This window comes from Tasmannia lanceolata, unplaced genomic scaffold (assembly GCF_043159265.1).
Source record: "Tasmannia lanceolata isolate RefF3 unplaced genomic scaffold, GAP_Taslan_0.1 ptg000018l, whole genome shotgun sequence".
Classification (NCBI taxonomy): domain Eukaryota; kingdom Viridiplantae; phylum Streptophyta; class Magnoliopsida; order Canellales; family Winteraceae; genus Tasmannia; species Tasmannia lanceolata.
In genome coordinates this window covers 16,188,805-16,477,162 of record NW_027518695.1, presented here as the reverse complement: position 1 = coordinate 16,477,162, position 288,358 = coordinate 16,188,805, and the positions used below count along the sequence as shown (strand labels likewise).

The 288,358-nt window shown below is 40.3% G+C and overlaps 16 protein-coding genes, 5 long non-coding RNA genes and 7 pseudogenes across 37 annotated transcripts in view; 16 read left to right on the top strand and 12 right to left on the bottom strand.

Annotated features, from left to right (window-relative positions):
- LOC143850101 (uncharacterized) overlaps positions 1-6,797 on the bottom strand; it is an 8,155-nt gene extending 1,358 nt beyond the window's left edge. The window contains exons 1-3 of the mRNA XM_077359407.1: positions 6,719-6,797; positions 252-2,225; positions 1-179 (exon numbers count right to left, since the gene is read on the bottom strand). The exon at positions 1-179 is cut by the window's left edge and continues 1,011 nt beyond it. Coding sequence (XP_077215522.1) covers positions 1-179; positions 252-2,055 — 1,983 coding nt within the window. The 5' untranslated portion in view covers positions 2,056-2,225; positions 6,719-6,797. The remainder of the gene's footprint in view (positions 180-251; positions 2,226-6,718) is intronic.
- Positions 6,798-59,461: 52,664 nt separating this feature from the next.
- On the bottom strand, positions 59,462-60,111 carry LOC143849447 (uncharacterized). Its single transcript, XM_077358452.1, has 2 exons — positions 59,721-60,111; positions 59,462-59,596 (listed from the first exon to the last, which is right to left on the bottom strand). The coding sequence occupies exons 1-2, from the start codon at positions 60,072-60,074 to the stop codon at positions 59,588-59,590; spliced, it is 363 nt and encodes a 120-aa protein (XP_077214567.1). The 5' UTR covers positions 60,075-60,111; the 3' UTR covers positions 59,462-59,587.
- Positions 60,112-76,774: 16,663 nt separating this feature from the next.
- On the top strand, positions 76,775-80,796 carry LOC143851812 (cytochrome P450 81Q32-like). Its single transcript, XM_077361302.1, has 2 exons — positions 76,775-77,682; positions 79,948-80,796. The coding sequence occupies exons 1-2, from the start codon at positions 76,804-76,806 to the stop codon at positions 80,566-80,568; spliced, it is 1,500 nt and encodes a 499-aa protein (XP_077217417.1). The 5' UTR covers positions 76,775-76,803; the 3' UTR covers positions 80,569-80,796.
- Positions 80,797-83,329: 2,533 nt separating this feature from the next.
- LOC143850980 (uncharacterized) lies at positions 83,330-88,042 on the bottom strand. The gene is made up of 4 exons (XR_013236149.1): positions 87,741-88,042; positions 85,063-85,121; positions 84,909-84,957; positions 83,330-83,557 (listed from the first exon to the last, which is right to left on the bottom strand). It is a non-coding gene; the product is annotated as an uncharacterized LOC143850980 (long non-coding RNA).
- Positions 88,043-88,465: 423 nt separating this feature from the next.
- Positions 88,466-91,549, top strand: LOC143851813 ((+)-piperitol/(+)-sesamin synthase CYP81Q2-like; annotated as a pseudogene). The gene is made up of 2 exons (XR_013236516.1): positions 88,466-89,198; positions 90,788-91,549. The product of XR_013236516.1 is annotated as a (+)-piperitol/(+)-sesamin synthase CYP81Q2-like (transcript).
- Positions 91,550-93,511: 1,962 nt separating this feature from the next.
- Positions 93,512-93,928, top strand: LOC143850100 ((+)-piperitol/(+)-sesamin synthase CYP81Q2 pseudogene; annotated as a pseudogene).
- A 3,110-nt stretch (positions 93,929-97,038) lies between these two features.
- LOC143851059 (cytochrome P450 81Q32-like) lies at positions 97,039-100,233 on the top strand. The gene is made up of 2 exons (XM_077360380.1): positions 97,039-97,980; positions 99,485-100,233. Exons 1-2 carry the CDS (start codon positions 97,063-97,065, stop codon positions 100,103-100,105), a joined length of 1,539 nt encoding a protein of 512 aa, XP_077216495.1. The 5' UTR covers positions 97,039-97,062; the 3' UTR covers positions 100,106-100,233.
- A 5,441-nt stretch (positions 100,234-105,674) lies between these two features.
- LOC143850099 (cytochrome P450 81Q32 pseudogene) lies at positions 105,675-109,669 on the top strand (annotated as a pseudogene). The gene is made up of 2 exons (XR_013235962.1): positions 105,675-106,541; positions 108,908-109,669. The product of XR_013235962.1 is annotated as a cytochrome P450 81Q32 pseudogene (transcript).
- Positions 109,670-110,666: 997 nt separating this feature from the next.
- On the top strand, positions 110,667-114,268 carry LOC143850098 (cytochrome P450 81Q32 pseudogene; annotated as a pseudogene).
- A 1,033-nt stretch (positions 114,269-115,301) lies between these two features.
- LOC143850096 (putative BOI-related E3 ubiquitin-protein ligase 3) lies at positions 115,302-124,497 on the top strand (annotated as a pseudogene).
- A 12,210-nt stretch (positions 124,498-136,707) lies between these two features.
- Positions 136,708-140,659, top strand: LOC143851790 (cytochrome P450 81Q32-like). The gene is made up of 2 exons (XM_077361273.1): positions 136,708-137,306; positions 139,882-140,659. The coding sequence occupies exons 1-2, from the start codon at positions 136,839-136,841 to the stop codon at positions 140,500-140,502; spliced, it is 1,089 nt and encodes a 362-aa protein (XP_077217388.1). The 5' UTR covers positions 136,708-136,838; the 3' UTR covers positions 140,503-140,659.
- Positions 140,660-141,529: 870 nt separating this feature from the next.
- Positions 141,530-146,796, top strand: LOC143849343 (cytochrome P450 81Q32-like). The gene is made up of 3 exons (XM_077358340.1): positions 141,530-142,422; positions 144,519-144,598; positions 146,036-146,796. The coding sequence occupies exons 1-3, from the start codon at positions 141,585-141,587 to the stop codon at positions 146,654-146,656; spliced, it is 1,539 nt and encodes a 512-aa protein (XP_077214455.1). The 5' UTR covers positions 141,530-141,584; the 3' UTR covers positions 146,657-146,796.
- Positions 146,797-150,937: 4,141 nt separating this feature from the next.
- On the bottom strand, positions 150,938-153,653 carry LOC143849345 (cytochrome P450 81Q32-like). The gene is made up of 2 exons (XM_077358341.1): positions 152,627-153,653; positions 150,938-151,732 (listed from the first exon to the last, which is right to left on the bottom strand). Exons 1-2 carry the CDS (start codon positions 153,521-153,523, stop codon positions 151,112-151,114), a joined length of 1,518 nt encoding a protein of 505 aa, XP_077214456.1. The 5' UTR covers positions 153,524-153,653; the 3' UTR covers positions 150,938-151,111.
- Positions 153,654-163,479: 9,826 nt separating this feature from the next.
- Positions 163,480-164,354, bottom strand: LOC143850819 (uncharacterized). The gene has a single exon (XM_077360084.1). The coding sequence runs from the start codon at positions 164,318-164,320 to the stop codon at positions 163,637-163,639; it is 684 nt and encodes a 227-aa protein (XP_077216199.1). The 5' UTR covers positions 164,321-164,354; the 3' UTR covers positions 163,480-163,636.
- A 7,933-nt stretch (positions 164,355-172,287) lies between these two features.
- Positions 172,288-173,167, bottom strand: LOC143850809 (uncharacterized). The gene has a single exon (XM_077360071.1). The coding sequence runs from the start codon at positions 173,145-173,147 to the stop codon at positions 172,431-172,433; it is 717 nt and encodes a 238-aa protein (XP_077216186.1). The 5' UTR covers positions 173,148-173,167; the 3' UTR covers positions 172,288-172,430.
- Positions 173,168-174,832: 1,665 nt separating this feature from the next.
- On the bottom strand, positions 174,833-181,103 carry LOC143851622 (uncharacterized). Its single transcript, XR_013236428.1, has 2 exons — positions 177,955-181,103; positions 174,833-175,079 (listed from the first exon to the last, which is right to left on the bottom strand). It is a non-coding gene; the product is annotated as an uncharacterized LOC143851622 (long non-coding RNA).
- Positions 181,104-181,551: 448 nt separating this feature from the next.
- Positions 181,552-182,445, bottom strand: LOC143851621 (uncharacterized). The gene has a single exon (XM_077361105.1). It carries the CDS (start codon positions 182,414-182,416, stop codon positions 181,700-181,702), a length of 717 nt encoding a protein of 238 aa, XP_077217220.1. The 5' UTR covers positions 182,417-182,445; the 3' UTR covers positions 181,552-181,699.
- A 2,588-nt stretch (positions 182,446-185,033) lies between these two features.
- On the top strand, positions 185,034-213,353 carry LOC143851289 (uncharacterized). Of its 12 annotated transcripts, none has more exons than XM_077360662.1 (4): positions 185,035-185,723; positions 186,891-187,031; positions 187,263-187,380; positions 187,471-187,609. In XM_077360662.1, the coding sequence occupies exons 1-2, from the start codon at positions 185,089-185,091 to the stop codon at positions 186,910-186,912; spliced, it is 657 nt and encodes a 218-aa protein (XP_077216777.1). In that variant the 5' UTR covers positions 185,035-185,088; the 3' UTR covers positions 186,913-187,031; positions 187,263-187,380; positions 187,471-187,609. The 12 variants fall into 12 exon arrangements, with proteins under 12 accessions (XP_077216773.1, XP_077216769.1, XP_077216771.1 ...); XM_077360660.1 differs by having other exon boundaries at positions 186,913-187,031; positions 187,471-187,608; XM_077360667.1 differs by having other exon boundaries at positions 186,925-187,031; positions 187,471-187,607.
- On the top strand, positions 188,705-189,589 carry LOC143851286 (uncharacterized; annotated as a pseudogene).
- LOC143851092 (uncharacterized) lies at positions 194,960-195,816 on the top strand. Its single transcript, XM_077360418.1, has one exon. It carries the CDS (start codon positions 194,998-195,000, stop codon positions 195,670-195,672), a length of 675 nt encoding a protein of 224 aa, XP_077216533.1. The 5' UTR covers positions 194,960-194,997; the 3' UTR covers positions 195,673-195,816.
- Positions 210,869-211,714, top strand: LOC143851290 (uncharacterized). Its single transcript, XM_077360668.1, has one exon. It carries the CDS (start codon positions 210,913-210,915, stop codon positions 211,585-211,587), a length of 675 nt encoding a protein of 224 aa, XP_077216783.1. The 5' UTR covers positions 210,869-210,912; the 3' UTR covers positions 211,588-211,714.
- A 15,107-nt stretch (positions 213,354-228,460) lies between the features above and the next one.
- LOC143851872 (gallate 1-beta-glucosyltransferase 84A23 pseudogene) lies at positions 228,461-230,133 on the bottom strand (annotated as a pseudogene).
- Positions 230,134-234,204: 4,071 nt separating this feature from the next.
- On the top strand, positions 234,205-247,282 carry LOC143851687 (uncharacterized). Of its 3 annotated transcripts, none has more exons than XR_013236457.1 (3): positions 234,205-234,929; positions 239,126-240,285; positions 246,587-247,282. It is a non-coding gene; the product is annotated as an uncharacterized LOC143851687 (long non-coding RNA). The 3 variants fall into 3 exon arrangements; XR_013236456.1 differs by having other exon boundaries at positions 234,205-235,057; XR_013236455.1 differs by lacking the exon at positions 234,205-234,929 and having other exon boundaries at positions 239,094-240,285.
- A 1,585-nt stretch (positions 247,283-248,867) lies between these two features.
- LOC143852051 (uncharacterized) lies at positions 248,868-252,591 on the top strand. The gene is made up of 5 exons (XR_013236634.1): positions 248,868-249,050; positions 249,916-250,023; positions 250,140-250,293; positions 250,891-251,167; positions 251,582-252,591. It is a non-coding gene; the product is annotated as an uncharacterized LOC143852051 (long non-coding RNA).
- A 4,730-nt stretch (positions 252,592-257,321) lies between these two features.
- LOC143850724 (cytochrome P450 81Q32-like) lies at positions 257,322-260,415 on the bottom strand. The gene is made up of 2 exons (XM_077359956.1): positions 259,473-260,415; positions 257,322-258,082 (listed from the first exon to the last, which is right to left on the bottom strand). The coding sequence occupies exons 1-2, from the start codon at positions 260,385-260,387 to the stop codon at positions 257,462-257,464; spliced, it is 1,536 nt and encodes a 511-aa protein (XP_077216071.1). The 5' UTR covers positions 260,388-260,415; the 3' UTR covers positions 257,322-257,461.
- A 2,424-nt stretch (positions 260,416-262,839) lies between these two features.
- On the bottom strand, positions 262,840-269,727 carry LOC143851562 (cytochrome P450 81Q32-like). Of its 2 annotated transcripts, none has more exons than XM_077361030.1 (2): positions 268,795-269,727; positions 262,840-263,480 (listed from the first exon to the last, which is right to left on the bottom strand). In XM_077361030.1, the coding sequence occupies exons 1-2, from the start codon at positions 269,674-269,676 to the stop codon at positions 262,860-262,862; spliced, it is 1,503 nt and encodes a 500-aa protein (XP_077217145.1). In that variant the 5' UTR covers positions 269,677-269,727; the 3' UTR covers positions 262,840-262,859. The 2 variants fall into 2 exon arrangements, with proteins under 2 accessions (XP_077217145.1, XP_077217144.1); XM_077361029.1 differs by lacking the exon at positions 262,840-263,480 and adding an exon at positions 267,836-268,716 and having other exon boundaries at positions 268,795-269,725.
- A 10,667-nt stretch (positions 269,728-280,394) lies between these two features.
- LOC143852052 (uncharacterized) lies at positions 280,395-284,386 on the top strand. Its single transcript, XR_013236635.1, has 4 exons — positions 280,395-280,553; positions 281,427-281,827; positions 282,864-282,963; positions 283,396-284,386. It is a non-coding gene; the product is annotated as an uncharacterized LOC143852052 (long non-coding RNA).
- Positions 284,387-285,898: 1,512 nt separating this feature from the next.
- On the bottom strand, positions 285,899-287,665 carry LOC143852050 (cytochrome P450 81Q32-like). Its single transcript, XM_077361554.1, has 2 exons — positions 286,715-287,665; positions 285,899-286,636 (listed from the first exon to the last, which is right to left on the bottom strand). The coding sequence occupies exons 1-2, from the start codon at positions 287,594-287,596 to the stop codon at positions 286,016-286,018; spliced, it is 1,503 nt and encodes a 500-aa protein (XP_077217669.1). The 5' UTR covers positions 287,597-287,665; the 3' UTR covers positions 285,899-286,015.
- Between the last annotated feature and the right edge of the window lie 693 nt (positions 287,666-288,358).

The window sequence follows — 288,358 nt, the reverse complement described above, 5'->3', positions numbered from 1 at the left end:
CAAAGCAGAGCCATTATCAACTAACACCTCTGGTACTCTCTTCTTGTTGCAAAGTACTGTGATTTTCAGAGATTTGGTGTGGTCTCGGCCCTCAGAAGGCAGATCGTCGTCAGTGAAAGATAAAGTCTTAGACACTCTTGTCATGGCAACCAAGCTTACCAGCTCATCCGGAGTAGTGTCTACAGAGACTTGTGCTGAGTTAAGCTCTTGAAGGACTAATTTTCTGTGCTTAGATGAGGCCATGAGTAAACCCCATACGGAAATATTGGCCTGAGTCTTTTTCAACTGCTTTAACAAGCTCTCTTCTTCTTCATCGGCGCTGACCTTACTGACCTTATTCTGTCTCTGGTTTTCAGTATTTCGCGCAACCTCTGCAGGATTTTCAACACACAATTCTTGAGGCTTGAATACACGCCCACCACGGGTCATATGACACATCTCGTCACAATGGTTATCCAACAACAATAACTCATCTTCTTCAAAGTCCTCAGCCCTTAAGACATAAGGAGCTGTCCTTCTATTTCCAGCACTGTCAATCTGAAATGTACCAAACTGAGATGAAGACGATTCAGCCAATTCATCGTCATCAAAGGAAATTACATAATGATCTTTCTTTTCTACTGCTTCGAAATCTTCCTTGTCAAATTTCATTACATAGGTTTTTTCTGTGGTAATGGCACAAATGAGGGTTGATGGATCGAGCAGAGGTTCATCAGTAAAAATTGCATTGGTAGCAGGAGGAGGCATGGTATGATGATTAGGAAGTGGGTTTTGAGTAACGTTTGGTCTTTCCACTGCCAGCTCATTTTTGTCAATCATGTTCTGGATAGCATGCTTCAAGGCCAAACAATTCTCGGTCAAATGCCCTGGACCTCTGTGATATTCACAGTATTGATCCATCTTCCAGAATGCGGGTAAGGGATTGGGTGGAGGTTTGATATCCGGGAGCCGGATCTTCCTATCTTTCATGAGCCTTTTGAATATCATTATTATCGGATATGGAAGAGGATCAAACTTTCTGTCATATGCAACTCTCCTTGGCGCTTTTGCAGCCTCTGCAGCAACTCTGGCCACAGGCCTGGTATAACTGACAGCATGAATTTCTTTGGACTGGACCATTGGTCTTTTCCCGTCTCGGATTTCAGAAGAAACCTTGGCTCTCAAGCCTTTTGCTATGGCATCTTCTGTCTGAGTACCCGTCTTGATTAAATGGTCAAAGCTCGGGTAATGCTGAGGAGCGAGAAAATGAAAATACATGGGAGACAAACTCTTCAGAACCAGCTTTATCTGCTCTGATTCAGTCATTTTCTGGCTTAGCTGAGCAGATTTGCGTCTCCAGCGCCTGATAAAGAAAGTGAAGGTCTCTTGAGGACCTTGCTTTAGCTGTTTTAGGTCTCTCTTCGTGACCTCAATACCCTCTTCCATTGAGAATTGCTCTATTAGTTTCTCCGAAATATCTTCCAGGGTTCTCACCTCCTCGGGCTTTAGCCTTAGAAACCACTTCTTTGCGATCCCAATCAAAGAAATCGGGAACAACTGGGCCATCTGCTCACGGCTCAGACCATACTGCTGGGACAAAATGATAAACCACCTCATGTGGTTACGCGGACACCCGGTTCCGTCATATTTGTCATAATCAGGAGCTTTGAAGTTGGGCGGTAAAGAAACTGTTGAAGACAGTATTAATTCAGAGACGTCAAATTTCTTGGGTCCCTGGACTCTCATCTGCTCCATCTCATGAGCCATCTTGCTGAATTTCTCAGACATTTCCTTCTCAAATTTTTCAAATTTTTCTTTTTCTTTATCAACCTCTGGAGCACAATACTCTGCAGCATACTGACCATCATCTAAATCCACCTCGAAAGACTGGATAACGGGTCTATGCGACTCCGGAGCTGGAACATGAGAAGGCTGAAGTACGGGCCTAGACGTGGAAGTCTTATCACTTATCTGTGTTTTCATGTTTGCCATTTCTTCTTTCATTCCCGCCATATCTCTGGTGAGGTTTTTCATCATCTCTTGCATGCTCATTAAAAGTTCAGTTGTGTCTGCCATTTGATTTACTTCAAATAAATTTGAAGACTCTGGTGAAGAAGGTAAACGAACTGAAGATGACACAGAGGAATCAAAGTGGCGAACGAGTCTAGACACTGGGGTAGGTCTCGACCAGGTGGGCTTAGCTTGAAAGTCTTTTTTGGGAGCGATGGTTGCTATCTTTCAGAATCCTTATTGGAAGTTAACAAACTAGGTTACATGATTGACAAATAAGATAGTTTGTACCAATAGAGACAAAAGAAAAAACAAACATCCTTTGTATTGATTATACTGACAGCAATCGCTGAAAACCCTGAATCACTGACTGTTTATAACATGTCAAGTAAAATTTTTTGAATTTTCATCTATAATGGAATCAAATTTACAAGTTTTGACTCAATAAAAGAAATGACAATCTTGATCCAAAAATCCTCATGGTGGATAGAAATGACGAAGAGGAGGCACAATGGATTGCTCCCCTCCATACTGACGCTGAATCCTGGCAGGAACATAGAAGGAAGTCCTTTTGAGACCAAGAAGACGAACGTAGCATACGCACCTACCTGGTGCCCCTGGATTCTAACGATAGAGTTCCCATTTAAAATGATTTTAGCTCAAATTTCTCCAAAGTTAATAAAAATGGCATTTTTAAAGAGTTAGGCAATGTTTCAAGAACTCCCCAGCAGAGTCGCCAGCCTGTGGACCCCGATCCGGAGAGGACGAGTGCGGCGAGGGACGCGAGGTCCCCACAGCAATCCTCTAAGATCTCCACAATGTGAAGGAGAGCTCTGCCAAGGAACTCTCGAAACGGATGCCACCCTCACAGCATAGCACGAGTGGCGATACAAAACGAATGAGATACATCCTGATCAGGAGCCAGGGCTCGAAACCGAGATGTACCTAAAAAGAACTCAGAGTCGCCATCCATGGATAGGCCATGGAACCCTAAAATCAAATCCTCTGTGCAATGGATAACCAGAAATATATATGGGTTCGTGCCTGGTTACGAATGGGGAAGGTCTGAGAGCACCCCCAATTCGCCCGAGTGCAAGCACTTGGTCTCTTATGCCATTTTCATTAATTCCAAAGAAGTTTGAGTAAAAATCATGTGAAATGGGAACAATCCTCAGGAATCGTCTACCTAAGCATGCATTTCCTGAGAATGGAGAAATAAACACGTAAAATGAAAATGTGTCACCTAAGCAAAGCTAGGTTATGGGTGACATGCCTAACTCTAATGCAAGACTGGACTCGGACCAGAATGGCCATCCATCCTAGCTGCACTACGTATCCCGGCCTCGGGAAGAATCGGAGCCCACGTAGTTCGATGCCCTATTCTAAATTATGATGCCTAAGACATCTAGCCCTCTATCCTAGACTCGATCTAAAAGACCGAACCAGTTATTAAAGCTTCTTGTATGATTATTAAAATTCCAGTGAATTGTGGATTTTAGGACACCCTATATGCCCTAACTAATGCAAGTTGATTAGCCTTAGGCTAATGCAGGTGGTTCCTACAATCCTATGTGTAACTAGGCTGTGCAACCTAATGAAAACCACGGGCTGACTATATGCCTAGTCTAGCCATCGGTTCGACTAAATGTCTAACCGATCGACTCGAGGCCTCCTAACTCTAGGGACACTCACACGACAGGACATACCATATCAATACAAATCAAGACAAACTCCTAACTCTAGAACACAACCTAAACAGCTAGGACATACTCCTAACTCTAGAGGAAGATCTTTTTGAAAATGGTTTGAATATTTTTGTAACTTTGAAAAATTTAAAATTTTTATTTTTAAAGGTTTGGCTGGACTTGGGATGTGGATCCCAAGCTGCACTACGTACCTCGTGGAAGAGGATCAAGCCAACGTAGTTCGAAACGAACTCTCTACCTATCAAACACTTACGGCAAATCAACTATGCTCTAATAATACTATTATAAGAGCAAATGAGTCAAAGACTCTCTAATGACAGTAACTGGAGAATAAATGAGTCAAAGACTCTCTAATAAAAGCGACTAAAGGATAAACGAGTCAAAGACTCTCTAATAAGAGCAACTGATAACACTGAAATGAGATAACGAAGTCAAAGACTCTCTAATAATACTGCAAATGAAACAGATGAGTCAAAGACTCTCTAAAAACGGAAACACGAGTCAAAGACTCCAATGACACCAACTAAAAGATAAATGAGTCAAAGACTCTCTAAAGGAAAAGAAACACGAGTCAAAGACTCCACTAACATTAACTAAAGGATTAATGAGTAAAGACTCTCTAAAAGAGATAAAAAACACGAGTCAAAGACTCCACTAACACCAACTAAAGGATATATGAGTCAAAGACTTTCTAAAGGAAAAGAAATACGAGTCAAAGACTCCACTAACACCAACTAAAGGATAAATGAGTCAAAGACTCTCTAAAAGAGATGAAAATACGAGTCAAAGACTCCACTAACACCAACTAAAGGATATATGAGTCAAAGACTCTCTAAAGGAAAAGAAATACGAGTCAAAGACTCCACTAATACCAACTAAAGGATAAATGAGTCAAAGACTCTCTAAAAGAGATGAAAATACGAGTCAAAGACTCCACTAACACTAACTAAAGGATATATGAGTCAAAGACTCTCTAAAGGAAAAGAAACACGAGTCAAAGACTCTACTAACACCAACTAAAGGCTAAATGAGTCAAAGACTCTCTAAAGGAAAAGAAACATGAGTCAAAGACTCTACTAACACCAACTAAAGGATAAATGAGTCAAAGACTCTCTAAAAGAGATGAAAACACGAGTCAAATCAGATAATATAAGATTGAAAATCTGTGATCAAGATGAGATGAGATAGCATAAGATTGCTTTCAACGGATGGATCATGAATGACTAATCCTATGAGATCTTTGGAAATGAATGGGATTTACATCCTAACCCCAAAGGAAAAGTTTTTTAATCTTCGCACATTTTATCAGTGTTACCTGAAGGCATCAACCCTAACCATAATCTAGCGGAGTGGAGAGAGGATCTCGACTCATGACTTTGTTTGTGTACCTAGGACCGATCGTAGCCATTGGAAGATGGACTACGGCCTAATCTAGACACAAATGGGTAGGATATCCTAAACTAGGCTCACACACGTGATGCACATGTGTTCGTATACTACATGCATGTGTGGGTTAATCTAGGGGTAAGGCCAAGAGTTCCCTTAGCGCGAATCCATGTTCGATATACTGTACCAGTGTCCGGCGTATCAGTACGTGAACAAGAGATCCGTTTACGTACCATAAAGGTACTAGGCTAAGGGTGGAATGCTTCTCTAGCACAGAGGCACCAGGTGATGAAATCCCAGTCAACCATGCTAGATAACACTCCGGGTTCCTAAAATAGGATGTGTGTGCATGTGAGATGCAGGGGTTTAGATGAAAGTGATGTAAGTGTGTGCAATAAGTTCGCGCAATCTATGATGCCTTCAGGTTTTGTTAGATTAAGTTTGAGTAAATGTGATGAGAAAATAAAGCATACAAACTAATCACAGCACCAGGATTTTACAAAGGAAATCAGTGATTCCTAAGGTTTCTATTTTGATAATTTAATGATTGAATATGTGATGGAATATTATGATCTGGAAATTTTTAAAACAATTTGATTTTAATTCAATTTACTCAAGGATTTTAAAAGGTTTCAATTCAGATTGTAGATTTACACATCAACATATAACAAATATTTTCAGAACAAGATGAAATTTTTACAGTAACTTCTCCTTAATTATATAAGATTATAATAAAAATTTCATAGATTTTAAATATGGTTTGCTATTAGTTTTTCAATGTTGAAAGTTTCTGTCCAGATTGTGAATTAACACAGTAACGTATAGCAAATCAATTCAAAACAATATGAAATTTCTATAGTATGTTTATTACAATAAGAAAGGATTACTGTAAAAGTTTCATAAATTTTAAAAATGATTTACTATTAATTTACGATTTTACAAATATCCATCCAGATTATGAATTAACAAAGAAACACATAGTAAATCAAATCCAAATCAGTTTAAACTTTATGAAAACATGTAATTCCAGTAGTAATTATCAAACAAATATTTTCAGAAGTTTTCATTGCAATTTACTATTTTTATCAGATTTAATACAGCATGCATGATTTTACGTAAAAAATCATAAACAAATATCCAACAGAAACCAAAAATCTTGAAAAATTCACGGGAGATTAGATTAGATTTAATTTGCATCTCATCCAAATTTCACTTTTGAAAACATTATAGAGTTTTTGAAAATTGGTTTTTTCCAAAAATACCCCTAGAGTTAAATGAATTTTTAAACCCTTTAAATCAAATCAAGAATTCATAAAGAAATTCGTACTAATTCAAAATCTTACAATTATATTATGTTTAAATTTTCATTGATTTTGGATCTATGTTGACATCTTCTTAAATTCAATCTTTAGAATTTTACCCCTTTGAGGGTAAAGTTCAAAAGGTCAAATTACGGTCAAAACGAAGTCAAAATTCTTCGAAATTCCAGATTTCTACACTTCTTAATGTGCAAAACATTCAGAGATTGAAAAAAACATATTTTGAATAACAATAAGAAAAAATAAAAATAAATCACAAATTCTATCCTAGCATGCTTCTAGTTTAAGATATATGAAAGAGGGTTTTGGAATACCAACCTTGCTAGCTCTCCTTGTCTCTAGGGTAAGTAATCCTCGGATATACGCTTTGTCTTACCCTTTCAATTAGCAAAGAAAACCCCCAAAAAAAAATGTTGCCGCCGATCCGTTCCGCCGTTTTTCACTTTCTCTTAGAGGGAAGGATTGGGAGGTGATTGGGAGAGATAATGGAAGAAGAATATAGGGAAAGGGATTGGAGGGAGTGATTGGAAGAGATAATGGAAGAGAAAAAGATAATGGAAGATAAATCTCTCCTTTTTCTCCTCTTTTTTTTATGGATGGGAAGGAAGATATATATAGGGAGAGAAAGAGAGAGAGAGAGATGTGTTGGTGGAGAGCTCATCATGTTGTCCCTCTTAGTGGAGAATCCATCATCATTCTTCTTAGTGGAGGGCCCATCATGTTTCTTAGTGGAGAATCCATCATCATTCTTCTTAGTGGAGGGCCCATCATGTTTCTTAGTGGAGAATCCATCATCATTCTTCTTAGTGGAGGGCCCATCATGTTTCTTAGTGGAGAATCCATCATTATTGTTCTTAGTGGAGGGCCCATCATGTTTCTTTAGTGGAGAATCCATCATTATTGTTCTTCATAAGAGGCCTCACAAGAGGCCCTACTGAGGCCCCACAATGTGGGCCCCACAACGCGGGCCCCACAACGTGGGCCCCACAATGTGGGCCCTCGGTTGATTCGAATTTTAAACAAATGTTCAATGCGGGCCCACCAAACGGGTCCAAATTCTCCCTTGCTTGGATTCTTATGAATAATCTCTCTCAACCTCTCAATACTAAACGGAAAAATGCGAAACATGGCGGAAATGATCGGATGGGGTTTCTCCCAAGCATAGCGAACTTGGGTCCGGTCAAAATGGGGTGTCTACAGCCCCCAAACGAAGACTCTATAAATGAGGCAACGCATGCCTCCCACGAGAAAACTCCCTACCAAATTAAGGTGACATCCCAAAGGGGGATACTCTAAACAACAAGGCTCGCCTTCAAGGGAGGATTGCCTTAATGAGACAAAGCATGTCTCCTAAGAGGAAAACATCTAACATTAACAAGGCAAAGCATGCCTCCTATGGGGGACTCTTCTAATGAGACGAAGGTTGACTCCCTAAAGGGGGAGGCTCTAAGCAACGAGGCTTGTCCCTAGAGGAGAGCTGCTTAGCGAGACAAATCATGTCTCCTAAAAATGAAGGGATTAATGAATAAGGGTGTCTAAAAGACTAAGTAAGTCGACTAGTTGAAAGAGGGGAGTGCTATCCAGACTAAGCAAGTCCCTTAAAATAATGGGCTTGGGCTAGCGCCTTCATCGCCCCGGTGAGAACGAATACCTAAGCTAAAAGACAAAATCCCCAAACTAAATAACAAAATTCCAATTTGAAGGACAAAACTCCTAGACATGAAAGAAACTGCACCTTGAATATTAAGGCTAGGCTTGTAAAGGAATATGAAGACTGAATACCCATAACAGGTCAATGAAATTGGGATCACAAACATCCTTAGCCTTACAACCTCTTAATACACATTTTCAAGGTCATAGCTTTAAAACGTACTCAATATAACAACAAGCAGTAGGTCTATATATAGATATAAGAGAGACATTACCATTATTTATTGCAATAACCTTTTATCATTATGCTTTGCCAGTTATCAAGGCCACCTTGTTTCAAAATTTTCAACAATAATGAAATTATGAGGGTGATTCCTAAGACATCCTATTTTTCTTTAAAACTGGCTTCATCACCGTAAAATTACAATTTCCAAAGGAAACCTTTGCAAAACAATATTTGATATGGAAATATAATGCTTTGATTAACTCTAACATAAAGTCTAAGTACTTTGATAAGAGAATACAAAGATAATATCACAAACACAACTAAATCAAATGATTGATCAAACTCATCAACTTTCCAGCCCAGCTACAAAGCAGGACAAATTTGCGAGACATGTAGTTAATTTTTAATTCCCAAAGACATGCTATTTCAACAGAACTTGGCTATAATATACAATGCCACAGCGCCTGTATTACTTTAAAACATAATGATAAATTTACTCTTTGACTGGAATATTAAACTAGGGTACATAAAAAACAAATGATGCCAATTACTTCAGCGTATCAATTAATGCTACATGCACAGCCCAGGTTGTATAAACTTCACCAATTCTTTTTTTTTAATATAAAAATAAAAATAAAAATAAAAATAAAGTAGGATTAAACCTATGACCTTTTCATTATCCGTGAAACTCAAGTAAAACAGGATTACCAAAAATTGATTTTTAAAATAAATCGTTGTTCAAGAAGATACTCATAAGCGCACTAGTTTCAGCCATTCATAAGGAGCATGATCAATTAACACTGCATATGACGAAAAACATTTAGATGACCCATGCTAAATGACAATATGAATAATTTTTTATTTGACACTAACACCTTAAAGAATAACTACCATAGCAGGGCTTTTATCAATTTTACAAAAAGACAACCTGCAATCACCATTTTTACACAATATACCCAAATTCCATTTAATCTATACCATAGGCTTATCCTGTTCAGTAATCAAGAGATGGCTAGACCCCTTTATTTATGATAAAAATAAATGCTACATTTTAAATGGCACACACCCAAAATTCTGGGAGTAATTCTTCCGTCAGTGAGCAAACCTACCCAACACTAATCTAGCCTTTCATTTCACACTCTTCTTTAAACCATTTAAAACGACCACCTGATCCAAGAAACTATTAAACCTTAAAGCTAGTAATCCTCTTACAAGCTTTCTTCATGAAACCAGACATGCGTGATATGGAATGGCTCCAATCATCCCTTACCATATTTCCTTCAATAAGAAGAATACATGTCCAACCTAACCAACGACTTCAGGACCAAAGCCTGACTTTCATCCAATACCCCATCTAATGCTTATTCCCATGCCCCAAAAGGTCTTAAACATTAAATTATATTTCCCACATAGCCAAAGCTCATCAACCATAACACCTTTTCATACAAATTTTTACTATGGAAAACTACATAACCATAATGCAGACATCATTAACCTGAACCTTGATCAAAGCTTAAAAGCAAACACGCAAAGAGGGGTCACAACTATATGTACCACTGCTTTGCCCTTTAAAAAAAAAAAAAACTTTTGTTCATCTTGTCATATATTTATTTGCTTAGAATACAAATTTTACAAGTAATATTGCAAATAAGTGAATCTGCCATCAAATCTTAAGAATGTAGAACATACATATCTGAACCATCATCACAATAAAAATGAATGCAAACATTAATTCCTTAAGACTGATATATTTCACAATTATGACCACACCAAAGCATGCTCCTACAACTCATAAAAAAAAAGTTAGTAACCCCAATTCTTATAGAAACCAAAAGTTACTAAATAAAACAAGAAAAATTCCACATAAATAATGTTATCAGATCTTGAATTAACCAATGTGCATGGTCATTTAAGGTTACACATTTCAGTACAATTACAAACACAGATTAATACACATTTAACCTTTTGACTATGCCATAATGTCTTTTTATCTCATAAAGCAGACAATAAAGGACCAAATTTCAAAACCATATAGGGAAGACAAGGGCCTCCACTATCAAGAAGGCAGGGGCTGCCAACATCACAAAGGGCAATGAGGACAGAAAAGAATTTTAAGATGAATTTACCACTTCCAGTCATAATGTTAACAAAGTGAAAACAAACTGTATCATATCACACAGAGAATAAATATTCTCCCCTCTCTACAGTTTTTCTTATATATATATATATATATATATTTAGTTTCTACTATTCAATTAGTAACAGAAACATCCAGAAGATGATATTGAACATCATTTATTTATGCTCACTACGAAAATCATTCAATCTAAAATATTCAATTAAGAGTATTAAAAAAAAACAGGATTCAGTTTTTTTTAAAATATCCAAGCAACAGAGCTGATTTAAGCACAATCAATAAATATGTTAAGGTTAATCAAGGCATATTACTAATATTTTAACACTTGATTTCACTGATTTTCAGAGGAAAAATAACACAATAATATTCTGAGAACAAATCCAAATCTCACATCACAGCATATGATTCAAGGACCAAACACAAGCTATTAACAAGATTTTTATTAAAAGAAAATTACAAAATGCAAAATCAAAACATTAAACCTTCAAATCAAGTTCTCTTTTCACAAGATCCATCTCATACAGCATAGTAATCTACCGATCGATACCAATTTTTAGAAAAACAAGAGTCTTATGAATATTCACCTAAGAAAATATCATCAATCTAAAGCCGATTTCACATGCAAATTGAATAAAGAGTATATACAAAGAGAAAAAGTACCTGATGTAAGAATTTCCTTTACAGATGATGCAGGTTTAAAGCTTACTTTCTCACCTTTTCTTCTTGAAATTTTAATCCGATCTTCTGTCCTCTCTGCGATTGAAGAATATTGCTCAATTTTGATGGAAATCCTTCAGATCTGGAGCTTGTGGCTTTGGCGAAGAAGATGATACTCGATCAAAACAAAAAGGAAAGCTAGGGTTTGGGAAAAAACAGGTTAAGGTTTTAAAATTGAAAGAAAATCTTGAAGATATGAGAATCTGATGAAGACAAATTTGCAAAGATCATCAAACAAGGTAGCTTGAAGAAGATCGCCAGCCGGATCTTGACCGGAATTTGAGGAAATGGCCAATCAGAACTAGGCCAGAGCTTTGGTAGGAAGATCGGAGAAGAAGAAGACTAGGAGTTAGGGTTTCAAAGAATTTCTCTCTCTCTCTCTCTCTCTGTCAGATCTGAGATCTCTCTTTCACGGCCGGAGCTTGGAGGCGGGAGAGATAGTGGTGGGGGTGGAGGAAGTTGGAAGAAGAAGAAGAAGAAGAAGAAGAAGAAGAAGAAAGAAATCGAAGCTTGGCCGGAGGCCTGCCGGAGCTGGATCAGAGAAGACGATCAGTGGAAAAAGAAAAACCCAAATCTCTCTCTTTCCCTCTCTCTTTCTCTCTCTCTGCTCTTTTCTACGACAGATGAACAGTCCCCTTCCTTTCTCTTGATTTTTCTTATATATATCAAAGTATAAGCGCTGATATCAGCACCCCTATAATTGATAAGCGCACACCATTTGATAGGCGGGACAATATTTGATGAGCGCGCGAAATCGGATCAGGCTCGGACGGGATTATGCACCCCCCTTATACATGAAAATGATATCTTTACCTCCTTTTCCCCCATGGATAGCCCCCTTTTCAGATGAATCACCCTCCTTTTGGCCTGCATGACGCTCACTCTCCTGGCTCGTCTTATTTGACAAATCAATTTGGATTTTGATGAAATTTGATGGGGGTCTTGGTGAGACCCTAACCTAACTTGCGATGCAATTTGGGATTCTAGCTTGGTGATTGGATGGGGTTTCGCACAAGTGACGCGAACATGGGTTAGGTCAAAATGGGGTGTCTACAGATGCCTCTCTTTGGCAGAGCGTGTTTGTCACGCGAATGGCAAAGCTGAACAGACGACACATTTTGATTGACCCGAAAGCAAAACAAAGCAAATTTTTGGGTTGTTGGGTCTAAGAACGGTACTTACAAGAGTAAGACTCTACCAACAATAAGGAGATAGCCTCTCACCGACTCTTAACTCGGTAACTAAGACATCTCAAAGAGATAGTCTCTCCCTAATACTCATGACTCAACTATCTAAACTAGTTAACAAAGATGAATGAATGATTATAAAACACAAACACATTTTTTTTATCAGGCTAAGCCAAAGTAAACATAACAATTGCTCAAAGAGCACCAACCAATCAAACAAATTAATCACTTCAATCACTCAAAGAGTTTTCATTTTTTTTTTAGAAACCATGTTGCAATTTGTCTAAGACAAGTATAACTTTAAACACTCAAAGAGTTTTTCCTTTTTAGAAACCTGCCAAAAATAAGCCAAAGACCACTGTATTGAAATTCGTCCAAAACAAATTCAAAATCAAACACTCAAAGAGCTTTTTTTATTATTATATATCATGCGGATCAGTCTAAAACTTGACCAATTACTAGGGTACTCGAATATATGAGCTAAACTCAAACATCTAATACCGAGGCGAAACTAAGTCTCAAGCCTGGCGATAGATATACAGATCATTGCTGAAAATAAATCTGTTTAACTATCCAGTAACTCTGACTCCTCTTTTTCAAGGTAGCGAATCACTCCGGGTCATGTGGTTCTGTTAAACAGTTCCACATAAACCCAGATTCGTATGTCCTGCTAAACAGTCCCATACAAACCTCTTCACAGATACGCATGACTCCTAACACGTTAGGAAACTGCATATTGCGGAACGATGATTAGGTAAGTCACTACTTGACATTACATTACTAATCATCAGGGTACTAAATACCTAGGCGAAGAAAGAAAAGACCAATTCGCGTAACGCTGGATCAGAAACATTTTCCTTATTGCAACCCTCAAAATGATCGAAGAAAATTCCAAACCGTGTAACACAGGTTCGGTAATTTCTATTTCTGCTAAAAACTTTCGAAAAAGACCAAACCGTGTAACACAGGTTAGGTAATTTCAATTTCTGCTAAAAATCTTTCAAAAAAGACCAAACCGTGTAACACAGGTTTGGTAATTTCCATTTCTGTTAAAACCTTTCAAAAAGACCAAACTGCGTAACGCATGTTTGATAATTTCCAACTCTGTTAAAATTTTTCAAAAAGACCAAACCGTGTAACACAGGTTCAGTAACTTGCATTTCTGTTAAGAACCTTTCAAAAAGACCAAACCGTGTAACATAGGTTCGGTAAATTCCATTTCTATTAAAAATCTCTTTCAAAAAGACCAAACCGTGTAACACAGGTTCGGTAACTTCCATTATCTAAAACCTCTCAAAAGGACCAAACCGTGTAACACAAGTTCGGTAATTTCTCTTTGTAAAACTTTTTCAAAAACAGATTGAAGGAACAATCAGATAGTGCAACACTAAATCCGATAATTTCTTATTCTATTAAAACACTCTTCAAAACACTTGAAAAAAAGACCAGATCGTATAACACATATTCTGGTAATTTCTATCTTTATTAAGAAAATCTTCAAAACAACAGGAAGTTGAGAAACTCAAAATGATTGAAAGAAAAGATCAACTCTTAATAATTTCATTGATGAACCAGTCATCTCTTCGCAAAGAGTAACTAAGATGCATGATTTTGATCAAAGACCGGACTCAAGTAACTTGAAAGAATTTTTGGAGGTCAAACCTTTTTCAAAGACGCAAAGCATTCTACTGAAGTTTAAAAATCGCTGGAGTAAATTCTAAACTCTTCTGGGATAAAGATTTTTCCAGAAAATTCAACTCCAAAGGAGAAAAACTTGACTAAAAAGCTCAATACAAAGAGTGTTCGAACTTCTCTAGTCTCTATTTTATGAAAATATTTATCTCAAATATCAATGATTACTTGACATCTTTTATGATGTAAGTCATAAAAGATGCCCCCAGTATGATTACTTCCATGACAAAATTCATTAGAGAGCAACAAAAATGGAATGGGTCAAAGGCTTTTATTATTGAACATTTGAGATTACAACAAATTTTTCTGATAAACACTTGGGTTTACAAGGCTTTTCACAGGTACAAGAAACTTGTTCTATTCAAAAATTTTCTCATCTCTGCCATTTGCTGATACCGGAACTGAGCTGAAAGCTTGTCGACATCTGAACATTGCTCTGCTTTACATTATCCACAGGAACCACAAATTCTCTGCTTCTCCGAGTCTCTGAGCCTTTATCACCCCGGCTTTGGGAGGAGTACTAACTAAACAAGACTCTGAAAATTGACTTTGACTCGACAACAGACCGACTTTGATAGACAATGACCAAAGACTTTGACGAGTTTTAAACAAGACTCCAAAAGAGACTGAATCTGCTTCTTAAACTGATAAACGTTATAAAACGGTTAAAGGTCTACCACTCTTAGAGTCTTTTAAATACCATGTTTAAAGATGTTTCAACTTTTTTTCAAGATTTCTGTTATGGTTATTATCCCTTCGGATTGCTTAGTTTCAATCTACCTAACTCAAAGAGTTACAACAGAAGCTCTGATGGCACTTACTCAGACATTAAAGAAGAGCAAAAAAGAAAATAAAAGCTCAACCGGCTTTCAAAAAGCTCTGCCCCTCATGAAGTCCTGCCATGACCAAATCGCCCTTTTGGGTTTTCAATTTAGCGGACCGCATGCTTTAATTTTTGCCTTGACTGTCTGCCCTTGCAGATTTTCCATTCAGCAGGCTCAATGCCCTGATTTTTGCCTAAACTGCCCTTTCAGGTTTTCAGCTTAGCGGGTCTAAGATTCCATCATTTTTTTTATTTTTCTGTTTCTCTATAAACCTGGGCCTATATACACCAGAAGGACTTTCAGGTAGGCTTAGGTTCAAAAAGGCTAAACCCTAATGTGTTTGAATGTAATTGGACCGAATCTGGACCCTCCAGACTACCTACGTATCCCTGAAGAAAATGGAAATCAGGTCTGCGTAGTTCGCCCCATTTGGACTTGCAAAAGATGTGACTGAACCTGAATTGATCAGGCTACTTACGTACCCTTAAAAAGGGATCAGGTCATAACGTAGTTCAAACAACTTTTTTTTTTACTAAAAAAAAATGCCCATAGTTTGGGTTTATCAAAGAAAACAAGTTGTTTTATAGGCCCAAAGGGTTTGCAAAACGGATTAAAACATTTAGGCTGTTGGCTCAAAGCTCAGGTCGATCAAAGACGGCCTCTTGGTGTACTTAAGCATAATACTTTTTTAATTGATCCAGGTTTATAGGTTCATTTAATTTTCTCCTTTTTCATTGAGGAGTCTTACGGCTTTTCCAGGCAGGACTTCATCTACAATGTAAGGACCAGACCAGTTGGGCCTGAATTTACCTCTCGGATCAAATACCGGCGCCCTGTAGGACTTCAGAACTAGATCTCCGGGCTTTAAATCTCAGACTCGAACTTTCTTGTTGAAAGCTCTCTCAATCCGCCTCTGATATCCCTGAATATGGTATAAGGCTCTCAACCTCTTCTCATCTATCATCTGCAGCTCATCATACCTGGTTCTAGCCCAATCAGACTCTGGCAAGTCAGCTTCCATCATCACTCGCAAAGAGAGAATCTTTAGCTCAACGGGGAGGACTGCCTCCATTCCGTACACCAAAGAATACGGAGTTACACCTGTTGAAGATTTGATCGATGTCCGATAAGCCCATAAGGCATATGGAAGCTTATTCGACCAATCCTTATAAGTCTCAGTCATTTTGCTAATAATGACTTTAACATTCTTATTCGCAGCCTCTACAGCCCCGTTTGTTTGAGGTCTGTAAGGAGATGACTTGTGATGTCTTATTTTGAACTCTTCACACAGGTGTAACACCTCTTTCTTGAAATGTGACCCATTATCTGAAATCGGCTCATGAGGCACTCCATATCCGCAAATAATGTTGGCACGGATGAACTTCGCAACTGTGCTTGAAGTTATGGAAGCATACGAAGCGGCTTCAATCCATTTCGTAAAATAATCAATTGCGACCAGAATGTACTCATGCCCGCTCGAAGACTTCGGATAAACCTTCCCAATTATATCAATTCCCCATATTGAAAACGGCCAGGGAGAAGTCATAGAGTGTAACTCCGAAGGAGGAACATGAATAAGATTTGCATAGATTTAACACTTATGGCACTTCTTCACAAATGCGAAGCAGTCTGCTTCCATTGTGGGCCAATATAATCCAAGTCTCAAAATCTTTCTAGACAACATCTTACCATTCATATGAGGTCCACAAACCCCCTCATGAGTCTGCTCAATAAGCTCTGCGGCTTCGTCTTCATCAACACAGAGAAGCTGTTGTGGACCCCGATCCGAGAGAGACGGCGAGGGAACGGGTCCCTAACACCATCTGGATCATCCACGTGTAAAGGAGAGCTCTACCAAGGAACTCTCAAAACTGATGCCACCCTCATAGCATAGCACGAGTGGCGATATAAAAAGAAAGAGATGTGTCTCGATCCGGAACCGAGGTTCGAAACCGAGACATACCTGAAATAAACTCAGAGTCGCCATCCATGGATATGCCATGGAACCCTAAAATCAAATCCTCTGTGCAATGGATAACCAGAAATATATATGGGTTCGTGCCTGATTACGAATGGGGAAGGTCTGAGAGCACCCCCGATTCGTCCAAGTGCAAGCACTTGGTCTCTTATGCCATTTATTATTAACTCCAAAGAAGTTTGGGTAAAAATCATCTGAAATGGGAACAATCCTCAAGAATCGTCTACCTAAGCATGCATTTCCTGAGGATAAAGATAATAAACACATATAAAATAAAAGATGTGCCACCTAAGCATAGCTAGGTTATGAGTGACAAACCTAATGGGTGTCTAAATTCTGATGTGCAAACACATGCAAGCTACAGCAAAAGGTATAGGATCAGTACGAGAAAGTAAGAAAACACATCAAAACATATAATAATAACATAATAAATCCTAAGACTCTAAATTATTAGCCCGAGTCCTCGGATGGTCTGGTATTCATCCAAAGAAGCCTACGTATCCCCGCCTCCACGAGAATCAAGGCAACGTAGTTCTTCGCGCCTATTCTAAGCTAGGATGCCTAAGACACCTAGTCCTCTATCTTAGACTCGATCTAAAAGACTAGACTAGTTATTAAAGCTTCTTGAACGATTATTTAAATTCCAGTGAATTGTAGATTTTAGGACACCCTATATGCCCTAACTAAATGCTAGTTAGCCCTAAGCTAATGCAGGTGGTTCCTACAACCTATGCGTAACTAGGCTGTGCATCCTAAGGAAAACAATGGGATCATTAACGCATCCTAGACCTAGTCATCAGTCGGCGATGTGAATCGCCAACTGACCGGACGGAGGCGCTCCTAGCTAGGACAAACTCCTAACTCTAATACAAACACTCAACAAGCAACAACAAATCAAAGACAAACCCTGACTCTAAAACCCTCCATCTAAGACAAAGTCCTAACTCTAGAGGAAGATCTTGTTGAAAACAAGGTTTTGAAGAAAAAGGGGGTAAAACATTTATTTTACAAAGTTTGGCTGGACTTGGGATATGGATCCCAAGCTGCACTACGTACCTCGTGGAAGAGGATCAAGCCAACGTAGTTCGAAACGAACTCTTTACCTATCAAACACTTACAGCAAATTGACCATTTTTATGTTTTAAGTTTCTAATGTTTTTGAGATTTTTTAATGATTTCAATGTTTATGGATTTTAAAATTTCTGATGCTTTGGACCTTTAAATGCTTTCAATCTTAAAGGGAACACGCAAGCATAACCACAAACTAGGGCAAAGCCCTAAATCCAAAGGGGAAAACCCCGACCAAGCAACTAACGCCTCAAAGAGACGATCCACAACAAGTAACTGGTGTCCCAAGAACAATGAAAATGATCTAAGATCCCTAGCAGGTAAAAGCATCTTAAAGGATAAACTCCTATCAGACAGACGAACCAAAAGGCTACGGGACAAACTCCTAACATATAGGATAACCAACTCTAAATGGGAAGCAAATGAGTCCAAGACTCTCTATTGCTCTATAAGGGAGGTCAAATAAGTCAAAGACTCGCTCTAGAAAGGAGGGCTCTAACATGAGGCTAGGTAAGCCTTCTAAAGGGAAAACTCTCTAAATGAGACAAGACTTGTCTCCAAAAAAAGGAAAAACATTCTAATGAGACAAAGTGTGTCCCTTAAAATGAGACTCATAGAATTTGAAAGCTCTAGACATGATTTAGAAGTGATCCTAGAAGTTTAGATGTCTAGGTTGACATATAGCACAAGTTCCACTTATTTAGCATAAAAAAAAATTTGAAAGCACTCTACACAATAAGCAATTTTCGCAAATACGGCTCTAAAATATAAAGTAAATCATGAAAATTGATCAATATATGATTTGTGACTTGCTAGCATACTCATCATGTCTCAATACAAGCATTAGAATCAATATAGGCTCAAAACAATCTAAAAAAAAAGAAAGGGTGAAATTTCCACCAAACATGTAATTTTCACCAAGAATGGTCAAAAATGCCAAACAAATCATGGGAATGATTCAATATATGATTTAAAACTTGCTACCAAGCTCAAAACATCATAAACACTCATTAAAATTGAATAGAGCTCATATTGTCCATGATTTTCAAGAAATGACACAGTTATGTCATATAAATGTGAAAAATGCAACTTTGCACTGACTTTTAGACCCCTCAAACATCAAAACCATCAAAAACTCTACTAATCAAAATTGTAGATCTCAGCATGAATGACATCCTCTCAGTTGACCATTTCGTTTGGATCTGGCCAGAAGTGGCCGGAAAATGGCCTCTTCCGATCCATCGCCATTAAAAGACATATTAGTGTTTTAACTGAAAGTTCGGGCTCAGTTTTGACACTTAAAACATCGCTTCTGGAAAAATTCACTCAAGGACAAAGTATTAGAAAATCTTGTGAAGAACACTTTTTCTTTGTATGGCTTCGGATGAAACAGATCTGGAATAGCCTAAAAATGGCCAACAAGCTGCTGTTGCAGAAATGACAGTTTTTTCAGAAAAACTGAAGCTTGCAAGTCGTTTTTGACATATTAAAAAGCATTTATGGAAACATTTGCTCAATAAGACAGTTTTAGAAAATATTATAGCAAACACTTTTCCAGTTGACAGTTTCGAACAATTCCGAGCAGTAGCAGCCAAAAAATTACTCGACACGATAATTTCTAAAAAAACTTAAACAAAAACATCATTATGGACTGAAAACTTTAAACGGGCATAACTCTCTCGTCTTTTGGCCAAATTTGGGCCGCTATATGTCGAACTGACCGGCTCGACGAGATCTACAAGATTGAGAAGTTTGTTTTTGGTGATTTCAAGCTTTAGAAATCCGAAAATAGAAAACAAAGGGCTGGACAGCAAGCATGTACAGTTTTTTTTTTTTAAACATGATTTTAGATTTTGTGCATTCTAATCCTTGTGTAAGAAATTTGAAGAAAACAAGATATTGCATGGAAGCAAAGAAAGAAACATCACAATGCCTTCTATATATCTACTGCAAAAGCAATCAAAGAAATGAAAAGATGCTCCTGAAACCAAAGAAAGGAGAGTCCATGTTCTCACCTGCTATTGACAATGAGCAACACTGTCTATCAAGTTGCATTCCAATGTCTGCTTTCGATTCCTTTGAACTTAGCTTTTGCTCACTTAATGGCATAGATCTTTGCCAGCCAGCAACATTGACATCCTTTGAAATTATCTGAGATGTGATTGCAATCCCTTACGCATTGACTCGGAATTTTCATAATGTTGATCTTTGGGCTGAAATTCCCACTCGGTTCCAATTCTCGCTGTTGAGGGAACTGTTGAGGAGACTGCTGAACTATGGGTTGGACTTGCCACCATACTTCGGGTGCTCCCTGTTCCAGCTGAGGGTCCAACATGATGACTTGCCAAAGTACGACAAAAGCTTGCATAACGCCTCAAGCGGGTAATGAAGTGAGAAGCCAGATCAAAAACAGCATCAACATAGGCCTGGATGCTTGTAACCAATGCTTGTTCAACAGTCATTGCATCAGCATCAATACCAGATAATGTCTCACTAGAGGCCTGCCAAGGCTCTGGTATTAACGTTGCAGGATTTACAAGCGCAAATTCGATCCCTTTTCCTAACATATCCAGCAGCAATCTTGCTTGCATATCTAGGACAAGTGCCCTCACATCCTGAGCATTTGTACCTTCCAGCAGCCTGCATTTTATCCTATCTAGATTGGGGCCATGTATTTGCCTATGTTGAGTAGATGGAAGAGAATGAAAATCCGCATCCAGTACTACAATCACACTGTATAGAGACACAATGCCATCCTCTGCAGCACTCTGTGTACAGCCAACAGCATCCCACCAATCAACTCCAACCAAAAGACTACACCAAAATCTGTCTACGATAGCTCGTTCCCATGTCGTAGAATTGATTTTCACTTGAGTGCTTTGAACAGCAAGAGGAAGAACACGTATTATCTTCAGTATAGTGCAGTCCTTGCAGGTGTCATGCCAAACAGAGGCCAAGCAGCAGCTAGTAGAAGAAAAGGCAGGAGCAGCAGCTAGTAGAACCAACATTTATGTAATAGCTATAAACTGGAGCAAAGCTTGCCCCAGAAAATATGTGAACTCCACCCCGGAGAAAAGCAACAGCAACCTCATTCGATCTTATGACAGATTATATCATTTTAAATAAATGATAAGAAAAAATGAAAAATTTGCTTCCATCATTGAGACATAATAATAATAATAAATATCATTAACACCAAAAAACTAGTGTTAAATCCAAAATTTCGGCATAGAATAGGTGCTAAACATAATTCCTTTGTTGTAAGCTAAAAAAAAAAAAAAAAACTCAACTGGCGACTAAAAAAATAAATTGAACTATCATCATCAACAAGCATACAAAAAGTCAATTTAAAAACAAAATATGATCAAGAAAGGCGATGAAAATTACCTTTTGTTGACAATTTACCTCACCTTCTTCTTGAGGTTCACGAATACCTTCTTGCAATTGCTTGGATCAAGAGAATTTGCAAGAAATTGGTTGAGAGAACTTCAAATCTCTTCCTTTCACTTTTTCTTTCCTTCTCTTTTTCACTCCACCTTTCTTTCCCAAATCTCAAGCGGAATCCGGTCAGATTTGCCGGAGGGATGATCAGAGAAGATGACAAATGACTAGGAATTTCAGTTAGGGCTTCAAAGCGGAGCTTTGGCTGGAATCCGGCGGATTTGCCGGAGAAGAAGGGACGAGGGTTAGGGTTTCGGTATCCGAGATCTATCTTCTCTCTCTATTTTCCTTCTCTCTCTCTCTCTCAAAATATCTAATAATCCTCCTCCCCCTTGCAAATGAGAGGGTTAACCTCTATTTATAGCAATCCTCCATAATTTTCAACCCTCATAAATTGTCTTGGTACAACCCCCTTCTATGTATATTTAACATTGGCTTTGGTTGAATAGGGTGGCCCACTGAAAAATATTAAATGAAAATTAGGAGAACAAATTCGTGCTCTTTTAACTGCCCCAAGACACCTTCCTGCAACAAATTACCCTTGTTTTATTCCCAACAGGTCACCTCCTGGTCAGGATAATGCACACCCCTTCTGCGACACTAAATTTATACAACATTACCTACCCTTCTCGTTTGCTATGCAAACCACGACGGATTTTTTTGAAATTTTAGAGGGACCTAAATGGGACCCTGACCTATGCTAGGACTGATTTTGGGACATCAAATTCACCTATTTAAATGATTTTTTAACAAAAACAACGGTTTAGGGTTCGGTCAAAATGGGGTGTCTACAGCTGTATGCCATCTGTGGACCCCGATCCGAGAGAGGGGCGGCGGTGAGGGACGTGCCCCACGCGCTTGTAGACACCCCATTTTGACTAAGCCCTAAACCTTCCCGGCTCGTGCCAAATCCATCCGAATCTCAGCATTAGGGTTCTAAACTTCACTCTAAGCTTGATTAAGGCTTTATTTTAATCTCTGCAAAATTTCATCGAGATCGGAGTTCGTTTGCTTGGCAAACGGGCTGAAATGGTGTGTGCAGTGCAAAGAGAGGGTGGCCCACACTGTTTCTTTGATTTCCCCAAAATCCATGTATTTCAAGGAAAATCCAAGTCAAATCAAGACCTCAAATACCCATGTATACATATTTGGAAGCTTTGAGACCTTAGAAAAACCCTTGCAAAATCCCAGAAAAATTCGACAAAAAATTTCGAAAAAGACAAGTGGAGTTAGTGCGGTTATCAGGAAGCGGGGGGTGCATTATCCTATTAGGATCGCGCATGTGTGCGCTTATCAATTGTAGTGCCAATAACAGATCCCTTTTTTTTTCTTTAAATAAGAGCTTAAGCTCTCGTTTTCGAGATCGAGGTTTTTTTTTTTTTTTTTTGAAAACTTCGCAGAGGGAGAGATTAACGAGAGAAAACCCCGAAACCCGTATTCTCCGATTAGAAATTTCTTTCTCCGGCGAAGATCCGATTGGATTTCTGCTAAACCTTCAGCCATGACCTTTTTTTTCTTCCATTGCTTGTCTTGATTTCTCTGTTTCTTCTCCTCATGATCTCAAGAATTAGAAATCCTATCTCTGTCCGATCTTTCTTCTCCGGCAACACCATAGCTCCGATCTTACAATCCAAAAATCTCGTTCCAAATCACACTTGTTAGCATTTGATTCAGATCTGGTCTGATTCTTCTCCTTCGATCTTCTTCTCCGTTCTCCATTTTCCGGTGAATCTAAGCTCCAGCCTTCGATTTTTTTTTCTCTAATCTCCATTTTTCGGTGGATCTGAGCTCCGGCCTTCGATCTTCTTCTCTAATCTCCATTTTCCGGTGGATCTGAGCTCCGGCCTTCTTATTCTTCTCCGGTCTCCATTTTCCGGCGGATCTGAGCTCCGGCGAGCTCATCTTCTCCGGTAAGTGCATCCTCTTCTAGATTTTTTTTTTTTTTTTTTTGTTCATCTTAATTTGTTTTTTCCTTTGAATTATAGATCTACTCTGTTTCTGTTATTCCCAAACCCTTTGCTATTTTCATTTTCTGATTAAGATCTTGTTCTAAAATATATATATATATATATGTATATATATATATTAATAATAAAAATAAAAATAAAATAAAATCCGATAGAATTCTAGCTCATTGTTTATTCTTTACTCAATCCTCAATAAACCTCATGATCTGTTTGAATTTCGGTCAACTCATTTATTTTTATTTTTGTTTCTCTTTCTTTTCCACTAATCTGAGGTTCAATGCTATAAAATTCTTCGTGACTTTCATTATTAGAGAAATTAGTTGTAAATTTGGAGGTTTGAATGAAGAATTTCATATGAGATCAAGAAGCCAAGATCTCTAGTAGAATATAAAAGATCTGGAAGTTTTTTTTTTCTTATTATATGCAATTCTTTTCACCTGAAATAGTTTAGGGCATACGATTTATATGTATTTTTCCTGTACAAGTTGATCTATCCTTTTATAATATTATTTTCAGAGTTTGCAGCGATTGTCTGTGACCAGTAAAAATTCTGCTCTTTTTTTAAAATTTTTTTTTTTTTAACTTTTACATCTTTTATTCCATTTCCTCTTCAGTGTAATCTGTTTGTAATTTAAAACCTTGCTTACTAAGTCTTATGAGATTCATCTTAGGAAGCATCACAGTGGGGAGTGATTTTGATCCATTTAACACATGTTATGTTGTTATAAATTCGAGTATAATACAGGTTCTATCCATTTCTCACTATTCATTCAACTTCCCAAGTGTTGAAGCTCTGTACATGCTCTTCTTTATTTTGAATCAATGTACATGATAGGTTTTGATACATAATTGTTAGGATTTGAGGTAATTGTTACTTAGAGAGGTGGTCTTGGAAATCTAATTTCATGTTTGTACTCGGTACATGGCTTTGTGATTGCTTGATAGCATGAGTTTAAATCGGTTTGGTACATTTGTGAGGGTAGAGTGGTGACTATGTTAGAAATTTTTTTTTTCTTTTGTGCGATGACCATAGTGTTTGTGAGTGGTGTGCCTATTAAAGATCTCTTCAAATATCATGAAGGAGACAATTTTATTGAGGCATTGATCTTCTATCTCTTTTTAACTGAATCCGTTCCATTTCGTGAGGGGCAAATGAACTCAGGGGTTGATTTCTATGACACATTACATGAATACATGATCCTTGTACTACGCAGGTCTCATGTTTTCTATGATTCATCTTGACATGCATTTTTTTCATCTCATATTTTCCCTGAAATCTGGTGGTTTCTTCATTGGTTTCATCTGCATATGCTGGTTAATGTATGCTTTATTGATTTTACTATATCATATATCTCAAGTTTTTAAAGGTTAGCACAAGAAGTTTATATTATAAATTTAGTACTTCTCTTTCATACTAAACTTTGAGTTAGTATTCGAAGACGGTAATAAATGGATTGTTCAGGTAAGATTATCTCAAAGCTTATTTCATTCATATTTAAATGAACTGTTTTAGGAAAGAAGGAGATCAGATGACTACTCTATTCGATATTATCGACATGAGTACTGTCTGATCTCAAGGCGGGCTTAGAAATATTATCATGTGTATTTGATATCAGATGATTACTTTAGCATCATCTGATTTCATTGGAGTCCCCATATTGGGGTTTGTGGTTGGTTTAGAAGTGTTTGATATTGCTTGTTTTTACTTTATTAGGCTATCCAGCGGCTGGTCTGGACTAATTAATGATGTTTATCATTTTATGATTGTTTTAGATTGTGTATTGTTTTTTTTTTATTGAAAATTCTTCTTTGCTTAGCACTTGATTTATTTTTATAAAAATAGAGTGAAATTTGCAATTATCTGGTAGCTTTTTCTTCTCTCTTTGATAGACTAACACAGTCTTATAAGATTGCTGTTAATTTTCTTTAGATATTAGAATCCCCTTTTCTTGTAGGGCGATGAAGGCGCTAGCCCAAGCCCATCCTTAGGGGACTTGCTCAGTCCAAGTTGCATACCTCTCCTTTGTATATAGGAGACTTGCCTAGTCTCATTCTCTTACTAACCCTCCTCTTTGTGCGTCGTTTGGTTTTGGGAGAACACCCTACTCGGCTTGGCTTCATACCCCTATCCTATATGGGTATCTGGTTGCACATTTGTTGCACCCTAGGGCTAGGTAGCTGTCCGGCCCGGCTGGGTGTTTTACCTTTGCCAAATATGCACAAGGTCTCTTTTTCCTTGTTAGTATTTTCTCTATCCTACCTCTGTGTCTAAGAGACTTACCTAGTCTCATTTTCTTGCTAAACCTCCTCTTTGTGTATCATTTGGTTTTGGGAGAACACCCTACTCGGCTTGGCTTCATACCCCTATCCTATATGGGTATCTGGTTGCACATTTGTTGCACCCTAGGGCTAGGTAGCTGTCCGGCCCGGCTGGGTGTTTTACCTTTGCCAAATATGCACAAGGTCTCTTTTTCCTTGTTAGTATTTTCTCTATCCTACCTCTGTGTCTAAGAGACTTACCTAGTCTCATTTTCTTGCTAAACCTCCTCTTTGTGTATCATTTGGTTTTGGGAGAACACCCTACTCGGCTTGGCTTCATACCCCTATCCTATATGGGTATCTGGTTGCACATTTGTTGCACCCTAGGGCTAGGTAGCTGTCCGGCCCGGCTGGATGTTTTACCTTTGCTAAATATGCACAAGGTCTTCCCTTATTACTTGTGAGTTTTATCTCAGCTTGATAGTCTCACTAGCACCCTTCTTTATCTCTTTTTCTTTTAGGAGACAGGCTTTGTCTCATTAGCACCTCCTTCTTAAGAATCCTATTTTCAGAGTCAGTCCTTAGCCTAGGAGTCTGTCCTTAGCTAGAGAGTCTGTTTTTCTTTCAGGAGTCAGTCCTATCATCATAGGGGTTAGGATTTTATCCAACCTCTCATCAAATCTTGTGTTTTTTTTCTTTCCGCTCTTGTAAGGTATAGGATGCTGTCCAACCCTTGCAGAGTTGTTATTCTGTTCATTTTCCCTCCGCAAAGCATAGGATGCTGTCCAACCTTTGCGGGATATCAGGAGTCTGTCTTCCCCTTATGATGATAGGATTTGTCTCCCTTGAGTCAAAGACACTTAAAAACAACAAAAACACCTAAAAAACCAAAAATCTTGAGTCATTAGGAGTAGTTAGGAAATCTGTTTCGAACTACGTTGGCTTGATCCTCTTCCACGAGGTACGTAGTGCAGCTTGGGATCCACATCCCAAGTCCAGCCAAACCTTTAAAAATAAGCATTTTAAATCTTTCAAAATTACAAAAATCTTTCAAAATATTGTTTTCTTCGAAAAGATCTTCCTCTAGAGTTAGGAGCTTGTCCTAGTTAGAGAGTTTTTGAGTCGGGAGTTGCTCCCTCGTTCATTTGTTTGTTTGTTGTGTGTTTTATTTTGTTTGTGTTAGAGTTAGGAGTGAGTCCTACCTAGGAGTTTTACGCCTCCGTCCGGTCAGTTGGCGATCCACATCGCCAATTGATGACTAGGTCTAAGATGCGATAGATCCTACTGTTTTCTTCAGAATATACAGCCTAGCTACACATAGATTATAGGAACCACCTGCATTAGCTTAGGGCTAACCTGCATTTAGTTAGGGCATATAGGGTGTCCTAAAATCTATAATCCATTGGAATTTAAATAATCACACAAGAAGCTTTAAGAACTAGTCCGGTCTTTTAGATCGAGTCTAGGATAGAGGTCTAGATGTCTTAGGCATCATAGCTTAGAATAGGTGCGAAGAACTACGTTGCCTTGATTCTCGTGGAGGCGGGGATACGTAGGCTTCTTTGGATGAACATCAGATCATCTAAAGACTCGGGCCTAGGTATAGATTAGAGTTTTAGGGTTGTATGGTATCGAGTCATTTTCTATATTTTGCAGTGTTTTCTTACTTCATTGCGCAGACCTTATACTTTTTTGGTGTGTCATGCTTGTGTTTGTTCATCAGAATTTAGACACCAATTTAGGTTTGACATTCATAACCTAGTTATTCTTAGGTGACACTTTTATTTCTTTTATGTGTGTTTATTATTCCTCCGAGACATGCATGATTAGATAGACGTCTTCTCGGAGATTTGTGTTCCCATTTCATATGATTCTCGTCCAAAACTCTTCAAAATTATTAAGTAAATGGCATAAGAGACCAGGTGTTTGCACTTGGGCGGATGAGGTGCTCTTTAGACCTTCCGAATTCGTAACCAGGCACGAACCTTATTTTATATCTCTGGTTATCCGTTGCAACAGAGCATAGTATGGGATCCAAGGCCCATTTGCCTTTTTCCTTGGATGGCGACTCTTCTTTGTTTAAGGTACGCCTCGAATCTGGGCTAGTCCCCGAATCGAGAAGTATCTCACCTTTTGTATCGCCACTCATGCTGTGAGGGGCACTTCTTTCGAGAGTTCCTTGGTAGAGCTCTCCATTCACGTGGATGATCCATAGAGACTGTTAGCGCGTGGGGGCACGTCCCTCACTGCACCCTCTCTCGGATCGGGGTCCACAGGCTGGCGACTCTGCTGGGGAGTTCTTGGAACATTACCTAACTCTGTTAAAATGCTATTTGTTATTAATTTTGAAGAATTTTGAGCTAAAATCATTATAAATTGGAATTCAATCGCTTAGAATCCAGGGGCACCAAATAGGTGTTTAAAACAAGGGATTCACACACTGCACAGCATACATCATTTTGTTCTTTATTTTCTTTTATTGATTTTATTATAATTGGCTCCACGGGATAGAAACAATGCGTGCCACATGGGATGTCATTACCCTGTTGGTGCTGTTGTATCTATTTCCAAGCTATGCGCTCGTGCTGCACCCGTAAACACTCGGTGCACTTGTGTTTACAGCAGCCGATGAGCAATGAAGCATACTATGTATAGCACTCGGTGCACTTGTGTTATACATACTAAGTATGGATCATATGCATAGTACCTGATTGAGTCCGGAGCTCTACTTTCCTTTTACATATATTATGTACATGAGTATTTGCTAACCTAGTAAAAACCCAATTAGGACTTGCTTGTACCTATATATGTATTTTGTTCATATAGGAGCGAACATGTGTTACTTACACATGTTGGAACCTAGATTATGAACCTTGTCCTGTGTATAGATTATTGTGACTCACCCTATGTGGTTACAATGCGGTCCTAGTACACTCACATGTCTGTCTTGAGTCAAGTATCTTGACTCTGTTTGGATATATTTAGGGCTGGTGCCCCTGGTTAGGATATATATGTATATATATATATATATATGTATTGATTTTTAGATTAGGGTTCTCCCTTTCTCTCTTTAATTAGAGTTCCTTATTCAATTCAGTGGGTTACATCCACTCATTATCCAGTTTCAGATCTAATCTATGACTCTTACTTGCCTTACCATAGTCATGATCTGTCATTCGATCTTTCAGCTATTGGATTAGACCCTGTGTCACATAGACTCAACTTTGGTCAAATTTTATCCAATTACCTTCTTCTCGTAACACTGTCATTTCGAGATGATTAGTATTCTTGTTCAGAGTGCTACATTACTGTTTCTTTTTACCCATATACCCTTTGTAGCACCGTTATGCTGTCAAATTTTACCTAGAACCTTTTGTGATAGAGTTAGATAACCATGAGCCTATCTTATCATTGCCTCATGAGTTTACTTTACCCTGACCTCCCTGTATAGCCGTTATGCTGCCGGATTTTATCCAAATCATTTTGAGCATGACTGCTAGTCTTTAGAGTCAGTTTGCATTGTTTCGATTCCCATTTTCATGTATCAGTTAGCTTAAAATTTCACTCTTAATGGGAATCTCTGATTTGATCAATTGCGTTCACGTTCTTTCGTCAGTGACCCATACATGTCATTGTTGGTCATAATCTATTTTGTTATCTTTTTTTGGAGGATAACCATTCTTGTGTTGTATCATAGATTCAATTTGTGCATATATTTGTTGTCTACCTGTTTCGTTTTGAGATCTGGCCGATGGCTTCCTTGTTATCCTCATGACCATGATCTATCATCTTGATCTCCTTGATCGTAAAGTTAATATTCATCGCCAGATTTAGATCCAGCCTATGACCTACTTCTGTCATTCCATGACTGTGTTCTATCTTCTGATCTGTTGATCATTTTGATCATAGATGAAAAATCCATTGTCACCAATCGTATCCTTCCTATATAAATGATTGTCAAATTATTCTTATCATTTGCAAGGTCCTTATTCCTTCGTAATCTCTATCTTATCTGAATGTCAGGTTCAATCATGTCGAATAATATGTTGAAGATTTGGATAAGTGAAGTCATCAGAACCCTTCCGCGTGAGCATGAGCGAAGCATGATCGATCGGTTCATAAGCACGTTCAATTACTTGAGCGTATCTGGTATAAATTGGAAATTTCTTCAGGCAGTTGCAAAGCTTTGGGATCCCATTCTTCATGTGTTTCGATTCGGTTCTTTTGAACTTTGCCCAATCTTTGAAGATTGGTGCGCCTTGCTAGAGATCACATCTGAAGGACTTTGGATTCAACCTGCAAACATAAACTCTTCTAATTCCTTTTTTTGCGGGTTATTCCAAAATGACATCGTTGATGCCTTACCTTGCTTCAAAGGCACGCATGTAGAGGTCCATATCCTTATTGAAATTTTTTCTAAAAACACTGACCCTACTAACTCCCGTTTCCAAAGCTGTCGGCGTAGTGCCTTAATCTTTGGAGTTTTTGCTCGCCATATCATTCGTGGCGACCCCCGTGTTGCCCCATTGGCTTTGCTGGGCATAGTAGACCAGATTAACAAAGGAAGAAATCCTATTCCTACTATGTTAGCAGAAACTATCTTAGGACTAGATCGTATTGATCCTTCAAAAGTCCAAAATAGTTTCTATGGGTGTGCTAAACTGCTTTATTTGTGGCTTTGTGAAAAGCTTACTATTCTTAAGCCACAAAATTCCATTAAGTATACCCTTAAGGATCATTCGTCATGGCAATCAATGGCCAACCAACCCCAATCCATTGACGAATGGCACCATTGGTTGCAGCATGTAGACCATGACAAACTTCACATGGTGAGTCATTCATGCCTTCAGGTCATTACTAGTACTTACCCATATTCCTTTGTATATCTTATGGGTTTGGAAAAATCAACCTTCTACGCACCCATGCGTTTGCTTTACCAGATTACGGGAAAGCCATATCCTCCCAGAATCGTAACTCCTCCTCTTTGCGAGAAACTTACTCCTGATCTCATCCAGTCTATTGTAACTGCCTGGAGAAACAAAGTTATCAGTCAGAGATTTGCTCTATCGTCTAAAATCGGGCGGAATGATTTTTCAGAAGAACCCGAGGGAAAGAGAGCCCGTATCGAAAGACCTTGAAGACCTTATCATATTTTTGTCGTATTGATTTCTTCAATTACCATTTGTTTATCTAATTGAAGTCAAAGACTGATGTTTTCATCAATTGTAATCCCAAATTTCTATCAATGAAAGTGTGTTTTCTGTTTCTCTTGTCATTATTTGATGAGAATAGTTTATCTCAATTATTAAATTTTTTTTTAATCTAGTGTTTATATTTCCATATCCGGATTCTTGATTGAGCAGCCATTGCTCCTAAGAAAATCCTCGTTTCAAAATCAACCTGGTCCCGTCAGTCCGCTGATTCCAGGCTGAGTCGTTTTTCTTCCTCACCAATTTCTTTTACCTCCCCTGCATTACCTTTCTCCAATCTCCAGGAAATCCCTTCGCCCGTCCAATTTCCTATTGCACAGATGGCTGACTCTGGAAATGCTTTGGCCGAGATGAGTGAGATGATGAAGGCTATGCTCCAACAGATGAATAATATGAATGAAGAGATAGCCCGTCTGAAAAATGACAGAGAGTCTACTTCCAGAGAACATGTAGCTCAGCACCCATCGGTTATACCTCCTCCCCCTCCTACAATGGCCGGGCCTGCGGTCTTGAACGTCGAAGACGATCTTGATAATCAGCAGTATGAAGAAGAAAATCGTCATCCTAATCTGAATAGAGCCAATGAGGACAGAGCGATGGCGGACAGAATGGATAGGCTGGCCCAAGAGATGGAAAACATAAAATTTCAAGGCCCGAAAAAGTTGAACATGGCCGATTTTATGTTGTATCCGGGAGTCACATTGCCTCCTAGATTCAAAGTTCCGGACATGGATAAATATGATGGGACCGGGTGTCCTCGAAGCCATCTAATGTCAGTCCTTCCGCTTTTACAACAGCATGGTCTATCTCCGGAGCAAGTTGCTCTATTATTTCCTAGATCCCTTGTTGGAACAGCTAAGAAGTGGTTCCTGAGTTTGAAAACAGAGGAGATCCGAACTCTAGAGAGTATTGCAAATAGATTCGTCGAACAATTCTCTATGGAAGAGGGGATCGATGTAACTAAGAGAGATTTGAAGGCTTTGAAGCAGGGCCATAATGAAACCTTCACTTCCTTCATCCGTAGATGGAGAAGGAAAGCTGCCCAAATGACTCATCGGTTGTCAGATGAGGATCAGATCAAGATTGTGGTGAAAAATCTATCACCACAATATTACCACCATATGGCTATCCAATATTTCCTTGATTTTAACCATCTTATTAAGACTGGGACTCAGATAGAAGATGCATTGGCTAAAGGCCTGAGATCTAGAGTACCATCTGATGGCAGAGAAGGGAAGCGACCTGTGATGGCGCCGAAAGAGGTCCATAATGTCAATTATGTCAGGCCGCCCTCACCCAGAGTAGTTACTGAAGTAAGAAGGCCGACAATGGAGCAGAAGCCTCTTCGTCATTTCGATCCCCTTCCGTATTCTTTGTCCGTAGCTTTGAAGAAGCTATTGAAGGACAAGAAGATCAAGTTGCCTGACATTAAACCTCCTCCCAACCCGTTGCCAAGAACCTGGAGAGAAGATCAATTCTGTGATTACCACCGTAACACGGGCCATATCACTGACAGGTGTTTAGCTTTGAAACACCAAATTCAAAACATGATCGATAGGAAGGAACTGTCAATCGAGTTACCAAATGTAACTAGAAACCCCCTTCCTACGCATGCAATGCCGCCTCCATCCTCGGTCAATGTCATTTGCGCCGAGGAGTCTGTCATTGATCCGGCTTCCTTCATATGTGCTGTGGAATCCGAAGAACCCTATGTCTGGAAATTTGAAGAAGGAGATCAGTGGGTAGAATCAGAAAGGCTATATGTTTTATCCTGGAACGATCCTGATGTGGCTGGGCCATCAAACCAGTCATATATTTTCCAGTGTGAAGATGAGGAGAAAGATTCTGAATCTCTATATGTCTTAAGGGTGGGTGATGATGAGGGAGAAGAAATAAAAACCCCTTACACCCTTAGGATAGAAGATGAAGATTTGTTGCTCCTGAGCGATCAATGTGATGAACTCCGCCACGTCACACGAGGTGGACGAGTATTTAAGCCAGCTGAACTCAGAGTTGATAATCCAGCTGAGGTTGCAAGAGGGGTTGATAATCAGAAACAGAAACAGAGGCTTGAGGAAGAAGAAGACAATTTGTTGAATCAGCTCAAGAAGACACAAGCTAATGTGTCCATTTGGGGTTTATTGATGGCATCGCCGAAGCACAGACAGGTTGTACTTCGTGAGCTGAACTCGTCCCAAGTATCTGTTGAGATTACTCCAGATGAGTTGGTCGGCCTGGTAGCCATGACCAAAGCTTCAAAAGCTTTGTCTTTCTCAGACGAAGATTTGCCGTCAGAAGGGAAGGACCATACTCGTCCTCTCAAAATTACCTTGCTTTGCAACCAGAAGAAAGTCTCTGAAGTACTGGTAGACAATGGGTCAGCTTTGAACGTGTGTCCTTTGAGCACTGCCACTACTCTGGGGTTTGGGCCTGAAGACTTCATTCCGTCTGAGCAGGGTATACTGGCATATGATGGAACTCGAAGGGACGTTATTGGAACCTTGGCTACTGAGATTGTCATTGGAGGAGAAACCTTTGACATTGAATTTCAGGTGTTGGATATCAAGACTTCTTTTTGTCTATTGCTTGGTCGACCTTGGCTGCACAAGGTTGGAGTTATCCCTTCCACACTTCATCAAAAACTGAAATTCATTCGAAACAATCGGGTGATCACTGTCAAAGGAGATCCCGAGCCAGAAGTCGGACAAATATCTCAAGAGCTTGTTACTGAAAATACAAGAGATATCAGTCTGACAGGATTTTCAGTAGAGGTTTCAGCTATCACCATGAAAGAGGCTATGAGTGAAGAAATTATGTTTCTCTCTAGCACCAATACTCGGGTAGTCAAGATGATGCGCCGATTTGGATATCTCCCAGGGGCAGGTTTGGGGAAGAATATGCAGGGCCTGATTGAGCGGCCCGAGTTGAAAGCATCTGATGGGTTGTTTGGGTTGGGATACAAGCCGACTCGCAAGGAGGTGCAGGAAATGAGAGCCTACATGTTTAAATGGGCCGAGTGTCGCCGCAAGGGTTTAGAATTTCCAATGGGACCCTTCAGTATGATAATGAATGGCAGATTCCGGAAAGAAGGAGCTGATTGCCCTTATTACGGTTTTTCAGAGCCATGGTATGATGAGAGCGGGCTAAAGCTGCCTGGTCTTGAGATCTTCTTCGCAGATGAGCTGCCAGCAGAATTTTACAGTAAGCAGATTGCAGAGGCAGTAGTGACAGAGGAACCAGACTCAGACTGGGTTGAGAACTTTGAGCCAGAACTCCTGAATTCTTTGTTTCAAACTGAGGCACCAGTCATTGCTATGATTGGAAGAGATGCACCTTTTCTGAACCCAGAGGACTATATCACCCCAGCCAAGGGACCTCTGGATAACTGGACCTCACAGGTTATACCCCAAATAATCCCTCAGTACATTCCAGTCCCTTCAAAAGAGTCAGTTATTTTAAAGTATGTGTCAGTTTCTGAGTCCATCCCAGAGTCTGTCATTTCTAACTTTTCTTTTGATGCAGGTACTGTAGAAGTCGGGTCTACCTCTGGAGTAGGTGACAAGTCTGTCCTGGGTAGCGTTGAGTCCGAGTCTGAGGGCATATTCATTGATTCTTTGGCTGTACATGTTTCTAGTTGTGTCGATACTGATGTCGACTTATTTTTTCATTCTGTTTCAAAATCTGTAACGCCTGATGTGGGCAAGTCATCTGATGTAATCATTCATTCTGATGAAATAAAAGATTCTTTTGCTTACATTCCTGTACTTGTCTCTTCTACTGATCCTGCTTCTAAACCTGATCAAGTAACTAATAATGATAATCAAGATTCCCCGTCTAATGAGGTAGCCGACGAAACTCCCCTTGAAATCAAGCATATGATTCAACAAGAGGAGAGTCGCCGCGCTAAACCACTTGAAGAGGAAATTGAAACCGTAAATATAGGTGATGAAACCTTAATTCGGGAAATACGAATTGGCAAAATTTTATCTCCTGAGGAGCGTGAAGAATTAATCACCTTGCTAAAAGAGTTTAAGGAGGTTTTTGCTTGGTCTTACGACGACATGCCAGGATTGAGTGAGGACATTGTCCAACACAAATTACCTCTAATCCCGGGCATCAAGCCTAAGAAGCAAAAACTCCGGAAGCTTAAAACAGAATGGGAGTTGAAAGTTCATGATGAGGTTAAGAAACTACTCGAAGTGAAATTCATCGAAGTAGTTGAATACCCTGAATGGCTTGCAAATATTGTACCGGTGCCCAAGAAGGACGGGAAAGTCAGGATGTGTGTCGATTTCAGAGATCTGAACAAGGCCAGTCCGAAAGATGATTTTCCGCTTCCGAACATTGATCTCCTGGTTGACAATACCGCTGGGCATGCACTTTTATCCTTTATGGATGGATTCTCAGGGTATAACCAGATCAAAATGGCGCCTGAGGATATGATGAAGACGGCATTTATTACTCAGTGGGGGACATATTGCTACAGAGTGATGCCATTTGGTCTCAAGAATGCTGGTGCCACCTATCAGAGGGCCGCGACTACTCTTCTTCATGACATGATTCACAAAGAAGTCGAGGTCTATGTAGATGACATGATTGTCAAAGGCAGGACTCGGCCAGAGCATACAGTCGCTTTGAGAAAGTTTTTTGAGCGAATCCGAAAGTTTCAGCTTCGCTTGAACCCTAATAAATGTGTATTTGGGGTCACGTCAGGGAAGTTGCTTGGATTCATGGTCAGTGAAAGAGGAATCGAAGTAGACCCTCAGAAGATCAAGGCTATCCAAGAAATGCAACCACCAAAGACAGAAAAGCAGATTCGTGGATTCCTGGGCAAAGTGCAATATTTGAGGAGATTCATATCTCATTTAACTATGACGTGTGAACCCATCTTCAAGTTATTAAAAAAGAATTCTTCCAAGAAATGGAATGAAGAATGTCAGGAAGCATTTGAAAAGGTCAAGCAGTGTTTGTCTTTGCCTCCTGTCTTATCCCCGGTCATTCCTGGTCAACCGTTGTTGATGTATTTGTCCATCACGGATACAGCAATGGGTTGTATGCTTGCTCAGCAGGAGGCAGGGTCTAAGAAAGAAAAGCCCATTTACTACATCAGTAAGAAAATGTTGGAGTATGAAATCAAGTACACTGTCTTGGAAAAGACGTGTTTAGCATTGGTCTGGGCGACTCAAAGGCTTAGACATTATCTTCTGTCGAACAAGATATTTTTGCTCTCACGGATGGATCCGTTGAAGTATTTGTTCGAAAAACCCGCTCTTACTGGAAGAACAGCCAGATGGTTGCTATTACTGTCTGAGTTTGACATCACTTATGTCACTCAGAAATCAATTAAGGGGCGGGTCATCGCTGAGCAGCTAGCTGATGCTCCTATTGAAGAGAATGCTTTTCTGAAGGCTGATTTTCCTGATGAAGAGATTATGGACATTGAAGAAGAGATTCCGAGTTCCAAATGGCTTATGTACTTTGACGGAGCTGTCAATAATCATGGTCAAGGAATAGGGGCTGTTTTGGTATCTCCAAAGAAGGAGTACATTCCGTTATCCATCAAGTTGCAATTTGAGTGCACCAATAACATGGCAGAATATGAAGCATGCATCGCAGGACTTGAGGCAGCTTTGGCTTTGCGAATTCAAGACATCGACGTATTCGGAGATTCAATCCTGATCATTTGTCAAATAAATGGGGATTGGAAGACAAAGGAGGCGAGGTTGATCTCATATCATACTTATCTCGAATCTCTGGTCAAAAAGTTCAGGAATGTCACCTTCACTCATCTGTCAAGGACGAGGAATCACTTTGCTGATGCTTTAGCCACTCTGGCATCAATGTTGGACATTTCTGCTACAATGGAGGTTCAACCTTTAGCTGTAAGGTTGCAATGGGCTCCAGCACATGTGAATGCCATTGAAATATCTGCCAGGTGTCCAGATGGAAAGCCATGGTATACAGATATCAGAAATTTCATTTCAGGCAAGGGGCATCCGCCTGAAGCTTCCAGCAAAGAGAGGAAAACTCTTCAGAAGTTCGCTGCCAACTTCATCATTTGTGGTGAAGAGTTGTACAGAAGGTCATTTGACGGTATTCAGCTTCTGTGTGTTGATGAAGATCAGGCTGCAGAGCTCATAGAACAAACACATGAAGGTGTTTGTGGTCCTCACATGAATGGAAAAATGCTGTCAAGGAAAATCCTTAGACTTGGTTTCTATTGGCCCTCAATGGAAACAGATTGTTTCGCATTCGTGAAGAAATGTCATAAATGCCAAGTATATGCGAATCTTATTCATGTGCCTCCGTCAGAGCTGCATTCTATGACCTCGCCATGGCCATTCTCAGTATGGGGAATTGATATCATTGGCAAAGTCTATCCCAAATCGTCAAGTAGGCACGAGTACATCTTGGTGGCCATTGATTATTTCACGAAATGGATAGAAGCTGCTTCATATGCTTCCATAACTTCCAATACAGTTGCGAAGTTCATCCGTGCGAACATCATTTGCAGATATGGAGTACCTCATGAACTGATTTCTGATAATGGATCTCACTTCAAGAAAGAGGTAGTGCACCTGTGCGAAGAATTTAAAATCAAGCATCACAAGTCATCTCCTTACAGACCGCAAACAAACGGGGCTGTAGAGGCAGCAAATAAGAATATCAAGGTCATAATCAGTAAGATGACCGAGACTTATAAAGACTGGTCGAACAAGCTCCCTTTTGCTTTATGGGCTTACAGGACATCGATCAGATCTTCTACAGGTGTAACTCCATACTCTCTGGTGTATGGAATGGAAGCAGTCCTCCCTGTTGAAGTGAGAATCCCGTCTCTAAGAGTTATGATGGAAGCGAATCTGCCAGAGTCTGAGTGGGCCAAAGCCAGACATCAGGAATTACAGATGATTGATGAAAAGAGGCTGAGAGCCTTGTATCACATCCAAGGGTATCAGAGAAGAATTGAAAGAGCCTTTAACAAGAAAGTCAAGGTCCGGGACCTGAAACCAGGAGATCTCGTCTTGAAGTCTTGCAGGGCACCAGTGTTTGATCCCAGAGGGAAGTTCAGGCCAAATTGGTCTGGTCCTTACATTGTTGATGAAGTCCTGCCTGGAAAAGCCGTAAGACTCCTCAATGAAAATGGAGAAAAATTAACAGAACCTACAAACCTGGACCAACTAAAAAAGTACTATGCTTAGATACACCAGGAGGCCGTCTTTGATCGATCAGAGCTCAAAAGCCAACAACCTCAAAGTCAAAAAACCATTTGCAAACACTTTGGGCCTAAATAAAAAAAAAACACTTTCATTCTTTGATAAACTCAAACCAGGGGCATCTTTTATGACTTGCGTCATAAAAGATAATAACCTGAACTACGTCATGACCTGATCCCTCTTTATAGGGTACGTAGGTAGCTTGATCAATTCGGGTTCGGTCAAATCCTTCAAACCTTTCAAATCCTTAAAAAAAAAAAGAGAAGGAAAAAAAAGACAAAACAAACAAATTTTGAAACCCAAAGGGGCGAACTACGCGGGCCTGATTCCCATTTCTTTGGGGATACGTAGGCAGTCTGGAGGGCCAGATTCGGTCAAATACATGAAAACTTACCAAATGTTAACCTGTTTGAACCCAAGCCTACCTAAAAGTCCTTCTGGTGTACTTAGGCCCAGGTTTGTAGAGAAACAGAAAGAAAATAAAAAAAAATATAATGGAGTCTTAGACCCGCTAGACTGAAAACCCGCAAGGGCGGTCTAGGCAAAAGTTAGGGTCATTTGCCCGCTAAGCTGAAAACCTGAAAGGGCGGCTTAGGCAAAAATTAAGGCATACGGTCCGCCAAATCGAAAACCTGAAAAGGCAATTTGGTCATGGCAGTGACTTCATAAAGGACAGAACCTCTGAAAGCCAGCAAGACTTTCATTTCTTCGGCGGCATTGCTTCAAAGTCTGAGTAAGCATCGACAGAAATTCTTCTGACACTCTCAAGGCTAAGGGGGTTAAGACTAAGCAATCCAAGGGAATAATAACCATGATGGAAATACCGGAAAAAGGAATGAAACATCTTTAAATACGGTTTTCAAAAGATTTTAAGAGTGGTAGACTATACCATTTTAAAAATACTTATCAGATTAAGAAGCAGATTCAGTCTCTCTTAGAGTTTAAGTCATTGTGCCCGTCGAAGTCCTCATTTGCTGGTTATCCAAGTCTTTTTCTATGTTGAGTCAAGGTTAAATTCCAGAGTCCTGTGTGGTTAATATTCCTCCCAAGGCTGGGGTGATAAAAAAAAATGATGAATTTGTATCCCCTCAAGGGTGATGCTCAGCAGAGTGAAGTTCAGAAGATGATTGATTCTCAAGTCCATATGGCAGGCTTTCAAGCCCATATGAAATGGCAGAGATCGTCAGAATTAAAAGGCAATTGTCGGGCAGATACAGCCTGTTGTAAACCTGAAAGCTTTGTAACCTCAGATGTTCAATGAAATGAAATTTTTTAACCATTTCCTGTGTTTTGCTCTCTTATGAATCTGTTATGGAAGTATTTCATACTAGGGGCATCTTTTATGACTTACGTCATAAAAGATATCAAGCGTGATGATAACTAGGATAGCTATTCTCAGCAAATGAAAACCAGAGAAGCTTGAGTACAATCTTTGAGCCAATCTCTTCAATCAAATTGTTTTCTTTTAAAGTCAAGTTTTCAGAAAATTTTATCCCTAGCGGAGTTTAGAATTTGCTCCTGCAATCGTCAAATCCTCAGCAAAATATTTTTCACTCATTCTAAAAGGGTCAATACCTGAAATTTTCTTCAAGTTCCTTGAGTTTTATCTTCGGCGAAGATCATGCATTTTCAATCATTCTTGGCAAAGAATGACTTATTCACCTTGTGAAATCGATCAAAGTTGGTCATTTCTTCAATCGTTCCAATGAATTTTCCTTTCATTTAAAAAATATATGTCCGCCAATGGCTCCGCGATTTGGAGTTTGGTCATTTCTTTCACCATTTGAAAGATTTTAAAAGCTGTTTTTGCCAATGGCTCCGCGATTTGGAGTTTGGCCATTTCTTTCACCATTTGAAAGATTTTTAAAAGCTGTTTTTGCCAATGGCTTCGCGATTTGGAGTTTGGTCATTTCTTTCACCATTTGAAAGATTTTAAAGTTGTTTTCGCCAATGGCTCCGCGATTTGGAGTTCGGTCATTTCTTTCGCCATTTGAAAGATTTTAAAAGATGTTTTGCCAATGGCTCCGCGATTTGGAGTTTGGTCATTTCTCTCACCATTTGAAAGATTTTTAAAAGCTGTTTTTGCCAATGGCTCCGCGATTTGGAGTTTGGTCATTTCTTTCACCATTTGAAAGATTTTAAAAGCTGTTTCTGCCAATGGCTTCGCGATTTGGAGTTTGGTCATTTCTTTCACCATTTGAAAGATTTTAAAGTTGTTTTCGCCAATGGCTCCGCGATTTGGAGTTCGGTCATTTCTTTCGCCATTTGAAAGATTTTAAAAGATGTTTTGCCAATGGCTCCGCGATTTGGAGTTTGGTCATTTCTCTCACCATTTGAAAGATTTTATTTCATGGCATTCAAGTCCATTTTCACATGGCATTCAAAGTCCGTTTTCACACGGCATCCAAAGTCATTTTCTCTATCCTTTTCTCTAAATCAATTTTGGGGCTAGTCAAAATGTGACGTCTGTTCAGCTTTGACATTCGCGCGACAAGCACGCTCTGCCAAAGAGGGGCATCTGTAGACACCCCATTTTGACTAAGCCCTAAACCTTCCCGGCTCGTGCCAAATCCATCCGAATCTCAGCATTAGGGTTCTAAACTTCACTCTAAGCTTGATTAAGGCTTTATTTTAATCTCTGCAAAATTTCATCGAGATCGGAGTTCGTTTGCTTGGCAAACGGGCTGAAATGGTGTGTGCAGTGCAAAGAGAGGGTGGCCCACACTGTTTCTTTGATTTCCCCAAAATCCATGTATTTCAAGGAAAATCCAAGTCAAATCAAGACCTCAAATACCCATGTATACATATTTGGAAGCTTTGAGACCTCAGAAAAACCCTTGCAAAATCCCAGAAAAATTCGACAAAAAATTTCGAAAAAGACAAGTGGAGTTAGTGCGGTTATCAGGAAGCGGGGGGTGCATTATCCTATTAGGATCGCGCATGTGTGCGCTTATCAATTGTAGTGCCAATAACAGATCCCTTTTTTTTTCTTTAAATAAGAGCTTAAGCTCTCGTTTTCGAGATCGAGGTTTTTTTTTTTTTTTTTTGAAAACTTCGCAGAGGGAGAGATTAACGAGAGAAAACCCCGAAACCCGTATTCTCCGATTAGAAATTTCTTTCTCCGGCGAAGATCCGATTGGATTTCTGCTAAACCTTCAGCCATGACCTTTTTTTTCTTCCATTGCTTGTCTTGATTTCTCTGTTTCTTCTCCTCATGATCTCAAGAATTAGAAATCCTATCTCTGTCCGATCTTTCTTCTCCGGCAACACCATAGCTCCGATCTTACAATCCAAAAATCTCGTTCCAAATCACACTTGTTAGCATTTGATTCAGATCTGGTCTGATTCTTCTCCTTCGATCTTCTTCTCCGTTCTCCATTTTCCGGTGAATCTAAGCTCCAGCCTTCGATTTTTTTTTCTCTAATCTCCATTTTTCGGTGGATCTGAGCTCCGGCCTTCGATCTTCTTCTCTAATCTCCATTTTCCGGTGGATCTGAGCTCCGGCCTTCTTATTCTTCTCCGGTCTCCATTTTCCGGCGGATCTGAGCTCCGGCGAGCTCATCTTCTCCGGTAAGTGCATCCTCTTCTAGATTTTTTTTTTTTTTTTTTTGTTCATCTTAATTTGTTTTTTCCTTTGAATTATAGATCTACTCTGTTTCTGTTATTCCCAAACCCTTTGCTATTTTCATTTTCTGATTAAGATCTTGTTCTAAAATATATATATATATATGTATATATATATATTAATAATAAAAATAAAAATAAAATAAAATCCGATAGAATTCTAGCTCATTGTTTATTCTTTACTCAATCCTCAATAAACCTCATGATCTGTTTGAATTTCGGTCAACTCATTTATTTTTATTTTTGTTTCTCTTTCTTTTCCACTAATCTGAGGTTCAATGCTATAAAATTCTTCGTGACTTTCATTATTAGAGAAATTAGTTGTAAATTTGGAGGTTTGAATGAAGAATTTCATATGAGATCAAGAAGCCAAGATCTCTAGTAGAATATAAAAGATCTGGAAGTTTTTTTTTTCTTATTATATGCAATTCTTTTCACCTGAAATAGTTTAGGGCATACGATTTATATGTATTTTTCCTGTACAAGTTGATCTATCCTTTTATAATATTATTTTCAGAGTTTGCAGCGATTGTCTGTGACCAGTAAAAATTCTGCTCTTTTTTTAAAAAAAATTTTTTTTTAACTTTTACATCTTTTATTCCATTTCCTCTTCAGTGTAATCTGTTTGTAATTTAAAACCTTGCTTACTAAGTCTTATGAGATTCATCTTAGGAAGCATCACAGTGGGGAGTGATTTTGATCCATTTAACACATGTTATGTTGTTATAAATTCGAGTATAATACAGGTTCTATCCATTTCTCACTATTCATTCAACTTCCCAAGTGTTGAAGCTCTGTACATGCTCTTCTTTATTTTGAATCAATGTACATGATAGGTTTTGATACATAATTGTTAGGATTTGAGGTAATTGTTACTTAGAGAGGTGGTCTTGGAAATCTAATTTCATGTTTGTACTCGGTACATGGCTTTGTGATTGCTTGATAGCATGAGTTTAAATCGGTTTGGTACATTTGTGAGGGTAGAGTGGTGACTATGTTAGAAATTTTTTTTTTCTTTTGTGCGATGACCATAGTGTTTGTGAGTGGTGTGCCTATTAAAGATCTCTTCAAATATCATGAAGGAGACAATTTTATTGAGGCATTGATCTTCTATCTCTTTTTAACTGAATCCGTTCCATTTCGTGAGGGGCAAATGAACTCAGGGGTTGATTTCTATGACACATTACATGAATACATGATCCTTGTACTACGCAGGTCTCATGTTTTCTATGATTCATCTTGACATGCATTTTTTTCATCTCATATTTTCCCTGAAATCTGGTGGTTTCTTCATTGGTTTCATCTGCATATGCTGGTTAATGTATGCTTTATTGATTTTACTATATCATATATCTCAAGTTTTTAAAGGTTAGCACAAGAAGTTTATATTATAAATTTAGTACTTCTCTTTCATACTAAACTTTGAGTTAGTATTCGAAGACGGTAATAAATGGATTGTTCAGGTAAGATTATCTCAAAGCTTATTTCATTCATATTTAAATGAACTGTTTTAGGAAAGAAGGAGATCAGATGACTACTCTATTCGATATTATCGACATGAGTACTGTCTGATCTCAAGGCGGGCTTAGAAATATTATCATGTGTATTTGATATCAGATGATTACTTTAGCATCATCTGATTTCATTGGAGTCCCCATATTGGGGTTTGTGGTTGGTTTAGAAGTGTTTGATATTGCTTGTTTTTACTTTATTAGGCTATCCAGCGGCTGGTCTGGACTAATTAATGATGTTTATCATTTTATGATTGTTTTAGATTGTGTATTGTTTTTTTTTTATTGAAAATTCTTCTTTGCTTAGCACTTGATTTATTTTTATAAAAATAGAGTGAAATTTGCAATTATCTGGTAGCTTTTTCTTCTCTCTTTGATAGACTAACACAGTCTTATAAGATTGCTGTTAATTTTCTTTAGATATTAGAATCCCCTTTTCTTGTAGGGCGATGAAGGCGCTAGCCCAAGCCCATCCTTAGGGGACTTGCTCAGTCCAAGTTGCATACCTCTCCTTTGTATATAGGAGACTTGCCTAGTCTCATTCTCTTACTAACCCTCCTCTTTGTGCGTCGTTTGGTTTTGGGAGAACACCCTACTCGGCTTGGCTTCATACCCCTATCCTATATGGGTATCTGGTTGCACATTTGTTGCACCCTAGGGCTAGGTAGCTGTCCGGCCCGGCTGGGTGTTTTACCTTTGCCAAATATGCACAAGGTCTCTTTTTCCTTGTTAGTATTTTCTCTATCCTACCTCTGTGTCTAAGAGACTTACCTAGTCTCATTTTCTTGCTAAACCTCCTCTTTGTGTATCATTTGGTTTTGGGAGAACACCCTACTCGGCTTGGCTTCATACCCCTATCCTATATGGGTATCTGGTTGCACATTTGTTGCACCCTAGGGCTAGGTAGCTGTCCGGCCCGGCTGGGTGTTTTACCTTTGCCAAATATGCACAAGGTCTCTTTTTCCTTGTTAGTATTTTCTCTATCCTACCTCTGTGTCTAAGAGACTTACCTAGTCTCATTTTCTTGCTAAACCTCCTCTTTGTGTATCATTTGGTTTTGGGAGAACACCCTACTCGGCTTGGCTTCATACCCCTATCCTATATGGGTATCTGGTTGCACATTTGTTGCACCCTAGGGCTAGGTAGCTGTCCGGCCCGGCTGGGTGTTTTACCTTTGCCAAATATGCACAAGGTCTCTTTTTCCTTGTTAGTATTTTCTCTATCCTACCTCTGTGTCTAAGAGACTTACCTAGTCTCATTTTCTTGCTAAACCTCCTCTTTGTGTATCATTTGGTTTTGGGAGAACACCCTACTCGGCTTGGCTTCATACCCCTATCCTATATGGGTATCTGGTTGCACATTTGTTGCACCCTAGGGCTAGGTAGCTATCCGGCCCGGCTGGATGTTTTACCTTTGCTAAATATGCACAAGGTCTTCCCTTATTACTTGTGAGTTTTATCTCAGCTTGATAGTCTCACTAGCACCCTTCTTTATCTCTTTTTCTTTTAGGAGACAGGCTTTGTCTCATTAGCACCTCCTTCTTAAGAATCCTATTTTCAGAGTCAGTCCTTAGCCTAGGAGTCTGTCCTTAGCTAGAGAGTCTGTTTTTCTTTCAGGAGTCAGTCCTATCATCATAGGGGTTAGGATTTTATCCAACCTCTCATCAAATCTTGTGTTTTTTTTCTTTCCGCTCTTGTAAGGTATAGGATGCTGTCCAACCCTTGCAGAGTTGTTATTCTGTTCATTTTCCCTCCGCAAAGCATAGGATGCTGTCCAACCTTTGCGGGATATCAGGAGTCTGTCTTCCCCTTATGATGATAGGATTTGTCTCCCTTGAGTCAAAGACACTTAAAAACAACAAAAACACCTAAAAAACCAAAAATCTTGAGTCATTAGGAGTAGTTAGGAAATCTGTTTCGAACTACGTTGGCTTGATCCTCTTCCACGAGGTACGTAGTGCAGCTTGGGATCCACATCCCAAGTCCAGCCAAACCTTTAAAAATAAGCATTTTAAATCTTTCAAAATTACAAAAATCTTTCAAAATATTGTTTTCTTCGAAAAGATCTTCCTCTAGAGTTAGGAGCTTGTCCTAGTTAGAGAGTTTTTGAGTCGGGAGTTGCTCCCTCGTTCATTTGTTTGTTTGTTGTGTGTTTTATTTTGTTTGTGTTAGAGTTAGGAGTGAGTCCTACCTAGGAGTTTTACGCCTCCGTCCGGTCAGTTGGCGATCCACATCGCCAATTGATGACTAGGTCTAAGATGCGATAGATCCTACTGTTTTCTTCAGAATATACAGCCTAGCTACACATAGATTATAGGAACCACCTGCATTAGCTTAGGGCTAACCTGCATTTAGTTAGGGCATATAGGGTGTCCTAAAATCTATAATCCATTGGAATTTAAATAATCACACAAGAAGCTTTAAGAACTAGTCCGGTCTTTTAGATCGAGTCTAGGATAGAGGTCTAGATGTCTTAGGCATCATAGCTTAGAATAGGTGCGAAGAACTACGTTGCCTTGATTCTCGTGGAGGCGGGGATACGTAGGCTTCTTTGGATGAACATCAGATCATCTAAAGACTCGGGCCTAGGTATAGATTAGAGTTTTAGGGTTGTATGGTATCGAGTCATTTTCTATATTTTGCAGTGTTTTCTTACTTCATTGCGCAGACCTTATACTTTTTTGGTGTGTCATGCTTGTGTTTGTTCATCAGAATTTAGACACCAATTTAGGTTTGACATTCATAACCTAGTTATTCTTAGGTGACACTTTTATTTCTTTTATGTGTGTTTATTATTCCTCCGAGACATGCATGATTAGATAGACGTCTTCTCGGAGATTTGTGTTCCCATTTCATATGATTCTCGTCCAAAACTCTTCAAAATTATTAAGTAAATGGCATAAGAGACCAGGTGTTTGCACTTGGGCGGATGAGGTGCTCTTTAGACCTTCCGAATTCGTAACCAGGCACGAACCTTATTTTATATCTCTGGTTATCCGTTGCAACAGAGCATAGTATGGGATCCAAGGCCCATTTGCCTTTTTCCTTGGATGGCGACTCTTCTTTGTTTAAGGTACGCCTCGAATCTGGGCTAGTCCCCGAATCGAGAAGTATCTCACCTTTTGTATCGCCACTCATGCTGTGAGGGGCACTTCTTTCGAGAGTTCCTTGGTAGAGCTCTCCATTCACGTGGATGATCCATAGAGACTGTTAGCGCGTGGGGGCACGTCCCTCACTGCACCCTCTCTCGGATCGGGGTCCACAGCGCTACAGCAGTCTCATATGGATCATCCACGTGAGTGGAGAGCTCTACCAAGGAACTCTCGAAAGAAGTACCCCTCACAGCATGAGTGGCGATACAAAAGGTGAGATACCTCTCGATTCGGGGACTAGCCCAGATTCGAGGCGTACCTTAAACAAAGAAGAGTCGCCATCCAAGGAAAAAGGCAAATGGGCCTTGGATCCCATACTATGCTCTGTTGCAACGGATAACCAGAGATATAAAATAAGGTTCGTGCCTGGTTACGAATTCGGAAGGTCTAAAGAGCACCTCATCCGCCCAAGTGCAAACACCTGGTCTCTTATGCCATTTACTTAATAATTTTGAAGAGTTTTGGACGAGAATCATATGAAATGGGAACACAAATCTCCGAGAAGACGTCTATCTAATCATGCATGTCTCGGAGGAATAATAAACACACATAAAAGAAATAAAAGTGTCACCTGAGAATAACTAGGTTATGAATGTCAAACCTAAATTGGTGTCTAAGTTCTGATGAACAAACACATGCATGACACACCAAAAAGGTATAAGGTCTGCGCAATAAAGTAAGAAAACACTGCAAAACATAGAAAATGACTCGATACCATACAACCCTAAAACTCTAATCTATACCTAGGCCCGAGTCTTTAGATGATCTGATGTTCATCCAAAGAAGCCTACGTATCCCCGCCTCCACGAGAATCAAGGCAACGTAGTTCTTCGCACCTATTCTAAGCTATGATGCCTAAGACATCTGGACCTCTATCCTAGACTCGATCTAAAAGACCGGACTAGTTCTTAAAGCTTCTTGTGTGATTATTTAAATTCCAATGGATTGTAGATTTTAGGACACCCTATATGCCCTAACTAAATGCAGGTTAGCCCTAAGCTAATGCAGGTGGTTCCTATAATCTATGTGTAGCTAGGCTGTACGCCCTAAGGGAAACAATGGGATCACTAGCGTATCCAAGACTTAATCATCAATCGGCGATATGAATCGCCAACTGACTGGACGGAGGCGCTCCTATAACTCTAGGACGAACTCCTAACTCTAACACAAACACAAACAAACTACACAACATATCAAAGACAAACTCAAAACTCTAAAACTCTTTATCTAGGACAAACTCCTAACTCTAGAGGAAGATCTTGTTGAAAACAAGGTTTTGAAGATTTTTGGTATTTTTTCTTAAAATGGGTAAATGATTTATTTACAAAGGTTTGGCTGGACCTGAGATAAGAATCTCAAGCTGCACTACGTACCTCGTGGAAGAGGATCAAGCCAACGTAGTTCGAAACAGATTTCCTAACTACTCCTAATGACTCAAGATTTTTGAGATTTTTGGTTTTTTAGATGTTTTTGTTGTTTTTAAGTATTTTTGACTCAAGGGGGACAAATCCTATCATCATAAGGGGAGGACAGACTTCTGATATCCCGCAAAGGTTGGACAGCATCCTATGCTTTGCGGGGGAAAAGAACAGAAACACAGCTCTGCAAGGGTTGGACAGCATCCTATACCTTGCAAGAGTGGATAAAAACATGATACGATGAGAGGTAGAATAAAATCCTAACCCCTATGATGATAGAATTTGATTCCTGAACAAGAGGACTGACTCTCTAGACTAAGGACGGATTCCTATGCTAGTGGACTGATCAAACTAAGATAAAGCTCAAAAAGTAATAAGGAAAGACATTGTGCATATTTGGCAAAGGTAAAATATCCAGCCGGGCCGGACAGCTACCTAGCCCTAGGGTGCAACAAATGTGCAACCCAATACCCATAAGGGTAAGGGGTATGATGCCAAGCCGAGTAGGATGTTCTCCCCAAAACCAAATAATGCACAAAGAAGAGGATGCTAATAGAATGAGACTGGGCAAGTCTCTTAGACATATAGGTAGGATAGAGAAAAAAAATGCGAACAAGGAAAAAGAGACCTTGTGCATATTTGGTTTAAGTAAAACACCCAGCCGGGCCGGACAGCTACCTAGCCCTAGGGTGCAACAAATGTGCAACCCAATACCCATAGGGTAAGGGGTATGATGCCAAGCCGAGCAAGGTGTTCTTCCAAAAACCAAGAGACGCACAAAGAGGAGGTTTAGCAAGAAAATGAGACTAGATAAGTCCCTTAGACACAGAGGTAGGATAGAGAAAATACTAACAAGGAAAAAGAGACCTTGTGCATATTTGGCAAAGGTAAAACACCCAGCCGGGCCGGACAGCTACCTAGCCCTAGGGTGCAACAAATGTGCAACCCAATACCCATAAGGTAAGGGGTATGATGCCAAGCCGAGCAAGGTATTCTCCCAAAACCAAACAACGCACAAAAAGGAGGGTTTAAGACCTATGAGACTAGAGGTAGTCTTCTAGAGGTTAACTCAGGTTGATTCAGTAATGAGACAATGCCTGTCTCCAAAGATTTGGATCTAAAAGACTAGGCAAGTCTTTTAAGAAAATAGAATGCTATTTGGACTGTGCAAGTCCCCTAAGGATGGGCTTAGGCTAGCGCCTTCATCGCCCTTGCAACGAGAGAGAATTCTAGTATCTAAAGAATTTAACAAAAATCTAAAAGACTGTGTTAGTCTATCAAAGAGAGAAGAAAAGTCTGCCAGATAATCACAAATTCCATTCTATTCTTATAAAAATAAATCAAGTAATAAACAAAGAAAAATTTTCAATAAAACAATACACGATCTATAGCAATTATAAAATGATAAACAACATTAATTAGTCCAGACCAGCCGCTGGATAGCCTAATAAAGTAAAAACAATATCAAACACTTCAAAACCAACCACAAACCCTAATACAAGGACTCCAATGAAATCAGATGATGCCAAAGTAATCATCTGATATCAAATACACATGATAATATTTCTAATCCCGCCTTGAGATCAGACAGTACTCATGTCGATGATATCGAATAGAGTAGTCATCTGATCTCCTTCTTCCTATTAACAATTCATTTAAATAATTTGAGAAAACACACAGTACAAGGCATATATTCGCACACAAATGAGACATGGCTTTAAAGTAAAGCTTTGACTTATAAGCTTTAAAGCATGAAGTCCATAATCAATTTCTGTAAAGCATAAAGTTCAGAATACTGTTTTCCTCATATAATTCTTAATAATTGGATTTAAAACTGAACTAAGTTCTATCATCATTAATCAACAGAGAAGTGAAATAAATCATATGGTGATAAAACTTCCAAAATGAGATCAAAATACTACATAAACATATATGTATATACCTTCCTCTCGCTGGATTTAAGATGCTGACGACATTAATACTACCATCAAGGTACTTTATCTTTTCATATTAAAATGACAGACAAATGGACATCTTTAACTCTTAGCAAAAGAAAAGGCGGATTATGAACTTTTTTCATAATTTTAATAATTATAACATGGCTACTACATAAACGAAAGAACTGTTAGAGATATTTCTGTGACTCAAAAATGAAGGGAAAAATTGTCATACAAAAGAAAGGATGAGGCTGTTACTGACATTTTTATCACCTGACAACTATAAAGAAAGCTGCTATATGCAATATAAAAGGTGTTATTATGAGCTGAAAATATGTAAAACAAAGGTTAGATTGTGAGCCAAATCAGTATAGAAATAGTGCAGAAAATGAACTGATTATGTGCCAAAACAGTGTAAAAAATGATTCAAACCAGTGTCAACACATAGGGTAGAAATGTGCAGAAAATGTGCTTAAACCAGTGTCTAAACAGAGGACAGAAATGTGTAGAAAATGTGTATAAACCAGTGGCTAAACAGAGGACAGAAATGTGCAGAAAATGTGCATAAACCAGTGGGCTAGTTAAGCACTGGTTATGTAATGGTGAGGCACTTGATGGGTATTAGGTGGGCATTGGACTGGTTGTCCATTTGACTGGCTAGGGACTGTTCATATACAAATAAGATGGGCTGAAATAGGGACTAAAATATATGAGAAAGAGATTAAACTTAACTAATTATAGATGAATCTTATGATGATGGTGGTTGAAATCCATGAAGAAGAATGAAGAGAATGTAAATGATGGTGATAGTAAAACAACACAAACAGGTTCAAGATAATTTGAATATTATTAAAAAAAATCAATAAATATCCTTATTAAAGCTAAATGTTATTGATCAACTTTAAGTAGAAAGACCATGCCATAATTAAGGTGAAAAGTAGGCTACAAATATCAAAGTGAAGTGCAAGATACAAACACCCAAATGGCGAGAGGGCTGTAAATACCAAATGTGAAATGTGGGCTGTTATTATCAAAAATAAAGTAAAATAATGGTGGCTGCTATTATCAAAATGCATGGGGCCTGCTACAACCAAAGCTAAAAGGATTGCCATTTAAAATTGATAAGGGTTAATATTGCTTTACCCAAACTAATAGAGAAAAATTATTCTTTTCCAACTTTTAACCCCCACCATCATTAAATGACTATCTTATCCATTAGAACTTAGAGAACCATAGAAAGGTGATCTCAAATCTTTTAAAACAGAAATGATAAACTAAGCTTAAACTATATTACTAAGACCTGTTGATGTTATCATGAGAAACCTCAAGGTGTTAACATAGACCATCATGCTACAAAGGTCATAGAAGCTTCACCAAAATCCTTATGACGATCTTAAGTACTGAGACAAAATCTTAGAAAAAAAATCACCCAAGAAAAACAAGGAGTTCATTGCTAATTTTTTGTTCAATATGAAATAAAATCTCTTTAACCAAAACAAATGACAAGGTATTAATTTACCTAATGTGATTTACCTTGTTTTATAAGGAATAAGCCTGAATCAATCAGTACACCCAACACTTTAATTTACTTACCAGCAGGTTCCCTTATGAAAATATTAGTGTAATAAGTCATCGGTTACATCACTTTACTCCTCATAAACCAGTCACAAAATCCTCAAACAGAAACTTCATCTTCTCAACAGTATTTTCAAAAAGGAGAACCAAATGTCAAGTGGTTTTTGATGCAGCAATATAGGTCTCAAAATGACATTTAAATTGATAGTTGAAATGAAAAGAAAATACTTTTTTTAATGGTCGTAACTTATAAAACTATTTCCGAACAGCCACTATCTGGAATAATTGACACTGATTATTGATAAAATAAAATAAAAACGAGCTGATATTGTACGATTTTGACAGATTAAAAATGCAAACATTAACATTTCTTCCATTAAAATGTTTCACGATTCTTATCAGAGATTAAAAGGAAAAAAGAATAACTGAACTCAAACACATAAAATTGCAAAATTGTGCAGTCCAAAAATAAAAATTAGAAGCATTTAGATCCTTAAAAAAATTAAAAATTAGAAGAAAATAACATACCTGAGTGATGATCAGATGAAGATGGCCGAATGATCTCGAATCTCAGAAATTTCTTCTTCGGAAAACAAGATTCACTATATTTTTTTATTCAACGCTCAAATCTGATCTAAATCTGAACTTTTAGCTTTTCCCTTTCTCCTTCTTTCTCTACTCTCCTCTAATTTTCTTAAAACCAGATCTCCTTTTCTAAAACTTATGATTGAGAATGATGAGCCGAGAATTGATGAGATTAAAGAATAGAAAATGAGAGCTAGTGTTTAAGAGTTGTTTTAGATCTGAGATTTAAGCTTCGAAATTTGGGGAAAAACTTCAAGATCGGAGATCTGGCAAGTTGCCGGAGAGGCAATCGAAGAAGATAACCGGAGCTTTGCCGGAGAATAAAAAAAGAAGATAAGACCCTAGCTTTTTTCTCTTTCTGTCTCTCACAGATCTAAGTAAATCTAGGATTTCTAAGCTGCAAAAGAGAGGAAATAACAACAGAGACTAACCAAGGAGGGAGAAGAAAACTTGCCGGAATTCGAGATTTCTCACCGGAGAAGAAGGAATGAACGGATTAGGGTTGGATCAGACGAGATCTACTCTCTCGCTCTAGTTTGTTTCTCTCTCTCTCTCTGCAGATCTAGGCTTGGATTGAGAAAAACAAGATGAACAAGATCGGAATCCAGCCAATGATTCGCCGGAGAAGAAAGATCGAAAGGGGAAAATGATTAGAGTTAGGGTTTTGGTGTTAGAAAATAGGGGAAAAATGAGATCTGTTCTCCCTCTCTCTCTCTCTCTCTCTCTCTCTCTCTCTCTCTCTCTGCAGATCGGAAGAAAAAGATGCGATGGCTAGCCGGAGAAGAAGAGCCGGAGAAGAAGAAGTTGATCGGAGAAGATCGGAAGAAATGGTTTTGGGTTTCTCTCGCTAATCTCTCTCTCTGCGATTTTTTTTCTTTTTTTTTTTTAAAAAACAAAGCTTAAGTTGGTATTTAAAGGGAATTTGGGGTGATGATATCAGCACTCCTATTTGATAAGCGCACACATGCGCGATCCTGACTAGCTAAATCACCCCCTTGTTTTGATAACTACACAAACTCAGCTTGTCTTTTGTGAATTTTTTTGTCGGATTTTTCTGGAATTTTGCCGGGACATTTCTACGGCTTTAAGGCTTCTAAAAATGTATTCATGGGTACTTAGGGTCTTTGGATGACTGTAATTTTCCTTCAAATACATGGATTTTGGGGTAAAATGAAAAAACTAGTGGGCCACCCCCTCATTTACACTACACACACTATTTCGGTCCATTTACTAGGCAAACGAGCTCCGATCTCGATGAAATTTTGCAGGGGGTAGAAGAGACCTTCATCCAGCCTAGGGTGAAGTTTGGGACTCTAATGCTGAGATTCGGATGGATTTGGCACGAGCCGGGAAGGTTTAGGGCTTAGTCAAAATGGGGTGTCTACAGATGCCCCTCTTTGGCAGAGCGTGCTTGTCGCGCGAATGTCAAAGCTGAACTGACAGCACATTTTGACTGGCCCAAGATTAAAGAGTTTAAAATTTTTTGATTTTTGAAAATGATATCCACAAGATAACATGGTGAAATAGCCTTTCACGAGACCATGACTCTGCAAACGCTGGTGAGATAGCCTCTCTCCAACTCTTAACTCAGTACATATTGATGAGATAGCCTCTCTTGCAAAACATTAAATGACAGATTTGATTGTAAATGATCCTGAAATTCGGAGAGAAAATGAATTTGAATGCCGTGTAGAAACGGACTTGAATGCCATGTGAAAACGGACTTTGAATGCCATGTGAAAATGGACTTGAATGACTTTGGATGCCGTGTGAAAACGGACTTTGAATGCCGTGAAAATATATATTTTTTTTATATCTTTCAAATGGTGAAAGAAATGACCAAACTCCAAATCGCGGAGCCATTGGCGAAAACAGCTTTTAAAATCTTTCAAATGGTGAAAGAAATGACCAAACTCCAAATCACGGAGCCATTGGCGAAAACAGCTTTTAAAATCTTTCAAATGGTGAAAGAAATGACCAAACTCCAAATCGTGGAGCCATTGGCAAAAACATCTTTTAAAATCTTTCAAATGGTGAAAGAAATGACCAAACTCCAAATCACGGAGCCATTGGCGAAAACAGCTTTTAAAATCTTTCAAATGGTGAAAGAAATGACCAAACTCCAAGCCGCGGAGCCATTGGCGAAAACAGCTTTTAAAATCTTTCAAATGGTGAAAGAAATGACCAAACTCCAAATTGCGGAGCCATTGGCGAAAACAGCTTTTAAAATCTTTCAAATGGTGAAAGAAATGACCAAACTCCAAACCGCGGAGCCATTAGCGAAAACAGCTTTTAAAATCTTTCAAATGGTGAAAGAAATGACCAAACTCCAAATCGCGGAGCCATTGGCGAAAACAACTTTTAAAATCTTTCAAATGGTGAAAGAAATGACCAAACTCCAAATCGCGGAGCCATTGGCGAAATATTTTTTAAAATGAAAGGAAAATTCATTGAAATGATTGAAGAAATGACTAACTTTGATCGATTCCACAAGGTGAATAAGTCATTCTTCGCCAAGAATGATTGAAAATGCATGATCTTTGCTGAAGATAAAACTCAAGAAACTTGAAGAAAATTCCAGGTATTGACCCTTTTAGAATGAGTGAAAAGCATTTTGCTGAGGGTTTGACGATTGCAGGAGCAAATTCTAGACTCCGCTAGAGATAAGATTTTTTGAAAACTTGACTTTAAAAAAAAACAATTTGATTGAAGAGACTGGCTCAAAGATTGTGCTCAAGCTTCTCTGGTTTTCATTTGCTGAGAATAGCTATCCTAGTTATCATCACGCTTGATATCTTTTATGACGTAAGTCATAAAAGATGCCCCTAGTATGAAATACTTCCATGACAGATTCATAAGAGAGCAAATCACAGGAAATGGTCAAAAATTTTCATTTCATTGAATATCTGAGGTTACAAAGCTTTCAGGTTTACAACAGGCTGTATCTGCCTGACAATTGCCTTTCAATTCTGACGATCTCTGCCATTTCATATGGGCTTGAAAGCCTGCCATATGGACTTGAGAATCAATCATCTTCTGAACTTCACTCTGCTGCGCATCACCCTTGAGGGGATACAAATTCATCATTTTTTTCATCACCCCAGCCTTGGGAGGAATATTAACCACACAGGACTCTGGAATTTGACCTTGACTCGACATAGAAAAAGACTTGGACAACCAGCAAATGAGAACTTCGACGGGCACAATGACTTAAACTCTAAGAGAGACTGAATCTGCTTCTTAGTCTGATAAGTATTTTTAAAATGGTACAGTCTACCACTCTTAAAATCTTTTGAAAACCGTATTTAAAGGTGTTTCATTCCTTTTTCCGGTATTTCCATCATGGTTATTATTCCCTTGGATTGCTTAGTCTTAACCCCCTTAGCCTTGAGAGTGTCAGAAGAATTTCTGTCGATGCTTACTCAGACTTTGAAGTAGTGCCGCCGAAGAAATGAAAGTCTTGCTGGCTTTCAGAGGTTCTGTCCTTTATGAAGTCACTGCCATGACCAAATTGCTTTTTCAGGTTTTCGATTTGGCGGACCGCATGCCTTAATTTTTGCCTAAGCCGCCCTTTCAGGTTTTCAGCTTAGCGGGCAAATGACCCTAACTTTTGCCTAGACCGCCCTTGCGGGTTTTCAGTCTAGCGGGTCTAAGACTCCATTATTTTTTTTATTTTCTTTCTGTTTCTCTACAAACCTGGGCCTAAGTACACCAGAAGGACTTTTAGGTAGGCTTGGGTTCAAACAGGTTAACATTTGGTAAGTTTTCATGTATTTGACCGAATCTGGCCCTCCAGACTGCCTACGTATCCCCAAAGAAATGGGAATCAGGTCCGCGTAGTTCGCCCATTTGGGTTTCAAAAATTGTTTGTTTTCTTTCTTTTTTTTTTTGAAGATTTGAAAGTCTTGAAGGATTTGACCGAACCCGAATTGATCAGGCTACCTACGTACCCTGTAAAGAGGGATCAGGTCATGAGGTAGTTCAGGTTCAATATCTTTTATGACGCAAGTCATAAAAGATGCCCCTGGTTTAAGTTTATCAAAGAAAGAATGTTTTTATTTTTAGGCTCAAAGTGTTTGCAAATGATTTTTGACTTTGAGGTTGTTGGCTTTTAAGCTCTGATCGATCAAAGACGACCTCCTGGTGTATTTAAGCATAATACTTCTTTAGTTGGTCCAGGTTTGTGGGTTCTGTTAATTTTTCTCCATTTTCATTGAGGAGTCTTACGGCTTTTCCAGGCAGGACTTCATCAACAATATAAGGACCAGACCAATTTGGTCTGAACTTCCCTCTGGGATCAAACACCGGTGCCCTGTAAGACTTCAAGACGAGATCTCCTGGTTTCAGGTCCCGGACCTTGACTTTCTTGTTAAAGGCTCTTTCAATTCTTCTCTGATACCCTTGGATGTGATACAAGGCTCTCAGCCTCTTTTCATCAATCATCTGCAATTCCTGATGTCTGGCTTTGGCCCACTCAGACTCTGGCAGATTCGCTTCCATCATAACTCTTAGAGACGGGATTCTCACTTCAACAGGGAGGACTGCTTCCATTCCATACACCAGAGAGTATGGAGTTACACATGTAGAAGATCTGATCGATGTCCTGTAAGCCCATAAAGCAAAAGGAAGCTTGTTCGACCAGTCCTTATAAGTCTCGGTCATCTTACTGATTATGACCTTGATATTCTTATTTGCTGCCTCTACAGCCCCGTTTGTTTGCGGTCTGTAAGGAGATGACTTGTGATGCTTGATTTTAAACTCTTCGCACAGGTGCACTACCTCTTTCTTGAAATGAGATCCATTATCAGAGATCAATTCATGAGGTACTCCATATCTGCAAATGATATTCGCACGGATGAACTTCGCAACTGTATTGGAAGTTATGGAAGCATATGAAGCAGCTTCTATCCATTTCGTGAAATAATCAATGGCCACCAAGATGTACTCGTGCCCACTTGACGATTTGGGATAGACTTTGCCAATGATATCAATTCCCCATACTGAGAATGGCCATGGCGAGGTCATAGAATGCAGCTCTGACGGAGGCACATGAATAAGATTCGCATAGACTTGGCATTTATGACATTTCTTCACGAATGCGAAACAATCTGTTTCCATTGAGGGCCAATAGAAGCCAAGTCTAAGGATTTTCCTTGACAGCATCTTACCATTCATGTGAGGACCACAAACACCTTCATGTGTTTGCTCTATGAGCTCTGCAGCCTGATCTTCATCAACACACAGAAGCTGAATACCGTCAAATGACCTTCTGTACAACTCTTCACCACAAATGATGAAGTTGGCAGCGAACTTCTGAAGAGTTTTCCTCTCTTTGCTGGAAGCTTCAGGCGGATGCCCCTTGCCTGAAATGAAATTTCTGATATCTGTATACCATGGTTTTCCATCTGGACACCTGGCAGATATTTCAATGGCATTCACATGTGCTGGAGCCCATTGCAATCTTACAGCTAAAGGTTGAACCTCCATTGTAGCAGAAATGTCCAACATTGATGCCAGAGTAGCCAGAGCATCAGCAAAGTGATTTCTTGTCCTCGACAGATGAGTGAAGGTGACATTCCTGAACTTTTTGACCAGAGATTCGAGATAAGTATGATATGAGATCAACCTCGCCTCTTTTGTCTTCCAATCCCCATTTATTTGACAAATGATCAGGATTGAATCTCCGAATACGTCGATGTCTTGAATTCGCAAAGCCAAAGCTGCCTCAAGTCCTGCGATGCATGCTTCATATTCTGCCATGTTATTGGTGCACTCAAATTGCAACTTGATGGATAACGGAATGTACTCCTTCTTTGGAGATACCAAAACTGCCCCTATTCCTTGACCATGATTATTGACAGCTCCGTCAAAGTACATAAGCCACTTGGAACTCGGAGTTTCTTCTTCAATGTCCATAATCTCTTCATCAGGAAAATCAGCCTTCAGAAAAGCATTCTCTTCAATAGGAGCATCAGCCAGCTGCTCAGCGATGACCCGCCCCTTAATTGATTTCTGAGTGACATAAGTGATGTCAAACTCAGACAGTAATAGCAACCATCTGGCTGTTCTTCCAGTAAGAGCGGGTTTTTCGAACAAATACTTCAACGGATCCATCCGTGAGAGCAAAAATATCTTGTTCGACAGAAGATAATGTCTAAGCCTTTGAGTCGCCCAGACCAATGCTAAACACGTCTTTTCCAAGACAGTGTACTTGATTTCATACTCCAACATTTTCTTACTGATGTAGTAAATGGGCTTTTCTTTCTTAGACCCTGCCTCCTGCTGAGCAAGCATACAACCCATTGCTGTATCCGTGATGGACAAATACATCAACAACGGTTGACCAGGAATGACCGGGGATAAGACAGGAGGCAAAGACAAGCACTGCTTGACCTTTTCAAACGCTTCCTGACATTCTTCATTCCATTTCTTAGAGGAATTCTTTTTTAATAACTTGAAGATTGGTTCACATGTCATAGTTAAATGAGATATGAATCTCCTCAAGTATTGCACTTTGCCAAGGAATCCACGAATCTGCTTTTCTGTCTTTGGTGGTTGCATTTCTTGGATAGCCTTGATCTTCTGAGGGTCTACTTCGATTCCTCTTTCACTGACCATGAATCCAAGCAACTTCCCTGACGTGACCCCAAATACACATTTATTAGGGTTCAAGCGAAGCTGAAACTTTCGGATTCGCTCGAAGAACTTTCTCAAAGCGATTGTATGCTCTGGCCGAGTCCTGCCTTTGACAATCATGTCATCTACATAGACCTCGACTTCCTTATGAATCATGTCATGAAGAAGAGTAGTCGCGGCCCTCTGATAGGTGGCACCAGCATTCTTGAGACCAAATGGCATCACTCTGTAACAATATGTCCCCCACTGAGTAATAAATGCCGTCTTCATCATGTCCTCAGGTGCCATTTTGATCTGGTTATACCCTGAGAATCCATCCATAAAGGATAAGAGTGCATGTCCAGCGGTATTGTCAACCAGGAGATCAATATTCGGAAGCGGAAAATCATCTTTCGGACTTGCCTTGTTCAAATCTCTGAAATCGACACACATCCTGACTTTTCCATCTTTCTTGGGCACAGGTACAATATTTGCAAGCCATTCAGGGTATTCGACTACTTCAATGAATTTCACTTCGAGTAGTTTCTTAACCTCGTCATGAACTTTCAACTCCCATTCTGTTTTAAGTTTCCGGAGTTTTTGCTTCTTAGGCTTGATGCCAGGGATTAGAGGTAATTTGTGTTGGACAATATCCTCGCTCAATCCCGGCATGTCGTCGTAAGACCAAGCAAAAACTTCCTTAAACTCTTTTAGCAAGGTAATTAATTCTTCGCGCTCCTCAGGAGATAAAATTTTGCCAATTCGTATTTCCCGAATTAAGGTTTCATCACCTATATTGACGGTTTCAATTTCCTCTTCAAGTGGTTTGGCGCGGCGACTCTCCTCTTGTTGAATCATATGCTTGATTTCAAGGGGAGTTTCGTCGGCTACCTCATTAGAGGGGGAGTCTTGATTATCATTATTAGTTACTTGATCAGGTTTAGAAGCAGGATCAGTAGAAGAGACAAGTACAGGAATGTAAGCAAAAGAATTTTTTATTTCATCAGAATGAATGATTACATCAGATGACTTGCCCACATCAGGCGTTACAGACTTTGAAACAGAATGAAAAATAAGCCGACATCAGTATCGACGCGATGAGAAACATGTACAGCCAAAGAATCAATGAATACGTCCTCAGACTCGGACTCGACACCACCAAGGACAGACTCGTCACCCACTCCAGAGGTAGACCCGACTTCTACAGTACCTGCATCAAAAGAAAAGTTAGAAATGACAAACTCTGGGATGGACTCAGAAACTGACACATACTTTAAAATAACTGACTCTTTTGAAGGGACTGGAATGTACTGAGGGATTACTTGGGGTATAACCTGTGAGGTCCAGTTATCCAGAGGTCCCTCGGCTGGGGTGATATAGTCCTCTGGGTTCAGAAAAGGTGCATCTCTTCCAATCATAGCAATGACTGGTGCCTCAGTTTGAAACAAAGAATTCAGGAGTTCTGGCTCAAAGTTCTCAACCCAGTCTGAGTCTGGTTCCTCTGTCACTACTGCCCCTGCAATCTGCTTACTGTAAAATTCTGCTGGCAGCTCATCTGCGAAGAAGATCTCAAGACCAGGCAGCTTTAGCCCGCTCTCATCATACCATGGCTCTGAAAAACCGTAATAAGGGCAATCAGCTCCTTCTTTCCGGAATCTGCCATTCATTATCATACTGAAGGGTCCCATTGGAAATTCTAAACCCTTGCGGCGACACTCGGCCCATTTGAACATGTAAGCTCTCATTTCTTGTATCTCCTTGCGAGTTGGCTTGTATCCCAACCCAAACAAACCATCGGATGCTTTCAACTCGGGCCGCTCAGTCGGACCCTGCATATTCTTTCCCAAACCTGCCCCTGGGAGATACCCAAATCGGCGCATCATCTTGACTACCCGAGTATTAGTGCTAGAAAGAAACATAATTTCTTCATTCATAGCTTCTTTCATGGTGATAGCTGAAACCTCCACTGAAAATCCTGTCAGACTGATATCTCTTGTATTTTCAGTAACAAGCTCTTGAGATATTTGTCCGACTTCTGGCTCGGGATCTCCTTTAACTGTGATCACCCGATTGTTTCGAATGAATTTCAGTTTTTGATGAAGTGTGGAAGGGATAACTCCAACCTTGTGCAGCCAAGGTCGACCAAGCAATAGACAAAAAGAAGTCTTGATATCCAACACCTGAAATTCAATGTCAAAGGTTTCTCCTCCAATGACAATCTCAGTAGCCAAGGTTCCAATAACGTCCCTTCGGGTTCCATCATATGCCAGTATACCCTGCTCAGACGGAATGAAGTCTTCAGGCCCAAACCCCAGAGTAGTGGCAGTGCTCAGAGGACACACGTTCAAAGCTGACCCATTGTCTACCAGTACTTCTGATACTTTCTTCTGATTGCAAAGCAGGGTAATCTTGAGAGGACGAGTATGATCCTTTCCTTCTGAAGGCAAGTCCTCATCTGAGAAAGATAAGGCTTTTGAAGCCTTGGTCATGGCCACCAAACCGACCAGCTCGTCAGGAGTGATCTCAACTGATACCTGGGACGAGTTCAATTCACGAAGTACACCCTGTCTGTGCTTCGGCGATGCCATCAGTAAACCCCAAATTGAAACATTAGCTTGGGTTTTCTTAAGCTGATTCAGCAAATTGTCTTCTTCTTCCTCAAGCCTCTGTTTCTGCCTCTGACTATCAACCCCTCTCGCAACTTCAGCGGGATTATCAACTCTGAGTTCAGCTGGCTTAAAGACTCGTCCACCCCGTGTGACGTGGCGGAGCTCATCACATTGATCGTTTAGGAGTAACAGATCTTCATCATCTATCTTAAGGATGTATGGGGTTTGTATCTCTTCTTCCTCATCATCACTCACCCTTAAGACGTACAGAGATTCGGATTCTTTCTCTTCATCCTCACACTGGAAAACATATGACTGGTTTGATGGCCCAGCCACATCAGGGTCGTTCCAGGATAAAACATACGGCCTTTCGGATTCTGCCAACTGATCTCCTTCTTCAAATTTCCAGACATAGGGTTCTTCGGATTCCACAGCACATATGAAGGAAGCCGGATCAATGATAGACTCCTCGGCGCAAATGACATTGACCGAGGATGGAGGCGGCATTGCATGCGTAGGAAGGGGGTTTCTAGTTACATTTGGTAACTCGATTGACAGTTCCTTCCTATCGATCATGTTCTGTATTTGGTGTTTCAAAGCTAAACACCTGTCAGTGATATGGCCCGTGTTGCGGTGATAATCACAGAACTGATCCTCTCTCCAGGATCTCGGCAACGGGTTGGGAGGAGGCTTAATGTCAGGCAGCTTGATCTTCTTGTCCTTCAATAGCTTCTTCAAAGCTACGGACAAAGAATACGGAAGGGGATCAAAATGACGAAGAGGCTTCTGCTCCATTGTCGGCCTTCTTACTTCAGTAACTACTCTGGGTGGGGGCGGCCTGACATAATTGACATTATGGACCTCTTTCGGCGCCATCACAGGTCGCTTCCCTTCTCTGCCATCTGACGACACTCTTGATCTCAGGCCCTTAGCCAATGCATCTTCTATCTGGGTCCCAGTTTTAATGAGATGGTTAAAATCGAGGAAATACTGGATAGCCATATGGTGGTAATATTGTGGTGATAGATTTTTCACCACAATCTTGATCTGATCCTCATCTGACAACCGATGAGTCATCTGGGCAGCTTTCCTTCTCCATCTACGGATGAAGGAAGTGAAGGTTTCATTATGGCCCTGTTTCAAAGCCTTCAAATCTCTCTTAGTCACGTCGATTCCCTCCTCCATGGAGAACTGCTCGACGAACTTATTTGCAATATTCTCTAGAGTTCGGATCTCCTCTGTTTTCAAACTTAGGAACCACTTCTTAGCTGTTCCAACAAGGGATCTAGGAAATAATAGAGCAACTTGCTCCGGAGATAGACCATGCTGTTGTAAAAGCGGAAGAACTGACATTAGATGGCTTCGAGGACACCCGGTCCCATCGTATTTATCCATGTCCGGAACTTTGAATCTAGGAGGCAATGTGACTCCCGGATATAACATAAAATCGGCCATGTTCAACTTTTTCGGGCCTTGAAATTTTATGTTTTCCATCTCTTGGGCCAGCCTATCCATTCTGTCCGCCATCGCTCTGTCCTCATTGGCTCTATTCAGATTAGGATGACGATTTTCTTCTTCATACTGCTCATTATCAAGATCGTCTTCGACGTTCAAGACCGCAGGCCCGGCCATTGCAGGAGGGGGAGGAGGTATAACTGATGGGTGCTGAGCTACATGTTCTCTGGAAGTAGACTCTCTGTCATTTTTCAGACGGGCTATCTCTTCATTCATATTATTCATCTGTTGAAGCATAGCCTTCATCATCTCACTCATCTCAGCTATAGCGTTTCCAGAGTCAGCCATCTGTGCAATAGGAAATTGGACAGGCGAAGGGATTTCCTGGAGATTGGAGAAAGGTAATGCAGGGGAGGTAAAAGAAATTGGTGAGGAAGAAAAACGACTCAGCCTGGAATCAGCGGACTGACGGGACCAGGTTGATTTTGAAACGAGGATTTTCTTAGGAGCAATGGCTGCTCAATCAAGAATCCTGGAATGGAAGTATAAGCACTAGATTAAAATTTTGATAATCGAGATAAACTATTTTGATCAAACAATGACAAAAGAAACAAAAACACACTTTCATTAACAAAATTCAAATTGTGATTACAAAGGATGAAAACTATTGTTCTCTGATCACAGCTGGATAAGCAGACTGACAATGATGTGAAATGCAGAAATAAAATAAAACAAAACATGATATAGATTTTCAAGGTTCCTCAATCCGAGCTCTCTTGCTCACGGGCTCTTCTGGTAACTCTTTCCGATGGACCTTAGATGATAAAGCAAATCTTTTATATGTAACCTTATTTCCCCAAGCAGCTACAATAGACTTTATGAGATCGGGAGTAAGCTTTTCGCAAGAAGGAGGATTTACAAATCCGGGAGGACATGGATTTCCCGTGATCTGGTAAAGTAAACGAGTGGGTGCATAAAAAGTTGACTTCTCCAAACCCATAAGATACACAAATGGGTGTGGGTAAGTACTAGTGATAACGTATAAACATGAATGACTCACCCAGTGGAATTGATCCTTCTCCACGTGCTGCAACCAATTATGCCACTCATCAATGGATTTGGGTTTATTGGCCATTGGTTGCCACGAAAGGTGATCCTTGAGGGTGTACTGAAGGGAGCTCCGCGGCCGAAGGATGGTGAGTTTTTCACAAAGCCACAGATAAAGCAGTTTGACACACCCATGGAAGTTATCTTTAACCTCTTGCCGAGCAATAAGATCCAGCCCAGAGAAGGTTTCCGCTAGCATGATTGGGACAGGATTCCTTCCTTCACTAATTTGGTCGACCACACTCAGTAAAGTCACTGGGGCAATACTGGAGTCTTCACGAATAACGTGACGTGCAAGGACACCAAAGATTAAAGCATTGCGCCGACAATTTTGAAAACGGGAATCGGTAGGGTCAATGCTTTTAGAAAAACGCTCAATGAGGTCATCGAATTGCACGTACGTTTCCTTGAAATAGGGTATAGCATCAACAGTTTTGTTCTCGAAAAGCTTACAAAAAAGGGAACGAGGAGACGCTATACTCGAAGGTTGGATCCAGAGTCCCTCAGGTGGGAGTTCTAACAGGGCGCACCAATCTTCGAATATAGGACAGATTTCAAAGGGACCTAATTGAAAAACATGAAGAATAGGATCCCAAAGTTTTGCAGCTGCTTGAAGAAATTGCTAGTTCACACCGGATGCGCTCAAATGATTAAACGTGTTGATGAACCTGTCGGCCAAACTCCACTCTGCACGCTCGCGCGGAAGAGCTTGAATTGACTCACTTATCCAGCTCCTCATCACTTTGTTCGACATGATTCAACCTGATCGCAGATAGGATAAGATCAGAAAAGAGTGAAGATGATCCTGAATAATGAAATAACGGGGATAAACTTGACCAATCATATGGGAAGGATACAACTGGCGACACTGATTTTGCTCATCAATAATCATAGACTTTCGAATAGATCAGAAAAGTAGACCACGGCCACAAAATGACAGAAGTAGGTCATAGACTGGATCTCAAATCTGATGATGGACAATGACAACTGTATGATCAAGATGATCGATAATGGTAGATCATGGTCACAGAGATAGCGGGCAAACCATCAACCACATCTAAGACAAAGCATGCAAATAGCAAAATCTAACACAATGAGTAATTTCCATACACAGCATGAACCCCTGGCACATCAAAAGAATGAGTACACAGTCGAAGGATAATATACATATACGACATGTATTTGTGTACTCAACCTGAATGAACTCATGATCCGAGGGAAATGAATAGATCATTGGCCATAAGAAGATCGATTATAGACCACTAATTATGTGACTTTGAGATAATGTACATGCAAGTGATTAAACCAGGAATCCCTCATTGGAAAGGAGGGTTCTAATCTAACCGAACAACCAAACCGAAATATACAGAAAAGATTCGTACAATCTGAAGACGAAATGACAGATATAGCCCCAACACAAGTAGAGGAAACACTATCAAATGCATCAAAAGATTGCAAATAGGATGAATCAGATCTGGAACATCTACTGCAAAAAGGACCTAATCTGAACGACTGACTCGACAAATAGGGTATGTACAAGAAGATAGCAAAACTGTACATCGACTCAATGAGTAGTACATGTACGAAGGAACACTACCATACACTCAGGAGACAAAACATAGACCATGATCAGGATAAAGACCGGGGAAAACGATTAACCATTTTGGAAGACTGAAGAATGAAGCTATGTAGCTGACAGTTAGACCAGAAAATTCTATTGACAGACAGACCCTGGTCTAACAGGTTAGCAGAAAGGCCGATCAGGATAACGAGGAATCAGGGATTAGACCATGGCCATAAAAGGTGATAAAAGAAAGTCATCGGCTAAACCCACAACTGAAAGAACAAGAAAGCTCTAACTGATGATAATAGATTAAGAAATCTTCTGGACATAAACCTAAGATACTGGAATAATCATATGATAAAAAATCACAGGATAGATCACGACCCAGGTGACGACCAAGTAAAAGCAATGTCATCGATCAGGTCCGAAGGAATACACGACTTGAGATAGATACGGAAACCTAATCTAGGATACAGGTCCTAATCTACAAATAGATATAATACATGCACGTACATATATACATACATACCCTAACCAGGGGCACCAGCCCTAACCTGATCTAGCAGAGCCAAGAAAATCTTGACTCAAAAGTGTCTGTGAGTGTACTAGATAACGCGGCGGGCAATCACGGCGTGACTTGCCCTTCTACACTACATGGGTAGGTTGACTCCTATCCTAGGCTCACATATGCTGGTCGCACATGTTCGTCCTATATGAGTACATATATATAGTGTCCTGGCAAAGGGTTCCCTAATTTTGGTTCTAAAGGGATCAACTAATATATATATATATATATATAATATAATGAAATAAAAGTAAGGCCCAGGCATTTCTGCAGGGTACTATGCTTATGACCATACCCTTGACGTATAATGCCAGCACACCCAGCATTATACAGAGTATGTTCATCGCTCATCGGCTGCTGTAGAACACCAGCACACCCAGTGTCTACGGCTGCAGCTCTGGCGCATAGTTTGGAAATAGATACAATAGTACTAGTAGGGTAATGACATCCCATCTGGCACGCATTGTATCTATCCCGTGGAGCCCATAATAATAAAAATCAATAAAAGAAAATAAAGGACAAAATGATGTATGCTGTGCAGTGTGTGAATCCCTTGTTTTAAACACCTATTTGGTGCCCCTGGATTCTAAGCGATTGAATTCTCATTTATAATGACTTTCGCCCAAAATTCTTCAAAGTTAACAACAAAATGGCATTTTAACAGAGTTAGGCAATATCTCGAAAGATTTCCCCAGCGGAGTCGCCAGCCTGTGGACCCCGATCCGAGAGAGGGGCGGCGGTGAGGGACGTGCCCCACGCGCTACAGCAGTCTCATATGGATCATCCACGTGAGTGGAGAGCTCTACCAAGGAACTCTCGAAAGAAGTACCCCTCACAGCATGAGTGGCGATACAAAAGGTGAGATACCTCTCGATTCGGGGACTAGCCCAGATTCGAGGCGTACCTTAAACAAAGAAGAGTCGCCATCCAAGGAAAAAGGCAAATGGGCCTTGGATCCCATACTATGCTCTGTTGCAACGGATAACCAGAGATATAAAATAAGGTTCGTGCCTGGTTACGAATTCGGAAGGTCTAAAGAGCACCTCATCCGCCCAAGTGCAAACACCTGGTCTCTTATGCCATTTACTTAATAATTTTGAAGAGTTTTGGACGAGAATCATATGAAATGGGAACACAAATCTCCGAGAAGACGTCTATCTAATCATGCATGTCTCGGAGGAATAATAAACACACATAAAAGAAATAAAAGTGTCACCTGAGAATAACTAGGTTATGAATGTCAAACCTAAATTGGTGTCTAAGTTCTGATGAACAAACACATGCATGACACACCAAAAAGGTATAAGGTCTGCGCAATAAAGTAAGAAAACACTGCAAAACATAGAAAATGACTCGATACCATACAACCCTAAAACTCTAATCTATACCTAGGCCCGAGTCTTTAGATGATCTGATGTTCATCCAAAGAAGCCTACGTATTCCCGCCTCCACGAGAATCAAGGCAACGTAGTTCTTCGCACCTATTCTAAGCTATGATGCCTAAGACATCTGGACCTCTATCCTAGACTCGATCTAAAAGACCGGACTAGTTCTTAAAGCTTCTTGTGTGATTATTTAAATTCCAATGGATTGTAGATTTTAGGACACCCTATATGCCCTAACTAAATGCAGGTTAGCCCTAAGCTAATGCAGGTGGTTCCTATAATCTATGTGTAGCTAGGCTGTACGCCCTAAGGGAAACAATGGGATCACTAGCGTATCCAAGACTTAATCATCAATCGGCGATATGAATCGCCAACTGACTGGACGGAGGCGCTCCTATAACTCTAGGACAAACTCCTAACTCTAACACAAACACAAACAAACTACACAACATATCAAAGACAAACTCAAAACTCTAAAACTCTTTATCTAGGACAAACTCCTAACTCTAGAGGAAGATCTTGTTGAAAACAAGGTTTTGAAGATTTTTGGTATTTTTTCTTAAAATGGGTAAATGATTTATTTACAAAGGTTTGGCTGGACCTGAGATAAGAATCTCAAGCTGCACTACGTACCTCGTGGAAGAGGATCAAGCCAACGTAGTTCGAAACAGATTTCCTAACTACTCCTAATGACTCAAGATTTTTGAGATTTTTGGTTTTTTAGATGTTTTTGTTGTTTTTAAGTATTTTTGACTCAAGGGGGACAAATCCTATCATCATAAGGGGAGGACAGACTTCTGATATCCCACAAAGGTTGGACAGCATCCTATGCTTTGCGGGGGAAAAGAACAGAAACACAGCTCTGCAAGGGTTGGACAGCATCCTATACCTTGCAAGAGTGGATAAAAACATGATACGATGAGAGGTAGAATAAAATCCTAACCCCTATGATGATAGAATTTGATTCCTGAACAAGAGGACTGACTCTCTAGACTAAGGACGGATTCCTATGCTAGTGGACTGATCAAACTAAGATAAAGCTCAAAAAGTAATAAGGAAAGACATTGTGCATATTTGGCAAAGGTAAAATATCCAGCCGGGCCGGACAGCTACCTAGCCCTAGGGTGCAACAAATGTGCAACCCAATACCCATAAGGGTAAGGGGTATGATGCCAAGCCGAGTAGGATGTTCTCCCCAAAACCAAATAATGCACAAAGAAGAGGATGCTAATAGAATGAGACTGGGCAAGTCTCTTAGACATATAGGTAGGATAGAGAAAAAAAATGCGAACAAGGAAAAAGAGACCTTGTGCATATTTGGTTTAAGTAAAACACCCAGCCGGGCCGGACAGCTACCTAGCCCTAGGGTGCAACAAATGTGCAACCCAATACCCATAGGGTAAGGGGTATGATGCCAAGCCGAGCAAGGTGTTCTTCCAAAAACCAAGAGACGCACAAAGAGGAGGTTTAGCAAGAAAATGAGACTAGATAAGTCCCTTAGACACAGAGGTAGGATAGAGAAAATACTAACAAGGAAAAAGAGACCTTGTGCATATTTGGCAAAGGTAAAACACCCAGCCGGGCCGGACAGCTACCTAGCCCTAGGGTGCAACAAATGTGCAACCCAATACCCATAAGGTAAGGGGTATGATGCCAAGCCGAGCAAGGTATTCTCCCAAAACCAAACAACGCACAAAAAGGAGGGTTTAAGACCTATGAGACTAGAGGTAGTCTTCTAGAGGTTAACTCAGGTTGATTCATTAATGAGACAATGCCTGTCTCCAAAGATTTGGATCTAAAAGACTAGGCAAGTCTTTTAAGAAAATAGAATGCTATTTGGACTGTGCAAGTCCCCTAAGGATGGGCTTAGGCTAGCGCCTTCATCGCCCTTGCAACGAGAGAGAATTCTAGTATCTAAAGAATTTAACAAAAATCTAAAAGACTGTGTTAGTCTATCAAAGAGAGAAGAAAAGTCTGCCAGATAATCACAAATTCCATTCTATTCTTATAAAAATAAATCAAGTAATAAACAAAGAAAAATTTTCAATAAAACAATACACGATCTATAGCAATTATAAAATGATAAACAACATTAATTAGTCCAGACCAGCCGCTGGATAGCCTAATAAAGTAAAAACAATATCAAACACTTCAAAACCAACCACAAACCCTAATACAAGGACTCCAATGAAATCAGATGATGCCAAAGTAATCATCTGATATCAAATACACATGATAATATTTCTAATCCCGCCTTGAGATCAGACAGTACTCATGTCGATGATATCGAATAGAGTAGTCATCTGATCTCCTTCTTCCTATTAACAATTCATTTAAATAATTTGAGAAAACACACAGTACAAGGCATATATTCGCACACAAATGAGACATGGCTTTAAAGTAAAGCTTTGACTTATAAGCTTTAAAGCATGAAGTCCATAATCAATTTCTGTAAAGCATAAAGTTCAGAATAGATTCCTGTTTTCCTCATATAATTCTTAATAATTGGATTTAAAACTGAACTAAGTTCTATCATCATTAATCAACAGAGAAGTGAAATAAATCATATGGTGATAAAACTTCCAAAATGAGATCAAAATACTACATAAACATATATGTATATACCTTCCTCTCGCTGGATTTAAGATGCTGACGACATTAATACTACCATCAAGGTACTTTATCTTTTCATATTAAAATGACAGACAAATGGACATCTTTAACTCTTAGCAAAAGAAAAGGCGGATTATGAACTTTTTTCATAATTTTAATAATTATAACATGGCTACTACATAAACGAAAGAACTGTTAGAGATATTTCTGTGACTCAAAAATGAAGGGAAAAATTGTCATACAAAAGAAAGGATGAGGCTGTTACTGACATTTTTATCACCTGACAACTATAAAGAAAGCTGCTATATGCAATATAAAAGGTGTTATTATGAGCTGAAAATATGTAAAACAAAGGTTAGATTGTGAGCCAAATCAGTATAGAAATAGTGCAGAAAATGAACTGATTATGTGCCAAAACAGTGTAAAAAATGATTCAAACCAGTGTCAACACATAGGGTAGAAATGTGCAGAAAATGTGCTTAAACCAGTGTCTAAACAGAGGACAGAAATGTGTAGAAAATGTGTATAAACCAGTGGCTAAACAGAGGACAGAAATGTGCAGAAAATGTGCATAAACCAGTGGGCTAGTTAAGCACTGGTTATGTAATGGTGAGGCACTTGATGGGTATTAGGTGGGCATTGGACTGGTTGTCCATTTGACTGGCTAGGGACTGTTCATATACAAATAAGATGGGCTGAAATAGGGACTAAAATATATGAGAAAGAGATTAAACTTAACTAATTATAGATGAATCTTATGATGATGGTGGTTGAAATCCATGAAGAAGAATGAAGAGAATGTAAATGATGGTGATAGTAAAACAACACAAACAGGTTCAAGATAATTTGAATATTATTAAAAAAAATCAATAAATATCCTTATTAAAGCTAAATGTTATTGATCAACTTTAAGTAGAAAGACCATGCCATAATTAAGGTGAAAAGTAGGCTACAAATATCAAAGTGAAGTGCAAGATACAAACACCCAAATGGCGAGAGGGCTGTAAATACCAAATGTGAAATGTGGGCTGTTATTATCAAAAATAAAGTAAAATAATGGTGGCTGCTATTATCAAAATGCATGGGGCCTGCTACAACCAAAGCTAAAAGGATTGCCATTTAAAATTGATAAGGGTTAATATTGCTTTACCCAAACTAATAGAGAAAAATTATTCTTTTCCAACTTTTAACCCCCACCATCATTAAATGACTATCTTATCCATTAGAACTTAGAGAACCATAGAAAGGTGATCTCAAATCTTTTAAAACAGAAATGATAAACTAAGCTTAAACTATATTACTAAGACCTGTTGATGTTATCATGAGAAACCTCAAGGTGTTAACATAGACCATCATGCTACAAAGGTCATAGAAGCTTCACCAAAATCCTTATGACGATCTTAAGTACTGAGACAAAATCTTAGAAAAAAAATCACCCAAGAAAAACAAGGAGTTCATTGCTAATTTTTTGTTCAATATGAAATAAAATCTCTTTAACCAAAACAAATGACAAGGTATTAATTTACCTAATGTGATTTACCTTGTTTTATAAGGAATAAGCCTGAATCAATCAGTACACCCAACACTTTAATTTACTTACCAGCAGGTTCCCTTATGAAAATATTAGTGTAATAAGTCATCGGTTACATCACTTTACTCCTCATAAACCAGTCACAAAATCCTCAAACAGAAACTTCATCTTCTCAACAGTATTTTCAAAAAGGAGAACCAAATGTCAAGTGGTTTTTGATGCAGCAATATAGGTCTCAAAATGACATTTAAATTGATAGTTGAAATGAAAAGAAAATACTTTTTTTAATGGTCGTAACTTATAAAACTATTTCCGAACAGCCACTATCTGGAATAATTGACACTGATTATTGATAAAATAAAATAAAAACGAGCTGATATTGTACGATTTTGACAGATTAAAAATGCAAACATTAACATTTCTTCCATTAAAATGTTTCACGATTCTTATCAGAGATTAAAAGGAAAAAAGAATAACTGAACTCAAACACATAAAATTGCAAAATTGTGCAGTCCAAAAATAAAAATTAGAAGCATTTAGATCCTTAAAAAAATTAAAAATTAGAAGAAAATAACATACCTGAGTGATGATCAGATGAAGATGGCCGAATGATCTCGAATCTCAGAAATTTCTTCTTCGGAAAACAAGATTCACTATATTTTTTTATTCAACGCTCAAATCTGATCTAAATCTGAACTTTTAGCTTTTCCCTTTCTCCTTCTTTCTCTACTCTCCTCTAATTTTCTTAAAACCAGATCTCCTTTTCTAAAACTTATGATTGAGAATGATGAGCCGAGAATTGATGAGATTAAAGAATAGAAAATGAGAGCTAGTGTTTAAGAGTTGTTTTAGATCTGAGATTTAAGCTTCGAAATTTGGGGAAAAACTTCAAGATCGGAGATCTGGCAAGTTGCCGGAGAGGCAATCGAAGAAGATAACCGGAGCTTTGCCGGAGAATAAAAAAAGAAGATAAGACCCTAGCTTTTTCTCTCTTTCTGTCTCTCACAGATCTAAGTAAATCTAGGATTTCTAAGCTGCAAAAGAGAGGAAATAACAACAGAGACTAACCAAGGAGGGAGAAGAAAACTTGCCGGAATTCGAGATTTCTCACCGGAGAAGAAGGAATGAACGGATTAGGGTTGGATCAGACGAGATCTACTCTCTCGCTCTAGTTTTTTTCTCTCTCTCTCTCTGCAGATCTAGGCTTGGATTGAGAAAAACAAGATGAACAAGATCGGAATCCAGCCAATGATTCGCCGGAGAAGAAAGATCGAAAGGGGAAAATGATTAGAGTTAGGGTTTTGGTGTTAGAAAATAGGGGAAAAATGAGATCTGTTCTCCCTCTCTCTCTCTCTCTCTCTCTCTCTCTCTCTCTCTCTCTCTGCAGATCGGAAGAAAAAGATGCGATGGCTAGCCGGAGAAGAAGAGCCGGAGAAGAAGAAGTTGATCGGAGAAGATCGGAAGAAATGGTTTTGGGTTTCTCTCGCTAATCTCTCTCTCTGCGATTTTTTTTCTTTTTTTTTTTTAAAAAACAAAGCTTAAGTTGGTATTTAAAGGGAATTTGGGGTGATGATATCAGCACTCCTATTTGATAAGCGCACACATGCGCGATCCTGACTAGCTAAATCACCCCCTTGTTTTGATAACTACACAAACTCAGCTTGTCTTTTGTGAATTTTTTTGTCGGATTTTTCTGGAATTTTGCCGGGACATTTCTACGGCTTTAAGGCTTCTAAAAATGTATTCATGGGTACTTAGGGTCTTTGGATGACTGTAATTTTCCTTCAAATACATGGATTTTGGGGTAAAATGAAAAAACTAGTGGGCCACCCCCTCATTTACACTACACACACTATTTCGGTCCATTTACTAGGCAAACGAGCTCCGATCTCGATGAAATTTTGCAGGGGGTAGAAGAGACCTTCATCCAGCCTAGGGTGAAGTTTGGGACTCTAATGCTGAGATTCGGATGGATTTGGCACGAGCCGGGAAGGTTTAGGGCTTAGTCAAAATGGGGTGTCTACACCATCAAATGACCTTCTGTACAGCTCTTCACCGCAAATAATAAAGTTGGCAGCCAACTTCTGAAGAGTCTTCCTCTCTTTGCTTGAAGCTTCTGGAGGATGTCCTTTACCAGCAATAAGATTCTTGATATTTGTATACCATGGCTTCCCATCTGGACACCTGGCTAAAATCTCTATTGCATTCACATGCGAAGGGGCCCACTGGAGTCTAACAACCAGCGGCTGAACCTCCATTGATACAGAGATGTCTAACATCGAGGCCAAAGTAGCCAACGCGTCAGCAAAATGATTTCTGGTCCTTGACAAGTGAGTAAATGTAATGTTCTTGAACTTTCTTACCAAAGACTCCAAATAAGTGTTATAAGGGATCAATTTGTCTTCTCGAGTTTTCCATTCTCCATTAATCTGGCAAATGATCAAGATAGAATCCCCAAACACATCAATATCCTGAATCTCCAAAGCTAAGGCTGCCTCTAACCCGGCAATGCAAGCTTCATACTCAGCCATATTGTTGGTGCACTCAAATTGCAACTTGATAGAGACAGGAATATACTCCTTCCGAGGGGATATAAGCACAACTCCTACTCCTTGTCCTCGACTGTTTACAGCTCCATCGAAGTACATAAGCCATTTAGTACTCGAAGTTTCTTCTTCAATATCCATGATCTCTTCATCAGGAAATTCTGCATTCAAAAAAACATTCTCTTCAACAGGTGCATCAGCCAACTGTTCAGCAACGACACGCCCTTTAGTTGACTTCTGAGTGACATAGGTGATGTCAAACTCAGACAATAACAACAACCATTTTGCGGTTCTTCCTGTAAGGGCGGGTTTCTCAAACAAGTATTTTAGTGAATCCATCCTTGAAAGCAAAAAGATCTTGCTTGAAAGCAAATAATGTCTAAGCCTCTGGGTAGCCCAAACTAATGCTAGACATGTTTTCTCTAAAATGGTGTACTTTAACTCGTACTCTAGCATCTTCTTACTGATGTAGTAAATGAGCTTCTCCCTTTTAGACTCTGAATCTTGCTGAGCAAGCATGCAACCCATGACTGTATCTGTGATAGACAAGTACAACAATAACGGCTAGCTTGGAATAACAGGCGATAGAACATGAGGTAAAGATAAGCACCACTTAACCTTTTCAAAAGCCTCCTGACACTCTTCATTCCACTTCTTCGAGGAATTCTTTTTCAGAAGCTTGAAAATGGGTTCACACGTCATCGTCAGATGTGATATGAACCGTCTCAGATACTGAACTTTACCAAGGAAACCTCGGATTTGCCTTTCTGTCTTCGGCGGTTGCATTTATTGAATCGCCTTAATCTTTTACGGGTCTACTTCGATCCCTCTTTCGCCGACCATAAACCCCAAGAGCTTTCTTGATGTAACACCAAAGACGCACTTACTCGGGTTGAGGCGAAGCTGATATTTCCTTATTCGCTCAAAGAACTTTCTCAGGGCGACAATGTGTTCAGGTCGAGTCTTACCTTTTACAATCATGTCATCGACATACACCTCGACCTCTTTATGGATCATATCATGAAGAAGAGTTGTAGCAGCCCTCTGATACGTAGCACCAGCATTTTTTAAACCAAATGACATCACCCTGTAGCAGTAAGTACCCCACTGAGTAATGAACGCTGTCTTCATCATGTCCTCGGGCGCCATCTTAATCTGATTGTAGCCTGAGAATCCATCCATAAAAGATAAAAGAGCATGACCAGCTGTATTATCAACCAGGAGATCAATATTTGGAAGAGGAAAGTCATCCTCAGGACTTGCCTTATTCAGGTCTCGAAAATCGACACACATTCGAACTTTTCCGTCCTTTTTGGGCACCGGTACAATGTTCGCAAGCCATTCTGGGTATTCAACCACTTGAATGGCCCCAGAAACTATTTCGGAGCTCGAACTTGAAGCCATCTTGGAAGGAGTGAAGCTAGCAAGGTCTATGGATATCAGAAAGTTATGGATTGAAACAGACTCAATGAATGCTCTTCAAATCATCACACGAAAATGCAACTGTCCTTGGAGGAAGAAAGTCACTCTCGAGTTACTAAAAGATCTTCTCACTTCATTTGAAATGTGGAAAGTGTCGCACCAATGGAGAGAAGCAAACCAACCGGCGGACTATCTCTCTAAACATGCCTGCCCTTTGAAAGGAATCAAAATTCTTCCCAACACAGCCGAGGTCTCTGAAATTCTGATGAACCTTGTTAAAAATGATGCCCTGGGAGTCAACTACTGTAGAATGTGGACAGTTTTGTCCCTTTGCTTCTGTTTGTCTGGCCTTGTGCTTGTGTTGCCCTTGTGGCCCCCTTGTATCATATCTCTTTTTTAGTTAATTCATCTGGTCGGAGTCCTGCCTAACCCCAGCTTGCCTAAAAAAAAAGAAAAAAACCATGAGATAACTATCTGATCCAACGTTGATTTCTTTCCAAACTGCATTTTGAGAGAAATTTGAACCTCATATGCGAAATACTTATAATTGTTCAGACAAAAACAATAAAAGAAAATATAAACAGTAAAAAATATTCTATAATTTTCATTGCAGCTTTGTTTCTTTGTACGTGAAATGGGCGTAAAATAAATTTTAGTCCCATCTTTAATTTATAATTGGTCATAAAATTTGTTTTACGCCCATTTTGCGTCGAAAGAAATGGAGCCCATATAAATTGGGATTAAAAATTGTTTTAAATTCTTTTTACGTCAAAAAAAATGGAGCCTATATAAATTGCGAGTAAAAATTGTTTTACACCCAGTTTAGGTCGAAAGAAATGGAGATTATATAAAAATAGGGGATTTGCTAGGGACCATTGTAGAAATGCGTTTCGCTGCCGGTTGTCGCATGAGAGAGCAGCCGCATAGGCTCACTTTTCAGCAGATTTTATCTTAAGCGTTTAATTCATCTAAGGTGGCTGCTCTCTCACGCAACAGCTGGCTGCGAAAGGCCTTTCTGCAATGGTCCCTAGCAAATCCCAAAAAAAATATTTTAGAGCAACTCTATGTAAAGGCAAAACGTGACCTTGGAAACACCCTTTGGAAATGTTATCTAGAATGCAAAATGTTCCAATCAGCACTTTCAAATATTGAAGCATACATGCTAATTATAGATTTCAAGTAGCCCTTCTAGTATTGATATGTGTACCGAAAAAAGGAGTTCATCTGTCATTTTATGTGAGGAATAAGGGAACTTTTGTCATTAAAAATGGTTATATATTTATAATAGTGTGATTAGGTGGTATAATAGGAAGGGTTGTTACAAAGTATCCTGACATATGCGCGTCTTGTTAACAGCTCTTCCCAAAAGAGGATATGGATCCCCATATAACACGACACGTGATTTACGCATAAATCAATTTTATCGATTGTGATCACATACGTCATACGACGAGGACTCATAGAAAGGTGTTGGATTTTTTTTTCTCTGATATTTATTAGACGTAGAAAGGATATGTCCACCTGACCCCTTTGGCTTGTCTTTTAGCCAAAGATGCTGCACTTATCATCCAATATATAAGAGAGTCCCCACTTTCCACTAACAACCCAAAAAACAACATCATGAATTTCTTCTTCTACTACTTGCCCATCTTCCTCATCATCCTTCTCTTCATTTCCAAACACTTTCTCTCTCACCATAAAAACCAACCCCCAAGCCCTCCCTCTCTTCCCATTATAGGACATCTCCACCTCTTTAAAATACCTCTCCACCAAACCCTAGCCAATCTCTCCCTCCGATACGGCCCCATCCTCCTCCTCCGCTTCGGCTTCCGCCCTTTTCTCGTCGTCTCCTCCCCCTCCGCCGCCGAAGAATGTTTCACAAAAAATGACATCATTTTCGCCAATCGCCCTGACCTCCTCGTTGAAAGACACCTAACCTACAATCATGCCTCATTTAGCGCCCCATATGGCCCACACTGGCGCAATATCCGTCGAATCTCCACCGTTGAAATCTTCTCCACCTCCCGCATCCTCATGTCCTCCACCGTCCGATCAGAAGAGATTCGATATCTGGCTCAAATGCTCTTTCGAGACTCTAATAATCACAGTTTTCAAAAAACTCAACTCAAGACTAGGTTTTCGGAACTGACCTTTAGTGTGATCATGCAGATGATTGCTGGAAAGCGGTATTATGGGGAGAACGTGGTGAATTTGGAAGAGGCGAGGCAGTTTTGTGATGTTCTCAAGGAGGCTTTCTCGATCGCTGGAGCGTCGAATTTGGGGGATTTTTTGCCATTTTTGAGCTGGGTTGATTTTCAGGGGTTAGAGAAGAGATTGGTGAGGTTGCACAAAAAGTGGGACTCTTTTTTACAGGGTCTAGTGGATGAGAGTAGAAAGGAGAAAGGAGAGAGAAAGAAAACGATGATTAATGTTCTACTCTCGCTTCAGGAATCTCAGCCGGAATACTACATCGACGAAGTCATCAAATCCCTTATCGTGGTAAGAATCACTAATATCTTTTACCTTTGTTATTAAGGAAGTGATATCCTAGGGCCACCTCCTTCTAGTTTATTTATGACTTTTCTTTTTTTACTACAAGGGGGTGGATGGGGAAGAAAGGGGGGAATTAATATACCATTTTCGGCCTATAATGGCTTTGTCCATTTTGCCTTTTGCACTGTATCTTTCATAAAACCAGCATATGTGTGGAACTACGAAAAGCCACAACTGTAAAATGATTTGTGAAAATTCCCTCCATTATTTTTAAGGGAAAAGGTTTCCTCCATTTTTCCATTTTGGAATCTTTTCAAATGTTTAATTTGGTAAGAATCATCTGAAATTTGTTGAATCTCACATGGATATTTAAGATTGGAGCTCTTTCACCTATAAATAGGTGATGGATTCACTCACTTCATTCAAGTTCTTTGGAGCTCTTTATCTTTGAGTGAGCACCATAAATGAACTTTTAGTAGTATATATATATATATATATATATATATATATATATATATATATATATATATATATATATGAGAAAACGGTTCCTACACATATGTGTAGATAAGTTCTCTACACACTAGCTTTAAAAACAGTGGGGGCCACATTATTTGGGTGATCCAAACCATTCATTTTTAAGGCCCTCACATAGATAGGGTGTCCACAAAAAATCAGATCCATAGGATCATCCTAACCATTCGAACTGTGGAGGCAAAAAATTGACTAATTTGTGAAGGTTTAAAGACATCCATTTTACCTCCACAAATCGTAGGGTTGGGATGATCCTATGGATCTAATTTTTTGTAGACACCCTATCTATGTGAGGGCCTTTAAAATGGATGGCTTAGATCACCCAAACAATGTGGGCCTCCACTGTATTTTATGTTAGTGTGTAGAGAACTCTCTACACATATGTGTAGGAACCGTTTTCTCTATATATATATATATATATATATATATATATATATATATACACACACACACACACACACACATGAGGAAATGGTTTGTGAGCAGCTGCTTAGATAAGCTTATCTGAGTAGAGCTCACAAACATAAGGGGGCCACATTGTTTGGATGATCCAAAGCATTCATTTGATATATAGAATAAGAGGAAGAAAGAAAGAAGAAGAAGAATTAAAAAAAAAAAGACGGTTAAGCCTTCTAGCTATAACTGTAATTTTAAACAAAACAATTTAAATTTTAATTGCCGAAACAGTTATTTGTTAAACGGCTATAAATGAAGAGTTGTGCCTCTTCTTTAAAGGGTGAGAGTCTCTTCGTGAGTGGGTGTCTTTGCACTAATTCGAAGTCTATAAAAAGACTCGATCAGAGTTTGTTATAAAATCATCTTCTTCTTATGACATTCTCTTCTTTGTTTCATATAAGTTTAAAAGTTTTTCCTGAGTGAGTTCTGATTCGTGAGAATACAAGAAGTGCAGTCTTGTTAAAATTCTTAGTGTTGGGCATCGTATCCCGGAGATAGAATTTCAAGAGTCCATCTGCAACTATACGTGGAAAATTACTATCTTAAAGATAGCTTCCTGAAAGTGTCTAGCCCAACAAATTCATCTTTCTATTTTCTGCATTTTGTTCTATTATTTACAACAACTGCATATTGTGCCACGTGTCTCATTCTCCATCGCCCAAAAACATCCTCGTAGTAAATGACTCGATGGTAACTGGTTTCTTTTGGGTGTTTAGATTCTCTCTGTGCTTTCTTAAGGGTAATTGGAAAACAAAGGAACACAATAGAGAATTACAAACAAGAAACCCCACCAAATACGGCGGGATATCTTAGGGGTTTTGCTTGGATTTCTTAGGAATGATTCTTTTTTCTCTCTTTCTGTCTCGTCCGCCTCTTTGTCTTCTCCCTCTATATTGTCTTCTCCCTCTATATTGGTAAAGACACTCCCTACCACTATTATGCGAGTTTGACAACCCAACAGTACTTACCACTATTTTATGAGGTAAGTCCCAGGTAAATCCAAGGCTTGTCTCCTCCTTGTTCACTACTTATACCAATATTCTCCAATGTAAACAACTGCAACCCAACACTCGACTTTTATGAGAGAGAGAGAGAGATCCCACCCAACTATTCTAAAAAACAATTGCTTGGATATCAATTCTCTTCTTTTATTGTACAGCTCTATTCAAGTGCAAATGTATACATGCACATCGCTGCCACATATCTGCATGCATAATAGCCCACCATATATAAACTTGAAGTTAAGATGATGTTTTTTAACTTAATGTGGGCTTTGGTCAGTCCATTCTGTCCGCAGGAACAAACACTTCAGCATTGACGATGGAATGGGCAATGTCACTTCTACTCAACCATCCACATGTATTGGATAGAGCTAAGGCCGAGCTGGACATCCACGTGGGACATGGCCGTCTGATCGACGAATCGGATCTTGCGAAACTTCCATACCTCCACAACATCATCAAGGAGACGCTCCGACTTTGTCCCGTGGCCCCACTTCTAGTACCCCACCAGTCATCTGAAGAGTGCACCGTTGGGGGCTTCAATGTGCCATGTGGTACAATCCTGATGGTCAACATGTGGGCTATTCATAGGGACCCAAAGCTTTGGGTGGAGCCCATGAGTTTCAAGCCCGAGAGGTTTGAAGGTAGTGAAGGGGAAAATGAAGGGTTTAAGTTTATGCCCTTTGGGCATGGACGGAGAGCATGTCCAGGTGCAAACTTGGCAATGAGGGTGGTGGGATTGGTATTGGGAACTCTGATTCAATGCTTCGAGTGGGAAAGGCTAGGTGATGAGAAAGTGGATATGAGTGAAGGGAGTGGGCTTACCATGCCTAAGGCCAAGCCTTTGGAGGCAATGTATAGACCTCGTCAAACGATGATCGAAGTCCTCTCTCAACTTTGATCTCCATATTCTTATTTGAAAATCATATGTAACTTATGAATCTTTTGTGTATTTTTCACTGTTTTCTCATTTGTGTCACAATAAATGTAAGAAAACTGTGAGAAATGTTTATGACAATAGGTCTCTAGTAATTATGAATCAGTTGAGTCCTTTGTATTCCCTATCTGGTGTGTCTCAAGATAGGGTTGTTGGTTTTCATAAATAAATGTATCATCTTTCTACATTTAATAGACCTGTAGGGGTCCCTGCCAAACCCCAGCTTACTCAGAAAAAAGAAGACAATGATCTTGGTGTGAAACTGTGACAATCATGCCTCATTTAGGGTTGGTTGTTGCTATTTTTCTTTTGGCCATTCATAGATGATTGATCTGATTTCTTAAGCTAGTCTTTGTTCGTGATATTCCTTGAAAATAATTGCTTAGCTTAATTTCTGAAAATAGTAATAAACGATGAGCAAAGTATAACCTTCGATGCAGTAGATGAGGCACAGACTTTTTAACTCGAATTTAGGCTTACATGGAAAGAAATGCCAATGCAACCATGATATAACTATCTGATCCACCGTTGATCTCTTTCTAAACTGCACTTTGAGAGGAATTTTTACACTCATTTTACGTTGAAAGAAATGAATTGCAGGGACCATTGCAGAAATGCATTTCGCTGCCCATTGTTGCATGAGAGAGCAGCCTTATAGGCCCACTTTTAACTATCTGATCCACTGTTGCACGAGAGAACAGCCACACAGGCTCTCATTTAACTCATCTGATGTCGCTGCTCTCTCCTACAATGCCTTTCTACGATGGTCTCAAGCAAATCCCATTAAAGGAACAACTGCTCATATACTGCAATAAACGTAAGAAAGGGTATAAAGGGTTAAGCCACACGATCGCGTGAAGGTTATTTCAAGCATGGTTTTAAATTTCGGCCGAAAATTTGGATAAACTGAAACTCCAGAAATTTATTGAATTTCAGTCGAAATTTCGGCCGAGATTTCCAAAATTGGCAGAAATTTCGAAATAAAATGCCCTTTTTATTTATTTACTTACTGAATTTTGGCCAAAATTTTGATTTTTTTTGGGCTGAAATTGATTTCGACCAAAATTTCAGTTTCGGCCCGGACCAAAATTTTACCGAAATCGAAATTTAAAACCATGATTTCAAGTAGCCCAAAACAGGAGTACATCTGTCATTTTATGAAGCAGCCTCCATGGATGAAGCTTCCGCGACCTGACGTTGCTTCGTCGATCTCCGACCGAAAACCACGAATATGGTGAATCTCAGATAAAAAAAACAGAGGTAAAAATAAATAAAAAAAAGACCCACCGGCATGGTGATGGATTACCAAGAAAGAGGTAAAAACAAACCGACCTGACGTTGCTTCGTCGATTACCAAGAAAGCAGCCTCCATGGATGAAGCAGCCAGACCCACCGGCTATGGCTGGGGACCGAGGAGAGAAGATAGATGGGAAGCCCCAGATGAGCGTGGTAGTGAGTTTTAAACGTCTCAATGCGTGTAAAAAAGTAAAAAGGGATAAATAAAAATCTAATAGATAGATTGGAGAAGTTTCATTTAAAACTTACAGAGACGTGGAGACAGAGACCCTTGAGGGGACGTCTCTAACAGAGATAAGGTCATTAAAATGACGATTTCTCATAGATATAGTAGTCAATAGATAGATAAGTAGTCATCACATACGTCACACGACGAGGACTCATATAACCGTGTTTTTTTTTTCTCCGCTATTATTATTAGACTTAGAAAGGATATGTCCACCTGACCCCTCTGGCTTGTCTTTTAGCCAGAGTAGCTGCAGTGTACCTATAAGAGAGTCCCCACTTTCCACTAACAACCCCAAAACACAACATTATGAATTTCTTCTTCTACTGCTTGCCCATATTCCTCATCATCCTTCTCTTCATTTTCAAACACTATAAGAAAAGTGAGATTCACCGACGGTCATGCATATATGCCAATGAATGTCGGTTAAGCTTACACCGACGCTTTTAGCAAGCGTTGATGATACTACCGTGCCTAAAGGTATTTTTACCAACTTTTTTTTCAAAGCGTCGGTGTTATCAGTTATACCGGCGTTTATGAACGTCGTTAAAAATAAAAATAAAAACGTTGGTGTTATGGTTATCACCGACGTTTTAAGTAAACCGTTGGTGTATGTAATATTACACCGACGATCATGACCGTCATTAAAAGATCCACATGGCCTTTGATACGCGTATTTACCGACGTTCTTTGACCATCGGTAAATACAGCGACGTTTAAGGACCATCGGTGAATAGATCATTTAGCGACGTTTTGTGAGCGTCGGTGAATACACCGACGTTTAAGGACCATCGGTGAAAATGTATGGCCATGCTATGTATATTAGAATCACCAACGGTCCTGACGGTAAATATAGATATTTTTTTTATTTTACACTATAGCAGTGGTCATGACCTCTGCTAATTTACAATGTTAGACTTCAAAGCTCACCAGTATAACATCGATATATGTCTCTTTTAGCACCGCTGCTAAACGTGACAATTTATTTCAAAAAATATTTAATTTTGAAAATTCCCAAAATGGGTACAATAGATAACCTTCTTTACACTTTAGTACCTGTACCCAACATGACATTCACAATAAGACAATGTTGCAAAAGACAGTCACGACTCACATCCACATATATATTGAACCATATCCAAAACCTATTTGGATACACAGTCGTTGCATTAGATACACATGGAACCAGTTTACAAGTACAACTTGTAACGAAATCCACATCCACAAATTTTATTAATGTAACATGTATACACAACATCCACATCTCGCAGGAACTGAAGAAAATTATACATTCAGATGAGTCAATCTCCTATGTAAACAACATCTGTATAATACATCTACATGACTCTTATCTCCTCGAAAGCTTATGCAACGTGCAAGAACAGTATGCATCGATCCAATGATGGCTTTCAAGACGGCTGCTTATACAACCTGTAACAGAGATAATGAAAATTTTAGTAGTTACACAACATGTCTGAATTTACACAAATAAGAAATAGTTGACATACCAGAGGTTGTAATAAAACAAAGAGAGGACCATTATATGTAAAAGTAGTGAATTTTATTCTTTTAGTTGACATATGCAAAATGCATTAATCACAGATTCCCATCCATGAAATGAATAGCTAGGGCTAACAGGTACTCATATAAGCAAAACAAAGAAAAAAGGTCCAAGACATTATTTGTAGTGCCTCCAGTAAGACCTAATGCAATGTTCTTGTAAAAGAAGTAGCAATTGTGCAAAGCAGAGTGAATGTAGCCAATCATCTTTAGTACACATGGATAGTCATTGTGCCACACATGGCAACTTGCTATTGTAGAGTGTCAATACCACTTTAAGCATCTTCTACATTTATGGACTCAAAATTAAACGTAAATTTGACTCCAATAATCAGTTTAGACTCCAATAATCAGTTTTACTCTCTTAATCGGTTCTCAAAATCCAAAACAAATAAGGCATAAATTTCTTGCTATTGCCTCCTTCTCAAAGAACATCACTTTCACTTTTGGTTGAATCTCGAATGTAACATGACTGTAATTATTTAGCCCAAGACATAACCTATAAGTACAGGTTTCCCAAAAAAATTCATAACCAGATTAATAAGAAGACCACTTGAGACGATCACTACCTTAGAAAACAGAACACAGTTTTCTCCTTGGAACAATCACTTATTTGATATGTAAGTCCTAGAATTAACATCTAGAACCTGAACACTTCAAAAGTAATAAACAAGCTCATATTCCTCAAAGTCAATCAAACAATCCATTCCAGCAACATTACAATTGGAAGAATGTGCTACTAATAATTAGATATTGGCGTGGGCTTGCAGCCCTTTCTTCCAATTTCCATTTACTCATGTTGACTTGTTTTGGTCAAGTGATGGATATAATTGCTATTGTGGTTGCTGCACATCTACTTTTTATTTCATGCCTATGTGGATGAAATTTTAAAACTAGGATTATTAGTTAATACTTAATAATATAGCCACTGATGATCATTCACAGGTAGGTCTGTTGCTAACATAGTGTAGCAGACAACAGCATGAGAAGGTGGATAGAATGAGGTTGAACACATGGAGGTGATAAGCATTTGATATGGGACTTGGACATAGATATGATGTGCAAATAAAGAAAAAAAAAACAATTCCTCTGGCACCTCCATGCATGCAGATTTTTATCAGTAAGATCATGTAAATCAGATCCATACATATAGAAAAAATTTAAACCCAACACCCTGAAAGAATAGAAGGAAACATAAAGCTTTATCCTTGGAGAAATATACCTTTGTGAAGGAAAAATATTCAAAGTTGGAGGTCTAAGTTCAAAGCTCTCTGCAGAGTCACAAATTTTTGTAAGAATTAAAAGGAAGTATCCGTGGGATCATACAACTTATTCTTGAACAATATAAAATCATGGTCAGAGTCTAGATTCATTACCTTTGACTCCATGAAACGCACAAATGAACTCAACGCTAGATAAATGCCACCAGGTAAACCTGCTCAATTAAGGGTATCATGAAGGAATCAAAACTTAAGTATCAAACAATGTCAAGGAAGGGAGATAGAATGACCATCAAACAAATCATATGTACCAATGCTCTAATGAGATAACCTCCATCCAACCCAAACTGATGATGAACAGAACTATAAAAATATGACCAAATCATTCATTTGTTGTCATGAACTGAATCCTATGCTAAAAAAAAAACTCTCATGACAACCTTAATTAAAGAGAGAAAATTAAGGGAAGATTTGTCAAACCCTAGAGAAGAGAATGAGTCGAAGAATAGGTTAGAAAGAGAGAGAGAGAGAGTTGATGCAGCTTGAGCTGATCTGCAAAGAAGAATTGAAACCCTAATCAAAGAGAGAGAAATATGGGAAGATTTGTAAAACCATTACACTCTGCATTGGCCAAAAAAACCCATTAAAACCCCCATCTGTATTGAATATATACCTTCTTTTTTCGAGCTTGAAAACCACGGTAATATAATGGAGAAGATGGCCGGATGAAGGCTTGGTGGGAACAAATCAGAGATAGAGAAACCCCAGGCCAGATCTCAACTGAAACACCAAGCCAAACCCAAATCCACAGGAATCAGAACCTTAACCCCACTGAAACCCTAACCCAGACTCAAAGCCAAACCCAAATCCCCACCGAACCAAAGTGAAGAGAAAACCCAAAGCCAAAAACCCCAAACCAAAGTACAGATGAAAACCCAAATCAAAGGGGGAGGGGGGAGAGTCTGATAGAGAGAGAGGCTGGAAGCATAGAGGCGGGAAGCAGAAAATCCAGCGGGACGAGGAAAAGAGAAATGAAAAGAGAAGTGGGGTTGGTTTAGTGGGTTTCAATCTGTTATCACCAACGTTTCCAAAATAATGCCGGTGGTAAATTTACTCTATGACGCTCATGACCGTGGGTTAATCCCATCCACTTAATACCAACATCTTACTTAGCAAACGTCGGTGCATGTAAGCTATTAGCCACGCTATTCTTGAATTTGAGTAGTTGAATGACGGTGAATGATGTTTTTCACAGCTGGCTTTTGCTTGTGAGAACAACCACATCAGATGAGTTAAATGGATAAGACAAAATCTTCCAAAAAGTCAACATGTGCGGCTGTCCTCATATGCAAAATCCAGATGCGAAATGTCTATGGGAAATTGGCTAGCAAGTCCCAAATATTAAATATGTAACGATTTCTCAGCAAAAAATTAGTGATGTCAATCCATTGTAACACATGAATTGATCCTCTGTCTTAATAATGGCACCCTTTTACTCGATATACTTCTTTAATTATTCTTTAACTAGATGGCTGTGGTTACAATTGTAGAAAAAGAAAACAATGATGGAAAAAAATCCATTAAAAAAATGGACAGGAGACAATGGAGAGTAGTGTAACATAAAGAAAAGTAAGAGAAGAGGAAGAAGAGATCTGAGAAGATAAAGAGAGGTAAAAAGAACGGGGCATATAATTTTCATGCAACATAAAGGAAGGAGAAAAGAAAAAGAATATAGAGTTTTATGTAAAACATTTCTCTGGATACAGTTGTCATTAATTCAATATTTATTCCACAAATCCAATACAAATATTAGAAATAAAAACACAAAATATCTATTAAAGAATTGTGAAGTCTAACCCTTTCCAAATAATATAAAGCCATAAAATGTAAAAATGGCAGACCATATAATGCGTGCTAGTGGGCACCTCTCTCTCTCACACATTTCAGTAAATTTATGGCTTGCATATGCAAAATTTGCAGAAAAAGATATGGATTCATGATGGACTACCGGTCATGCATTTCATCAAACAGATAACATGCAAATGCAAAGATATCCACAGTTCCCAAACCACTCCACACACACAGAGAGACTTAAAGTACCATTATAATTTTAAGTTGCCGGTCACGCATTTCATCAAATATATAATTTGAAAATGAAAAGATACAGAAACCCAAGAAGGAGAAGCATGAGACCCAAAATTCAACAATTTAAAGCTTTATATAATTTGAAAATGAAAAGATACAGAAACCCAAGAAGGAGATGCATGAGACCCAAAATTCAACAATTTAAAGCTTTCTCTCAATCCACAGTTCCAAACCCACTTCATCAGTTCATCCAGAGAGTTAAAGCACCATTGTAGTTCATCATTTGTAAATAAAAGCCTAAAAAATCTGTGGAAAATATACCCAGGATAAATTCTAAGAAGTACCTACCCACTTTTTACAAGGTAATTTTTGCCTTTCACATAAAAAGACATCGAGGCTCTGTTTCTTTTGATGTAAAATGGCCCTAAAACAAAATTTAGGCCCAATTTTTAGTAGAAAAATAGGCATAGAATTTGTTTAAGATCAGAGAATCTGACAAAACCCTAACAGAAGACCATAAATAAAAGCCCTTTGTATGAGAAAAACCCTAAAAGAGATATAATAATCAGAGAAAAATCCTAAAATATATATTACAATAAGAGAATTTTAGGAAAACCCTAAAAAGATAGATTACATGTGTTAGATTAGGGATGAGATTAACCCAAATTCGTTTGAGCAGAAAAAAAAAAACTGAAAAACCCCAAATGGTTTGCAGCAAAAAAATAATGGAAATAACTCTAATAACGTACCTTTTAAGAGAGATTTGGGAGATTAGAGGGATCTGGCAGCTAAAATACCCAGGATTTAGGGTTTGCACAGACGGAAGGAATCCAACGAAGGAAGAGGCTGTGGGTATGAAAAAACCCTAAAAAACGAGAAGAGAAGAACGAACATATATTTTCTCTGAAGCTCGTAAAAAATCTAGAGTCGCGCGCGCTGGAGAGAAAAAGCCCAAAAATTTTCACTTAAAAGTTAAACACTGAGCTCCGACGTTTACAAATGAAAGGCCAGTGTTTTATGATTCAGCCACGGTTTATAAAACGTGGGTATATTCGAAATAGTTAAGTAAGATAAATTAAACTTATTTCCGACGTTTTATTAAGAAGCGTCGGAGAATATTAATCTTTAATGACTTTTTAATAACGTTGGTAACAATAAATAAAGAAAATTTTAAGGCGGGTGAAGGATTTTGTGCGGGCACATCCATTCACCGACGTTTCATCTATGAACGTGGGTGCATATATATTATTAGCCATGGTTTACCGGAATGACGCTAAAAAATGCCGCTATTTCCAATGTTTCTTGTAGTGAAACCAACCCCCAAGCCCTCCTTCTCTTCCCATTATAGGCCATCTCCACCTCTTAAAAATACCTCTTCACCAAACCCTAGCCAATCTCTCCCTCCGACACGGCCCCATCCTCCTCCTCCGCTTCGGCTTCCGCCCTTTTCTCGTCGTCTCCTCCCCCTCCACCGCCGAAGAATGCTTCACAAAAAATGACATCATTTTCGCCAATCGCCCCTCCTTTTTCGCCTTCAACCACCTCAGTTATAATAAGACTACTGTCTCCACTGCCCCATATGGCCCACACTGGCACAACCTCCGATGAATCACCACGCTCGAAATCTTCTCCACCACCCGCATCCTTACCTCCTCCGATATCCGATTCTAAGAGATTCGATCTCTCACTCGAATGCTCTTTCGAGACTGACAATTATCAGAGTTTTCGAAAAATTGAACTACAGTCTAGGTTCTCGGAGCTGACCTTTAATGTCACGATGATGATGATTGTGGCTCCGGTGGCGACTAGATCAACGTTTCATTGCCCCAAGAGAAGTGCCCATCGAAGTTCTGGAAAGAGGTATTTTGGGGAGAAGGGGGTGGATTTGGAAGAGGGAATGGAGTTTTATAGTGTTATTAAGGAGGGGTTCTCACTCGTTGCGTCGTTTAATTTGGGGGATTTTTTCCCGTTTATGAGGTGGTTTGATTATCAGGGGTTGAAGAAGAGAGTGGTGAGAGTGCAGAAAAGGTGGGATGCTTTCTTTCAGGGGTTGGTCGATGAGCGTAGGAGGAGGAGGACGAGGAGTGGGTAGTTCTTGTGTAGGGGAGAAAATAGAGAGAAAGGAGACGGTGATTGATGTTCTACTATCACTGCAGGAATCGAAGCAGGAATACTACACTGATGAAATCATCAAAGGGGTTATTGGGGTAAGAATCTCTCTGTGTGGCCTAATGAATTTCAAATTTTAACGGCTAAAATTAGTGGTGATTAAAAGAAAATAAGACACCCCACCAAAAAATTCTACTTTTACATTTGATGAAAAAGGGGGGGGGTGTTTGATGAGAGAGAGGGGGGGATAAAATATCAAAAACAAATAAGTATAATTGGGGAAAATAAAATATCACAGGCAAGTAACTAGAATTGTATGAAACAAAGAATTCATATTAGCAAAAATGCACCCATCAGAACTCCTACGTTAAGCTCGTTTGAGAGAGAGCAATACTAGGACGTAGACCTAGCAAACCGGAGGGTCGGGTTGGGTAGGGTAGGGTTACCTGCGGGTCATGCCGGTGCGGGTCATGCCGGTGCAGGTCAAACGGGGTTGGGTAAAAAATGACCTGCATCCCTAGGGTTCGTCAAACGGGGTTGGGTAAAAAATGACCCACACCCCTACGGGCCAGCATCTAGGTGACCCGCGCCTACTAAGGGTGGGTTGGGTCAACCCCCGGGTACTTGCAATTTTTTGCCGAAGAGTATTTTTTGGGTGAATGAGGAAATTATTGCAACAAAAACAGAAGAAGAGACTTAAAAAAAATGCTTGGAGTTCCCCCATGTAAACAAGTCCCCTTTATACTAGGTTGCATTTCCTCTTAAACTAGACTGTCCATTTCTCTTTTTCTTTGATCTCACGGTTCGTATGGATTGCTTCTCAATGAAGTAACACAAAATGCATGGAGTAACCTCCAAAAGAGAGAAACCCCTTATTTTATCTGAAAGATGTCCTTTGTTGCAAGTTATGAAATGTGGCCGGTATCTACTCGAACAAAAAAAAAGATAAAATGAAATGTGGGTATCCGCAGGTTCACCAGACCCAACCCATGGTTTGGCGGGTTGGGTGAGCCACGAGCACGGGTCGATTTGGCCAGGTCTACTAGGATGGGCCGGTGACAACTTCGGAAGCCCTCGTGTTGCACCCATAGTTAGCAAAACATGATTCAGCAAAAAAACGGGTCGGCAAAAATACAGGTTTAATACGGTATTGGCTCAAAAAAATGAAGTCAAAAAACGAAAACACAAGAAAATGAGTTTAAAATTTTGTCATTTACAAAATATGCTGGGGGTAAAATTGGAAAGTTGGCAAAAAAAAAAACGTGTTTAAAACGCATTTTAAATGTGTTTAAAATGTTTGCCTCAAAGAAACAGATAGAGTTTTTTCATTGTAAAAAATTTAAACGCGGCACACCAATAAAATGTAAACGCTACTTAAAACGGAGTTTTGCCTATTGTTGCACCCTTGTGTCTTATAAACGCTTTTGTATTAATATTTTGGGGTTGAGCCTCTAGCTCAATTGGTAAAGACTGTTAGTGAGGTTTGTGGTTTAATCCCAACTTAGCAAAAATGAACAGAGAAGACTATCATTATCAAAAAATTGCATGGATATATCAATTCTCATCTTGTTCCATTCGAACGTAAATGGGGTTGGACAGCTGCAAATGTTTACATTGCAAATAAATGAATAACCAAACTTGATTAAGATGATGATGTTTTTACACTCTTCCGGTGCACTTGGATTAGGCGATTCTAGCCGCAGGAACGGACACGTCAGCATTGACAATGGAATGGGCAATGTCTCTTCTCCTCAATCATCCAGATGTGTTGGATAAAGCTAAGGCCGAGATTGACATCCAAGTGGGACATGGTCGTCTGATCGATGATTCGGATCTTGGAAAACTCCCATACCTCCACTGTGTCATCAACGAGACGCTCCGACTTCATCCTGCGGCCCCACTTTTATTACCCCATGAGTCATCTGAAGAGTGCACCGTCGGAGGTTTCGACGTGCCACATGGCACGGTCCTGATGGTCAACATGTGGGCTATCCATAGGGACCAGAGCTATGGGTGGAGCCGACGAGTTTCAAGCCGGAGAGATTCAAATGTATGGAAGCTGAAAAAGAAGGGTTTAAGTTTATGCCGTTTGGACATGGAAGGAGGGCATGTCCTGGAGCAAACTTAGCCATGAGGGTGGTGGGATTGGCATTGGGAACTCTAATTCAGTGCTTCGAGTGGGAAAGGGTTGTGGAAGAGAAAGTGGAGATGAATGAAGAAATAGGACTTACTATGCCCAAGGCCAAGCCCTTGGAGGGAATGTACAGACCTCGTCAAACCATGATCGATGTGCTCTCTCAAGTTTGATCCCCATCTGCGATGCACTTTCTTCTCTTTGAAACTCAAGTACAATATATGAACTGTTTTATGTATTTTGGTCGTTTTCCCATTTGTGTTACAGTTACTGTAAGAAAAAATAATGGATGTGTTTATCATGTTGAATTGTTGATCATGGTGTGAAATTATGGTAATCCATAGTAATTTTTCATCTCTTGGGCTTCTGTTTGGATTGCAGGAATGTTTTGGAGAAGTCCTATTTCTTTTCTTTGTTTTTGAATATGAAGAGGGGAGGATAAAACGATGAGAAGAGGAGAGCTCTATTTGTCTCTTTTGGAAGATGGAGAGTGTCTTGAGAAATAATGCTCTCGCCTTTTTGGTAAATTACTGATGGACTACTATGTATAGTGGTGGATGTCTGATCAACGAATTTGTATCTTGTGAAGCTTCCAGTGGCCCTACTTCTAGTACCCCACGAGTTATCTGAAGAGTGAACCATTGGGGGCTTCGTTGTGCCTCATAGGCATAACACAATCCGGATGGTCAACATGTGGGCTATTCAGAGGGACCGAAAGTTATGGGTGGAGCCAGTGAGTTTCAAGCCCGAGAGGTTCTAAGGTATTGAAGGGAAAAAGAAGGGTTTAAGTTGATGCCATTTGGGCATGCATGGAAGGAGAGCATGTCGGGGTGCAAACTTTGGCCACGAGGGTGGTGGGGTTGGCAGTGGGAACTCTGAATTATTAATGCTTCCAGTGGGAAAGGGCAGGGGATGAGAAAGTGGATATGAGTGAAGGATGGGGGCTTACTATGCCTAATACCAAGCCATTGGAGGCAATGTACAGACCCTGCCGAACCATGATTGACGTGCTTGCTCAACTTTGATCTCCATTTCCTTATCTGAAATTTATATGTAATATATTAAGAGGAAAGTGTTCCTGCGCTGCAGCCGCGCGTTATAATGCCTCTCTGGCTATAACTGTAATTTTAAACAAAACAATTTAAATTTTAATTGCCGAAACAGTTATCTGTTAAACGGCTATAAATGAAGAGTTGTGCCTCTTCTTTAAAGGGTGAGAGTCTCTTCGTGAGAGGATGCCTTCGCACCGATTCGAAGTCTAAAAAAAGACTCGATCAGAGTTTGTTATAAAATCATCTTCTTCTTCTGACATTCTCTTCTTTCTTTCGTATAAGTTTAAAAGTTTTTCTAAGTGGGTTCTGATTCGTGAGAATATAAGAAGTGCAATCTTGTTAAAATTCTTAGTGTTGGGCATTGTATCTTGGAGATAGAATTTCAAGAGTCCATCTGCAACTATACGTGAAAAATTACTATCTTAAAGATAGTTTCCTGAAAGTGCCTCGCCCAACAAATTCATCTTTCTATTTTCTATATTCTGTTCTATTATTTACAACACCTGCATATTGTGCCACGTGTCTCATTCTCCATCTCCCAAAAACATCCTCGTAGTAAATGACTCAATGGTAACTGGTTTCTTTTGGGTGTTTAGATTCTCTCTGCAATTTCTTTAGGGTAATTGGAAAACAAAGGAACACAATAGAGAATTACAAACAAGAAACCCCACAAAAAATGCCGGGATATCTTAGGGGTTTTGCTTGGATTTCTTAGGAATGATTATTTTTTATCTCTTTCTCTCTCGTCCGCCTCTCTGTCTTCTCCCTCTATATTGGTAAAGACACCCCTTACCACTATTATGCTAGTTTGACAACCCAACAGTACTTACCACTATTTTATGAGGTAGGTCCCAGGTAAATCCAAGGCTTGTCTCCTCCTTGTTCATTACTTATACCAATACTCTCCGATGTAAATAACTGCAACCCAACACTCGACTTTTATAAGAGAGAGAGAGAGAGAGAGAGAGAGAGAGAGAGAGAGAGAGAGAGAGAGAGAGATCCCACCCAACTAATCTAAAAAACAATTGCATGGATATCAATTCTCTTCTTGTATTGTACAGTTCTATTCAAGTGCAAATGTATACATGCACATCGCTGCCACATATCTGCATGCATAATAGCCCACTACATATATAAACTTGAAGTTAAGATGATGTTTTTTTAACTTATTGTGGGCTTTGGTCAGTCCATTCTGTCTGCAGGAACAGACACTTCAGCATTGACGATGGAATGGGCAATGTCACTTCTACTCAACCATCCACATGTATTGGATAAAGCTAAGGCGGAGCTGGACATCCACGCGGGACATGGCCGTTTGATTGACGAATCGGAACTTGCGAAGCTTCCATACCTCCACAATGTCATCAAGGAGACGCTCCGACTTTATCCCGTGGCCCCACTTCTAGTACCCCACCAGTCATCTGAAGAGTGCACCGTTGGGGGCTTCAATGTGCCACGTGGTACAATCCTGATGGTCAACATGTGGACTATTCATAGGGACCCAAAGCTTTGGGTGGAGCCCATGAGTTTCAAGCCAGAGAGGTTTGAAGGTATTGAAGGCGAAAATGAAGGGTTTAAGTTTATGCCCTTTGGGCCTTTGGGCATGGTAGGAGAGCATGTCCGGGTGCAAACTTGGCAGTGAGGGTGGTGGGATTGGTACTGGGAACTCTAATTCAATGCTTCGAGTGGGAGAGGATTGGTGATGAGAAAGTGGATATGAGTGAAGGGAGAGGGCTTACCATGCCTAGGGCCAAGCCTTTGGAGGCAATGTATAGACCTCGTCAAACGATGATCGAAGGCCTCTCTCAACTTTGATCTCCATATTCTTATTTGAAAATCATATGTAATTTATGAATCTTTTGTGTATTTTTACACTCATTTTACGTCGAAAGAAATGAAGCCTATATAAATTGGGAGTAAAAATTGTTTTACACCCATTTTAGGTCGAAAGAAATGGAGATTATATACAAAAGGGGATTTGCTAGGGACCATTGCAGAAATGCATTTCGCTGCCCTTTGTTGCATGAAAGAAATGACTTTCAGCAATGGTCCCTAGCAAATCCCTAAAAAAATATATTAGAGCAACTCTATGTAAAGGCAAAACGTGACCTTGGAAACACCCATTGAAAATGTTATCTAGAATGCAAAATGTTCCAATCAGCACTTTCAAATATTGAAGCATACATGCTAATTAGAGATTCGCTAGGGACCATCGTGTGAAGGCATTTCGTGGCCGGCAGTTGCACGAGAGAACAGCCACACAGGCTCTCATTTAACTCAACTGACGTTGCTGCTCTCTCCTACAATGCCTTTCTACGACGGTCTCAAGCAAATCCCATTAAGGGAACAACTGTTCATATATTGTAGCATCATGGTCTCGATCATCTAAATTGTTCATCCAAGTCTATACTGCAATAAACATAAGAAAGGGTATAAGTTAAGGGTAAGGCATACGATCGCGTGAAGGTTATTTCAAGTCAAGTCCGAAACTGAAAATTTGGATTTCAGTCAAGTCCAAAACTGAAATTCAAGAAATTTACGGAATCTCAGTCGAAATTTCGGCCGAAATTTTCCAAAATTGGGCGAAATTTTGAAATAAAATGCCCTTTTTATTTATTTACAGAATTTTGGCTGAAATTTTGATTTTTTGGGCTGAAATTGATTTCGACCAAAATTTCGGTTTCGGCCCGGACCAAAATTTACCGAAATCAAAATTTAAAACCATGATTTCAAGTAGCCCTGACAGGAATGCATCTGTCATTTTATGTAAGGAATAAGGGTACTTTTGTAAAAAAAAAAAAGGTTATTTATTTATACGGGGTTTTTGCAAAAAGAGTAACCTCGTATGTAATATTTGCAAAACGAGTAACATACTTTCCAAATTTGCAAAGCAGAGGAATGGCATTTGGCCATATTTTGCAAATGGCGTAAAGTTGACATCTCTTGACAGAATTCAAACGTAAGATGGTTTTAAATTTGAAGATGACAAAATTACCCTTTTTTATTACACCTTTATCTAAAATTACAAGTTTTAGCTTATAAAATTATAAATTCCATGTATCCAAACATGCCCCCCTATAAATATTCTATATTCTCTCTAGTCCTTTTTCTGGAATTGGCTTTGATTTCTTTAGAATAAGTCAAGAGCAACACATAAGCAAATATGCTAATTAAGGACTATATTAACAATTCCCTAAAAACCTCTAAGCACCCAATTAGAACTGAATAAACAATGTGATTTGTGCCACTAACAAAATCTATCGGGCTGAAATCAGTCTATCATTTTCACCAGCTTATGCAAACAAGAACTTTTCCTCCACAAAAGTTTTCTCCTGCAATCTAAACGGAGCCTAAAATTTCATTAGTCGGTTGTTTTTTTTTCTTTAGTCGGCTCGTGAGAGCTTTTTGGGAAGGAAAATGATACGGAGACCTAAAGTAGGACCTGCAATGAAAATATGCCATGTGTTAAAGAAAAATTTACTTTTTGATTACTTCCCTAAACTTTGTTTGTTCGGTCCCCTTTTAAGTCGTGCTCTTGGTCTCCCTAGCATTAGTGGGGAAGGAAAATGTAATAACCTTTTGTTCTAAAAGACAAGAATGGTCAGTGAAAATATCAAAACAAGGTTTTCCGAAAGTTTCTTTTCTCATTTCCGAAGATTTCCCGAGGAAAATATCAAAACATCGTGATCACATGTAGTGGGCCGATGCGGGCCTGCCATCTGATCACAGCCGTCACATCTGGCACAGCTGTTAGCCCAAAACCCAGCTGTCCTCACACTAGTGGACAATAGTAAATAATTAAAGACACCCAGATTTCAAAATAAGAAAACATCCCCTTTTTGTCCCTCGTAATAAAAAAAAACTTCCTCCTCCTCAGTATTTTCGGAATTTGGCAACATAAGAGGGAGAAGAGAAAGGAGGAGCAGAGGAGGAACAACGTAATAGGTTGTGCCCTAAAAATCATCTGTTTAGGCACAATGTAATAGGTTGTGCCCAAAAATCATTTATGGAATCTTCTACAGATCGGAGGGTTAGGATCATCGTATGGAAATGATTTTTGGGCACAACTTATTTACGTTGTGCCGAAACAGATGAACGGTTTGAATCATAAAAAAAGTGGGCCGTACCTACTTTTTTAGACTTCACGTGTTTTCACGGCCACCCATCATATAAATTCTCTATCTAAAGAATGTTAGGAGTGGCATTGTGATATTTCCACACCCCCTTGGTTTTTTTATGGTATAAGCATGCATATTTCAGTATTTTTCAAAACACCACAGCCTTTGATGGGCCATAATTTAAGTAGGTTGTGCTCCAAAAATCAGTTCCATAAGATGATCCTAGCCTTATCTGATCTATAGAGAACTGAATTTTATGGAAACCTCCACAGATTAGAAGGCTGGGATCATCCTATGGAAAGCTAGGATCATCCTATGCAAATGATTTTTTGGGACGACCTATTTAAGACGATTTGAATCATCCACTGGTTTCGGCCGGACCCATAACAATGCGTGATTTACGCATAAATCAATTTTATCGATTGTACGCCACATATAAGTAGTCATCACATACTTCACACGACGAGGACTCATATAAACGTGTTGGATTATTTTTCTCTGCTATCATTAGACGTAGAAAGAATATGTCCCCTTTGGCTTGTCTTTTAGCCAGAGGGGTCAGACAAGCCAAAGAGGTCGGTGGATAAAGTCCATGTATTTTTCTCTGCTACTATAAGAGAGTCCCCCACTTTCCACTAACAACCCAAAAAACAACATTATGAATTTCTTCTTCTGCTACTTGGCCATCTTCCTCATCTTCCTTCTCTTCATTACCAAACACATTCTCTCTCACCATAAAAACCAACCCCCAACCCCTCCCTCTCTTCCCATTATAGGCCATCTCCACCTCTTAAAAATACCTCTCCACCAAACCCTAGCCAATCTCTCCCTCCGATATGGCCCCATCCTCCTCCTCCGCTTCGGCTTCCGCCCTTTTCTCGTCGTCTCCTCCCCCTCCGCCGCCGAAGAATGCTTCACAAAAAATGACATCATTTTCGCCAATCGCCCCTCCTTTTTCGCCTTCAACCACCTCAGTTATAATAAGACTACTGTCGCCACGGCCCCATATGGCCCACACTGGCGCAACCTCCGACGAATCACCACCCTCGAAATCTTCTCCACCACCCGCATTCTTACCTCCTCCGATATCCGCTCAGAAGAGATTCGATCTCTCACTCGAATGCTCTTTCGAGACTCTAACAATTATCAAAGTTTTCGAAAAATTGAACTACACTCGAGGTTCTCCGAGCTGACCTTTAATGTCACGATGATGATGATTGCCGGAAAGAGGTATTTTGGGGAGAAGGTGGTGGATTTGGAAGAGGGGAGGGAGTTTTATAGTGTTATTAAGGAGGGATTCTCACTCGTTGTAGCGTTTAATTTGGGGGATTTTTTTCCGTTTATGAGGTGGTTTGATTATCAGGGGTTGAAGAAGAGAGTGGTGAGAGTGCAGAAAAGGAGGGATGCTTTCTTTCAGGGGTTGGTCGATGAGCGTAGGAGGAGGAGGAGGAGAGTGGGTAGTTCTTGTGTGGGGGAGAAAATAGAGAGAAAGGAGACGGTGATTGATGTTCTACTATCACTGCAGGAATCGAAGCAGGAATACTACACTGATGAAATCATCAAAGGGGTTATTGAGGTAAGAATCTCTCTGTGTGGCCTGATGAATTTCAAATTTTAAGGGCTAAAATTAGTGGTAATTAAAAGAAAACAAGACACCCCACCAAAAAATTCTACTTTTCCTTTCTTCCAGTTTACATTTGATAGTGGGTTGGGTTGATGAGAGAGAGAGGGGGATAAAATATCACAAACAACTAAGTATAATTGGGGAAAATAAAATATCACAGGCAAGTAACTAGAATTGTATGAAACAAAGAATTCATATTAGCGAAAATGCACCCATCGGAGCTCCTACGTTAAGCTCGCTTGAGACAGAGCAATACTAGGACGTAGACCTAGCAAACCGGAGGGTCGGGTTGGGTAGGGTAGGGTTACCTGCGGGTCATGCCGGTGCAGGTCAAACGGGGTTGGGTAAAAAATGACCCGCCTCCCTACGGGTCCGTCAAACGGGGTTGGGTAAAAAATGACCCACATCCCTACGGGTCAGCATCTAGGTGACCCGCGCCTACTATGGGTGGGTTGGGTCAACCCCCAAGTACTTGCAATTTTTTGCCAAAGAGTATTTTTTGGGTGAATAAAGAAATTATAGCAACAAAAGCAGAAGAAAGAGACTTAGAAAAAATGCTTGGAGTTCCCCAATGTAAACGAGTCCCCTTTATACTAGGTTGCATTTCCTCTTAAACTAGACTGTCCATTTCTCTTTTTCTTTGATCTCATGGTTCGTATGGATTGCTTCTCAATGAAGTAACACAAAATGCATGGACTACCCTCCAAAAGAGAGAAACCCCTTCTTTTATCTGAAAGATGTCCTTTGTTGCAAGTTACGAAATGTGGCTGGTATTTACTCGAACCAAAAAAGAAAAAGAAACGTGGGTATCCGCGGGTTCACCCGACCCAACCAATGTTTTGGCGGGTTGGGTGAGCCACGAGCACGGGTCGATTTGGCCAGGTCTACTAGGATGGGTGACAACTTCGGAAGCCCTCGTGTTGCACCCATAGTTAGGAAAACAGGTCTACTAGGATGGGTGACAACTTCGGAAGCCCTCGTGTTGCACCCATAGTTAGGAAAACATGATTCGGTAAAAAAACAGGTCGGCAAAAATACAGGTTTAATATGGTATTGGCTCAAAGAAACAGATCGCATTTTTTCATTGTAAAAGTTTTAAACGGATTATTGAACGGCACACCAATAAAACGCAAACGCCATTTAATATGGAGTATTGCTAACTATTGTTGCACCCTTGTCTCTTATAAACGCTTTTGTATTAATATTTTGGGGTTGAGCCTCTAGCTCAATTGGTAAAGACTGTTAGTGAGGTTTGTGGTTTAATCCCAACTTAGCAAAAATGAACAAAGAGGACTATCATTATAAAAAAATTGCATGGATATATCAATTCTCATCTTGTTCCATTCGAACGTAAATGGGGTTGGACAGCTGCATATGGTTACATTGCACATAAATGAATAACCAAACTTGATTAAGATGATGATGTTTTTACACTCTTCCGGTGCACTTGGATTAGGCGATGCTAGCTGCAGGATCGGACGCGCCCGCAATGACAATGGAATGGGCAATGTCTCTTCTCCTCAATCATCCAGATGTGTTGGATAAAGCTAAGGCCGAGATTGACATCCAAGTGGGACATGGTCGTCTGATCGATGATTCGGATCTTGGAAAACTCCCATACCTCCACTGTGTCATCAACGAGACACTCCGACTTCATCCTTCGGCCCCACTTCTATTACCCCATGAGTCATCTGAAGAGTGCACCGTCGGAGGTTTCGACGTGCCACGTGGCACGGTCCTGGTGGTCAACATATGGGCTATCCATAGGGACCCAGAGCTATGGGTGGAGCCGACGAGTTTCAAGCCGGAGAGATTCAAATGTATGGAAGATGAAAAGGAAGGGTTTAAGTTTATGCCGTTTGGGCATGGAAGGAGGGCATGTCCTGGAGCAAACTTAGCCATGAGGGTGGTGGGATTGGCATTGGGAACTCTAATTCAGTGCTTCGAGTGGGAAAGGGTTGCGGAAGAGAAAGTGGAGACAAATGAAGAAATAGGACTTACTATGCCCAAGGCCAAGCCCTTGGAGGGAATGTACAGACCTCGTCAAACCATGATCGATGTGCTCTCTCAAGTTTGATCCCCATCTGCGATGCACTTTCTTCTCTTTGAAACTCATGTACAATATATGAACTGTTTTATGTATTTTGGTTGTTTTCCCATTTGTGTTACAGTTACTGTAAGAAAAAATAATGGATGTGTTTATAATGTTGAATTGTTGATCATGGTGTGAAATTATGGTAATCCATAGTAATTTTTCATCTCTTGGGCTTCTGTTTGGATTGCAGGAATTTTTTGGAGAAGTCCTATTTCTTTTCTCTGTTTTTGAATATGAAGAGGGGAGGAGAAAAGGAGAGCTCTATTTGTCTGTTTTGGAAGATGGAGAGTGTCTTGAGAAATAATGCTCTCGTCTTTTTGTAGGTTTGAAAAGTAATAGAGTCGTTGGGGAGTGATAGCGCTCTATCTTGTCAAAATCATGGGTAATTATGGAACAAATAACAACAGTCTCATTCTCACCAAATTCCTCCTCCACTATTTGAATACAGCTCTTCAGAGACCAAGTGGAATGGTATCAAAGTCTGAATATGGTGACCTTTCAGATATTGCCATTGATGGTGTGCTTTCTGTGGGCAAAACATCTTTCTCTTTTAGAGGGTTGTTTTGGGTTTTGAGGGTGGTTTCAAATTTGGGAAGTAAGCAAGAGTTACAAGACTCAATTAGAGGGATTGATTGGTGGGATGCTTGATCAAGCAACCTTGGATGATTTACTTGTTTCAGGGCATGATGGGGTTGTTTATGATGTTAATTTGGTTTTGAGATTAGTTAGAGTTTTTGTTAATGAACAAGATGGAATATGTTTACATAAGATGAAGAAATCGGGTTGGGTTGGAAAAATGGGTTCCTCGGGTTGGGTTGGGTCGTGCCTGAGGAACCCATTTTTCCAACTCAACCCGATTTCCAACCCGACTGGACCCGACTGGACCCAACCTGATTTGTAATTTCCTCAACCTAGCCTAACCCGATTTCACCATTTGTTTGATTTCTCCATTTTATTTTTGTATTTCCATCTCATCCTAGTCATTATATGTTCCCCAACAAGAGGGTTAATTAGGACAACTTTCACCAAGTTTTTTATTTCTTTCCAGATTTGAGTTATACAATGACAAAACAAACATAGAAGTAAATTTTTAATACATATCACAATTGGAAATCGGGTTTCGGGTTGGGTCGGGTAGCCCGACACCCCAACCCGATTTCCAATTCGGGTTGATTTTTCCCAACCCAACCAAACCCGATTTTTAAAAAAACTTAACCCGACTCAACCCAAATTCGGGTTCAACCCGTTGGGTTCGGGTTGAACCCGACCCAAGTTGCACTGCTAATAAGGGTGCAGAGCAAATCTTAAAACAAAGATTTACACAGAGTTTCAAAGGTCCTTATTAGGGCTAGAATAAACACAGTCATGGCAAAAGCAGAAATCAAAGTGTTTTATAGGGTCACTAAGTAAGCATGCTATACCCAAGATAACTTCTGAAATAATACATGTACAACATTCAGTACAAGAATCTCATACGAAGCAACAAATTGTAATAAATAGGGCTAACAAATCACCCAAAGTAGTAAGTTATTATGTACCTCAATGTCGAATATTTTTTCCCCTCAAATTGTCACGAGGATCAATTACTTGAGGCAAATGATTCATATTTCTCACATGAGGGCTTAAGAACATAAGCAGAAACACATAACCCGAAATCCAAAATTCTAGAACAAAACCGCAAATTCCAAACGGTTCAGGCGCCCCACCTAGAACCTTCGGATGGCCAAACATCACCTTACTCCAAACGGTTCAGGCACCCTACACTTTGAAAACGGAGTATTCCGCATTGAAAATAAAAACAGGAGTGATGTGACTGTTGATTTGACCTTTTTAAGATTTCGTGTGGAAAATAAAAACGGGAGTAATGTAACCGGGTTAGGAAAAATCACCCCAATATGGCAGTGTCCAAATAATTGAAGCATTCACAGAAGTGTCCAGAACAGATAGTATCACAGAATCCATAAGGGTTAGGGGTGCAACTCGGGTCGGGTTGAGGCCAACCCGACCCAACTTGAGGAACCCATTTTTCCAACCCAATCCGATTTGTAATTTCCTCAACCCAACCCAACCCGATTTCACCATTTGTTTGATTTCTCCATTTTATTTTTGTATTTCCATCTCATCCTAGTCATTAGATGTTCCCCAACAAGAGGGTTAATTAGGACAACTTTCACCAAGTTTTTTATTTCTTTCTAGATTTGAGTTATACAATGACAAAACAAACATAGAAGTAAATTTTTTATGCATATCGTAATTGGAAATCGGGTTTCGGGTTGGGTCGGGTTGCCCGACACCCCAACCCGACCCAACCCGATTTCCAATTCAGGTTGATTTTTCCCAACCCAACCCAACCCGATTTTTAAAAAACCTTAACCCGACTCAACCCAAATTTGGGTTGAACCCAGCCCAAGTTGCACTCCTAATAAGGGTGCAGGGCAAATCTTAAAACAAAGATTTACACAAAGTTTCAAAGGTCGATCCGTATTAGGGCTAGAATAAACACAGTCATGGCAAAAGCAGAAATCAAAGTGTTTTATAGGGTCACGAAGTAAGCATGCTAGACCCAAGATAACTTCTGAAATAATACAAGTACAACATACAGTACAAGAATCTCATACGAAACAACAAATTGTAATAAATAGGGCTAACAAATCACCCAAAGTAGTAAGTTATTATGTACCTCAATGTCGAATATTTTTCCCCCTCAAATTGTCACGTGGATCAATTACTTGACGCAAATGATTCATATTTATCACATGAGGGCTTAAGGACATAAGCAGAAACACATAACCCGAAATCCAAAATTCTAGAACAAAACCACAAATTCCAAACAGTTCAGGTGCCCCACGTCGAACCTTCGGACGGCCAAACATCACACGATTCAGGCACCCTACACTTTGAAAATGGAGTATTCCGTGTTGAAAATAAAAACAGGAGTGATGTGACTGTTGATTTGACCTTTTTAAGATTTCGTGTGGAAAATTAAAACGGGAGTAACGTAACCGTTGATTTTTCCTTTTTAAGTTTCTGTATGGAAAATAAAAACGGGAGTGATGTGACCGTTGATTTTTCCTTTTCAAGATGAATTTATTGCTTTTATGGGTTTTTGAGCTCCATTCATATTGTCTTTAATGCTCTGTTTGGTTACTTATTTTTGAGAAAAATATGGGGGAATGATCTTCTCCTAATTTGCCAAAGGTTGTTTGGTCGCCATTTTAGCAATTTTGGGGTCTTTGACCATTGGGTTGTCAGGATCCGGTCGGGTGATGTGGTGCCCTCTAAATTCGCTCCCCAAGTTTTTCCAAAACGTAGAAATTTGAGGAGAAAATCTCAGGGAGATAGAGTTGAGAAGACGTCTGGGAGATCTCCCACGAATCTTAAGCAACCAAACAACCTTCCCTACATCCTCTCCTAATCTCCACGTTGACTGATCTTCTTTTGTTCTCCTTTTGATCTCCCGTTGACTTCTTCTTCTTCTAATCTCCCACCTAGGGCTGCAACAGGGTCGGGTTGGGTCGGGTTTTTCAAAACCCTAGCCCAACCCTGGATCCCATTATCTTGGCCCTGACCCGCCCTGACCCTGAGTCAGGGCCAAAGAACCTCAACCCATTGCCCACTCTACAGAGCTCAGTGCTAGCCCTGGCCTGCCCTGATTGGCCCTGATTGGGCAGGGCAAGGCCGGGCCGGGCCCGCCCTAATTGACCCTAGTGCAAATATCTGCTAAGAGTGCCAAAAATAAAGCAACCATTTATCATATAGAACAAAATGATCAATAACAGAGAAAGGGAACAAAATAAGACAATATCAATTCAACAACATGACGGGCAACAGAAACAATTAATAATAATAATCTAAAGAAACATCAATCCAAGATAATAGAAAACATTAGCAAAAGAAACATGCATAGATGGTTCAACTCTATAATAGAAAACTTAGGGTCGGGCCGGGTCAGGGTACCCGAGGCATTAACCCAGAACCCGGCCCGACCTGAGTCAGGGTCTAAAAAAATGAACCTTGACCCGCTCTCAGGGTTGGAAAATCCAGCCCTGACCCTGTTCGGGCTCAGGGCGGGTCAAGGCTGACAGGCCAGACTTGCACCCCTACTCCCACCCATCCACAAGCAAAAAAACAGATCATTAGTGGATGTGGCTCCAATGAATGATGTTCCTTTTTAAATTTTTACAAAACAGATTCCCCTGTCTTAGCTGTGCTCTTAAATGAATAAGACATGAAAGTGCTAAAATGAATGTTATTTGTCATTTTGAGTAGATTTATAAATAGGGATAATTACATTTACACCCCCTCTAGTTTCTGACACATCCACTTCCACCCCTATAGTTTATAACGTGACAAATACAGCCCTGTAGTTTCAATTTGTTTAATGTAGGCCCCCTCAGCTGAAGGTTCGTCCATAGATTGAAGGGTTAGGATGATCCGATGGAGCTGATTTTTTGGGCACACCCTATCTATCTCAGGACCCATCAAATGAACGCTTTGGATCATCTAAACAATGTGGGCCCACATTATTTGGATGATTTTTGGTAGTGTTTGGATTCGAGTATGGGCCCATATAACACCACACGTGATTTACGCATAAATCAATTTTATCGATTGTGATCACATACGTCACACTAGGGGTGGACATGGTTCGGTTCGGTTCGGTTTTGGGGTATACCCAGAACCGAACCATATATAATCGGTTCCCTGAAATTGGAACCGAACCAGAACCATATAAGTTTGGAACCGAACCGAACCAGAACCATATATAATCGGTTCGGTTCGGTTCGGTTCTGGGTTTACCCGATCTTCATCAAATCAACGGAATTTCTTCACAATAGTTGTTTGAAACTTTGAATGTTTGGTTTTCTTTTCTTGAGATAGAATAATTTTTTGTTTCCAGCTTGTCATCATCATTATGGGAAAAGCAGAGCACAAAAGTCTCTAATGAAATGATGAATATGACTTTGTGGGGGCGTTATACAAACTACTCTCATAATATTTTACTATTTTTAAAAGCCTTTCACTTTCTTCTTACACTTACAAAAACTTTCAAGTTAATATTAAAAACAAAAAGGATTCCCACATCTTCTTTCCTGCCATTAAAATATTAAGGCTTGTTTGGTGAGATTAAAAATATTTGGGCAAGTGCTGAGATTAAAAAACTTGTTTTCCAGTCTGACTAAGGGTTTTAAGGTGGGTCGGTTCTTGGTTCGGTTCTCGGTTCCGGGATCCAAACCCAGAACCGAACCGAATTTCCATCGGTTCCAGGTTATTAGAACCGGAACCGAACCATATAACTATGGAACCGAACCGAACCGAACCATATGTGCCGGTTCGGTTCGGTTCCTCGGTTCGAACCGGAACCATGTCCACCCCTACGTCACACGACGAGGACTCATATAAAGGTGTTGGATTATTTTTCTCTGCTATTATTATACGTAGAAAGGATATGCCCACCTGACCCCTTTGGCTTGTCTTTTAGCCAAAGATGCTGAACTTATCATCCTATAAGAGAGTCCCCACTTTCCACTAACATCCCAAAAACAACATTATGAATTTCTTCTTCTACTACTTGCCCATCTTCCTCTTCATTTTCAAACACTTTCTCTCTCACCATAAAAACCAACCCCCAAGCCCTCCCTCTCTTCCCATTATAGGACATCTCCACCTCTTAAAAATACCTCTCCACCAAACCCTAGCCAATGTCTCCCTCCGATACGGCCCCATCCTCCTCCTCCGCTTCGGCTTCCGCCCTTTTCTCATCGTCTCCTCCCCCTCCGCCGCCGAAGAATGTTTCACAAAAAATGACATCATTTTCGCCAATCGCCCTGACCTCCTTGTTGGAAGACACCTCACCTACAATCATGCCTCATTTAGCGCCCCATATGGCCCACACTGGCGCAATATCCGTCGAATCTCCACCGTTGAAATCTTCTCCACCTCTCGCATCCTCATGTCCTCCACCGTCCGATCAGAAGAGATTCGATATTTGGCTCAAATGCTCTTTCGAGACTCTAATAATCAGAGTTTTCGAAAAACTCAACTCAAGACTAGGTTTTCGGAACTGACCTTTAATGTGATCATGCAGATGATTGCTGGAAAGCGGTATTATGGGGAGAATGTGGTGAATTTGGAAGAGGCGAGGCAGTTTTGTGATGTTCTCATGGAGGTTACCTCGATCGCTGGAGCGTCGAATTTGGGGGATTTTTTGCCATTTTTGAGGTGGGTTGATTTTCAGGGGTTAGAGAAGAGATTGGTGAGGTTGCACAAAAAGTGGGACTCTTTTTTACAGGGTCTCGTTGATGAGAGTAGAAAGGAGAAAGGAGAGAGAAAGAAAACGATGATTAGTGTTCTACTGTCGCTTCAGAAATCTCAGCCGGAATACTATACCGACGAAGTCATCAAATCCCTTATCGTGGTAAGAATCACTAATCTCTTTTACCTTTGTTATTAAGGGAGTGATATCCCCAGGGCCACCTCCTTCTAGTTTATTTATGACTCTTCTTTTTTTACTTCAATGAGGTGGATGGGGAAGGAAGGGGGGAATATACCATTTTCGGTCTATAATGGCTTTGTCCATTTCGCCTTTTGCACTGTATCTTTCATATAACCAGCATATGTGTGGAACTAAGAAAAGCCACAACTGTAAAATGTGTGTCTGAATCATGGTTTTAAATTTCGACTGAAATTTTAGATTTCGGCTAGGACCGACACGAAAGGGGTATGAAGCCGAAATTTCCGAAATTACAAAATTTCGGCGAAATAAAAGCTTAATTTTTATTATTTTATTACTTTACCAAATTTCGACCGAAATTTCAGTAATTTCGGCTAAAAATTAGGTAATTTCGGCCAAATTTTTGGTTGGAAAAAACGGTATTTTGTGGACCAGTACCCAATTTCGATCGAAAATTCGTGATTTGGGCCGAAATTTCGGTTTCTGGAAACACCGAAATTTCGGCCGAAATCGAAATTTAAAACCTTGGTCTGAATGCATAGATGGAGAAATAAGCTCTTCCAAGAAGAAACCTCATTTTGAGGAAGTCCTTGAAAGCCCTGTTGTTATATATTATAAATTATATTATATTTCCAATAATGATTTTTGAAGGGAAAAGTCAAAGTCTTTAGGTTTGTGAAAGTTCCCTCCATTATTTTTAAGGGAAAAAGTTTCCTCCATTTTTTCATTTTGGAATCTTTTCAAATGTTTAATTTGGTGGGAATCATTTGAAATTTGTTGCATCCCACGTGGAGATTTAAGATTGGAGCTCTTTCACCTATAAATAGGTGATGGATTCACTCACTTCATTCAAGTTCTTTGGAGCTCTATCTCTTTGAGTGAGCACCATAAATGAACTTTTAGTAGTTTATACACACACACACACACGAGGAAATGGTTTGTGAGCAGCTGCTTAGATAAGCTTATCTGAGCAGAGCTCACAAAATAGGGGGCCACATTGTTTGGATGATCCAAAGCATTCATTTGATAGGCCATCATATAGATAGGGTGTGCCCAAAAAATCATCTCCGTAGGATCATCACAACCCTACGATTTGTGGAGTTAAAAATGGACATGTATAAACCTTCACAAATTTGTCCATATATAGAATAAGAGGATGAAAGAAAGAAGTAAAAATTTTTTTTAAAACAAAAGACGGTTAAGCCTTCTGGCTATAATTGTAATTTTAAACAAAACAATTTTAATTTTAATTGTCGAAACAGTTATCTGTTAAACGGCTATAAATTAAGAGTTGTGCCTCTTCTTTAAAGGGTGAGACTCTCTTCGTGAGAGGGTGTCTTTGCACTGATTCGAAGTCTAAAAGAAGACTCAATCATAGTTTGTTATAAAATCTTCTTCTTCTTCTGACATTCTCTTCTTTCTTTCGTATAAGTTTAAAAGTTTTTCTAAGTGGGTTTTGATTCGTGAGAATACAAGAAGTGCAGTCTTGTTAAAATTCTTAGTGTTGGGCATTGTATCCTGGAGATAGAATTTCAAGAGTCCATCTGCAACTATACGTGAAAAATTACTATCTTAAAGATAGTTTCCTGAAAGTGCCTTGCTCAACAAATTCATCTTTCTATTTTCTACATTCTGTTCTATTATTTACAACACCTGCATATTGTGCCACGTGTGTCATTCTGCATCTCCCAAAAACATCCTCGTAGTAAATGACTGAATGGTAACTGGTTTCTTTTGGGTGTTTGGATTCTCTCTCCAATTTCTTTAGGGTAATTGGAAAATAAAGGAACACAATAGAGAATTACAAACAAGAAACCCCACAAAAAACGCCGGGATATCTTAGGGGTTTTGCTTGGATTTCTTAGGAATGATTCTTTTTTTATCTCTTTCTCTCTCGTCAGCCTCTCTCTCTCTTCTCCCTCTATATTAGTAAAGACACTCCATACCACTATTATGCGAGTTTGACAACCCAACAGTACTTACCACTATTTTATGAGGTAAGTCCCAGGTAAATCCAAGGCTTGTCTCCTCCTTGTTCACTACTTATACCAATACTCTCCGAGGTAAATAACTGCAACCCAACACTCGACTTTAATGAGAGAGAGAGAGAGAGAGAGAGAGAGAGAGAGAGAGAGAGAGATCCCACCCAACTAATCTAAAAAACAATTGCATGGATATCGATCAATTCTCTTCTTTTATTGTACAGTTCTATTCAAGTGCAAATGTATACATGCACATCGCTGCCACATATCTGCATGCATAATAGCCCACTACATATATAAACTTGAAGTTAAGATGCTGTTTTTTAACTTAATGTGGGCTTTGGTCAGTCCATTCTGTCCGCAGGAACAGACACTTCAGCATTGACGATGGAATGGGCAATGTCACTTCTACTCAACCATCCAGATGTATTGGATAAGGCTAAGGCTGAGCTGGACATCCATGTGGGAAATGGCCGTTTGATTGACGAAGCGGATCTTGCAAAGCTTCCATACCTCCACAATGTCATCAAGGAGACGCTCCGACTTTTTCCCGTGGCCCCACTTCTAGTACCCCACCAGTCATCTGAAGAGTGCACCGTTGGGGGCTTCAATGTGCCACGTGGTACAATCCTGATGGTCAACATGTGGACTATTCATAGGGACACAAAGCTTTGGGTGGAGCCCATGAGTTTCAAGCCAGAGAGGTTTGAAGGTATTGAAGGCGAAAATGAAGGGCTTAAGTTTATGCCCTTTGGGCATGGACGGAGAGCATGTCCGGGTGCAAACTTGGCAATGAGGGTGGTGGGATTGGTATTGGGAACTCTGATTCAATGCTTCGAGTGGGAAAGGATAGGTGATAAGAAAGTGGATATGAGTGAAGGGAGTGGGCTTACCATGCCTAAGGCCAAGCCTTTGGAGGCAATGTATAGACCTCGTCAAACGATGATCGAAGTCCTCTCTCAACTTTGATCTCCATATTCTTATTTGAAAATCATATGTAACTTATGAATCTTTTGTTTATTTTTCACTATTTTCTCATTTGTGTCACAATAAATGTAATGAAATTGTGAGAAATGTTTATGACAATAGGTCTCTAGTAATTATCGATCAGTTGAGTCCTTTGTATTCCCTATCTTGTGTTTCTCAAGATAGGGTTGTTAGTTTTCATACATAAATGTATCATCCTTCTTTACATTTAATAAACCTGTAGGGTCCCTGCCAAACCCAAGCTTACTCAAAAAAAAAAGAGACAATGAAGGCATTTTGTGGCCGGCTGTTGCATGAGAGAACAGCAACACAGGCTCTCATTTAACTCATCTGATATCGCTGCTCTCTCTTACAATGCCTTTCTACGATGGTCTCAAGCAAATCCCATTATGGGAACAACTGCTCATATATTGTAGCATCATGGTCTCGATCATCTAAATTGTTCATCCAAGTCTATACTGCAATAGACGTAAGAAAGGGTACAAAGGGAGCACACGATCGCGTGAAGGTTATTTAAGCATGGTTTTAAATTTCGGCCGAAAATTTTGATTTCAGTCAAGTCCGAAACTGAAATTCCAGAAATTTAACGAATTTTAGTCGAAATTTAGGCTGAAATTTCGAAATTTCCAAAATTGGCAGAAATTTCAAATTAAAATGCCCTTTTTATTTATTTATTTACAGAATTTTGGCTGAAATTTCGATTTTTTGTGCTGAAATTGATTTCGACCAAAATTTCGGTTTCGGCCCGGACCAAAATTTTCATGAAATCGAAATTTAAAACCATTATTACAACTAGCCCAAACAGGAGTACATCCGTCATTTTGTGGAAGAAATATGGAACTAAATGGGACTATACGCGAGTCGGGTAGGGTTGAGCTTTTGGTAATAGGAATGGTTGTTACAAAGTATCCTGACATACGCATAAATCAATTTTATCGATTGTGATAGAATTCGAATATTTTCTCTTAAAACACATATAAGTAGTCATCACATACGTCACACGACGAGGACTCACATAAAGGTGTTGGATTATTTTTCTCTGCTATTATTAGCCGTAGAAAGGATATGTCCACGACCCCTTTGGCTTGTCTGCAGTGTACCTATAAGAGAGTCCCCACTTTCCACTAACAACCCAAAAAACAACATTATGAATTTCTTCTTCTACTACTTGGCCATCTTCCTCATCTTCCTCCTCTTCATTTCCAAACACTTTCTCTCTCACCATAAAAACCAACCCCCAACCCCTCCCTCTCTTCCCATTATAGGCCATCTCCACCTCTTAAAATTACCTCTCCACCAAACCCTAGCCAATCTCTCCCTCCAATACGGCCCCATCCTCCTCCTCCGCCTCGGCTTCCGCCCTTTTCTCGTCGTCTCCTCCCCCTCCGCCGCCGAAGAATGTTTCACAAAAAACGATATCATTTTCGCCAATCGCCCCACCTTTTTCGCCATGAACCACCTCAGTTATAATAACACTACTGTCTCCACCGCCCCATATGGCCCACACTGGCGCAACCTCCGACGAATCACCACCCTCCAAATCTTCTCCACCACCCGCATCCTTACGTCCTCCGATATCCGATCAGAAGAGATTCGATCTCTCACTCGAATGCTCTTTCGAGACTTTGACAATTATCAGAGTTTTCGAAAAATTGAACTACAGTCGAGGTTCTCAGAACTGACCTTTAATGTCACGATGATGATGATTGGCGGAAAGAGGTATTTTGGGGAGAAGGGGGTGGATTTGGAAGAGGGGAGGGAGTTTTATAGTGTTATTAAGGAGGGGTTCTCACTCGTTGCGGCGTTTAATTTGGGGGATCTTTTTCCGTTTATGAGGTGGTTTGATTATCAGGGGTTGAAGAAGAGAGTGGTGAGAGTGCAGAAAAGGAGGGATGCTTTCTTTCAGGGGTTGGTCGATGAGCGTAGGAGGAGGAGGAGGAGAGTGGGTAGTTCTTGTGTAGGGGAGAAAAAAGAGAGAAAGGAGACGGTGATTGATGTTCTACTATCACTGCAGGAATCGAAGCAGGAATATTACACTGATGAAATCATCAAAGGGGTTATTGGGGTAAGAATCTCTCTGTGTGGCCTAATTAATTTCAAATTTTAAGGGCTAAAATTAGTGGGAATTAAAAGAAAACAAGACACCCCAAACAACTGAGTAGAATTGGGGAAAATAAAATATCACAAGCAAGTAACTAGAATTATTGTATGAAACAAAGAATTCATATTAGCCAAAATGCACCCATCGGAACTCCTACGTTAAGCTCGTTTGAGAGAGAGCAATACTAGGATGTAGACCTAGCAAACCCATGGGTTGGGTTGGGTAGGGTTACGCACGGGTCATGCCGGTGCAGGTCAAACGGGGTTGGGTAAAAAATGAACCGCATCCTTACGAGTTAGCACCTAGGTGACCCGCGCCTACTACGGGTGGGTTGGTTCAACCCACGGGTACCTGCAATTTTTTGCCAAAGAGTTTTTTTTTTGGTGAATAAGGAAATTATAGCAACAAAAACAGAAGAAGATCGAGACTTAGAAAAAAAGCCTGAAGTACCCTCATGCAAATGAGTCCCCTTTATACTAGGTTGCATTTCCTCTTAAGCATCAAGTATTTTTCTTTCTTTATTCTGATCGTTCAAGCATTGCAGGAATCTCTTTATTTATTCATATTTGATCTCTTTCTGCACTTGACCCAGAAAGGACATCACAATTTTCTTGCTATTGCGAGCCCAAAGACTAGGATCAAGTTCGATGTCCGTAATCATTTCCCCCAATGTTCAACAATTGGGAAGTGTTCGTTCAGATTTTGACAAAACGATTGTGTCCATAACCGATTATGGGGCTCAAACTCTCATTAATTGGTTGTGGTGATACAAAATGAAGAGAGCCTTAGTTTTGAAGTTTCGACTGTCCCTCTCCCAAATTTGTCACCATAGTAAGACCACAATAAGGACCTGTTTGTTTTAGATTTTTGAAAACCGATTGTGATTTGCAAACTGGTTATTGGACTCAAAATTACATTTGATTTTGAGTCCAATAATCGATGATAATCGGTTGGGACTCGCAATTGGTTGTCAAAATCTAAAAGGAACAGGAGTAATGTTACCAACGAACTTCTAAGGAGAGTCCCCATTGTTAGACAAAACTATTTCATTTGGCCTCTGTTTCTTTCAACGCAAAATGGGGGTAAAACAAATGTTTGAGTTGTGCCCATTTTTATGTGAAAAATGGGAAATTTTATACCCATTTTACGCCAAAAGCAACAAAGCCATGATGAATCATGGTGAGTCATTTGTTGAAGCATCAGACTATCCATTTCTCTTTTTCTTTGATCTCACGGTTCGTATGGATTGCTTCTCAATGAAGTAACACAAAATGCATGGAGTACCCTCCAAAAGAGAGAAACCCCTTCTTTTATCTGAAAGATGTCCTTTGTTGCAAGTTACGAAATGTAGCCGGTATCTACTCGAACCAAAAAAAAAGAAAAAGAAATATGGGTATCTGCGGGTTGACCCGACCAAACCCATGTTTTGGCGGGTTGGGTGAACCACGGGCACGGGTCGATTTTGCCAGGTCTACTAGGATGGGTGACAACTTCGGAAGCCCTCGTGTTGCACCCATAGTTAGCAAAACATGATTCGGCAAAAAAACGGGTCGGCAAAAATACAGGTTTAATACGGTATTGGCTCAAAAAAATGAAGTCAAAAAACAAAAACACAAGAAAATGAGTTTAAAATTTTGTCATTTACAAAATATGGTGGGGGTAAAATTGGAAAGTTGGCGAAAAAGAAAAACGTGTTTAAAACGTTTGCCTCAGAGAAACAAATAGAGTTTTTTCATTGTAAAAGTTTTAAACAGATTATTAAACGGCACACCAATAAAACGCAAACGCCGTTTGAAACGGACTTTTGCTAACTATTGTCGCACCCTTGTCTCTTATAAACGCTTTTGTATTTATATTTTGGGGTTGAGCCTCTAGCTCAATTGGTAAAGACTGTTAGTGAGGTTTGTGGTTTAATCCCAACTTAGCAAAAATGAACAGAGAGGACTATCATTATCAAAAAATTGCTTGGATATATCAATTCTCATCTTTTTCCATTTGAATGTAAATGGGGTTGGACAGCTGCATATGTTTACATTGCAAATAAATGAATAACCAAACTTGATTAAGATGATGATGTTTTTACCCCATGAGTCATCTGAAGAGTGCACCGTCGGAGGTTTCGACGTGGCACGTGGCACGGTCCTGATGGTCAACGTGTGGGCTATCCATAGGGACCCAGAGCTATGGGTGGAGCCGACGAGTTTCAAGCCGGAGAGATTCAAATGTATGGAAGGTGAAAAGGAAGGGTTTAAGTTTATGCCGTTTGGGCATGGAAGGAGGGCATGTCCTGGAGCAAACTTAGCCATGAGGGTGGTGGGATTGGCATTGGGAACTCGAATTCAGTGCTTCGAGTGGAAAAGGGTTGTTGAAGAGAAAGTGGAGATGAATGAAGAAATAGGACTTACTATGCCCAAGGCCAAGCCCTTGGAGGGAATGTACAGACCTCGTCAAACCATGATCCATGTGCTCTCTCAAGTTTGATCCCCATCTGTGATGCACTTTCTTCTCTTTGAAACTCATGTACAATATATGAACTGTTTTATGTATTTTGGTTGTTTTCCCATTTGTGTTACAGTTACTGTAAGAAAAAATAATGGATGTGTTTATAATGTTGAATTGTTGATCATGGTGTGAAATTATGGTAATCCATAGTAATTTTTCATCTCTTGGCCGGGTTTCTGTTTGGATTGCAGGAATTTTTTGGAGGAGTCCAATTTCTTTTCTCTGTTTTTTAATATGAAGAGGGGAGGATAAAACGATGAGAAGAGAGCTCTTTTTGTCTCTTTTGGAAGATCGAGAGTGTCTTGAGAAATAATGCTCTTGTCTTTTTGTAGATTGAAAAAGTAATAGAGTCGTTGGGGAGTGATAGCGCTCTATCTTGTCATTCTGATCGTTTGGTTGAGGTTCACCGTCTGTGTCCTTCGCTTACAAAAAAGCGTTAGCCCCCCCCGGAGTTTTATCTCCGGAGTAAGTAAATAGGCACCACATGATAGTTACAAACAAAGACGAAGTAATCTGAAAGGTTAATGGTTAGAGACCAGTTACTGATGGACTTGTTGAAAATTAATGTCCTTTCTACAAATAAGTTTGAGTCAATGTTTTTGAAATGGGTGTCCTGTAAAAGCCTTGGAAATGTTTAGTTTATTAAGAGGGTGTGTCTGGAAAAAGAAAGAGCACTGAAACTGAAGTGTGTGGGAAATATCTGTCTAGGAAATGATAAGTCAAGCATAGGAAATGAGTAGTCCAAGTCTAGGAAGTTGTTGGACTTTATGTTTTGTATTTAAAAGTGTTATGAAAAGTGTGTAAGAAAAGTCTATATAAACAGTTATATGCCATCATTTGAATAGTAAGAAGAAAAGACTAGTCTTAGAAATTTTCAGATTTCTTTTTCTCCTTTCTTGAGCACGGCACTTGCAACTTATCTTACTTTAACAAATTGGTATCAGAGCACTCCAGGAACGATAAAATCTGGGTGTTGTTGAAGGTTCTTATGGCAACCAATAATGGAAGCCTCAACATTTCTCAACCTACCATGCCAGTCTTTGACGGAGAGAATTATTACTTTTGGAGCATTAAGATGAAGACTTTGTTTCTATCTCAAGAATTAGGGACTTGGTAGAAAATGGATATGATGATCCTCCAAATGATGAAAAAATGGAGCAAAACAGAGACAACAAGAAGAAGGATGCCAAAGTTCTATTCTACATTCAACAAAGCGTTTCTGAAGCGATCTTCCCAAGAATCATTGGAGCTACAACCGCCAAAGAAGCATGGGATTTTCTCAAAAATGAATTCAGTGGTAATGAAAAGGTAAAAACCATCAAACTTCAATCTCTTCGTAGAGACTTAGAAAACCTCCATATGAAAGATTCTCAAAGCTTGAAGGAACACTTTTCTAAAGTTTTAGAAATAACTAATCAGATGCGATAGGAAAGCAGTAGTGCTAGCTCCTCATCCGACACCTTCACTTCACGCTCCTACCGCCTCAGCAAGTTGTGCCGCTAACCGATGCTTACACTGAAAAAAAAAGAACCCCCCCCCCAAAAAAAAAAAAAAAAAAACCCAAGAACAGAAAGGTATTACCAAAACCCAACAAAGAACCACATTTGAATGCAAGAAATGTTAAGAAATATGAAGTAGAATGATGGGTACAAAAAGACAAGCCTATACAGAGTTGTTCTCCCTTGTTGAGAATGTCATAGAAGAAGGAATAACAAGTACAATGGTGATCATTCTCCTACCACCTAAATGGAATTGATAGTAAAACCATGATAAACCCATCAATGAAGGAGAAGGAAAGAAATAAAGAAGATTTATTGAACCTCGTAAAGGAAACGGGTACTGGGTTCTGCAGAAATCCTCTTGACACCACCTTGATCGACAATTCGGGTTGCGCGCTTGAAGTTCTTCCCGAACAAGAAATGCAAGCTGGGATTCAGAGACCCAAATATGGTTTCAGATTTTTTTTTTGATTTTTTTTAAATTTTCCTTTTTTAGGGTATTTGAGAAAGTGTTGAAAATGGAATATGGAGAAAAGAGAGAAGGGATACTGACTGACATTGAGAGCTGATCGTCTGTCACTGTTTTTATTTTTTGGCTAGACTTGGGATGAAGATCTCGAGCTGCACTACGTACCTCATGAAAGATGATCAAGCCAACGTAGTTCGGAACGAACTTTCCTAATACGCTCCTAAAACTCAACACTTTAGATTTTTTTAAGGTTTTTGATGTTTTCAAATGTTTTTTATATTTTAAAATTCTAATGTTTTTGATTTTTCAAATATTCCAATATTTTTGGACCTTTAAATTATTTCACTGTTCTTATGATTGTAAATGGTTTCAATGTTCTTGTGATTTTCAAATGTTTATGGATTTTAAAATTTTAAATGCTTTCACCCTTTTGGTCAAAGGCCAAAGGGAACATACAATGCAACACCCTAGGGTAAGACCCCTAGGGTAAAGAGGAAACCCCAAACCAATAAACTAGTATCCCAAAACAAGATGTAACAATCCACAAACAAATAAACAAGTGTCCCAAGAACAATGAAAATGATCTAGGATCCCAAATAAGTAAAGCTCTAATAAGACTGAGTTAGCCTCTAACCAAAATGAATGACAACAACTCTAAAGGAGAAACATCAAGTTAACAACACTAAAGAAGGGGTGCAAATGAGTCAATGACTCTCTAATAACGCTACCAAAATGTGAGGGCAAATAAGTCAAAGGCTCTCTCTAGAAGAAAGGGGGGCTCTAACATGAGGCTAGGTAAGTCTCCCATGGGTGACTCGCTAATGAGACAAAGCCTGTCTCCAAAGGTTTTGATTTTTCTGCTAAGACACAACTTGTCTCCCTAATGGATGGGCTTTTCTGCATGAGACATAGCTTGTCTCCTAAAATAGGGGCTCTAGATGACTCTTTCATTGCGCTTGCAATGAATAAGAAGAGTACATATAACTAACAGGCCAAGTCGGTCTCCAACTAATAGGGAGGTGCAACTACATGCGAGACTCATGGAGTTTCCTAATGTGACTATCTAATGAGACCACAATGGTCTCCTAAATGGAAAACTCATGGAGTTGGAAGGTCTAGACATGATTTAGAAGTGATCATAGAAGTTTAGATGTCTTAGTTGACATGCAGCACCGGTTCCATTCATTTAGCATAAAAAAAATTGAAAGCATCCTACACAACATGAAATTTTTGCAAATAAGGCTCTAAAATATAAAGTAAATCATGAAAATTGATCAATATATGATTTGCGACTTGCTAGCATGCTCATCATATCCCAATACAGGCATTAGAATCAATATAGGCTCAAAACAATCTAAAAAAAAAGGATGAAATTTCCACCCAACATGTAATTTTCACCAAAAAGGGTAAACAAATATCAAACAATTCATGAAAATGATTCAATATAAGATTTAAAACTTGCTACCAAGCTCAAAACATCTAAAACAATCATTAAAATTGAATAGAGCTCAAAGTTGTTAGTGATTTTCAAGAAATGGTACAGTTATGACATATAGTGTGAAAAATATAACTTTGCATTGACTTTTGGACCCCTCGAACATCAAAATCATAAAAAACGCTACTAATAAAAATTGTAGATCTCAGTATAAGAGACATTCTCTCAGTTGACCACTTCGTTTGGATCTGGCCAGAATTGGCCGGAAAATGAACTCTTTCGATCCATCGCCTAAAAGACATATTAGTGTTTTAACTGAAAGGTCAGGCTCAGTTTTGACACTCAAAACATCATTTCTGAAAAAATTTGCTCAAGGACAAAATATTAGAAAATCTTATGAAGAACATTTTTTCCTTCTACGGCTTCGGATGAAACAGACCTGAAATAGCTTAAAAATTGTCAAAAAGCTGCTGTTGAAGAAATGACAGTTTTTTTTTCAGAAAAACTGAAGCTTGTAAGTAGTTTTTGACATATTAAAAAGCCTTTATGTAAAAATTTACTCAATAAGACAGGTTTAGGAAATATTATAACGAACACTTTTTCAGTTGACAGTTTTGAACAATTCCGGCCAGAAGCAGCCAAAAAGTTACTCGACGCGATAATTTCTAAAACAACGTGGACTGAAAACTTTAAACGAGCATAACTCTCGTCTTTTGGCCAAATTTGGGCCGCCATATGTCGAACTGACCAGCTCGACGAGATCTACAAGATTGAGATGTATTGTTTTAGAAGTTTTGAACATTTGAGGTCAAAAAAAAAAATTCAGAACTGGACAGCGTAAGGATCATCATAGCAAGGAGAATACAGACACATACACACATATACACTTATATTCACACATATGTGTGTACCTTCATATTCACAAGCATTTACTCACATCCCTACCCACTGTCACCTATACTTCTCATTCACATACACAACTGTACACACGCACCTTTATACACAGGTACACACTCATATAGAGATATATTCACAAGCACACATACACAAGTATTCTCACATACATATTCACGTACACATGCACACAAACACTCACAGACACACATACTCATGCACACAAACACTCACAGACACACATACTTACATATACTCAAACACATACACACATAAAATGAATCAGAGTGAGGGTGCATTTGGGATTCAAACCTCTCATCTCATCCTATTTTACCTTCTTATCAAATTCAAACATGAGTAAAATGAAACTGAGAGTCTAACTTCACTCCTTATGCATTTGAGGATAAGGGGATAAGCCAAATGACTGAAAACAATTTCCTAAGCTCAAATACCCTGAATAACGGAGATTACGCACCTACAGTGGAGATGGAACCCACATTATTATTCTTTAGACTTCATGTACCTGAAAAAGTGGGACCAATAGGGGAATTTGACTAGTTCATGCTGCAACGCCTTCTAGATAAGTTCATTCCGTTCTTGCTAGTGAACTTGATAGAAACAAGTGACTGGAGCGGCATATGGTGCTCGCCCAACATATTTAATGCCGTCCATGCTCCCTCTTCCATAGCTTTCATGGCTGTTGAAAATCGAGGTGCAATGTAAGTGTACGCTGCCTTGTTCATTGACTCTTCCTGGCACCACACTATCTCCGCATTTGGATATCGCTTCAGCTCTCGCTAGACCAGGTCATATGGGAATGGGTAAAGCTGGTCAGCTCCTCTTCGAGATTAGAGTGGTTGTTCTGATGCTTCAGCCATTGATTATCCATGGATAAAGTACGCAAGTAAAGAGATCTACCAAGACACAATCATCTCCACCCTACCAAAATTAAGCTACTGTATGCTAAATGCCCAACTATCACCACATTGCATAAAAAAAAACTTGGATAAGGATCAAAGATATTCAGGTAATCATGAATATTGGTGATAAGCCTAGTCCTTGGGACGCCTAACAGTTCCAACCTTATAGCTCTTTCTTAGTGTATTCCTAGATGCCTAGAGAGCTTAATGATCCCAAATAAAAAATAAAAAATGTAATTGTATTGGATAGGGATCAAATTTAGAAAGTGAAGCCACCCCATGCCATAAAAAAAAAACACTTTGAAATCAAAAGGAATGATCCACACATTAAAAAAAAAAAAAAAAAAAAGATCGAACCTGTTGCAAGTTTCCTCGAGCACAAATTTTATATCCAATACTTACCATGGCTTTTTCCTGTCTCATTACTCTTCTCATTTCTTAGCCTAAGCATCCACTCAAGTTATGGTAGCTCAGTAAAAGATCAACCACAGTAAAAAGTGACCAACTAACAAGAATAACTCAATTCGATTTGGTGTTGTTTATCAAAACTGAGTGGTGCTAACCAAAATGAATTTAAGACAAGCAAATTTGGTACCAAAATTCACACCACAGCACTGGTAAGAAAAAGAAAACAAGCAAATACCATATTATTATCAGAAGAACGAGATCATCACCAAATTATTGTAAAACTAAGCGATATAGGATTACCTTGATTAGGAAGGATTACCAAGATTTAAAAGGATTGCCCGATCTGATGATTCCTCTACCGGAGAAGATGAAATTGAGCGACTGAATCTATAGATCTCGCCGGAGCTGATAAGATGAAGATCAGAGGTTGCGGCTCGCAGATGAGATGAGAAATTGATCGGAAATGAGGCCAGATCAAAACCTCCTTCTTTTTTCTCTGCTTGCTGATGGGTTTTCCCAATGAAAATCAAAAGGGAAAATAATGATGGTGGCTGAAAGTGAAAATAATAAACAATAGTTGATGCTTGAATGGAGAGGGGAGATTTGGCCGGAATTTGTGGCATTTGCCGGAATCACGGAGGCTTGGCCGGCACCGGATTTAATGGAGGTGGCTGAATTCCGGATGGAGGTAGTGTTGGTTAGAATTTTTGAGAGATGATGGTGGTAGTGGAGGCAAGAGGTGGTGGCCGGTCGGAGTTAATGGTAGTAGGGGTGATGAAATGGGTTTGGATCTGTGGACCCTGATCCGAGAGAGGCGGGGAACGAGCCCCCACACGAGTCTCAAGATCATCCACGTGAATGGAGAGCTCTACCAAGGAACTCTCGAAAGAAGTGCCCCTCACAGCATGAGTGGCGATACAAAGGGAGATACCTCTCAATTCGGGGACTAGCCCAGATTCGAGGCGTACCTTAAACAAAGAAGAGTCGCCATCCAAGGAAGTGGGCCCTGAATCCCATACTATACTCTGTTGCAACGGATAACCAGAGATATAAAAGAAGGTTCGTGCCTGGTTATGAATTTGGAAGGTCCGAAGAGCACCTCATCCGCCCAAGTGCAAACACCTGGTCTCTTATGCCATTTACTTATTGATTTTGAAGAGTTTTGGGCGAAAGTCATGTGAAATGAGAACGAATATCTCCGAGAAGACGTCTATCTAATCATGCATGTCTCGAAGATGAATAATAAGCACACATAAAGAAGTTAAAGAAGTGTCACCTAAGAATAGCTAGATTTTAAGTGAAATGTCTAAATGATGTCTAAGTTCTGGTGTGCAAACACATGCATGCTACAACTAAAGGTATAGGGTCTGTACATGAAAGTAAGAAAACACAACAAAACATACAACACAATTCAACTCTATACACGACTCGACAAGACGAATCCTAAAACTCTAATGCAATACTTGACTCGGACCAGAATGGCCATCCACCTTGGCTGCTCTACGTATCCCGGCCTCGAGAAGAATCAGAGTCGACGTAGTTCGATGATCTATTCTAAACTACGATGCCTAACCATCTAGAACCGCTATCCTAGAATCGATCCACTAGACTCGACTGGTTTTTAGAGCTTTTTGTGCGATTGCTTAAATTCAAGTGAATTGTAATTTTTTTTAGGACTCTCTATATGCACTAATTAATGCAAGTTGGTTAGCCTTAAGCTAATGCAGGTGGGCCCTATACCCTATGTGTATCTAGGCTGTGCAACCTAATGAAAACTATGAGTTGACTATATGCTTCCTAGTCTAGCCATCAGTTCGACTAAATGTCTAACTGATCAACTTGAGGCCTCCTAACTCTAGGGACACTCACGCGACAGGACACACCATATCAATACAAATCAGGACAGCCTCCTAACTCTAAAACAACCCAAAAATCTAGGACAGACTCCTAACTCTAGGGGAAGATCTTCTTGAAAAGGTTTTGAAGAATTTTTGTATATTTAGAGGTTTTGAAATGCTTATTTTGAAAGGTTTGGCTGGACCTGGGAGGTGGATCCCAAGCTGCAATACGTACCTCTTGGAAGAGGATCAAGCCAACGTAGTTCGGAACAGTCTTTCCTAACTACTCTCCTAATGACTCGAGATTTTTGACATTTTTGGTTTTTCAAATGTTTTTGTTGTTTTTAACATAAGAGGACAGAATCCTATCATCATAAAGGTAGGACAGACATCTGATATCCCGCAAAGGTTGGACAACATCCTATGCTTTGCGGGGGAAGACAGAATTACTACTCTGCAAGGGTTGGACAGCATCCTATACCTTGCAAGATTGAATAAAATCACAATGACTTGATGAGAGGCTGGACAAAATCCTAACCCCTATGATGATAGGACCGACTCCCGAAAGAAGGACTGACTCTCTAGCTAAGGACAGACTCCTATGCTAATGATTCTAAGAGAGGTGCTAATGAGACATGGCATGTCTCCTAAAACAAAAAGATAACTAAGGCTAATGAGACAAAGTCTGTCTCCAAAGGGTTTGAATTTTACCACATGAGACATAGCCTGTCTCCTCAAAGGCGGGCTCTAGATGACTCTTTCATTGCCCTAGCAATGAGAAAGAGAACCTAATTATTTAAAAGTATCTAAAAGACTGGGCAAGTCTTCCAAATTAAAGAGGGGAGTGCTATTTGGACTGATCAAGTCCCCTAGGGATGGGCTTGGGCTAACGCCTTCATCGCCCTTGGGCCTATTTGAATACCTAAACCAAGATCGAAACTCGAATAAAATATTATCCAAAGATTATGAACAAATGGAATCGACGTCTAAAAACAAAAACCATATGCCCAATCAAAAGGTTTGCATCACTAGAACCAAGATTCACAAGGTTAAGGCATAACAGAGAAATCAAAGCCCGATGGTGTCAATGCTCATAACTATCAACTAATACCCTAAACTTTTAAATTTTCATAAAACACCTTAGTTGACAAATCATTCATTATGAGGTAATGCTATCACAAGTTCTATATTCCACCTGCCCTTTTACTGTTTGCTATCCATGACTATATAGTGTTGTGTATTTTTGCAATCCTCTAAATAATACTAGCAGGCTAATTTAAGGAAGAAAATAAGAGTTTATTAAGTCGGTCCAATCATTGATACAACACAATAATAATACTATTACACTCTAAGAGAGCAAGCATTGGTACAGTCCTGGTTCAATAATCATCCACTACTTGCTTCAACTCTTAACTCAAGAAAATCAGTAACATTGTCTTAAAAAAAATAAAATCAAAAGGGACAATCTGGGCAGTGAGATGACCTGAAAATTTACCCAAAGCAAAATGACAATTCTATACTTTGCATACAATTGCCAGGAATCAAGAGTCTAAAATTAATGAGCAAATGACTAGTTTAAGCTTTTGTTGGAATCAGCCATTTCGAATCCCCTAAAAGAAAGTCATTAATGTAACTCGAGTGACTTCAATAAACACACAAGGCCAATCCACCTACAGTCATCATATGCCATGACAGACCAACATAAATTTCATTCAAATATCTAAAACCCATTTTCTCAATCTATCATGATGCATATCTAAAAAAAAAAACAACTGATCAGAACAAATTTACAGAACTTATCAACCATGACAATATGAAATCATGAGCAATTAATGATAATAATCAACTACACACCTTAATCCATGGCATAATTTCAATTCAATTCATAGGAAAAGGAGTCTACCTGTGTAATTGATGAAAAGAAGGTCCAAAGATGCAAAATGATTTCTCACCACTATTTGCAACGATCAGATTCTCCTAGATGTGACAGGAGATGATGACCAGTAGAAACGAAATTTTGACGGGACAATCGGATTTCGGTGATGAGGTCGGAACAGACCACAGTCAAGGAGAAAATACGATCGGATCTAATACTTAGATCTGTGAAATTATCAGATTCTGGCAAAATTTAGTATAGAGAAAACCAGAGCGCGAATTTGTTGAGAGGTTACTGCGATTACGCTGGAGAGCAGATCTTGAAGAATGGAGCGGTTTTCAGTGATCCTGAGAGTGAATTAACCAGTTCCGGTTCGTAAACATTCCAAAAGTTCCACAGAAAACCGATTCTGCTATGATTTCAACCGGTTTGCAACAATCTCACGATGATAATCGATTAAACGGATCTGGAATGACATCAACAAGCGGAAGATCTCCTTTTATTGAGCCTCTCGCTCAAGATCTTGCCTCTTGCGTATACCAGCAGAACACGGAAATTGACACATGGATCCGATTCCAGAACGAGAAGCTTCGATTTGGATTGGAAGAGTCAAGAAACAGGCATTGTAGATCTCTATTCTCGATCTTAGAACAAGAAGTCTTGAAAAGGCTAACAGTAAAGGAAACAGAGCTTCAAAACATGAACCAGAGGAACGCAGAACTAGAAGAAAATGTGAAGCAAATAAGCGCAGAAAATCATATCTGGTTCACCGCGGCAAAGAACAACGAGGCGATCGTTTCAAATCTCAGATCGAGCCTCGAACAGATCATTTTACATAACACTGCTATGTTGAAAGAAGGTTACGGTGATAGTTCCGATCTCAGTTACGATGCGCAGTCCTATCCCGTGTAGGCATCTTTGCCTCTGTAAGGATTGTGAATCGAAGCTCGATTTGTGCCCCATCTGTAAGTCATTTAAGAACGTCACTCTTCAAATCTTCATGTCCTGATTCTCTCTCTCTCTCTCTCTCTCTCTCTCTCTCTCAAATCTCAGATCTGAATTTCGGGGCTTGGAATCCCACCTGAGAAGAAAGAAAAGGGTTAGGGTTTTCACTTCTTTTTTCTTCTTTTCTCCTTCTCGTTTCTCACCAACGAAAAAAATGAGTCCCTTTCTTTAGTTCTAATCAAAAGTATTTATAGAGGAATGAAAGATTTTCACCCCCTCTTCATGCCCTGAACAACCACCTTTAAACACACCTCATCTACTGTTTTTACTCTACAGGGGTGGCTCGAGTGATAAATGGGGTTTGGGAAGGTGGAAGATGGGGGTGGTCGGAGAAGGGAAAAGCTTGTCGGAGATCCGAGTAATCACCAGTTAAGTGGATTTTCTCCCTCTCTCTGCTATCTCAAAGAAATAAAGATCCCCATTTCTCCCAAACCTAGTCGACCCCCTTCTTTTAGATAAAGAATATGCTAATATTAGCACTCCCAAAATTTAGTAATTGCACACCTCCCTAGCTATCTTATCTTTCTGCCTAGTTCTCATGTACTCTTCCTGCTCTAATTCACCCCTCTTTCATCCCAACTCTAAAGGAAATGGTATCAGCCCCACTGATTTTGATTCTGCACACCCTGGCTTGTCTCTCACCGGACAACCCATAATAACACATTTATGACTTTTCATTTTACCCTACAAGGTGTCTGGACGAGAAGAAGAGGGTTACCTCACTTTGCCGAAATGATACTAGTATAGCCATGTTTTGGTATTTGCGCCACCCACTTGATATTTTTTTCTTCTACTATGTGATCCATGGATACTCTCATTTGTCTAATTCACCCCCACCTAATTTGTACCCTCGTTTTTTTTCATGGACAGCCACCTCTTTGGTGTATTAAATATTTATGACTATTCCCTTGTACAAGAGGGTGGCTTGGCTCGGATTTTTACCCTCTAATTTTTCTCCAACGTGAAAATGAGCTTCCCCCCAAATTCCTTGATCGAATGCTATTTATAGATGAAAAGCAATGTGATGATTTCAACATACTTATGGTGTAGTAATTGCACATCCCCACTCAATTTCTTCTTTCTAATCACCTTGCTCTCAAATTAGTCTTGGTACACCCAGGTTTTGCTAAACCACCACTCCTTTATATAGAAAATGATATATTTCAAACCCTCCTTTCCTCCACTAAACATTGCATGTGTAGTTGATTCACCCACTTGCTGTTCGGATATAGGGAAATTACATTGGCAATCCAATGATTTGATATAGGCACAAAATCAACTCGTCTTTTCTTATTGGAAAGATCATTGATGTTAACGCTACAATACTTTTATAATGGCACAAACTTGGCTTGTCCTTGTGCTCGCTTTTTGCCCAGCTTACTTAGAAATTTGCAGGGTGCTCTTGGGAGTGGTAACAACTTCCAGGTAACATTTTACGTTTGGACGGACAAGATGATCTAACGAAAATACCAACATAAGGTTGCGGTCACACATTGGAGCTTAGCGGTGCACACAAAGGAGTGCCAGTATCAAGAATTCAAGGGTATTTTGTAATTTTTGCACATTTCAAGAAAATGAGGGAGGGAACTGAGGCAACTTGACAAGCGTCTCAATAGGGGTTCAGGGATCATTCGATCTCCACAAAGGTTTCAACGATAATCCATAAGTGGACATTTTCAATTTTTATTTTTTTTTTACGTTTGGAGCTCAATTCTTTAGGGATTTCGGATATTTCGGGATTCAAATTTTGAGAATTTTATTGAATTTCGAGATTTTTAGGGCCCGGTCAAAATGGGCTGTCTACAGGATCTAGGGTTTGAGGAAGATATAATGAGGAAGATGATGGTAGAAAGATTGAGGAGGGTGGAGATGGTGGCTCGGATGGGTGGAGATGAAGGAGTTCTGAAGCTAGGCCATGGTGGTCGGTGGCAACGGTCGGATTCTCACCGGAACCTCGAGAAGTTGTTGCCGGATTCACGAAATAGGAGAAATGGTGGCTGATTCTAGGCTACAAATGAAGAGGATTCTGATGGGGATGGAGAAACAGTGGATGTGGTAATGGGTTTGGTGATAAAAACGGTGGTGGTTGCAAGGAGAAGATGGTGGCTAGTGGAGGTAGGAGGTGTCGGCAATGGGGGTACGAAAGGGGTTTAGGAGATGGAATGAGGGTGGAGGTCTAGATGGTGGAGTGATTGGCCGGCGGATGATGATCTGTTGGAGGAGATGATGGCTGCGGCTCCCTTTTCTCCCTCTCTATTTTTTTCTCCCAAATCTTCTCTCCCTTTTGCAAAAATGAGGCCCCCCTAAACTTCCTGGGAGATAGCTCCGTTTGGATGTCGGAATTTTTTTGGTTCTTGGGACTTTTGTGGAACAAAAAACTTCCTGGGAGATTGGTGGGAAAAAAAACTCCTTGGAAGTATCCCGGTAAAATAAAAATCTCATGTTTGGTTGACCGGACTATGGCGGGAAGAAAAAAATCCAGGTAAAATAAAAATCCCAGCTTTGTTTGGTTACTTGAACTAGTGGGAAGAAAAAAGTTCTTCTTTTGGTTATTTTGGTTCCTCGGATTTCGTGCGGGATTATTTTGGTTCCTGGGATCTTTTTTTTCCAGCTTTGGGTTTCGTGCGGGATTATTTTGGTTCATGGGATTCTTTTGTGCCCACTATATAACCAGCAACCAAACGTGGGTTTCCCGCGGAAATTCCACAAAAGTCCCAAGAACCAAAAAAATTCCAGCATCCAAACGGAGCAACCGATTGGGTTTTGCAAAGGGAAAATGACATAATCAGCCCCCCCTTATTTACTTGGACAGCCCCTCTTAGTGAATTTATGGCTATTCACTTGAGGTACATGAGATGGTCCAAGTGAAGAGCAGGATGAAGGTTTTCTTTCCTAATCATGATCTTAACCCACTGATTTGATCCAATGGCCACCAAAGATTGCTTGTGAAGGAAGCAACATAAATTCCCAAGAATGCCCTCTTTTTACATGGGAAACGATGTATTTTACCCCTCTATTCCACGGACAGCCCCTACATAGTATATTTGCAATTATTTTTTTACTATAGGGAGTGGCTTAGGAAAAGACATGGGTCAGTATTTGGGCCCTGTTTCATTGCATACGGTATTAATAATGGCACACCCCGGCTGGATAATTCACCTCTCTTTTGCTTTGGTTTTGAGATAAAAATAAGAATTGGGGGGACAACTTGGGTTAAATTTCTTGGGATTCGGGCTTCAGGATTTTATTCGATATCGGGAAATTAGGTCAAGTCAAAATGGGGTGTCTACAACTCCTTACTACTACTCTGCGAGTTTGACAACCCAACAGTACTTACTACCACTACTCTCCGACGTAAATAACTGCAACTCAACACCCGAGAGAGAGAGAGAGAGAGAGAGAGAGAGAGATCCCACCTAACTCCCATAAAAAACAATTGCAAGGATATCAATTCTCTTCGTTTATTGTACAACGCTATTCGATCATTGTAGACACCCCATTTTGACCGAACCCTAAATGAGCGTCGTTAGGGTAGAAACCTTATTAAACTAGTGTTTTAATGTCTCAAATTTGTTCCTAGAATAGGTTAGGGTCTCATTTAGGTCCCTGTAAATTTTTGTCCGAATCCGTCGCGGTTCGCCTAGCAAGCGGACGATGTTTGTAGAGTAGTGTAGTGTAGGAATAAGGGTGGCGATTCAGCCAGGAGCGGGGGTGTGCAGGAATTTAGGAAACCAGTTCAAATTTTCTATAAGGGGTTGTCCAGGCAGAAGCAAGGGTATGCGGATTAGTGTGTAGCATAATTAGGGGGTGTTTTATCCTGAAGCAGGGCAATTTCGTAATTTGCAAAGATGCTTTTCTTCCCCTCCAAGTCACCATTAAGGCCTAAGCTAGGTTAGTGAGAGCTTTAGGACTAGAATTAGCCAGGGGGGGAATCCTATGTAGATTAGGCTTCCTTTGATCCCAGCCCTTAAACAAAAGCTGATTTGAAGGGCTAGGATCAAGGGGAGGGAGATATTTTCCATAAAATTTCCCCCCTCCGCCATTGCCCGAGGCCCCCCCCTGTAAGTTAGAAGATGTACAAAATGCATTGATGGGGGCTGTCCAAGGGAGAGGAAAGGGGGGGCAGAATATATCACCTTTTCTGGACCATTTCTTTCCTGGGCCCCCCCTGAGGGAGAAAGGAGTAGTCATAAATATGCATAGAGGGGGGTTGTCCTGGGGTAAGAAGGGTCGAGTTTATTACTACCCTATATAATCACCTAACGAGTTAGGGTTAGAGGAGGTTTTTTTTTCTTCTTTTTCTTCGTTCGAAGCAGAGGAGAAAAAAAAAACCAGAGAGAAAAAAGAAAGAGAGAGAGGAAGAAGAAGAAGGAGAAGGAGGCAACCACCTCCGCACCCATTTCCCTAAAATCCAAATCCCACCCCATCTCCACCTTCTTCTCCACTTTTCCATCGGCCGGCCACCTCTTCTTCTTCCCCAACCACCATTTTCTCCGGTGGAAACCCACCTCCTGCATCTACCCCATCATCTTCCACCTCGAATCCCCATCCCCACCACCACTTCTCCACCTCCATTCTTTTCCTTCTTTTTTCTCCTTCTCCGGCAACTCTCCGGCAATTCCCTCTTCTCTGGCCATTCCTCACCTCCGGTAAGCCACCGGAACCCAAGCCTCGCCATTATTTCCCCCCATTTCCCCTAATATCCCAAACCCACCTCCACCACTTCAGCCACCCACCTCCACCACCACACCATCCTCCTCCTCCTCTGCAAACCCCTAATATCCCAAACCCATCCTCTGCAAATCCGGCCACCACTTCAATCCACCACCTCCATTAAACCTAAACCCTCTTCATCCTCTGACCACCAAAGCCTCTCAACCACCACCACCATCTCCGGCCGAATCCTTCCCCATCTTCTTCTTCTTCCCCAAATCCACCGCCATCTCACCGGCCGTTTCTGTAACTCCGGCCGGTCATCTCCCTCCTCCATTACCATAACCACCCCATACCCATCCCACCACCATCAGCCTCCTCCCATCTTCTCCTTCATTTTCCCCTTTTCTCCTCTGCAAAACCAAAACCCCTCTTCAAAATTCATCTCCACCCACCTCTCTATTAACCCCCATCCAACCACAGCCACCATTTGTTCTTCCTCTCATTTTCTACAAAAACAGAGAGAGAGAGGGATCCGGCCACCAATCCCACCTCCACTTCACAGCCATATCTCCCCAAACCCTTCTCCATTTTGCATAAGAAAATTGCAGGAGAGAGAGAGAGAGAGAGAGAGAGAGAGAGAGATTCTTCTTATTCTTATCTTCTTCTCCGTCGAGAATCCGCCGGAATTCCGGCAAAACCCAAAGATCCAATCATCGCCGTCTCAAGATCCAAGTCAGTTTCGTTTCTGCAAAGTACCGACGATTTGCGTCAAATTTTGGGTAATTTTCTGGCTCCCTCTAAAATTCGTGATTTGTATGGGTGTTTTGTTTACTGTTGATAGTGTTAAAGCTATGATTTATTTTTTTACACTATCAATTTGGGTTTCTCTGTACGCCAATTGATCTTGCATTATTATTAAGATAAAGAGGCCCATGTTGGTATCTCTTCTCGGTCTCTCCAAATCTGCCCTTGTAATGGCTCGGAACCAATTGTTCCTCCCCTGCTGGTTAGATTTGCTTATGTTTGAGCTCAAAAGATCATGGTGTTTGGTTAATGGTGAGAATTAGATGGCGTTAGCCATGATTGGGTCATCCCTTATGTGTCTTTCATCATTAATGTGTCTCTCCTAGAGTAAGGCAAGCTAACTTTAGTGAGATTATTAAAGTTCAGTAGTTCCCATTTGATTGCATTTTCCTTATCAAGCATATATAAAGTAATATATTGGCTTTAGGGCGCTTGAAAGATGACGATGAATGGGGGGTTGTAGAATGTAGCTGATTGTGGTTGTACTGATACCATGTCTTTGGCATTTGGATGTTGACACTCTCATGTTTGATAATTGCACAGCTCCATCTTGCCTTTTTCGGTTCATTGGGGTGGTGAATGTCTTGGAAATGATTGTAGCATTTTGTTAGGTTTGTAAGCGCTAAGAGGAGAGGTGCCTTAGGAAAAATATAAAAAATGGCATAATATTTCTGTTACTTCCCCAACTCGGTCTGCGAGTACTCTTTCTTGAGAATGATAGGGAGCATTTGACACCCCTTTGAATGCTTAAAGACAAGTTGAGTTCACACAATCTTAGGGATAAGGCCATGGTGATACTATTCCAATCTTTCAACATCAGTCCTTTAAAATGATTCTCGCATGGACATAACTTGCCTTTTCTCTTTACTTTGTTTGTGATAACCTTTTGGGAATGGCAATGACCTTTCGGTAGTACAACCATGCTTTGGTTGTTGCTATATGCCCTAGCTTGCGTGCACTCTTTAGTTGGATGGTGACAACTCTTAGAGTAAGAAGCTTTCTTCTAAATACTTGCATGTCCATGAGTAAAGTTAGAATGTAATCATTTAACCTGTTGAATGTTGAGATTTTCATCATATCATTTTGAGTAGTGTGGATGTGTTCGTGACCTACATAGATTATCTCATTTCAGGCTATGGATTTGTTCTTTATCTTGTTTAGACTATCAGCTAGATCCATCTCCTTGTTTATTTCAATGATCGACTAGAGTTATTTTTAGCTGTGCCGAGTTGTTGAGATAAGCTAAAGGGTTGAAGCAGGTGGTGTAGGGTTTATCATTCAAATTTGGCGATGACGGAATATTTCTTGAGCCAACCTCTCGCCCTTCTTATCATTTTCTCCATCTTAGGGTCTTCGCAGGGTTTGAGGGGTTTCCTTTTTCGGGATTGTTCTTCATACGTTCCTTGGGATCCTCTTCGAGTTTCGGTGTTCCATCTTGTTTTGGGAACACTTCTCTTCGAGTTTCGGTGTTCCATCATGTTTTGGGAACACTTCTCTTCGAGTTTCGGTGTTCCATCATGTTTTGGGAACACTTCTCTTGGGTTTGGCAACGATGTAACGTTTCTTGAGCCAACCTCTTCCCTTCCTGCCTTAGAGTTCTCGCAGGTTAAGGGATTTCCTTCTCTCAGAGTATTTAACTAGTTAGAACCCTTCTCTGGGCAATGATAAGGTTACTTGGAGCCTGTCTTTGTGTTTTGTGGCTCACCATTTTTTGCACTTGAATCTGCACAAGTTGATGCCCCCTGTTATGCACCAAAATTTATAAAAATCAGAAATATCATTGCATGCATTTGTATAATTTGTTGAAAATTTAATATTCTTCTTTATGTTAAGTTTTGAGTTAGGTCCTGAAGATGAATGGACTGTTCAGGTGAGACTATCCTGAAAGCTTATCATACTCATATTTATTTATTTTTTACTTAAATAAATTGTTTTAGGGAAGAAGGAGATCAGATGACTACTCTATTCGATGTTATCGACATGAGTACTGTCTGATTTCAAGGCGGGATATAGAAATATTATCATGTGTATTTGATATCAGATGATTACTTTAGCATCATCTGATTTCATTGGAGTCCCCGTATTGGGGTTTGTGGTTGGCTTTGAAGTGTTTGATATTGTGTTTACTTTATTAGGCTATCCAGCGGCTGGTCTGGACTAATTAATGTTGTTTATCATTTTATGATTGCTATTCTTGCAGATTGTGCACTCTTTAGTTGTAAATCATACTTTGCTAATACTTGATTTGTTTTTATAATAATTAAATAGAAATTTGAGATTATCTGGTAGCCTTTTCTTCTCTTTTTGATAGACTAACACAGTCTTATAGATTTCTGTTAAATTTTCCTTAGATGCTGGAATCCCCTCTCATTGCGAGGGAGATGAATGCGCTAGCCCAAGCCCATCCTTAGGGGACTTGCTCAGTCCAAGTAGCATACCCCTCCTTTGTATATAGGAGACTTGCCCAGTCTCATTCTCTTACTAAACCTCCTCTTTGTGCGCCGTTTGGTTTTGGGAGAACACCCTACTCGGCTTGGCAGCATACCCCTACCCTTATGGGTATTGGGTTGCACATTTGTTGCACCCTAGGGCTAGGCAGCTGTCCGGCCCGGCTGGGTGTTTTACCTTTGCCAAATATGCACAGGGTCTCTTATTCCTTTTTATGTCATTTGTGTCTCGGAGACAAGCTTTGTCTCATGTAAAGAGTTTCCCCTTTAGGAGGCTTACCTAGCCTCATGTTAGAGTGGCCTCTTCTTTTAGAGTGAGTCTTTGACTCAGTAGTGTTATTAGAGAGTCTCTGACTCATTTGTTCCCCTCTTTAGTGTTGTTAGTTCGGAGTTTCTCCTTTAGAGTTGTTGATTACTTCGCTTTGATTAGAGGCTAACTCAGTCTTATTAGAGCTTTGCTTGCTTGGGATCTTGGATCGTTTTCTCTCTTCTTGGGACGCTATCTTTCTTGTTGTGGTTCGTCTCTTTGAGGCGTTAGTTGTTTGTTTGGGGTTTTTCCTTTTTGCTTTAGGGCTTTGCCCTAGTTTATGGTTATGCTTGTTTGTTCTCTGTAAGAGTGAATTCATCTAAAGGTCCTGAGCATTGGAAAAGCTTTAAAATCCAAAAACATTAGAAATTTAAAACTCAAAAACATTTGAAAACTTTAAAAATATCAAAAACATTTGAAAATAAAAAAAACCTTAAAAAATCTGAAGTGTGAGTGTTTCTTTTAGAAGCGTAGTTTGAGAGTTCGTTTCGAACTACGTTGGCTTGATCCTCTTCCGAGGTACGTAGTGCAGCTTGGGATCTTCATCCCCAGTCCAGCCAAACTTTGTAAATAGACCATTCAAACTCTTTAAAAAGGTACAAAAATATTTCATAAACCTGTTTTCGAAAAATCTTCCTCTAGAGTTAGGACTTTGTCCTAGATAGAGAGTTTTAGAGTTAGGTTTTTGTATTTGATTTGTTGTGTGCTTGTTTGTGATTGCTTTAGAGTTAGGGGTTTGTCCTAGCTAGGAGCGCCTCCGTCCGGTCAGTTGGCAATTCACATCGCCGACTGATGACTAGGTCTAGGATGCGTTGGTGATCCCATTGTTTTCCTTAGGACGCACAGCCTAGTTACACATAGGTTGTAGGAACCACCTGCACTAGCTTAGGGCTAACCTGCATTTAGTTAGGGCATATAGGGTGTCCTAAAAATCACAATTCACTGGAATTTAAATAATCGTACAATAAACTTTAATAATTGGTCCGGTCTTTTAGATCGAGTTTAGGATAGAGGGCTAGGTGTCTTAGGCATCATAGCTTAGAATAGGCGCGAAGAACTACGTTGCCTTGATTCTCGTGGAGGCGGGGATACGTAGGCTTCTTTGGATGAATATCAGATCATCCGAGGACTCGGGCTAAATCGTTTAGAGTCTTAAGATTTGTTGTGTTGTGTTATATTGTATATTTTGTTGTGTTTTCTTACTTTCTTGTGCAGACCTATACCTTTAGCTGTAGCATGCATGTGTTCGTCCACCAGAACTTAGACACCCTTTAGGCATGTCACTCATAACCTAGCTATGCTTAGGCAACGCATCTTTCATTTTATTTTATGGGTGTTTATTATCTTTGTCCTCAGGAAATGCATGCTTAGGTAGACGACTCCTGAGGATTGTTCCCATTTCACATGATTTTTGCCCAAAACTCTTCGAGGTTAATAATAAATGGCATAAGAGACCAAGTGTTCGCACTCGGGCGAATTGGGGGCGCTCTTCGGACCTTCTCCATTCGTCATCAGGCACGGACCTTCTATATCTCTGGTTATCCATTGCAAACAGAGCATTTGTTTTGGTTCCATGGCGTGTCCATGGATGGCGACTCTGAGTTATTTTTAGGTACATCTTGGTTTCGAGCCCTGGCTCCTGATCAGGATGTATCTCATTCGTTTTGTATCGCCACTCATGCTATGCTGTGAGGGTGGCACCTGTTTCGAGAGTTCCTTGGCAGAGCTCTCCTTCACTTTGTGGAGATCCAGAGGGTGTTAGGGACCTGTTCCCTCACCGTCCTCGGATCGGGGTCCACAATCATGTGCAAATGTATGCATAGTGCTGCCACATGTCTGCATGCATAATAGCTCACTAGATATATAAACTCAAAGTTAAGATGATGTTTTTAAACTTAATTTGGGCTTTGGTCAGTCCATACTGTAACAGACACTTCAGCATTGACGATGGAATGGGCAATGTCACTTCTACTCAACCATCCACATATATTGGATAAAGCTAAGGCGAGCTGGACATCCACGTGGGACATGGCCGTCTGATCGACGAATCGGATCTTGCCAAGCTTCCATACCTCCACAATGTCATCAAGGAGACGCTCCGACTTTATCCCGTGGCCCCACTTCTAGTACCCCACGAGTCATCTGAAGAGTGCACCGTTTAGGGTTTGTTGTTGCTGTTTTTCTTTTGGCCACATAGATGATTTCTTAAGATAGTCTTCATTCGTGATATTCCGTGAAAAGAATTGCATACCTTAATTTCTAGAAATAGTAATAAACGATGAGTTAAGTATAACCTTCGATGTGGTGAGATGAGGCACAAACGTTTTAAGGTGAATTTGAGCCTACACGGAAAGAAACACCAATGCAACCATGAGATAACTATCTGATCCAACGTTGATTTCATTCCTAACTGCATTTTGAGAGAAATTTCAACCTCATATGCGAAATACTTATAATTGTTCAGACAAAAACAATAAAAGAAAATATAAACAGTAAAAAATATTCTATAATTTTCAGTACTATAATTTTCATTGCGGCTTTGTTTCTTTGTACGTGAAATGGGCGTAAAATAAATTTTAGTCCCATCTTTAATTTATAATTGGTCATAAAATTTGTTTTACGCCCATTTTGCGTCGAAAGAAATGGAGCCCATATAAATTGGGAGTAAAAATTGTTTTACATTCATTTTACGTCGAAAAAAATGGAGCCTATATAAATTGCGAGTAAAAATTGTTTTACACCTAGTTTAGGTCGAAAGAAATGGAGATTATATAAAAATAGGGGATTTGCTAGGGACCATTGTAGAAATGCGTTTAGCTGTCGGTTGTCGCATGAGAGAGCAGCCGCATAGGCTCACTTTTCAGCAGATTTTACCTTAAGCGTTTAATTCATCTAAGGTGGCTGCTCTCTCACGCAACAGCTGGCTGCAAAATGCCTTTCTATGTAAAGGCAAAACGTGACCTTGGAAACACCCTTTGGAAATGTTGAAGCATACATGCTAATTATAGATTTGCAAGGGGACCATCCTATAAAGGCATTTTGTGGCCGGCTGTTGCACGAGAGAACAGCTACACAGGCAGGGGCGGAGGCACATATAGCATGAGGGGAGTCATGCGCCCCCCCCCCCCCTCCCCCCTCTAATGACTTGCAAAATGTCTTTTATGGTGCATGACAGTACATGCATGCTTATCATCTTTCTCGATATCAAATATCTTTTATGGTCTCTAGCAAATCCTATTAAAGGAACAACTGCTCATATATTGTAGCATCATGGTCTGGACTCTCGATAACCTAAAATTTTCACCCAATTCTACACTGCAATAAACGTAAGCAAGGGTATAAAGGGTAAGGCACAGGCTCGCGTGAAGGAGTTCATATGTCATTTTATGTAAGGAATAAGGGAACTTTTGTCATTAAAAATGGTTATATATTTATAATAGTGTGATTAGGTGGGATAATAGGAGGGCTTGCTACAAAGTATCCTGACATATGCGTGTCTTCATAGCAGCTCTTCCCATATAACACGACATGTGATTTACGCATAAATCAATTTTATCGATTGTGATAGAATATATTATCTTAAAACACATACGTCACACGACGAGGACTTATATAAAGGATATGTCCACTTTGGCTTGTCTTTTAGCCAAAGAAGCTGCACTTATCATCCTATAAGAGAGTCCCCACTTTCCACTAACAACCCAAAAACACAACAGTATGAATTTCTTCTTCTACTACTTGCCCATCTTCCTCATCATCCTTCTCTTCATTTCCAAACACTTTCTCTCTCATCATAAAAACCAACCCCCAAGACCTCCTTCTCTTCCCATTATAGGCCACCTCCACCTCTTAAAACTACCTCTCCACCAAACCCTAGCCAATCTCTCTCTCCAATACGGCCCCATCCTCCTCCTCCGCTTCGGCTTCCGCCCTTTTCTCGTTGTCTCCTCCCCCTCCGCCGCCGAAGAATGTTTCACAAAAAATGACATCATTTTCGCCAATCGCCCCGACCTCCTCGTTGAAAGACACCTCAGCTACAATCATGCCTCATTTAGCGCCCCCTATGGCCCACACTGCCGCAATATCCGTCGAATCTCCACCCTTGAAATCTTCTCCACCTCCCGCCTCCTCATGTCCTCCGCCGTCCGATCAGAAGAGATTCGATATCTGGCTCGAATGCTCTTTCGAGACTCTATTAATAATCAGAGTTTTCAAAAAATTGAACTCAAGACTAGGTTTTCGGAACTGACCTTTAATGTGATCATGCAGATGAGTGCTGGAAAGCGGTATTATGGGGAGAACGTGGTGAATTTGGAAGAGGCAAAGCAGTTTCGTGATGTTATCAAGGAGGCTTTCTCGATCACTGGAGTGTCGAATTTGGGGGATTTTTTGCCATTTTTGAGGTGGGTTGATTTTCAGGGGTTAGGAAAGAGATTGGTGAGGTTGCACAAAAAGTGGGACTCTTTTTTACAGGGTCTAGTCGATGAGAGTAGAAAGGAGAAAGGAGAGAGAAAGAAAACGATGATTAATGTTCTACTGTCGCTTCAGGAATCTCAGCCGGAATACTACACCGACGAAGTCGTCAAATCCCTTATCGTGGTAAGAATCACTAATCTCTTTTACCTTTGTTATTAAGGGAGTGATATCCCCAGGGCCACCTCCTTCTAGTTTATTTATGACTCTTCTTTTTTTACTACAAGGGGGTGGATGGGGAAGGAAGGGGGGAATATACCATTTTCGGTCTATAATGGCTTTGTCCATTTCGCCTTTTGCAATGTATCTTTCATATAACCAGCATATGTGTGGAACTAAGAAAAGCCACAACTATAAAATGTGTGTCTGAATCATGGTTTTAAATTTCGACCGAAATTTCGGATTTCGGTTGGGACCGACACGAAAGGGGTACGAAACCGAAATTACAAAATTTTGGCAGAAATTTCGAAAATTTCGGCGAAATAAAAGTTTAATTTTTATTATTTTATTACTTTACCAAATTTCGGTTGGAAAAAATGGTATTTTGTGGGCCAGTACCCAATTTCGACCGAAAATTCGTGATTTCGGTCGAAATTTCAGTTTTTGGAAACACCAAAATTTCGGCCGAAATCAAAATTTAAAACCTTGGTCTGAATGCATAGATGGAGAAATAAGCTCTTCTAAGAAGAAACCTCATTTTGAGGAAGTCCTTGAAAGCCCTGTTGTTATATATTATAAATTATATTATATTTCCAATAATGAATTTTGAAGGGAAAGGTCAAAGTCTTTAGGTTTGTGAAATTTCCCTCCATTATTTTTAAGGGAAAAAGTTTCCTCCATTTTTTCATTTTGGAATCTTTTCAATTGTTTAATTTGGTGGGAATCATTTGAAATTTGTTGCATCCCACTCTTCTAAGAAGAAACCTCATTTTGAGGAAGCCCTTGAAAGACCTGTTGTTATATATTATAAATTATATTATATTTCCAATAATGAATTTTGAAGGGAAAGGTCAAAGTCTTTAGGTTTGTGAAATTTCCCTCCATTATTTTTAAGGGAAAAAGTTTCCTCCATTTTTTCATTTTGGAATCTTTTCAATTGTTTAATTTGGTGGGAATCATTTGAAATTTGTTGCATCCCACTCTTCTAAGAAGAAACCTCATTTTGAGGAAGTCCTTGAAAGCCCTGTTGTTATATATTATAAATTATATTATATTTCCAATAATGAATTTTGAAGGGAAAGGTCAAAGTCTTTAGGTTTGTGAAATTTCCCTCCATTATTTTTAAGGGAAAAAGTTTCCTCCATTTTTTCATTTTGGAATCTTTTCAATTGTTTAATTTGGTGGGAATCATTTGGAATTTGTTGCATCCCACGTGGAGATTTAAGATTGGAGCTCTTTCACCTATAAATAGGTGATGGATTCACTCACTTCATTCAAGTTCTTTGGAGCTCTTTCTCTTTGAGTGAGCACCATAAATGAACTTTTAGTAGTTTACACACACACACACGAGGAAATGGTTTGTGAACAGCTGCTTAGATAAGCTTATCTGAGCAGAGCTCACAAACATAGGGGGCCACATTGTTTGGATGATCCTAAGCATTCATTTGATAGGCCATCATATAGTGCCCAAAAAATCATCTCCGTAGGATCATCACAACCCTACGATTTGTGGAGTTAAAAATGGACATGTATAAACCTTCACAAATTTGTCCATATATAGAATAAGAGGAAGAAAGAAAGAAGAAGAATAATTTTTTTTTTTAAAAAGAAGGTTAAGCCTTCTGGCTATAACTGTAATTTTAAACAAAACAATTTTAATTTTTATTGCCGAAACAGTTATCTGTTAAACGGCTATAAATGAAGAGTTGTGCATCTTCTTTAAAGGGCGAGAGTCTCTTCGTGAGAGGGTGTCTTTGCACTGATTCGAAGTCTAAAAAAATACTCGATCAGAGTTTGTTATAAAATCTTCTTATTCTTCTGACATTCTCTTCTTTCTTTCGTATAAGTTTAAAAGTTTTTCTAAGTGGGTTCTGATTTGTGAGAATACAAGAAGTGCAGTCTTGTAAAAATTCTTAGTGTTGGGCATTGTATCATGGAGATAGAATTTCAAGAGTCCATCTGCAACTATACGTGAAAAATTACTATCTTAAAGATAGTTTCTTGAAAGTGCCTTGCCCAACAAATTCATCTTTCTATTTTCTGCATTCTGGGTTTTGCTTGGATTTCTTAGGAATGATTCTTTTTTATCTCTTTCTCTCTCGTCCGCCTCTCTGTCTTCTCCCTCTATATTGGTAAAGACACTCCTTACCACTATTATGCGAGTTTGACAACCCAACAGTACTTACCACTATTTTATGAGGTAAGTCCCAGGTAAATCCAAGGCTTGTCTCCTCCTTGTTCACTACTTATACCAATACTCTCCGATGTAAATAACTGCAACCCAACACTCGACTTTTATAAGAGAGAGAGAAAGAGAGAGAGAGAGAGAGAGAGAGAGAGAGAGAGAGAGAGAGATTCCACCCAACTAATCTAAAAAACAATTGCATGGATATCAATTCTCTGCTTTTATTGTACAGTTCTATTCAAGTGCAAATGTATACATGCACATCGCTGCCACATATCTGCATGCATAATAGCCCACTACATATATAAACTTGAAGTTAAGATGATGTTTTTTTAACTTAATGTGGGCTTTGGTCAGTCCATTCTGTCCGCAGGAACAGACACTTCAGCATTGACGATGGAATGGGCAATGTCACTTCTACTCAACCATCCACATGTATTGGATAAAGCCAAGGCTGAGCTGGACATCCACGTGGGAAATGGCCGTTTGATTGACGAATCGGATCTTGCGAAGCTTCCATACCTCCACAATGTCATCAAGGAGACGCTCCGACTTTATCCCGTGGCCCCACTTCTAGTACCCCACCAGTCATCTGAAGAGTGCACCGTTGGGGGCTTCAATGTGCCACGTGGTACAATCCTGATGGTCAACATGTGGACTATTCATAGGGACCCAAAGCTTTGGGTGGAGCCCATGAGTTTCAAGCCAGAGAGGTTTGAAGGTATAGAAGGCGAAAATGAAGGGTTTAAGTTTATGCCCTTTGGGCATGGAAGGAGAGCATGTCTGGGTGCAAACTTGGCAATGAGGGTGGTGGGATTGGTACTGGGAACTCTAATTCAATGCTTCGAGTGGGAGAGGATTGGAGATGAGAAAGTGGATATGAGTGAAGGGAGAGGGCTTACCATGCCTAAGGCCAAGCCTTTGGAGGCAATGTATAGACCTCGTCAAACGATGATCGAAGTCCTATCTCAACTTTGATCTCCATATTCTTATTTGAAAATCATATGTAACTTATGAATCTTTTGTGTATTTTTCACTATTTTGTCATTTGTGTCATAATAAATGTAAGAAAACTGTGAGAAATGTTTATGACAATAGGTCTCTAGTAATTATGGATCAGTTGAGTCCTTTGTCTGTGTCTCAAGATAGGGTTGTTGGTTTTCATACATAAATGTATCATCTTTCTTTACATTTAATAAACCTGTAGGGTCCCTGCCAAACCCAAGCTTACTCAGAAAAAAAGAGACAATGAAGGCATTTCGTGGCCGGCTGTTGCATGAGAGAACAGCCACACAGGCTCTCATTTAACTCATCTGACATCACTGCTCTCTCCTACAATGCCTTTCTACGATGGTCTCAGCAAATCCCATTACGGTAACAACTGCTCATATGTTGTAGCATCATGGTCTCAACCATCTAAATTGTTCATCCAACTCTATACTGCAATGGACGTAAGAAACGGTAAAAAGGGAGCACACGATCGCACACGATCGCGTGAAGGTTATTTAAGCATGGTTTTAAATTTCGGCCGAAAATTTGGATTTCAGTCAATTCCGAAACTGAAATTCTAGAAATTTAACGAATTTCGGTCGAAGTTCAGGCCGAAATTTTGAAATTTCCAAAATTGGCAGAAATTTCGAAATAAAATGCCTTTTTTATTTATTTATTTACAGAATTTTGGCCGAAATTTCGGTTTCGGCCCGGACCAAAATTTTACCGAAATCGAAATTTAAAACCATGATTTCAAGTAGCCCAAACAGGAGTACATCTGTCATTTTGAATTTTTATCAACTGGGGGTGCAACTTGAGTAGGGTTGAGCTTTTCGTAATAAGAATGGTTGTTACAAAGTATCGTGACATACGCATAAATCAATTTTACCGATTATGAGAGAATTCGAATATTTTCTCTTAAAACACATATAAGTAGTCATCACATACGTCACACGACGAGGACTCCTATAAAGGTGTTGTATTCTTTTTCTCTGCTATTATTTTACCCCTTTGGCCTGTCTGCTATAAGAGAGTCCCCACTTTCCACCAACAACCCAAAAAACAACATCATGAATCTCTTCTTCTACTACTGGGCGATCTTCCTCATCTTCCTTCTCTTCATTTCCAAACACTTTCTCTCTCACCATAAAGACCAACCCCCAACCCCTCCCTCTCTTCCCATTATTGGCCATCTCCACCTCTTAAAAATACCTCTCCACGAAACCCTAGCCAAACTCTCCCTCCAATACGGCCCCATCCTCCTCCTCCGCCTCGGCTTCCGCCCTTTTCTCGTCGTCTCCTCCCCCTCCTCCGCCGAAGAATGCTTCACAAAAAACGATATCATTTTCGCCAATCGCCCCACCTTTTTCGCCATGAACCACCTCAGTTATAATAACACTACTGTCTCCACCGCCCCATATGGCCCACACTGGCGCAACCTCCGACGAATCACCACCCTCCAAATCTTCTCCACCACCCGCATCCTTACCTCCTCCGATATCCGATCAGAAGAGATTCGATCTCTCACTCGAATGCTCTTTCGAGACTCTGACAATTATCAGAGTTTTCGAAAAATTGAACTACAGTCGAGGTTCTCAGAACTGACCTTTAATGTCATGATGATGATGATTGCCGGAAAGAGGTATTTTGGGGAGAAGGGGGTGGATTTGGAAGAGGGGAGGGAGTTTTATAGTGTTATTAAGGAGGGGTTCTCACTCGTTGCGGCGTTTAATTTGGGGGATCTTTTTCCGTTTATGAGGTGGTTTGATTATCAGGGGTTGAAGAAGAGAGTGGTGAGAGTGCAGAAAAGGAGGGATGCTTTCTTTCAGGGGTTGGTCGATGAGCGTAGGAGGAGGAGGAGGAGAGTGGGTAGTTCTTGTGTAGAGGAGAAAATAGAGAGAAAGGAGAAAATCTAATTTCCACAAGTCTAAAATTTTTGCTTTGAATATTCCTGAGGAGAGGGCTCTGGAAATTGCTGTGATTCTGGGATGTCAGCTGGACACATTGCCTTCCTCATATTTGGGCCTTCCTTTAGGGGTTGGTAGACCGAATAAAGACATGTGGGTTCCTATAGTTGAGAGGATCGAGAGAAGATTAGGTTCATGGAAAAGGAATCTTGTTTCTCGTGGTGGTAGGCTTGTGCTGGTTAAGGCAGTATTGTCCAATATACCTATATACTTCATGTCTTTATTTAAATGCCCTGTTAGTGTCTCCCTCAGGATTGAACAGATTCAGAGGAGATTTTTGTGGGGTGGGAATGAGGATAAGAGTGGAATTGCTTTGGTCAAATGGGAGGAGGTTTGTATACCCATCAAGTTGGGTGGTTTGGGTATCAGGAGAATTAGAGATTTTAATCATGCGCTCTTGGGTAAATGGTTATGGAGATTTGGGGATGAGCATGATCGTTGGTGGGTCAAGGTCATTAGAAGTAAGTATGGATGTGATATGGGGAGATGGGAATCCTTGGACTTGTTTGAAAAAAAAGGGTTGTCGGTTTGGAGAGACATTCTAAAAATCTCTTCTCTTTTCAAGTTAAAGGTTAGATTTAGAGTGTATAGGGGTGATAGAATATCTTTCTGGCAGGATGTGTGGTGTGGGGATGTGTCCTTTAAGTGTCGATTTCCGAGATTATTCAATATGGCTTCAAATAGGGAGGCCTTTGTTAGCGATTGCTTTGAGTGGAATGAGGGTGTTCTTGTGTGGAACCCTGGGTTTAGAAGATCATTTTTTGAGTGGGAGGTGGAATTGGTCTCTAGCCTGCGGGCCCTTCTTGCGGGTTGTTACATTAAAAGGAATGGGGAGGATAAAAGGCTTTGGATTGAGGAACCTTCTGGGACTTTCTCAGTTAAATCTTTCTATAAAAGTATTATGCCCATTTCTAACCCTTCATGTTCGGCAAAGGTATGGAAATTTAATTGCCCACCTAGAGTTTGTATCTTTGGTTGGGCGGTTTGTCGTGATAGAATACAAACTATCAATTTTCTGAGAAACCGTGGTATGTGGCTTATTGATCATTGCCCACTATGTCTGCATGATGGGGAATCTGTGGATCACTTGTTTATGCATTGTTCGTTCACTAGGCTCATATGGCATTTCATCTTCATGCGATTTGGGATTTGTTGGGTTTTTCCAAAATCTATTCCGTCGCTATTGCACCAATGGGGAGGGGTTCCTTGGAAGGAAAAAGGAAAAACCTTGTGGAATTTTTGTTTACTTGCTACGTGGTGGTCTATATGGAAGGAGAGGAACTCTAGAGTCTTTGAGGGGAAAGCCATGAATCCTCATTGGATTTACTTGAAGATCATCACCTTGGTTATATCTTGGGTGAGATGCCTCCCATCCTTTCGGTTTGTATCGGCTTTTGATCTTTGGGAAGGTTGGCGGGAGGTGTGCTTTAGTGTTGAGCGCAGAGATCTTATTTTGCATAGGTGGAAGCCCCCTGCTCAAAACATGTATAAGGTTAATTTCGATGGTGCAAGTTCCGGCAATCCGGGTCCGGCAGGAGTGGGAGGGGTTTGTCACAATGATAAGGGGGATGTTATGTGGGCATACTACGGCTCTATTGGTGTGTCTGATTCCTCAGATGCGGAAGTAAGGGCGGCACATTGTGGCATTTTGAATATTGATAGAAGGTTGATGGATCAGACCATTGTTGAGGGTGATTCGCTAAATGTGATTCGTTGGCTGAAAGGTGATGTGGCTCCTCCGTGGAGATTTCTTTCCATTTTTGATGAGATTGAGGACTTAACTGCGGGGTCCGCTATCGGCTTTCAACATGTTAGAAGATCAGCAAATGAAAAAGCGGATGCGCTAGCTAAGCGTGGTGTCTCCGGTGGTTCTATTCTGTGGTTCGACCACCTTCCTCCCTGATAAGGGTTTTCTCTGTATTTTGTTTTTTCTTCGTTCCTGTGTCTTTCTTGCTTCCTATTGTAGATATGGGTGGTCCATCTCGGCCTCCTAAATTTGCTATATATTATTATTGCCATTTCAAAAAAAAAAGGAGACGGTGATTGATGTTCTACTATCACTGCAGGAATCGAAGCAGGAATACTACACTGATGAAATCATCAAAGGGGTTATTGGGGTAAGAATCTCTCTGTGTGGCCTAATGAATTTCAAATTTTAAGGGCTAAAATTAGTGGAAATTAAAAGAAAACAAGACACCCCAAACAACTAAGTAGAATTGGGGAAAATAAAATATCACAGGCAAGTAACTAGAGTTATTGTATGAAACAAAGAATTCATATTAGCCAAAATGAACCCATCGGAACTCCTACGTTAAGCTCGCTTGAGAGAGAGCAATACTAGGATGTAGACCTAGCAAACTGGCGGGTTGGGTTGGGTAGGGTTACGCGCGGGTCATGCCGGTGCAGTCAAACGGGGTTGGGTAAAAAATGAACCGCATCCCTACGGGTTAGCACCTAGGTGACCCGCGCCTACTAGGGTGGGTTGAGTCAACCCGCGGGTACCTGCAATTTTTTGCCAAAGAGTTTTTTTTTTGGGTGAATAAGGAAATTATAGCAACAAAAACAGAAGAAGATCGAGACTTAGAAAAAATGCCTGGAGTACCCCCATGCAAATGAGTCCCCATTATACTAGGTTGCATTTCCTCTTAAACTAGACTATCCATTTCTCTTTTTCTTTGATCTCACGGTTCGTATGGATTGCTTCTCAATGAAGTAACACAAAATGCATGGAGTACCCTCCAAAAGAGAGAAGCCCCTTCTTTATCTAAAAGATGTCCTTGGTTGCAAGTTATGAAATGTGGCCGGTATCTACTCGAACAAAAAAAAAAACAAGAAATATAGGTATCCGAGGGTTCACCCGACCAAACCCATGTTTTGGCAGGTTGGGTGAGCCACGGGCACGGGTCGATTTTGCCAGGTCTACTAGGATGGGCGACAACTTTGGAAGCCCTCATGTTGCACCCGTAGTTAGCAAAACATGATTCGGCAAAAAAACGGGTAGGCAAAAATACAGGTTTAATACGGTATTGGCTCAAAAAAATGAAGTTAAAAAACGAAAACACAAGAAAATGAGTTTAAAATTTTGTCATTTACAAAATATGGTGGGGGTAAAATTGGAAAGTTGGCAAAAAAAAAAACATGCTTAAAACGTTTGCCTCAGATAAACAAATAGAGTTTTTTCATTGTAAAAGTTTTAAACGGATTATTAGACGGCACACCAATAAAACGCAAACACCGTTTAAATCAGACTTTTGCTAACTATTGTCGCACCCTTGTGTCTTATAAACGCTTTTGTATTAATATTTTGGGGTTGAGCCTCTAGCTCAATTGGTAAAGACTGTTAGTGAGGTTTGTGGTTTAATCCCAACTTAGCAAAAATGAACAGAGAGGACTATCATTATCAAAAAATTGCTTGGATATATCAATTCTCATCTTTTTCCATTTGAATGTAAATGGGGTTGGACAGCTGCATATGTTTACATTGCAAATAAATGAATAACCAAACTTGATTAAGATGATGATGTTTTTACACTGTTCGGGGGAACTTGGATTAGGCGATTCTAGCCGCAGGAACGGACACGTCAGCATTGACAATGGAATGGGCAATGTCTCTTCTCCTCAATCATCCAGATGTGTTGAATAAAGCTAAGGCCGAGATTGACATCCAAGTGGGACATGGTCGTCTGATCGATGATTCTGATCTTGGAAAACTCCCATACCTCCACTGTGTCATCAACGAGACACTCCGACTTCATCCTGCGGCCCCACTTCTATTACCCCATGAGTCATCTGAAGAGTGCACCGTCGGAGGTTTCGACGTGGCACGTGGCACGGTCCTGATGGTCAACATGTGGGCTATCCATAGGGACCCAGAGCTATGGGTGGAGCCGACGAGTTTCAAGCCGGAGAGATTCAAATGTATGGAAGGTGAAAAGGAAGGGTTTAAGTTTATGCCGTTTGGGCATGGAAGGAGGGCATGTCCTGGAGCAAACTTAGCCATGAGGGTGGTGGGATTGGCATTGGGAACTCTAATTCAGTGCTTCGAGTGGGAAAGGGTTGCAGAAGAGAAAGTGGAGATGAATGAAGAAATAGGACTTACTATGCCCAAGGCCAAGCCCTTGGAGGGAATGTACAGACCTCGTCAAACCATGATCGATGTGCTCTCTCAGGTTTGATCCCCATCTGTGATGCACTTTCTTCTCTTTGAAACTCATGTACAATATATGAACTGTTTTATGTATTTTGGTTGTTTTCCCATTTGTGTTACAGTTACTGTAAGAAAAAATAATGGATGTGTTTATAATGTTGAATTGTTGATCATGGTGTGAAATTATGGTAATCCATAGTAATTTTTCATCTCTTGGGTTTCTGTTTGGATTGCAGGAATTTTTTGGAGAAGTCCAATTTCTTTTCTCTGTTTTTTAATATGAAGAGGGGAGGATAAAACGATGAGAAGAGAGAGTTCTTTTTGTCTCTTTTGGAAGATGGAGAGTGTCTTGAGAAATAATGCTCTTGTCTTTTTGTAGATTGAAAAAGTAATAGAGTCGTTGGGGAGTGATAGCGCTCTATCTTGTCATTCTGATCGTTTGGTTGAGGTTCACCGTCTGTGTCCTTCGCTTACAAAAAAGCGTTACGGCCCCGGAGTTTTATCTCGGAGTAAGTAAATAGGCACCACATGATAGTTACAAACAAAGAGGAAGTAATCTGAAAAGGTTAATGGTTAGAGACCAATTACTGATGGACTTGTTGAAAATTAATGTCCTTTCTAGAAATAAGTTTGAGTCAATACGTTTTAGAAATGGGTGTCTTGTAAAAGCCTTGGAATTGTTTAGTTTATTAAGAGGGTGTGTCTAGAAAAAGAAAGAGCATTGAAACTGACGTGTGTGGGAAATATCTTTGTCTAGGAAATGATAAGTCAAGCATAGGAAATGTGTAGTCTAAGTCTAGGAAGTTGTTGGACTTTATGTTTTGTATTTAAGAGTGTTATGAAAAGTGTGTAAGAAAAGTCTATATAAACAGTTATATGCCATCATTTGAATAGTAAGAAGAAAAGACTAGTCTTAGAAATTTTCAGATTTCTCTTTCTCCTTTCTTGAACACTGCACTTGCAACTCATCTTACTTTAACAAATTGGTATCAGAGCACTCCAGGAACGATAAAATCTGGGTGTTGTTGAAGGTTCTTATGGCAACCAATAATGGAAGCCTCAACATTTCTCAACCTACCATGCCAGTCTTTGGCGGAGAGAATTATGACTTTTGGAGCATTAAGATGAAGACTTTGTTTCTATCTCAAGACATTTGGGACTTGGTAGAAAATGGATATGATGATCCTCCAAATGATGAACAAATGGAGCAAAACAGAGACAACAAGAAGAATGATGCCAAAGTTCTATTCTACATTCAACAAAGCGTTTATGAAGCGATCTTAATTCCCAAGAATCATTGGAGCTACAACCGCCAAAGAAGCATGGGATCTTCTCAAAAATGAATTCAGTGGTAATGAAAAGGTAAAAACCATCAAACTTCAATCTCTTCGTAGAGACCTAGAAAACCTCCATATGAAAGATTCTCAAAGCTTGAAGGAGTACTTTTCTAAAGTTTTAGAAATAACTAATCATATGCGATCATATGGGGAAACAATTTCTAATAAAAAAATTGTTGAAAAATTTTTCATTAGCGTTCCTGCTAAATATGACTCTATTGTTGGAGTTATAGAAGAAACAAAATATCTTTCTACTTTGATAGTTATGCTCTGTTTGGTTACGTTTTTTTGAGTAAAATAGTAGGGAATGTTATTCTCATAATTATCCGAGGGGTGTTTGGTAGGGATTTAGCAGAAATTGAAATTTTGACCCCCGGTTATGTCGGGCGCTTGTCGGGTGACGTGGAACCCTCGAAATTCGCCGGACGAATTTCTCCAAATCGAAGGAAAAATGGGAGAATTTCTCAGGGAAATTCTTTTTCACCGCAATTGTCATAACTTTCTACTTTTGCTTGTAGGTTTTTCCGTAATTGTCATATCTTATTACATTTTGTTGGTATTTTTTTCGTAATTTTCAAACTTTATAACAATTTCAAGGTAATTTTTCATTTAAAACTTTATAACTTCTACTATTTTACTTTTTTTTGTAATGATTACGTTTTTTGCTTATTTTTGCTTTTGCTAGCAACCTTTGCCCATGTGCGCATCTTTGCACAAGAATGGCCACATGCTGAAAAGTGGCATAGGAGAAGTTTGCCAGCAAATTCCTATAAAAAAAAGGAAATGTTATCAACACTACTGTTTTCTTATGAGGGCACTCTCACTTTATTAAAAGTACGGTATGGCCCACACCATAGGATGATCCAAGCCGTCCATTAGATGGGCTATAGCCTAAATATGTTATGCTCCAAAAATCATTTCCATAGGATGATCCTAACCCTCCAATCTGAATGTTAGAGGGTTGATCCTAACCCTCTATAGATCGGAGGGTTAGAATCAACCAATGGAAATAATTTTGGGGCATAACCTATTTAAGCTATGGCCCATCTAATGGACGGTTTGGATAATCCTATGGTGCAGGCCATACCGTACTTTTTATAAAGTGAGGAGTGCCTTCATCAAAAAACAGTAGTGCTGATAACATTCCCCAAAAAAATCTTAAAAAATACGGTAAAAAAACTCCTGCACATCTCCTACCCCCAACCAAACAACGTCGGGGAGATTTGCTCACAATCTCCCCGTTGACTGATTTCCTTTTGATTTCCCTTTGACTTCTTCTTCTCTAAATCCCCCCAACATCTACCAGCATCCAAACAGAGCATTAGTGAATTGATGGGTTCTCTTGAGGTGCATGAACAAAGAATGAATTGTCATATTGATCAATCTATTGAGCATGCTTTTCAGACTAAGCTAACCACTAGCTTCAAAGGTTCTTCTGTAAAAGTACAAACAGGTGACACAGGGAAGAAAGAGATCGTGGAGTTTGTTATCTGGAGAAAGTGAAAGGTGATGTTGTGTGAGCCGTTAGATGATTAGGCAATACGTGTCATGATCCTGAGGGCGAGTTTCGATCTTACCCCCAACAGGGAGGATGCATTAATAAGGGAAAAATTTCCTTTTAAAATCTTTTTTGTGTATTTTGGCTGTTTTCTCATTTGTGTTACCATAAACGCAAGGAAAATGGGGAAATGTTTATGACGATAGCCTTGGTGTGAAACTGCGGCAATCAACTGTGACTTTTCTATCATTTAGATCATTTAGGGTGTTAAGTGAGTAAATGGGTCCCACCTTGGCTGAAATAAACCAGTTCAGATGTTTGTTATTTTAGATTTGTTCTCTAGTTGTTTAGTAGATCTAGTTGTTTAGTATAAGAAGGAGTCTTAAAGATAAGGGTTATCGAGATTGGTTTGTTAGGAATTTTAGATAAATTGGTAAGTGTGTTTTATCTTTATAACTAACATGTAACCAATCTTTTTGAAATCAATCAAGAATTTTATTCTTGAAAGTGTCTTTGTGCATGAAGGAGGACTAATCCTTACCTCGAAGTGCATCAAGAGGTTGATCTTTCCTCTAAGAAGATTAATCATGTTGCGAACCGATTCGGGTGCGTAACAATTGGTATCAATTAGTAGTCGATCCTGCGCCATGGCTACAACTTGGAAGATTTTGGATTCCATGCGTAATGATTTTCAGAAGATCAGTGTTTTAAGGTTGATGGAAGAACACCGACGATTTACATAAGGCTTGTAAAAAATCAGCTTAGCGTTCGAAGAAATACATAGAAAATGGAAAGTTGAAACTTGAGAAATCTGATGTTTGTGTAGAGAAAAGTGTGAGAATGGATGTCGACAAAGATGAAAAATCTTATTTCTTTTCGCGTTTGATCACACCGAATTTTGAAGGTGGAGTTCAAAAGATTACGACTGTTGTTTTGGAAGATGGAAGTCCATTGTTTGTTGTGCTGCTCAACAAAATCATGCCCAATAATACAATTTGGGACCATGGTGGAATAAATTATTTTCTCCAATAATCCAACCTTCAGGACAAGGTTGATTTCATGGCAGGTGGAATGTTACATGACTAAATGGGTCTTACCTTGGCTGAGATAAATCAGTTTAGATGTTTGTTATTTTTAGATTTACTCTCAAGTTGTTTAGTGTAGGAAGTTGTCTTAAATATAAGGCTAATCTAGATTAGTCTGTTAGGAGTTTTAGATGAAGTGGTAAGTGTGTTTTCTCTTTATAACTAACATGTAACCAATCTTTTTGAAATCAATGAAGAATTTTATTACAAAAAGTGTCTTTGTGCACAAAGGAGGACCGATCCTTCACTCGAAGTGGATTAAGAGGCTGATCTTCCCTCTAAGAAGATCAATCACGTTGCGAACCAATTCGGGTTCGTAACATAGGGTTGGTTGTTTCCAAATTTTTTTTTTTCTGTTGACCATTTATAGGTGATTAATTTTGATCTAATAGAGAACTGGTGTTTTCATCCATAAACATTGATTTTGATTTACAATATAAAAAATATACCCCGTTTTCAGTAGAGAAACTGGTGTTTTCATCCATAAACATTGATTTTGATTCACAATATCCAACATATATTGTACATGAGTCTCAGAGAAGAAAGCGTTTCTCAAATGGCGATCAAAGTTGAGAGAGCATGTTGATCATGGTTCGACGAGGTCTGAACATTGCCTCCAAAGGCTTGGCCTTTGGCAAAGTAATCCCTATTCCTCCACTCATCTCTTCTTTCTCTTCCCCAACCCTTTTCCACTCGAAGCACTGAATTAGAGTTCCCAATGCCAATCCCACCACCCTCGTGGCTAAGTTTGCGCCAGGACATGCCCTCCTCCCATGCCCAAACGGCATAAACTTGAACCCTTCCTTTTCTTCTTCCATAGATTCAAATCTCTCGGGCTTGAAACACGTGGGCTCCACCCATAGCTTTGGGTCCCTATGGATAGCCCACAAGTTGGCCATCACTATCGTGCCAGCCGGCACATCATAACCTCCGACAGTGCACTCTTCAGATGACTTGTGGGGTAATAGAAGTGGGGCCACTGGATAAAGGCGGAGCGTCTCCTTTATAACACAGTGTAGGTACGGGAGTTTTGTAAGATCTGAATCCTCGATCAGACGGCCATGTCCCACTTGGATGTCAATCTCGGCCTTAACTTTATCCAACACATCTGGATGATTGAGGAGAAGAGACATTGCCCATTCCATCGTCAATGCTGTAGTGTCCGTTCCGGCGGCTAGGATCACCTAATCAAAGTGCACCGGAATAATGTAAAAACATCATCAACCTTGAATCAAGTTTGATTATACATTTATTTGCAATTTTACCTATGTAGTGTAGCTACTGTGCATGGAAATATCTGCAACCGTTCATCTACATTTACATATTGTACAATAAAAGAAGAGATCGAATTGATATCTATGCTCTTTGATATGCATGTATCAATGGGGTTCTTATATGAGGATGGGGTAGACATACAAGTTGGGCAGCTTGATAATTTATTTCGTTAGAAATTCTGGTTTAAAGTTCGAGGAAAACAAAACTTTCTTGTGTTATGAGAAGGAAAAGGGAGAAATGCCTATCTCTAGAAAAGAATAGACGAAGAGAGAAAAACACATACCCATGGTATGGCAGAAAAAGTGAAGTCCCTCCTTCAAATAAGCCTCTTCTGACTTTAAAAACAGTTTTATAAAAGAGAAAGGATGTTTCTTTTCTTTGTCATAGACCCACAGCACATTGCTACCCAAAAATTCCTTATCTCTAGAAAAAGAAGGGAAAAAAACACAGATTGATGACTCGGCCGAAAACGAAAAGATTATCATTCGAACAGCTTCTTCTCCCTTTCCTTTGAAAACAATCACAGACCACAAGACATTGCTACCAAAAATAGAACCACTCGAAACAAAAAAAATCCGTCTGTGATTTTGATTCATATTTTTCTCTTCCCACTTTAATTTGGGCTTATATAGTTATTCTAGCTAGCTAGCCACTAATCATTCTATTTCAGAAAGAATAATACAGGGAATTAAGTTTAAGTGGAGGGTTATTAATGCGGTATTAGAAAAATATGGACGGGCAAATTCCTAGAAGCTATCTTAATTTTTTTCTTTGTGCATTCATTCAGCCACAGAGATTCTTACCACAATAACGCCTTTGATGATTTCGTCTGTGTAGTATTCTGGGTGAGATTCCTGAAGCGATAGCATAATATCAATTACTGTAATCTTTGTCTCTCCTTTCTCCCCTTTACGGACTCTACACTCATCGACCAGACCCTGTAAGAAAGCGTCCCTCCTTTTCTGCAATCTCACTACTCTCTTCTTTAACCCTTGAAAATCAACCCACCTCAGAACAGGCAAAAAATCTGCCAAATTGGACACTCCAACAAGTGAGAACCCCTCCTTGATATCACTATAAAACTGCCTAGCCTCTTCCAAATCCACCATCTTCTTCCCAAAATACCGCTTTCCTGCAATTGTCTGCATCATGACATTGAAGGTCAGCTGAGAGAATCGCGACTTGAGCTCAATTCTTTGAAAACTCTGATCGGATTTTCGAAAGAGTTGTCGGGTCAGAGATCGAATCTCTTCTGTACGAATGGGCGAGGAAATGAGGATGCGAGTAGTTGAGAAGATTTCAATGGTGGTGATGCGTCTAAGGTTGCGCCAGTGTGGGCCATATGAGGCGGTGGAGACTGTGTTATTGTTGTAACTGAGGTGTTTCAAGGCGAAGAAAGTTGGGCGATTTGCGAAAATGATGTCGTTTTTTGTGAAGCATTCTTCTGCGGCGGAGGGGGAGGAGACAAGTAGAACAGGGCAGGAGCCGAAGCGGAGGAGGAGGACGGGGCCGTATCGGCGGGAGAGATTGGCTAGGGTTTGATGGAGAGGTATTTTTAAGAGGTGGAGATGGCCTATGATGGGAAGTGAGGGAGGGCTTGGGGGTTGGTTTTTAGGGTGAGAGAGAATGCGTTTGGAAATGAGGAGAACGAAGAGGAAGATGGCCAAGTAGTGGTAGTAGTAGATGAAGAAGAAATCCATGCTGTTTGGGTTGTTTGAGCAAAGTGGGGACTCTCTTTATATAGGCTCAGAAAGAACTATGGGTGCAACTCGGGTCGGGTCAGTCCCGACCTGAGGAACCCTTTTTTTCAACCCGAACTCGACCCGACCCGATTTCCAACCTGATGAGGTTTAACACGACCCGACCCAAATAACCTTTTTGTCTAACCCGAATCCAACCCAACCCGAGTTCAACCCGACCCAACCAGAGCTTTTAAGCTTAAAAAAAAAAAGTCATAAAAAATGTCGGCTTTCACTCGGGCCTCAACCCGAACCTGACCTGAACTCAACCCGAAGGTTGAACCAAGGTACATAGAAAAGACAGACCAAAGTGGTGGAATTGTCATTTTTTGTCATCTAGTCATAAGCAAAGTTTAAAATTTCGGTTTCGGTACCGGTTTTGGACCCTGAAATTTCGAAATCCGGTACCACAAAGAAAATGATATTTTTTTTTAATATTAAATTTCGGCCGAAATTACCGAAATTTGGGAAATTTCCATAAAATACTAAAATAATAATTAAAAAAAAGGTTTTTTGGTTTAAATTTTGGGCAAAAATGAAATTTTGGCCGAAATTTCACCGTTTCAGTTTTTGGTGATTTCGATGTCTGTCTCCGTCAAAATTTAAAACCATGTTTTGGATTGGATTGGATTGGATTGGTTGGTTCTAAATCAATTCAATCCACTGTGATGGGGAATTTGTATTTTATCTCTGAAGTCTGAACACACTCGGTCACCACATGCGTCACAACAAGTTCAGACATATACGACAGTGACAAAAATAACCTAACAGGCGTATATGTCTGGATGTGTGGTGACGCATGTGGTGACTTAATTACTTTTGTGTGTTTAGACTTCATAGGTAAAATACAAATTCCCCATCACAATAGATTGAATTGATTGAATTGATTTAGAACCAACCAATTCAATCAAAAAACACGTGTTCTGGTGATCCAAATCCTTTTTTTGGGGAAGAGCAGCTAGGAAGACGCGCAGCTGTCAGGAAGCTTCATCATTCCCTATTAGTCTCACCATTATTATGACGAAAGTACTCTTGCGTTTTTCACAGAATGACAAATGAATTCCTAATTGGGTACACCGTACACATGACAATATTAGGAGGCCTATTTGAAAGAATCTTGAAAAGCGTGTCTTCATATCGAACTATGTATGCTTCATATTATTGGCAACCATGAATTTTTCAATAGAGAAATGCTAACCTGAGGAGCGTCCTTGCAAAAGAAGTGGAAAGGGCGCCCCAATTTGATAAACTTCACCAAAGTGCATCTAAAGAATGTAAAAGTCAATGAATATTAAATGCACTTTGGCCACATTTATCCAATGGGGGCGCCCTTTCCTCTAATTTTTGCAAGGGCTCCCTTCAGTGTAGCATTCCTCTTTTTTATAATAATAAATTAGTGAGAGGGGTAGCGCGGGTGGGAGAAGGAGAAATTTGAGAGGGAAAAATCATTCATATTTTGGGTAGAGATTATTGTTTTCTTTTCTCTTTTTAAGGATTTCCTTACCCTCCCCTATCAGCCCCTCTTGTGTCTATACCTATCCCACCCTCCCTCACCATTGAACAAGCTAATATCCGAGGGAAAAAAAAAATTCATGGTAGCGAAGCATGCCCAAAGAGTGAAAAGTATGACATTTTACGATGATCGACTAGCGGGAAGATCTTGTCTTGATGAACAAAAACAATCTTGACTCACAGCATAAGTGACATATTTGCTTTGTGATTAGGACCGCTGATCCAGGCTTTATCATTGTGTTGGTGATAAAATGTGGCAGGAGGCCTACAGACACCTGAACTGGCCAAGCAGCCTTGCAGTCCGCGGCCGAGTGCTGTCAATCACTCCTATGGATTCCGGAACCACAAGAGCCCAGCCGAAGGGGACCCTCGTAGCCAAGACCCACAACCGAGCGCTGTCACGCTGACTCGCCGCCCCTGCACCCCGCAGCCAAATCTGAGTGCTCGGGGACTACATGGCAGTATGGCACCACAGAACCTAGCAATCCGCCTGCTCACCAACTCCAAGGATTGTACAATACCTTTCCAACGGTCATCCAATCCTGCCAACAGATCTCACCCGTACAAGGTTCTGTCATTCATAAGTCCCCATCTCCATCAGAAACCGTACATTACCGTCGCGGCCAACTTCTAGTTATCACCGCCTGACTAGTCACTATCAACAGTATGATGTCTCGTGATTTGTCAGATCAGGGACCTGACATCATTGGCAACCCTTCTTGTTTAGTTCCGGCTGCAAGGGGCGGTTACACAACTGCTCCTTGCAGCCAATGGGGGTGCCCTGTCACCCCATTTCTACAAGGGCTACCTTCAGTTTAGAATATCTCCTCTCTCTATATATGTTTATTGTAATTGTTTCAATCTTTATCCTACGAGTGATCCCCATCCATATATGTTTATCTTAATCCATTTCAACTTCATCCGATTTTCATGTGGTAATATGAATAACTGGGCTAGATTAGGATCATCTATTTTTATACTTTTCCATGTTTACCTTAATCCTTTCAATCTTAATCTTATGAGTGCTCTATGTACTCAGTTGGGATCTATTATAATTATTTAGCTCAAGCATTATTAGTAAACCTAATTACCTAATCATTTCCCATCTTTTTATAAGTACAGGCAGTTCTTGGTATCATTATACATTTTTAACGCTTGCTGATGGAAAATGTTATCCACAAGTTTTGTGTTAATGCCCCCCTCCTCGCTTTGTATTGGTTGTTAAAGATTGTTAAAATTCTCAAAAAGCCATCAACAACAAATCACTTTTTCAAAACGCAGCTAAAGCGAATCCTCGTCGACTAGGCATGGCACAGTCGAGTAATTGGTTGAACGCGTCTAAGGTAAAAGGGTAGTTGACTCGGGGAGTCCACAATAACGCCGGGGAATTTTAAAACTTTGCAACGAATCAAATGAGTGTTTAATAAGGTGAAACTGCCGTCAATAGATATCAAAGCAAGGGAGTATAAGATATCATTTCCATTTGCTCAAATGGGTTTATTCATTTTCCATAACCAAATAAAAAACAAACAATAAAACTTACCACTCATTTGCACATCATGCTTTCAAACAAAATCTTGAAGAATCACTATGGCCTAGATGATTCTCATTTTGGGTTGCAGTGGAAGAACCCCATCTACAACCATGAGGGCTAAAAAAGGAAAGGAAAACAAGAGGGGCTGACGAAATTCATCATATGAAGGATTTGAAAGCTCTAATGACCAGCACCTTTCTTGCTTGGTCCAGAAGCCAATTTATAGACCAAAGTCTCCAAAACACGCCCACTTGTTCTATCAGTTGATATCAAAAGAGGAGTCATTTGGACAGAAGAATCAACTTGGTTACAACCTCTTTCACCTTCTTTCGCCATCAATGGAAGTGCTCTCGAATCCACAGAACGAGGCCATGTTGAACCCACCAACATTACAACCATTACTACCAAGAACACAAGTCTATTTGAATTCCAACTATTCCTCAACGTCAAAGCCATTGCTCTCTCTCTCTCTCTCCCTCTCTCGTGTGAAAACCCTATACAATGAGAACCAAAACAGAAAGAGCTCTCTCTCTCGATCTCTCTCTCTCTGTGTTTTTTCTTTCCCTGGCCTATAACATCCAAGGCATATATATCTCTATATATAGGATCTTGGAGGACGGTGAAAGGTTTGATTTGGGTCCTTTTAAGAATTCTTTGACTTTGCTTTTAATTCCTTTTGTTTCAGCACTGAAATTAAAGGGAGGTTGAACATAAATTCCATTTTCACATCTGGGCTGCTTGAATTTTTTACTAAGAAGCACTCGGGATCGGATATTTCTGAGAAAGACGAGAAAAGTGAGCATCAGAGAGTCTATTGCTCGTGCCAGTTGTTTTTTTTTGTTGAATCCCGAGTTTTTTCACACTGGGTTCTATGAAACACACTCTCTTCACGCGGATCTATTTTTTGGAAGTATTTGTTTAATGCCCATCACATTTCTCCGTCCAACGTGTAAAACGATACGCCAGCTTTACCATAAAGGAGTCGTACCGTTTCGGGAATGTCGGTGTCACAGGCTAACTACTTCTAGATATCGGGTAGTACCGGTTTTGGTGCGGCCAGTACCACTTCTGTAGCGTGTGTTATAGTTCAATTTCAACTTTAGGAAATACGAAGGGAAATGATATCACCACTTCTGTATTTTGATGATCGCGCTCTGCACTTTATTAAAAAGTACGGTAGCATAGGCACAACCTATTTAGACTGTGGCCCATCTAATGGACGGCTTGGATGATCCTATGCTACCGTACTTTAATATATTGAGGAGTGCGATCATCAAAATGAAGTAGTGGTGATATGATTTCCCAATATGAAATGGGTTTTGTATATATTTGGACAGGGATTGCTAGTCCTAAAATTAGATTTAGGCCATGTTCGTTTTGGATTGAATTAATTTTGAGTCCAAAACTAGTTATTAGACTCAAAATTGCATTTAATTTTGAGTATAATAATTTGTTTTGGAGTCAAAATTAATTCTAAAAACTAGTTATTTGCTAATTGATTAGGTTCTAAGCGCTTGATATTTTTATCTTTTCACAAGCAAAGGTAATTTGGTCACTATTCAATATTAGGGGTGCAGCTGGGTTGAGGCCAACCTTAACCCAACCCCTCAACCCGACCTAACCTGAGATAGCATTCCCTCGACCCTAACCCGACGCAACCCGAGCCTCGGGTTGAGGATGGTCAACTCTAATCCAACCCGCCTCCAAATCAGGTCGGGTTGAGTAGGGTTAGGTTCAGGTTGAGTCGGGTTGGGTTCAGGTTCATCTAGGGCCAAAAAAAAAATACAAGAAAGAAAAACATAATCCTGAGAAAATCATGATAAAATTCAGGGAGGTCAGGTTCGGGTCGGGTTGCCAAGACCTCAACCCTATCCCAACCCGAATTTAAATCGGGTTGGATTTACCCAACCCAACCTGAGAAAATGCCAACCCAAAATTGGGTTGAACCCGTCGGGTTTGGGTTGAGCCCGACCCAAGTTGCACCCCTATTATACATATTGCAAGGTGGCCTTTAATCATAAATCTACAAAATGTGGGTGGTCTTTTGGAAATTTGAATATAGTAGGTGTTTCTTAAGAATTTGGCAAATGATAGGCACTCTTTTATAAAAACCCCTAAATTTTGTGATCAAAATATAAAAAGTGCTAAGTCCAGCTTTGGATCTTCACTTTAGGCATCGTCTATTAGAAAATAATATATGATTGAAAGCAAAATTTCTCTGCAAACTCAACCTTTTTTTCTTGTTTAATAAGCTTTTAAGAGCTTTTTGGGAACTGTAATAACCTTTGAAACTGTTCAAAAATTAAAAGGCAAGCTAAATTTGTGCAATTATTAAAACATTTTTTTTTGATAGGCAAGCTGGGGTTAGGCAGACTCCTACCAATTATTAAAACATGGTAGTGAATCAGTAGCCTTTTTAAGATGGTAAACATAATAAATAGGAGAATTACATCTGCACTCCCTAGTTTGATAATCACACTCCCCTATTTATGAACCATTTTTATTGGATATTGAAACTATATTAAGAACTCTTTTTTTTTTTTTTTGTTTGAATGGCAACCGTATTGAGAACTCTTAACAACCTTAAGAAAAAAATTAGGAAAGTATAAAATAAAGATTGGAGTGCCATTAGATTTTACCTTTTCCTTTAACAAACTGCCGACAAAGTACAAAATCTTATTTTTATCACTTTGTGTGCGACTAATTCAACAAAGGCCAAAGCCAAAGAAAATTGTACTGAAGCCTCAAAAATCAGTTGAGATAAAATTTACTAAATATGGTAACTTCATAGGTTGATCCAATATTTTTCAAAAAGTCATGTGGGCCCACTTCATAGAATGATCCAAACCGTTCATTTGTTGGGCTGCAATGTAAATAAGCTTTATCCCGTAAATCATCTCCACGGGATCATCCTATATAACACTTTAATCTATAGAAACCTCAATATACCGGAGACTTAATGGCTTATGATCATACTATAAAGATGATTTGAAGGTTAGAGCCTATTTACGCTCTGGCAAGCAAATGAACGGTTTGGATCATCCTATGAAGTGGGCCCCACATGAATTTCTTAAAAATACCAAACTTCACGGGCACACAACATATTAAATACTGGAATTCACGGCCCCGATCCACCGGCCGGATCAAAAGTTATGATCATTTGAAGTTTTGACCCTCTGACTTAACATCCTTTGGATCTTTGCTGCTTAAGAACTGTTTCGAACGCTGATCGAGACTTGATTGATCATGGGGCTATGAAGATATCTTCAATGTGTTCTCAACTATATTTAGTCCACTTATCGGTGCCGTTCAGATCAATGAATCTGATCAAGTTAGAAGAGGGGGGCCTAATGCTTATCTATTAGGAAGAGTGTAACAGCAGCCCTTTTTTTTTAGCATTTTCCTTGATGAGAAAGATGGAAGGTGTAAGACTTTGGTTGATGACTGAAATTTTCCCGGATTTGAAATGAGATGCTTGTTGTGGAATATGGAAATTCCATATTCTTTCTGTCTTAGTGCTTTGTTAACCGAACAAGTCATTCTCTAAGACCAAAGACCAAAGAATGCCATGCATTTTCTTTTAGTGGCCGGTGGGAAAGAAGAAAAGAGGCAAAAAAGGCTCCAAATTAAAGTGCAAGTCCTCGTCAAGGTCAGTAAAGCAGCTTGGTCATGTGTTGAACGCAACAAAAAGGGCCTTTCTAGCCACCAAGAAAGAGTAGACCGTCATAAGGAGTGCCGTTATCAAAAGGAACAAAGTGCAAAATAATACTATATCCTGTTTAATCATGGGTTTTTAAAGAGAAATGTAAGAACGTATGGCAATGTTTTCACGAGGAGAAGGGCACGCGATGCACAAATAAGTGTTGTTTTACTTTGCCTAATTTATGATGGGCTCTATGCGCAGGACTTGCTTGACTGATTCAAAGTTTTCAAAGTTCTCCCTTATTTGATTAACCATATAGGAATTGATATATGCACTCCCATGTTTCGATAGCAACACTCTAATCTAGGGGTGTAAACGAGTGGAGCCGAGCCGAGCTTGGCCAGGCTCGGCTCGGCTCGTTAAGCTCAAAAGCTCGGCTCGGGCTCGGCTCGGTCAGGCTCGGCCAGGCTCGCGAGCCTTACCGAGCTCGGGTTATATTATGTCCACACCCCTCATCTTCCCTAGACAGCCCTATTAGTGTAATTTGACTACTTTTTTTACACTATGGGGGGTGGTCCTAGTAACAAATGGGGTTCCAAAAATGAAGTGACATATTTTGCCCCCCCCCCCCTTTTACTCCCTGAACAACCCTTTTAATGTATAAATTAATATATAATATATATATTTAAATATATTAAATTCTTAACGAGCCTTAACGAGCCGAGCCTAAATTGGGCTCGGCTCGGCTCGTTAAGGATTCGAGCCGAGCTCGAGCGAGCCTCCGAGCCCGAGCCAAAATTGACACCCTTACTCTAATCTTTGATTTTACTGTTGGCATTTGCTTTGGAAGGCTATTATAATTCCTAAGATTCCCCCTTCACCAATAAATAAAGTGGTTAATAACACATGGAGTGCCATTTATAAAAAAAAAGAGTGAAGATACCATTTTCTCTGTACGTAATTTTATTTTCCCACTAGGGGTATTAATCCTTGTGGGGAAGTCCAATTTTTTAGTAGGTTTTGGGATTGGGCTTTCGACGAACGCACGAAGCTTGTCAAGAGCGAGAAAGTCTCCAAGGAGTTAGTACATGTGATCTATGCCGCCAGATATGAGTATTGCTTTTTGAACCACGTGTATATCCTTTGTAAGGTGTGGTGTCCTGAAACCATCACTTTCAGCATAAGTCGAGGGGAAATCGGAATATCCTTGTGGGAGAGATGATAATCACCGGTCTATCTATCTTTGTGGGGCTAGCAGAAGCATTGGTAGAGGAAGACGGATTGCGTGCGTTAATCTTCATGCTCCCAGTGATAGCAACTAGTGTAGAAGTGGCTCCATTCCTTTTGGCTAATTTAGTAATGTTGAGAGTGAGTGAAGGTTGAGTTGATCGAAAGATGAAAAGAGAAAGGTGTCCCACCGGATATAGCATATATAAAGTCATAATATATATGATATAAATATATATGATATATTGGACTCCTAAAGAGTCCTCTTGAATTAATACATCAAGCTTGTGAGGTAAATGAACAGCTTTGGCTGTGTAGTAAACAAGCTGAGACTAGGGAATATTTGGCAACCACGAAATAATTGTGGGGCCAATTGTGTGTGTGTGTGTGAGAGAGAGAGACCAAGGTTTTAAATTTCGGTTTCAGGGGTAATTTTGGTCCTCACCGAAACTGAAATTTTAGCCAAAATCCCAAAATTTCAGCCGAAATTGGATAAAGGTGCTCAAAATGTTGTTTTTTTGGGCCAAAATTTAATTTCGGCTGAAATTCTATAAGGGAATAAAAAATTATGCCGAAATTTAAAACCTTGGAAAAGACACTTAAAGAGCAGAAAAATAAAACCTAATAAGTGGTGTATTAATATTCACCATTTTAGGGATTTCTCATGCCCTCTCCACTCCTACCCACTTATATGCCTTCCTCTGCCTCGTCAGCCCCACTCACAATTGGGCCACTAGTATTCCATGGAATAATTTTTCATGGATGCAAAAAATGTCGTTAGTGGTAGGTAAAAGTCAGACCCGAAAGAGAGTCGAATGGATACCAAAAGACGGGCAAATAAATCATCTTTGGCCAAACCTAACGAGTAACGACCTTAAGAAAAAATAAATTCAATGCCTTGATCAACAAACAACCCAAGCTCCAGGCCTAAAACAAGCTACCAACCCCTTTGTTCTCTTTCCCTTTGCTTCCCTCTCTACGGTGTTGTCTACGCCTCTCTACTTCACATTCCATTCTCTGCCATCAAACTTAAAACAACGGAGACTCTGTCCTTAACTAGCCCTTAACATGTCTTACCCCTTATGCTTCCTACAATTTATAGAACTTCTACCATTTTTTTCTTTAACACAATTGCCTCTACAATTGCCTCTACAACCATGAACCCATCTCGTTATTTTTACTTGGCCATCAGTGCCAGGTTCTTCTTCGTCATTCTCATCTTCCTCTCTTTTTCCTTCCTTGTAGAGGGCTCGAGGCCACTCAATAATGGTGGATTAGTCTCGACATCCTTTAGAGGATTCTCAACTAGACGAGCATACTCAGGCCCAAGTGATCGAGGAGCTGGGCATTGATCCCTAGGCTCTTCTTCTTCTTCTTCATTGTAAGATTTTTTCGCAAGTTTCTTCTCAAAGATAAAACACGACCGTCTTTTTTCTTCATACTGACATGTTTCCTACAAGGGATTGTAAAAATTGCAGTTCGCTTGATCAGCCAGGCCTGATTTGGTCACAGAATCTCTCATCATTTGTTAATTTTATGTTAGGTTTATAACATTCGCTATTGTTTATGTTGCACTTGGAGATTTGAACGGGTGTGATGTATTGTTGGTGATTGGTTGTACAGAAAAAAACAATTTCTATACTGATCTCAAATGAAATTTTATTTGCCCCGTGATCGTTAGATCCACTATTGATCCAAGTATCCCAAGTCCAATTGATCGATTCTAACAGCGCATGAAATGTAATTGAAGGGGTCAATGAGAGAGAGAGAGAGAGAGAGAGAGAGAGACTTCTCATCACATGAATCAATAAAAGGCATCTTAAGAACTCGCTCGAGTTAAAAATGACACTGTCAATCAGTGACGTGTCTGAGTGGACTCCTTTTAACCAACCCGAGTTGTTGCCATCAATAAAATTGACACATTAAATTGCCATATGAGCTTATATTGAACCAAATGAAAACAAACTTTGGGAAGATGATATGAAAAAAAGAAAAGAAAAATGAACAGAAGCGATAGGCCTATTTTTAAAAGGGCCCTTTATTCATGATGATTACATAGAGAAATACTTAAATCCATGTCACTAACACATTACCCATGTGTCTTAATTACGAAACAAGTAACTATCTTTATCAATCAAATTACAAAATTAGTGTGCACTCAATTCATGTTCTGTGACTTGTAATCATTCCATAATTGATCAACAGTCTTCCCTAACAGCTCCACGAAGAAGTCCACACTATAACCAGTTCTCAACTTACCATTGAGATCGGCTACGAAACCATCTCTTAGACCATTGCAGTAGTCTAGGAACCGGGCGGTCACGTCGTAACCCTGATCCCATTTCTCCCCCTCACCGGCTTTCACCCAATGGGATGGGACATATCCGGCCTTCAATCTCACAAAATCGGCTATACCTTCGATCAGGCCTCCGGGCGCTTGATTGTCCCCGTTCCACTGCCATATATGGGTCATCTCATGGTAGAGGACTCCAGTAATCCCGGTCCGGACATCACCGGAATCATTTGCAATGGCTTCGGCACTTACGTGGATCTCATTGTTACTTGCATAAGCAACAATTTGAGTATTAGTAAAGCTTTCGACGATCATGCTAACGTGTTGGACACTCTTCCTGTCACCTTCCGCTTGCCCGAAGGTTTGCCAAATGAACGCTGAAGCCATTTCTAATATCTGCTTGGAGTACGCTGCCCCGATCTCATTCTCAAAGCGGGTACCCCCCGCTGTTCCGATGGCATTGTTTGTGACATCATAATCAACGGCATGGATTCCTTGTAGAGAAGCTAGGGCCAGAAGTGAAGAGATAAACAGCATCAAAGGTTCCATTCTCTTCTTTATTGCATCTGAATAGTAAGCTTGTATGTTGATCTTCTTAAATAGAGGAAACGCTCCTTCCTGGCATCTAATTGTACGAAATCCCCACGATTTCTCGACCGTGAAAAAAGTTAGAGATGACTTTGACCTTGACTTGGAGTGTTCGACCTTGACTCGGCTTCTTGTTTCTTGTAGGGTGCCGTGTCTCACAATCCCTTTTATTTCCACCTAAAATTGGTCCACACCAACATTTACGCCCATTTTTTCACGGGCGCTGATATCCCCCCTCCCGACGACTGGCTAACGTTAAACGTTAGGATATGTCACCACCATTTCACCGGTCTCTCTCTCTCTCTCTCTCTCTCTCTCTCTCTCTCTCTCCACACACACACAACAGGAACAGTTGGTGGGCCCAACAGAAACCATTGGTGGAATGGTGGGCCCATCTTTAAACAACGTAGGCCCTGCCCATACCACCGTAGGATAATCCAAACTGTCCATTTTACGGGCCATAAACATAAATAGGTTGCGTCCCAAAATATCATTTCCATAGGCTGATCCTAGCCCTCCAATCTAAATAGAAACTACATCTTATGCAACCTCTATAGATGGTAGGGTTGTGATCATCCTATGGAAATGATTTTTGGGGCACAACCTATTTACATTGTGGCCCATCAAATGAATGGTTTGAATCATTCTATGGAGTTGGTCGTAAAGTAACATTAAGGCCCATCCACAACATAGGACGATCCAAGCCGTCCATGGTTTGGATAATCCTATGGAGTTGGTCGTACAGTAACATTAAGGCCCAATCGTAGGCCCCACCGATTTTTTTCAAATTGAAGCGTACCGTCCACAACATAGGATGATTCAAGCCGTCCATGGATTGGATCCTCCTATGGTGTGGTTCGTACAGTAACATTAAGGCCCAATTTAGGCCCCACCCATATTTTTGAAAATGAAGTGTACCGTCCACACCATAGGATGATCCAAGCCGTCCATTTGATGAGCCATAACGTAAATGGGTTGTGCCCCCAAAAGGGTTGGCCCATCAAATGAATGGTTTGGATCATCCTGTGGTCGTATAGTAACATTAAGGCCCGTCCACAACATAGGATGATCCAAGCCGTCCATGGTTTGGATAATCCTATGGAGTTGGTCGTACACTAACATTAAGGCCCATTCATAGGCCCCACCGATATTTTTCTAATTGAAGCATACCGTCCACAACATAGGATGATCAAAGCCGTCCATGGTTTGGATCATCCTATGGTGTGGTTAGACCTGGCAAACGGGCGGGCCGGGCCGGATTTGACCCGGCCCGTACGGGTCCGGGTCAAACGGGCCGGGTCAAAGTGACCCGGAAAATTTTACGGGTCGCGGACCTTGGACCCACACCCGGCCCGTACGGGCCGGGTTGACCCGCGGGTCACCCGGGTTTTTTGCCTTTTTTTACACGTTTTCTGTTATTTTTTTCCCTGTTTTTATGCCTACATTTTTCCTATTTTTTACACACTGTAATAGGATGATCCAAACCGTCCATGTGATGGGCAATGACATAAATAGGTTCAACCCAAAAAATCATTTCCATAGGATGATCCTAGCCCTCTAATCTATGTAGGAATCGCATATTATTATTTATGGAAACCTCTACAGATTGGAGGGCTAGGATCATCCTATGGAAATCAATCATAGGATTTTTAGTTTTTTACCCATGTTTTATCCATTGTAATAAAAAAGACAAATATCCATCCATTGTAATAAAAAAGACAAATATACATCCATAAAATGATTATCAAAAGACAAACAGCCCCTGTTTAGCACCCAACCATCCATTGTAATAAAAAAGACAAATATCCATCCATAAAATGATTATCAAAAGACAAACAGCCCCTGTTTAGCTCCTGTTTTAGCACCTGAAACAGGGGCTGTTTAGCCTCTGTTTAGACCCTGTTGGCCCCTGTTTTGGCGCATGTTTAGCCCCTGTTTTGGCCGCTGTTTTGGCCCCTGTTTTAGTCCCTGTTTAGCCTATGTTGGCCCCTGTTTTAGACACCCACAAAATGAATTTTACAAACAATGAAACAGAAAAGTTCACAAAGTGAAGTCACATCTTTAAGCCGCATTTAAATTATCATACTCCTGAAGCTTTCGCCAATGGTTTTGTTGAAACCTATCCAAGGCATGCTACTCATGGTATAGTTCCTGTGAACAAAAATAGGCATTTACAATACATGATGAAGGGCCATATGAACACAATACATCATTGTTATCATCAATATAACTATATAACTAAATATTTTACCTGCAACTTTCAAGGCATTAGTGGTAGTGGATTCTCTCGACACCGACGCCAACAGGTTCTTGGATAATGGCACCACTAGTTGCTCATCACTTGGATCATCGCCTGCATTTACCAAATACAAATAATTAATTTATTAAAATACATAAGAAGAATATGATTAAATATTATTTGTGTACTGTAAATCAAATATTGCAACTTACTTTCTATTTCATAACCAAACAACCAATTTCTAGAGCAAATCACCGCTTGGGCATTTTCCGGTCGAATTGAAGTTCGGTATTTGGTGAGAACTTTGGCTCCAATACTAAAAGCCGACTCCGAAGCAACGGTTGTTATGGGGATGCTCATGAGATCACGCGCCAATATAGATAGAACGGGATACCTCGCATGGTTGTCTCTCCAATACACTAAAATATCCATGTTTGCATAGTGTTTGCGATCGAACTTTGGCTCTTCCAAATAGAGGTCTAGTTCGGACTTTTTTGCGCTACTATTTCCACCATCATATTCATAATAATCAAATTCCTACATTATTAAGATATGAAAGTCAATAATAAATTAATAATACACAAAATTTAAAAAGAAACTACCACAAGTGTTTAGGGGGAAAAGAAAACTTACACTAATGTCGTCATCGTTGTTACTACCGCCCCTATTTTCCACCAAAGAATGGTTCGGAGTTACCACGGGACATTTGGTAACATATTCTTGAAAAAGATAAGTCAATGAACTTCGAACAATATCCACCTTCACCTTGTGATTGTCTTCATCAATCTTCTTATAGCAAAATTCTACAAGATTCATCTTGAAGCGAGGGTCAAGCACAACGGCCATAGCAAGCACAACACTATAAGAGTCCCAATACTTTAGAAACTTTGGTTTCATTTCTTGTGCCATGCTACTAATAACAGTATCAACACTCTCTATCTCTTCATTTAGGCGCAAATGAATTTTCCACACACATTGGAAATATAAATTCGCTGTTGGATACTCGGAACCCGATAAGAGAGTTGTAATATCAAAAAATGGCTTCAAGAATTTGTGCATTTTCTCCCCCCTTTCCTATTCATCTCTTGTTGGACAATACTTGTAACCCGGTTCCATCAAAGCATAATGTGCAAAAGCCTCACGATGTTTGAGGGCACTCTCAAGCATTAAGAAAGTGGCATTCCATCTTGTCGGTACATCCATGCGCAAACCCATTGACCCCGTCACTCCCACTACTTCACAACACTCCGCAAATTTCACTAATCTACCCTCGGATCCTTTAACAAATTTAACACTTTCTCGGATCTTGTTTAATGCAATATTAGCCACATTCAAACCATCTTGAACAATGAGGTTCAAAATATGAGCCGAACATCTTATATGGAAAAAACTACCTTCACATACTAAAGCTCTTTGAACTCGAAGTTGGCTCTTTAAGATTTCAACCAAAGTGTTGCAACTAGATGCATTATCCAAAGTTAGAGAAAAAAATTTCTTTTCGATCCCCCATTCCTTTAAGAATTGAAATATCTTCTCCGACAAAAGAACACCACTATGAGGTGGAGGTAAGTGGCAAAAATTGAGAATCCTACTTTTTAAATTCCACTTCTCATCAACATAGTGAGCGGTGAGGCAAATATAACCCTCGGTCGTACAAGATGTCCATACGTCGGATGTGAGACATATCCTACCAGGAACCCTCTCCAAAGCAAGTTTGAGTTTTTCTTTCTCTCTCTTATATATTTTCAAACAATCGGCTTTGGCGGTATTTCTACAATATGGTTTCACATCATGATTTAGATACGTGTGAACATCCCTAGTGCCTTCATGCTCTACCATTGAGAAAGAGTAGTTATGTTTCATTATTGAAATGGCCACCTTCTCACGATATGTCTCTTGACATAATTTTTTACCCCTCAATTGCATTTCATTACTTAAATGCATCTGTACTACATCCATATTTTCATGTTTTGGACACTTGGAGTAGTGCTCTATTAAATTCTTTGTCCCATGACTACTACTACCAACGGCATAACTTTTACTACACAACTTACATCTTGCCCTTTCTTTCTTGTTCTCGTCAAAGTATGATTCATATTCATCCCAAATTATTGCTCTACGCTTCTTACAAACTCTACTTGCAGTACTATCATTAAGAAAATTCTCATTATCATCATTTACATCTACGGGGGTACTCATATTCACAGTGACAGACATTAATGATCAAAGGAGAAGCTGCATTATCGAAAAAAAAAAAAGAAAAAAAAAAGTGAACATCAATAGAAGCAAGATAGAGTCGCCAAGATAGACTTGCCAAGATATAAAGTAATAACAATAACAATTAAAGAAGCCCCAAAGACGACATGGAATGGGGCTAGAACAAATGTTATCAAAACAATAAAAAAACAATTAAATGACAATTGAGATATCACATGTAAATAAACCGAAACAACCACTCTCTTGTGTAAATTGAAGCAGCCGCTCTCTTGTGTAAATTGAAGCAACCACTCACATGTAAAAAAATTCCAGCAAAAATATTTTTTTTTCTTGTAATCCAAACAGGGCCTTAATGAAAATGTAGAGAAATTGCAATCAATACAGAAACTTATGTGAGATACCTTCTCAGAATAGTGACAGGCAACACAGGATCCAGCAAGGGAACATTCAAAGGACGCGTTCCCTTTTGTTTCCCTAAAACTCAGCATCGATCTACGCTGAGATCCCCTTTCTTCAACATCTTTTCCCCTGCAATTCCACAATATCTTTTTAGTAAAATCAACCATCAAAATCCATCAGAAAATTTCTCTCTCTCTCTCTCTCTCTCTCTCTCTCTGACCTTAGGGTTTGTGTTTGCGTGTGGGCGTGTGTGCTATAGCAAATGGAATGGCAATATGATTTTTCCTTCTCGATAGCCCGGGTTGCTATTGGAAGGAAAAAAGAAGCAAAATAATCCCAAAAAAGGAAAATCACAGAAAGAAATCAGAGATTGAAGAATGGTATTTAGATGAAATTTCGAAACCAAAGTGACCATTGTAAAAGAAATATTGAAACCAAATTGAAGAATAAAAAATATCCAATCCAAGAAGAAGGGGTTGCTATAGAAAGGGGAAAAAATCAAAAGAAACCCAAAATAGAAATATTGAAACCTAATCAAAGAATAAAAAATTTCCAGTCCAAGAAGCAGAGGTTGCTACAGGAAATGGGAAAAGAAAAAAAAATCAAAAGATGCCCAAAAAAGGAAAATCACATAAAGACGTCAAAGTAAGGAATAATCAAAGATTGAACGGAGAAATCAAAGAAGGAAACCCAGAAAAGGAAAATCAAAGATTGATTCAAATTGGATTGTGAGTCTGTGACCCAGACTCTGAAAGTATGATGCATAAAGTACTCTGAAAAGAATTTGAGCATATTGGAATCAAAACATAGATGGACCCCTTCACACCCATAGAATAAATCAATAAAATGGAAAATGGAGAGTTGGGGTCCTTGGTGTTTAAACGAATTGTTTGGATCGTGAGATTAGTGGAGCCCACTTTGGTGTTTAAATCCATAACTGTAACTCTGTAAGGAAGACTCCCACATTGCAAAATGCCCACTTTTTAGCAGATTTTGTCTTCATTCACGAGAGAGAGAGAGAGAGAGAGAGAGAGAGAGAGAGAGAGAGAGCCGTACGTGTGGAGAGGTGGCGACGCCGCGCCGCCGCGACGCTTCTGGAGGTTGAAGAAGAAGAGAAGAAACCCAAAACTCCAAAAGAAACGACCTGTTTTTTGACCTGTTTTTTTTTTTTTGGTGAAAGTGAGACTTTATAACTTTATAAGGGAAAAAAAAAACGACATTATTTTTTATGTTTAGTTTTTTACGGGCACCCGCGGGTCCACCCGGACCCGCGCAGTTTTGACGGGCCGGGTTGACCCGCGGGTCACGATAGAAACGGGTCACAACATCTTGACCCGGACCCGGAATTTACGGGCGGGCCGGGTCAACCCGCGGGTCCGGGTCAATTTTTGCCAGGTCTAGGTGTGGTTCGTACCAATTTAGGCCCCACCCATATTTTTGAAAATGAAGTGTCCCGTCCATACCATAGGATGATCCGAGCCGTCCATTTGATGGGCCACAATGTAAATAGGTTGTGCCCCAAAAATCATTTCCGTAGGATGATCACAACCCTACAATCTATAGAGGTTGCATAAGATGTAGTTTCTATTTAGATCGGAGCCCCAAGATCCACCTATGGAAAAATATTTTGGGACGCAACCTATTTACGTTTATGGCCCATCAAATAGACGGTTTGGATTATCCTATGGTGTGGTATGGGCAGCGCCTACGTTGTTCAAAGATGGGCCTACCATTCCACCAATGGTTTCTGTTGGGCCCACCAACTGTTCCTGTTGTGTGTGTGTGGAGAGAGAGAGAGAGAGAGAGAGAGAGAGGTCAAATGGTGGGAATACGTTAGCCAGCAGTCAAAAGGCGGGGGAATAGCCTACAAGGGGGGGGCGGGTATCACTATATCAGCGCCCTTTTTCACTCCATTTCTTTAGACGTAAAAGTGTAAAATTTGTTTTATGCTGTAAAAATAAACATAAAACAAAATTTACGTGTAAGAAACGGAGCAACAAAACAGTCTCCACAGTTTCGTCACATTTATCTCTTATTCTCGCATGCACAAGCCTTAGGATATTTTAGGTGTGGTCTATATCCATGGCACACAAAAATGAATTAGATAATCCAAGTATGTGGGCCCCATTTTTGTTTTGCCGCCCATACATTTCTTTGAAAAGGTATGTTAGGGCTGTTGCGGCAAGAATCCGCCTCTAGAAATCCGGTAACAGAAATTACTTGAACCAAACAATACCAAATAGCCTCCGATAACCTACGAAATTAGCCGTAGCAAATCAAGAGTGTTGTGAAATAAAGAGAGAAAACAACAAACCAATAGACACAAGAGATTTATGTGGTTTGGCACTTGGCCTATTCCAAGGGCAATACGGCAACGAGAAATTCACTATGAACAATGGAAAATTACAAACAAGGGTTAAAAGCCTTACCTCTCCAACAATGGTAAAAAACCCACTAACACCCTCTTCTTGCAATCCAAGCAAAAAAGCCAACTCCCTCTTACAATATTTTCACTACTCAAAAACACCATAAAAGAACCCAACAACCATGGATCAAAGTTCAACCAAGAGAAGAAGAAGAAACTCTTGGAGAGAGAAAACCCCTTTTCTTGTAGGGAAAAGCTCTTAACCTCACTTCTTTAGAATAAGTCCACCACGAAAGATAAAACTCTCTTTAGTCACTTATAATAAACGCATTTCAAGAATGCCCATTCTTAAGGAAGCTAACCCAAGTGATTTTATATCACTAATCCAATAAGGGCATCATCTAATTCTACAATTAAACCAACTATTGTTTAAATCACTACCTATTCAATCATAAACTCTGTTTTACCATAACTGAGTCTCTCGCTTGAGCCTAAATTTCTCTCTGCAAAATTGAAAAAGAACTTGCTCGATATCTTTTTTTCCTTTTTTTTTTTGTAAAAATGACTCCGTCAATCATGGACTAGTCTGACTCTATTCCTTTTTACCTGAGTTTGAGCTTGAGTTTGTAATTAAACAATAAAATCAACACTTGCAGTTTTCAAATGTCAACAAGCCGTGGAGAGAAGAAGGGAGACGGAGAGATTGGATACGATAATTTTTGATAGATCACTTTATTTAAGATGATTACACATACAAATACTTAAATCCAAGTAATTAACACAATACCCATGTGTCTTAATTACTAAACACCTAGCTTCTCGATCTATCAAACTAGTAGACAAATATGCTCTCAATTCATGTTCTGTGACTTGTAATCACTCCATAATTGATCGACGCTCTTCCCTAACAGCTCCGCGAAGAAATCAACACTGTAACCAGTCCTCAACTTGCCATTGAGATCGGCTACGAAACCATCTCTTAGACCATTGCAGTAGTCTAGAAATCGAGCCGTAACATCGTACCCCTGGTCCCACCGATCCCCCTCACCAGCTTTCACCCAATGGGATGGGGCGAATCCGGCCTTCAATCTCACAAAATCTGCTATACCTTCGATCAAGCCTCCGGGACCTTGATTGTTCCCGTTCCACTGCCATATATGGGTCATCTCGTGGTAGAGAACCCCGGTGATTTCATTCCGAACATCACCGGAATAACTCCCTATGTAATTGGCACTAACGTGGATCTCGTTGTTGCTTGTATAGGCAACTCCATCCATGCTATCAATGAAAATGCTAACATGTTGAACACTCTTCCTATCACTTTCGCCTTGTCCGAAGGTTCGCCAGATGAATGCGGAAGCGGTTTCTACTGTCTGCTTGGTATAATCTAGCCCAATCTCATTGTCAAATCGGGTTCCACCTGCGGTTCCGATCGCATTATTTGTGACATCATAATCAACGGCTTGGATTCCATCTACAGCAGCCATGGCAAGGAGAGAGGAGATCAAAATCATCAAGGGATCCATTTTCTCCTTTGGGTGTATATAACTGGTTGCTTGTAAGTTCATGTTCTTAAATAGAAGTGGGGCTTCACCTTGGTATATAATTTCAACCCACGCGTTTTCATGGTTATCTAAAGGCTAGCTCTGAAAGTAATAGGTTAGCGTTTGGCCTTGACTTGGACCTTGACTCGGCTTCATCCATTGAGTTTCTAGATGGGTGCCGTCGCTAATACTCCATTGGCTAAAATAAATGGACCGACCCAAAACAAATATTGTTGTGACGCATCATTTTCAGCATTGAATCCAAAGAAGAGGGTTGATTTGGTATGGGGTTTGCTTTGATTTTATTTTTTTAAGATGTTGTACCAACGACAAAGTGCAAACGACATGAACAATAAATTAAAATTTTCATCATGCGATGAAAATTGCCTCTACAACCATGAACCCATCTCGTTATTTTTACTTGGCCATCAGTGCCAGGTTCTTCTTCGTCATTCTCATCTTCCTCTCTTTTTCCTTCCTTGTAGAGGGCTCAAGGCCACTCTATAATGGTGGATTAGTCTCGACATCCTTCAGAGGATTCTCAACTAGACGAGCATACTCAGGCCCAAGTGATCGAGGAGCTGGGCATTGATCCCTAGGCTCTTCTTCTTCTTCTTCATTGTAAGATTTTATCGCAAGTTTCTTCTCAAAGATAAAACGCGACCGTCTTTTTTCTTCATACTGAAATTTTATTTGCCCCTTGATCGTTAGATCCACTATTGATCCAAGTAGGCCAAGTCCAATTGATCGATTCTAACCGTGCATGAAATGTAATTGAAGGGGGCAATGAGAGAGAGAGAGAGAGAGAGAGAGAGAGAGAGAGTTCTCATCACATGAATCAATAAAAGGCATCTTAAGAACTCGCTCGAGTTAAAAATGACACTGTCAATCAGTGACGTGTCTGAGTAGACTCCTTTTAACCAAGCCGAGTTGTTGCCATCAATAAAACTAGTTTCAGGGGCGGAAAAAGATTTAAATTAAAACTATTTTAAAATTAAAGATGCATTCTTAAAAAATCCATGAGGATAAACGTTGACAAGCCTATAAAAATAAAAGAAAGAAAAACTTAATGTACAAACAAATTAGTAAAAGAGAGGTCAAAATTATAAATTCATTACTTTGAAGTAGCACAACCACTGCGTTTGTGAGCCAGTTAATAACAACTACTTTAAAATGCAGTTTGCGCCTAAAAACATGGAAAAAAAGACTACCTATAAATTAAGGGCAGTGATAAATCGACTCCCCAAATTGATAAATCGACTCCCCATGTGTCTCTCTCTCCTCTATAACCTAGAGGAGAGAGAGACACATGGGGAGTCGATTTATCAATTTGGGGAGTCGATTTATCACTCCCCATAAATTAAAACTTTAAAATGTCACATCCCTGTCTGTTTTATGGCTAGAAATCACTGAACCATGGGCATGAGATTCTCATTCATGCCTTGTTCAAGGATCTTCGGGCATTTTGACGCAACATAAGTGAGCTTCCCCCTCTTTGTTATTTCATTAACTGTTCAAGTAAGCCCAGTCCTTGCTTCACCTCTCCCTTGCCACGCCTTCCAAGTGAATGGTTTCATAATCAAAACGTCTCTAAATAACCTAATAATGTTACCCTTTTGAGTGCTTCTCATATCCATGTTGCCTAGGAAAATGGTTTCAATCAAATCAGACTTGAAATGAAGTTTATGGAAATAGGAATTTGAGTCCAGTTATTTGCTGAAGAGGATTAGTTGGCGATATAACATAGAAATTGAATTTTGAATTCAAATCATACAAGAAAATCAATGATACCATCAGTATGCAAATCTGTCTTGCAAATATGTCTATCTCTTCAATTGCAATTTGATTTTTGAATCAACTTTACCGAGCTTTATAAGCTGCTGGTTTGAATTTGAATTTGTTAATCAAATTAAAAACCTACAGAACTTCTGGTTGGAAGCTTCCTCCATTTCCTCCCTGCAAACAATAAAGGGTGTATACATTGTAAATTTGTTGAACAATAATCCAGTTCTTTATCTAAATAAAATGCGAAAGAATCAATAATGAAAAAAGAATTTGGTGTTAAAAAATAAAAAATATAAGAAAACAGAAACCATATTGTTAAGTATTTAGAATCTAATAAAATAAGGTATTAAAGAGCAGGTAGAAAAAAGCATACAAAACTGATTAAACAAAGAAGTAAAGCTTAAGAATAGTAGAAAGAAGGAAAAAGAAGATTGTATTTTTACCGAGACAAACCACCAGAGATAACTTGTGATCAGGGTTTGGTCGTGGCTTTGGGCAAAGGAAGAAGAAGCAGCCAAAAAAGGGAGTAGAAGATGGGAGAATTTCAGAATAAGATCAGCGAGGATATGGGAAATGTAAGAGCGCTTTGGAAACAAAACATATTCAAGGAATCCATATGAATCGTTTATGGTGTTATTAAAGTAAATCATGCGGTTTGGAAGGTTTGGAATGTTAAACCGATTTGGAATTTGGAAAGCCATAAGTGCAAGTAGGGCTGCAACTCGAGCCGGGTTTTACCCGACCCGCATCGACCCGACCCGAAAATAGCCTGGGTTGGGTTCAGGTTTCATGGATTTCGGGTCGAGCCGGGTTGAGCATTCAAAAGCCCGCATGAATCTCAGGTCGAGCCGGGTTTGAAGGGGCCCGACCCGACCCGACCCGAGTTACATAAGTTATAGTATGTACATTTTTTTTTTCTATTGTCAGTTATAAGTTAAAAGTTAAAAGTAAAAAACCCACGCACCCACTGTTATTGCGTGTGAGTGTAATTTCTGCTTCTATGAGTTGATTCAAGTGTTTGATTCAGCATTGTTTGATTGTAATTACAACATTGTTTGATTACAGCATTGTTTGATTCAAGTGTAATGTGAGTGTAATTATATCATTGTTTGATTCAAGTGTAATGTGAGTGTAATTACATCATTGTTTGATTCAAGTGTATTGTGAGTGTAATTTCTGCTTCTATGAGTTGAGTTGCCTAGCCAAACAAGAATTTTCCTTAAAAAATTGCGTCAACGTGAAAAAACCCGAACCGACCCGAGATTTATCATGGGTAGGGCCGGGTTTGGGAATCGTGGGTTTTCCGAAAAAAAACCCGACCCGACCCGAGTTGCAGCCCTAAGTGCAAGGAATCCATATGAATCGTTTTATGGTGATATTAAAGGAAATCATGCGGTATAGAGGGTGTTGAATGTTAAATGGATTTGGAAGGTGTGGAATGTTAAACGTAATGCTTTCTTTTTTACCTGGAAAGGCATAAAATGAGACATCAACGATCTCTGCTTCCAACCTCACTCTCTGGAGTGATTAAATGAGACACGTGTAGAACTTAGGAATTGTTTTATGGTTGTTGGTTGGGCATGGAACTCAAAACATCAGTGGGACCAAATTCATGTGCAACACATTTCCCACAATAAAAATCTCCCATTTCGATTTTACTGTTCAGTCAAATGAAGAGAAAATAATGAAAACTAAATATCAAAACAAACATAAACAAAAATGGAAAGAGAGAATAGTGATTACATCAAGTTCATTAGGTCCATCCACTCTAGTTACACTTTGGTTGGGCATGGAACTCAAAACATCGTGGGACCCAATGTATGTAAAGCACATTTCCCACAATAAAAATCTCCCATTTCGATTTTTTTGTTCAGTCAAATGAAGAGAAAATAATGAAAACTAAATATCAAAACAAATATAAACAAAAATAGAAAGAGAGGAGAGTGATTACATCAAGTTCATCAGGTCCATCCTCTCAAGCAAAAGGCAATGTTAGAAAAGTAAGAAGAAAAAAGTTGCCTAAGATTTAATTTTTCCTTGTTTTATTCTGAACTTTGTCGATAAGAAGTCAATAATCAAATTAGAAGGCCTGTTATAATGCCAAAATTCAGTTTTGATGGTGCTATCATCATTAGCCTAACAAAGTCAGAGAGAGAGAGAGAGAGAGAATCTAATACAGGAGCAAAGAGTGATAAGTAACAATTCAAATAATGGGATGCTATTTATTTTCTTAAATCATGAGAAAATCAAAGATCACAATTAGCACATGGAAGTTACATATGTAGGACCCAATGTGGATGAATGGAAGGAGGGGGGGAAAACTTAGATAAGTTGTCTAAATCTGTAAAAAAATATTTAATTAGATCATGCCAAAAAAACTAACGTTAAAATAGAGGAAAAATCAAATTTGAAAGTTATTGAGAAAAAACAGTAGTTTAATTTATTCAAAATCTGCAAAGAAGAATGTGCAATGAAGGAAAAATTAGGGTTTACCTCAACTAAACAGGAGTTGGTAAAAATTTATAACTTTGAATATTGGCTACTGATTAATGTGTCAATATCACATTAATTGCATTGAGAACTCAAGTATGTGGACAGTCCAATGTGTGGATCCTTTCTTGTCCTTGGATTTCCCGTGATCACTGATGAAATTATATATCATTAATTTGCGAAAATGTCAAAATTGATACATGAGCTTTTGCCCAAGACATTCTTGATTTCTCGATCAAGTACAAACACTAAGGCAGCATTTCTTCTAAAACATAGCTGTCTTCAACAGTTAGCATGATTGTGTGTATCAAAGGAAGAGAAGGCTCTATCAGTTGATCAAAATAAAACATTGCACACTGGCTATTCATGCACTAACACAGTGGTGTTCTTTTAGTTCTAAGAGCAATGAAGGAAGGGGCTGAGAACACAAATACAATCAATACTTGTGGAAATGATACAGCCAAGTGCCAAAGATCTGAACCATAAAGATGGGATATATGAACCACTTTATTCAATAAATCAAATCACTCTTACAAATACAAAGAAGTAAACTTACAGCATATAAGGCTACACCAGTAAGATCTCACTCACCTGCAATGATTTTTAAAGAAAGATCAATAGTTTTGAATTTGATGGAAGAAATAAGCAAAAAGGAAACATACCAATACAAATAAATTATATATATATATATATATATATATAAAGAGAGATCTATTTGATGGGTAAGCTGGGAATGAATCTTCAACCTTAGGATTGCAGAACCAAGCTTTGACCAATGGAGCCAGATTGTAAAACAGGGTTTTAAGTTACCGTGAGAATGTAATTCTGAATGTTGGGCTCTCACCAAAGTAAGAATACCAATTAATACATATAAAACCAAAATAGAGGGGAAAAACTTATCAACAAATATCAAACCCATTACATGATGGATCATATTATCTCACTTCAATATGTAAAACACATCGAAGTGATAATCCTTGAATCCAGAATTGACACAAAAATCTTATCCAGAAGTCCAGCAACCTGAGGATTTAATAGACACACAAATGCAAAAAATGTCAGCAAATATTGAGTTCAAGTTTATAAGCTGGAAGACTGATTTATCTTAAAGAAACTGTACGGGGTGAAAGCAATTTTAGATCTTAAAGAAACTGGAAGAAAATTAAAGTTGTCTAAACAACCTTCATGTAAAATTTAAAAATGAAAAGCATAGATGGCTTGATGCACAATAGCAAGCTAGGTTTCATAATTCTAGCGTCATGGATCGTGACTGATGACAATTCCTACAAAGCATTCACCTATGGAAGAAATCATGGCCTAACTCTAAAATTTGAATTGCCAATCCTAGAAGAAAGTTTCTACTTAAAATCTGAATTGTATCTCTTTCTTCTACATAAAATCTGAATTGTATCTATGAGGAGAGGACATATCCTTGGAAAAAAAACCAAAAGAACAGATTGCTAGATGAAGATAACTTTCGTGAACATAAATCAGAAGAATGGGTGATATAACTAAAATTGAGCGATTGGAAATAATTTGAGAACATAAGCTAACTTTCGTGAACATAAATCAGAAGAATGGGTGATATAACTAAAATTGAGCGATTGGAAATAATTTGAGAACATAAGCTAACTTTCGTGAACATAAATCAGAAGAATGGGTGATATAACTAAAATTGAGCGATTGGAAATAATTTGAGAACATAAGCTATTATTTCTCCAATTCGTATGTAGAGAATGATATGAAGTCAATCGTATTAGCTGCGTACTGTGTCTTGAGATTCATATCAACTGCATTGTTCTCAGACAATTTGACACCAACATTAACATGTTAAAACTCATGGTAAATTCGCATGTTGCCAAGTTAGCATCCATAAGAAATAATAAGTTAACAAAAAATGGGTATTTTGGTTAGAGACTCATATAGCAACATGTTCACAAAATAGTGCGTGGATGCCCACACATGCTGCCTCCCAAATGTTTAACCTGTAACCCAAACAGGGGCTTTGTGTAGGGACTTATTAAAACATTTCAGGATTGTCTGTTCAATCTGAATTTCACATCTTGCAAACCCAAGAGCATAGTTCCAAATATAAATGCTACAACAATATAGCAATATAGGATTGTCAATGACCAATATTTCCTTGATGGAAATGATATCCAAATACCATCACTGCCCAAAAGCCAAGATGTATCTCCAGAAATAAAGGAAAAAAACAATAGAGTCCCGAAGACTGTGCATCCAAATTGCATATTTCCAAGATATTCATTGGAACCACTAAAGGTTGTGCATTCAAATTGAAATCTGATTATAATTGAAAATTACAAAATTCAAAATTTCAAATTGTGTTCATGAATCGTTGAGTTTTGTAATTTTAGCATCCCATTATGCTAACACTAAATACCAATGACATAAAATCCCATCATATACACACCCCAATCTGTACAATAGTGCAGTCTAAAATATTGAAGCTAGAAAAAAGCATCTTCGCCCAACTGTTTTCAATTAGGTGGAGGTGTATGGATAGTTTTTGTACTTGGAAATTATAGACTGAAGGGATGCGATTGTCTATGGAGGGATTTTCCTTCAAAAAGGAACAAACAGGAGGGAGAGTTAATGATATTCCAATTTTTTAAGCACATTTATAGGGGAGCGATATATTGGAAACTTGTACGGGTGTGTTTGTAGAGAGGCGGAGGGGCATATGGAGATTTGGATTGTTTTTTGGGCTGATTTTTAGGGGAGGTGGTTGGAGAGCGAGACGCAGGGGTACGTAGATTGCGATAGATTTTGGGGGCCTGATTTTTAGGGGTACAAAAAGATTTAGAAATAAAGGGACGTAACAAAAAATAAATATGTTACGGAGAAGGAGCGTTTCAAAAGAAAATGGTGTTTGGAATGATGACTGTTAAGGAGGGCTTTCAAATTCAAGTGCCACATAGGATTTGATCCTGAGTTGGCGAAATAGGGGACTGTCCACATCAGAAAAAACGGTTAGAAGTCCATCCTCAAAAATCCGGTGTAGGCGAAAATCTGGGAGAGACAGAGAGGGGGTGGGGAGATTTTGCATAAACGACATGCGAGGTCGGCAAGATTTTTGGGGTTAAAGCTCAAAAAACATATCCTGAATTTTCAACTAAGCAGCAAGAGACCCAACCTAGGTGAGTTGATTCGGGACTTTTTAAAATATCCAATCTAGTTATAACTTATAAGATAACAACAAAACAAAGATTGATGGAGATATGCCATCCCAAATTGAAAAAACCGTTGATCCAGGAAACAAATAAATTCAAACAATATAACAAACTCATATTCAATGTATATGATCATAGAAAATTCAAACAATATAACAAAGTACAACACACCATGTACCCAATAAAGGCAATGATGGTAGAGGAAACAATGAATTTAACAGAGTTGAACTACTATGGCTAGCCAATACTAAAAAAACATTAATGGAGATAAACCTAGAGATGACATGCCCAATTATCATAATTGTTCATGTCATTTCATCTCTATCATGCATTCCATCAAACAATTGGCGAGCATGATCAATCGAAGACAGCCAAAAATATTGTAATATAAACAGAAATAAGAGCATTGAAGATAGAAACTATGGATTATAGCCAAATTAGAGGAAATTAAAACCGAAAAAGAACAAAGAAAAACATTGAACTACTATGGATATGCAATACAAAAAAATGTTGATGGAGATGTGCCAAGAGATTACATACCCAGTTATAATATTCGTTCATGTCGGGCATTGCATCAAATAGTTGGCGGGCTTGATCCTTTGACATCAAATCTTAAGGAAGCTAACCCAAGTGATTTTATATCACTAATCCAATAAGGGCATCATCTAATTCTACAATTAAACGAACTATTGTTTAAAGCTATTCAATCATCAACTCTGTTTTACCATAAGTGAGTCTCTCGCTCGAGCCTAAATTTCTCTCTCCAAAATTGAAAAAGAACTTACTCGATATCTTTTTTTTCTTTTTTTTTGTAAAAATGACTCCGTCAATCATGGACTAGTCTGACTCTATTCCTTTTTACCTGAGTTTGAGCTTGAGTTTGTAATTAAACAATAAAATCAACACTTGCAGTTTTCAAATGTCAACAAGCCGTGGAGAGAAGAAGGGAGACGGAGAGATTGGATACAATAATTTTTTATAGATCACTTTATTTAAGATGATTACACATACAAATACTTAAATCCAAGTAATTAACACAATACCCATGTGTCTTAATTACTAAACACCTAGCTTCTCGATCTATCAAACTAGTAGACAAATATGCTCTCAATTCATGTTCTGTGACTTGTAATCACTCCATAATTGATCGACGCTCTTCCCTAACAGCTCCGCGAAGAAATCAACACTATAACCAGTCCTCAACTTGCCATTGAGATCGGCTACGAAACCATCTCTTAGACCATTGCAGTAGTCTAGAAATCGAGCCGTAACATCGTACCCATGGTCCCACCGATCCCCCTCACCAGCTTTCACCCAATGGGATGGGGCGAATCCGGCCTTCAATCTCACAAAATCTGCTATACCTTCGATCAAGCCTCCGGGACCTTGATTGTTCCCGAACCACTGCCATATATGGGTCATCTCGTGGTAGAGAACCCCGGTGATTTCATTCCGAACATCACCGGAATAACCCCCTATGTAATTGGCACTAACGTGGATCTCGTTGTTGCTTGTATAGGCAACTCCATCCATGCTATCAATGAAAATGCTAACATGTTGAACACTCTTCCTATCACTTTCGCCTTGTCCGAAGGTTCGCCAGATGAATGCCGAAGCGGTTTCTACTGTCTGCTTGGTATAATCTACCCCAATCTCATTGTCAAATCGGGTTCCACCTGCGGTTCCGATCGCATTATTTGTGACATCATAATCAACGGCTTGGATTCCATCTACAGCAGCCATGGCAAGGAGAGAGGAGATCAAAATCATCAAGGGATCCATTTTCTCCTTTGGGTGTATATAACTGGTAGCTTGTAAGTTCATGTTCTTAAATAGAAGTGGGGCTTCACCTTGGTATATAATTTCAACCCACGCGTTTTCATGGTTATCTAAAGGCTAGCTCTGAAAGTAATAGGTTAGCGTTTGGCCTTGACTTGGACCTTGACTCGGCTTCACCCATTGAGTTTCTAGATGGGTGCCGACGCTAATACTCCATTGGCTAATGTAATGTTATGGAAAGTATTAAAAAAATTATGGAAATATTATATTTGCCCATTTTTTTTACCATGGACAGACCCTTCTAATGTAAAAGAGTAGTCATAAATACACTAGAGGGGACTGGCCATGGAAAAAAGGCGACGATATTCACTTCCCAAAAATTATCATCCTTGACAGCACTAACAATAAAAACTTCCATGGCAACATGTTTTCATTTAGAATGGAAGAAAAACATTTCCGGCAGAAAAAAATTTCCCTGATCTAGAGGGAAATGATATGATTGTAGTTAATTTAAAGGGATTTTATCGTAAATTGAAGTTCCCTCCAAGTAAAAATTGAATACAATTGGTTCACGTTTTCTTTTTCATGTTTAAACAAAGTAGGAAATTTTTCGAAAAATTTATCTTTCGTAAGCATAGGAACAACCCAAAGTTCCTTCAAGTGGTTTGGGTAAAACCGAGAAAATGTGAGCTTTAGTTTAATTTTGATGGAGCGTCACCCAAAGGAAACCCTGGCACGTCGCGTGGTGGGGGAGTTTTAAGAAACCATAATGGTAAATTAGTTTTCTCTTTTTCTCACTATTATAATATTAGTACTAACATACAGGCAGAAGCTAGAAGCATGCTGGATGGTTTAAGATATTGCAAAGCTTTTGGCTTACTTAATATTTGGCTCGAATCAGCAAAGTATTAATCGAACTTATCATTGATTATAAAGACCCTCCTTGGCCCATCAAATTCTATTTAAAAGAAGAGAGAACGGTTCCTACACATATGTGTAGAGAGTTCTCTACACACTAGCTTAAAATACAGTGGGGGCCCACATTGTTTGGGTGATCCAAGCCATCCATTTTAAAGGCCCTCACATAGATACGGTGTCTACAAAAAATCAGATCCATAGGATCATCCCAACCCTACGATTTGTGGAGGTAAAATGGATGTCTTTAAACCTTAACAAATTAGTCCATTTTTTGCCTCTACAGTTATTTTGGAACTGAAGCCGAGGATCTCTCATGCTTACAGAGAAGTTAATCAAGTTGCAGACTCGTTCGCAAAATGCATTTGAAAGTAAAAATAATAAAGTTTTCAGGTGTTGGAAGGAGCTCCCGACTAAATCTAGATGTGAGCTTTGGAAATCCCAAGTATTCGATGTAGGTAATTTTTGTATTTTCTGGGTATAGAGGTAAGGTGATATGTCCCCATCTTGTAATTTTTACTCACATTAATAAAATTTAAGGTGCCCACCCGGGTTCCTCGATAACTTCCAGGCTTAAAAAGTGTAGGAAATTTTAGAACAATTTTCCTTCTGAAACTTATTTCGAAAAATTCTTGCAATCCAAACAGTGTCTTAGGGTGGCCCACATTGAGCAAAACTAGTTGATTAGGTGAGTAAGATGTTTTCTAATATAGGTCTGGGCTAACTAAAGATAACTCTCATCAAAAGTCCAAGAATAGTAAGAGTCTAGTGCAGTTGGAAACTAATACAACTCTCTAACCTTATATTGGTGTGGTTACTTAATGGGAGCAACAAACAAGGTAAAAAAAGAGCAATTAGGGTTCTCTGTGTGGTCCCTGTTCTACTAAGGAAACGCCAGATATTCTACTAATCTAAGCATAAGGTCTTAGCTAGATTGGACCTCGATACAACATGTTTCTCGAGAGCATTTTTAACGGTCGGAGTACGTGCATCAACTGTGGATTCTATGACCATCATTTTCGAGGTGCACCTAAGGTTCAGTTAAGTTAAATAGTTGGCATCAGGGCATCCTCTGATCCATGATGATCAATCGGAGCATGAAGCTTTAATTGAAATATGATATAGTATCCCGCTTTTTATGACTATCTCTGATCTATTGTATCTTCAAGTTTGGATCTTTATCATCGATTGGAGAACTTTTTTCGATGTATCTAGAATCTAGGAGGATCATCAAATGAACGGATCCACTGTATGTGAAACAGGGAAGATGCGCACCATAGATAGGGTGCATTCACTTGTTTTGTTATTGGAGATACATCATATTAGGATTACAGGACTTGGGAAGACCATAATACATGAAATTTCGCATAATTTAAGTGTGAAGACGAGCCTTGTGAATCTTTTATGAGTTTTATCTTATGGATGGGATGGGACCAAGACCATATGTGTCTCCTCATAGACACTAAGATCAACGGCTTTGATCCTAGATTCATGTCCCCACCTACCCCTTTGTAGGATCAAAAAATTGCATCCACGGTTGATGAAAAAGTCAGTTTGTGATATGTTGTAAGCAATAGAAACCAACAATTAAAAGATGAGACACTAGTGTTTGGATGGGTCCATTTCATATTTTCGTACGGAGAAGAACAGCGTACTAGACAAGGCACCCCGTCAAGAAACTGCACGGATGAAACCTAGCCAATGCCTATTTTTCCAAGTCAAGCCCAAAGTCATTATAATTTTCTCATGAACCGAAACCGTGTAATTCAGAATTAGACGGCAAGGCCAGGCATTTCAAGAACATGAACTTACAAGCTACCATTGAGATACAAGAAAGAAAAGAGAAAATGGATCCCATGATGCTGTTTATCTCTTCTCTCCTGGCCATGGCTGCTGTAGATGGAATACAAGCCGTTGATTATGATGTCACAAATAATGTGATCGGAACACCCGGTGGAACCCGCTTCGACAATGAGATTGGGCTCGCATATACCAAGCAGATACTAAAAACCGCCTCGGCATTCATCTGGCAAACCTTCCGACAAGGCGAAGGTGATAGGAAGAGTGTGCAACATGTTAGCACGTTCATTGATACCATCGATACCGTGAATGTAATTGCTTATACAACCAACAATGAGATCCACGTGAGTGCCAGTCACATAGAAAGTTATTCGGGCGACGTGCGAACTGAGATCACCGGAGTCCTCTACCACGAAATGACCCACGTGTGGCAGTGGAACGGGGCCAATCAAGCGCCCGGAGGCCTGATTGACGGTGTAGCAGATTTTGTGAGATTGAAGGCCGGATTTGCCGGTTCGGACTGGGTTAAGGCCGGTGGGGGAGATAGTTGGGATCAGAGGTATGTTGTGACGGCCCGCTTCCTGGACTACTGCAATAGCCGATTCATTTCCTTCCATTTTTACCACTCAATATGCACGTATGTGACGAAAGAGAAAATCTCTCTCCTTCCTTATGTGGAAATTAAATTTTAATGGTTTTAGTTTTCGGATTTCCACATATATCTATTCCCGATATTAATGACGGCACAAGAAAGTGGAAAGAAAAAAGGAATTTACAGTGATTTTTTAACGTAAACGCCATTTCCAAAACGCTGAAATCCTGAATTAAATCCCGATATTAATGGCAGCACAAGAAATTCCAAAACTCCTACTCAAAACCCATTTTGTATTCCAAAGCCCATACGACCCTTGGTATTCGAAACGCACAATGGCTCATTCATTAATTTGAATCTTTCCTCTCTCACGAATGAAAGCCATCACCTACCCCCCTCTCTCTCTCACGGCCCTGTGCCTTTCCTATCTCTTCATCATCCATTCTCTCTTCTTCTGGATCTACAACTCCACCAACACTCCTCTTATTCCTCCTGTCCCTGCCCTCTGCCCATACAACACGAAGACCCCACCAACTATCAACACCCAACGCAGAAAGGGAAGAAATATAATAGAAGAGACTTGCAAAAATGGGAATATGAGTCCACTGAACATCTGTGCAATTTCTTCTCCTTTTTTGGAGGCTTCCAAACAACCTCAAATTTCCCTTTTCCCCCTTTCTACAAACCCAATAGAATAAGAAGAATTTTTACTTATTTTTGTCCATATGTTGGTACTCAATTCTCTCCATTTTTTTCTTCTTTTGTATTCTTATTTTTTGTTCTTAGAACTGCACTTTTCCTTTTGATTTAGTTCTACTTTCAAAAAATGGAGAGATAATCGTCCCCTGCAACCATCTCATCTGATAATTTGTTCAACAATACCGAGATTGTGAATCTTGGGGGAGTAAGTGATCTAATAGGTCTTCTTTTTTGCTCTTCTTCGTGGAGTGATTTCTCTGAGTTTTGATAAGCATTTTTTTGGTAGACATTATTTCACTTAAAGGCCTGTTGTATATTCGAATCTCATAGGTTTTCTTCATCTGGCCCGCTCTAATTTAATGTCTCTATGGTCATTGAATGGGTTAACTATCTTCCTTTGATTTTAATTATGTTATTTTTTGTTTTCTGGATCTGATTGAATTGGATATAGTACATTGTTTGAAGAATGTTCTTTCGCTATGGTTTTTTTATTATGTTTTCCAAAGTTGGCAGGTGTTCTATTAACATTATTTAGTCGTAGTTGCAGCCCAACAAAATAAGGGTGGAAAACAGGGAGAGCTATGTCTTAATCAAATGGGCAACTTCAATATGGTGCCCGTGATGCTTTTGCTTCTAGGTATCTATCTGTATGAGGTATGCAAAAGAGAACTATTTAAATTCAAGGTTTTTTTTTTGCCAAAAAAAAGGACTTTAGGTGCCATACATGTCAAATGTATGGAACTCTTTTTAAACTGATCTATGCCCCTTCTTATTCTACAAAACATAATCGATCTCATTCATTCATGACTGTTTAAGCCCTGTTTGTTTTGGATTTTAAGTCCCAAACTGATTAATGGTCTCAAAATTATGGCATGTTCGTTTCAGATTATTGCCACCAATTGCCAACCCTAAATTTATTATTGGACTGAAATTAAATGTAATTTTGGTCTCAGAGGTGTTAGAATGGCTACCAAATCGAAGGTAGCTGGTGAAATCAATGAAGGTATCCTTCTGTTCTTTTCCTCTAGAATTTCTGGTCACTTTTTACTAGATGATGTGTTTTGATTGTTTACACGACTATTTTTGTGTGAAGTTCCCTTGTTTGGAGATGGAAGCGGTTTTTGTGAAGTTCCATTGTTTGGACCATGGGTGTTTTTGTTAAGATGTTGAGATCATGAATTATGATAATTGTAATGTTGAAATTTATTGAATTATGATAATTGTAATGCTGAAATTTATTGAATTATGATAATTGTAAGTAGAATCGATTTATATAGCTCTTTGAAAGTTGGATTGATGAACAAGGTGATTAAGGTTGGAGGACAGTTGAGATGAAGAGATAACCTATCATACGACGATCGGTTGAAAAACTAGGGTTTAGGGTTTAGGGCATTAACTCTCCGTATTTCCTTCTCCGGGCATCAAAAAATTATTAAACTCGGGTTCTATAGAATCTGTACAACTTGCAGAGCCCAAAGAATACCGATTCAAAGATGGAGACACATCCAGAGAGGAAAATACGATGGGATCCGGTTTTAAAAAAGGAAAACACTCCTAATTGTAATCTTCCAAGATTATATTAACTACTTTTCCAAAAGGTTTCTTAGCTTGATCATGATCTTTCAGCCTCCAAACTCGCCTCTTCACCTCTTCTCACACGATTTTGATCTCCCCTCACAGTTCCTTCTCTTAGATTTAGGGTTTTCTATGTAGGTTTTAGCTAAGAGTAGTATTTATAATTAATTAAGATGAAGCCCTAATCACTAATTAGGGAATGGACAAAAATACCCTCTTCTACCCGCATAAGGGACGAATTTGGTGTATTTCACATGTACGTAGTGAATATATTTAGGATTATGGGTCTTAAGAACACTATTATACATTAAATCTCGTATAATTTATGTGGAAGATGAGGCTTGTGAATCCTTTAACGTATGGATGGCGTGAGACCAAGACCATGTGTAGTAGCCTTGGGAATCCTTGAGCAAGAAATTGCATAGAAGGAACCAAGTCAAGGTCGAAGTCGGTTTGTGGCTTGTAGTAAGCATTAGAAAAAAGCAATTCAGATGTGTCATCTGCTCTCTTCCTTTGGCAAATGTCAAGCTACCCAACGCTGAAAAAACGAGGCCCACTAACTGTTTGGATAGGCCCATTTCATATTTACTATGGAGAAGGTCAGCCTATTAAACACGGCACCCTTCAAGAAACTGCATGGATGAAGCCGAGTCAATGCCTATGTTTCTAAGTCAAGCCCCAAGTCAAGATACTTTTTTTTTTCATGACTATGAAACCGTGTAATTCATAATTAGACGGCAAGGCAAGGCAAGGCATTTCTTCTATTTAAGAACAAGAACTTACAAGGTAACATTGAGATACAAGAAAGATAGGAGAAAATGGATCCCATGATGCTGTTGGTCTCTTCTCTTCTAGCCATGGCTGCTGTTGATGGAATCCAAGCCGTTGATTATTATGTCACAAATAATGCGCTCGGAACACCCGGTGGAACCCGCTTCGACAATGAGATTGGGCTCCCATATACCAAGCAGATAGTAGAAACCGGTTCGACATTCATTTGGCAAACCTTCCGACAAGGCGAAGGTGATAGGAAGAGTGTGCAACTTGTTAGCACATTCATTGATAGCATGGATGGAGTTGCTTTTACAAGCAACAATGAGATCCATGTGAGTGCCATTTACATCGCAGGTTATTCCGGCAATGTGAGGACTGATATCACCGGGGTCCTCTACCACGAGATGACCCGCGTGTGGGGGTGGAATGGGGCCAATCAAGCGCCCGGAGGCCTGATCGAAGGTATAGCAGATTTTGTGAGACTGAAGGCCGGATTTGCCCTTTCACACTGGGTTAAGGCCGGTGGGTGAGATAGGTGGGATCAGGGGTATGATGTCACTGCCCGCTTCCTGGACTACTGCAATAGTCTAAGAGATGGTTTTGTTGCCGATCTAAATGGTAAATTGAGGACTGGTTATAGCGCCGACTTCTTCGTGGAGCTGTTGGGGAAGACGGTTGATCAATTATGGAGTGATTACAAGTCACAGAATAGTAGTTGAGAGTACTAATTTGATTAGATAGAGAGACTACTTGTTTCGTAATTAAGACACATGCATAATGTGTTAAATACATGGATTTAAGTAATTATCTATATTATCAATATAAATAAAAGAGTCTCTCATATTAACTCTGTTCATCTTTAATTATATATCTATACAATCAACATCAATAATAGTGCCTCTTTCTAAAATAAAAAAATCTTCACTAATTTTTGTTAGCATAAACCTAGCCTAATGAGCATTTATACTGAACACCCAAAGGAATAAGGATGGAAAGTGATTAACATAATCATAGAAAATGATAACCCCGGAGAAGCAACGTAGGAACCCCCCAACAATCTCCCCATCCACCCTGAAGCAACATGAGACCTATCTTCCTCGAGAGAACACCGGGGTTACCCGGATCTTTCGCGAGGGATTTTCTCCATCCTCAAGGGCACACTAGAATGTAATTGTTATTAGAATTAATTTGTTTAATTTTATTTTTATTTTATTTTTTTCCTCATATTTTTAAGGGAGAAAAAGAATATGATGTTGATTCTGGTTCCTGATTTCGGTAATCCAAAAACAGGCTTAGGGTTTTGACTTCTTACACAACATGTTAAACCTTATATTTTGGAATTTTTTTTAAACTTATATATATTCATGGGATGTCGGTTTAGTATATGAGACTAAAATCGTTAGGGTCAACCCTCTAACATTCAGATCGGAGGGTTAGGATCAGCCTATGGAAATGATTTTTGGGGCACAACCTATTTAGGCTGTGGCCCATCTAATGGACGGTTTGGATCATCCTATGGTGCAGCCCATACCGTACTTTTAATAAAGTGAAGAGTGCCCTCATCAAAATACAGTAGTGATGATAACATTTCCCATCAAAATAGAGTGATGAAGACTAATAAGACTAAGATTCATTTACGACAAACACAAAACCTTTCGTGGTGTCTTGTTGCCTCTAAAGTGACAGGGACATGGTTGACGGACATAGTAACGAGGAAGATAAGTTTCTCTAGCCAGTGTCTTTCTAGAAGCTTAGAAATAGTGAACACACCAATATTGTGATAATATTTATTTTATATGGGTTAATTACATATTATATTTATAATAAAAAGAAAATCACACATGCTAAGCGGGAAAATTATATGGGAAACGACAATAAGACCGAGGGAGAAACCAACAATCATCATGCACCACCTAGGTCATTTTGTTTGTAATCCCAAATTCAAACATTAAAAAAAAAAAAAAAAAAAAACGAAAGAATTTGCGGACAGTTTTCTGTAAGACAAGTAGCGATCGTAGGGGTCCCCAACTCAATTATAGTCTCAGTTTGCCCAGCAGAACTTAGCAAATAAGGTAGACATGGAAATGATGTGAGTTTAAAAATAAGGTGTTTAATAGCTGTAAAAGAATTTATATCTATAAGTATTTAATAGTTATAGGGGCATTTACCTACATAAGACGTTTATGGTTATAAAAGAATTTATATTTATATGTTATTTAACAGTTCAAGAATACTTAAGTCAAGTATACCCTCACTGATTGTTTAGAAAGAATTCATTGAGTTAATACTAGAACTCCCAGAAGGCATGTATTCATTAGATAGATATCATTAAGTCAAGTAAACCCTACCTTATTTGATAAGAAAAGGGAGAGACTAGTATGTCTCTCCAATATTGCATGTCACGTTGGCAATTTATTCACACACCACAATCAGCTAGTTAACTTTTCCATGATTTGCTGAGATTACAAAACTTGTCTTTCAGTTTGACTATTCTCAACAATTCACGGAAAAGCGAACGTGAATTATTCCGGATAAGCGAAAAGTCAGTCACGGAAGAAAAACCTATCTTTACTATTATTCCATTAATAAAAACAAGTGAACCAAATTGATATTACGCATTCGACAACTTTCAAAGTTTCAACTACGTTCTCTTCCCATGCTTCCCATTCGCCCACGTAGTTCTCATATAATAAATTTAGGGCACTGATAAATCGACCCCATATAGGGCAGTGCTTAGAGAGAGAGAGAGAGAGAGAGAGAGAGAGATATGGTAGTTATACTCAAGTTTCAAGAGCAAGAAATTGCATGGAAGGAGCCGAGTCAAGGTCAAAGTCCGTTTGTGATATGTTGTAAGCATTAGAAACCAACAATTAAAAGATGAGACACTAGTGTTTGGATGGGTCCATTTCATATTTTCGAACGGAGAAGAACAGCGTATTAGACAAGGCACCCCGTCAAGAAACTGCATGGATGAAGCCTAGCCAATGCCTATTTTTCCAAGTCAAGACCAAAGTCATTATAATTTTCTCATGAACCGAAACCGTGTAATTCAGAATTAGACGGCAAGGCCAGGCATTTCTTCTATTTAAGAACATGAACTTACAAACTACCATTGAGATACAAGAAAGAAGAGATAAAATGGATCCCATGATGCTGTTTATCTCTTCTCTCCTGGCCATGGCTGCTGTAGATGGAATCCAAGCCGTTGATTATGATGTCACAAATAATGTGATCGGAACACCCGGTGGAACCCGCTTCGACAATGAGATTGGGCTCTCATATACCAAGCAGATACTAGAAACCGCCTCGGCATTCATCTGGCAAACCTTCCGACAAGGTGAAGGTGATAGGAAGAGTGTGCAACATGTTAGCACATTCAGAGGTCTTGACTGCACATAAGGGTGGCAAAATCAACCAAACCGAAACCGAAAATTCGGTTTCGGTTCGGTTAAACCAAACTGATTCAAATTTTGGTTCGGTAGAACCAAACCGATGATTGGTTCGGTTCGGTTCAGTTTCGGTTTGGTTTTAGTTCGGTTCGGTTTGGACAATGATAAATGCGCTCCTTTTCATAGGAAAATGATAAATGTGCCCCTTTTCATTTCGGTTTAGAGTGTATGATGGGTTTGGTTCGGTTCGGTTTGGACTGTTTCGGTTTCAGGTCGGTTCGGTTTCGGTTTGGAGTTAAGTATGTTCGGTTCGGTTTCAGTTTGCGGTTAAACCGAACCGAAACCGAAACCGAAACCGTTGCCACCCCTAATTGCACATCGTGTCCTTGTGTAAGATTCTCAAATTAGAGGTCATCATTGATCCTAATTAGTCTTTTTCTAATTAGTGATATGACACAAGTTGGTGGATCCCATCGATGTCCTTTGTGTTAGATTCTCAAATATGACACAAATTGGTGGGTCCCATTATCCTAACGTACTGTTGTGTGTGCTTAGACGTCCTCTAGCATTTTCTATTTGTAATCCTCTGTCTCTTTTTATATACTCTTGGCGGTCCGTCCCGGGGCTATTCAATTTCCGGGTTTAAAAAAAAAAAAAAAAAAGTCAACTCTCAGGATCTAAAAATGATATCAACGGTCAGCTTACGCCCAATACGTTTATACGAGGATCCGTGGTGGGTCTAGGCATGCCAAGAAAACATAAGGCCAATGCATAATAAACACTTATGCAATGAGACAAATTTGGAAATCATCATGGTATAACAATAGTACATATGTACGAATCACCACGGAACAACAGTAATGCATATGTCCAATTCGCACGACACCTTTGCTCCCTCAAACCGAGCGAAGCAAGTAACACAACAATGTTTGAGCGAAGCAAGTAACACAACAATGATCACACACCACCTAGGTCCCCAAGTAACAAACTCATAGTCCTCAATATTCAATACGTAGGGTATACAGCACATGCCGTGTCAGGTATACTACACATGCCTCTAGGGCGCGACCAAAGCAACTTGTGAATATTGCCATCCCAACTTGTGAAATCATCATGGTATAACAATAGTACATATGTACGAATCACCACGGAACAACAGTAATGCATATGTCCAATTCTCATGACACCTTTGCTCCCTCAAACCGAGCGAAGCAAGTAACACAACAATGATCACACACCACCTAGGTCCCCAAGTAACAAACTCATAGTCCTCAATATTCAATATGTAGGGTATACAGCACATGCCGTGTCAGGTATACTACACATGCCTCTAGGGCGCGACCAAAGCAACTTGTGAATATTGCCATCCCAAGTACCGGGGTATACCACACATACCTATAGGGCACGACCAAATTACCCATGTATCGGAAACATCTAGATATTGAGGTACACTACAAATGCCTCTAGGGCATGACCAAAGCAACCTGAGTATCAGATACATAATCACAACACAATCCCATGCATCACACAGCATGACTAACTGATCCCATGTATCACACAGCACGATATTAAACTCACGTACATCAATATGCAACAGAAGTAATGCATAGAATGACATGGAGATACCAATTCACAGTAAACCATATACAATGATATTCAAATCAAATCAGTAGATCATGAAAACATGTCAAATGGCATGCTGGATTCTATACGGGTTCTTCGCTTTCTTCCGATTTTACACAACTTCGGGAGGCTATTACTTACACACTGATCATCCAAATCGATTGTGGTTGGATTCGTTGGAATCCTTACGGCAAGAGGGAATCCTTATGGCAAGAGGGTTCCATCGAATACAATCCGGCCACCAAAGACCTATCATACGACGATCGGTTGAAAAACTAGGGTTTTGGGCATTAACTCTCCGTATTTCCTTCTCCGGGCATCAAAAAATTATTAAACTCGGGTTCTATAGAATCTGTACAACTTGCAGAGCCCAAAGAATACCGATTCAAAGATGTAGACACATCCAGAGAGGAAAATACGATGGGATCCGGTTTTAAAAAAGGAAAACACTCCTAATTGTAATCTTCCAAGATTATATTAACTACTTTTCTAAAAGGTTTCTTAGCTTGATCATGATCTTTCAGCCTCCAAACTCGCCTCTTCTCACACGATTTTGATCTCCCCTCACAGTTCCTTCTCTTAGATTTAGGGTTTTCTATGTAGGTTTTAGCTAAGAGTAGTATTTATAATTAATTAAGATGAAGCCCTAATCATTAATTAGGGAATGGACAAAAATACCCTCTTCTACCCGCATAAGGGACGAATTTGGTGTATTTCACTTGTACGTAGTGAATATATTTAGGATTATGGGTCTTAGGAACACTATTATACATTAAATCTCGTATAATTTATGCGGAAGATGAGGCTTGTGAATCCTTTAACGTATGGATGGCGTGAGACCAAGACCATGTGTGTAGCCTTGGGAATCCTTGAGCAAGAAGGAACCAAGTCAAGGTCGAAGTCGGTTTGTGGTTTGTAGTAAGCAATAGAAAAAAGCAATTCAAATGTGTCATCTGCTCTCTTCCTTTGCCAAATGTCAAGCTACCCAACGCTGAAAAAACGAGGCCCTCTAACTGTTTGGATGGGCCCATTTCATATTTACTATGGAGAAGGTCAGCCTATTATACACGGCACCCTTCAAGAAACTGCATGGATGAAGCCGAGTCAATGCCTATGTTTCGAAGTCAAGCCCCAAGTCAAGATACCTTTTTTTTTATGATATGAAACCGTGTAATTCATAATTAGACGGCAAGGCATTTCTTCTATTTAAGAACAAGAACTTACAAGGTAACATTGAGATACAAGAAAGATAGGAGAAAATGGATCCCATGATGCTGTTGGTCTCTTCTCTTCTAGCCATGGCTGCTGTAGATGGAATCCAAGCCGTTGATTATGATGTCACAAATAATGCGCTCGAAACACCCGGTGGAACCCGCTTCGACAATGAGATTGGGCTCCCATATACAAAGCAGATAGTAGAAAACGCTTCGACATTCATTTGGCAAACCTTCCGACAAGGCGAAGGTGATAGGAAGAGTGTGCAACATGTTAGCACATTCATTGATAAGATGGATGGAGTTGCTTATACAAACAACAATGAGATCCACGTGAGTGCCAGTCACATAGCAAGTTATTCGGGCGACGTGCGAACTGAGATCACTGGAGTCCTCTACCATGAAATGACCCACGTGTGGCAGTGGAACGGGGCCAATCAAGCACCCGGACACCTGATTGACGGTATAGCAGATTTTGTGAGATTGAAGGCCGGATTTGCCGGTTCGGACTGGGTTAAGGCCGGTGGGGGAGATAGTTGGGATCAGGGGTATGTTGTCACGGCCCGCTTCCTGGACTACTGCAATAGCCTAAGAGATGGTTTCGTTGCCGATCTAAATGTTAAATTGAGGACCGGTTATAGTGTTGATTTCTTCGTGGAGCTGTTGGGGAAGACGGTCGATCAATTATGGAGTGATTACAAGTCACAGAATAGGAGTTGAGAGTACTAATCTGATTAGATAGAGAGACTACTTGTTTCGTAATTAAGACACATGCATAATGTGTTAAATACATGAATTTAAGTAATTATCTATATTATCAATATAAATAAAAGAGTCTCTCATATTAGCTCTGTTCATCTTTAATTATATATCTATACAATCAACATAAATAATAGTGCCTCTTTGTAAAATAAAAAAATCTTAACTAATTTTTGTTAGCATACAATTAGCTCTAATGAGTGTTTATACAGAACACTCAAATAAATCAGGATAGAAATAGAAAGTGATTAACATAATCATAGAAAGTGATAAAGATAGAAATGTTAACTACTCTAACGGTGAGATCTACAATATTTTAACACTTATTGGGACCCGGGTAGAACTCACCCTTATAAAGTAGACGTTAAGGAGAGGGTGCCCAATCGCTTAGAAGCCCATCCACATCTCTTTCGCTTTTTCGATCTGGGATCTTTTGTTAGCCCATATAAAAACACATATATAAAGATAATTATAGAATGAGATAAATGTAAATTCATTCTAAACTAGTTTGCTAACCTGCATGCCTAATCTACTACTAAAACAATCCATCGGTTAGATTTTAAGTAGTGGAATTGACATGGGCGGAATTCCGAGGGGGGGGGGGTAAGGGATTCCACGATCTGTTTCCTGTCCCGAGAGGTGTTATTCTGATTTCACCCTGACTAGAATGTAATTGTTATTAGATTTTGTTTAATTTTTTTTCTTACTAAGCAAAAATTAGAATATGATGTTGATTTGGGTTTCTTATTTCGGTAGTCCAAAAGCAGGCTTAGGGTTCTGACAGAATATGTTAAAACTTAAATTTTTTAATTTTTTTAATTCTATATATTCATGGGAAGTCTGTTTAGTATATGAGACTAAATTCTTTAAACCTTATATTTTTTAAGTTTTTAATCTTTTACATGGGATTTCTAGTATATGAGACTAAAATCACCTCATGATACATTACAAGATCAGAGGTCTTGACTGCACATAACTACATAAGGGTGGCAAAATCAAGTGATAAATTACAAGATCAGAGGTCTTGACTGCACATAAGGGTGGCAAAATCAACCGATTCGGTTTCGGTTCGGTTAAACCAAACTGATTCAAATTTTGGTTCGGTAGAACCAAACCGATGATTGGTTCGGTTCGGTTCAGTTTCGGTTTGGTTTTAGTTCGGTTCGGTTTGGACAATGATAAATGCGCCCCTTTTCATAGGAAAATGATAAATGTGCCCCTTTTCATTTCGGTTTAGAGTGTATGATGGGTTTGGTTTGGTTCGGTTTGGACTGTTTTGGTTTCAGGTCGGTTCAGTTTTGGTTTGGAGTTAAGTATGTTCGGTTCGGTTTCAGTTTGTGGTTAAACCGAACCGAAACCGAAACCGAAACCGTTGCCACCCCTAACTGCACATCGTGTCCTTGTGTAAGATTCTCAAATTAGAGGTCATCATTGATCCTAATTAGTCTTTTTCTAATTAGTGATATGACACAAGTTGGTGGATCCCATCGATGTCCTTTGTGTTAGATTCTCAAATATGACACAAATTGGTGGGTCCCATTATCCTAACGTACTGTTGTGTGTGCTCAGACGTCCTCTAGCATTTTCTATTTGTAATCCTCTAGGCTAGTTGGCTCTGCCTCCTTTGTATTGTCTGTCTCTTTTTATATACTTTTGGCGGTCCGCCCCGGGGCTATTCAATTTCCGGGTTAAAAAAAAAGAAAAAAAGTCAACTCCCAGGATCTAAAAATGTTATCAACGGTCAGCTTACGCCCAATACGTTTATATGAGGATCCGTGATGGATCTAGGCATGCCAAGAAAACATAAGGCCAATCCATAATAAACACTTATGCAATGAGACAAATTTGGAAATCATCATGGTATAACAATAGTACATATGTACGAATCACCACGGAACAACAGTAATGCATATGCCCAATTCTCATGACACCTTTGCTCCCTCAAACCGAGCGAAGCAAGTAACACAACAATGATCACACACCACCTAGGTCCCCAAGTAACAAACTCATAGTCCTCAATATTCAATACGTAGGGTATACAGCACATGCCGTGTCAGGTATACTACACATGCCTCTAGGGCGCGACCAAAGCAACTTGTGAATATTGCCATCCCAAGTACCGGGGTATACCACACATACCTCTAGGGCACGACCAAATTACCCATGTATCGGAAACATCTAGATATTGAGGTACACTACACATGCCTCTAGGGCATGACCAAAGCAACCTGAGTATCAGATACATAATCACAACACAATCCCATGCATCACACAGCATGACTAACTGATCCCATTTATCACACAGCACGATATTAAACTCACGTACATCAATATGCAACAGAAGTAATGCATAGAATGACATGGAGATACCAATTCACAGTAAACCATATACAGTGATATTATGAAAACTTGTCAAATGGCATGCTGGATTCTATACAGGTTCTTCGCTTTATCCCGCTTTTACACAACTTCGGGAGGCTATAACTCACACACTGATCATCCAAATCGTTTGTGGTTGGATTCGTTGGAATCCTTATGGCAAGAGAGTTCCATTGAATACAATCCGGCCACCAAAGACCTATCATACGACGATCGGTTAAAAAACTAGGGTTTAGGCTTTAGGGCATTAACTCTCCGTATTTCCTTCTCCGGGCATCAAAAAATTATTAAACTCGGGTTCTATAGAATCTGTACAACTTGCAGAGCCCAAAGAACACCGATTCAAAGATGTAGACACATCCAGAGAGGAAAATACGATGGGATCCGGTTTTATAAAAGGAAAACACTCCTAATTGTAATCTTCCAAGATTATATTAACTACTTTTCTAAAAGGTTTCTTAGCTTGATCATGATCTTTCAGCCTCCAAACTCGCCTCTTCACCTCTTCTCACACGATTTTGATCTCCCCTCACAGTTCCTTCTCTTAGATTTAGGGTTTTCTATGTAGGTTTGAGCTAAGACTAGTATTTATAATTAATTAAGATGAAGCCCTAATCACTAATTAGGGAATGGACAAAAATACCCTCTTCTACCCGCATAAGGGACGAATTTGGTGTATTTCACTTGTACGTAGTGAATATATTTAGGATTATGGGTCTTAGGAACACTATTATGTTAGTATTTTAAATACTAAAAATGAAAGAAACATTTGCTTTTGAAAAAGATTCTTTTTTGCTTTTGAATTTCCCACCCAAAATTTGAAAAATTTCAAATTGATTCTTTCTCTTGTACTTTTCCCACTAAAAACCTTTGGAGTGTGCTCTCTTATCTCTCAAAAGTTTAGTCCAAGATGGGAAGTTGAGAAAAATTCTCCCATCCATATAAGAGGGAATGTTGAGCTAAGGCTTGAGCATTTCAAGGGCATTCAATTTGTTTGCCTTGGGGATTTTACAAAGAGAACCAAAAACAAATAAACACACACACGCGCGCCGTGCCGTGTCGGGGCGTGGGCGTGGGCATGGGCGCGGGTGCGCGTGCGTGTGGGTTGGGTTGGGTTGGGTTGGGTTTTGGGTTTTCCCTAAACGAGATTATTATTTTTTAATCACCAAGAGTTGTGTTTATTTTAAACACCAAGAGTCATGTTTATTGTAAACCTAATCGTAGCTTTTCTATTTTATCCCAAAAGTCACGTCTATTTAATTCTCCCTAAATCTGACCGTTAGATACATCTTTAATAACGTTTAAAACATACGTTTAAAAGATGCGTTTAATGTTTTAACGTTGTGTCTTTACTTTTTTTTAAAAGGTGTTTTCTACAGACACGTTTTTGCTATAAAAACAGAAGCACACCAACGTTTTTTAAAACACACAACTTCTCTGCTTTCTAGCACTCTGTTAACTGTGATAATACAGTGCTTCTCTTTCTTTCTGTTGTTGACAGAACCGAGTTTCTCTCTATATTTCAGAGTGTTCTGTTATTTTATTTCATCTCTGTTTTATTCCATTTTCTGGGCATTCGGAGTGTTCGTTGTTTGGTTCGGATTTATCTGATCGTGTACTTCAGATAGATAGCGACGGTGCATCGGGCTGTTGTATCCTGGGGGTGATTGCGTTCGAATCTGTTGCACCGGAAGCTTTTCCGCAGAGGCGCAAAATCACCTTAAAGAGAGCGACCTAGTCCGTGCCTCAACTCGCCGCATCGAAAAGGTTATACTAATCATCTATTCTTTCTGTTTTTCACAGAAATCAAAAAACAGGTACACCATATTATTTATATTAAGAGGAAAATTCTTCAACAATTTTAAGGTGATTTTCGTTTCTGTTTTCCTCTTTCTAAAATATGGCATCCCATGATGAGATTATCTCGGATTCTTCAAATCCGAATAAGCCTTTTCGATTCAGTGGTGTTAATTTTAAGAGATGGAAGAAGAAAATGTTTTTCTATTTATCCACCAAGAAAGTAGCCCATGTTTTAGATGAACCAAGGCCATGGAGATCAGAACTTGATCCCGTTAGATCTGTAATGAAAAAGAATTGGAAAGATTCTGATTTCCTTTGCCAAAATTTTATTCTAAATTGCCTCTCCGACGAACTATATGATTTTTATAGTGACTGTAAGGATTCCATAACTCTTTGGGAAGCCTTACAGAAGAAATATGATACGGAAGAGGCTGGGTCTAAAAAATATGCGGTTAGCAAGTATTTTAGATATTACATGGTGGATGAGAAGACGGTGATTTCTCAAACCCACGAGTTGCAAAAACTTGTTCACGACATTCTTGCGGAAGGAATGACTATTAGTGAACAATTTCAAGTTGCAGCCGTGATTGACAAATTACCTCCTTCTTGGAAAGAATTCAGAAATTCCCTTCTTCATAAAACTAAGGAATTATCTATGGAAGGTCTTCTTGTTCGTCTTCGGATCGAAGAAGAAAACCGTAACCAAGATAAGAAAGAAGGGAATACTGAAAATGTAACTAATGTTAATGCCATTTCTGAAGTTAAGAACCAAAATCAGAAACCGCAAGTGAATCTGAAGCCCAAAAAAAAGTTGAAGAAAAAGCAACAGAACCAAAACCGAGGTACCTTCAAGCGTTCGAACCAAAACACAACTTCTGGAAAGAATGACTATTCCAAAGTTGTGTGCTATATTTGTGGTCTAAAGGGTCATATTGCACGGATGTGTCAACGTAAGAAGACTGCGCCAATCCCTCAAGCCAACGTGATAGAAGAGCCACTTGTGGCTATGATCACTGAAGTGAATATCATTGGAGGATCTGAAGGGTGGTGGGTCGACACTGGTGCATCCCGTCATGTGTGTTTTGACAGGAAGTGGTTCAAGACGTATGCTCATGCAGATAATGAGAAGAAGGTGCTTCTAGGGGACTCGCATACAACAAAGGTACTCGGTGTTGAGGACGTTGAACTTTGCTTCACTTCAGGGCGGAAAGTGATACTGAAGGATGTTCTTCATACTCCAGACATGAGGAAGAACTTAGTTTCTGGTTTTCTTCTTAACAAGGCTGGTTTTAAACAAACCATAGAGTCTGACCAGTATGTTGTAACCAAGTTTGGATCCTTTGTTGGTAAAGGATATGCATGTGATGGAATGTTCAAACTGAATGTTGAAATAATCAATGAAATTGATTCTTCTGTTTACATGCTTTCTTCTGTTAATTCATGGCATGCTAGGTTATGTCATATAAATAGAAAATATGTACATAACATGAGTGTATTAGGTATGATTCTGTGGACCCCGATCCGAGAGAGGCGGGGGGCGTGCCCCCACGCGAGTCTCAGGATCATCCACGTGAAGGAGAGCTCCACCAAGGAACTCTCGAAAGAGTGCCCCTCACAGCATGAGCGGCGATGTCAAGTGAGATACCTCTCGATTCGGGGACCAGCCCGGATTCGAGACGCACCTTAAACAAAGAAAGAGTCGCCATCCAAGGAAGTGGGCCCTGGATCCCATGCTGTGCTCTGTCGCAACAGATAACCAGAGATATAAAAGGTCCGTGCCTGATGACGAATGGGGAAGGGATTAGGCGCCCCCGATTCGCCCAAGTGCGAGCACTTGGTCTCTTATGCCATTTATTATTAACTTTGAAGAGTTTTGGGCAAAAATCATGTGAAATGGGAACGAATATCCCCGAGATAACGTCTAGCTAATCATGCATATCTCGGAGATGAATAAGAAGCACACACAAAAAGAAATGAAAGATATGACACCTAAGAATAGCTAGGTTATGAGTGTCATGCCTAATTGGTGTCTATGTTCTGATGGGCAAACGCATGCATGCTACAGCTAAAGGTATAGGATCTGTACAGGAAAGTAAGAAAACACAGCAAAAACATACAATATGACAAACCCTAGACTCTAATGCGATAATTGACTCGGACCAAGATGGCCATGCATCTTAGCTGCACTACGTATCCCGGCCTCGGGAAGAATCAGAGCCAACGTAGTTCGGCGACCTATGCTAAACTACAATGTCTAACCTTCTAAGACCGCTATCCTAGACTCGATCAACTAGACCCGACTAGTTTTTATAGCTTCTTGCGCCATTACTTAAGTTCGAGTGAATGGTAATTTTTAGGACTCCCTATATGCCCTAACTAATGCAAGTGGACCCTACACCCTATGTGTGACTAGGTTGTGCGTCCTAAGGAAAACCATGGGCTCTCTAAGCGCGTTCTAGTCTAGCCATCGGCTCGACTAAGTGTCTAACCGACCACGACCTGAGGCCTCTTAACTCTAGGGACACTCACACGACCGACATGACAAATTCACAAGATCAGGACAGACTCCTAACTCTAAGACACCCCAAAAGTCTAGGACTGACTCCTAACTCTATGGGAAGATCTTTTGAAACCGATTTGCAAGGTCATTTTGAAGAATTTTTGTAGTTTTGGAAGGTTTTGAAGTTGTGAAAATTGTGAAAGTTGTGTGAAATATTTACAAAAATGGTGATTTATAAAATGGTGATGAAAAAAAAGGTGAAAATAGTGTAAAAAAGAAATGGTGACTGGACTCAGGATGCCAGCAGCACGCCTGAGCTGCCTACGTACCCCTCAGCTAGGGATCAAGCCATCCGTAGTTCGGACCAGATTTTCCTAACTACACTCTAATGACTCGAGATTTTTGAGATTTTTGATTTTTCAGATGTTTTTGATTTTTTTTTCGACACAAGATGACAGAATCCTATCATCACAAGGGGAGGACAAACTCCTGATATCCCGCAAAGGTTGGACAGCATCCTATGCTTTGCAGGGGGAATGAACAGAATCACGACTCTGCAAGGGTTGGACAGCATCCTATACCTTGCAGGAGCGGACAAAATCACCTGACTTGATGAGGGGATGGACAGAATCCTAACCCCTATGATGATAGGACAGACTCCTGAAAGACTGAAGGACTGACTCCTATGCTGAAGACTGACTCTGAAAGATAGAAAGACGGAATCCTAAATTTTATGAAGGGATAGGACAGAATCCTAAACTCTACAGGGGTAGGACAGACACCTAAACCCTAGGATGGTAAGACTGACTCCTAAACTCTCTAGGACTGACTCTAAAGAGGAAGAAATCCCTTAACCTGCGAAAACTCTAAGGCAGGAAGGGAAGGGGTTGGCTCAAGAAGCATTCCGTCATAGCCGCCGCCGGGGAAGTTTTTTCGAAAATCGACGAAGATATCGAATGTTAACGACAATCTCAAACTCCCCTGAAGACTCCAAAACAAAAGGAAACTCTAGAAGACGAAACCCAAGCATCAACACAAACCTCAAAAGAATGAGTGAGAAGGGAAGGGTAGGCTCCGAGATTCCTACGATTCAATTAGAAGTACACAAAGAAAGCCCAATTAGCAGGGAGAAGAAAAATGGTCTTAGGGTATCACCACACAACCGGCTAGTCAGACAAAATGACCAAGAATTACCGATGCCCTGAGTGAATATATCAATATTGGCCAAGAGCATCTGAAGGGAAGAATACCCCATAGGCCAACTGGATGGTCGAATCTATTGGGAATCATAAGCCTGATATCATTAACAGGTGGCAAGGATAATCAAAGAGTAATACAACTAAATTCGATTTGTAAGCACAGAGGTATCCAAAAACAAGTTAGAATTGCAGAGTGCATTAAAAAACCAAGACCAACTTGCGAGGACCGAGCAGTCCCAAATTAGTTCGTAATCAAAGTATAATACAACTGAAGTTTATTTGCAAACCCCAATCATAGCCCATTCCATCTGCAATTTCAGGGCATTCAAATATATATATCAAAGCCACAACTAAAGAGGACCGACGATCACAATCATTACCCGATGCTCAGGGTCAAAATAGATGCAATAGACACCATTCAATCGAAAGAAATGAAGCAAGGATAAACATCTAGTGCGATCAATATTAGCAATAAATGGAAATGTTACCCGAGCTGTTAGAGGAGGAGGAATGACATACCTGAAGATCGCTACGAACCCAGGTCTGATGGCGGGATGCCAAAATGGGATGATCGGTGGAAATGGGTGCGATTGGCGGACGGGCAGAGGCCGGCTGGAGGAGACGAAGTTGGGGGTCGAGCTCCCCCTCCTCTCTCTCTCTCTCTCTCTCTCTCTCTCTCTCTCTCTTTCTTTTCCTTTCACGACAGATATCGCAAAATCCGAGAGGGACGTGCGGAGAAGACTTGGAAAAAAAAGGGGGGTTTGGAGAGCTCCCTCTCTCTCTCTCTTTCTCTCTCTCTCTCTCTTTTCTTTTTCTTTTGCGACAAATATCGCAAAAAACAGAGAGGGAGGTGCGGTGGCTGGTGGAGAAAAATAAAAGGGTTTGGAGAGGTGATCGGAGGAGGTGGTGGTGGCTGGCAGTGGAGAGAGGTTTGGGTGCGGTCGCGGCTTGGAGGTGGGCGGCTGTGAAGGAGGTTTTCGAAGTGGGTTTTCGAAGTGGGTTTAGAGATGGGTTTTCGAAGTGGGTTTCGATTTTTGGAGGTGGGGGAAATGGGTTTCGGGTTTCGGGTTTGAGGAAGGTGAAGGTGGAGGACGGTGGGGGATTTTCGAAGGGTTGGGTGGTGGTGGAGCTGGAGGTGGAGGATGGTGAAGGTGGGTGGAGGATTTTGGGTTTCGGGTTTCGGGTTTCGGGTTTGAGAGGATGGTGGTGGGTTTTGGGTTTGGGAATTTCAGGTTTGAGAGGATGGTGGTGGTGGATGACGGTGGTGGTGGTGGATGACAGTGGTGGCGGAAGAGGGTTTGTAAAAAAAAGAAAAATGGGTTGTGGAGGAGGATGGCGATGGTGGCAGTGGCGATGGGGGGTGGGAAGATGGCGATGGTGGCAGCAGGGTTGCCGGAGGTGGGGATTTGGTTGGAGAAGGTGGGAGTGGTGGTTCGGTGGAGATTGGCTCCGGTAATGGAGGAGGTGGAGGCGGCTTGGGTTTTCGGAGTGGTGGAGAGGGGAAGAAGAAGAAGGTGGGGGGGAGGAGAGGCTGGCCGGAGGGATGGTGGTGGCCGGCGGCTCTTTCTCCCTCTATCTCTCTGTGTTTTTTTTTTTTTTTTGGTTTTTTGAAATGGGTTTTGCTGATGGAGGCTAGGGTTCGGGTTCGCAGAGGTGGAGTTGGCTAGCAATGGTGGTGCGGGTGGTGGCGGTTGATGGGATGGCCGGTGGAGGAGGAAATGGTGGTTGTGGGTTTTTTCTTTTCTCCTGTGCTTCTCCCTCTCTGTTTTCTCAAACGACCATGAGCCTCCTCCCCCTCCTCCCCTTTTTTTTTTCTGGTTGCTTCTTATGACCTAGATATTTTTCATGGGCATGATCCTAGCCATTCATTGCAAAGTCCATGCCTTGTGTAATTTCAACCCTTGATCTCCTCCATTGCCTTTACAAACCCTAGAAAATCTCTTTCTCACCTCATCCTACCCACACATTTTCCTTGTTGATCCTATGGCTTAGAATTATTGCTTCTCAAGCAAGCAATGTGAACATCCAAGAATACCCTTAAAGATGGGTTGATTTCCTCTTTGCCCAAACCCCTATTTTGAAGAATGATATACTTGCCCCCCTCCTTTTTGCTCTAGACAACCCCATCTAGTGTATTTTAACTACTCTTATCTCTACAGGGGGGGTGGCTCGGGTAAAAAAGGGGGCGGAATAAATTTTCTTCTTCTTTGATCTGCCTATGGTAAGTTAGTATTGGCACACCCATGCCCTGCTAATTCACCCTCCCTTTTCATATTTCTTTAAACTACGCCCAGCTCGAGCTCGAGACACGAGTTGGGATGCGACTTGGGTCGATTCATGAAATTCGGGTTGAAATTTTCAACTGGCAATCAGGTTAGGCTCGGATTAATTCCATTCATTTTCCGCCTGACCTCGGCCTGACTCGACCCAATCAATAAACATGAGCGTAAGATATCAATACCAACAATTCAGGGTTCAAAGTAAAAATGGGGTTCCTTGGGTTATGAACATCGATCAAAGGGCCTGGCAACGACAGTATTTTCAAAATTTTTGGGTTTATTTCTCACCTCGAAATTTGGGAATTTTATGTGAATTTTTTTTTTTTGAAGTGGTTATTCAATTTTGGGGACTTTAGGGCCTTGTCAAAATGGGGTGTCTACAGATTCCTAAAGTAGTCTTAGAAGACTTTAACAAATGTGAAATATGTAGTAAGGCTAAAATTTCTAGAAAGCCTTTCAAAAGTGTTGAAAGGAATTCAGAACTTTTAGACTTAATTCATAGTGACATTTGTGAGTTAGACGGTATCTTGACCCGTAGTGGTAAAAGATACTTTATAACCTTTATAGATGATTTTTCTAAGTATACAATCATCTATTTAATTAGACATAAGAGTGAAGCCTTAAAAATGTTTAAGGAATACCTATTAGAAGTAGAGAACCAATTCAATAGGAAGATTAAGAGACTAAGAAGTGATAGAGGAGGTGAATATGAATCATTAGAATTCACTGACTTTGTTAAGTCATTAGGAATTATACATGAAACAACCGCTCCTTACTCCCCCGCCTCAAATGGGGTTGCAGAAAGGAAAAATAGAACACTAGTGGAACTTACGAATGCTTTACTACTAAGTTCAGGAGCCCCCTCTAACTTATGGGGAGAAGCAATTCTAACTTCCTGCTATGTTCTTAATATAATTCCTAATTACAAAACTAAAGTCTCACCTTTTGAATTTTGGAAAAATAGGAAACCCAATGTGAGTTACTTTAGAGATTGGGGATGTTTAGCTTATGTAAGACTTTCTAATATTAAGAGACCCAAAATAGGAAGTAGAGCCATAGAGTGTGCCTTTATGGGTTACTCACTTACAAGCAAAACATATAGGTTTTTAGACCTAAATAACAGTGTAATAATAGAGTCAGTGGATGCTGAATTCTTTGAAGATAAATTTCATTTTAAATCTAGACATAGTGGGGGTACCATGACTATTGGAGATAGTGGGGGTACCGAGCCTAGGATTGAGGTAAACCCTGAAGAAGAAATTGAACCTAGGAGAAGTAAAAGATCCAAAATAGCCAAGGATTTTGGCTCTGATTTCTATGTCTTTAGTTTGGAGGGAGATCCTTCTTCCTTAGAGGAAACATTATCCTCGTCAGATGCTGACTTTTGGAGAGAAGCTGTCAATGATGAGATGGAGTCTCTGATGTCAAACCAGACTTGAAAATTAGTAGATTTACCACCAGGATTTAAGACCATAGGGTGTAAATGGATTCTTAAAAGAAAATTGAAACCAGATGGAACCATAGACAAGTATAAAGTTAGGCTTGTTGCTAAAGGCTTTAGGCAAAAAGAAAATATTGATTTCTTTGATACATACTCTCCTGTTACTAGGATTACATCCATTAGAGTCTTGATTGCAATTGCTGCAATCCATAATCTGGTAATTCATCAAATGGATGTAAAGACAGCTTTTTTAAATGGTAGTCTAGAAGAGGAGATATATATGGACCAACCTAGTGGTTTCATATCTCTAGGTCAAGAAAATAAAGTATGTAAGTTGGTGAAGTCACTGTATGGTCTTAAACAAGCACCAAAACAGTGGCATGAGAAATTTGATAATGTCATTATATCAAATGGTTTTAAAATCAATGAAAGTGATAAATGTATATATTATAAGTATATTAATACTTATTGTATTATTATTTGCTTGTATGTTGATGATCTTTTAATTTTTGGTTCTAACTTGGAAATAGTTAAACAAACCAAAAATCTATTAAAACAAAACTTTGATATGAAAGATCTAGGAGAAGCAAATGTAATTTTAGGGATTAAAATTACAAGATCTGATAGTGGTATATCTTTAGACCAGTCCCATTATATAGAAAAGATACTTAAAAAGTATAAGTACTTTGATTGTAATCCAGTATGTACTCCTTTTGATCCTAGTATTAGATTGTATTCTAATGAAGGTGATAGTGTTAATCAAAAAGAGTATGCTAGTATTATTGGTAGTTTAAGGTATGCTACAGACTGTACCAGACCTGATATAGCATATGCAGTAGGCATATTATGTAGATATACTAGTAATCATAGTATAGAACATTGGAATGCTATATCACGAGTCATGAGATACCTTAAACGAACCATTAATAATGGGATTCACTACCATAGGTTTCCTGCTGTTCTAGAGGGTTTCAGTGATGCCGATTGGAATACTTTGTCAGAAGATTCCAAGGCTACCACTGGGTATGTATTTACTATTGGTAGTGGTGCAGTTTCTTGGAGATCCAAGAAACAGACTATTATTGCTTAGTCCACTATGGAATCTGAGTTGATTGCACTAACCTCTGCGTGTGAAGAGGCTAGTTGGTTGAGAAATTTTTTATCTGATATACCTATTTGGGAAAGACCTGTTCCCGCTATTTTGATTCACTGTGACAGCACAGCTGCTATTGGAAGAGTACATAATAAGTACTATAATGGAAAGTCGCGACAGATACGCCGGAAGCACAATACTGTGAGAGAATTGATTTCTAATGGATCAGTCACCATTGACTTTGTGAGATCTGGTGATAATTTGGCAGATCCCTTAACTAAGGCCTTGTCAAGGGAGAAAATCTGCAATACATCGAGGGGGATGGGACTAAAGCCCATTTGTAAATAGTTACCTATGATGGACACCCAACCTAGGGACTGGAGATCCCAAGAACTAGGTTTTCAATGGGAAAAACGAGTCATAGTGTAACTTGTGGACGATCATGCTATTTTCAAGTTTATCTCAAAGTCCATCCCTATGGTGTAACTCAAGCATGATATCCTGAAGCGTTTGGAAGGTTGAGTTATTACTCTTAATGAGATCTATAGCTCGTATGAGTGGGATGTATAGGCTACAGGAGCATCCTTGATAGACTCACCTACATGTTAGCACGGAAGTGGGCCGCTTTCAAAAGAGACGAGATCTTATTCTCATATGCTTACATGGAAACTGGGATGTAGCACATGGCCGTAATGTGCGAGCTTTTTGGAATCAATTGAACACTTTAGTATCATGTGTGTGGTGCACGTCTCTCTGTACCCAAGGATTGTAGTTCAAGACATAGTCACTATCAATTCCTTACAGTTAGATGCACTTACACTAAGTAAAGGTTCGAGACATAGTCACCTTTATTATACGTGATACTCTGCTGATTGCCCAGCATTAAGTTTTACTAGTATTTTTTCTATTAAAATAAGTGGGGGATTGTTAGTATTTTAAATACTAAAAATGAAAGAAACATTTGCTTTTGAAAAAGATTCTTTTTTGCTTTTGAATTTCCCACCCAAAATTTGAAATTTTCAAATTTATTCTTTCTCTTGTACTTTTCCCACTAAAAACCTTTGGAGTGTGCTCTCTTATCTCTCAAAAGTTTAGTCCAAGATGGGAAGTTGAGAAAAATTCTCCCATCCATATAAGAGGGAATGTTGAGCTAAGGCTTGAGCCTTTCAAGGGCATTCAATTTGTTTGCCTTGGGGATTTTACAAAGAGAACCAAAAACAAATAAACACACACACACGCGCGCGCGCGCCGAGCCGTGCCGTGTCGGGTCGGGCCGTGGGCATGGGCGCGGGTGCGCGTGCGTGTGCGTGTGCGTGTGGGTTGGGTTGGGTTGGGTTGGGTTGGGTCATGTTTATTGTAAACCTAATCGTAGCTTTTCTATTTTATCCCAAAAGTCACGTCTATTTAATTCTCCCTAAATCTGACCGTTAGATACATCTTTAATAACGTTTAAAGGATGCGTTTAATGTTTTAACGTTGTGTCTTTACTGTTTTTAAAAGGTGTCTTCTACAGACACGTTTTTGCTATAAAAACAGAAGCACAACAACGTTTTTTTAAAACACACAACTTCTCTGCTTTCTAGCACTCTGTTAACTGTGATAATACAGTGCTTCTCTTTCTTTCTGTTGTTGACAGAACCGAGTTTCTCTCTATATTTCAGAGTGTTCTGTTATTTTATTTCATCTCTGTTTTATTCCATTTTCTGGGCATTCGGAGTGTTCGTTGTTTGGTTCGGATTTATCTGATCGTGTACTTCAGATAGATAGCGACGGTGCGTCGGGCTGTTGTATCCTGGGGGTGATTGCGTTCGAATCTGTTGCACCGGAAGCTTTTCCGCAGAGGCGCAAAATCACCTTAAAGAGAGCGACCTAGTCCGTGCCTCAACTCGCCGCATCGAAAAGGTTATACTAATCATCTATTCTTTCTGTTTTTCACAGAAATCAGTAAACAGGTACGCCATATTATTTATATTAAGAGGAAAATTCTTCAACATATTACATTAAATCTCGTATAATTTATGCGGAAGATGAGGCTTGTGAATCCTTTAACGTATGGATGGCGTGAGACCAAGACCATGTGTGTAGCCTTGGGAATCCTTGAGCAAGAAATTGCATAGAAGGAACCAAGTCAAGGTCGAAGTCGGTTTGTGGTTTGTAGTAAGCAATAGAAAAAAGCACTTCAGATGTGTCATCTGCTCTCTTCCTTTGCCAAATGTCAAGCTACCCAACGCTGAAAAAAAGAGGCCCTCTAACTGTTTGGATGGGCCCATTTCATATTTACTATGGAGAAGGTCAGCCTATTAAACACGGCACCCTTCAAGAAACTGCCTGGATGAAGCCGAGTCAATGCCTATGTTTCTAAGTCAAGCCCCAAGTCAAGATACTTTTTTTTTTTATGACTATGAAACCGTGTAATTCATAATTAGACGGCAAGGCAAGGCAAGGCATTTCTTCTATTTAAGAACAAGAACTTACAAGGTAACATTGAGATACAAGAAAGATAGGAGAAAATGGATCCCATGATGCTGTTGGTCTCTTCTCTTCTAGCCATGGCTGCTGTAGATGGAATCCAAGCCGTTGATTATGATGTCACAAATAATGCGCTCGAAACACCCGGTGGAACCCGCTTCGACAATGAGATTGGGCTCCCATATACAAAGCAGATAGTAGAAAACGCTTCGACATTCATTTGGCAAACCTTCCGACAAGGCGAAGGTGATAGGAAGAGTGTGCAACATGTTAGCACATTCATTGATAAGATGGATGGAGTTGCTTATACAAACAACAATGAGATCCACGTGAGTGCCAGTCACATAGCAAGTTATTCGGGCGACGTGCGAACTGAGATCACCGGAGTCCTCTACCATGAAATGACCCACGTGTGGCAGTGGAACGGGGCCAATCAAGCACCCGGACACCTGATTGACGGTATAGCAGATTTTGTGAGATTGAAGGCCGGATTTGCCGGTTCGGACTGGATTAAGGCCGGTGGGGGAGATAGTTGGGATCAGGGGTATGTTGTGACGGCCCGCTTCCTGGACTACTGCAATAGCCTAAGAGATGGTTTCGTTGCCGATCTAAATGTTAAATTGAGGACCGGTTATAGTGTTGATTTCTTCGTGGAGCTGTTGGGGAAGACGGTCGATCAATTATGGAGTGATTACAAGTCACAGAATAGGAGTTGAGAGTACTAATCTGATTAGATAGAGAGACTACTTGTTTCGTAATTAAGACACATGCATAATGTGTTAAATACATGAATTTAAGTAATTATCTATATTATCAATATAAATAAAAGAGTCTCTCATATTAGCTCCGTTCATCTTTAATTATATATCTATACAATCAACATAAATAATAGTGCCTCTTTGTAAAATAAAAAAATCTTAACTAATTTTTGTTAGCATACAATTAGCTCTAATGAGTGTTTATACAGAACACTCAAATAAATCAGGATAGAAATAGAAAGTGATTAACATAATCATAGAAAGTGATAAAGATAGAAATGTTAACTACTCTAACGGTGAGATCTACAATATTTTAACACTTATTGGGACCCGGGTAGAACTCACCCTTATAAAGTAGACGTTAAGGAGAGGGTGCCCAATCGCTTAGAAGCCCATCCACATCTCTTTCGCTTTTTCGATCTGGGATCTTTTGTTAGCCCATATAAAAACACATATATAAAGATAAGTATAGAATGAGATAAATTATATGGTGTAAGCCCTTATAGTCTATTTTTAAAAGATAATTTATATGGTAGCCAACCGTTAAGTCCCGTGAAGGTGGTACGATGGAATTACCTCCACACTTGATATTTGATCCAACAGCCCTGCTGTTGGATCTGCTGTTGGATCAAATATCAAGGGTGGTACCGCTTCTACGTGACGGTTGGGCACCATATAAAAACTCATTTTTAAAAAGGGTATACAGTGAAATAAATTATACGGTGCCCGACCGTCAAGTCCAGTTTCGGGGGTACAGTGGAAGTACTATACCATCCTTGATATTTGATCAGACAGCAACATCTTAACGAGTGGACTGCTGTTGGATCAAATACCATGGGCGGTACCGCTTGAATGGTACTTGACGGGCCCTTATAAATACACATATAAAGATAATTATAGAATGAGATAAATGTAAATTCATTCTAAACTAGTTGGCTAATAAATCTTGGGTACTTTTTTAATACACATATCTAGCCTACTTTTTTAATCTACCACTAAAACAATCAATCGGTGAGATTTTACCTAATCTTATATTCTAGCACACCATGTGAAATGAAATATATATATGAATTGAAAATCAACCTACATTTTATTACAATAAAAAGATTGGAGAGGTGCCTCTACCAATTTTGAGATTTCTGATAGTTTGCTAATAACAGAGAAAGGAGTGTTTGATAAAAAAAAAATGGGGATCTATTGAACTATTCATCATCTTATTAACGTGATCTTCTTAATATTTGAATGCTACCAGGAGAGTACGTCCGAGAAAGAGAGAAAGATGAGGGTCACGATCAGGATCCCCATGGCAAAGATCAAGACCAACCATCGCAGTGGTGCTGAAAGCAACTATCCTTCCAGCGAGGGTGGGAATGACGTATTAGTCATTGTGGCATGGTGAAGAATGCAATTGTCCAATGCAAGGGTGGGTTTGTATTACCGGAATCATGAACTAGAATCAGGGTTTGATTCCAATTCCAGCTGATACCATCGTTTGGTTAAAAAAAGAACGGAATCAAAGAAGCGGAATTGACGAGGGCGGAATTAGAAGGGGGAAATGCCTGTCCCGAGAGGTGTTATTCTGATTCCACCCTGGGTAGAATGTAATTGTTATTAGAATTAACTTGTTTAATTATAGTTTTATTTTATTTTATTTTTTTCCTTATATTTTTAAGGGAGAATAAGAATATGATGTTGATTCTGGTTCCTGATTTCGGTAATCTAAAAACAGGCTTAGGGTTCTGACTCCTTATATTTTTAATCTTTTACATGAGATTTCTGTTTAGGATTCTCAAATAATATGACACAAATTGGTGGGTCCCATTATCCTAACTGTTGTGTCTGCTTAGACGTTCTCTAATTAGAGATACAAGACAATTTTGTGGGTCCCATAGGGAGAGAAACCATATATTAATAAAATTAAAGAGTGATGAAGACTAATAAGACTAAGATTCATTTACGACAAACACAGAACCTTTCATGGTGTCTTGTTGCCTCTAGAGTGAAAGGGACATGGTTGACGGAGAGCATCCTTTAGTAACGAGGAAGATAAGTTTCTCTAGTGTCTTTCTAGAAGCTTAGAAATTGTGATAATATTTATTTTATAAGGGTTAATTACATATTATATTTAGGGAAATGTTATCAGCACTACTGTATTTTGATGGGGGCACTCCTCACTTTATTAAACGTACGGTACAGCTCGCACCGTATAATGATCCAAACCTTCCATTAGATGGGCCACAGCCTAAATAGGTTGTATCTCAAAAACCATTTCCATAGGCTGATCCTAACCCTCTGATCTGAACGTTAGAGGGTTGATCCTAACCCTCTATAGATAGAAGGGTTACAATCAACCTGTGGAAATAATTTTTGGGGCACAACCTATTTAGGCTATGGCCCATCTAATGGACGGTTTGGATCATTCTATGGTGCTGGCCGTACCATACTTTTAATAAAGTGAGGAGTGCCCTCATCAAAATCCCTATATTTATAATAAAAAGAAAATCACAGATGCTAAGTGGGGAATATTGTTCATGTAGAAAAAAATTATATGGGAAACGACAAGAAGACCGATGGAGAAACAAACAATCAGCATGCACCACGTAGGTCATTTTGTTTGTAATCCCAAATTCAAACGTAAAAATAATAATAATAATAATAATAATAATAATTCCGAGAGAATTTGCGGACAGTTTTCTGTAAGACAAGTAGCGATCGTAGGGGTCCCCAACTCGATTATAGTCTCAGTTTCCCCAGCAGGACTCAGCAAATATGTGCTTTCATTATTAAAATTTTATGAGGTAGAGGTAGAAATGATGTTGAGTTTAAAAATAAGGTGTTTAATAACTGTAAAAGAATTTATATCTATAAGTATTTAATAGCTATAGGGGCATTTACCTTTATAAGACGTTTATGATTATAAAAGTATATGCTATTAAATAGTTCAAGAATACTTATTGATGGGGTCCAAAATATACGACCAACCGGCTGTTGACACGTGGCCCTCACAAGGGCCACTGCAAAGCCAACACCTGTCATCTGCTAGGTATGCTATCTGGACCAATCAGGGACTTCCACCAGCACCTCCTAGTTCCAGCTGCACCTCTTAGGTATGAGATCTGGTCCATACAGGGGCTACCACCTGTCTTGGACAGGTGGAAGGACAGGTGGCTCCGAATCACTATAAATAGCCTTCATTTGTGCTAAGGTGACGGTTCTGAAATCTAAGACCCTTAGTGTTTTGCTCTGACATTGCTCTGCACTCCTGCTCATACTGACTTGAGTGTCGAAGCGTCCGTCCGGAGCATCACTCCGGGTCGGTCTTCTGATCCTTTGTCTTCTTGTCTGTGCCCTTGTGCAGTGAAGGACTCCACCAACCCTCTAGCCGTGGCTTGTCAGATCAGCCCTTCAGGCCCTACCATAACCTGTTACCAATTTTAGACCTAACACTTATATTTATTGCGATTTAAATAACTGGCGCAGTCGAGTTGTCCCATTATAAATTATTCAAACTCTGAGTCTCAATAATCTAGGGTGATTGTTCTCCGAGTAGGAGATAGAAATCCATGGATAAGTTGTTCCTAGGATTGCTTATCAAGTTTAAATAATTTTATCCTAAATAAACCCGTAAGATTGCTTCGCTTCTATGGTATACCCTACGCATCGGGGGTATTGATAATAAAAGGGAAATGATTTTAGCGGGCTGAAGTCAGTCACGGAAGAAAAGCCCATGTTTACCATTATTCCTTAATAAAAACAAGTGAACCAAATTGATACAACGCATTCGACACCTTTCAAGTATTCAACTACGTTCTCTTCCCATGCTTCCCATTCAACCACGTAGTTCTCATACAAAATTTAAGAGAGACAAAACAAAATCCATAAATCCTTATAGATAATTATTAATACTAATAGAACACCAACCATCCTCTGTTTGATAATAGAACTCCTTCCATAATTAATGCAAATATCAATAATTATTTAAGAATTTCTATTTAAATGTTACTTAATAGTTGAAGAATACTTATATTTATTGCGTTTTAAATAACTGGGCCACTCAAGACTAAAATCAGTTCCATAGGATGATCCTAACCCTCTGATCTGAACTGATCAGAATATGGAGATTTCCAAAAATCATTTATGGAATCTTCTACAGATCGGAGGGTTAGGATCATCCTATGGAGCTGATTTTTGAGGCACAACCTATTTACGTTGTGCCCAAACAGATGAACGATTTGGATCATCAAAAAAAGTGGGCCGTACCTACTTTTTTTAGACTTCACGTGTTTTCACGGCCACCCATTATATAAATTCTCAGTATATAGATAGGAAAATAATATGAGCACAGCCATGTTTTAATAGTTGCACGATCCCAGCTTGTCTTTTCTTTTTTAATTTACCGATGAGAGCTCTTTGGGAACTGTAATAACCATTTGACAGCTCTTTAAATGGTAAAAGACAAGTTGCTTTAGCAGAAATGTCAAAACATTGCAGTGTTGATATCATTTCCCTGTCTAGACTCTAATATTCTGGTGATTAGAACTCTAAAAATATCATATTGATGTTGACAACACAATTTTTGGTTAAAAAAATTGGAGAAAATAAATTTCTTGGGTAAGATTAATTTAATAAACAAATGAAAGTTATAACCTTACTTAAGAAATATATTTTTAAAAGAAAAATGCATTTTATAACATGAAATAATTATTTTTTGAATATGAATTAATGTATGGCTAATAGTTTCAACTCTTTTCACCCCAAAAGACTATTTCCCATCTTTTTTTTCTCTAATTTTCTTCCTATTTTATCATCTCCACCACTGTCGCTGCAACTTGGAAGAGGAAGAAAGATGAAGAAGAAGAAAAAGAGGTGGATGAGGATGTAAAAAGAAGAATCAATACCGGAAAATATGTAAAGCGCCGTAAAAAAATGGAAGGTGATGGAAAAAATGAAATGATGAAGAAGTTAAAAAGAAGAAATGGCAAAAAAACACAAACTCCTCACTGGATTGTTTAGAAAGAATTCATTGAGTTATACTAGAACTCCCATAAGGCATTTATTCATTAGATAGAGATCATTACGTTAAGTATACCCTACCCGGGGCTATTGATAAGAAAAGGGAGACTAGTATGTCTCTCCAATATTGCATGTCAAGCTGGCAATTTATGGGGGTCAATTTATCACCGCCCTTAATTTAAGAGACACAAAACAAAATCCATAAATACTTATAGATAATTATTGTTAGGCCTAAAATCGGTAACAGGTTATGGTAGGACTGGGTGGTCCGGGCTAACGAGCCACGGCTGAATAGCTGGTTGAGTCCTGCGCTGCACAGAGTACAGACAAGAAAGAAAAGGGTCAGAGGACCAATCCGGAGTGATACTCCGGACGGGTGCTTCGACACTCAAGTCAGTATGAGCAGGAGTGTAGAGCAATGTCAGAGCAAAAAGCTTAGAGTTTTGGTTCTCAGATTTTCAGGGGCCCTCACCTTAGCACAAGTGAAGGCTATTTATAGTGATTCTGAGCCACCTGTCTAGGACAGGTGGTAGTTTTGAGCCAGGTGGTGGCCTCTGTATGGACCAGGTCTCATGCCTAAGGAGGGCAGGTGGAGGTCCCTGATTGGTCCAGGTGCCACACCTAGGGGAGACAGGTGTTGGCCTTCCAACGGTCCTTGTGAGGGCCACGTGCCAGAAGCTAATTGGATGCTGAGTTTGGATCCCTCAGTGCGGAGTCCGGATTGCTGAGTCCGGATTCCCTCAGTGCTGAGTCCGGATTGCTGAGTCCGGATTCCCTCAGTGCTGAGTCCGGATTGCTGAGTCCGGATTCCCTCAGTGCTGAGTCCGGACCCTATCAGTTGCCCCCTGGTTCTTCAAGCCACCATGAAAGTGGCTAGAAGAAGCAAAGAGAAGGTAAAGACAGCGTCGGGCCGGCCTTAAGACCTCCAGGCAGCTAAGGCCGGGCTCAGACCCAGCTAGGAGAAATAGTGGCTGGACAGGAGACTCCTGGCGCCCTGGCCTGGCCTTGGCGCTTGGCCTGAAGGAGTACGGCCGGGCAGAAGGCATTCGACTATCCAGCACGGCTGAATTTTTGACCAGAGGCCTGGGCGGCCAGGGGTCCTGGACGTCCTTGGTTCAGGAAGTCATGTGGTCCTGCTCGGCTAAGGCTGTGAACGGCCAGCCGGGCAGGTCTTTGCTGGTGAAACCTTTTGTCGCCTAGCGCTTTTGTCGCCTAGCGAACGCGCCATATCCTGTCCGGACAACCGGACAGGTCTCTTGTCTTTTGAATTATCCTGTCCGGACAGCCGGACAGGTCTTTGTAGTCTAGCGCTTTTGTCGTCTAGCGAACGCGCCATATCCAGTCCGGACAGCCGGACAGGCTTTGTCGTCTAGCGCTTTTGTCGTCTAGCGAACGCGCCATATCCAGTCCGGACAGCCGGACAGGCTTTATCGTCTAGCGCTTTTGTCGTCTAGCGAACGCGCCATATCCAGTCCGGACAGCCGGACAGGCTTTGTCGTCTAGCGCTTTTGTCGTCTAGCGAACGCGCCATATCCAGTCCGGACAGCCGGACAGGCTTTGTCGTCTAGCGCTTTTGTCGTCTAGCGAACGCGCCATATCCAGTCCGGACAGCCGGACAGGCTTTGTCGTCTAGCGCTTTTGTCGTCTAGCGAACGCGCCATATCCAGTCCGGACAGCCGGACAGGTCTTTGTCTTTTGAATGCCCCATTTCCTGCCCGGACAGCCGGACAGGTCTTTTGTCTTCTGGCGCTTTGGGACCTGTGCCTTGTATTTAATGCAGGCGGCGCATTTAATGCGAGCGGCGCATTTAATGCGAGCGGCGCATTTAATGCGGAAGGCGACGTGGCGCACTCCGGCTGGCGGAAATGGGCGGGATTTTTCCCGCTCTTCCCAGCTTCTCTATAAATACAGGAGTTTACTCTTCATTTCTTACTTTTCATCTTTTACTCTCCTCCTCTTCTGTTCGGCTGCTCAAGTTTTCTGCCCGCTTCGGATCAGTGAGCCCGGAGGTCCTCGTCCAACACTCCAGTTCGGTAATCTTTTTTAGCTTTTAGCCTTTCTTTCTTCTTTTTTTTGCTTTTTATGTCTAGCACTAGTTCGGAGACGGACTCCAGTTCAAGGGAGTCCGGTCCGACCAGTACCGCATCGGGGTCCGAGGCATCAGAGAGAGCGGTTCCGGCCTCACCTATAGTGGAGGCCGGTGTTGAGGGCGAAGAGCTAGTGATCATAATAGACGAGGAGAGCGGTGAGGAAATGAGTGTGGACTTAGACACAATCCCGGCCTGTGGGGACGGACCGGACCGGGTAGAAACCAGCGACGATGATGAGGACGTCGAAGCGGCAGTCCCTCAATCGTCGCGCATGCCAGTCGAGGTGATAGCGGAGGCACAGATGGAAGCCAACCCGCAGTATAACATCGGGGCCCTATACGAGGTGAACCATCTGTGGCCGAACAGGCTTCAGATCGTCAGGGACAAATACTGTATTCCTAGCCGGTACATTCTGAGGGCGGCTGTCGAAGGGGATCGGGCCAGCAACGATAGCGCAGACCTCTGCGTGTATGAGGAGGCCTTCCGGGCCGGGCTTAGGCTCCCCTTCCACCCCTTCTTTGCGGATGCACTGAATTACTACGGGCTGGCAGTTACACAGGTCGTCCCGAACTCTTGGAGGACACTGATCGGCTTCTTGTACCTTCTTGAAGTCCGGCTCCGTAGGAACCCCACCGTGCCCGTCTTCAGGATGTGTGCGCACCTGAAGAGGCATAAGGACGGCGGCTGGATCTACATTAGCCAGAGGCCCGAAATGAAAATGATCACTGGGATACCTTCTTCCATTCACACATGGAAGAACAGGTTCTTCTATGTAAAGGACACCGCGCCGGGCTCGCAGTGGCCGTTCTCATTACAATGGAGAACGCCAGACACTCGCCGCCTTAGTAAAAAACCAGCTCTCGAAGACTATGACCATATGACCTTCGCTCTGATCAAAGAAGAGCTCAAGCGAGGTCCAGTTCACTGCTCAGAGTTCGAAGAGGAGGCCGAGCTGGTCGCACTCGGGGTCAGCCGTGCGACGCCGGCACGTACGTAGACACTATAGGATAGCATTTATTTTTCTGAAGTATTTTTTAACTTTCATATTGCTGACTGCGCTCCGTTCTCTTTTGCAGAAATGGTGAAGCAGATGTCCCTTTTGGACAGAATCAAGCAGTCTTCGGGCGCGTCTCCAGCGCAGGAGCAGCCCCAACCAAAGGGCAAGAAGAGGAAGGTGCCGGAGTCGACCCCGCCGATGGTCGCGCTGGCTAAGCCTCTTAAAAGCAGCCGGGCGACGCATAAGCTTGCCCTATCTAGCCGGGCAGACACCACGGGTCAGAGCTCCAAGTCCGGAGCGGCGACGGGGTCAAAGCACGGCGGGGCAGTACTGGGTATGCCGGCTACGGCAACGGTTGGAGGCGACAACGTCTTCCGCCCGAACTGGGCCGTGCAGAAAACGGACACCGGCCTGGGGGATACCCGGGTGGCCGCAGAGTTGATGTACAAGGGTGTCCTCGCCCGCGACCGGCTAGCGGTCGAAAAAGAGGTGCCGGAGACCTGCGAAGCGGCAATCAGCTCCGCCCTCTATCAACTCCAGGTGTACTCAAGGGATATGGCCAAGAAGCGATATCTCTTCTCTGAGACGATCACAAGGATCGAGTCTGAAAAGGCCCAGGTCCAGAAGGAGAACGGCGAGCTGAATGAAGCCGTCCAGATCAAAGAGGCCGAGCTCAACAGCTTACAGGACGAGCTGCAGAGGGTCAAAAACCAGGCCGTGCAGGATCTCCTGAGTGCGGCTGAGAGGGCCGGAAGGAAGGAAAAGGCGGCCGTGGAGGCGGCCGTGAAGGAAACTGAGGAGAGGAAGGATGCCCAGCACTTCGACTTAGGCCTCCAGGCCTACAGGGCGGGTTTCCTTCTCTGCTCCGAGCAGGTGAAGAGGATTCACCCCGGCATCTCCTTGGACGCGCTAACCGTCCCGTATGCACCTCCAGAGGACGACGAAGATGAGGAGGAAGACGAACCGGACTCCTCCCGGCCTATTGAGGTGGATGCGGGGGTGACTGTGGCCGCCGTCGCCTCGGCGGCGGCGGAGGGTGGCGAGCTCGCAGCCCTCACTCCCGAAGGGGTCGTCACCGAGGTGGTGGCCGACGAGGAGGCCTGAGCAGCAGCCTTCTTTCTTTTTTGTTTGCACAGTTGGTAACGCCTATTCTTTGTAAGCCAGCTCGGCGAAGAGAGCAATTTTGTAATGCAAATATGAATACTGAATACAAATACATTTTTTGTTAAACTGTCTGTACAGCATCCTTATTTTTTTGTACGCGTATTATTTCTGTGCTTCATCGAGAACCGTGCTGGGAATATTTGAAGTTGGTTTCCACCACGGGTATCTTGGCTGGAACTGATCTCCAAGCCACTAGGACGAGCCGGAGTGCACCACTGCTGCTCGTCCTAAGTCTACGAGAGCCGAGCTGGAAGCTTGGTGCTCAAACACTTAGGAAATATTTGAAGGTGGTTTCCACTGCGGGCGTCCTGGCTGGAACTGATCTCCAAGCCACTAGGATGAGCCGGAGTGCACCACTGCTGCTCGTCCTAAGTCTGCGAGAGCCGAGCTGGAAGCTTGATGCTCAAACACTTAGGAAATATTTGAAGGTGGTTTCCACTGCGGGCGTCCTGGCTGGAACTGATCTCCAAGCCACTAGGATGAGCCGGAGTGCACCACTGCTGCTCGTCCTAAGTCTGCGAGAGCCGAGCTGGAAGCTTGATGCTCAAACACTTAGGAAATATTTGAAGGTGGTTTCCACTGCGGGCGTCCTGGCTGGAACTGATCTCCAAGCCACTAGGATGAGCCGGAGTGCACCACTGCTGCTCGTCCTAAGTCTGCGAGAGCCGAGCTGGAAGCTTGATGCTCAAACACTTAGGAAATATTTGAAGGTGGTTTCCACTGCGGGCGTCCTGGCTGGAACTGATCTCCAAGCCACTAGGATGAGCCGGAGTGCACCACTGCTGCTCGTCCTAAGTCTGCGAGAGCCGAGCTGGAGGCTTGATGCTCAAACACTTAGGAAATATTTGAAGGTGGTTTCCACTGCGGGCGTCCTGGCTGGAACTGATCTCCAAGCCACTAGGATGAGCCGGAGTGCACCACTGCTGCTATATACTGATGGCTAAATGAGTTACTCAAAGAGGGACAATTATTTGGGAAACTTATTTTATTCATTGCAGAATGTGGATGATTACAGCAGTTCTTTACAAGCCTATGAAGGCAAACAAAATTACTGATAGTAGATCCGAAGATTTCTAGAATTCCAAGCATGTGGCAGCATCTGTTCGTCGAGGGACTCTAACCGATAGCTTCCTGGGCGGATGACTTCCTTGACTCGGTATGGTCCTTCCCAGGTCGGAGAGAGCTTGCCCACGCTTCTTGGCTGGGAAACGGAGGCTTTCCTCAGGACTAGGTGGCCAGCGTGGAATTCTCTTGGTCGGATCTTGACGTCATGATATCTGGATACTTTCTGCTTATAGGCCGCCGACCTGATCTGAGATTCCTCACGGACTTCTTCAAGCAAGTCAAGGTTGGCACGGAGTCCGTCCCCGTTGAGCTGCTCGCTGAAACGGACGATCCTTGGGGAGGGGGCGCCGATGTCAACCGGGATCACTGCTTCTGTTCCGAAGGAGAGATTAAAAGGCGACTCGCCTGTGGCCGTACGCGGAGTAGTCCGATACGCCCAGAGCACATGATACAGTTCGTCTGCCCAACGCCCGGCCTTGCCATCCAGTCTCTTCTTTATCCCCTGCAAGAGGGTCCTGTTCGTCACCTCTGTTTGCCCATTCGTCTGAGGAGGTGCCACAGATGTGAATCTTTGCTCTATGTGCAGATCAGAACAAAACTTTCGGAAATTCCTCGAGTCGAACTGCTTGCCATTGTCCGTTATGAGGACCCGGGGGATCCCGAACCTGCACACCACCGATTTCCAGAAGAAGTTCTGTACATTCTGCTCTGTGATCTTGGCCAGAGGCTCTGCTTCCACCCACTTGGTGAAATAATCAATGGCAACAACGACGAACTCACGGCCTCCTGAGGCCGGCGGAAAGGGGCCCAGAATATCCATCCCCCATACTGCGAAGGGAAGAGGACTGATGATCGGGGCCATCGGAACGGGTGGCTGGTGGACGGCTGGAGAGAACTTCTGGCACTTCTCACACTTTTTCACAAGGCTCAGTGCGTCCTTCCTCAGCGTAGGCCAGTACAGACCTCTCAGGAGGATTTTAATGGCCAGGGCCTTGCCCCCGAGGTGCTCTCCGCAGATTCCTTCATGGGTTTCTTGCAGGGCTAGCAAGGCATCACTGGGGCGAAGACACTTCAAATACGGGAGGGTATACGACCTCTTATATAGAGTCTCGCCATCCAGTGAAAACCTCGCTGCCCTCTGCGTGACCTTACGGGCCTCCTTTCTCTCTCCAGGGAGCTCTCCGCTGCGTAGATACCTGATTATCTCATCCATCCAGCACGGCTCATCGTCAATCTGCATCACCACGACGGACTGGGCATCGATACTGGACCTCTTCAGAAACTCCATGCGAATTTCTCTGAGGGCGGTGTAACCTGAGGCTGCAAGCTTTGATAGCACATCTGCCTTTACATTCTCTGCTCGGGGGATTCTGACGACCTCAAAGCTCTTGAAATGAACGGCCAGACTGCGAACCCTTCCCAAGTACTTGATCATCCGCTCTTCACGGGCTTCATATACTCCCTGGATCTGACAGACGACCAGCTGTGAATCGCAGTACGCCTTTAGCCTCTGAGCACGGGTCTGCACAGCGAGATTCATCCCGGCTATGAGCGCTTCATATTCTGCTTCATTGTTGGACGCACGGAAACCAAACCGCAGGGCATAGTTCAGGACGAAGTCCTCTGGTCCAGTGAGAACTAGTCCTGCACCACACCCTGTCTTGTTCGATGACCCGTCCACATAAACTTCCCAGAGCGGCTCTTCATCAAAAACTGGGCGCACGATGACGGGCTCAGTCCCGGGGGGCGGTGATGCTCTGGAAACGACTCGAGGCTCCGGTACGGCCAGCTCTGCTTCTGGAGATGGAACTGCTACCAGCCCGGGGTCTGGGTCCGGAACTGTGCACTCGGCTATGAAGTCAGCGAGAATCTGAGCTTTGATCGCCGGCCTGGGTAGATACTTGATATCAAACTCACTGAGCTCCACGGCCCACTTGACAAGTCGGCCCGAAGTGTCTGGCCGGTGGAGGATCTGTCTGAGAGGCTGCCCTGTCAAGACCTTGATTGTGTGCGCCTGAAAGTACGGCCTTAGCTTCCGGGCCGCCATAATGAGGGCGCACACGAGCTTCTCTACTCGCTGATATCTAGTCTCTGCATCGTGGAGGACCTTGCTAACATAGTAGATCGGCTTTTGCTGGTTAGACTCTTCTTTGATCAGTACTGCTGCAACTGCCAAGGGTCCCGCTGAGAGGTACAGAATCAGCTCTTCTCCTGGTTCCGGCGTGGACAACAAGGGGGGGGAGGATAAATACTGCTTCAGCTCCTCGAACGCTGCTTGACACTCCGGAGTCCAGGGCGCGGTTTTTATACCTCTGATCGCATTGAAGAAAGGGAGGCATCTCTCGGCGGATTTTGAGATAAACCGCCCCAGAGCTGCCACCAGCCCGGTCAGGCGCTGTACTTCTCTGATAGTGCTCGGAGGAGTCAGCTCCATTACCGCCTTGATCTTCTCCGGGTTCGCCTCTATTCCTCTCTGGCTTACCATGAAGCCCAGGAACTTGCCCGCTCCGACGCCAAATGTACATTTGGTCGGATTAAGCTTCATGTTGTGCTCCCTCAAGACCTGGAAGGCCTCTTCGAGGTCGGAGACGTGGTTGGAAGCACTTCTGCTCTTCACTAGCATATCATCAACGTAGACCTCCATGTTCCGGCCAATCTGATTTCTGAACAGCTTGTTGACGAGACGCTGGTAAGTGGCTCCCGCATTCTTCAGTCCGAAAGGCATTACCCGATAGCAATACGTCCCCTGGTCGGTAACGAATGATGTCTTCGGGATGTCAGACTCGTACATTCTGATTTGATTGTATCCCGAGAAAGCATCCATGAAACTGAGCAGCTCATGACCTGCTGTAGCGTCAATGAGCTGGTCTATTTTTGGGAGTGGGTAACTGTCTTTTGGGCAGGCCTTGTTCAGGTCTGTGAAGTCTATACAGGTCCTCCACTTCCCGTTGGACTTTTTTACCATTACCACATTCGCGAGCCAGTCCGGATACTGGATCTCACGAATGAAATCGGCCTTCAAAAGCCTCTCCACCTCTTCTCTGATGGCTCTCCGTCTCTCCGGTGCAAAGTGTCTACGCTTCTGCTTCACGGGCTTGCAGGTCTGATCGACACCGAGCTCGTGGGTGCTAATCGACGGGTCAATGCCGGGCATGTCTGAAGGAGTCCAGGCAAAGACATCTGCATTGGCCCTGAGGAATTGAGCGAGATCCTGCTGCGCGGCCTCTGGCAGGGCAGAGCCGATCTGGACAACCCTCTGTTCATCATCGATGTTCAATTGAATGGAGATGAGGTCCTCTGCGGGCTGGTTGACTGTGATCTGCGCTTCGTCTCTCAGATCGTACAGCTCGATTGGAAGAGACTCAGACGCATTCTTCCCTCTCAGTGCTGCCGCATAGCATTGTCTTGATTGGGGCTGATCCCCTCTGACTTCACCTACGCCTCCTGGCGTAATGAACTTCATCTTCTGGTGATAAGCGGAGGGAATCGCTCGGAGGAGGTTCTGGCCGGGGCGTCCTAGAATGGCGTTATAGGCCGACTTGGCCTTAACCACCAGGAAGGTCACCATTGCGAAGGACTGGCAGGGCGGCTCCCCGATCAGAACTGGAAGCTCAATCTGCCCTTCGACCTTGACAACTTCTCCCGAGAATCCGAACAGATCTGAGTTGGCCGGCTTCAGACGGTCAGCTCCGATCATCATCTGCTCGAAGGCGTGGTAGTAGAGGATGTCGGCGGAGCTCCCGTTGTCGACCAGGATCTTCTTCATTTCCCAGTTCGCCACTAGCATTGTGACGACCAGGGCATCATCGTGCGGGAGGATCAGACCGTCCAGATCTGCCTCCGAAAAGGATATCTCATTTTCTGGCTCGGCCCTCTTGCTGCAGGCATGGACGGCGTTGACCTGCCGGGCATAGGTTCTGCGGGCCGATGAAGAGGTCCCTCCCGCGGTCGGCCCTCCTGAAATGGTACCAATGACACCATGAGGTTGGAGTTGAGGTTGAGGTACCTGAGGAGGGAGAACGGCCGGGGCTGGAGCCTGGATGCGGTCGCCCAGGGGTTGGGCGTCTCGAGGACTTCTGTCTCTGGGTCTCGGGTTGTCCTGGCGCTCCCTTCTATTGTCGTTATTTTTTAAGTACCTCCCGAGGTACCCTCTGCTTATCAGCTGCTCGATTTCCTCCTTGAGATGAATGCAGGCGTTGGTGTCGTGGCCGTGGCTCTTATGGAACCGGCAATACCTGGACATGTCTTGGGTGCCTGCCTCCGACGTCTGCTTCTTCGGCCACCGGATGAAGTCTTCTTTCCGGATGGCTGCCAAAATTTGAGCCCTAGACGCGGTGAGGGGCGTGTAGCGCTCCCTCGTCGGGGGGCTACTCTCCTTTCGAGGCCGGGGGGAGCTCCTTTCCTTCCGGGACGGACTGCTCTCCTTCCTCTGAGGTCTGTCATCCCTACGCGGCTTGGCGGGGTTCTTCTCCTCTGGTCTTCTCTTGCTGACGGAATCCAGGGCAGCGAGAGTCTCCTCGACGGAGATGTATTCTTCCGCCCCGGTCATCAGATCTGCCAAGGACTGCGGATTTCGCCGGGCGACTGCTCTTCGGAAGTCGGTGGACCGGGCTCCGGCCAGAAGAGCATTCGTTGCCGCGGAGGGATCCAGGTTGGGTACCTGAAGGGCCTCCCTGTTGAACCGGCCAACGAACGCTTTTAAGGCCTCACCGTCTTCCTGCCTCAGGGCCATCAGTGAAGCCGTCGTCTTTCGAGGCCTTCTGCTGCTCATGAAATGCCGGGCCAAGTCGTCCCCGAAGTCGTCGAAATTGTCAACGGACTTGGGCTTGAGCCGTGAGTACCAATCTCTTGCGGCTCCGGTTAATGTGGTGGGGAGTGCTCTGCAAAGGAACCCGTCCGACGCCCCGTGGAGAAGCATCGTGGTCCTGAAGGTCTGCAGATGATCCACGGGGTCGGTGGTCCCATCATACTGCGGGATCTGCGGCATCTTGAAGCCCAAGGGGACTGCCGCAGCGAGTACCCGATCTGTGAAAGGGGGATTGCTACTGAAGATCCTTGAAGCAGGGCGGCCATGATCTCTAGCCAGCTCCTCGATTCTGTTATCGATCTTCTGGATTCTTAGTAACATCGGATCATCCCTCTGTTCGGCCAGACGGGCAGGTCTACTCCTTCCGGCTGATGGGCTCCTTGCGGATCCGGACTGGCTGAGGGGACTCCTTCGCCGGTGCCGCGATCCCTCTCCGTGCATAGGGTCTCTCTTGCTGCCCCGCTTCTGCACGGAGGGAGATCGTGACCGGTGATGCTGTCGACGAGGCTCAGGACGTACGCTCCTGTCCCGCGAGTGGTTGTTTCTTCGAGTGGAGTGACGAGTTTGGTCACGGGGTGGAGACGCGCGTTCTCTGCGGGAGCTTTCTCCCCTCTGAACAGGTCGAGAAACCTCGACGGGGTGTTGCTGGAGTGCGGGAGCCGCATTCCTGAACTGCGCAACTACAGCGGTCATTTCCTGAAAAAGGGCCCTCATCTCCCTCGGGGTCGGGGTGGGGTCTGAACGGTCCGAGTGGGGCGAAGTCCGCTCCACGGCCGCCCCGACCTCCACTTGTGAGGCCAGACGCTCACTTCGTCCTTCACGGGGGGCCGTAGCCCGGGTAGCCCGAGAAGTCGGAGGTGCTCGCTTGCCGGTCTGTCCTACCATTTTTATCTGGGTGAGATTTTCGAACAGCTTTTTGTTGCGGGGTCCCACGGATGGCGCCAAATCTGTTAGGCCTAAAATCGGTAACAGGTTATGGTAGGACTGGGTGGTCCGGGCTAACGAGCCACGGCTGAATAGCTGGTTGAGTCCTGCGCTGCACAGAGTACAGACAAGAAAGAAAAGGGTCAGAGGACCAATCCGGAGTGATACTCCGGACGGGTGCTTCGACACTCAAGTCAGTATGAGCAGGAGTGTAGAGCAATGTCAGAGCAAAAAGCTTAGAGTTTTGGTTCTCAGATTTTCAGGGGCCCTCACCTTAGCACAAGTGAAGGCTATTTATAGTGATTCTGAGCCACCTGTCTAGGACAGGTGGTAGTTTTGAGCCAGGTGGTGGCCTCTGTATGGACCAGGTCTCATGCCTAAGGAGGGCAGGTGGAGGTCCCTGATTGGTCCAGGTGCCACACCTAGGGGAGACAGGTGTTGGCCTTCCAACGGTCCTTGTGAGGGCCACGTGCCAGAAGCTAATTGGATGCTGAGTTTGGATCCCTCAGTGCGGAGTCCGGATTGCTGAGTCCGGATTCCCTCAGTGCTGAGTCCGGATTGCTGAGTCCGGATTCCCTCAGTGCTGAGTCCGGATTGCTGAGTCCGGATTCCCTCAGTGCTGAGTCCGGACCCTATCAATTATTAATACGAGAACACCAACCATCCTCTGTTTGATACTGAAACTAGCACTTTCCATAACTAATGCAAATATCTCCTTGTTGGAAAATTGTAATATTCCGCTACAGCAGAAATAGAGAAACAGAATGGAAAGAGAACAAAAAGGAGCTTTTACTATTGCCGAAACATTTTCCACTAACCCGAAGAGTTTTGACTCATTCAACCTTTGCACAAAGTTAGGAATTATGCATCACACTTCATCACACTGAGCAGTGCTAGGACTAGGCATCATCCCTTCATCAGATAATAACTCACTACAACTGAGTTTCGTGCTCCCAATAACACTCACATGAATCCCTTTCACCTCATCTCGACCGTTGGAACAATCAACGGTCAATTTATCAGCCCTGCGCTTAACATCATCAACAAAAAGGTCAATATTCCGGCAAGAAGACCCACCATTGACCGCTGCCTCTCTTGATACCTCCTTCCATCTCAAAGCATTCTTCTTCATTTCCACTGCATTGGGCCCACGTGTAATCTCATCAATGCATCTAATAACTTCATCTTTCGAAACCAACAGCCCAAAATCCTTCCTCAAACGTACTCCAACCCCATAAACATCTGCCAAAAACTTAGCATTTGTCACCTGATCTCCCCATTGTGGAAACCCAATAACAGGAACTCCACTACTCAAACTCTCCATACTAGAATTCCAACCACAGTGCGTTAAAAAACAAGCCACAGAAGGATGTGAGAGTACCCTTTCTTGTGGGGACCACCCTACCACCATTCCTCTCCCCTTAGTTTCCTCCAAAAACCCCTCAGGAAGCCCAGTTTCTCTAGAGTTTTCCATTGGTTTCACTACCCACAAAAATGGCCTCCCACTGTTTCTAATCCCCAAAGCTATTTCCTCCATTTGTTCTTTACCCAAAACAACCACACTACCAAATGACACGTAAATCACAGAGCAAAAAGGTTTACTGTCAAGCCACTCAATGCAATCTTCAGCTTTCCACAAATCCCCACTAATTGGATTTTTATCAGATGGGTCAATGGATTTGAAGAGTGGGCCTACTGGTGTTAGCTTCAGAGGGAAAAAGCTAAAGATGGACTCGATAACAGGCCCCTCAAGCTCTTCAAATGAATCCACCAAAACCCATGAAGCTTTTGATATGTTATTAAATTGTTCTGTGACTATTTCAGTTAAACAAGGGTAAGGACTCTCAGGGAGTAAAAAACTAGTCAAATCCTCAGATTCTAAAACCGGGAGACCGGGTAATTTAACAGTGAGGTCAGGTTCATCTAGGGTTGGGAATTTAGTAGTGTGATTGAAATAATGCCAATAAGAAGCAAAAACAGCACAAGATTGGACCCACAACATTGCAGACTGAAGGCCTAGATCAGATGCCACGTCTAACACTGATGGGAGGAATGGGTTATTGATGACACAATTTACCGGTCGACCCTCGTCGGATTGGCGGGAGATGACACCGGCTATTGCCGGTGGGACTTGGATTTTGAGCTGTTTCATGTATGAGTCTATGTCTAAACGTCTTGGGTCATTTAAATCCCAACCATCTGAGAAGAATTCGAAACGAAGGTGGCCTTTTCCGATAGGTGTTAAGGTGTTTGTTGGGTTTTGTGTGGATTTTTGCATTCTTTGAGATAGAGATTGGGTTGTGGAGAATGTGACTAGAAGGCCTTTGGAAGCTAGGAGTTTTGCTAGTCTTAGTAATGGGTTTACATGGCCTTGGGCTGGGAATGAAACTAGGAGGACATGAACCTTAGAGTCTTCCATTTTTGGCTTTCTGACGAAAGAGAGATGAGGGAGTTGTGGTGGGAGGGAAAGGGGTGGTGTTAGTGTGTTACTAATATAGGGGCTTGAGAATTACGAAAGCAATGACGTAATTAAATTTAATTGGCCTATCACACAGCACTGCTAGGATACAAATGTATATTCGATGCATCTTTGATAAAACCGAGAAGATATTTCCAACCTGTTTTTTTGAGTGCCTATTCCTAAAAACAGCTGAATTTAATAAAACGTTGCAGTGTTGATATCATTTCCACAATGAGCGAAGCTTCTTGTCGTTTGGTACTTAAATGGTTTGTAAGAGCTTTTTCAGAACTGCAATGTCCTTCTGACAGTCCTTCAAATTCTAGACTGACAGGCGAAAATGGTAGGATACATGATTTCCTTTTACAGTCGTAGTAAACTATAATTTAACACATCTTATTAACAAAATGTGGTTTCTAACCACCGTTACCAGAAGTCCAGAAGTCATTTTTTGAAAATACTTTTCAGCTTTATTGTTATTCTTTCAATGTTAAATGGGTGTAAAACAAATTTTACATCCATTGCTCAATGGAAAATGAGCTACCAAAACTGGAGAAGTCATTTTCTAAGAACAAAAAAAAAAAATCCCTTTATTGGCTTCGTGCCATGAAAATAAAAGTGGCTAAAAGTACACTATGGGGATCACTTTTTTTTTATACATACAAACCATACATGTAATTTGCTATTACACACTGTGGATGCAGAGGTCTTCCCCATTGAAAGATCCTCGCCATTCATAATACATACTGTAAATTAAAGCTAAAATAGATAGATTATTATGATTTAGTGATTTATCTTCATAGATGGGGGGGAGGGGGTATTACATTTCTGTAAATATTATAAATGCAAGAGATGGTGGGTGTAACTTTCCAAAAACGTGGGAGTCTAGTAGTGGGCTGTATGGAGTCAGGTAGTTAGAGTCAAGTTAAGTTGTAACTTGGTGGGGAGTTGCACTAGAGTTATGCTAGGTACCATGCAAGTTGTAGGAGGATCATGGGTTGAGGGTGATTAAGAATTAGTGAGTATGTATGACTGTTGTGTTGTGGTTTTAAAGGGGGAGAAGGGACTGTAATGAGGAAGCTTTTCTCAATTAATGAATGCATTTGCATGTGGAGGTTCGGTTTCCCTCGAAGAAAACTGCTAACTTTATTTCTTTCCCTTAGCATCCTTATTTGTTTGTCTTCAAAATAGGAAAACAGAGGAATAACAAGGGAACTCGGGAGGTGAGATATTTGGCTCAAGATCACATCATTAGTGGGCTGGATTCACATACTCCTTACACACGATCACTTAATCAAGTTCATAACAGGGGGGCTATAATTCTCAATGTGTGACTGTATGTGAATAAACATCGATTAGAGGGACTGAAACATGATTTGTTTGCATCACTAAATTAGTGAACCATACTTTTACTTTTCCTGAGTAGTGACATCAACCAAATTTTCTTTGTGTTAGGTACCCATAGATTTTGGTAGGTCAGGTTTATTCTACAATAGTTACCCAAAAAAAAAAAAAAAACTTTATTTGGAATTTATCTACATGTTATAGGGATCTTTGGATATTGGGGATTTTCATTCTGTATATCCTTGATGTTATGATCGGAGTCTCCCTCGATCCATATTCCCTTCATCTGGCCAATGGCAAACCCTAGAAAAGAAACATATATTCAACTCTATGATTAGTGTTTTGTCTTAAGTTGTTGGGATACATTAGATCTCGTGAGATCTAACTGTTGAATATCTAGTACAAGATTAATTAACTATACTTTAGGCTACTAGATTAGATTAGGATTATCTCTTTAACAATGGTTCTCCTTTCGCTTTATTAGGAAACAAGAAACTTAGCTTCCTCTTCTTCCATGAAAGGATGCTTCACTTTGATGTCTGCAATAGAGTTGCTCCGAGATGGATGATGCTGTCTCCTCAATATTAACACAACTCACATTTGATTTGTAAATCCAATCCTCATCACTCATTAAACTCTGTTTCTTTCAATGTAAAATGGGTATAAAACAAATTATACACCCATTTTTACACTAAAAAACGAGCATAAAATTTGTTTCACGTCCATATTACGTCGAAAGAAATGAAGCCTAGAGTAACAAGACCCTCCGTCACAGCTAGCAGAGACAAATGTACCACATATAATTGCCTCACAGTGCTAGAGCGTGTATGGCATTGGTAATAGTAGGGCTGCGACAAGGTCGGGTTGGGTCGGGTTTTGCAAAACCCTAGCCCAACCCTTGCCCGCCCTGATTGGCCCTGATTGGGCAGGGCCGGGCTGGCCCTGCTTGGGTCGGATCGAGTTGGGCAATTTTACATGTTTTCAGTCTGTTTTATTGTCAAAAATCAAAATACCTTCACACAATCTATTATTCTAATTGATATATGATTTTTGGTGATAAATACATAACCAAAACCCAATAGATGGAGAGATGAAAAACAGAAAGGCTCAAGGGTGGGCCGCGGGTAAAGTGTACAGGGGGTCGGGTCGGTCAGGGCGGGCCGGGGTAAAGTGTAAAGGGGGTTGGGTCGGGTAGGGTCGGGTTCAGGGTTGATTGGGTCGGGTCAGCCAGGGGTATCAACCCTGAACCCGACCCGACCTTGAGTCAGGGCCAAAAAAATGTACCCAAACTCACCCTCAGGGTCAGATTTTCCAATCCTGACCCTGTTCGGGCTCAGGGCGGGTCAAGGCTCACAGGGCCAAACTTGCACCCCTAGGTAATAGAGAGAGAGAGAGAGAGAGAGAGAGAGAGAGGAATCCTAATATATTCTAGTGGCCTAATCTAGTATAGTTACTCAATCTAGTACTAGATGATCCAATGTCAGATCTCAGCAAATCTACTAAATTAATTCTAGCATAAGTACATGCTATAGGCTGCTAAAAGTTTCCTTCAAGGACAATCCCAAGTGTGACTCATTGTCACTGGTCTCATCATGATCAAATTATTTTAGCCCTAAATCAATAATGCAATTTTTTGGGAGAGAAAAGTACGGAATGAGTGCGATAGTTTCGAGAAATTACAAATTTCAGGTACTTTTGAAAACAAGAATCCAACGCGGGCAATTCTTCAAAATCGGGTGGGAAAAAAACCCTGATACTCTTCTGACATGATCAGAGTCCTCGTATGTTGCCCTTCCTGATGGATGAGAACATCAATCATTATCTTAAAAAAATTTAAAGGATGAGAACCTCAATGCAGGGGTAGTGAAAATATCATAAAAAAGCATTAAAGTTTCCCACTTTTCACGTAAAATCACGTACGTATCTCTTGACATAGAACGGCAATGTTATTGAATATTTTATTATTTCACACGCCTCTTTTGGCTTAGAACGCCGCCGGATTCTTGAGTACGTCGCTAGAATATCAAGTACGCCGCCGGATTCAAGAAACACCCATCGTTCAAAGATATCAAGTACGCCGCCCGATTCTAGAGTACCCCGTCGGAATATCGAGTACGCTGCCGGATTTTCTGGGTTCAAACATGTTTTCCAAACGTATCGAGTACGATGCCGGATTCTAAAGAACCCCGCCGGAATATCAAGGAGTACGCCAGCGGAAATAGGGTGTAAGCTGAAATAAAGAGTACGACATCGGAAATAATGGGTACCCGATGGAATCTCATATAGAGAGGGGATATTATTAGAAGACGCCACCGTTCCATATTGATGTCCAAGTGTCGTGGATCCGACCGTCTATGCATATTGGCGACGGCCAAGATTTAAACGAACCCAAGGGACTCTGGGTTCAAAGAAAGATTTCAAATCCAAACCGAGAACCGATTTTGAAGAATCACCCGTGTTTGATTCTTGTTTTCGAAAGTACCCGAAATCCGTAATTCCTCAAAACTATCGCACTCATTCTGTACTTTTCTCTTTTTGGGATGCAAGTATGCTAGAGAGATTTGGAGATTCTGAACCTTTTTGGGATCTCGTGGGTTTTCCCAGCACATATGTCAGATCTCTTGGATAGTTGCTCCGTGGCCAACCAAGGGAAAAACCTTATAGAACATGGCATTGATGGCTTGCCTTTCAGTTATGTGGAAATAAAGAAATGCTCGTACGCTTAAGAATGTGCTTAGAAGTGCCTAGGTATCTATATGTAGGATCATCACTTTAGTCATATCATGGGCTAAAGCTTTCCCCGACTTCTCTTTTTACCCGGCATTAAACATTAGAAGATGTTGGAAGGAGATCTGCAGAAGTAGGGAAGGTGAAGAGACAGTTTCTCCTAGATGGACCCCTCCTGCCCTAGGGTGGTTGAAGTTTAATTTTGATGGTTGTAGCTTGGGAAACCCGTGGCCCTCGGGTATAGGAGGCATCCTTAGAAAAAAGATAAGTAATACAAAGTGGGCCTTCTGAAGCCCGATAAGAATCATGGATACAAATGAAGCGGAAGTGAGGGCTATTCTCCAGGGCATTATGCAACAACTTTAGCATCACGTCTAATGGTCACCATCAACCAAATGACTAAAACCTTTGAGTGTGGAAGTTATGCCAACGAGTAGGTATTGTGCAATTTGAAGAGGCCAAGAAAGTGATGCATGGCCCTCTATATAAATTAGTAATAGGAAAAACTACTATAAGTTGCAAAGCAACTTTGGCAAGACTACCAAGTTGATTGGCTTTTAAAGAAACTACCAATTATTTCTTCCAAACTTTTTCCTCTTTTCCTAATTATGTTCTGATTTTTTGTGATTGTTCGGGGTTGTGCAGGTGATCACCTGCCAAGGTTTTAGTCATACCTGGATTCAAAAGGTAAATCATACCTGGATTCAAAAGGTAAGTAGTATGAAACTTCTATTTCGATAATGTTTATTTCTTTCTCTTGCTACTAAGTTTTTATTTTTTTTCCTCGCAAAACTGATGCAATTAAAAAATGAACTTGGGGTACTCTCCTCAATTGTAAGGTTAGTCTTTTTGAGCTTAAAAATTTGTATTTCACCATGATATAGGATGTGTACATTGTTTATGATGCATATATAAAGGTTATATTCTTGTATAGTGTTTATAAATTGAGGAATTCTAGACTGAAGGGAGCCCTTGCAAAAAAGAGGTGAAAGGGCTCTCCTATATATTGGCTACACATCACCATCATGCATTAATAACCGCTGAAAAGTTAAACATGATGGTGATGTGCAACCAATGGGGGAGCCCTTTCACCTCTTTTTTGCAAGGGCTCCCTTCAGTTTAGACTTCCTCTTATAAATTTATCTAGCAACATGTTTTCTTTTACCTTTTCTATTTAGAAGTTCAACGAAATATTTAGCCTTCTATCCATGTATTGGTCGTACCCATGTTCAAAGGCATCTACAACCCTAATGTAGCTTGTGTGTGGTGATAGAATGAGATAGCTTGTTACAAGCCCAAAGGCTTACACAGGGTTCCTTTTGTTGTACTCATTTTTTGGTATTTTCACAGTTTAAAATATATATATATATATATATATATATGAGAAAACGGTTCCTACACATATGTGTAGATAAGTTATCTACACACTAGCTTAAAATATAGTGGGGGCCACATTATTTGAGTGATCCAAACCATTCATTTTTAAGGCCCTCACATAGATAGGGTGTCCATAAAAAATCAGATCCATAGGATCATCCTAACCATTCGAACTGTGGAGGCAAAAAATGGACTAATTTGTGAAGGTTTAAAGACATCCATTTTACCTCCACAAATCGTAGGGTTGGGATGATCCTATGGATCTGATTTTTTGTAGACACCCTATCTATGTGAGGGCCTTTAAAATGGATGGCTTGGATCACCCAAACAATGTAGGCCCCCACTGTATTTTAAGCTAGTGTGTAGAGAACTCTCTACACATATGTGTAGGAACCGTTTTCTATATATATATATATATATATATATATATATATATATATATATATATATATATATATTTAATACCACTGGTAATGACCACCAGGAAAATTGTGTATTTAATTTTTTTTTTCCCAATTTTTACCGACTGCCATAACTGTCACGCCCCGAACCCAAAATCCGGGGTCCGGCGCACGTGACAGCCGCCGCACACCGGTAGGGTCGCCCCCACAAGCATGCAAGGCTTCTTCACAACCAACTATTCTCAATATTTAGAGCGACTAATAAAAGCAAAAATTTTAGTCTCAATTAAAGCTCAAACGAAATACATATATAGGTCCAAAAGTTTAAATCCACAATAAAATAACAAACGCTTCTAAACTAGAAATAATGAAAGAAAGCAAGAAATGTCTTAGGTTCCAATCCAAGTGCTTGAATTCCTCAGTAAGTCTACTGTCGCTCCTCTGTATCTGAAAATTGTTAAACCACATAATAGCTAACAGCCCAGCCGGTTTTCCAAATCCAAGTCAGATAATAGGAAAACGAAAACATGCTGGTGCGGAAAAGAAGTAACATGCTATAAAATTTAGCCAATGCAGAAATTGATAAGAACCAAGAAAATCATTTCTACATAAGTTACATAAGAAAAATACATTCTTTTACTAAAAACGGTTCCAACCACTCGGTTATGCAGTTTTCCACTTTGAAATCAATGACAAAGAATATATATTTTCAAACACTTGGTTTTGCAGTTTTCCATTTAGAAAACAAATACTCAACAGTCTTCTCTGTGGCCAATTTCCAACCTTATTGGCAAGTAGCGTAACCCAAGGCAAACACTCGTTCGCAGGACTCACAGGTCCTAAAGCGCGCAATATCATAATATCAATAGCCAGAGGACTCCCTACTGGCCGCCCGAGATCAACCTTACGGGCAAATAAACTCGACCGGTCTACGTGATCACGTCCAGTGTACTCCCCCACTGGCAGGTTGGGCACTAGATCCCCACCAGAGATCAACCTTACTGGCGGAATCCATTCCATACCAAGACTGTATACAAATATAGAGAAAAGCAATTTAATGTTTTCAATACCGTGCCATAAATTTTGAAGACATTTCAAACCATTGGGAGCTCCCCCGTTCCAAACCATTGAAACCATATCATATATAAAATGCTTTTCAATAGTGTTTCATGAACTTGAGTTTCCAAAAATCATGTTAGTCACAAAGCTCTTTTCTTTCTTTTTTTGTATAGATAAGGAAGCATGTTAAGACTAAAGCATTTCATGGATAATGACAATTCAATAATTTGGAATGACATGCTAAAAGAAAACAGTGAGAAACCTTTTCAAAACAAGTTCCATGTAATAAACTGTAATAAAAGCTTGCAATAAATCTAAGTATATGAAATATACATAATACACTGACATAGGGTAGGATCACCTACCTTAAGCGTAATCTCCAGAAATTTCCTTTTGAAAGGTTGAGGCCAAGACCCAAGAGTAGATCGTTTTAAACAGTAGAGAGACGAGAAGTAGTGTAAATTCTACAATCCTTTGTCTGCAGACATAACTCCTAGCCCGAGAAATATGGACAGAAGATGGTTACGGATCCTTGAAAACAAATGGGGCAGTGGGTATCTTCAACGCTAGGCTCTTGACGTGATCTACTTGGCAACAAAGGGCAACAAATAAAACAGTTGTTCTAGGCTTAACACATGAAGTAAGGGAAAGGATTTTAAGGGACAATTTGATCTTTCAGGAGAGGTTTAGGTAGCTAAGGCATTTGATGGCTCAAACTCTATGCTGGATTTTGAGGAAGAACATGCAATGAAGACCCATAGGAATTCGATCCGAGAAGCAACAACAAAATGAACCCACGACAGCCCATGCACTCCCTTTTTTTTGTGTTAAAAGAAGCCCAATAGTCAATGCCAATTCCCACAAGAGAAATAATCTTCACATGATCAACGAACTGCCCTTGATCAAGGAGGCTCACGGTAGAGACTCGACTGAAAAATTAATTAATCATCAAGAATAGGTGATTCCATCAAGATATTCATCTCATACGATTAGGAAGAACTCCCTTCTACATCTAAATTCGAAACTAAAAGAAACAGTACCTCTTGGATGAGTCTTATGATCTTCAAAGGAAGTAATCCATTAGCCCTTTAATGAGATGACCACCCCACAACTTCAATCGTGAGCATTTGACGTCTTCAAATGTGAAAATAGATGAATGAATTCTCTCAATGTGATTCCAAAAGCAAACTCTGCCTTCCTAATCTCTCAATACATATATAGAGGAATAGATTTATTAGCCGAATGGGAAAGAATCTTGGCACTCCAAATTGGTAGGTTGTAATTGTATTGCCATGAGTAAATGGGTCAATGAAGGAAACTTGCCTATGACCGACCATTCCAACTTTAATTTCTAGCTATATCAGCCCAAAAATCCTAAATGGAAGTTACTTCCAATAAGGGATAGAGAGGTGAAAGATTACTAAAAAAAAATGGAATCTCATCCCACATGAAAATAGTAACATGCCACTCCAATTAGCCTAGAATCTTCTCCTTTCTAATTTGCCCAAATGCCCAATTGATTCTTATTGGAATTAGTCCAATTTGTGGTTCACATGCCCTTTTTATAAGGAAAACATCCAAAAGAAAGTTGACCGACCCACATATAAATAGTAACTTTGCTTTCCCAAACATAGTCTTACTATGTAAATCATGTTCCACTTCTTATAGTAGACCCAGTCTCATTCGATCCCTCCGCACCTATCTGCAATCCAAATTAGAAATCACCCCTTGATAAAATAAAATACCATAGCAATAATTTAGAAATAAGATGTGCTATTTGACTCTAATCTCAACCATCCAAACATCCATATTACTCATCTATTTAACTGATAAAAACACCCCATTTCAAAGATCATAAGCTCAATTGTGATAACAACACCCATTCCAAGCAAGTAATCCTAATCTCGATATTGGTAACGACACCCATTAGAGAAATAGAAAAAAAGAAAGAAAAAGGCTATAAGTTCAATTTGATATTAACACCCATTTCAAGTAGTGAAAACATGTTCAAGCATTGGGGCTGGGTGTTACAATATCCATCGGAAAAAAATGTTGAATAATGATTGTCAGGAGGCCTTTGGCAGCATACATGACCGCCGCTAGAGTATATCCTATAGCGGCCGACCATATTATCCGCCAGAAAATGGGTTTACGGACAAGAACTCTAGCAGCTGAAAGTTGACCGTCAGTCATGTGTCGGTATGTCATTTACTGGCAGATAATATGACTTTTTACTGGTGGTCGGTCGGTATTACCCAACTTTCTTGTAGTGAAACTAAGGTTTTTAAATGAAAAGACTAAAATATTCTTTTTCTAAAAACTTACCATTCTTTCTTCTTTTTTGTTGCCAAATTTTTAGGGGTTTTTCGAGGAAGAAGAAGAAAAAGAAAAATGGAAAATAATAAAAAAGACAAGAATGAAAAAATATCTTATAATTACTAACTCAGGTAAAAGGAAGGAGAAGAAAAAAATATGAAAAAAAAACTACTAACATAAGTTAATAGAATTTCATATGTGACCCCAAGCTACAAAGAAGGACCACTCAAAATTAACAATGAATTTCTAGCTGCAGAGGCTAAACTTTATACCATCTTACTCTTATTATTTGAAAATGGCCCAGGAGAAGCTACCCTTTAACTTGTTATGCTTCTGTCTCATTTACATGTTCCGTCTCGTATCTTTCATATGGGTCCGTTCACTTGTTTTCTCGCTGCAGGAAAAGAAAAGAAAGGAAAGGAATCTAACGTGGAAAAATGGAAAAGAAATTCTGACGGGAAACCTGTTTTCTCGCTGTTCACTTTCCCAGAAACCTGTTTTCTCGAGGGAAAATATGTAGGAAATTGTGGATTCCCGAGAAAACGTGATTTCCTCGCTATTTTGACGGGAAAATAGTTACTGCTTTTGCGAGAAAGTTTGTTTCCCACGTAATATTTTTCATTTTCCACGTCAGTATATCCGCTTTCCAGGGAAAGCAAGCGAACATCGGAATATGTGGATTTCCGAGAAAATTTGGGCTATTTTCATTTCCTTTCATTTCCTGAGACAGCAAGTGAACAGTTTTATAATGTCGTCTTCGAAGTTTCCATTTTTTTATATTCCTCTCGTTTGCTTTATCGAAGGCTACATTTTCGTAATTGTCAGGATTGATTGTTTCAGCGAAGAGGAGAGGTTTTGTGCATGGCCACGACATATGAAGCACGGGTACGGGGTGCGGGAACAACACGACACGGGTATGTGGGTACGTGATTTGCTAAAAAACTGGGTGCGGGTACGTTCGGGTACGCCGAATATAATAATATATTTTATTATTTTATTATATATTTATAAAAATTAAAAAAATAATTGTAGAGCAATTAAATAACAATAACATCACCAAAATAGAAAATTCTAATATTACTCTTCATTTCATAAGTGATTAAGTTCCATATTTCATAACATGAGGCATCAATACATCATTCATTAGAAGAAAAAAAAGTCTGTCGCCAGTGTGTTGACCTGACAAGATGAATAATTTTTAGAGACCAAATTATGAGATTTTTTTTATCGGACTTTTGAGATTTAATAATGTTTGGACACAATATATTTTATGAATGTTTAAAATTTGAAAAATGCCCCACCGTTTGGAAGTTAAGAAAGTTAAAATTTTGACCCGACCCTTTTTCTTTGAATTTTGTACTAGAACAAGAGAATTGACTTTTTTTCCTTTTAGATTTGGGTCTTGAAACTATTTTTAATAAATCGAAATGGGGGGTATTCCGTTATTTACATGTAAATCTTAAATAAATGGACAAATTAAAATAGTAACCAAAATTGGTTTTTTTTTCTTTTTAAAATGGGGTACGTACCCAGGACGTACCCGCACCCCATACGTGTCGGGTACGGATGCAGGAGCCCCGAGAGAGTACCCGTGCTTCCTAGGCCACGACAAATGCTTATAGTCCACAAGCACAACCTGCATAAAGCATTGAGAGATATGCGGATATTTATTACCCTTTAGAGGAGCATCAATAAGGAATAAAATCCATCCTATAGAACCATAAGCCAGTTCTTTCAATTATTTTGTTGAGATTTAATTGTAACGTGGATGCTTGACCACCATGCCCATCTATCTTGGCTACTTGCAAAGGGAGAATTGATGAGAAGAAAACGAAATAAGGTGGGATGGGAGAGAAGATAATAAATGCTAAGGGTTTTACTTAAGGGCCTGTTCAGTTGCGCGCAGGAAACGGAAAGGAAAAGGAAATGACGTGGCAGAAGGAAACGGAAAGAAAAAGAAACTGCTAAGAAAGCAGTAAGAGTGCGCGTTCAGTTGCCAGGAAACGGAAAAGAAACAGTAAAGAAACAACATGAATGTGCATTCAGTTGCCAGGAAAACGGAAAAGAAACAACACAGAAGTAGTGGAAATATAATTTTCTATGACAAATTATACGGAGTTGAGCTGCTTTACCCTGCATTGTAGAAAAGTTCATTCCCATTAAAGGGAAATGCTAGCCACACTTCTCTTGAATATAAAAAATGAAAAAGACGAAAAAAAAAAAAACCTATGACGGGCCAGTTTAAAGAGTAGCATATTATCGAAACAAGGAATGGCATTGTCGCACTCCCTTGTTTCAATAATGTGTCTTTATGTTAAACTTTTCTACTTAGCTATTAAAGGGTAGAGGAACTCGAAGCTGAAGGGCGTCATAGCTGCTGATTTCTGCAAGGGCAGGCTTTAGTTTAGCATTCCTGCCAAGGCTATTACAATTCCCAAAACCTATCTATAGCCAACCAAAAAATAAAAAGTTCAATTAAGTGGAGTCCCTTAATCAAAATATTGGATGCTGATAATATTTCCTTCAAAGGCTAAATTGCCACTCTGTGTGGACTTTTCAACCAGTTGTTTGCAAGCCTCACATTGAGCGTCTTCATTTTTTTCTTCTCATGTATGAAATCATTGACTCCTTGTTATGTGGCCTATATTATCTTCAAAAAAACTCCTAACACAGAATTTTATGCATAATTGCAAGAGCTTATTGCCCGCTAAAACTGCTTCCCAACTACTGCAAAGCTTGTCTTCTATACATGCCAGAGTTTCTTACACAAAATCACAAGAAATTAGATGCAAGGACTTTCGGAAATAATTTTCAAAAAGTTGACTTTGGCTAAATCATAACTCTTGATGATCTAATTAACTGGTACATTAAACACTAACATGAGCTATAGATTTTATTGATTTACCCCCATTGCAAGCAGGGCAAAGTCATTCAAAAGCAACCGAAGTGGGGCAAGCTTCACAGTACAAGCCCAATCAGAGCTCCTTTATAATCTCCCCTCTTAAAATAGTGCATCTACAGAAGTTCAACAGGACGCATATAAAAGATCTTGTATTAATTTGGCTTCCACAAATTAACCACAATTGTAAGTACACTGTTCATCAAAGAACAGAAAACCAACACCAACACTTTATAACCCATTCAATAATAGCCCATCAATTTGTACAAAATCCCACCCTTGGTTAATAGATATATACTTCCATAATTACAGGGTTAACATCAGAATTCTACAGTTCCAATACAAAACAGACTCACTGTGTTCTGTAATTAAATTTCCTTGACTGCTGAACTCAAAATTGTGGCAACAGACTTGAGAAGAACCCATCCCCCTCCAGCTTACCGAGCAAAAAAAGAAAAAAGAGAACCCATCCCCCATCGCCAAAGATTTATTGCCATCTCGATGAGCAAAATCTGAATTCAGTTCAACAAGAAAAGACTGATTGTTCTGAGTGTGTAACTAAATTTCTCAGAGGCCGACGAAACTCAAAATAGTGGCAGCTGACTCAAAAAGAACCCACCCTGCAATGCCAAATGTCCATTACCATTTCATCTACCAAGAGCACAAAGATTCCATCAGCACCACATAATGCAATGTTCTCAAACAACAGTTCATCATTTGAAATAATAGAACCCATTGAGCACAAAGATGAGCTAATCAACCATGCATCACTAAAAGGAAAATATTAAATGTATCAACAAAACAAAATATAAATATCAACCAACTTTACTAAAAAGCAAAGTATAAATATCAACCAACAATTGAACAGTCTTTACATTCACCAAAGAGTTGAGTGGGCTTCTTTCTTATGACTCGTGAAATACTGACTTTGCCTACCTTCCATAAGAAAATAATCCCTTACAAAGCTCATATGAGTGAGGAGATACTGGAATAGGGAAAAACCTTCAGAAATCAAGGACGGAACTTCAACATCTCCACAATATTTGATCCTAAGCCCCTTAAGCGTACCAAATAGTCCACTTATACAAAAAAATACTCAAAGAAACTCAAGAAGCAGATTTTAAAAGCAATATAATCGAACCAACAAGAATGAGGGAAACCCATGGTAACACCCTCTGTGGCACCACCTCTGCCCTTTCATTTCGCAACTCCTCTACCTCCTCAACCCTTTCATTTCGCAACTCCTCTACCTCCTCAACCCTTTCGCTGCTCCGATACCTGGCTCTCTCGAAATATGCGTCTAGCTGTGACTGAGCCTCCGCCAACGTCTCAAATGACATTCTTCCCCCTCTTCTACGAGGTTTGTGGCGCACTTGTCATTCTGATTCAATATACACATATATGTTCATTAGGAGTCATACATCCATATAACAACCTGAGATGTATAACAAGTTGAATAAATACACATACAACCATAAAAAGATACAGCATACATCATCCAAAACAACTAGCTACTATCTTCCTTCAAAATTTTAATCCATCACACTAATAACAACAGAGTTATTTGAATAAACACACATACAACCATCAGAACATAATAAAGTTACTCGAAACAGTAAAAGAGTCATATAACCATGAAAACATAACAAATTTACTCTAACCATATATGGAGTGAAACTATAATCCTCTAACGTCAATGACGTCTACTGAAATCATTCCACATGTGTGTGGTAAGCGTGTTTCTAATTTCCTCTCCTGCACTTTTGTCATCATCCCTTAATTGAGGAGGATCTCGTGGTATGTCCTCATCTTCCACAGTTTGTAGCAAGAGTTGTCTAGCTAGAAAGTTGTCCACATCTTCTAGTATTGAATCATTAGGCATGAAACGCCGAATATGATTATGGATGCAACAACATGCTAAGAAGATGTCAATCTGCTTCTCGATAGTGTACATTGGTTCTTCATTAAGAATATTGAAACGCTTCTTCAAGACGCCAAATGTGCGCTCAATGACATTTCGACAGGACAAGTGTCTATGATTGAACAACTCATTACTAGTCCGTGGACGCCGCTCACTCCACTCACTTAGGTGGTATGTGGTCTTACGATGCGGGGTAATGAAATGTCGTAAGAGAGGGTACCCGCCATCGGCGAGGTAAAACCTTCCTACAAATAAAAAAAATATTCTTTATCAGCAACTAGTAATAACTGAGAACTTGTTTACTAGAATGTAACTATGTCATATACAATGTACTTGGAATAAGTGGAATCTTGTCAGCCCTTGTTAATGCATCCGCTAACACTCTCGAGTCGGAAGCCGAACCCTCCCATCCGGCTAGGATATACGTGAATTTTAAGTCAAAGTCACAGGCCGCCAAAATATTTTGAGCTATAAAATGCTTACGACAAAAGTAGGCAGGTTTGTCTTCAATACGTACTTTAGCACGTATGTATGTCCCGTCTATTGCACCGATGCAATCCTTGAAATATGGCATCCACCTTGGATTCCCCTCAATCTGTGATGGTGTCTCACCTGTCGGTGGTTTGATGAAGAAATCTTGCATACCCAAAATTGCCTTTAGTACTTTGTTGAAATAAGTCGAAACAGTTGCCCCTGAACGTCTAGCACATGCTCTAATAGTCCTAACCCTCTGATTATGTGCCACAATATGCAAGAAAATGGCAACTTGTTCCTCCACCTTACAATGGATTGTATCTTCTAGGGTTCCCGCCCGTTTAAATATTTCAACAAATTGACGAAAGCAGCTGACGTTCATCCGTAGCAAGTTATGACAATGTTCATCTGAATCGATGACAAGAGAAATGAACGTACGACGCGTTAAGTAATTGCTTTCATAGGGAGCTCTGAGAAGATACTTTTCATAGTACTCTTTCCAAAGTACTAAGATGGCAACATCACCAGCCATTAGTAGTGCGACTGCTTGCCGAACTAACTCATTCCTACGCTTCAACTCAGCTCTTCACAACACTGTTTTTTTCCTCCTTGTAGGACGACGAGGCATCTTACTCTAAATAAGAAGTCAATAACTCAATAGAAAATACAACACAATAAAAAATAAAGCATCTTAAACACATAAACCATTCATCCAAAAACCATCAATCCAACCATGCATATACCATCCCTCCACAAACCATCCATCCATACACAACCACTCCATAAACCTACCAACCATGAATATACAAATCCCTCCACAAACCATCCATCCATACACAACCACTCCATAAACCTACCATACACAACAGTAGGAATGTGGGGGTAAATCCGAACCCCAAGCAGATTAATCCCAAACCCAAACCAAATCATTGTGTGCAAAACTGAAATCTTTGATTTTGAGTCCAATAATCAGTTCAAGACTCACAACAGAGTTTTCAAAATCCAAAACAAACAGAACCTGTCATGGCATAGTCACATATATCTCCTATATTTTCCCAAAAAAAAAAAAAAATGAACGGCAATCCCATATCTTCATATCTTTATTTCTATGGCAAAAAATATCACAATGGCAGAGAAAAAATGGCCCAAAAATTTGAAGAGCTGAAGGGAGAAATAAAAAATCATACACAAGAAAGGAAGCCCCTAAACCCAACAAACCCTAACAACACATCCTCCATGAAACCCTCCAACCATGCTTACCGAGATCCAAGCACAGATCCAAGCCTCAACAGAGATTTAACCCAAAAAAAATAAAGATCCAAGACATAGAAACATAGATCCAAGCTCTAAATCCAGATCCAAGAAGAAGAAGAAAATAAAAGGAGAGGGAAAGAGACTAGCGGGAGGAAACATACCTCAAAAATGGTGTCGAAGACGGAGAAGATAACTCGTCGGAGAAGAAGGCTCGCCGGAGAAGATGGCTCGCCGGAGAAAGAGAAGATGGCTCGCCGGAGAAGTCTCTAGGTTCTTTCTTCTCTAGCTCTGAAAGAGCGTCCTTTTTTTTTGAACCCGTGAAGCGCAATTCCCACGGATTTCATATTAAATCCAATATTTTTAGTCGGATTTTGAGAAGCGGAAAGAGCCGCGACACATCAGATTCGACGGATTCCACGTGAGACAATTATTTTCCAACTCCGGACAACAAAACATCCACTTTAATGCCGTTTCCACAGAAAACGAGGCCTTTTCCTTTCCGTTTCCACAAAAAATGCGCAACAGAACACACCCTAAGTGAAAACCAACCTCCAAGAATTGTAAACACGAAAATAAAATCCGTTCTTCGACGCCCTTGTACAAGCTTTTATATGACCTTTGTCAAACCCCTAACAAATAGCTAACAATAAGCTATCATAACTCCTAGGCGGAACCACTTATAGCATAGCTTTGGGCGAGAACATAGGTGACTTCCTCGTTGATAATGGACTTGCGAACTCAGGAACTTACATTCTCCTTTCCAACATCTACCCCGCTGCTGGGAAGTGGGAAGAAGTGGCAAGGGTGAGGACCATGATGAAAGAGAGTGGGATTCGAAAGGAGCCGGGTTGCAGCTTGATTGAAGTGAGTAACAAGACATATGAATTTGTTGCAGGGGACTTGAAACACCCAAAGAGCAAAGAGATTTATGACATGTTGGAGGAGTTGAATGGGCTGCTCAAGGCTCAAGGATACTCCCCCAAGACAGAGATTGTGTTGCACGACATCGAAGAGATTGAGAAGGAGAGAGTGCTCGAAGTTCACAACGAGAAGTTAGCCATTGCTTTCGGGCTTATCAGTACTCGAGCGGGAACCACAATTAGGATTGTGAAGAACCTCCGTGTTTGTTCTGCTTGTCTTGCTGTAGCTAAACTGATCTCAACAATAGCGGGGCGTAAGATCATCTTGAAGGATCGGAATCGGTTCCACCATTTTGTAGATGGGTCATGTTCTTGTAGGGATTATTGGTGAAATGTATGAGTTGTTGTTAGGTTGGGCATAATTCAATTGTAAATGTCTCCTCATTCCGTCTTCATTGTCTATTATCTTATTCTGCAAATGTATCAGAGTTTACTGATTGTAACTGGCAATTTCTTCCCTACTTGTTCAATAATCAGGAGTTATACTTGTATTAGGTGAAAATTTACCGGAAACCCGTTTGCATTACAGCATTATTTCACCAATTTTAGGGGCCTATGTATCTAGGAAAAAATTTTATGGAAAAAAATCCGTTGAAGAAATACTCCATGATCGAGCAGAGTTAAAATTTCCCTGAAAACATGGGACAATTCTTAGTTTTGAAAAAGATTTATAGAGAAAATGTGTTAGCCTAATGCTGAAAAATCAAAATTACCCTTTCACTAATATATTTGTATATGTTTCACATCCTAGGGGCTTCTTTGGATGCAAAAGCTTAAGGAAATACGAAGAAAGGGGGAGAAAAGAAAAATGAAACTGGAGAAAATAAAAATGAGGAAGAAGAACAAGGAGAATTTGCAGAGAAAAAAAAAAAAACAAAGTTCTCTACGGTGGCACTCATTTTACTTAAAAGATCTTGAAGGATTTCACAATGCTGCACGTAAACTCCGAAAGAAGCACTCAACAAAACCCAGAGAAGACTTGATCGAAGGAGAGGACTAAGATGTTAAAGAAGTAATTGGATATAAGAAATTGGATCTGTTCAAACTGAGCAATACTATGCAGCATGGCCTCTGAACTTTTGGGTTTAAGCTTTATCACGATTGGCTTGGATTCATCAGCCAAAAAACGACTTAGGTTCCTGGAATTAACATTGCAACTAGAGAAGAATGTGGTTGGGCTTTCCTAGTAGATTGCAGAAACAATATCTCTATCTTCTCACACCCTCTCAGTTATTATAATGATTTCGATTGTACTGTTATTTTCCCTGGTTTCATGGTAGATCATAGTGGATTTCCAATTGAGAATATCCTGTTTGGAGTGGGGATTGATATCTCAACAGTTCTTGTATTGGACCTAGGTTGTGTTGTGCTACAATAACTATGCTAAGAAGTAAGAACAATTCGATTTCTTTGATCAATTTGCAATATATAAGATAACTCAACCTTGGATAATTGAGTTTTGCTGCCAATAGTGATTGTTATGGCGTACTGTAGTTTACTCATATCCACCTCCCTTTATCTTCCTAATTTTATTTGGCACTTAAACTTCTGCGAGAGTTCCCCTGTTTGGTTGCATAAAATCCTGGCTGGATTAGTATTTAGCTTGGTTATTCCCTTTTTGGGTGCGACATAATCAAAACTCATTGTTTGATTGCCAATTTAGCGTTAAAATCCAGGAAGACTACTAGGGATGTCTCCCATGATTGTTTGGAGACATGGTATGCCAGGAAACTCCCAACAAAGCCCAAGCATAAAACCACTATCAGTATTCTACGAGGTGGACAACCAAACACTAGGTACCAATATTCTTCGGGTTAACTGTGAGGTACAACACCACATGGGTCAATGTAGACCTGGCAAGAAGTGACCGGACCAGTGGGTCGACCCGGCCCACCCAGGTTTTCTGGGTCCGGGTCCCAAAATATTGACCCGTTTCAAATTGACCCGCGGGTTGACCCGCCCCGTCAAAACAAGTCCGGGCCGGGTGGACCCGCGGGCGCCTGTTCAAAATCACAATAGAATTTAGGATTTTTTTCACTCTTTCATAAAACAGTGTAAAAAAAAGTGAAAAAGATAAACATCATCGATTGCTTCTCATCGATTGCTTCTTCTGTTTGCTCGACTCGACGGCTCCATCTCTCTCGATTCTCCGACCCCGTCACCCATTTCCGACGGCCTCGCCGCCCGGCGCGTCGCCTCCACTCTAGCCAGGTCTCTCTCTCTCTCTCTCTCTGAATGAGTTATGAGATTATAAAATGTTCTTACTTTTACCTTTTCTCCAATCTCTTCCACTTAGCTTTTCCTCGGAATTCTACCATTTATATATCTCTTGGAATCCCCTGTTTTTTAAAAGGCACCTTTTCTGAGAATGTTTCTTCCCATATTTCTTTGGTTCCCCTGTTCAGGAATAGGAGTCGAATTCCCAATAAAAAAATTGCCATTTTGGTATGGAAAATGAAATTAAAAGAATAATGAAGTGTATAAATTATAACCCACCAATTTCAGATTATAGGAGAAGTGTAGCTGGGATTTTTGCAGATTAGGGTTTTTGAAAACGGTTTTTGCATATGGGGTTTTTGCAGATGGGGTTTCCTTGAAAAGTTGATTTCGATGGACTCTAGACACCCTTTTTTTCTAGTCTCAACAGTACTCTTTCAAAAAACCGGGTGGCCCGCGGGTCGACCCGGCCCGGTGCGGGTCCACGATTACTGACCCGTAAATTTTACCGGCCCGTTTCACCCCGGACCCGTACGGGTAAGGTCAAACCCGACCCGGCTTTGCCAGGTCTAGGTCAATGGCCAAGAGACAATCCAAACACTCCCTGCAAAGAATTTTGTAGCATTGTTTTATAACTTTATGAGCAATTATACCCTACAAATGGACGGCTAATATATCCCCATCCATCCAGAATACTTTAGTGGGCTGAATAATCTAAGTGGGCTTAACAGATGATGGTATTGATCATCTAAAAGGTGGGCTCTACCTTATATTTGCCAAAAAAGGAGCGAATTGATCATTTCCCAATTCCCACTATCTTTGATGGATTTATCATGATTTTACTATCTATTCCATTTAGGTGATTGGAGAATCAAGGAGAGAGGAGGAGTACATTTGCTTTGCTGATCACCATTGTACTTGCTATTCGTTCTTCTATGACATTGTCAACAGGGAAGAACAACTCTGTGTAGGCTTGCCTTTTTGTACCCATCATTCTACTTCATATTTCTTAACATTTCTTGCATTCAAATGTGGTTTTTTGTTGGCTTTTGGTAATACCGTTCTGTTCTTCTTTTTTTTCAGTGTAAGCATCAGTTAGCGGCACAACTTGCTGAGGCGGTAGGAGCGTGCGCGGAAGTGAAGGTGTCGGATGAGGAGCTAGCACTACTGCTTTACAAACTCTGACCTCTTTGCGCAGATAAACTAGAAATTTGGATTTGGAATTGGAATTGTACAGGTATTTACTGATTGAACTGTAACCCAATGGCTTTTCTGCTATGAAATTGGGTTGTTTAAAGTTTAAACACAAGTAATAATTATAGTGTTTCTTATCAAGTTTTTTTTGTGGTTTATTAAGGAATTCGGGGAACGAAACGTGAAACGTAAAACAGAAACGGGAAACTCATGAAAAAAAATACAGGGGAAACGAGAAACAATAGAAAATCGTACGAGAAACGTCTTAGGAAATGATGTGTTTTTCCAAAATAATTGTTGTAAGTTCCACACATTTTTCCTACACGTTTCATATGCACTTTCTATGAGTATCACGCGTTTACACATTATTTTTTATTTTGGAAGAAATCTTAAACTAGAAAACAAAGACTGTTTTAAACCTTATAAGTTTCTATTTAGAGATTTGGCAATTCCTATGGATTTTTATAGTGTTTTAAGTTACTTTAAGGGAGGGGACTACTACTCTTAATAGTCACCAAGAATGGATGTAACTTAAAGAACAGACACCAATAATGCATATAAAGACTACTATTATTAACAGTGACAATATAACTAATTGGACATATCCCTGTTTTTTACTCTTGTTGATGCTTTCTTTTAGCTGAGGTGGTTTAAGAGCTACAGGACTTGTGTGCCCACTTGGTGTGCATCACCGAGCATCATGAATTTGCGGTTCCTTGGAGATGTTTTGAGCAGAACTCTTAACTATATCACTTCACAAACTTACAGATGAAGTTTGTGAAGCCAATCGATTTGTTTCAACGCTTTGTGAAAACTAATGGACCAGAAAAGGGGCGATTAATTGGATTAGATGTTGGGAATAAATATGTTGGATTAGCTGTTTCAGATGCTCAAAACAAAATTGCATCCCCTGTAAGGTATGGAATTTCTCAGTGCAGTTAGTGTACATTTTTATTCAAACAGATGGCCATACTACCCGAAATGCACTTTTAATCCTTTACCTTTAATGAAATTGCTATCTTTATCAAAAAATTATTTTACGGAAATGATATCAAAACTCCCCTGTTTTGATAATGTCAATCCTCAGTCACTCACTTTATTGAAGACTTCTCTTATTGGTTGTTGATGGCTTTTTGGAATTGTACTAGCCTTTAACTGATAATTAGAAAAGTGTAAAATGAAGAGAGGAGTGCCGTTGTCAAAACAATGGAGTGTGGATATCATTTCTCTATCCCCAATTCCCCATCTCCATATCTATATAGGCTTTTATCCCTGGCCTCTTCGGAGTTAAATATTGTTGACGCTTGGATATTTGCTCTATGGTCCACTAGGGGGAGATTTCTTTGGAGGCTTTCTCTTTCGATGACGTTGCGTATGTAAAGAGAGAAATCACAAGGTCTTCGAGGGCTCTAGTAGGTCTTCAAGGGCTCTAGTAGAGGCATCGCAGTATCCGGCAATAGATTCTCACGTTTGTAGTCCGTTGGGCAGTGCCACCTTTGGATTTTAGAGGTATATCTGAGTCTTCACTCTGCCTTTCTTGGGACATGATTCATGCAAGCGTGGTTCACAGTGAGCGTTGTATCCTTAGATGGTCTTCTCCTTTCCTTGGGTTCCTGAAGTTGAACTTTTACGGTTCCAGCTTAGGGAACCCAAGCCTGCTGGAATTGGAGACCTCGTGGGCAGTGTTGATGGTACGACCCAATGGGCCTTCTTAGGCCCGATTGGCAAGAAGGACCCTAATTAGGCGGAAATTCGTGTGCTCTTGAGTGGGATTCAGCTAGTGGACACATCCCTTCTTGACTTCCTCGTGGTGGATGGTGAATTGCTCAATGTTATCTGTTGGGTGGAGGGAAATTATTATCCATAGAGATTTTTTTAATGCTATTGAGGAGGTTTTGAATGTTGTGAAGGGGTATGCAACATCTTTCCTGCAGGTCCTTCATTGCTAATGGTGAGGCAGATCAATTAGCCCGATCTGGGGTTGAGAGAGGAGCTATGGTGTTTGACCACTTTCCCCCTTGAGGGTTTTGATGTATTTCTTTTGTTTTTTGTTTTAGTTGTAGGTTGAGGGTTCCTTGCTCTTTCTTTTTAATAAAGCTTAACCATTCTAAAAGAGAAAAAAAAATCAAGTCGAAGGCTCATCTTTTGGAGGCTAATGCTATTTGGAAAGGAAGCTATACGAAAGTTTGGAATGAAAGCGATTCTTTGGTGGTAATCACTTAGCTTCCACGTGTATTTTTTGGGGTACTCGTACTCAAAAGGGATACAAATGCTACAAGCTCACATTTTGTAAGCATCTTGTGTCATTTGATGTTACCATTGTTTCCTCCCTTTCCTCTATTTCTATTCTCAAGTCAGGGTTGGCATACGACTATGGAGGTAGGAATGGCAGCTCCTCACTCCAATGTGAGGTTACTCCAGTCAATAAAACAGGGTGTGAGTTTTTGCTGGGTGTTCACCGTGAAGTTTTTAGCTGATGGCTCTATTGAGCGATTGAGAGCTCGTCTTGTTGCCAAGGGATTTACACAAACTTATGACATTTATTATTCTGAGACGTTTTCTCCATGTCTAAGCATACGTTTGTTCGTGTGTTTATATCTTTAGCCACCCCTCATGGCTAGCCCCCTTTTCAACTTGATGTGAAGAATCCTTTTCTACATGGCACTCTTCAAGAGGAGGTGTATATGGAGCAGCCTCCTAGGTTTGCTGCTCAGTAGAGAGTATTTTGATAAAGTTTGTAAGCTGAGGAAAGAAATATATATATATATATATATATATATATATATAAGCTACACATACGTGTAGCTAACTTAGCTACATCGACGGCTTAAAATACAGTGGGTCCGCATTATTTGGGTGATCCAAACCATTCATTTGATAGGACCTCACATTGATAGGGTGTGCCCAAAAAATCAGCTCAATTGGATGATCTCAACCCTTCAAACTGTGGAGGCAAAAATGGATAGATTTGTGAAGGTTTTTACACGTCCATTTTTGCCTCCACAAATCGTAGGGTTGGGATGATCCTATGGAGCTGTTTTTTGGGCACACCCTATCTATGTGAGGGCCCATCAAATGAATGGTTTGCATCACCCAAACAATGTGGGGCCCACTGTATTTTAAGCCGTCGGTGTAGCTAAGTTAGCTACACGTATGTGTAGCTACACTTTTCTCATATATATATATATATATATATATATATATATATATATATATATATATATATATATAATCATCGTAGGCCCTTTATCCATCACGCCTGGATCGAGAGAATCTACACCGTTGATTTATTTAGTCAGTTATCTTATGCATAGGATGTTCAATCGAATGGGACCGAGACAATTTGGGTCTATTAATGATGTTCACATGATCAACGGCCTTGATCTCAAAAACATTCCACAATATGCCCCCTAATATGGGATATAAAAATTGGTTTTTAGGATTAAAGGTAAAAGTGGCCATATTATGTGGAGAAGGCACGGCTGCACGGGCTGTGTGAACTGCAATATTTTTCTAGAAAGTACAGTAGGACCCACTTCATAGATGATCCAAACTGTTCATTTGATGGTCCAGAATGTAAATAGGCTGTACAATGTACACAATCATCTCCATAAGGCTGATAATAAAAGTCTGATCTATAGAGGTTTCCTCTATTGATAGAACGGTTCATATTATCCCTATGGAGCTGATTTATGGGGTATAGCCTATTTACACTGTGGCCCATCAAATGAACAGTTTGGATTATCCTATGAATTTGTGCCCCACTGAACTTTCTGAAAAATAGGTGGTGAGTTTTTTTTCCAGATTTTTGACAATAAAATTTAGGGAAATGATTTCAACACAACCATGTTTTGATACAAGACGCTCATGTTTCTTGTCTTTTAGTATTTAAAGAGCTGTAAAAAGGGTTTTTACGGTTCCCGAGAAGCACTTACGTGACAATTACATGCTAAAAGACGAGATATATTAGCGCAGTCTCAAAACATAGTTGTTCTGAAATCATTTCCCTAAAACTCATTGCCAAAAATGGAAGATGTCAAAAAGCTAAAGTACGGTGGAGGCAAAAGAAGTAACAGGTGGCATTGTTTTTTGGACGTTTGAACTAGGGTATTTATCGCCCAAAATGAATGCCGAGAATACTCCTAAGGAAAATCAGAAATGTCAATGAAAAAGGTATTGTGTTGGGCTGCGGGACATGAATGGAAATAACAAAAAAGTGAGGAAGAATTTAACCCAAGATTCACGCTTTATATGTAGTATAAGGATTTTGGAATTCGGGTTATGTGTTTCTGCCTATGTTCTTAATCCCTCATATGATAAATATGAATCAATTGCGTCAAGTAATTAATCCTCGCTACAATTTGAGGGGAAAAAATATTCGACATTGAGGTACATAATAACTTACTACTTTGGGTGATTTGTTAGCCCTATTTATTACAGTTTGTTGCTTTGTATGAGATTCATGTACTGTATGTTGTACCTGTATTATTTCAGAAGTTATCTTGGGTCTAGCATGCTTACTTCGTGACCCTATAAAACACTTTGATTTCTTCTTTTGCCATGACTATGTTTATTCTAGCCCTAATACGGGACCTTTGAAACTTTGTGTAAATCTTTGTTTTAGGATTTGATCTGCACCCTTATGGATTCCGTGATACTATCTGTTCTGGACACTTCTGTGAATGCTTTGATTATTTGGACACTGCCATATTGGGGTGATAAAGCAATAACGCACTTTCTGGACTAAGTCGATGATCTCGAAGTGAAATTGTGTTATGTTCCCTCTTTTGCCATGTGACATAAGAATTCTTCTGCTTTGTTAACTGTATGTCGATATTGTTTAGTTCTTATTGCACCCTCTGCTCAGTATTTTACACGGTATACACCTTTGCCTGTTGTGATAACCATGCTCTCTTTATGAGATATTTAGTCCTCAGTTCTGACCTTATTTGTTTGACCCTCTCTGAACCTTGGCATGCTTAGACCTACACTTAGAGTAGCATGTTATTATGTACTGGGCTTTTAGCTAACTGTGGTTTATAACAATTTTCATATTTCCATCTTCGTGAGGTGAACGAAGGCAGAGGCTTAGTTTCTGGCCTGATTTAGCTTGGAGATCCTAGTTTACTTCTTTGATTTATTTAAACAATGAGTAATAAGTAAAAGTTGTAAAAGACAACGTTTATGTTCATTCATTTTTGGTTAGTGGATCTTAATCCACTTCGAGTTATGGATCGATCCTCCTTTGTGCACAAAGACACTTTTTGTAATAAAATTCTTCATTGATTTCAAGAAGACTGGTTACATGTTAGTTATAAAGAGAAAGCACACTTACCACTTCATCTAAAACTCCTAACAGACTAATCTAGATTACCCGTATATTTAAGACAGCTTCCTACACTAAACAACTTGAGAATAAATCTAAAAATAACAAACATCTAAACTGATTTATCTCAGCCAAGGTAAGACCCATTTAGTCATGTAACATTCCACCTGCCATGAAATCAACCCTGTCCTCAAGGTTGGATTATTGGAGAAAATAATTTATTCCACCGTGGTCCCAAATTGTATTGGGCATGATTTTGTTGAGCAGCACAACTAACAATGGACTTCCATCTTCCAAAACAACAGTCGCAATCTTTTAAACTCCACCTTCAAAATCCGGTGTGATCAAACGCGAAAAGAAATAAGTCTTTGTCGACATCAATTCTCACACTTTTCTCTACACAAACATCAGATTTCTCAAGTTTCAACTTTTCATTTTCTATGTGTATTTCTTTGATCGCTAAGCTGATTTTTTACAAGCCTTATGTAAATCGTCGGTGTTCTTCCATCAATCTTAAAACACTGATCTTCCAAAAATCATCACGCATGGAATCCAAAATCTCCCAAGTTGTAGCCATGGCGCAGGATTGACTACTAATTGATACTAATTGTTACGCACCCGAATCGGTTCGAAACATGATTAATCTTCTTAGAGGAAAGATCAGCCTCTTGATGCACTTCGAGGTAAGGATTAGTCCTCTTTCATGCACAAAGACACTTTCAGGAATAAAATTCTTGATTGATTTCAAAAAGATTGGTTACATATTAGTTATAAAGATAAAACACACTTACCAATTTATCTAAAACTCCTAACAAACCAATCTCGATAACCCTTATCTTTAAGACTCCTTCTTATACTAAACAACTAGATGTACTAAACAACTAGAGAACAAATCTAAAATAACAAACATCTAAACTGGTTTATTTCAGCCAAGGTGGGACCCAGCTAGTCACTTAACACCCTAAATGATCTAAATGGTAGAAAAATCACAGTTGATTGCCGCAGTTTCACACCAAGGCTATCGTCATAAACATTTCCCACATTTTCCTTGTGTTTATTGTAACACAAATGAGAAAACAGCCAAAATACACAAAAAAAGATTAATATAGAGAAAAGTGTTCCTGCGCTGCAGCGCAGGGAGTTCCCTGCTGCGCTTTAGCGTGTTTATAATGCCTCCCATTGTGGTTCGGTTAACGGGTCCCACTTTGCGGGCCCACAAAAAAATGACGAATGGGAGGCATTATAACGCGCTACAGCGTAGGAACACTTTCCTCTTAATATATTACATATGAATTTCAGATAAGGAAATGGAGATCAAAGTTGAGAAAGCACGTCAATCATGGTTCGGCAAAGTCTGTACATTGCCTCCAATGGCTTGGCCTTAGGCATAGTAAGCCCCCATCCTTCCCTCATATCCACTTTCTCATCCCCTGCCCTTTCCCACTGGAAGCATTAATAATTCAGAGTTCCCACTTCCAACCCCACCACCCTCATGGCCAAAGTTTGCACCAGGACATGCTCTCCTTTTCCAATCTACAAAAAGACAAGAGCATTATTTCTCAAGACACTCTCCATCTTCCAAAAGAGACAAATAGAGCTCTCCTCTTCTCATCGTTTTATCCTCCCCTCTTCATATTCAAAAACAGAGAAAAGAAATAGGACTTCTCCAAAAGATTCCTGCAATCCAAACAGAAGCCCAAGACATGAAAAATTACTATGGATTACCATAATTTCACACCATGATCAACAATTCAACATTATAAACACATCCATTATTTTTTCTTACAGTAACTGTAACACAAATTGGAAAACGACCAAAATACATAAAACAGTTCATATATTGTACATGAGTTTCAAAGAGAAAAAAGTGCATTGCAGATGGGTATCAAACTTGAGAGAGCACATCGATCATGGTTTGACGAGGTCTGTACATTCCCTCCAAGGGCTTGGCCTTGGGCATAGTAAGTCCTATTTCTTCATTCATCTTCACTTTCTCTTCCGCAACCCTTTCCCACTCGAAGCACTGAATTAGAGTTCCCAATGCCAATCCCACCACCCTCATGGCTAAGTTTGCTCCAGGACATGCCCTCCTTCCATGTCCAAACGGCATAAACTTAAACCCTTCCTTTTCACCTTCCATACATTTGAATCTCTCCGGCTTGAAACTCGTCGGCTCCACCCATAGCTCTGGGTCCCTATGGATAGCCCACATGTTGACCATCAGGACCGTGCCACGTGGCACGTCGAAACCTCCAACAGTGCACTCTTCAGATGACTCATGGGGTAATAGAAGTGGGGCCGCAGGATGAAGTCGGAGCGTCTCGTTGATGACACAGTGGAGGTATGGGAGTTTTCCAAGATCCGAATCATCGATCAGACGACCATGTCCCACTTGGATGTCAATCTCGGCCTTAGCTTTATCCAACACATCTGGATGATTGAGGAGAAGAGACATTGCCCATTCCATTGTCAATGCTAACGTGTCCGTTCCTGCGGCTAGAATTGCCTAATCCAAGTGCACCGGAAGAGTGTAAAAACATCATCTTAATCAAGTTTGGTTATTCATTTATTTGCAATGTAAACATATGCAATGTAAACCCCATTTACGTTCGAATGGAACAAGATGAGAATTGATATATCCGTGCAATTTTTTGATAATGATAGTCCTCTCTGTTCATTTTTGCTAAGTTGGGATAAACCACAAACCTCACTAACAGTCTTTACCAATTGAGCTAGAGGCTCAACCCCAAAATATTAATACAAAAGCGTTTATAAGAGACAAGGGTGCAACAATAGTTAGCAAAACTCCATTTTAGATGGCGTTTGCGTTTTATTGGTGTGCCGTTCAATAATCCGTTTAAAACTTTTACAATGAAAAAACGCGATCTGTTTCTTTGAGCCAATACCGTATTAAACCTGTATTTTTGCCGACCCATTTTTTTGCCGAATCATGTTTTCCTAACTATGGGTGCAACACGAGGGCTTCCGAAGTTGTCACCCATCCTAGTAGACCTGTTTTCCTAACCATGGGTGCAACACGAGGGCTTCCGAAGTTGTTACCCATCCTAGTAGACCTGGCCAAATCGACCCGTGCTCGTGGCTCACCCAACCCGCCAAAACATGGGTTGGGTCGGGTGAACCCGCGGATACCCACGTTTCTTTTTCTTTTTTCTTTTTCTTTTTTGGTTCGAGTAGATACCGGCCACATTTCGTAACTTGCAACAAAGGACATCTTTCAGATAAAAGAAGGGGTTTCTCTCTTTTGGAGGGTACTCCATGCATTTTGTGTTACTTCATTGAGAAGCAATCCATACGAACCGTGAGATCAAAGAAAAAGAGAAATGGACAGTCTAGTTTAAGAGGAAATGCAACCTAGTATAAAGGGGACTCGTTTACATGGGGGAACTCCAAGCATTTTTTCTAAGTCTCTTCTTCTGTTTTTGTTGCTATAATTTCCTTATTCACCCAAAAAATACTCTTTGGCAAAAAATTGCAAGCACCCGGGGGTTGACCGAACCCACCCATAGTAGGCGCGGGTCACCTAGATGCTGACCCGTAGGGATGTGGGTCATTTTTTACCCAACTCCACGGACCAGTAGGGATGCGGGTCATTTTTTACCCAACCCCGTTTGACCTGCACCGGCATGACCCGCAGGTAACCCTACCCTACCCAACCCGACCCTCCGGTTTGCTAGGTCTACGTCCTAGTATTGCTCTCTCTCAAGCGAGCTTAACGTAGGAGTTCCCATGGGTGCATTTTGGCTAATATGAATTCTTTGTTTCATACAATTCTAGTTACTTGCCTGTGATATTTTATTTTCCCCAATTATACTTAGTTGTTTTCTTTTAATCACCTAAAAATTGAAATTCATTAGGCCACACAGAGAGATTCTTACCCCAATAACCCCTTTGATGATTTCATCAGTGTAGTATTCCTGCTTCGATTCCTGGAGTGATAGTAGAACATCAATCACCGTCTCCTTTCTCTCTATTTTCTCCCCTACACAAGAACTACCCACTCTCCTCCTCCTCCTACGCTCATCGACCAACCCCTGAAAGAAAGCATCCCTCCTTTTCTGCACTCTCACCACTCTCTTCTTCAACCCCTGGTAATCAAACCACCTCATAAACGGAAAAAAATCCCCCAAATTAAACGCCATAGCGAGTGAGAATCCCTCCTTAATAACACTATAAAACTCCCTCCCATCTTCCAAATCCACCACCTTCTCCCCAAAATACCTCTTTCCGGCAATCATCATCATCGTGACATTAAAGGTCAGCTCCGAGAACCTCGACTGTAGTTCAATTTTTCGAAAACTCTGATAATTGTCGGAGTCTCGAAAGAGCATTCGAGTGAGAGACCGAATCTCTTCTGATCGGATATCGGAGGAGGTAAGGATGCGGGTGGTGGAGAAGATTTGGAGCGTGGTGATTCGTCGGAGGTTGCGCCAGAGTGGGCCATATGGGGCCGTGGCGACAGTAGTCTTATTATAACTGAGGTGGTTGAAGGCGAAAAAGGAGGGGCGATTGGCGAAAATGATGTCATTTTTTGTGAAGCATTCTTCGGCGGCGGAGGGGGAGGAGACGACGAGAAAAGGGCGGAAGCCGAAGCGGAGGAGGAGGATGGGGCCGTATTGGAGGGAGAGATTGGCTAGGGTTTGGTGGAGAGGTAGTTTTAAGAGGTGGAGGTGGCCTATAATGGGAAGAGAAAGAGGTCTTGGGGGTTGGTTTTTATGGTGAGAGAGAAAGTGTTTGGAAATGAAGAGAAGGAAGATGAGAAAGATGGGCAAGTAGAAGATGAAGAAATTCATAATGTTGTGTTTTTAGGTTGTTAGTGGAAAGTGGGGACTCTCTTATAGGTACAGTGCAGCTACTTTGGCTAAAAGACAAGCCAAAGTCCTATTCCTTTCTACGTCTAATAATAGCGGAGAAAAAAAATCCAACACGGTTATATGAGTCCTCGTCGTGTGACGTATGTGATGACTACTTTTCTATATATTGACTACCATATCTATGAGAAATTATAAGAGGGTAAAATCGTCATTTTATCTCTGTGAGAGACGTCCCCTTAAGGCTCTCTGTCTTCCACTACCACGTCTCAACCCCCATCTATCTTCTCTCCTCGGTCCCTAGCCATAGCCAAACCATAGACGAAACCCGATCGTGTGCCTTACCCTTTATACCCTTTCTTACGTTTATTGCAGTATAGACTTGGGTGAACAATTCATCCATGCAATCTATAAATCTAGGATCTTGATCCTTCAGGATCGTAACGGGTAACCAAGTTATGAGTGGGATCGATGCAGAGATCTATTGGCCGATCATGTTGAGCCAAAGATGAGCCTCACCACAACCTCACACACCTTAGTCCCGCTACGGTCGCACTGCCAATTGTCCTCTCTACTTATGTTACAAATAATGTTAGGACTTTCGGGTTAAGGGAGAGAAGAGGGAGGAAAATATTTCCACCCATTGTAGATCATCATCATCTATTTCCATTGTACATGTGAAGATTTCATATGATGTGCCTTTTCTGATTGTAGGGTTAGGATCATCCTATGGAAATGATTTACTTATTTACGTTGTGACCCAACAAATGACTGATTGGGATCATCCTATGAAGTGGACCTCACTATACTTATTTGAAAAGTACTGCACTTCACGTCCACACACCATATAATATCTCACGTACATATGATCACAAGTAGGTGCAAATCATAGTACTAAGACTTGGACGACTTGACTCAAGTCAATAGGCAATTGAGTCCAAGTTGCCTGCCTAGCTACTCGTTTAGAAATTCCTTGCTGATAAAGTACATAAAAAACAGAGGTTAATTGTGTTTGGAAAGCTTATAAGGCTGAATGTTTAGAGATTGAAGAGGGTCGAAGATGATTTGCAAATGGAGAGACTGCCTATTTACGTTACCTCCTTACACACCAATGATCCGGATCTTGCCACTTGGCGAGCATATAACAATCTAGAACCAACCTAGAACCCTATGGGCTTTTAGAATTCTTCATACATATCTCTATTAACAGACAACGAGGATACTCTAAATTAATATTCTTCATACAATGTCAAAGGGGAAGTCAATATTAGAAGAGATAATATTGTTGCTTATTTTCTAGTTTTTTTCCAAAAATATGGGAAGGGAAATCAAAAAACGCTAAAACGGATTAAATAGGTTGGGGGTAAATTTGACATTTTAAAACGTTAAACGGAGAAAATTGAAGTTCGTGAGTTTTAGGGACCTTTTAGCAAATATTTTCTAAAAGTAAGATTGTTCAGCTAATATGCTTTTCTTAGGGACTTATAAGCAATTATTTTGCCATGTAGGGACTCATCCGCAAAAATCCCTTTCTAAAAAAACCTTTTTAGGCAAAGGATAAATACGCCCCTTTCCATTACTTGGGACACCCATGTGGAGTCTACGATGCATTCAGGTCCCTTCAATCCTTCTCATGTGATGTACGGCTGCCTCTTTGCAGTCATACATAAGGCCTCTTTGCAGTCATAGATAAAGTGCACCTGGGTGCCCCAAGTAATGAAAAGGGGCACATTTATCATTTCCCCTATTTAGGCGACATTCTATTTTTGCCATCTCTGCCTTCCCACTACTGCCGTGTGAAACAAGTCAACTTTCCCAACACTTGGGATTCTAATCTTATCCTCTAAACTTATGATCCCTCCAAAAATTATCAGTTTAAGTTAACACTAATACTATTTTCTAATCATTCAAAAACAGAAAAGAAAAGACATTTCAGGCGGCTAACAAGATCAAAGTCTCTCATATTCCATCATTGTCTTGTTCAAAGATCCATGTCTTTGAAACTTTAATACAACAGGAAATTAAAAGCAATGTCCCTCTTGAACCCTCTATTTAAGACTAACTACAGCTATGCAAACACAACCACCTCTCTAACTCTCTTGCACTCAAAAGATCAACATCCCATTAACAGGAAAAAAAATGGAAGTTGTCCGAGAAGCAGCGCTTGTGCACTACAGAAAAATGTCACCTTCTGAGAAAGATAGTGTTATCTCTATATACAAAGGCTTAGATGCCAACGGTGACGGAAAGATTTCGAAGGATGAATTCATCAATGTTATGAATGAGCCAATGCCATCAAACAAATTGAATCTTCTATTTGCACAGCTCGATACTGATAATAGCGGATCACTCGACTTTTATGAGTTCATAACATTCTACTATGCTTGCAAATGTAGGCCATCTTGCGATTGTTGCTCTCAAATTACATATGATTTTCAAATAAGAATATGGAGATCAAAGTTGAGAGAGGACTTCGATCATCGTTTGACGAGGTCTATACATTGCCTCCAAAGGCTTGGCCTTAGGCATGGTAAGCCCTCTCCCTTCACTCATATCCACTTTCGCATCACCTATCCTTTCCCACTCGAAGCATTGAATTAGAGTTCCTAATACCAATCCCACCACCCTCATTGCCAAGTTTGCACCCGGACATGCTCTCCTTCCATGCCCAAAGGGCATAGACTTAAACCCTTGATTTTCGCCTTCAATACCTTCAAACCTCTCTGGCTTGAAACTCATGGGCTCCACCCAAAGCTTTGGGTCCCTATGAATAGTCCACATGTTGACCATCAGGATTGTACCACGTGGCACATTGAAGCCCCCAACGGTGCACTCTTCAGATGACTGGTGGGGTGATAGAAGTGGGGCCACGGGATAAAGTCGGAGCGTCTCCTTGATGACATTGTGGAGGTATGGAAGCTTCGCAAGATCCGATTCGTCGATCACACGGCCATGTCCCACGTGGATGTCCAGCTCGGCCTTAGCTTTATCCAATACATGTGGATGGTTGAGTAGAAGTGACATTGCCCATTCCATCGTCAATGCTGAAGTGTCTGTTCCTGCGGACATAATGGACTGACCAAAGCCCACATCAAGTTAAAAAACATCATCTTAACTTCAAGTTTATATATGGTGGGCTATTATGCATGCAGATATGTGGCAGCGATGTGCATGTATACATTTGCACTTGAATAGAGCTGTACAATAAAAGAAGAGAATTGATATCCATGCAATTGTTTTTTAGAATAGTTGGGTGGGACCTCTCTCTCTCTCTCTCTCTCTCTCTCATAAAAGTCGAGTGTTGGGTTGCAGTTATTTACATGAGTATTGGTATAAGTAGTGAACAAGGAGGAGACAAGCCTTGGATTTACCTGGGACTTACCTCATAAAATAGTGGTAAGTACTGTTGGATTGTCAAACTCGCATAATAGTGGTAGGGAGTGTCTTTACCAATATAGAGGGAAACGACAGGGATGCGGACGAGAGAGAAAGAGATAAAAAAGAATCATTCCTAAGAAATCCAAGCAAAACCCCTAAGATATCCCGGCGTTTTTTGTGGTGTTTCTTGTTTGTAATTCTCTATTGTGTTCCTTTGTTTTCCTATTACCCTTAAGAAATTGCAGAGAGAATCTAAACACCCAAAAGAAACCAGATACCATTGAGTCATTTACTACGAGGATGTTTTTGGGAGATGGAGAATGAGACATGTGGCACAATATGCAGGTGTTGTAAATAATAGAACAGAATGCAGAAAATAGAAAGATGAATTTGTTGGGCAAGGCACTTTCAGGCCTCTTCGGAGTGAATCGGGTTCATCTAAACCATATGTTAAATATTGTTGACGCCTGGATATTTGCTCTATGGTCCACTAGGGGGAGATTTCTTTGGAGCCTTTCTCTTTCGATGACGTTGTGGCTGGTATGGAAAGAGAGAAATCACAAGGTCTTCGAGGGCTCTAGTAGGTCTTCAAGGGCTCTAGTAGAGGCATCGCAGTATCCGGCAATAGATTCTCACCTTTGTAGTCCGTTGGGCAGTGCAGCCTTTGGATTTTAGAGGTATATCTGAGTCTTCCCTCTTCCTTTCTTGGGACATGATTCATGCAAGTGTGGTCCACAGTGAGCCCTGTATCCTTAGATGGTCTTCTACTTGCCTTGGGTTCCTGAAGTTGAACTTTTACGGTTCCAGCTTAGGGAATCCTAGCCTGCTGGAATTGGAGGCCTCGTGGGCAGTGTTGATGGTACGACCCATGGGCCTTTTTAGGCCCGATTGGCAAGAAGGACCCTAATTAGGCGGAAATTCGTGTGCTCTTGAGTGGGATTCAGCTAGTGGACACATCCCTTCTTGACTTCCTCGTGGTGGATGGTGAATTGCTCAATGTTATCTGTTGGGTGGAGGAGGGAAATTATTATCTGTAGAGAATTTTTTAATGCTATTGAGGAGGTCTTGAATGTTGTGAAGGGGTATGCAACATATTTCCAGCAGGTCCTTCATTGCTAATGGTGAGGCAGATCAATTAGCCCGATCTGGGGTTGAGAGAGGAGCTATGGTGTTTGATCACTTTCCCCCTTTAGGGTTTTGATGTATTTCTTTTGGTTTTTTGTTTAGTTGTAGGTTGAGGGTTCCTTGCTCTTTCTTTTTTAATAAAGCTTAACCATTCTAAAAGAGAGAGAAAAAAATTCAAGTCGAAGGCTCATCTTTTGGAGGCTAATGCTATTTGGAAAGGAAACTATACGAAAGTTTGGAATGAAATCGATTCTTTGGTGATTATCAATTAGCTTCCACATGTACTTTTTGGGGTACTCATACTCAAAAGGGATACAGATGCTACAACCCCACATTTTGTAAGCATCTTGTGTCATTTGATGTTACCATTTTTGTGACTAATCCCTTGTTTTATGATAAATGTTCTCCTTTTTAAGTGTGATGATGACTCTTCTTCCTCACTTGTTCCCCTTCATGTGGACGATTAGCTTGTTGCCTCTCTGCCACCCTACATGTATAAGCTTGCCGCCAACAACGTGCTCCTCATCCGAAAGATGTTCGACCGGCATGCCAACCATCGCCCCAATATATGTTCTTAGGATCCTTCTCTTGAGTTACCTATAGCATTGCTCAAGGGTAATGTTCTTGTGTACCCATCCTCATCACATGTAGTTTGATTCCTCCCTTTCCTCTATTTCTATTCTCAAGTCAGGGTTGGCATACAACTATGGAGGTAGGAATGGCAGCTCCGCACTCCGATGTCTCCAGTCAATAAAACAGGGTGTGAGTTGTTGCTGGGTGTTCGCCGTGAAGTTTCTAGCTGATGGCTCTATTGAGCGACTGAGAGCTTGTCTTGTTGCCAAGGGATTTACACAGACTTATGACATTTATTATTCTGAGACGTTTTCTCCTGTCTCTAAGCATACGTTTGTTCATGTGTTTATATCTTTAGCCACCCCTCATGGCTGGCCCCCTTTTCAACTTGATGTGAAGAATCCTTTCCTACATGGCACTCTTCAAGAGGAGGTGTATATGGAGCAACCTCCTAGGTTTGTTGCTTAGTAGAGAGTATTTTGATAAAGTTTGTAAGCTGAGGAAAGAAATATATATATATATATATATATATATATATATATATATATATATATATATATATATATATATATATATTTATTTATTTATTTATTTATTTATTTATTTATTTATTTATTTTATTTTTTTATTTTTATTTTTTTTTGAATGGTCAAGATTTCATTGTTGAGACCAGAAAGGCCAAAGAATACAAAGAAAGGAGAAAATTAGTGTATAATAAATGAGGAAAGAAATATATCGGTTGAAGCTGTCTCCCTATTCTTGGTTTGGGAGGTTCAATGAGGTAGTTCTTCATTTTAGTCTCAAACAATGCCAATCAGATCATTCAGTCTCTTGTCGAGATATGTCCATAGGGAAGATTATTCTAGTTTCCCATGTTGATGATATTGTGGTTACAGTGAATGGCAACAAAAGGGATAGAAGACCCGGACAAGCCTTTACATTGACACTTTCAGAGGAAAGAATTGGATCACCTAAAATACTTCCTAGGCATTGAGGTTGCAAGGTTGAAGTCCGAAATTAGTCTATTCGGAATTAGTCTATCACAGAGAAAGTAATGTCGTAGATCTACTTGGCAAGGAAAGGCTTGCTTGGAACTAAACCAGTTGAACACATCTATGAATCCCAACATGAAACTTATAGTTGATCAAGGAGTTGTTTGATGATCCAGGCAATTATGGACATCTAGAGGAAAAATTGAACAATCTCACAATTACTTAATCAGATATCACTTTTGCAGTCTATGTGGTGAGTCAATTCATGCAGGCTTCTAGGGTCCCTCATTATGATGCTGTGGTTAGAGTGATGAGCTATCTGAAATTCTCTAGTCTGTGGTTTCTTGTATAAAGCCAATGATCACCTTAGGGGCCGTTTGGATACGCGGATTTTATAATCTTGGATTTCCTCAAAATCCTGGATGGGAGACAAGAGAAGGAGACAGTCTGTAATTTCCTGATTTCTCGCCATTCTTTCCGTCAGCAAGAGAGTAGGAGATCATCCCATGTTTCTAGGTTTTAGAAATCTCAGGATGGGGGAGAGATTTCTTACTTAAAATCCAGGATTCTAAAGAGAAGTGAAACGGACAGTCTCCTTCTCTTGTCTCCCATCCATGATTTTTAGGAAATCCAAGATTCTAAAATTCACATATCCAAACAGCCCCTTAGGCTTGAGGAGTATACAGACTAGGCTGGTTGACCATACGACAAAAGGTCGCCAACAGGTTACTGCATGATACTGGGACGAAATCTCGTATCATCTGCTGTAAAGTGAGCCTATGTGGCTGCTCTCTCATGCAACAACTGGCAGCGAAGTGCCTTTCTGCAATGTTCCCAAGCAAATCCCCTTTTTTATATAATCTCCATTTCTTTCGACCTAAAATGGGTGTAAAACAATTTTTACTCCCAATTTATATAGGCTCCATTTCTTTCGACGCAAAATGAGCGTAAAACAATTTTTACTCCCAATTTATATGGGCTCCATTTCTTTCGACGTAAAAATGGGCGCAAAACAAATTTTATGACTAATTATAAACTAATGGGCCTAAAATTTATTTTATCCTAAGTATCTCACATATGAGGTTCAAATTTCTCTCAAAGTGCAGTTTGGAAAGAGATCAACAGTGGATCAGATAGTTTTGTCATGGTTGCATCGGTGTTTACATCTCACCGCATCGAAGTTTATACATAACTCATAGTTTATTACTATTTCCAGAAATCAAGGTATGCAATTCTTTTCAAGGAATATCACGAACAAAGACTATCTTAAGAAAAATGGCAACAACCAACCCTAAATGAGGCATGATTGTCAGAGTTTTTCACACTAAAATCATTGTGTATTTTTTGGTGCGTAAGCTTGGGTTTGGCACAGTCGACCCCTACATGTTTATTATAAATGTAAAGAAAGATGATACATTTATGTATCAAAACCAACAACCTTATCTTGAGACACACCAGATAGGGAATACAAAGGACTCAAATGATCCATAATTACTAGAGACCTATTGTCATAAACATATCTCACAGTTTTCTTACATTTATTGTGACACAAATGAGAAAACAGTGAAAAATGCACAAAAGATTCATAAGTTACATACGATTTTCAAGTAAAAAAGTGGAGATCAAAGTTGAGAGAGGACTTCGATCATGGTTTGACGAGGTCTATACATTGCCCCCAAAGGCGTGGCCTTAGGCATGGTAAGCCCTCTCCCTTCACTCATATCCACTTTCTCATCACCTATCCTTTCCCACTCGAAGCATTGGATTAGAGTTCCCAATGCCAATCCCACCACTCTCATTGCCAACTTTGCACCCGGACATGCTCTCCTTCCATGCCCAAAGGGCATAAATTTAAACCCTTCATTTTCCCCTTCACTACCTTCAAACCTCTCAGGCTTGAAACTCATGGGCTCCACCCAAAGCTTTGGGTCCCTATGAATAGCCCACATGTTGACCATCAGGATTGTACCACATGGCACATTGAAGCCCCCAACGGTGCACTCTTCAGATGACTGGTGGGGTACTAGAAGTGGGGCCACGGGACAAAGTCGGAGCGTCTCCTTGATGATGTTGTGGAGGTATGGAAGTTTCGCAAGATCCGATTCGTCGATCAGACGGCCATGTCCCACGTGGATGTCCAGCTCGGCCTTAGCTCTATCCAATACATGTGGATGGTTGAGTAGAAGTGACATTGCCCATTCCATCGTCAATGCTGAAGTGTCTGTTCCTGCGGAAAGTATGGACTGACCAAAGTCCACATTAAGTTAAAAAACTTCACTTCCTTAATAATAACAAATGTAAAAGAGAATAGTGATTCTTACCACGATAAGGGATTTGATGATTTCGTCGGTGTAGTATTCTGGCTGTGATTCCTGAAGCGACAGTAGAACATTAATCATCGTCTTCTTTCTCTCTCCTTTCTCCTTTCTACTCTCATCAATTAGACCCTGTAAAAAAGGGTCACTCCTTTTCTGCAAACTCACCAATCTCTTCTCTAACCCTTGAAAATCAACCCACCTCAAAAATGGCAAAAAATCCCCCAAATTCGTGGCGCCACCAATCGAGAAAACCTCCTTGATAACATCACAAAACTGCCTCGCCTCTTCCAAATTCACCACGTTCTCCCCATAATACCTCTTTCCAGCACTCATCTGCATGATCACATTAAAGGTCAATTCTGAAAACCTAGTCTTGAGTTCAATTTTTCGAAAACTCTGATTATTAGAGTCTCGAAAGAGCATTCGAGCTAGATATCGAATCTCTTCTGATCGGACGGCGGAGGACATGAGGATGCGGGAGGTGGAGAAGATTTCAAGGGTGGAGATTCGACGGATATTGCGCCAGTGTGGGCCATATGGAGCGCTAAATGAGGCATGATTGTAGGTGAGGTGTTTTTGAACGAGGAGGTCAGGGCGATTGGCGAAAATGATGTCGTTTTTCGTGAAGCATTCTTCGGCAGCGGAGGGGGAGGAGATGATGAGGACGGGGCGGAAGCCGAAACGGAGGAAGAGGAAAGGGCCATATTGGTGGGAGAGATTGGTGAGGGTTCGATGGAGAGGGTTTTTTAAGAGGTGCAGATGGCCGATAATGGGAAGAGAGAGAGGGCTTGGGGGTTGGTTTTTGGGGCGGAAGAGAAAGTGTTTGGAAATGAATAGAATGAAGAGGAAGGTGGCCAAGTAAGAGAAGAAGATGAAGAAATCCATGATAAATTGATAATTGGGTTGATGCACCAAGACACCGAGTGATTAGAGTGAGGACCAAGGGCGATTGAGGACCCTCTTTTATAGGCACAGTAGAGTCATGTGGTCAAAAAATGCACGCCCAGATTGTATGACTTCAAATGGTGATGACGTATGTGATTACTTATCATTATATGTTTGCTCTACTTCAGACTTCAAACTTCAAAGGCATGGAGAAAATAAACTTCATCACGGAAATGATATAAATTCGCCTTTTTCTTCCCCGGACCACCCTGTTGTAGTGTAAGAAGTGTAGTCATAAATACAGAAGAGGGGGTGGCTTGGAAAAGGAAACGGGCCGCGAATATGTCATATTCCCCTTACAGTGGACGTAACTGATTTGATTGAAAACTAGGGTGTCGATTGACCCAAACGGTGAACGTTAATTGGGGCAGTGGTTGGATCGAACCATGTCCATTGGATCCAGATCCTAAGGTCCAAAATTATTTGAGACCCTTAAGTGGCTACAAAATCCAATAGAACGTCCTAGATCCGTGAAAGGACTAATCTTGAAAAAGTCAAATCAACGGTCACGAAGGTGATGTTCAGCCGTCCGAAGGTTCGAAGTAGGGGGCATGACCTATTTGGAATTTGGAATTTGCGGTTTTGTTTTGGAATTTTGGATTTCGGGTTATGTGTTTCTGCTTATGCTCTTAAGCCCTTATGTGATAAGTATGAATCATTTTGGTTCGGTATCTTCACAACAATTTGAATGGAAAAATATTTGCTATTGAGGTACATAATAACGTACTACTTTGGATGATTTGTTAGCCCTACTTATTACAATATGTTGCTCCTTATGTGATGTTGTAGCCCTACTTCGTAACCCTATAAGACACTTTAATTTCTGTTTTTGCCATGACAGTGTTTATTCTAGACCTAATACGGACCTTTGAAACTTTGTGTTAATCTTTGTTTAAACTTTGTGTAAAGGGGCACGAATATATATCTTTGTGTAAAGAGGAAGTCTAAACTGAAGGGAGCCCTTGTAAAAAAGAGGTGAAAGGGCTCCCCCTTGGCTGCACATCACCATCATGTTTGACTTTTCAAATGTTATTAATGCATGATGGTGATGTGTAGCCAATAGAAGAGCCCTTTCACCTCTTTTTTGCAAGGGCTCCCATCAGTCTAGAATTCCTCATGTGTAAAAGGGCACGAATAAATATCACGAATATATATATATATATATATATATATATATATATATATTCGTGCCCTTTTCTTCCCCGAACCACCCTTTGTAGTGTAAATAGGGTGGTCGTAAATACACAAGAGGAGGTGGCTTGGAAAAGGAAAGGGACGAGTATATCACATCCCTTTCTTAATGGACGTAATTGATTGTGATCTAAGACTTGGGTATCAATTGACCCAAACGGTGGAATGTTAATGGACAGGATTGGGGCAGAGTGATTGGATCGAACCATGTCCATTGGATCCAGATCCTAAAGTCCAAATTTATTTGTCACCCAAAGTAGCCACAAAATCTAATAGAGGGTCCTAGATCCGAACGGACTATGTTAATGTGCATAAGTAACCTTCATTTTTTTCTTCCATTTATGTTTATTTAACATTTCTAAGTGATTTTTTTAACTTAAAATTTATATCTGGTAACCATTCAAAAAAAAAAATCATTTCTGGTAAAACTTCTTGGAAAGTTATAACTGAAATAATTTTTTGCCAAAGCTTGGAAAAATTGTTTCCAAGGAAAATAATTTCAAGAAAAAAGTTTTTTTTTTTTTTTTTTTTTTTTTAAGCAAGCTGGGGTTAGGCAGCACCCGTACCAGATTTATGAAAAACGGAGAAAAAGCATATAAGAACAAAAGGGACCCCAAGGGCCAAAGAAGACAACAAAACAAATTACATTCGATAGTAAGTTGCAACCATGTATTGAACAAACTTCAGAACATCCTCGGCTTCCCTAAGGCTCTGTTCACTTGTTTTCCAGGGAAAGGAAAAGAAAATGTTTACCGGGAATCTGATGTGGCATTAGGAAAAGAAATCCAGGGAATCTGTGCAGGAAAAGGTTTCCCTGGACTATTTTTGGACTGTTCACTTGCGCAGGAAAAGGTTTCCAGGAAAACTGCTTGCCCTTCTTTTTGCACTACTTTTTCCGGGAAACGAAATCCGAGTGTTTTTGGTCGAAAATGAAATACCTAAAGGGGGGGGAATGGGCTTTTCCATGTCAGTTTTTGACTAATTGTAGAAATTCCACATGTGTAATTCTATTTTCCCGGGAAAGCATGTGAACACCAGAATTCTGTCTTGTCAAAGTCTTGTCAAGGAAAAAAGAGGCTGTTTTTCAGGGATTTGCTTACCCAGGAACGCAAGTGAACAGAGCCTAAGTGCCATGGGTAATGCTTCCGTGCCAGCAAGCAGCAAGTCCTATTAGCCTATAGTACGTGATAGCCTAATAAGGGGCTTCAAAGTACCCTTGCATTTAAACTGTTCAGGGAAATGACTGAGAGAAGCTTTCACTTGAAGAACAATAACAAGTGATGACACTTTCTAGCTGTTTAAGGCTGTTACAATTCGAGAAAAGCTTTCAACAGGCCTTAGGTTGTCACGCCCCACCCTCCCCTGTTTTGTTTTCCAGCAGCACTAACCATGCTCGACCCACTCAACGGAGCCCACCCACATGAAGATGCTGAAATCGCATCTCCACAGGGAGAGTGAGTCCACACATATGCAGCCCAGAATCTTTCCCTCCTCTTCCGATACTTGGTGTCCCGAGTAATCAAAAGGGGTGGATATATCACTTTCCTATTAGAAAGTGTGGAATGTTGGTTCTTACTATTATAATAGGACTTTATCTTTGTTGCTTTATGAATGGAGGTGAGAAAACCTCAGTTAATAGAGGAGAGTCAGGTTAAACCTCTCTCTCTCTCTCTCTCTCTCTCTCTCTCTCTCTCAATTGTGTGATTTGTGGGTGTTGCTTCCTACTGCAGTGTTTTGATATTTCCGCAGTCCTAGCTTGTCTTTTAGCATTTTAGCATTTAAAGGGCTTTTAAAAGAAAAAGACAAGCTAGGACTGCGGAAATATCGATGCATTGCAAATGTTGATATCATTTGCCGTTATTTTTTGTAAAAATTGCCAGTGGGGGACACCAAAATACAAGAATCGTGAAGGGGGGGGGGGGGGAGGGGGGGGACACAATTTTGAAAATTTGTTAAAGAGGGTTGATAACCCCCTTTTGAGAGTTTGATAACCCCATTTAGAGGGTTGATAACCCCCTTTTAGAGACTTGATAACCCCATTTCGGCCCTCTATAACAATTTTTCAAAACTGTGTCCCGTTCACAATTCTTGTATTCTTGTATTTTGGTGTCCCCCATTGGCAATTTTTCCTTTGTTCAATGTTATATGGCTTTTGCACTTTAACTTGTGAAGGCTGCTAGCAAAAACAGGATTTCGTTTGGGGGGAGAAAGAAGTGCTCTAAAGTGACACATGCGTAATGAGACAAGAAAGTGAGCTCGCATCATTACGACATGAAAAAAAAATCACGTGAAAATGTTCATGTTCACCTGTCTTTATTTTCTAAACGAGATCCCATTTTAGAAGTGTTTTCCTTAATTTTTTCTTTACAAACATTTTATGATGAATAATGATATGCTAACCAAGAGTGGAACAAAAAAAATTTCCTTGGTTTTTGGCCTTTTGTATCCTTAAAATGGGAAAACTACCCCTCCAATGCAATGTGGCGTGGCGGGATCTGCTCGGTTCAAGTATGGATTTCCCTAACAGCACACTTTTATGATTTAGGGGGGAGACGTTAGAAGTGGGACATGCACACTTGTCTAGTGTGTATAAGAGAAAATTTCCCTATTGAGCTCCTCCTCCACTCTTCCTCTCTCGATTTTCCTTGTACTATACTTGTGCTTTACAAGTTTCATACTTCCAAGTCTTTGCAAGATTTTATTTTATTTGGGCAAATAGTTCAGCATCGATCGTGTTCACAAGGTCCCAGTTGGTGCATGCACACTTCAAAGACAAAGATAGTAGTGTTGTATCTTGGAGATAGGTAACAAGAAATCTGATTTCAAAACACTAGTGGTGGGGCAATAATCTATCTTAAGGGACTAAGGGTAGCGTTAAACCAAAATCACTCAAATTTCCTTTCATTTCCATTATATTTTGATTTGATTCTTGCTTATAGATATGTGGTTACATTCACTACTATCATCGATAATTTTGTAATCTTCAAATTAGTTACTTAATTTCTCACTTTGATTGTTGAATTGATCTAGAAACCCCAAATATCCCAAACAATCTTAAGATAGATTATAGACTAGTTCAGCATGACCGCTGAAGATTGCACATATTCCGAGAAGTTCGAAAGATAGAACGTCAAGTGTTAACAACTAGTGCGAGAGGAAGAGGGAAAAAATTACAAAATCCAAAGACAACTTTTCTGCAAACAACTTCAATGTACGGCTTTCCGAAACCATACCACAAGAACATAAGAAGGCTCACGGCCACTTTTCACAGAAGTGAAATACTATTTTTTTTCTTTAAATCCAAAAGTTCCCTACTCTCCATCTGTCGTTCCTTTTTATTTACAAGAAAAGACTATTGAACAAAAATCTCCAACCAAACACAAATACTGCAACAACCTATCTCAGGAAAAGATAAAGATAAAAGCTACTAAACGATATCATCAAGGTAATTAGGTTTTCTTGATAAGCCCTTTTTTTCTAGATTTTAGGAATAGGACTTTCACATGATGCATCTGCGTCAATCTCCCCCGGTTGAGAAGGACTCGTCCTCGAGACTAAAATATCGTCACCATCATCGCCAAGATTCAAAAAAACTCGTCCCCGAAAGTTATTAAGAATGCGAACCATCTGAAACTTTAGATCATCAAACTCTTCTACATAACCTCCAAGACGAAAAGATAACCTTTCTTGATCTTCAACCGTCTTGAATTCATAAACATCCATTATAGGCTTCAATGTATGACCTAATAAAAATGGATCGATCGACAAAATTGACAAAGAAATCAAATTAGTATTTTGCCATTAACCTCCCTCTTCGATCTCCATGCCGTCTGATCTAATTTCATTTGCTTCTTCATTCGTGCCTTCAGAGCACACAATAGCCATCTCGTGTGTCATCTTATCTTCGCAACTCCCACTATCAATGATAAAATTATTCGTAGGACGCCGAGTAACTAATGCCTCGCCACGATCACTCCAAATGAACTTATCACCCTCATCATCATTGTAGTCGTCAAAACACGGTTGTTCATCTAGAACCTTCGTTTCGACCAACTCTTCAAAATCTTCCACCAAATTTAAATATGGTAGTTCAACTAAAACCTATGATTCAACCGACTCGTCAAATTCTTCTACCAAATTTACGTACCTATGGTTTGGACCCGTCCGATCGTGAATTTCCCTTTCACCCAGCTCACCCTGCGGAGCACGTTGATAAAAATGGTTGATATCTTCCGAGACTAAACTATTCTTATAGCCTCTCTGAGTTTCGAGACGTGCTACGTGTTTCGTAAGTTGATGGATTTGCATCTTTAATTCTTCAATTTCATCAATTTGATGATCTTGATGACGCCCACGAGCCATGGTAGTCACATCTTCACCACAAACGACAAGATCCACGAGAGCTTTGATACCAAAATAGTGCAAGCAGAAGAAGAAGAAAAATTACAAAATCCAAAGACAACTTTTCTACAGACAACTTCAATGTACGGCTTTCCGAAACCATACCACAAGAAGAAGATAAGAAGTAGGGGTGCAACTCGGGTCGGGTTCAACCTGAATTTGGGTTGGGTTGGGTTGGGAAAAATCAACCCGAATTGGAAATCGGGTTGGGTCAGGTTGGAGTGTCGGGCAACCCGACCCGACCCGAAACCTGAATTTGGGTTCCATATGAAGAAGTATTGTATGACCAACAAGAAAACCCACACGGGTTGTCTGAAAAAAAAAATGCAGGCTTTTAAGCTCTTAAAGAATTCCCACTAACTCCACGACATTTCGCCATGAGTTTCTTGGTCAAAGAAGCACTAAAATCCAAAAAAGGAACCTATTTTTTAATTGGGTGTTGTCTCTTCCTCGTGTTTAAAAACAACTAAAGAGTAGAAAGAAGTGGTGTTTTGTCTCCATCCAACTCTTTTTCATGTGGGGTTTTGAGAGGATCTAGAGGAGAGAAAATCACTTCCTTAGAAGCGGCGATTGCAAGGGAAACAGCCACAGGAAGAGGTGTGTGCAGGAATGGAGTGCTGTTGAATTCTCATCTTTTGAGCTTGTTCAGAGGCTCTTTGGATTTGTTGGGAGTATTGTAAGTGATCGAGCTGATGTTCTCCGTTCCTCAGCTCTTCTATGAACAATTGCCATCCTTCTCATCAGTTTCTCTTCCAGATTTGACCTCATCTTCTCTATTTTAACCTATAAACACAAACTACAAATCAGAGATTGAAAATCGGGTTCGGTCGGGTTGAGGAAATTGGAAATCAGGTTGGGTTGGGTTGAACCCAGCCTTCCAACCGGGTTGGGTCGGGTTGGGTTGGAAAAATGGGTTCCTTGGGTTGGGTCAGGTTGGCCTCATCCCGACCCGAGTTGCCACCCCTAATAAGAAGGCTCACGGCCACTTTTCACAGAAGTGAAATACTATATTTTTTTTTTTAAATCCAAAAGTTCCCTACTCTCCATCCGTCGTTCCTTTTTATTTACAAGAAAAGACTATTGAACAAAAGACTCCAACCAAACACAGATACTGCAACAACCTATGGCAAGAAAAGATAAAGACAAAAGCTACGCTATCATGAAGGTAAGTAGGTTTTCTTGATAAGCCCTTTTACCTAGATTTTAGGCATTGGACTCTCACATGATGCATCTGCGTCAACAACACTGATTATGATAACTTTATGTGCCGTGGTTACATAGTGACATGACGAATTGTATAATGTGTATTGTGGTATGAAAACTGCAAAAGAAATGTCGGAAGCTCTAGATTATCCGATGAGGGTACGATCAAGGCAACAAGCTGGCTTTTGATGGCCAAACATATTCATGGAATCCCCATACACGAGGTAGGGACTAGGGAGTCCATGCCGTACATAGTCCTTTTTATTAAAAAAAAAAAAGAAAAGAAAAGTGATGCTTGTTTTAAAAGATACAGCCATGTATGATGTATTTAATTAATGTCATTTAGTTGGGATTTGCTAGAATTCTGTGGAGAGGCAATTCACGGTTGATTTTTGCATGGGAGAAGAGCCATCACTTTTTCTTCTCTGAACTTTGTCTTCTTCATTTAATTCATATGAGGTAGCTGTTCTCTCATGCAAAAGTCCGCCTTTGGGAGATGATCCTCTCTCTCTCTCTCTCTAGGATTATCATGAATTGTGGGCAGACCTTGACACTTTTTGACGTTAAATCACGTTAACAGTAGGCGCATAATCCTACAGCGTGAAAAAATCATCTCCCAATGCCTTTCTGCAGAATTCCCTAGCAAATCCCCAATTAGTTAAGAGAACGATTACATAAAAAGTCACTTGATCCGACTCCGTGCTTGTTTATCTTGAGAGAGAAAGGATTCCGGTCCAAGTCCTGGCGTAGGCCATAAATTCACAAATGCTCACATTTTGGGTGGAATTAAAGACTCTGTTCCAAGCCCTGGACAAGGGCATGCACATGTTCGCAGCGAGGGCCATAAACTAACTAATGCTTATGTTCTTGGAGGGATAAAGAACGCCGGTCCAAGCCCGGGAGGCGGGCACGCACATGTCAATACAGTCGGCATGTGATCGGGTTTCTTCCCCACAATTAGATCAGTAAATTCATTCTATTATGTGAGGATTGCCACATAGTCTAAGGATTCTGGAGAAGGGCCTGGCTTATTAACTACATGTTCATGTGTAAGTAAGTAACATGAGTTTTGTATAGGAATCACCCAAACGTGGTGGGATTTTATGATTTTTTTAATAAATCCATTTATTCTTTTACGTATTCCCTTGTTACAACGTTTTTAGTACATTGACTGTTGTAAGTAACTGGATTGTATGAATTTTATACCAAATGAAGTTTATATCTATTAATTTATATTAATATAATGTATAATAGTTAGATTAAAAAATTGAAGTATGAGAATGATGTAGGACCGTTCTCACGATTATTAGTAGTGTGAAACAACCAGTTACTCCAAAAGCTTAAGCTGATGGATGTGGCATTATTTAATCTTTTATACTTTTAACACTCCCCCTCATGTGTGGCCCCTCTTCTAGGGTTGGCTTACATGTGGCACATGTGGCCCCTCTTTTAGGTTTGGCCATTGCATGTGGATTTTTGCTATCCGAGAGGTTTGAACTCGAAACCTTTGGCTCTGATACCATGTGAAACTACAAATTACTCCAAAAACTTAAGCTGATGGAGATGGCGTTATTTATTATTTTATACTTTAACAAGTAGTTTCTAGGCTATTCTTGAGTTTCTATTTTGTATTAGTAGTTTCTAGGCTAGTAATGGGTTTCTATTTCGTATTATCAGTTTCTAAACTATTAGCCGTTTCTATTTTGTTTGCCACCGGGGCTTCTAATTTGAGTAGGGTTTGGTTCCTATGAACATAAAACATGAGAGGTGTTATGATTCATCTTCAATTGAATTAAATATCTTTTATTTTCCAAATTCTCCTTGTGGATTCAAGGGTGCACGAAAGTTAAACGTTGATCTCCCTTCTCATTCTTCTTGCTTCCGCCACCAAAGTGGTATCAATTCCTGTTGCTACCGTTAAAAGTTCAGTCTTCCTGAACTCATCATCTCCCAACATCTACAAAGATCAGTTTTCCTGATCAACATCTCCATCAACCGCAACCCCCCAAACCAGTTTTCCAAGTTCTTAACTAGCCCGCTTGTTATCAACCATCTCTGCCTCCTTTTCTACCCTATCTTTCTTGTTTCTCCTGATCAGATTCTTGAAAAAGTAACACTCAACCAATTTTTCTTAGTTCTTTTAACCAAGCAGACCCTTATCATTTACTCTTCTTTAAACAACGAAGAACTACTAGCCCATATGTTCCCTTGCACCATATTCCCGATAGATTTTATGTGAAAACCCACTCCATCACCACACCCTACAATTATGCCTTTCAAAGCTGCTCAATAACACCCAATTTCATTTGACAAACCCATCTTTAAACCAGCCGAGTGAGAATTTTCAGCCACCTTAACATGTGCCTAATCCAAAATCTTTCTACTTCAAATCACCTTGCTTCACCAAAATCCATTGGATCTTCTTGTTTTAAACTACACCCATCCTTCTCCATTACCACCTATTTCACTGATTGAGAACAACTCCTAGTTTAGGCAACACAAAACCTACAAAAAATCTCCCCATTGCCAGCAACACAAGTCCACCAAGAGCCCATAGCAACTCGGCACCCCTAGGGGCTTCTTTGGATGCAAAAGCTTAAGGAAATACGAAGAAAGGGGGAGAAAAGAAAAATGAAACTGGAGAAAAGAAAATTGAGGAAGAAGAACAAGGAGTGCAGAGAGAAAAAAAAAAAACAAAGTTCTCTGCGGTGGCACTCATTTTACTTAAATGATCTTGAAGGTTTTCACAATGCTGCACGTAAACTCCGAAAGAAGCACTCAACAAAACCCAGAGAAGACTTGATCGAAGGAGAGGACTAAGATGTTAAAGAAGTAATTGGATATAAGAAATAGGATCTGTTCAAACTGAGCAATACTATGCAGCATGGCCTCTGAACTTTTGGGTTTAAGCTTTATCACGATTGGCTTGGATTCATCAGCGAAAATACGACTTAGGTTCCTGGAATTAACATTGCAACTAGAGAAGAATGTGGTTGGGCTTTCCTAGTAGATTGCAGAAACGATATCTCTATCTTCTCACACCCTCTCAGTTATTATAATGATTTCGATTGTACTGTTATTTTCCCTGGTTTCATGGTAGATCATAGTGGATTTCCAATTGAGAATATCCTGTTTGGAGTGGGGATTGATATCTCAACAGTTCTTGTATTGGACCTTAGGTTGTGTTGTGCTACAATAACTATGCTAAGAAGTAAGAACAATTCGATTTCTTTAATCAATTTGCAATATATAAGATAACTCAACCTTGGATAATTGAGTTTTGCTGCCAATAGTGATTGTTATGGCATACTGTAGTTTACTCATATCCACCTCCCTTTATCTTCCTAATTTTATTTGGCACTTAAACTTCTGCGAGAGTTCCCCTGTTTGGTTGCATAAAATCCTGGCTGGATTAGTGTTTTGCTTGGTTATTCCCTTTTTGGGTGCGACATCATCAAAACTCATTGTTTGATTGCCAATTTAGCGTTAAAATCCAGGAAGACTACTAGGGATGTCTCCCATGATTGTTTGGAGACATGGTATGCCAGGAAACTCCCAACAAAGCCCAAACATAAAACCACTATCAGTATTCTACGAGGTGGACAACCAAACACTAGGTACCAATATTCTACGGGTTAACTGTGAGGTACAACACCACATGGGTCAATGTAGACCTGGCAAGAAGTGACCGGGAACAGTGGGTCGACCCGGCCCACCCAGGTTTTCTGGGTCCGGGTCCCTAAATATTGACCCGTTTCAAATTGACCCGGCCCGTCAAAACAAGTCCGGGCCGGGTGGACCCGCGGACGCCTGTTCAAAATCACAATAGAATTTAGGATTTTTTTTCACTCTTTCATAAAACAGTGTAAAAAAAAGTGAAAAAGATAAACATCATCGATTGCTTCTCATCGATTGCTTCTTCTGTTTGCTCGACTCGACGGCTCCATCTCTCTCGATTCTCCGACCCCGTCACCCATTTCCGACGGCCTCGCCGCCCGGCGCGTCGCCTCCACTCTAGCCAGGTCTCTCTCTCTCTCTCTCTCTCTCTCTCTCTCTCTCTGAATGAGTTATGAGATTATAAAATGTTCTTACTTTTACCTTTTCTCCAATCTCTTCCACTTAGCTTTTCCTCGGAATTCTACCATTTATATATCTCTTGGAATCCCCTGTCTTTTAAAAGGCACCTTTTCTGAGAATGTTTCTTCCCATATTTCTTTGGTTCCCCTGTTCAGGAATAGGAGTCGAATTCCCAATAAAAAAATTGCCATTTTGGTATGGAAAATGAAATTAAAAGAATAATGAAGTGTATAAATTATAACCCACCAATTTCAGATTATAGGAGAAGTGTTTGAAAACGGTTTTTGCAGATGGGGTTTCCTTGAAAAGTTGATTTTTTTGCCTTGAAAAAATTGATTTCAATGGACTCTAAACACCCTTTTTTTCTAGTCTCAACAGTACTCTTTCAAAAAACCGGGTGACCCGCGGGTCGACCCGGCCCGTACGGGCCGGGTGCGGGTCCACGATTACTGACCCGTAAATTTTACCGGCCCGTTTCACCCCGGACCCGTACGGGTAAGGTCAAACCCGGCCCGGCTTTGCCAGGTCTAGGTCAATGGCCAAGAGACAATCCAAACACTCCCTGCAAAGAATTTTGTAGCATTGTTTTATAACTTTATGAGCAATTATACCCTACAAATGGACGGTTAATATATCCCCATCCATCCAGAATACTTTAGTGGCCTGAATAATCTAAGTGGGCTTAACAGATGATGCTATTGATCATCTAAAAGGTGGGCTCTACCTTATATTTGCAAAAAAAAGGAGCGAATTGATCATTTCCCAATTCCCACTATCTTTGATGGATTTATCATGATTTTACTATCTATTCCATTTAGGTGGTAGGAGAATCAAGGAGAAAGGAGGAGTACATTTGCTTTGCTGATCACCATTGTACTTGCTATTCCTTCTTCTATGACATTGTCAACAGGGGAGAACAACTCTGTGTAGGCTTGTCTTTTTGTACCCATCATTCTACTTCATATTTCTTAACATTTCTTGCATTCAAATGTGGTTCTTTGTTGGCTTTTGGTAATACCGTTCTGTTCTTGGGTTTTTTTTTTTTGGGGGGGGTTCTTTTTTTTTTTCCAGTGTAAGCATCAGTTAGGGGCACAACTTGCTGAGGCGGTAGGAGCATGCGCGGAAGTGAAGGTGTCGGATGAGGAGCTAGCACTACTGCTTTCCAAACTCTGACCTCTTTGTGCAGATAAACTAGAAATTTGGATTTGGAATTGTACAGGTATTTACTGATTGAACTGTAACCCAATGGCTTTTCTGCTATGAAATTGGGTTGTTTAAAGTTTAAACCCAATTAATAATTATAGTGCTTCTTATCAAGTTGTTTTTGTGGTTTATTAACGAATTCGGGGAACAAAACGTAAAACGGGAAACTCATGAAAAAAAATACAGGGGAAACGAGAAACAATAGAAAATCGTACGAGAAACGTCTTAGGAAATGATGTGTTTTTCCAAAATGATTGTTGTAAGTTCCACACATTTTTCCTACACGTTTCATATGCACTTTCTAAGAGTGTTGCATTCGTTTATCACGCGTTTACACATTATTTTTGATTTTGGAAGAAGTCTTAAACTAGAAAACAAAGACTGTTTTAAACCTTATAAGTTTCTATTTAGAGATTTGGCAATTCCTATGGATTTTTATAGTGTTTTAAGTTACTTTAAGGGAGGGGACTACTACCCTTAACAGTCACCAAGAATGCATGTAACTTAAAGAACAGACACCAATAATGCATATAAAGACCACTATTATTAACAGTGACAATATAACTAGTTGGACATATCCCTGTTTTTTACTCTTGTTGATGCTTTCTTTTAGCTGAGGTGGTTTAAGAGCTACAGGACTTGTGTGCCCACTTGGTGTGCATCACCGAGCATCATGAATTTGTGGTTCCTTGGAGATGTTTTAAGCGGAACTCTTAACTATATCACTGCACACTTTATTTCTTGTTCCCAAAGAAATGTTTGGAGAGGCCCTCTGGAGGATATCAATAGTGGAGTGTCATTATTAGCCTTTGTTATCTAAAGTGTGTTTTTAGATTTTAGTGACATTCTCAATATCATTGCTAGGATGGAAATAAAATAGAAAACGAAACATGGCCATGCTGCTACTCTTGACTACATATTTCGATGTTGATATGTAATCCATGTTACTAAAATGGCCACTCCATTGTTTTGAATGTGACTTATATAATTTATGAACTTACAGATGAAGTTTGTGAAGCCAATCGATTTGTTTCGACGCTTTGTGAAAACAGATGGACCAGAAAAGGGGCGATTAATTGGATTAGATGTTGGGAATAAATATGTTGGATTAGCTGTTTCAGATGCTCAAAACAAAATTGCATCCCCTGTAAGGTATGGAATTTCTCTGTGCAGTTAGTGTACATTTTTATTCAAACAGATGGCCATACTACCCGAAATGCACTTTTAATCCTTTATCTTTAATGAAATTGCTATCTTTATCAAAAAATTATATTAGGGAAATGATATCAAAACTCCCCTGTTTTGATAATGTCAATCCTCAGTCACTCACTTTATTGAAGACTTCTCTTATTGGTTGTTGATGGCTTTTTGGAATTGTACTAGCCTTTAACTGATAATTAGAAGAGTGTAAAATGAAGAGAGGAGTGCCGTTGTCAAAACAATGGAGTGTGGATATCATTTCTCTATCCCCATCTCCATATCTATATAGGTTTTTATCCCTGGCCTCTTCGGAGTGAATTGGGTTCTTCTAAACCATATGTTAAATATTGTTGACGCTTGGATATTTGCTCTATGGTCCACTAGGGGCAGATTTCTTTGGAGCCTTTCTCTTTCGATGACGTTGTGGCTGGTATGGAAAGACAGAAATCACAAGGTCTTCGAGGGCTCTAGTAGGTCTTCAAGGGCTCTAGCAGAGGCATCGCAGTATCCGGCAATAGATTCTCACCTTTGTAGTCCGTTGGGTAGTGCCGCCTTTGGATTTTAGAGGTATATCTGAGTCTTCCCTTGCCTTTATTGGGACATGATTCATGCAAGTGTGGTCCACAGTGAGCGCTGTATCCTTAGATGGTCTTCTCCTTGCCTTGGGTTCCTGAAGTTGAACTTTTACGGTTCCAGCTTAGGGAATCCTAGCCTGCTGGAATTGGAGGCCTCGTGGGCAGTGTTGATGGTACGACCCATGGGCCTTTTTAGGCCCGATTGGCAAGAAGGACCCTAATTAGGCAGAAATTCGTGTGCTCTTGAGTGGGATTCAGCTAGTGGACACATCCCGTCTTGACTTCCTCGTGGTGGATGGTGAATTGCTCAATGTTATCTGTTGGGTGGAGGAGGGAAATTATTATCCATAGAGATTTTTTTAATGCTATTGAGGAGGTCTTGAATGTTGTGAAGGGGTATGCAACATCTTTCCAGCAGGTCATTCATTGCTAATGGTGAGGCAGATCAATTAGCCCGATCTGGGGTTGAGAGAGGAGCTATGGTGTTTGATCACTTTCCCACTTTAGGGTTTTGATGTATTTCTTTTGGTTTTTTGTTTTAGTTGTAGGTTGAGGGTTCCTTCTTCTTTCTTTTTTAATAAAGCTTAACCATTCTAAAAGAGAGAAAAAAAAATTCAAGTCGAAAGTATCTTTTGGAGGCTAATGCTATTTGGAAAGGAAGCTATTTTTTGGGGTACTCATACTCAAAAGGGATACAGATGCTACAACCCCACATTTTGTAAGCATCTTGTGTCATTTGATGTTACCATTTTTGTGACTGATCCCTTGTTTTATGATAAATGTTCTCCTTTTAAGTGTGATGATGACTCTTCTTCCTCACTTGTTCCCCTTCATGTGGACGATTAGCTTGTTGCCTCTCCGCCACCCTACATGTATAAGCTTGCCGCCAACAACGTGCTCCTCATCCTAAAGATGTTCGACCGGCATGCCAACCATCGCCCCTATATATGTTCTTAGGATCCTTCTCTTTGAGTTACCTATAGCATTGCTCAAGGGTACTGTTCTTGTGTACCCATCCTCTTCACATGTAGTTTGATTCCTCCCTTTCCTCTATTTCTATTCTCAAGTCAGGGTTGGCATACAACTATGGAGGTAGGAATGGGAGCTCCGCACTCCGATGTGAGGTTACTCCAGTCAATAAAACAGGGTGTGAGTTGCTGCTGGGTGTTCACCGTGAAGTTTCTAGCTGATGGCTCTATTGAGCGATTGAGAGCTCGTCTTGTTGCCAAGGGATTTACACAGACTTATGACATTTATTATTCTGAGACGTTTTCTCCTGTCTCTAAGCATATGTTTGTTCGTGTGTTTATATCTTTAGCCACCCCTCATGGCTGGTCCTCTTTTCAACTTGATGTGAAGAATCCTTTCCTACATGGCACTCTTCAAGAGGAGGTGTATATCGAGCAACCTCATAGGTTTGTTGCTTAGTAGAGAGTATTTTGATAAAGTTTGTAAGCTGAGGAAAGAAATATATATATATATATATATATATATATATATATATATATATATATAGTATTTTTTATTTTTTTTTTATATCGGTTGAAGCTGTCTCCCTATTCTTGGTTTGGGAGGTTCAATGAAGTAGTTCTTCATTTTAGTCTCAAACAATGCCAATCAGATCATTCAGTCTCTTGTCGAGATATGTCCATAGGGAAGATTATTCTAGTTTCCCATGTTGATGATATTGTGGTTACAGTGAATGGCAACAAAAGGGATAGAAGACCCGGAGAAGCCTTTACATTAACACTTTCAGAGGAAAGAATTGGATCACCTAGAATACTTCCTAGGCATTGAGGTTGCAAGGTTGAAGTCCGAAATTAGTCTATTCGGAATTAGTCTATCACAGAGAAAGTAATGTCGTAGATCTACTTGGCAAGGAGTTGTTTGATGATCCAGGCAATTATGGACATCTAGAGGAAAAATTGAACTATCTCACAATTACTTGATCAGATATCTCTTTTGCAGTCTGTGTGGTGAGTCAATTCATGCAGGCTTCTAGGGTCCCTCATTATGATGCTGTGATTAAGGTATGCCATTCTTTTCAAGGAATATCACGAACAAAGACTATCTTAAGAAAAATGGCAACAACCCAACCCTAAATGAGGCATGATTGTCAGAGTTTTTCACACTAAAATCATTGTGTATTTTTTGGTGCGTAAGCTTGGGTTTGGCAAGGTCAACCCCTACATGTTTATTATAAATGTAAAGAAAGATGATACATTTATGTATCAAAACCAACAACCTTATCTTGAGACACACCAGATAGGGAATACAAAGGACTCAAATGATCCATAATTACTAGACACCTATTGTCATAAACATATCTCACAGTTTTCTTACATTTATTGTGAAACAAATGAGAAAACAGTGAAAAATACACAAAAGATTCATAAGTTACATACGATTTTCAAGTGAAAAAGTGGAGATCAAAGTTGAGAGAGGACTTCGATCATGGTTTGACGAGGTCTATACATTGCCTCCAAAGGCGTGGCCTTAGGCATGGTAATCCCTCTCCCTTCACTCATATCCACTTTCTCATCACCTATCCTTTCCCACTCGAAGCATTGGATTAGAGTTCCCAATGCCAATCCCACCACTCTCATTGCCAAGTTTGCACCCGGACATGCTCTCCGTCCATGCCCAAAGGGCATAAACTTAAACCCTTCATTTTCCCCTTCACTACCTTCAAACCTCTCGGGCTTGAAACTCATGGGCTCCACCCAAAGCTTTGGGTCCCTATGAATAGCCCACATGTTGACCATCAGGATTGTACCACATGGCACATTGAAGCCCCCAACGGTGCACTCTTCAGATGACTGGTGGGGTACTAGAAGTGGGGCCACGGGACAAAGTCGGAGCGTCTCCTTGATGATGTTGTGGAGGTATGGAAGTTTCGCAAGATCCGATTCGTCGATCAGACGGCCATGTCCCACGTGGATGTCCAGCTCGGCCTTAGCTCTATCCAATACATGTGGATGGTTGAGTAGAAGTGACATTGCCCATTCCATCGTCAATGCTGAAGTGTCTGTTCCTGCGGAAAGTATGGCCTGACCAAAGTCCACATTAAGTTTTAAAACTTCACTTCCTTAATAATAACAAATGTAAAAGAGAATAGTGATTCTTACCACGATAAGGGCTTTGATGATTTCGTCGGTGTAGTATTCTGGCTGTGATTCCTGAAGCGACAGTAGAACATTAATCATCGTCTTCTTTCTCTCTCCTTTCTCCTTTCTACTCTCATCAATTAGACCCTGTAAAAAAGGGTCCCTCCTTTTCTGCAAACTCACCAATCTCTTCTCTAACCCTTGCAAATCAACCCACCTCAAAAATGGCAAAAAATCCCCCAAATTCGTGGTGCCACCAATCAAGAAAGCCTCCTTGATAACATCACAAAACTGCCTTGCCTCTTCCAAATTCACCACGTTCTCCCCATAATACCTCTTTCCAGCACTCATCTGCATGATCACATTAAAGGTCAATTCCGAAAACCTAGTCTTGAGTTCAATTTTTCGAAAACTCTGATTATTAGAGTCTCGAAAGAGCATTCGAGCTAGATATCGAATCTCTTCTGATCGGACGGCGGAGGACATGAGGATGCGGGAGGTGGAGAAGATTTCAATGGTGGAGATTCGACGGATATTGCGCCAGTGTGGGCCATATGGAGCGCTAAATGAGGCATGATTGTAGCTGAGGTGTTTTTGAAAGAGGAGGTCAGGGCGATTGGCGAAAATGATGTCGTTTGTCGTGAAGCATTCTTCGGCAGCGGAGGGGGAGGAGATGATGAGGACGGGGCGGAAGCCGAAACGGAGGAAGAGGATGGGGCCATATTGGTTGGAGAGATTGGTGAGGGTTCGATGGAGAGGGTTTTTTATGAGGTGGAGATGGCCGATAATGGGAAGAGAGAGAGGGCTTGGGGGTTGGTTTTTGGGGTGGAAGAGAAAGTGTTTGGAAATGAATAGAATGAAGAGGAAGGTGGCCAAGTAGGAGAAGAAGATGAAGAAATCCATGATAATTGGGTTGATGCACCAAGACTAGAGCTCTAGAGACACCGAGTGATTAGAGTGAGGACCAAGGGCGATTGAGGACCCTCTTTTATAGGCACAGTAGAGTCATGTGGTCAAAAAATGCCCGCCCAGATTGTATGACTTCAAATGGTGATGACGTATGTGATTACTTATCATTATATGTTTGCTCTACTTCAAACTTCGAACTTCAAAGGCATGGAGAAAATAAACTTCATCACGGAAATGATATAAATTCGTCTTTTTCTTCCCCGGACCACCCTGTTGTATAGGGGTGGCAATGGTTCGGTTTCGGTTTCGGTTCGACCCCCAAACCGAACCGAACCGAACCGAAATTTGAATCGGTTTGGTTTTACCAAACCGAAACCGAACCAAAACTGAATGGATGACGTTAATGTACATGGATGACCCAAGAGAGCTCAAATCCCCATAAAAGGTCAAATCAACGGTCACATCACTCCCGTTTTTATTTTCCACATTGAATACTCCGTTTTCAAAGTGTAGAGTGCCTGAACCGTTTAGCCGAAGGTGATGTTCAGCCGTCCGAAGGTTCGAAGTAGGGGGCATGACCCGTTTGGAATTTGCGGTTTTGTTCTGGAATTTTGGATTTCAGGTTATGTGTTTCTGCTTATGCTCTTAAGTCCTTATGTGATAATTATGAATCATTTTGGTCCGGTATCTTCACAACAATTTGAATGGAAAAATATTTGCTATTGAGGTACATAATAACGTACTATTTTGGATGAT

What these genes read in the sequence shown, in the direction of transcription:
- LOC143849447 (XM_077358452.1), bottom strand. Translation starts at nt 60,074, where the DNA reads ATGGGACCCTTCAGTATGATAATGAATGGCAGATTCCGGAAAGAAGGA.
- LOC143851812 (XM_077361302.1), top strand. Translation starts at nt 76,804, where the DNA reads ATGAATTTCTTCTTCTACTACTTGCCCATCTTCCTCATCATCCTTCTC. An exon ending in TCATCAAATCCCTTATCGTG is followed by an intron (nt 77,683 to 79,947) that starts GTAAGAATCACT and finishes GGCTTTGGTCAG; the next exon opens with TCCATTCTGTCCGCAGGAAC.
- LOC143851059 (XM_077360380.1), top strand. Translation starts at nt 97,063, where the DNA reads ATGAATTTCTTCTTCTGCTACTTGGCCATCTTCCTCATCTTCCTTCTC. An exon ending in TCATCAAAGGGGTTATTGAG is followed by an intron (nt 97,981 to 99,484) that starts GTAAGAATCTCT and finishes CACTTGGATTAG; the next exon opens with GCGATGCTAGCTGCAGGATC.
- LOC143851790 (XM_077361273.1), top strand. Translation starts at nt 136,839, where the DNA reads ATGTCCTCCGCCGTCCGATCAGAAGAGATTCGATATCTGGCTCGAATG. An exon ending in TCGTCAAATCCCTTATCGTG is followed by an intron (nt 137,307 to 139,881) that starts GTAAGAATCACT and finishes GGCTTTGGTCAG; the next exon opens with TCCATTCTGTCCGCAGGAAC.
- LOC143849343 (XM_077358340.1), top strand. Translation starts at nt 141,585, where the DNA reads ATGAATCTCTTCTTCTACTACTGGGCGATCTTCCTCATCTTCCTTCTC. An exon ending in GAAAATAGAGAGAAAGGAGA is followed by an intron (nt 142,423 to 144,518) that starts AAATCTAATTTC and finishes AAAAAAAGGAGA; the next exon opens with CGGTGATTGATGTTCTACTA. An exon ending in TCATCAAAGGGGTTATTGGG is followed by an intron (nt 144,599 to 146,035) that starts GTAAGAATCTCT and finishes AACTTGGATTAG; the next exon opens with GCGATTCTAGCCGCAGGAAC.
- LOC143849345 (XM_077358341.1), bottom strand. Translation starts at nt 153,523, where the DNA reads ATGGATTTCTTCTTCATCTACTACTACCACTACTTGGCCATCTTCCTC. An exon ending in TCATCAAAGGCGTTATTGTG is followed by an intron (nt 151,733 to 152,626) that starts GTAAGAATCTCT and finishes CACTTTGATTAG; the next exon opens with GTGATCCTAGCCGCCGGAAC.
- LOC143850819 (XM_077360084.1), bottom strand. Translation starts at nt 164,320, where the DNA reads ATGGAACCTTTGATGCTGTTTATCTCTTCACTTCTGGCCCTAGCTTCT.
- LOC143850809 (XM_077360071.1), bottom strand. Translation starts at nt 173,147, where the DNA reads ATGAACTTACAAGCAACCAGTTATATACACCCAAAGGAGAAAATGGAT.
- LOC143851621 (XM_077361105.1), bottom strand. Translation starts at nt 182,416, where the DNA reads ATGAACTTACAAGCTACCAGTTATATACACCCAAAGGAGAAAATGGAT.
- LOC143851289 (XM_077360657.1), top strand. Translation starts at nt 185,089, where the DNA reads ATGAACTTACAAGCTACCATTGAGATACAAGAAAGAAAAGAGAAAATG.
- LOC143851092 (XM_077360418.1), top strand. Translation starts at nt 194,998, where the DNA reads ATGGATCCCATGATGCTGTTGGTCTCTTCTCTTCTAGCCATGGCTGCT.
- LOC143851290 (XM_077360668.1), top strand. Translation starts at nt 210,913, where the DNA reads ATGGATCCCATGATGCTGTTGGTCTCTTCTCTTCTAGCCATGGCTGCT.
- LOC143850724 (XM_077359956.1), bottom strand. Translation starts at nt 260,387, where the DNA reads ATGAATTTCTTCATCTTCTACTTGCCCATCTTTCTCATCTTCCTTCTC. An exon ending in TCATCAAAGGGGTTATTGGG is followed by an intron (nt 258,083 to 259,472) that starts GTAAGAATCTCT and finishes CACTTGGATTAG; the next exon opens with GCAATTCTAGCCGCAGGAAC.
- LOC143851562 (XM_077361030.1), bottom strand. Translation starts at nt 269,676, where the DNA reads ATGGATTTCTTCATCTTCTTCTCTTACTTGGCCACCTTCCTCTTCATT. An exon ending in TCATCAAATCCCTTATCGTG is followed by an intron (nt 263,481 to 268,794) that starts GTAAGAATCACT and finishes GGCTTTGGTCAG; the next exon opens with TCCATTATGTCCGCAGGAAC.
- LOC143852050 (XM_077361554.1), bottom strand. Translation starts at nt 287,596, where the DNA reads ATGGATTTCTTCATCTTCTTCTCCTACTTGGCCACCTTCCTCTTCATT. An exon ending in TCATCAAAGCCCTTATCGTG is followed by an intron (nt 286,637 to 286,714) that starts GTAAGAATCACT and finishes GACTTTGGTCAG; the next exon opens with GCCATACTTTCCGCAGGAAC.